Raw genomic sequence first — 288,358 nt, 5'->3', positions numbered from 1 at the left:
AGCACAATTCCTCTGATGGATGCAGTAGTACATTTCCTCTGGTAGGATGCAGTAGTACAATTCCTCTGGTAGGATGCAGTAGTACATTTCCTCTGGTAGGATGAAGTAGTACAATTCCTCTGGTAGGATGCAGTAGTACATTTCCTCTGGTAGGATGCAGTAGTACAATTCCTCTCCTTTGAGAGATTGAAATCCATAACAGTATTTTCAGACAGTTCAAGCCAGGGGGTTTCACAGAGGTCAACTACAACCCTCTTCCAAGTCAGGCCACCTGTGCATCTCACATGACGAGTTACACATAATATCTCATAGCAAGTCTTCAGCCAGCATATTTACACACACTCTTTCCAAACCAGACTAAACAAACGTGTGAGAATGTGAAACCCCAGACAAGTGTCAAATCAGGCTGCCAAGTGCATTACACTGTTGACCGTGACTTGGCTGAGAGTGGCTTTACAGTTCCAATGGGGTTTACAGTTAGCCTGGTCCCAGATCTGTTTGTGCTATCTTGCCATCTCTTATGATTATTGTCATGCCAGGCAACAAACACAGGAGTTGGCTATACATCACAAACAGATCTGGGACCAGGCTAGTTTAGTATCACCCTCATCTCCTACCTGCTGTAAGTCCAGAGTGACTGTGACGTAATGGTAGTCCATGCCATTCTTAATGCTGGGGCTCTGCCACCATCTGTTAGTTCCATCGATGGCATATTCAATCGGGTGGCGCTCTAGGAATAAAAATGAAATTAAACAAAGCATTATGCTTCAGGAGATAAGCAGTGTTTGAAGATAGGAGATATGAGTTGCATGTGACTGCTGGATATCGGATGATTGAGCACTGTCAATCATAGGCTACTTATTTTCTGACATTTCGGGGCTAGTTAGAAACCATGGCAACAGTAAGGAGCCTGCTAATGAATAAGCGTTGCTTATGGAGGCCCCCCACTGTCTCTGTGAACTACTCCCCACTCATTATCATGTACGGCCAGAAACAGCCTTTCAAAACCTCTTTATCTTTGCAAATGAAATGTTAAATGCTTTTAAATACCACTTTATCGACCTCCAAAGAGTTGTCATCCTCTGTATAGTGTTTGAAGATCTCTCGACCAAGAAGAGTGATTTTCAAGGAACAGTAAAAACATTCAAATGTGGTGCTTAGAAAAGACTGGAACTGTACACATCTTAAGGTACTTTAAGATTTACTGCATCAGAAAATCAGTCTATTCGTTATGCATAATTTCCTAATCAGAAAAAGATAATTAAAGTTGCCCTCTTGATTAAGCAGTTTAATAGTTTTTCTACCATTTATGAGAGAAATAATTCATTTAAATCATTCCCAATTGGTTCACAATCAAGTTTCCCTTTCAAAAGAATTGTCTCTAATTAGAAGTTATGCTAACCACTGTCACCTTAATTCTTACATGTACGCGTTGAAGGGCACTACTATGACATTTCAGCAAAGATTAGGAGCCACACAATGGTTTGGTTTCAATGGGAATTAAAGAACAAGTCAAGTGATTCATTGGCTGCTGTACAGGCTAGTGGCAGAAATGGCAAGACATTTGTAACAGTCATTACCAGAAGACTTGCAACAGGTGAAAGCACAGATGTTATTATAAGGCTTGTGAATCTCCTTCTAAAATGTGTATATTCTTGCATGGCTACTTGCTCACCAGGCACAAAGCTGTAAGATGTGGATGGGTAAAAGATGGACTCAAACATTGTCTCTCTCTCTTGGTAAACAAAGAAACTAATGGCATACTAATATGGTGGGAATGTACAGTATTTCATATCATGAGTGCCCACCATGACAGGCTAAATGTGAATGAACAAAAAAGATTGTTCTAGTCAGACCTGAAATTACCAGAAAAATGAAAGACTCATTATTGAACGATGAGACAAGATAAATGATGACGACCATTTCTTCTTCTCTTTATCTTCAAGACAGGAAGTCCTCTTCACCGGTAATTGTCCGCTAAAAGCATTTACAGTACCCTCCCGCTTTGATTCAAATTACTGGGAGTGAATAGTAATGACCTCTCTGAGAGACTTGTCTAATTACTGAACAAGGTCGGCCTGTGTTTGTCTGTCTGGCTCTCAGGCCGATCAGTCTCTCTGATATCTGTGCTGCCTGCTCCCTGGACTCTAACATATGCTGCTCAGTTGGTACATGGAGCTCTGGGATGCGCCCCAAATGGCACCTTATCTCCTACATAGTGCATTAGCTATGGGCCCTTTAAGGCTGTGTCAGGATTACACTCAGTGGCCAGTTCATCTAGTACTGGGTCGGCCCCCCCTTTGCCTCCAGAACATCAAGAATTCTTTGGGGACTAGAAACGTTGCTCAATTGGTATCAAGGGACCTAACGTGTGCCAGGAAAACATTCCCCACACCATTACACCACCGCCACCAGCCTGTACCGTTGACACCAGGCAGGATGGGACCATGGACTCATGCTGCTAATGCCAAATCCTGAATCTGCCATCAGCATGACACAACAAGAACCGGGATTCGTCTAACCAGGCAATGTTTTTCCACTCCTCAGTTGTCCAGTGTTGGTGATCGTGTGTCCACTGTTGCCGCTTCTTCTTGTTTTTAGCTGATAGGAGTGGAATCCAGTGTGGACGACTGCTGCAATAGCCCATCAGTGACAAGGACCGACGAGTTGTGGTTCCGAGATGCCGTTCTGCACACCATTGTTGTGCTGCGCCTGCAATTTGTGGCCCGCCTGTTCGCTTGCATGATTCTTGCCATTCTCCTTTGACCTCTCATCAACAAGCTGTTTTCGCCCACAGAACTGCCGTTGACTGGATGTTTTTTGTTTGTTACACCATTCTCTGTAAACCCTAGACACTGTCGTGCGTGTAAAGCCCAGGAGGCCGTCTGTTTCTGAGATACTGGATCCGGCGCGCTTGGCACCGACGATCATACCACGCTCAAAGTCGCTCAGGTCACCCGTTTTGCCCATTCTAACGTTCAATTGAAGAGTAACTGAATGCCTCGATGCCTGTCTGCCTGCTTTATATAGCAAGCCATGGGTACGTGACTCACTGTCTGTAGGAATACAAAACAATTGTGAACGGGGTGATATACCTAATAAACTGAGTGTATATTTAAGCAATAAGGCCCAAGGGGGCGTGGTATATGGACAATATACCACGGCTAAGGACTGTTCTTATGTACGACGCAATGCGGAGTGCCTGAATACAGCCCTTAGCCTTGGTATGTTTGTCATACTTTCATCCAATCAGCATCCAGGGCTCGAACCACCCCGTTTATAGTTTAATGTATCTTTGCACAATTTACACCCACACCAGTTTGTCTTAGGTGAATCTCTCAGTCAGATAGGCTGTGAGTTTTAATTACCAGCAAAAGTGCCTGTCAGAAGATGAAGCATGGCTCCTCTCTGTGTACACACAGCACATTGTTGTGATTAACACAGGAAGATGTGTCCTCTGTTAGATAGTGAGATATGCTCACAAACGCAGGCTGTGTTTACAGACCCACAAGTCAGAGCTCTTCAAAAGTCCCTCCTCAGCAATCTCAGGCCATGTATATTTCATAGGCTGAACCCATTGATTTTGGAATGGATAAATGATGAGGAGCAGTGATGCACTTTGGTGAGAGCAATGTGCAGATGGTTTCTCTAAATCCTTGCTGAATGTGGTATACGGTACTCCACACTCCTAGTCCTACAGTGTGAATCATGCTGATACAATACAAAGTAGAGGTGTACTGTAATATGCAGTAGGTACGGTATAATACTGATATTTACCAAATTGCCTCTCGCTGTTGTTGTTACAGATACGGCACTGGGTGTTCCTGACTTGCTGTCCGGGGACGTGCTCCACCAGTTTGCAGTACATCTCTGGTCCTGTCTCTCCACAGGTAGCGTTAGTGCTGATATCTGCCATAGAGGCCAGGTTCAGCACCGCTGGGAACAGACCTGAGGGAAGAGGATTGGGAAACATAAGGTACTTAATACTATACACTAAACATACTGTATATCTAGCTGATATATAAACAATACAAGGTAGTCTGACCAATTCTATAACATTTTTGTAACTTCCTTCACTGCTGTTGCTGTACTACGAGTGGAGTCCTATGGTGAGTAGGCCCCAGAGAAAGAGAGGGTTGTGTCCCAGGCCGGTGTGACAGGTCTGACTCAGAGTTCACAGAGAGGAGAGTGAGACTCAGCAGGTATGAGATTATAGAGTAGAGCCACGGTCCATCAGGTTTATACCCACAGCCTCCCCTAGCTCACGGTCCTGTAGAGGAGGGAGGGACAGCATCCTTCATACATAAAGAACTGTTGATTTCAAGCAATGGCAGAAATATGACCCCAATGGTACAGATCTGGCAATGGTAGGAATAGCTGAGACGTCACTTCACAATCAGGGCTGGTGTTTGATCTCTCTCTGCCCCTCCATCAGAAAACAGACATAAACAGACAACAGTTTCTGGTTTCAAATGAAATACTCTACAGAGCTGTTGGTTCAGAAGAGCTTCAATGGGAACGTAAATAACAACTGTCCATGGGGGATCAGATAAAAAGGAGCTGTATGTGTTCTTAGTTCTGAGAGAGAGAGAGAGAGAGAGAGAGAGAGGGAGGGAGGGAGGGAGGGGATCTCATCACGTGCTGAGCCCATGTTGCCCCCTTGTTCTGTTATGGCTCTGTATGGGAAGGAAACACTGACTGAGTGTATCAAAGACTGGGCCCATTGCTCTGAAATGGCTCCCAGCTGTTCCTCCAGATGTCCAGGCCAAATGAACTGTGAAGAACATCTGAAAACTGCAGAAAATTAAGTTTTACGGATGCCTATGAGGAACTCTGTGGCGCGATAGCACTGACATTCACCAGCTGATGAAGGTCTAAGAACACTGGCCTAACTGTTAAAAGTCAAATGATCAGGGAGCATGGTAGCGTACAACCTCTAAAATACACTGTGTCCTATGCTCTGGAACTTGAAGCACTACTTGGTTAAAGTCCGTCCAAATCTTTATACCACCTATAGGTGTTTTCCCCCTCACTCACCCAGCCACTAACACAGGCTGATTAATAAAACAGTGTCTAGCTCCATTTGCAGCATAACATTTAACACAGCAGGGACTATTCGCTGGTAATTAGAGCGGAGCAGTTGCCTGAAAGCATAGGAGTGAATATCAGTAAAGAAGCAAGGCATTTGACTAGGTTTGAAGAGACATGAAATCACTGTATCATGAGGCTGATACTTACAAAGGGACCTTAGAAGATACAACAGAGCTCTGAACGAGGAAGGTTAATACAGAAAGACCCCACTACATTCTATTAGAGGTTTTCTCAAAGGACAGCAATTTCTCTTCGCTTGTACCGAGGTCAAGATTTCAAATTCTCATCAGAGGCACAGAGGGAGGAATAGTCACGGAATAAGAAAGGACTATCATCAGCTATTATCATACTTTACATTATTACTGTATAATCTAAATGTCAATGGTTATGGCTAAGTACCTTATACTGGTACTAAATTACACTGGCCTTTTAACTGACACAAGGTGTATTTGAGGCATTGATGTTCACATACAGACAGTTGTGTCCCACATACTGTTGCTCTATTGATTTCCAACAGTGATAAGCCAAACAGGCTACAGTATGTATGTTGCTAGGGGACCTGCTACTGCTATTATACATTAGTATTTTATTGAATAAGGAGAGGGTGGGTTTCTGATCGGGGGCCTGTGTTTGATATATGAAGTATGGATGACAAGGCTGGGCTCAGTCTATCTCGCCGTGCTCTCTCCAGCCTCCGATCAATACTACTGTGGATGCTGCTCCCATTCATATCATGCTTCTGCTGATTCGTCATTCAAGTTGATAAAACAAATTATTGTTTCATGCTGACTCTCCCGCTAGAGTTGTTTGCCAGATTCTTAGAAAGAGATGGATCTTTCTCGCCTATCAGCTAACAGTTTTCCAAGTGTGGTTCTTTTCCCTTCATTCAAAATGAATGCCTGGCCTACAAAGGCTGACCGACTCAATGTCAGGAAAAAGAAGACATGCAGTACTGTAGATCTACTTGAAAGATTTCTAGTTTGTGATGAAACATCTGCTTCACATTTAGAATACTCAGTTGATATGCAACGTTACTTGCTTGTTGCATAATGCATTGTAAAGCTTCATTTCATCCAATACACAATAAACATATACAGTATTACTGTAAAAAGAAAAGCAACCAAAAACGTAGCTGTTTCAACAGATTATTATTAAGTAACTGGTGCCACAGCATTTTATTTTGTTTGCTCAACTTTTTGGTCCAAGAGTTACCTGAATAACAACAACAAAAATAATTGGCCCAAACAGGTCCGACTTGAGAAAACAGTGAATTTAAAACGATGTGTTTGCTCAATTTGTCTCATATGTTCTTTTAACTAAACTTAACAAAAATATAAAAGCAAAATACAACAATTTCAATGATGTTACTGAGTTGCAGTTCATATAAGGAAATCAGTCAATTGAAATAAATAAATTACGCCCTAATCTTTGGATTTCACTTGACTGAGCAGGGGCGCAGGCATGGGTGGACCTGGAAGGGCATCGGCCCACCCACTGGGAAGCCAGGACCTGCCAATCAAAATGAGTTATTCCAAACACCAGGGCTTTATTACAGGCATAAATACTTCTCAGTATCATCAGGTGTCTGGATGGCTGCTCTCAGACGATCCCGCAGGTGAAGAAGTTGGATGTGGAGGTCCTGGGCTGGCATGGTTACACGTGGTCTGCAGTTGTGAGGCTGGTTGGACGTACTGCCAAATTCTTTAAAATGACATTGGAGGCGGCTTATGGTAGAGAAATTAACATTAAATTATCTGGCAACAGCTCTGGTGGACATTCCTGCAGTCAGCATGCCAATTGCACGCTCCCTCAAAACTTGAGAGGCATTGTGTTGTGTGTCAAAACTGCACATTTTAGAGTGGCCTTTTATTGTCCCCAGCACAAGGTGCACCTGTGTAATGATCATGCTGTTTAATCAGATTCTTGATTTGCCACACCTTTCAGGTGGGTGGATTATCTTGACAAAGGACAAATGCTGAATAACAGGGATGTAAACAAATTTGTGCCCCAAAAATCAGGGAAATAAGCTTTTTGTGCTTATGGAACATTTCTGGGATCTTTTATCTCAGCTCATGAAACATGGGACCAACACTTTACATGTTGGGTTTATATTTTAGTTCAGTATATAAATTATTATTTGGGCATCTTACCTACAGAAGGCTGTTCAACTGGTTACACACACAGAGTGCTTTTAACCTCTAAAGTTTACATTTTACATATTTGACATACATGATTACATTGTGCATGTTCATTTATACAGCAATTATTATTCAATCATGTCCTCACCAGGGATTTGAACTCACAACCTCTTGGTTCATGGCATTCGAGCTTCCTGCTACACTACCATGTCTGTGTCAATTATCAGTTAATCAGACTATTCTCTCATCATTGGTTTGATTTACTTATTTAAGCAATTCTATATTTTTCTGTATAGTTGTCTGTATGTTGGTGGGGCATATTACTTTTAATGTTACTCCTTAATCACTATGATCAATAAAATATTGTTTCTTGAGTATACCTTTAACAGAGCTGAGATTTAATTTGAAGTGCAAAGTGCAGCAATACAGGTGAAATCAGTTATTGACACAGACATGGGGGTGTAGCAGGAAGATTGGAATGCTGTGAACCAAGAGGTTGTGAGTACAGATGAGAGGTTGAATAATTTTTACTCTATAAATTAAGATGCACAATGTAATCGTATGTCAAATATGTACGTTGAAAACATTGTATGCTAAAAGCACTGTGTGTACCACAGCCTTTTTTTAAGGTAAGATGCCTAAATAATAATTTCTAGTTAAATGAACATATGAGACAATTTGAGCAAACACATCATTTTACGTTTTCTCATGTTGGAGCTAAGTTTGGGCTAACTAAAAATGCTACGTTCAGCTAACACTTTGACTGAGAAGTTGAGTAAATAAAAAAAAGCCTGTGGAACCAGTTACTTAATAATATTTAGTTGAAACAAGTAGATATTTTTACAGTATACAACAACATATAGGCTCAGGACAATAGGCTACTTCCGGACTCCCTGCTCTCCCAGTTTTCACACCCTGATCGGTTGCACCTGTACTTGTGATTGTCTCCACCCCCCTCCAGGTGTCACCCATCTTCCCCATCATCCCGTGTGTATTTATACCTGTGTTCTCTGTTGCCAATTCGTTTTGTTTGTCAGGTCAACCAGTGTTTTTGTTCTTAGCTCCTGCTTTTCCCAGTCTTTGTTTTTCTCGCCCTCCTGGTTTTGACCCTTGCCTTGCCTGTCCTGACTCTGAACTCGCCTGCCTGACCACTCTGCCTGCCCCTGAGCCTGCCTGCTGACCTCTACCTTTGCCCCACCTCTGGATTGTTGACCTCTGCCTACCCTGAGCCTGCCTGCCGACCTGTAACTTTGCCCCACCTCTGGATTGTTGACCTCTGCCTACCTTGAGCCTGCCTGCCGACCTGTAACTTTGCCCCACCTCTGGATTGTTAACCTCTGCCTACCCTGACCCTGAGCCTGCCTGCCGTCCGGTACTGTTGCCCCACCTCTGGTTTACTGGCCCCTGTCTACATTGACCTGTCTATTGATTGCCCCTGTTGGAATATTAAACCATTGTCAATTTGACGTGTCTGCATCTGGGTCTTACCTTAATTCCTGATAGTAGTTGAAACTTATTGAACAGTGATGAAGGCCCTGCTCTGACATATGCCAGCAGACTGTTTGGTTGTCCTAGAGTTCCGTGTCCACGTTAGACAGTTTAATCCTGATGCTTAATGTGTCTGGTAAAAAATGAGTACATCTTAAAGGGGTCACGCAGACGCCCATTGATTGATACGGCAATATTTAATTTTCAACTTGCCTGTATTCATCATCGTGGCAGGGTGCACCTTTTAAATGCTACATTATATCTGCTCAATGCCAAAGTCCAGTGGTGTAGCACTCAATCACTCCTCTAGATGGGTCACCTGTCCAGCCAAGTCATCAGCCTTAGTCTCAGACGTGTGTTTGTGCGCTTGTGTATTTGTGTGCACTCTCCAACACACATCAGTCTCACACTGCACACGTATTGCAGGGGATCGATACAGGCCTGACACAAGGACAGCATCACCACGACAGCCCCAAAGACGGATACATATTCTCAAATAGAAATCCAACTAAAAAAGACATCCATAAGGTGAAATACAAATTTGGGCATAAATGGTGATGGCTAGCAAAGCTCACTAATACATATGGATTAATGCAATGCAAAGTGGCCGCTGCTTTTCTTGCTGATAGCAACTTTCCATTGGAAAAAAAAAAAATTCCATTAGCTATTGTTTATACCCTTTCTTCTTTCTCAAGTGCTGTTAGTGTGATCACATCCCACACTGGGTGATGAGGGATTGAGAGTCCCACCAGACAATTATGGAACAGTTAAGACCTCTGTAATGCAATCTTGAGAGGGAGGAGAGGGGGTTAGAGCCCCCACCACTGACTAGCAGGCTTTGATGAAACAACATGCCGTTTCCCTAGTAACTACATCTGTGGACATCCGCTAAGAAATGAATGACTTCCTTAATAGAGGATAATGACACTTGTAATTTGCAATTGGACAAGATGTTTTTTTTTTTCAGCAATCAGTCATTCATTAGCATGTTAAAAGGCAGGATGAATGTTCTTTGGTTTCTTTTCTTTGGACCTGGATTCAGACAGAGACGTCCAGGGAGGGAAAGAAAATATGAGGCAGACAGACAGACAGGAAGCAGGATGTTATACTGTAAAGGCCACATCCATGTCCTGAAGTGCTCTAGGATTACACTGAAAACACAGATCCTGACTTCCTAGACTATCAAGGAGTGAAAAACAGAAATGAAAACATGCATGGATATGTAGCATGGATGGGATCAAGGACCCGAATAAAGACCAGTCTGATGTCTTTGAGCAGCAGGCAAATATTCTGCAAGCTACAAAAACAGAACTTAAACAGCTATCTCACTCCTTCCACAAATTGCCAGTAAAAATATCCCAACGGATGAATCAATAAGAAACTGACCTTTCGCATCAAGTTGGAATACATCCACATCATTGATGTAGATTTTCTCTGTAGTAGTAGTCCTATACGTCATTGTCATTGCATTCTTCATCATAATCAACATGATCATCCCAATTAGGCCCTATTTCAATTATCGTGATTTCAGCATAGAGCAGCTGTAAACGCGGGCATTTTTTTCAGTTCACGAGACATTATATTATCTGAATTCCCTATTTGATTCTAAAAATGAATAAAAGCAATTATTATTATTATTATTTTTTTTAAAGACAACATGAATCCAACATGGGATCAATGAAGGTGAGATGCCTGAACTGTGAGCAGCATCTGAGAGCCTTTCAAATGCCTGCTGCACTTCAAGAAGAAATCCACTCATGGTGCCTTCAATCAATGTTTGATTTACTGCCTTGAACAATACACTGTCACTAGATGTAAGATTCATCATATTCAAGGTTGCACCATAACAGAAACGAACCATAACTAAACCCAGTCTTCTTCCTAGAACACAAATACAAAAGGATAGAGCTCTAAGAGCTCACAATCTCCAGTTACTACAGAACGGTCAAGAAATTAAGTGTCTTTGTTGAACAGTTATTTGACTGTTTCAGATTAATTTTTCTCTCTCTAAATGGAGTCATTGTAATCATGAGCATAGCAGAATGTCGTTGTGTGTGAGTTTAACCTAAGCTACATTCCTTTACAGGTGTTGTCATTTTTTCTCTCACAAAGTCCTCCTATAGTTATAACTAACTATTGTATAAAACGTTACATTTCCCTGTCCTTATTCAGGCTACTATTCTTCAGTCTAGAAACATTTACAAGTTCACGTAAGACCATCAATTGATCATTAGAACCTATTTCAAATACAACAAATGTTGATTGGAAGTTTGTGAGTGTTTATGTTCATGATAAATACAGACCCAGACCAAATGTTTTCCTGAAAGTGTTCACAAGCTAACCTCAGACTTGTAAACAGGAAAGCACCCGGTTTAGACCTTAATCTTGGAAGCAATACAAGCTGTGTAGACATGGCGAGGTTCACTGGCTGGGTTCCTCATGCAGGTCAAGACTATTCATGAGACCGCAAAAGACCCTGATGGCAGACAAATGGACAGCACACACACACACACACACACACCCATAGCACTTGTACATCATCAGCGATCACTCAGGTCGAGTTTGATTGAATGTGAACACACATACACACCACAGGAGGCTGGTGAGAGGTGGACAGCTCATAATAATGGCTGATATCATTAAAATGACCCCAGTCCTTCCCGTATAAGGTACCACCAGCCGCCTATGATACACACATAAACGCACAGTGCATGCAACAAACATCTCCGTTTAGTAGGATTCCAATGTACAGTATTGGAGAGGGAATAATTGGGAAGCTCCACTTGGGTTGTTTAATCAGCTCTTTCACTATCTCAAACACAATTCTCTTAAATTACATACCGCCAAAATGAGGTTGCATTCTATTTCATTTGATGTCAAATAAAGAGGTGCAGTCAATCTGAAAAGTCATTTCACTTGACATTGACAGAAGCACAGAGTAATTTCAGTTAAATTGGCACTGCTTTAGCTGCCATTACCAAAAAAAATCGTTCAGTCAGAGAAACCCAGGGTGTGTTCAGGGCTAAAAATTGAAGAATTTCATTTGATCAAACCATATAAAAAATTATAGTAAAAAGGATGTGTCAGACCCAATTGCATACCACACTGCTAAATATATAGATTGGAATTCATGCCATTTCAAAGATCTTAAAGGGATACTTCTGGATTTTGGCAATGAACTTCCCTAGAGTCAGATAAACTCGTGGATACCATTTTGTGTCTCTGCGTGCAGTTTGAAGGAAGTTGCTAACCAGCATTAGCACAAGTTCTAACTAGCATGCTAGTAGATACCCATAGACTTCCAGTCATTGCGGTAACGCTAGTAAGCCTTGGCTCACGAAACTACCTCTAACTTCCTTCATACTGGACACAGAGACATAGAAATGGTATCCACAAGTTCATCTGACACTGGGGAAGTAGTATCCCTTAAAGTATCCCTTTAATAGGAATCTTAAGAAAGCGCTAGATCATACGCTCAGCCCTCAAATGTTCTCTCCCTCCTATGGTTCTAAAACAAAACATATTAGTCAAGCTCCTGAGGAAAGTTTACAAGACTATAGTCCCTCTACTATAGTCTTATTCTATACATAGTGACAGGCATTTCCACAAATTAAATCCTCTTGAACTGGATAGAAACAGATTTAAAGATTTAAAAATCAGTGCAACAAAATGATTTGATATGAGCTCGTAATGGTGCCGATGTGACATTCCACCAACTGTGATTCTATTGCAACTGCCATCAGGAGCTACGTCTCTGACTGAGAGAGAGAACTCTCTTGAGACTTCGTTACTACATCAAATTCACACGTACACTTTTCTATGACAATAGATCTTCTCTCAGACATCATGTCTGAAAGTGATTTTCCCTACTCCCCACCGCCCCTCAAGACTGGGGCCCACTGGAATATCCTATGACAACAAGTGTGTCTTTCCCAACAGCTCTGAGACAACACTACCCACAGTCCTCGTCCGTCAGTAACACCACAATCGTAAAATCATCTGAATGCCTTCTCTTCTTCTATTAATGGATGAAATTAACCAGGCAGGTCACCCTCCTCCCTCCCTCACCTTACCCTAGCTGCTCCTCTCCTCTCCTGTCCCCTCCACAGTAAGTGGTCACTGTGATTTAACGCGGTGCGGCCCAGTCATCAGTAAATCTCCCGTGAAGCAGCCTGTGTCCGGCAGTAGGATCCCCAGGGCGATTTAACATGGTAACCATCCCAGTTTCATTAGGACTCGACCTCTTACAGGGCTGAAGCACTTCCTCATGACCAGCCCAGCCAAGGCCAAAGCAAACAAGCCAATGCTCCTTACATGTTTATAAAAGGAAGTAGTGGATATCTCTCCCTCTGCTGATTTACAATGTTACGAGCATATGCAGTGAGGGAAAAAATAATTTGATCCCCTGCTGATTTTGTACGTTTGCCCACTGACAAAGAAATGATCAGTCTATAATTTTAATGTTAGGTTTATTTCAACAGTGAGAGACAGATTAACAACAAAAAAATCCAGAAAAACGCATGTCAAAAATGTTATAAATTGAATTGAATTTTAATGAAGGAAATAAGTATTTGAGCCCCTCTCAATCAGAAAGATTTCTGGCTCCCAGGTGTCTTTTATACAGGTAATGAGCTGAGATTAGGAGCACACTCTTAAAGGGAGTGCTCGTAATCTCAGCTTGTTATCTGTATAAATGACACCTGTCCACAGAAGCAATCAATCAATCAGATTCCAAACTCTCCACCATGGCCAAGACCAAAGAGCTCTCCAAGGATGTCAGGGACAAGATTGTAGACCTACACAAGGCTGGAATGGGCTACAAGACCATCGCCAAGCAGCTTGGTGAGAAGGTGACAACAGTTGGTGCGATTATTCGCAAATGGAAGAAACACAAAAGAACTGTCAATCTCCCTCGGACTGGGGCTCCATGCAAGATCTCACCTCGTGGAGTTGCAAGGATCATGAGAACGGTGAGGAATCAGCCCAGAACTACACGGAGGATCTTGTCAATGATCTCAAGGCAGCTGGGACCATAGTCACCAAGAAAACAATTGGTAACACATTACGCAGTGAAGGACTGAAATCCTGCAGCGCCTGCAAGGTCTCCCTGCTCAAAAAAGCCCATACACATGCCCGTCTGAAGTTTACCAATGAACATCTGAATGATTCAGAGGACAACTGGGTGAAAGTGTTGTGGTCAGATGAGACCAAAATGGAGCTCTTTGGCATCAACTCAACTCGCCGTGTTTGGAGGAGGAGTAATGCTGCCTATGACCCCAAGAACACTATCCCCACCGTCAAACATGGAGGTGGAAACATTATGCTTTGGGGGTGTTTTTCTGGTAAGGGGACAGGACAACTTCACCGCATCAAAGGGACGATGGATGGGGCCATGTACCGTCAAATCCTGGGTGAGAACCTCCTTCCCTCAGCCATGGCATTGAAAATGGGTCGTGGATGGGTATTCCAGCATGACAATGACCCAAAACACACGGCCAAGGCAACAAAGGAGTGGCTCAAGAAGAAGCACATTAAGGTCCTGGAGTGGCCTAGCCTGTCTCCAGACCTTAATCCCATAGAAGATCTGTGGAGGGAGATGAAGGTTCGTGTTGCCAAACGTCAGCCTCGAAACCTTAATGACTTGGAGAAGATCTGCAAAGAGGAGTGGGACAAAATCCCTCCTGAGATGTGTGCAAACCTGGTGGCCAACTACAAGAAACATCTGACCTCTGTGATTGCCAACAAGGGTTTTGCCACCAAGTACTAAGTCATGTTTTGCAGAGGGGTCAAATAGTTATTTCCCTCATTAAAATGCAAATCAATTTATAACATTTTTGACATGCGTTTTTCTGGATTTTTTGTTGTTGTTATTCTGTCTCTCACTGTTCAAATAAACTTACCATTAAAATTATAGACTGATCATTTCTTTGTCAGTGGGCAAACATACAAAATCAGCAGGGTATCAAATACTTTTTTCCCTCACTGTATGTACTTCGCCACCATGGCCTTTGTTTGCCTTTACCTCCCTTATATCACCTCATTTGCTCACATTGTATATAGACTTATTTTTCTACTGTATTATTGACTGTATGTTTGTTTTACTCCATGTGTAACTCTGTGTTGTTGTATGTGTCAAACTGCTTTGCTTTATCTTGGCCAGGTCGCAATTGTAAATGAGAACTTGTTCTCAACTTGCCTACCTGGTTAAATAAAGGTGAAAAAAAGTATATATATATACACTGCTCAAAAAAATAAAGGGAACACTTAAACAACACAATGTAACTCCAAGTCAATCACACTTCTGTGAAATGAAACTGTCCACTTAGGAAGCAACACTGATTGACAATACATTTCACATGCTGTTGTGCAAATAGAATAGACAACAGGTGGAAATTATAGGCAATTAGCAAGACACCCCCAATAAAGGAGTGGTTCTGCAGGTGGGGACCACAGACCACTTCTCAGTTCCTATGCTTCCTGGCTGATGTTTGGTCACTTTTGAATGCTGGCGGTGCTTTCACTCTAGTGGTAGCATGAGACGGAGTCTACAACCCACACAAGTGGCTCAGGTAGTGCAGCTCATCCAGGATGGCACCTCAATGCGAGCTGTGGATAGAAGGTTTGCTGTGTCTGTCAGCGTAGTGTCCAGAGCATGGAGGCGCTACCAGGAGACAGGCCAGTACATCAGGAGACGTGGAGGAGGCCGTAGGAGGGCAACAACCCAGCAGCAGGACCGCTACCTCCGCCTTTGTGCAAGGAGGAGCAGGAGAAGCACTGCCAGAGCCCTGCAAAATGACCTCCAGCAGGCCACAAATGTGCATGTGTCTGCTCAAACGGTCAGAAACAGACTCCATGAGGGTGGTATGAGGGCCCGACGTCCACAGGTGGGGGTTGTGCTTACAGCCCAACACCGTGCAGGACGTTTGGCATTTGCCACAGAACACCAACATTGGCAAATTCGCCACTGGCGCCCTGTGCTCTTCACAGATGAAAGCAGGTTCACACTGAGCACGTGACAGACGTGACAGAGTCTGGAGACGCCGTGGAGAACGTTCTGCTGCCTGCAACATCCTCAAGCATGACTGGTTTGGAGGTGGGTCAGTCATGGTGTGGGGTGGCATTTCTTTGGGGGGCCGCACAGCCCTCCATGGGCTCGCCAGAGGTAGCCTGACTGCCATTAGGTACCGAGATGAGATCCTCAGACCCCTTGTGAGACCACATGCTGGTGCGGTTGGCCCTGGGTTCCTCCTAATGCAAGACAATGCTAGACCTCATGTGGCTGGAGTGTGTCAGCAGTTCCTGCAAGAGGAAGGCATTGATGCTATGGACTGGCCCGCCCGTTCCCCAGACCTGAATCCAATTGAGCACATCTGGGACATCATGTCTTGCTCCATCCACCAACGCCACGTTGCACCACAGACTGTCCAGGAGTTGATGGATGCTTTAGTCCAGGTCTGGGAGGAGATCCCTCAGAAGACCATCTGCCACCTCATCAGGAGCATGCCCAGGTGTTGTAGAGAGGTCATACAGGCACATGGAGGCCACACACACTACTGAGCCTCATTTTGACTTGTTTTAAAGTTGGATCAGCCTGTAGTGTGGTTTTCCACTTTAATTTTGAGTGTGACTCCAAATCCAGACCTCCATGGGTAGATAAATTGGTGTTATTTTGTTGTCAGCACATTCAACTATGTAAAGAAAAAAGTATTTAATAAGATTATTTCTTTCATTCAGATCTAGGATGTGTTGTTTAAGTGTTCCCTTTATTTTTTTGAGCAGTATATATATATATATATATATATATACAGTATAAATTGTGCAGTAAATTCCTAGGCCACACAACCTGCAGTCTCTCCTGCTCTGTTCTGGAGTGCTTGTTTCCCACTGCAGTTTACTGTGTTTTCCTGATGGAGATTAACAATATGTAGTAAACTGCTATAAATTGCAGGTTTTACTGCAAGTAAAGATGCTGCGAGTCGTAATTCACATATTCCGTTTGACAGCTTTTTAGCAGATTTCTGCCCATAAAATGCTTTAGTTCATTAAAGCGACCAGACTGCCTTTATGGCGAGTCCTTCCGTCAAACGAGAAAATGTAAGAAAATATAATTTGAATAGAACATCTGTTCGCTCTAAAGACCATTTTGTTTAAAGCGTTGAACACTGCAGTTAAAGGTCTAACTTCTAGATACTTTACTTTATTGCTTCTAAAGTGTTGCGAATGGCCCTGTAGGGGCCCATCCTGGTGCTCTGAGGTGGATGGTTTTGGCCCCTGGAAGAAACACCTGTCAAAGTGCCTTTAAGTGAGGAGGAGCCCCAGCCCCACCTCCAGCTCTGGTCCCAGCCCCACCTCCAGCTCTGGTCCCAGCCCCACCTCTATCTCTGGCCCCAGCCCCACTGCCAGCTCTGGTCCCAGCCCCACTTCTATTTCTGGCCCCAGCCCCACCTCCAGCTCTAGTCCCAGCTCCACTTCTACCTCTGGCCCCAGTAGAGGTCGACCGATTATGATTTTTCGACGCCGATACCGATACCGATTATTGGAGGACCAAAAAAGGCCGATGCCGATTAATCGGACGATTTTTATATATATATTTGAAATAATGACAATTACAACAATACTGAATGAACACTTTTATTTTAACTTAATAATACATAAATAAAATCTATTTAGTCTCAAATAAATAATGAAACGTTCAATTTGGTTGAAATAATGCAAAAACACAGTGTTGGAGAAGAAAGTAAAAGTGCAATATGTGCTATGTAAAAAAGCTAACGTTTAAATTCCTTGCTCAGAACATGAGAACATATGAAAGCTGGTGGTTCCTTTCAACATGAGTCTTCAATATTCCCAGTTAAGAAGTTTTAGGTTGTAGTTATTATAGGAATTATAGGACTATTTCTCTCTATACCATTTGGATTTCATATACCTTTGACTATTGGATGTTCTTATTGGCACTATAGTATTGCCAGCCTAATCTCGGGAGTTGATAGGCTTGAAGTCATAAACAGCGCTGTGCTTCAAGCATTGCTAAGAGCTGCTGGCAAACGCAGTAAAGTGCTGTTTGAATGAATGCTTACGAGCCTGCTGCTGCCTACCACCGCTCAGTCAGACTGCTCTATAAAATATCAAATAATAGACTTAATTATAATAAACACACAGAAATATGAGCCTTAGGTAATTAATATGGTCAAATCTGGAAACTATCATTTCGAAAACAAAATGTTTATTCTTTCAGTGAAATACGGAACCGTTCTGTATTTTATTGAATGGATGGCAACCCTAAGTCTAAATATTGCTGTTACATTGCACAACCTTCAATGTTATGTCATAATTATGTAAAATTCTTGCAAATTAATTACGGTCTTTGATAGGAAGAAATGGTCTTCACACAGTTCGCAACGAGCCAGGCGGCCCAAACCTCTGCATATTCCCTGACTCTGCTTGCACTGAACGCAAGAGAAGTGACACAATTTCCCTAGTTAATATTGCCTTCTAACATGAATTCCTTTTAACTAAATTTGCAGGTTTAAAAAAAATATACAGTACTTGTGTATTGATTTTAAGAAAGGCATTGATGTTTATGGTTAGGTACATTGGTGCAACGATTGTGCTTATTTCGTGAATGCGCTTTTGTTTAATCATCACCCACTTGGCGAAGTTGAAGTAGGCTGTGATTTGATGATAAATGAACAGGCACCGCATTGATTATATGCAACGCAGGACAAGCTGGTTAAACTAGTAATATCATCAACCATGTGTTGTTAACTAGTGATTATGTTAAGATTGATTGTTTTTTATAATATAAGTTTAATGCTAGCAAGCAACTTACCTTGGCTCCTTGCTGCACTCATGAAACAGGTGGTCAGCCTGCCACGCAGTCTCCTCGTGGATTGCAATGTAATAGGCCATAATCGGCGTCCAAAAATGCTGATTACCGACTGTTATGAAAACTTGAAATCGGCCCTAATTAATCGGCCATGCCGCACCAGCTCTGGTCTCAGCCCCACCAGCTCTGGTCCCAGCCCCACCTCCAGCTCTGGTCCCAGCCCAACTTCTATCTCTGGCCCCAGCCCCACCTCCAGCTCTGTCCCAGCCCCACCTCCAGCTCTGCTTCCAGCCACACCTCCAGTTCTGGCCTCAGCCCCACCTCCAGCTCTGGCCCAGTGAAAGTCCAGCTGTCTAAATGGTAAACAGAATGTGTAAGAATGTGCCTCACTCTATCGCCCCTGGTCAGGGGGCTTCTGTTGGGCTAAATAAATAATGCCATGGAAGAAGAAGGTGACTCAGACTGTCTGAAAGGACAAGACCAGGAGAAAAAGTGTGTTTGCGTGTGTGCATATGCGTGCGTGTTGTGTCTTGTGTGTGGGATAATTATGTTCCCAGACATAGGATGCACAACAGGTAATGGGAACAGAACAGCAGTACCACAGTGGAGGGGAGTTGTTCTCCAGTTTCACAAGAGAACATTTGGCGGTGTGCCTTCCAGAAGTTCTGTTCCTGTGACTCTACTCAAGTCTGGGCTCGGCTCTGGCCTGGGAGGGGCCTCACTGGTTCTCCTGGGCCCACCTCCCACACCCTTCCTATCTCTGCATGGGTCAGTTCAAAGGCCACATGCATTTTTCCAGTTTTACATTCCAAGTATTCTGTTCCAGTCATCAATCAAACAACACATCTATTTACCACAACATTTACAGGAGACATATCAAAAATGGTAAAGCCATTTAGTCCCCCCCTGTTTCTCTTAGTCTCAGCAGCATCGTGGACGCTGTGTCCTCTCTACTTTCCGCTACAGTAAAGTTTCTCTTCCAAGAACAGCATGTACTCACATCTGTATTTTCAATTACACTATAGAGTCCCCAGCCTGGAGAATGTTGTTATTTCCTTTGATTATGGCCAGAGAGCTTTTAAACAGTGTATCCCAGAGAATAATCACTTTCTACCTTCCCCTTAGTAGGCCTCAGTGGAAAAAAGTACTGATCATCTCACTTTACCAGAATCTCCTCTGTACTACGGCCCTCAGACAATACAGCAAATCCACTGAACAATCTCAGCCATCTTAATCTAACTCAATTCGAGTGAGTTACTTAAATATGCTCTTATCTTCATCTTCATGGCCAGGTCTGCCAATCAAAAATACATTCTAATTTGGTCATAGTATACCATTAGTTGATAAATCTACTAATTCATTGGATCATTTTTTATTTAGTAATCAAGCATTAGCGTGAAGTTGACAAGTCAGTGGTGTTTTCTGTGTATAATAAATGTGTGCAGTATGCTGTTGATAGGTAAAGGCATCTAAAGCTGAATTAGTCTACCGTTTCCAGTTTAGGGACCTCTAACAAGACAAAGTCATTTCTTAAATGAGTTTTAGAGTAGAAAGAGCCCACAGAATAAGTTAGAGTATAACAGTGAGTAAAAGACAGACTGCCTGCTGTCATGGTGGTGGTGCTACTGTATTTCATCCTCTTGTTAAGCCTAGATTAAATTAAGTCCAAACTAGAGAGATAAACATGCATGAAGGACAGTGTTCAGACTTCCTTTAGATCAAGGACAGTTTCATTTTCGGCTCACAGCTCTATAATATCAAATAACAACTAATCTATTAATTACAGCAGTAATGGATGTTATTAAGGGTAGAATATCAAAACTCTAAAGTGATTAAACATTTAACCGGTTTAAATGGTAGTCAGGCTAAATAGTCTGAAGACCGACAATATGTGGGACAGTTGGTAGGTAGTAGAGAGAGCAATAAGGCTATGACTTTATATACTGTACGGCATCCCTTTAGTAAATGTGTAAAGTTAGCTTGTTTCTCAGATGCTTATTTCATCCTGGCAATCATGTAACTGTGATATTTATAGCTTTGCCAAAAGAAATAAGACCGGCGATATTCCAAAGATCTAAATCACAGGAATGTGATGGCAAAAAGGAATGGTCATGATTCAGTGCGATGCTTTACCTAATGTCAGCACTCATTCGAAATATAGGAAGACATTTTTATAATTAATTGACTGGCAGGGAAAGATTCCTGCCGAAGCCCTTCCTCCTATTGAAATGAAGGCAGAGTGAGAATGGAGCCCCACGGTGCAATGCATGTTATACATATGTTAAAAGCCCATTCCACTTGTCGAGGTGCTACTTGTTTCCAATGAATCACAGCTAAGCACCTCCAACAGACATCTCAATAACACCTTATTTGCTGGTACAGCAATATGTGTAACGGGAAACAAATAGAAATGGGATTCAAGCGCGGGAAATGGGATTCACGCCTCTCAGACGACAGGCACAGGGAAGCCAAATAGCCATTAGCTTGGGAGGCTTACGTGGGACTTAATCTCCTCTGCACAGAGCAATCTCAGGCAGGCCAGTGTGGGAACAAATACAAATACAAGGAAAGGGAAGAGACTACATACAGACCTGTGGCTACTTGAAGGATCTCTGTGATACTTCAGCACGTTGAGTTGATCCTCATTACTTTGTCTGTACCATATGTCGTGGGTTCAACTCTCGAATGTACCAGTCTTCCTTCAGCCAATTGAAAGGAGGCGTGACGGAGATCCCTTGTTGGTTGCAGTGGGGACAACTGGATGGAATGCATACATTAGCAATGCAAGCCAAACCTGATGGTGTAATACTGTGTGTAATATCTCCCCTGAGACACGACTGGCTATGGGGTTAGGCTGATGCATGGGCCATAACGCACCTATTGACAGATAGCTGAAAATACCTGACATCGCAGCCTGTGTAATTATCCACTTTTCAAGCAAGATATGTGGAGAAATGTGAACTGAAATACAGACTATAACACGATTTAGACTCACTATAGATTGAGACTATAGGCATTTAGCAAAGTCACAATGAACCTAGCTTGAAGATGTTTTTTTGAACGAGTAACTTGAGGCAAACGAGTACAGACAGCTCTAAAATCCAAGTCCCTTCTGCAGAGCAGAGTTAAGAGTTAGTGGGTGACTGCTGGCAATACTTCGTGAAGTTGCTCTCCAAACAAGCTGCCCACGGGTTTCAAATGTGACAAGAGAATCCATTTAGTGCAATACAATGGTCAAGTACTTGGAAGCTGAGAAAACATCCAAGGAATCTCCTGTCATTCAAGCTTCCTAGAAAGGAGAAAGAACTGACTTTGTCTATCATACACATTTAGAAAGGAATACCCATTTGCTTCTTTATTAGGCAGCATGATCTGGAAGGAAATTAGGAATTCCAGGCTAAATTGGTAGCCTTGCCAACAACAAACCAACATCTCTATTCTGTTGCTTCTGAGAGCAAAAACATAGGCGTTACATCCAAAAGTCCAATAGAAGACTATGATGCTGCCATTACAGAAGCCATTTTATTAGAATGGATAAGTTCAGGAACAGTAGGCCCTACTGATGCAGGATTCAAATGGATGTTCAAGAAGATTTGATTTGATTTGATGTTGAGTGTAATGTCTCAGGTAGATGACCCCAGGTTTCTGTTGGCTAAGTCATAGGGGACACTACCCTTTTGATGAGTATTCTTGAGTATTTACCTACTGTCCGGTCACAGCCAGGCCTGAGAATGTCACCTGTGAATAATTTACTTCCAAGACTTCGTTCAATCATATTCTAGACCCCCAGAATCCTCAGAGGTTATGTGTCTATTTCAGGGGGTGTGAACGGTCAAACCCCTTCACCAAAATAACATATCGGCTCAGCACAGACAACATTCATATTTCATGTGCCCCTGCCTGCTAACATTTACTCTGTAGCCTGCTCCAGTGTGGTTCACCCAGAAAATCTGTAATGGGAAATATGTCACCCAACATAATAAGCATTTTATTTTTTTCCAAAAATTTCTTCTGTCCCATCTGTCTTTTGATGCATTATGAATTCAATCACATTTATTTTTTTCTCTCTGTTGGCTGTGGCTTTGTTTGTAATGTAGTAATCTTAGAGGTGCTGTGAATGTGGCTGCATGGCTGGTCTGACGTGCAGAGTTTTGTGGTGTTTTCTCAGAGCCACACAGTGTGCACTAGAGAGGAGAAGCACTGGACTGCACTGAGGTCAGGGGCCATGACCCTGAGAGGTCAGCTGAACACTGAAGGCAATAACAGAACATAAACACTAGTCGCATCCCATGATCGTGGAAAGAGCTATTTTTATGTTCTTATGCTCAAACAAAACCAATGGGGATCCCAAACCGGGGACCCTGGGCATGTATCCTGCGTGCCCCGTCAGTAATCCAGTGAAGCCAAAAATACTAGATCTCAAAGATTATATAATTTCAAAATGTATATACAGTACCAGTCAAAAGTTTGGACACACCTACGCATTCAAGGGTTTTTCTTTATTTTTACAATTTTCTACATTGTAGAATAATAGTGAATACATCAAAACTATGACATAACACAAATGGAATCATTTAGTAACCAAGAAAGTGTTAAACAAATCAAAATATATTTTATATTTGAGATTCTTCAAAGTAACCACCCTTTGCCTTGATGACAGCTTTGCACACTCTTGGCATTCTCACAACCAGCTTCATGAGGTAGTCACCTGGAATGGATTTCAATTAACAGATGTGCCTTCTTAAAAGTTAATTTGTGGAATTTCTTTCCTTCTTAATGTGGTTGAGCCAATCAGTTGTGTTGTGACAAGGTAGGGGTGGTATACAAAATATAGCCCTATTTGGTAAAAGACCAAGTCCATATTATGGCAAGAATAGCACAAATAAGCAAGGAGAAATGACAGTCCATCATTACTTTAAGACATGAAAGTCAGTCAATGCGGAAAATTTCAAGAACTTTGAAAGTTTCTTCAAGTGCTATCGCAAAAACCATAAAACACTATGGTGAAACTGGCTCTCATGAGGACCGTCACAGGAAAGGAAGATCCCTGCTGCAGAGTAAAGCCTAAGAAATTGCAGCCCAAATAAATGCTTCACAGTAACAGTAACAGACACATCTCAACATCAACTGTTCAGAGGAGACTGTGTGAATCAGGCCTTTATGGTTGAATTGTTGAAAAGAAACCCCTACTAAAGGACACCAATAAGAAAGCACAGAGGAGGAGGTGTGATGGTGCTTTGCCTGTGACTTATTTAGAATTCAAGGCATACTTAACCAGCATGGCTACCACAGCATTCTGCAGTGATACACCATCCCATCTGGTTTGCACTTAGTGGGACTATCATTTGTTTTTCAACAGGACAATTTTATTTAACCTTTATTTATTTAACCTTTATTTAACCTTTATTTAACTAGGCAAGTCAGTTAAGAACAAATTCTTATTTTCAATGACAGCCTAGGAACATTGGATTAACTGCCTTGTTCAGGGGCAGAACGACAGATTTTTACCTTGTCAGCTCAGGGATTTGATCTTGCAACCTTCCGGTTACTAGTCCAACGCTCTAACCACTAGGCTACCTGCCGCCCCAATGACCCAAAACACACCTCCAGGCTGTGTAAGGGTTATTTGACCAAGAAGGTGAGTCATGGAGTGCTGGATCAGATGACTTGGCCTCCACAATCACCCAACCTCAACTCAATTGAAATGGTTTGAGATGAGTTGGACCGCAGAGTGAAGGAAAAGCAGCCAACAGGTGCTCAGCATATGTGGGAACTCCTTCAAGACTGTTGAAAAAGCATTCCAGGTGAAGCTGGTTGAGAGAATGCCAAGAGTGTGTAAAGCTGTCATCAAGGCAAAGGTTGGCTACTTTGAAGAATCTCAAATATAAATTGAGACACTTATTAGTAACCAATAAAACACTTTTTTTGTTACTACATGATTCCATATGTGTTATTTCATAGTTTTGATGTCTTCACAAAAGAAAAAAAAGAAAAAATTCAATGAGTAAATGTGTCCAAACTTTTGACTGGTACTGTATATCGTCAATTGTCTTTTCTACAGACTTTCTGTCTGGGATTAGTCATTTAAGTCTACACTGAAAGCATTCTTCCGGATATGTATTTCTTTTTGGTGTGGTGGCAACAAATTAGTAGTGTTGGTGCACCGCTGCTAAATGAATACAGGGGAAACACTGCATCAAATCATTTAAATACATTGACAGACTTTCTATCCCAAAACCTCACTGAATCTCTTATTTCTGCTGCACTTTCAATCTAGGATACAATGAATCTCATATATTTTTAGACTCCCTGTTGGAAGGGTCAGGGAAATTACAAAACACCGTGACTATGACTAAACTTCTCATCTCTCTAAGCCTTGTCACAATGACACAACAAGAGGAAATCACTAAGCATCCTCTATGATCTCAGTTACAATTTCAACCATGGCTCCTTCTACCTAATAGTAACATGCTAACTTCATCTCTGTTTTGTTGACACTGATATGAAGAACACTGCAGCAATGCACTACTCAAAACTGCCAGATGTCAGGTCAGATTCCAGTCCAGGATCACGGCAGCATGGGTGAGGTGTAATTGACACCATGCGTTACCACAGGCCCATCCCTGAGCTACAAGGCCATGGTGGAGTGACCATGAGAGAGAGAGAGAGTGAGAGAGAGAGAGAGAGAGAGAGAGAGAGAGAGAGAGAGAGAGAGAGAGAGAGAGAGAGAGAGAGAGAGAGAGTGAGAGAGAGGCCTCCTGCAGAGACCAAAGGGTACAGCGAGAGGTCAGTCTTACATCACTTAGTCAGGACAGACAGGCCCACATCACATGAGAGCAGTGTCTCAGTGCAGCTGCTGAGTGGGGAGTATGCCATGAGGGTCAGAGGAGAAATCCCACAGCTCTCTGAAGGACTGCATATGGGGCCCATGTGTGAGGCAATAGTAGCCAAAAGGTTATCGGTTCAAGTCCTGGCTGCAGGCCCTGTGCTGTGTTTAGTTGTTTTTATTTATTTAAATACACAGAAATGTATTTAAACAGGGAAATCCCATTGAGACCAAGGCCTCTTTTACAAGGGAGCCCTGCACACAATCATACAAATTCACAATATTTACAATTCCAAACGTAATAAAACAATTACCCTGAATGTCGACTGGATGATTAGATTTTCTGATATATAACTATAGTGTCCTTCTGCAAGGTCAATACTCAGACTTGTTTACTGTAGTATCGGATGCAACTCGGGGACACATAATAGTTTAAGCACGCATGAAGTTATATACACATACTCATGCAAATATGTTAAACAAAAAAAGCCATTTAAAGAGTCAGACTATTGTAAATACATGATAAACATATTTTATAGTCTCATTACCAGGAAATCTACACTTACAATTATCTTTGCTTTGACAATTAAAAATACTCAGTGCCGTTTTATGAACAAGAACCGTCTTCCTACTGTAGGCATTTCTTCTTTTGCTATTATGCTCCCAACTTTTTGTCTTCAAACAAATAGGTATGGTCAGCCATTCATGTTTTTGACAAACACAGCAATTTCAAATGATTGCCAAAGCACCCACAGCAATTGATCAAATCATGCTCCTGGCATCTTTTCATCAGTATTGATTACGATTAATTCAGACTACAGTTGGACCCAGTTTTCATTGTCGTTGTGGCAGACTGGACTATTGATTTTTCTCCTCTACGCTTCTTTTCTCCCACAAAGGCAGTCTGCAAACAACTCTGCAGGGAAAGGTACGACCACAGAAATACGCGTTACGTCTTTCACACACAAACAAACAGAAAAAAAACGAGAAAGTGAAAAGTAGTCCATGTGGCATTATAATACTGTTGGTGGCCTGCCAAACAGGGATGTTACAGAAGTAGCTACAGTATCACAGGGGAATATCGCAGGCCTGAGAAACCTTACATGTCTGTTACAGTAGCTTCCTCTCCTCTCTCATGTTGAGGGGGCTTATGTTGTTGTTTTTGCGTATTTTCATCCATCCCAAATTCATCCAGCATCACCATCTGGACATACTTGGAGCGCCCACTAAACATCTGTTGGGCTGATTTGGTGATGCTCTAAATGACCATAAAATACCCAGCATTGGAAGAGATGACACGCTGACCTCAGTCCGCTCAGCTCTGTTATAAAACACTCCTGATAACTGATCCAAAAGGGATTATCATGATGATGACACATGACACACATCCATGTAATGTCTTCTCCTTCCTGTGCCTCCTTCCTGTGCATCTTTACAATACAGGATGAGATAGCACTATTTTTGCTTTAACACCTGGCTAAATTTAGAGTCCAGAGTAAATTTAGATTCCGTTAACAAACACAGGGACACATGTTAATGGACACGTGTCCCTTGCCTTTGACAGGAGAGGACACACATCCTGCCTATCACTAACCTAGAAAACAGCCACTGAACGAAGCTCTACGTGATAAAGAAGAGGGATATGTCTCAGTCATACACTCACTGACACAAGGCACGAACCTACAGTGACAGCCAATGATTACATTTCAACACATTTAACTCACAGTACCCTTAGTATCAGATTTTAAAAAAGAACATGCTTTGTATAGATAGCATCAATGTCCTATCGAAGCTGAAATCAGCATTTCAAATGAGGGAAAAGCTCTAACTTAAATCAAAGTGGATCTTTACAATTCATGTCTAAGCTTAGATAGACATCAAAACACAGTTGATAATTCCAACTGATATTTCTGATTAAATCCCTTTCTGTTTTGACACTGAATGTAATGATGTTGGTACCCCATACAGTGGTGGCAGAACAAAGTTGGATGGCTCAACCATTTCTGTGGGTTTACAGCTGTCCAAACATGAAAATTCTAGAAAGAGTCTAGAATTCTTCTTTAAACTGTTATTCTAAGATATGGTTCAGAGAAGACTAATTAGAACAAAAATGATATTTTCTCTACTTTTGTCACCCAAACCAATATTCTAACGTAATTTAAAAAAATATATGTTAATGTGTCTGTTTAATGAAAATACTAGAGTAAGCTAAAAATAAAAGGGTAATCTTGCCAAGGAAAATTAGTATATTATTATTGAAAAAAACTATTGGTCAAACCTGTGACTATTTCACAAATCAGAACGAAATATTTCAGATTGTGAGTAAAGCGATTACTTGGCAAACGATCCACTCACCCCTTTGCTGCGCTCGGCTGCATTGCCATAGCAACGCAATGAGTGTAAAAAACGATAGACCTTTCATTTTCAAATCTCTTCATCAGCGTGCAGTCTGGCGGAGGCGCTTTATGTGCGACGGACTCGGCGCCTGAAATTGAGGGGAATGTCAAAGAGTGACTTTTGCAAGTTCAAGAAACTCTCCCGCTCCCCCCGCGCGCAATGGGAGGGGGCGTCACAGAACAGAAGTGAAGGGATCATATGGAATGGGATTAAGGGAAGAATTATACTTTTACTAAACTTTACGGTGATAATGGTGGTCTTATAATAGTAAGAGACAAACTAACCTATGTGCTGAAAACAAAATGGAACTTTCCAAGTGTTACAATGTAGGTTTGTCATTGATGCTGAGACCAGTGCAAACATTTAGGCACCCATGCTTTTGGTCCTCTATTGCTCCCTCTGGTGTTAAATCTAACTGCCATAGTTGAACTAAGGGCAACTATTTAAATATAAGTTATCTGCACGAAAGCCCTCAGCTATTATCATATCTTGTTGTTTCAAAATAGAAATTACAACTTTCAAATTCAAATGGGCCCTTCTCAGGTCCTTTGCAGAGGCAAGACATTCAATTATATCTGATTATTCTAGCATGATGGACTCATTCTTCATCTTAAAAGCCGGAAGCTATTACCCTTTGTCACAGTTCAACAGCCTGTCAATCGCCCTCATAGTGTCTCACCTGTTAGACCATTTAAATGTCAGGGAGAGCCAATTTAGCCTCTCAGGTTCATGTTGTGTGTAGTGGTCATTAACTGTGTATGGGGTTGAGCCCCCCTGAGATTGACACCGCTGTCTGCTGGCGGTTAGAGTTTGTGATGGGGAGGTAGCCTCTCTCGTCTGAACTGAGTGTCTGTTTACAGTATCATTTGCTGAAGACAGAGCCCTCTAAACCCACACTAAAATGTCCTTTCTGAGACTAGACTGGTTGGGGACGCAGGCAGAGCTGCTGTGGACCTCCAGGTTCCTCCATGGGGATGAGGAGAGCCTGGGGTTCGCCCAGAGGGATGAGTTGAGCAGGACCTATGGAGAGGACCAAGAGGAGACCAGGGAGTCACCCACCACCTCCAGCCCAGAGGGGGGAAATGAGACACCTACCAGTCCCTCCAGCAGCACCTGTCTTAAAATCACCACCTGGGAGGCAGGATGGAACGTGACCAATGCTATTCAGGTAACCTAGATTTTTTTTTTTTACTTCAGACCTTAGGAAAGATGCTTCTCTATGTTTAGCTTTTATGTGCTTTTTCCATTCTCAAGAAATGATTATGGTTATGGAGGTTAATGAATGTTAGATAGTGCACTGGGTGAGCATTATCGATATTGCGTTGTTGTTGTTGTGCTTAGAGGATGCATTGGAACTACAGTATATTTAATGGAAGGAATGGAAAAACTGAGAGTAATCCTTTGTAAACAAGGCCATTTCAATAACTACAGCATATTATTAGTATGTAAGTAAATATACTTTTCAGCAGTTGTTCCCCCCCCATTCATATTCAAATCAACAGTGTCCCAGCCTTTTTTTAATCAGATAATCAGGCTACTAACTTTCATTTGTGTTTTCTACGCCAGAGTAGGATTAATTGTAAACAACTACATCTGTTCAGTTATTACCTTGTCATTGCATCATCATAATCCTCAACACCATGTACTTTTCCAGCAACACTAAATACCCAGTGTCCTATTGTCTGGACTGACTCTATCTATGTAGAGCATCTACATATTAACGCAGAATCACATTATAAACAGAGTTTGTTTACTTACCTTGTTCTGCATTGCAATTTGACTTAAAGCCCGACGTTGCTCAGACTATCCATTTAGGAATTTGTTGCAAGATATGATTGTTGTATTAATGTTGTGTAGTCTACTGAATAGTCTACAGCACGTGAAGAAATCCAGTTGCACATTTGTTAAGATTGAAGCAGAATGTTATCTTTAATGATTAAGTTTAACATCCTCTAATGTGTGGCAGTTTTCAAACAATCAAGTCTCAGGCAAAGAGCAGTAATTTACACTCTCCTTGGTGATGACTTTTACTTCATTGGAGGAAACACTGTGTTCACACTCTACGTGTCGTTCACTTGTTTTCTTCTTTCTCCTAGGGTATCTTTGTTCTGGGGCTGCCTTACGCTCTCCTTCAGAGTGGCTACTTAGGATTGCTACTGCTCATTCTGGCTGCGGTCATTTGCAACTACACAGGTAAGATTCTTGTATCCTGCCTGTACGAGGACAACGAGGAGGGCCAGCCCATACGAGTGCGGGACACCTACGAGGACATCGCCAATGCCTGCTGTAAGCGCCTGTGCCCCCTCCTGGGCGGCCGGGTGGTGAACGCAGCACAGGTGGTAGAGCTGATGATGACCTGTATCCTCTACCTGGTGGTCAGCACCAACCTAATGTGTCACAGCTTCTCCTTCCTCCCGCTCCCCCCCGCCGCCTGGTCCGTGATGACCTTCCTGACCCTAGTGCCCTGCATGCTGATCCGGGACCTGAGGGTGGTCTCCAGACTCAGCCTGCTCTGCTCCCTGGCCCAGTTCCTCATCACCTTCATCGTGGTGGCCTACTGCCTGCACCAAGCCCACCGCTGGTCCTGGAGGAGGATGGTCCTCTTGGTGGACTTTGAGAGGTTCCTGGTGTCTGTGGGGGTCATCATCTTCAGCTACACCTCCCAGATCTTCCTGCCCACCCTTGAGGGAAGTATGGAGGACAGGGGGGACTTCTCCGACATGATGAGCTGGACACACTCCCTGGCTTGTGTGTTGAAAACCACCTTCTCTGTGCTGGCCTTCCTCACCTGGGGCGAGGATACTAAAGAGGTGATCACTGATAACCTTCCCATTGGCCTACGCATGGTGGTCAACCTGTGCCTCCTGGCTAAGGCCCTCCTCTCCTACCCCCTGCCCTTCTACGCTGTGGCTGAGGTCCTCCAGAGCAGTGTTCTAAGGCTGGAGGCGGCGCAGGTGGGTGTGGACATGGGGACTCTGGTTCTGCGGGGCTGTCTCCTGTTGATGACCTTCCTCATGGCACTCTGCATGCCCCACTTCTCCCTGCTCATGGGGCTGACGGGCAGCGTGACGGGGGCGGCCATGACTTTCATCCTGCCCTCCCTCTTCCACCTGCAGCTCAAGTGGACCACCATGAGCAGCAGGCTCAAGGCCCTGGACCTTCTAATCTTAACTCTGGGATCTATGTGTAGTTTATCAGGGTTGGTTTGCTCCATCAAGGGAATGATTCAGGCTTTTGGGCGTTGATAAGCTCAAACTCTGCATGAAGACTTCAAGACTTAGTGATGGTCCCCTATTTAATTTCCCTATATCAATGTTCTGGAACCTGTAAGTTGCCTACAGCTAAGGCATAGATATCACATGTTGTATGATAGTATGATAAACCAAGCTATTGTTTGTGTGTTTGATTTTAATTGAGTTGATTTGAGTGATTAACACAAAGGCAGCTTGTAATATAAAGACGTGATAAATAGACGTTATAAATTGTGGTAAACAATATAGTGTGACCCGATGTTTGCTTTGCTGCTTATCATGGCAAAGTCACTATGATTCCTTACTGGTTTTGTTGTCTATAGCATGAATTGGAATCTGTTGTTAATTACTATTACACTTGAAAATGAAAAGTATGGCAATAAATATACCTATGTAGGAAAATATAGCTTTACAACAGTATCTCAGCATGAGAAACATTCTGTTGTAATGTTCTTGGTTATCTGTTTTGCAGACAATATTGAACATAATTGTATTTTAAAGAAACATTTCAAATTGATAATATATTAAATGTAACCGTTGGTGCAAGGATTTGCTGAAATAAAAAACAAAACATTTTAAAGGATGTAAAATGTAATCTAAGCCTCTAGTTCAAGAGACCAGCATGTGGAAATCAAAGTAATTAAAAATGGTGGGCACAAATGTAGGCCTATACCAGAGAAGAAGAGGTGAAGCAAGAGCGATAACTGGGCCCAAAATCTGTCTTCTCCAGCAGGTGGCGGTTTCCCCTGTTTTTTTTTGTATAGAGGTCAATGAACGAGTGCCAAATTTGGTTAACAAAGAATTTAATGGCTTATTTTCAACATGTGGCGTATTTGATCAAATATAAGTTTCGTAATGATTAGGTTGTGTACTGATATAAGTAGGACACGTGACATACCGGCAACTTTGAGAAAAAACACTTTAGTTACAGCAGCCACAAAGTTATAAACCTCGCCTATTTCTACATATCTTAAAATGTGATTTGAATCCCAACCCGAACCACACTGCTAACCTTATGCATAACCCTAACCTTAAATTAAAACCAAAAGCACGATATAGCCAATTTTGACTTTGTGGCTGTGCTAACTAGTGGAAACCGTTGTGCCTGTTGTTGAAACGCATATCATCCCTCTCATTGGCTAGAATGGTCCCACCTGCTAAAATAGTCCCACCTTGGCTCTTCCCAACTGACTTCCATTTTTGAAGACATTTATTTTAATTGTTAGGGCGGGCATTAGAGTATGTGGTCAATATACTGGATAATCTTTGCCTATCAAGGGGCCAGGGTTCCAGTCTAGAAGCACGGTTTTGACTGCTCCTACATTTTTGCTTCGGTACTGAAGTTTAACTGACACCCGGCCCAAAAAGACAATTTCCATACAAGGGCCACAGAGAGAAGTCAGATTAGAAAAATCTTAATAAGCCACTTTAGTCATCACCTTAGTGCACAAAGCATCCGTTGAATTGTTCCAATAATTGTCGCTGAGGCCAATTCGTTTTCAGCACTCTCAGCCGAAGATACACTACATGACCTAAAGTATTTGGACACTTTCTCGTAGAACATCTCATTCCAAAATCATGGGCATTAATATGGAGTTGATACCCCTTTTCTGCTATAAAGCCTTTGCCACTCTTCTGGGAAGGTTTTCCACTACATGTTGGAACATTGCTGCAGGGACTTCCATTCAGCCACAAGAGCGTTAGTGAGGTAGGGCACTGATGTTGGGCGATTAGGCCTGGCTCGCAGTTGGCATTCCAATTCATCCCAAAGGTATTCAATGGGGTTGAGGTCAGGGCTCTGTGCAGGCCAATCAAGTTCTTCCACACCGGTCTCGACAAACCATTTCTGCAAGGACCTCGCTTTGTGCAGGAGGAATTGTCATGCTGAAACAGGAAAGGGCCTTCCCCAAACTGTTCCCACAAAGTTGGAAGCACAGAATCTTCTAGAATGTCATTGTATGCTGTAGCATTAAGATTTCCCTTCATTAGAACTAAGGGGCCTAGCCCGAACTATGAAAAACAGCCCCAGACCATTAATCCTCCTCACCAAACTTTAGAGTTGGCACTATGCATTGGGGCAGGTAGCGTTCTCTTGGCATCCACCAAACCCAGATATGTCTGTTGGACTGCCAGGTGGTGAAGCGTTTCCACTGCTCCAGATTCCAATGGTGGCGAGCTTTACTCAACTCCAGCCGATGCTTGGCATTGCGCATGGTGATCTTAGGCTTGTGTGTGGCTGCTCGGCCATGGAAACCCATTTCATGAAGCTCCCGACAAAGAGTTATTGTGCTGACGTTGCGTCCAGAGGCAGTTTGAAACTCGGTAGTGAGTGTTGCACCCGAGGACAGACGATTTTTACACGCTACATGCTTCAGCTCTCGGTGGTCCCGTTCTGTAAGCTGTGTTTGTCTATGGAGATTGCATGGCTGTATGCTCGATTTACTACACCTGTCAGCAACGGGTGTGGCTGAAATAGCCGAATCCACTAATTTCAAAGGGTGTCCACATACTTTTGTATAATAGTGTATTAACATTTTATATTCATCCAATGTCTGCCATGTTTTTGGATGACGTGATGACATCGTCACTGCTCGCGTTTCTCCCTGTGGGCACTGCGTGGTAGTGTGCATGTGATGTTTGTCCATGAATCGGCGTATGCAAGCGTGAGTAGATTACCTTGAAAACAGAGGTGGGACATCTTTGATGTAGTCTCCAGTTCTTATTGGTGCCTATAAGTCATGAAAGTGGTTCTTCCTGGTTCCTCGTTTTGTAGGCTAAGAATTGGCTTCTAAAATACATCGTCAAATTCATGAAAATGTTGTCATATAAGATATATATCAAATGTATGTGTTTCTGAGTGAATTTATTTACCATATGCTGGATTTCAACGTATTTGACAGCCAAAAAGAAGTATGAAGCCAAAAAGTTACAACCGTTTCATTAGAACTACAACTCTCACCAGCTGCATATGTCTTACTTTCGACAGCTTGCCGTTCTACATTTTTTATTTACATTTTTTTAAATCCCCAGTGTAATCTAATATAAAACCCATCAAACAGACTGTAACTAACAGATTTTTACCATCCTGTGATTCCCCAACTCTTCCAGGCATTCTAACAAGGCTGCAGGAATTGTAGTTCAAATTAGACTTTTCTGACGTTCGCTGATGTGTCTTACTTCTTGAGCGTCAAATATTTTGATAAAAGGCATCGGGTATGAGCAAATCAATACACATATAGGAATATAATTTTATATACAGTATCTTATATTACATGAATTTTATGATATAAGCTTGAAGCCCATTCAAAAACCTGAGGTACTGGAACCAGGAAGTAGGTGGCACTTTCATAGGGTATTGTTGTCTGTCAAAAGGACAGCTCTTCAATGTCAGTTGTGGCCAACCAATCAAAACAGCAGAATCAACAAAAGAGGCGGAAGCAAACAAAAAATATCTGTTTAAATATACATGTTAGGTTTTCTGAATCATACTTTTGGAGTGTGTGTGTGTAATTAACTAACTACCTATTCGTTTTGTATTGTATGTTTACACATTTCTTGTTAACCAGTTAGCTAGCCATATGCTTAATGAAAACATACCGTATACTGTATTCTACATTAAAATGGACAACGTTTAAAATGTGTGATACAGTATATGTGAGGTAGGCCAAGCTTTCATTTGAAATGTAATACTTATCCTTAATAGGCTATTAGGCTATTGAGAGATCCTTGCCCAGCACTGGAAGGCAGATTTAACCTACAGTACTTTCACATTTACTTTGTCTTGCTGAGTCTCTGTGAACCTCAAAAGGAATGGGAAATGCGATAGATAAAAACACTATACTTGCTGTGTTGTTGCTTAGAGCTGTGGTGGTATTTTCACCTTCGTACTGCTTATTTCCTATCTTCAGATTTCTGTAGGTGACCTTTTGATCTGTGCAATTTTATCTCAGCTTATTTGCATGAACATAAGCAAGTGCTGCCACTCAATAACATGACTTGAAACAAAGGGATACTCAATATTGGATGGACAATTTATAACATCTGTGTATACAATCATGTTTTTTCCATCTGCATGCTTTTTTTCTCACCTCCCTCTCTTCCACCCACCATCTCTTCCCATCCTCCGCTTAGTCTGTCACCCAGTCACTTCCTTTTCTAGAGAAAGGAGAGGAGACAGAAGTATTCTGATATGCTGAAAAAAATATATACATTTGTAGAGTTGTATACTTTAAAATGACTAAAACAAAATCGAAAAACTACATTCATACAATTTCTTGACTGTGTCCAGCTTGCTAAAAGTAACTGAAAATCCCTTTTTAACCGCACCCCTTTTGTTTTAAACCAAACTTTCCATACATACTTGCCCATGGTAGAACTGGTCAGAAAGTGACTTTTTGGACCTGAATGCCAAAACATTCAGGAGATAGCGGTGCTCCAAGTTTTGCATACCCCACCATACCATGAGACATCCATGTCTTTATCGCTGGAAAAGATGAACAGTTGAGTTTGAGATCATATAACAGCTTAAACATACGGCTTTCAAACAGTTTAATAAAAAAATATACAAGAATATTTATTTTTTGTTCTTTTTTTTAACCTTTATCATTAATTATCTAAAAACGTGTTAACTCCCAAAAACATTTTCATTTTCTGATATAGCTTAGACCCCTATTTTACATAATCTGAGGTGTTTTCATTACACCCACCATTGGTTGATATATACTGACAGCACTCTCACTCTCAAAACATGTTAATGAGCCAGAAACAACAATACCATGCAACCACTAGTGGTCAAAGTGTTTTAGTCGCTCCAAAACTATGTCATGGTGCTGTATTGTAATGGCCGTCGTAGGAAGTGGACCAAAATGCAGCGGGTACGTGAATGCTCATATTTATTTTATTACGAACTCCACACAAAAACAACAAAACGAAACCACGAACGACAGCTAACAGTTCTGCAGGCTAAACATAGCAGTGCACGAATACAACTTCCCACAAAGGGACAGGTGAAAAACAGGCTACCTAAGTATGACTCTCAATCAGCAACAACGATGTACAGCTGTTCCTGATTGAGAGCCATACCAGGCCAACACAAAGAAATACACAACATAGATAGAACCTAGAATACAACACATAGAACATAACCCAAAAACCCCAGAATACTCTAAACAAACACCCCTCTACATAAACACACACCCCGAAACACTCTAAACAAATACCCCCTGCCACGTCCTGACCAAACTACTATAACAAATAACCCCTTTACTGGTCAGAACGTGACATGTATTCTGTGGGGTGGAATTACAGTACCATTTGAAATACAGCCATTCTTTCCCTGCCCACCACATTTTCCCACAATGCACCATAATTTACAGTATGCTGTAGGATAATGCTTCACAGTATTTTACTGTTAATAAATGTAAAAATGTACCAAATACAGTGCATTCGGAAAGTATTTTGTTACGTTTTGTTACGTTACAGCCTTATTCTAAAATTTATTAAATTGTTCTACACACAATACCCAATAATGACAAAGCAAAAACACGTTTTTAGAAATGTTTCTACATTGATAAAAAAAGAAAATAAATATCACATTTACTTAAGTTTTCAGACCTTTTACTCAGTACTTTGTTGAAGCACCTTTGGCTGCGATTACAGCCTTAAATATTTTTTGGGTATGAAACTACAAGCTTGCCACACCTGTGTTGGGGAAGTTTTTTAAATTCTTCTCTGCAGATCCTCTCAAGCTCTGTCAGGTTGGATGGGGAGCGTCGCTGCACAGCTATTATCAGGTCTCTCCAGAGATGTTCTGTCTGGGCTCTGACTGGGCCACTCAAGGACATTCAGAGACTTGTCCCAAAGCCACTCCTGCGTTGTCTTGGCTGTGTGCTTAGGGTCGTTGTCCTGTTGGAAGGTGAACCTTCGGCCCAGTCAGAGGTCCTGAGTGCTCTGGAGCAGGTTTTCATCAAGGATCTTTCTGTACTTTGCTCCATTAATCTTTCCCTTGATCCTGACTAGTCTCCCAGTCCCTGCTGCTGAAAAACATCCCAACAGCATGATGCTGCCATCACCATGCTTCACCGTAAGGATGTTGCCAGGTTTCCTCCAGACATGACACTTGGCATTTAGGCCAAAGAGTTCAATCTTGGTTTCATCAGACCAGAGAATCTTGTTTCTTTTGGTCTGAGAGTTCTTTAGGTGCCTTTTGGCAAACTCCAAGCGGGCTGTCATGTGCCTTTTACTGAGGAGTGGCTTTCATCTGGCCACTCTACCATAAAGGCCTGATTGGTGGAGTGCTGCAGAGATGGTTGTCCTTCTGGAATGTTCTCCCATATCCACAGAGGAAATCTGGAGCTTTGTCAGAGCGACCATCAGGTTCTTGGTCACCTCCCTAACCAAGGCCCTTCTCCCCCGATTGCTCAGTTTGGACGGATGGACAGCTCTAGGAAGAGTCTTGGCGGTTCCAAACTTCTTCCATTTAAGAATGATGGAGGCCACTGTGTTCTTCGGGACCTTCAATGCTGCAGACATTTTTTGGTACCCTTCCCCAGATCTGTGCCTCGGCACAATCCTGTCTCGGAACTCTACGGACAATTCCTTCGCCCTCATGGCTTGGTTTTTGCTCTGACATGCACTGTCAACTGTAGGACCTTATATAGACAGTTGTGTGACTTTCCAAATCATGTCCAATCAATTGAATTTACCACAGGTGGACTCCAATCAAGTTGTAGAAACATCTCAAGGATGATAAATGGAAACTGGATGCACGTGAGCTCAATTTCGAGACTCATTGCAAAAGGTATGAATACTTATGTAAATAAGGTGTTTCTTTTTTCTTTTTTTTATACATTTGCAAAAATGTCTAAAAACCTGTTTTCCCTTTGACATTATGGGGTTTTGTTTGTAGATTGATGATTTTTTTGTTTTAAATATAACACATTTTAGAATAAGGCTATAACGTAACAAAATGTGGAAAAAGTTAAGCAGTCTGGATACTTTTCAAATGCACTGTAAATCACCGTTTTCCATTACAGTGTAATATTCTGTATAATACATTTTGTAAATCATATAAATGTTGTACACACCTTGTTTGGTTGGTTCACTTTAGACCTTTAGTCACTCCTTGAGTCACTACAAAAAGTTTATTTATTTGTCAATAACAGCTGGTGCGTGATGTCTAATATTAAGGTAGTCTCGAGGTATTGCTCGCCTGAGGTAGAGTACCTCATGATAAGCTGTAGACCACATCATCTACAAGAGAGTTTTCATCTATATTTTTTGTAGCCGTCTATTTACCACCACAAAATGACGCTGGCATTAAGATCGCACTCAACAAGCTGTATAAGGCCATAAGCAAACAAGAAAATGCTCATCTAGAAGCGGCGCTCCTAGTGGCCAGGGACATTAATGCAAGCCAACTTAAATCCGTTTACCTCATTTCTTTTTAAAATGTATTTTTTAAATCCGTTACCTCATTTCTACCAGCATGTCACAAGTGCAACCAGAGGGAAAAAAACTCTAGACCACATTTACTCCACATACAGAGATACGTACAAAGCTGTTCCTCACCCTCCATTTGGAAAATCTGACCATAATTCTATTCTCCTGATTCCTACTTACAAGCAAAAACTAAAGCAGGAAGTACCAGTGACTCGCTCAATACGGAAGTGGTCAGATGATGCAGATGCTATGCTACAGGACTGTTTTGCTAGCACAGACTAGAATATGTTCCGGGATTCATCCAATGACTTTGAGGAGAATACCACTTCAGTCCCTGGCCGTCATCAATGAATGCATCGACGACGACGTCTCCACAGTGAACGTACGTACATATCCCAACCAGAAGCCATGGATTACAGGTAACATCTGCACCGAGCTGAAGGCTAGAGCTACCACTTTCAAGGAGGAGGGACACTAATCCGGACGCTTATAAGAAATCCCGCTATACCCTCAGATAAACCATCAAACATGCAAAGCGTCAACACAGGACTAAGATTGAATCCTACTACACCGACTCTGACGCTCGTTGGATGTGGCAGGGCTTGCAAACAATTAAAGGCTAAATGCCTTTTATGCTCGCGTCGAGGCAAGCAACACTGAAGCATGCATGAGAGCACCAGCTGTTCTGAATGACTGTGTGATCAGGCTCTCCTGGGCAAATGTGAGCATGACCTTTAAACAGGTCAACAATCACAAGGCCGCGAGGCCAGATGGATTACCAGGACGTGTACTCAGAGCATGCGTGGACCAACTGACAAGTGTCTAAACTGACATTTTCAACCCCTCCCTGACTGAGTCTCTAATACCTACATGCTTCAAGCAGACCACCATAGTCCCTGTGCCCAAGAAAGCTAAGGTAATCTGCCTAAATGACTACCGCCCCGTAGCACTGACGTTGGTGCCATGAAGTGCTTTGAAAGGCTGGTCATGGCTCACATCAACACCATCATCCCAGATCCACAGAAGACGCAATCTCAATGGCACTCCACAATGCTCTTTCCCACCTGGACAAAAGGAACACCTATGTGAGAATGCTGCTCATTGACTACAGCTCAACGTTCAATACCATAGTGCCCACAAAGCTCATCCCTAAGCTAAGGACCCTGGGACTAAACACCTCCCTCTGCAACTAGATCCTGGACTTCCTGATGGCCGCCCCCAGATGGTAAGGGTAGGCAACAACACATCTGCCACGCTGATACTCAACACCGGTTCCCTCAGGGATGCGTACTTTGTTCCCTCCTGTACTCCTTGTTCACCCACGACTCCAACACCATCATTAAGTTTGCTGACGACACAACGGTGGTAGGCCTGATCACCGACAACAATGAGACAGCCTATGGGAGGAGGTCAGAGACCTGGCAGTGCCAGGACAACAACCTCTCCCTCAACATGAGCAAGACAAAGGAGATGATCGTGGACTACAGGAAAAGGAGGGCCGAACACGCCCCCATTCATATCGACGGGGCTGTAGTGTAGCAGGTTGAGAGTTCCTTGGTGTCCACATCACCAACAAACTATCATGGTCCAAAGACACCAAGGCAGTCATGAAGCGAGCACTACAATGTATTTTCCACTTCAGGAGACTGAAAATATTTGGAAAGATAGATCCTCAAAATGTTCTACAGCTGCACCATTGAGAGCATCCTGACCTGTTGCATCACCGCATGTTATGGTAACTGTTCGGCATCCGACTGTAAGGCACTACAGAGAGTAGTGCATACAGCCCAGTACATCACAGGGGCTAGCTTCCTGCCATCCATGACCTATATACTAGGTGGTGTCATAGGAAGGCCCAAAAAATTGTCAAAGACTTCAGTCACCCAAGTCATAGACTGTTTTCTCTGCTACCGCACGGCAAGCGGTACCGGAGCGCCAAGTCTAGGTCCAAAAGGCTCCTTAGCAGCTTCTACCCCCAAGCCATAAGACTGTTGAACAATTAATCAAATGGCTACCCGGACTATTTGCATTGACATCACCCCTCTTTGTTTTTACACTGCTGCTACTTGCTGTTTATTATCTATGCATAGTCACTTTACCCCTACCTACATGTACAAATTACCTCGACTAACCTGTACCCCCGCACATTGACTCGGTACCGGTACTCCCTGTATATAGCCTCATTATTATTATTTTATTGTGTTACTTTTAGTTTATTTTGTAAATATTTTCTTAACTCTATTTTCTTAAAACTTCATTGTTGGTTAAGGGCTTGTAAGTAAGCATATTCGCCGCATGTGACAAATAAAATTTCATCTGATTTGATGTCTCTCAATCCTATCACTCAGAGATGTTTTTTAAAAGTTGTCAGTTGCAATCCTACAATGCTATAAAGTAATGTTTAAACCAAAGTTTATTTAGAATTTACAGTATAATTTACTGTTCACGCCTAAAATCACCCAGAGTGCATAGCTATTTACAACAGTACTTTACTGTTAGTTTTACTGTATAACATTTACATTTGAGTCATTTAGCAGACGCTCTCATCCAGAGCGACTTACAGTAGTGAATGCATACATTTCATGCATTTTTTATTTTTTTTGTACTGGCCCCCCCATGGGAATCAAACCCACAACCCTAGCGTTGCACACACCATGCTGGCGTTGCAAACACCATGCTCTACCAACTGAGCCACAGGGAAGTCACTGTAACACTGTAAAAACATCCAGATTGTTTTACAGTGTAGGGTTGTTTTGTTTGAGTTAGTCCAGTTAGTTAAATAGGTATATGAATGTGAGTTGAGAGTTTCTCCATAAGGTTTTGACTCATTGGTGTTTGGTCACCTTTCCTGTGATAACATTATCATCAACAATCCAGGGCAACTCATCAGGGCCTTTGAATGTATATCATCCTAAGCCAATATGTGCACAAATATTCAGACAAATGCGTCAACTGATTTGCATCATTGGCAGACAGCACCAGGGCTCTTGCTGGAGACAAATCCACAGCATAAAATTCAATGCGCTTTGGTTTACATGGCAAAGTGCCTGCAGGCCTACCTCCAATACATTAGATTAGAGTTTTTTCCCCTCCTACTACAGTACCTCTAATCGGGCTACCCACGCGTTGGTACCATTAAATGCCAGACGGGTTACCAAATTATCCTCGCGTCCATGTGATGTGGTGTGATAGGGGAGACACCCGGTTGTGGAGGGCTCTGCAGAGGGAGATTAGGGGACCTGTGAAGCAACAAGAAATGTCAAGAATCGGCTTGTTGGAGCTGCCACGTCTCAGCTGCTCTCAGAGCTGAGATTTATTCCTAAAGCTGCCTGAAAGGCCCCCTCACGCAGCGTGGCTTGGGCTCTGGGCACTCCACTTCAGTCCACAGTAGAGGGCACAAAGGCAAGAGGAACCAGTAATTATATAGGTTTTTTGGAGGGTACAAGACAATAATATTGAGGTAGTAGAGGTTTTTAATTTCTACTACCTACTTCAACTTTAATCTCCTTTAAAAAGAAAATAATACTGAAAACCAAAAGCATGGAAACAAAATGTACAAAATGAATGCATTTATGGTTATTTGCTTGCTATTTGGGTAAAGGAAATTGGAATACTTATCAGAATAACATGTTTGTTTTCTTGTTGCTGTGACAACAGAGTGGACCACCAATTCAATCTATTTCCAGTCAAAGATGCTTCAGTCTGTACAAAGAGACTTTGGATTAGGCTGTTAGTATTATAATTACTGCGCAAACTACCTTACTGGAAGCATGAATTATGACATACTAAAAATGTGACTCCCAGACAAATGTTTTTCTGAGAAGCAGGGATCTGCAGCTGTGCCTTCTAAAATGATCCTGAACAATATCAAAATAATTAAAGGATATGGTCAAATATTTGTAAAACCCTTTTATGATTACTGAGTGAAGGCAACACATTCTGATGATGTGAAAATACACTATATATACAAAAGTACGTGGACACCCCTTCAAATTAGTGGATTAGGCTATTTCAGCCACACCCGTTGCTGACAAGTGTATAAAATCGAGCACACAGCAATGCAATCTCCATAGACAAACATTGGCAGTAGAATGGCCTTACCGAAGAGCTACGTGACTTTCAACATGGCACCATCATAGGATGCCAATTTTCCAACAAGTCAGTTCATCAAATTTCTTCCCTGCTAGAGCTGTACCGGTCAACTGTAAGTGCTGTTATTGTGAAGTGTAAACGTCTAGGAGCAACAGCGGCTCAACTGCGAAGTGGTAGGCCACACAAGCTCACAGAACGGGACTGCTGAGTGCTGAAGCACGTAGCGCATAAAAATTGTCTGTCCTCGGTTGCAACACTCACTGCCGAGTTCCAAACTGCCTCTGTAAGCAACATCAGCACAATAACTGTTCATCGGGAGCTTCATGAAATGGCTTGTGTGCGGCAGAGCGGCCTCACACAAGCCTAAAATCACCATGCGCAATGCCAAGCGTCGGCTGGAGTGGTGTAAAGCTCACCACCATTGGACTTTGGAGCAGTGGAAACGCGTTCTCTGGAGTAATGAATCATGCTTCACCATCTGGCAGTCCGACGGACGAATCTGGGTTTAGCGGATGCCAGGAGAACGCTACCTGCCCCAATGCATAGTACCAACTGTAAAGTTTGATGGAGGAGGAATAATGGTCTGGGGCTGTATTTCATGGTTCAGGCCCCTTAATTCCAGTGAAGGGAAATCTTAACGCTACAGCATAAAATGACTTTTTAGACGATTCTGTGCTTCCAACTTTGTGGCAACAGTTTGGGGAAGGCCTTTTCCTGTTTCTGCATGACAACGCCCCCGTGCACAAAGCGAGATCCATACAGAAATGGTTTTCGAGATTGGTGTGGAAAAACTTGACTGGCTTGCACAGAGCCCTGACATCAACCCCATGGAACACATTTGGCGTGAATTGGAATGCCGACTGCGAGCCAGGCCTAATCGCCCTACATCAGTGCTCGACCTCACTAATGCTCTTGTGGCTGAATGGAAGCAAGTCCCCGAACCAATGTTCCAACATCTAGTGGAAAGCCTTCCCAGAAGATTGGAAGCTGTTATAACAGCAAAGGGGGGACCAACTCCATATTAATGCCCATGATTTTGGAATGAGATGTTCGACAAGCAGGTGTCCACATTCTTTTGGTCATGTAATGTAGCTTTTAAAATATGTCCATATAACAGAGCAATGTAGGATATGTCGTAAACAATGTTTTTCCATCACGTAATGGGTTTCCATCAACATTATGCATCTTGCCACGAGAAAAACTAAACAGTGAGCATCGTCATTAATCAATTAGTTAGGCCTTGGCTTCTGTATAACCTGGAAAGGTCCCTGACGCTCCCGAGGACTGGAAATGATGACAGGCGTGTGTGGGCTGGCATTGTTATGTCCTGATACATTGGCCTTTCCCAAAGAGGTACAGCTGGCATAACAGCAACTGTGGAAAACAGCTCAACTTGTTCTGAAACATGAGAATACACCAAGTGCTTCTGAACATGGATCCTTGACAAGAGGCATAGACATTACATTTTGGGATTGGTCTGGGGGCTTGCTCTGTGCTGTGAGATCAGTGTTCATTTTGGCACTCTTTTTAAATGTAGTCTAGTCAACTAAATGTCCTTTTGTCACATTTTATCCACATCACATTTGTATAGCTTCATTAACTTATAGTAAACATAAATCACTGACTTCCATATGCACAAACATACATAGCCTTGTCCAACCAACATATTTCTCTGCATAACATCCTATTCTCTTCCCAACAGCAGAAATATGACAAACCTACTTGTGTATAAGAATATATAAGTAAATTCCTAATTTAGCCTACATATACTGAACAAAAATATAATCACATGTAAAGTGTGGGTCTCATGTTTCAAAAAGCTTATTTCTCTCAAATGTTGTGCCCAATTTTGTTTACATCCCTGTTAGTGAGCATTTCTTCTTTGCCAAGATAATCCATTCACCTGACAGGTGTGGATTATCAAGAAGCTGATTAAACAGCATGATCATTACACAGGACAATAAAAGGTCACTCTAAAATGTGCAGTTTTGTCACACAACACAATGCCACAGATGTCTCAAGTTTTGAGGGAACGTGCAATTGGCATGCTGACTGCAGGAATGTCCAACAGAGCTGTTGCCAGATAATTGAATGTTCATTTCTCTACCAGAAGCCACTTCCAATGCCGTTTTTGAGAATTTGGAAGTACATCCAACCGGCCATCGCTACTGCCATGATGGAGAAGTGTGCTCTTCACAGATAAATTCCATTTTTTAACTGTACCAGGCAGATGGCAGACGGTTTGCTGATGTCAAAGTGGTGAACAGAGTGCCCCATGGTGATGGTGGGGTTATGGTATGGGCAGGCATAAGCTACAGACAACAAAAATAATTGCATTTTATCTATGGCAATTTCAATGCACAGAGATACCGTGATGAGATCCTGTGGCCCATTGTGATGCCATTCATCCGCACTACCCCATGTCACAAGGATCTGTACACAATTCCTGGAAGCTGAAAATGTCCCAGTTCTTCCATAGCCTGCATACTCACCAGACATGTCACCCATTGAACATGCTCCGGATCGACGCGTACGACAGCGTGTTCCAGTTCCCGCCAATATCCAGCAACTTTGCACAGTCGTTGAAGACGAGAGGGACAACATTCCACAGGCCCCAATCAACAGCCTGATCAACTCAATGCGAAGAGTTGCATAAGGCAAATGGTTGTCAGACCAGATACTGGCTGGTTTTCTGATCCAAGCCCATACCTTTTATTAAGGTATCTGTGACCAACAGATGCATATCTGTGTTCCCAGTCATGTGAAATCCATAGATTAGATTTATTTCCATTGACTGATTTCCTTATATGAACTGTAAAATCTTTGAAATTGTTGCATGTTGCTTTTATATTTGTGTTCAGTGTAGATATTGCATATTAAGAGAGAGAGAGAGAGAGAGAGAGAGAGAGAGAGAGAGAGAGAGAGAGAGAGAGAGAGAGAGAGAGTAGCGCAATCACCAGATGGTGATTAGCAAAGTAGTATGGGTTGTACTTCTGTCACTCGGTTATCAACGTTCCACAGACGCAGCAACCTCATTGATGTCCAAAAGTGGGGCTAATGACTTTGAACGGGAGCAAATGACTGTTTCACCCAGTGATGTAGTTGAGTCACTTAAAAACTTCTTAGGGCTAGGCCCCTTTTTTCTCAATTTCCGCCTGAACGACGTGCCCAAAGTAAACTGCCTGTTGCTCGGGCCCTGAAGCCAGGATATGCATATAATTGCAGAAATGTTAAAATAATGTAGGAGAATATAACACAGATATGGTAGGAGATATTCCAAAGAAAAAACAACAAATATTTTTTGTTTTGAGGGACCATCCACTTAGAATGGCAAGTATAAGGTCATACTGAAAATTAGCTCCCTTGGAGCAATTCCTATGGCTTCCACAGGGTGTCAGTAGTCTATGTTCAAGGTTTCAGGCTTGTAACTTCAAAAACTAATAAGAAATATCAGTTTTAGTACAGGGACACAGTCTTGGATATTCGTGTTTGCTCGCACCATGAAGACAGGATGCACCTGCTAAAATCGCTTTCCTATTGAACATACTTCTTTCCGTAATAAATATTATAGTTTGATTCCATTTTAGGGTATCTGAGGAGTAAATAGAAACGTATTTTGACATGTTGAAACAAAGTTTAGGAGTAGATTTTCGGATTCCTTTCTCTGCATGTTGAATGAGTGGATTACACAAATAGATGGCGCCAAATAAACTGACTTTTTGGAATATAAAGAAGGATTTTTATTTAACAAAACGACACTACATGTTATAGCTGGGACCCTTTGGATGACAAATCAGAGGAAGATTTTGAATATTTAATCGCTATTTGTGAATTTATGAAACCTGTGCCGTTGAAAAAATATTTTGATGTGGGGCGCCGTCCTCAAACAATCGCATGGCATGTTTTCGCTGTAATAGCTACTGTAAATCGGACAGTGCAGTTAGATAACAAGAATTTAAGCTTTCAACCGATATAAGACACTTATATGTACCTAAATGTTTAATATCCATATTTTTATGATTATTTACTTGAATTGCACGCCCTCCAGTTAGCGGGACGCCTAGCCCAAACAACCTTGAGCCTGAATTGCATCCCAATTCCCCTGTGCTCGAGTCCTAGTCCAAGTCCCAGTCCAAGTCACCATTGGTCGAGTCACAAGTCGAGTCACGAGTCCCTATGACTGAAGTTCGAGTCCCAGTGCTGGAGTCCTGGTCCATGTGCTCATGGCTGAGTCACTGGTACACATTAAGTCAAAATAAAGTTATTTACCCAGTCAGATATAGTATAGTGGCAAGAGGAAATTGGTCAATAAATGTTTTGCTATCCCTTTTCCTTTCTTCTGTGCACCTAAATGTTTTCATGTAGGCTACTGGTAATGTTACCAGGGGCACGTTCTGTTGCAAAATGTTTTCAAACGTTGCAGATAGAAATTCAATGAATAGAGCCAACCTTTTTCCTTATTCAGCATGTCAGCGAGGCATATTTGTTCTTCATAGCATATTTCTATCTGAAAGTTCCAAAACGTTGCATCCTGCTGAATGCCCCCCAGGTTGTTAGCTATAGCTTCCTAATGAGGTAACATGACTGAACAAGATGTAGCCTAAACATTTGGTTGCTGGTCCGGTCCACAAGTAGCCTAGTTTTAGAGCGGCCCGATATATGCTTTATAATTTTCAAATACGTCCTGCCAATATGCATGATAGAAAGAAAAAAAATGTAGCGCCGGTATTATGGGTCATCTTTTGAATGGTAATCTCTGAAGCTGTTTTCTCTGAGGAAAAGAGGGAGACTTGGCTATGTTGGCTACAGAATCTGGCAAAGAAACGCAGTGGGGAAAGTAGGAGGGTTGAGCAAGACTACAAATTCGAAGACAGCCTACTTTTCTATACTCAAGGGAGAGAAACACATAGCTACACTGTTGTTTTACTATTAAACTCAATGCTGATATAGTATTTTTTTTCGTAAGGCAGCTTGTGTTTCTAATAACCAGGCAAAGAGTAGCTAAGTATAAGGCTGGTGGTGTCTGGTTAGCTACGGGGAAGCAAGAGAGTCGCCTACGTGATGTGTATAATCGGAGGCGGAGCGGAGCCTGTCTGCCCACACTCATCCCTTGCTCCCCCACAGCTCACCAGCTGATATAGGCTGCGTGTGCCGGGTGTGCGTCGTCCTTCCCACTGCTAAACAGAACTACGCTGCGCGTCTGTGCTGCTAATATTAATAGTGCGTATCACTGACAAGCTCTCAATCTCTCCAAAAACTCTTGTCTTGTGTGCATTTAGTAGTCAGATTTCAGTCACAAAGATAAAGTGTCGTTTTAGTCAACTGAAATGAAAAATCCTTTATTGTTTTTTAGTCCTTGTTTTTTCTGGGTCTATTTAGTCAGTTATAGTCTCGTCAATTGACACTGAAACATAGGTGTTTGACGAACATTTTAGTCAATATCGTTGTTGACCAAATGAACACTGTGTGAGATAGCTCCAACAGAGGGCACCAGGCCTCATTCCAACTCCAGTCCACTACCCCTCACTATGCAGACACTGGGAACCAATTATCTGGATGTGCAGTTTAGAGTGAATGAATAGTGTGTTTTTAAGAGACTGCATTAACCCAGTTGTAAGCTATTGATTGGGGTCCCTAACCAAAGAAAGGGGAGAGCAGGTGATCGCTGTTTTCAATTCACCCCCTCTTGGCTGCATCTCTTTCCATTCCGCTACAATCTGCAGTCATAATGAGGCCATTCAGAGTCTTCAACCCTGCAGCCCTTACTATTGTTTTCTCTTTGGACAATGCTTTTAGAGCAGGATGTCTTTCAGTTGGGCCCTGAACTTTTGGAAGCTCTGTCTGTTCTGAACCATATATATATATATATATATATTATTATTATTATTTAAATAAACATTTTTTTTTAATCTGGTATGTAATAAAAAGGGCCTGCAAAAGGCAGAGGTGACATCATCAACATCTGTCGGTCTGGCGTGTCTGAATCCAGCCGGTCCGTCCTTCCCCTGAACACCAAATCCCGATGGATACACAGAGGATCTCCAACAGGAAGCATGCTTGGTGACTGACCTTCACCAATGTAGTCTCACAGATGACAATCTAAGTCAAGAATCATGCATATAGTGAGAAATATTGATACATGAACAACAGGTTTGATACCATCAAAAAACATCACAGAAATAATTTGACCCAGAGCTGACAATGATGCTCTCCTTTCATGACATAAAAAATATGGGACACGTATTTTTCAGGGTCTTTCTATATTTGAGCCAATTCTGCAATTAGAGATATTGGTAGCAGCAGATGTCAGAGGATGGTGAATCCTAACCCCCTGGAGCATAGTGGAGCCTAACCCCCAGGTGACACAGCAGGACCAGGAGGGACACATGTGGCCTGTTTGTTGTCTGCAGGCTGCAGCGGGTCTGCATCCCTTCTGGTCAAAAGAAGTGCACTATATAGGGAATAGGGTGCCATTTGGGACGCATACCAGGTCTCACTGCAGCTCAGTGACCCTGAGGTGATTATCCTCTCTCTGTGCCAGGATGGACTGGGTGGCTCTAACGCTGCCAGGAGTTTTCTATGTTGGCACGGTCAGACACAGGCTGCTGCTGTACCAGCTCAGCCTACACTCATACCATGCCATCCTAGTAATACCTCACAGCGGTGATGATGATACTTACTGTATATTGGCATAGATTTTAATAAAGCGAAAGTAGTACTGTGATGTAATGTCCATGCCATTAAAGGTAAGAGGGCTTACTCACGGATATTAGAATTTCACATCGAATATAACATTCAAAAGGATGGATAATAATGGATAATAAAGGCGGCAGGTAGCCTAGCAGTTGAGAGCGTTGGGTCAATAACCGAAAGTTCGCTGGTTCACATCCGGCAAGGTGGAAGAATCTGCCGTCCTGCCCTTGAGCAAGGCAATTAACCCCCAACAACAACGAGTCCCCGGGCGTGGATGATGTAGACATCGATTAAGGCAGTCCCCCGCACCTCTCTGATTCAGAGGGGTTGGGTTAAATGGGAAAGACACATTTTGGTTGAATGCATTCAGTTGTGCAACTGACTAGGTATCTCTTTTCTCTTTGCAATGTTCTAATGGTATTCACATGTTCCTGATTTAGCATTTTCAGTATTATAACTGCAAAAAAAGTCTATGCACATAGGCCAAACTGTATAATCTCTTAAAAGCACACATGCATATTACAGGGCCCTCCACTCATTGAGCCATTAAAAAAGTAACTGTCCTATCCAAATGTTATTTGCAGTTCACACCTACAAGATTAACCACAGCATTTGACTAACTGAAATGCCAACCAGGAACACAGGACCTGTATTCAGTCCCATAATGCCCTCCGCTGAGAGACATGGCCGTTTGAGCTGTTGTCACGACCAAACCTGAATGGGCTTATTGTGTGAAACAGAAGATAAAATACAAACAATCCAAAGGGGAGAAACATTAATGATGCCAAGATGAATCTCTGTAATGTTTGATGAGAATAAAAACAAACAATTATTCAATGGAGGAAAAAAACAAGAGATTGAAGTTATGTGACGTTACAGTTTTGCCAGTGTTTGGGATTTCTGAGTTATTCCAGTGTGTTAAGTAGAACATAAACAATGGATGCATTGTGATGTTGAAAACAAAAGTCTCTCAGCTGTAAACCTCCAGTATGCACAGCATCGTTCATTTCGCCAGAGAAAATCACTAGGCATGGAGCAGATTTCACTGCTATTCAATCTCTTAACTAAGGCCTTTCAGTGTGTGTGGGTATAATTAACGGGAAATGTCTTATTATGATTAATTCCGTTATGATGGTAGAGGCTGTCTGCTGGCCCTTTCTTGGTTTGTAAATACACGTTGGTGGACCATAGCCACTTTTTTTCTATTGTGCTCTATGTTTATATATATATATTTTTTATATATATATTTTTTATAATTATTATTTTTCTTTGTTATCCCAGTCCCCACAGGAGGCCTTTTACCTTTTGGTAGGTGGTAATTGTACAGAAGAATTTGTTCTTAACTGACTTGCCTAGTTAAATAAAGTTTAAATAAAAAAATATGCAAGCTAGTCCATGCAACTACTGTGCTGGGAAGGTACATTCTCTCTTTACTGTGCTACTCTAGCTATTCCTTGTATCTTTTTTCTACTACACTAGTCTTTGTGTTACAGTAACAGACATACTAAAAGTATTGAATACCGGTCACCTTGTGGGGTTTCAACTTGAATTTAATTACACACTTGGTGTGGTGTTGGCTTGAACTATAGGGCCTGTAGGTTTTATAAAGAGAAAATAGGTACAGTAGCATGGCTTTTAGTATGACCGTTCTATATGTTGAAGAACAAATCACCTAAAGCAAACCCAACCTGCCACTGGATGACAATCGGACATTAAAAGGTTACATGCTGACAGTAATATGTTCGTTATTTTCTCCCTCTCTGCTCATTAGCTTCAGATGAGAGACTGAAAAAGAAGAATAGGATATGCTAATGACACTTACATTTGTTACGTTGAAGGGCTTTTTATTATCACCTTTCATAAGACACACTCATTTTGTCATCATTCTAGTTTCTGGGAAGATAATTGTCTGCCTAGTTAATTATTACGGAATAAAAAGTGAAGAGGGCAATTGGCATTTCAAACTATGATTTAAACAAGAAACCTGCTCCTGGTTTCAGCCTTGAGAATACAGTTGGCACAAGGGTTATGTGGGTATTGGGTATTTTTTCCAGTGTCCTATCAGCCCTTATATATGCCCCATGGCATTTCTAGTTAATAATTTCCCAAGAGTGGGAGACACTCTGCTGCTTTTTTTCATTGAAGTTCAGTTTGATCATATTTGTCAGCACTGCTGTGTTCAGGAATAACTAAGCACCATTTTTAATCTACTGAAGAAGCAATCTGATAAAGGAAGGCAGCAATAAGTGAAGATCTTATTAACATGACTGTGTAGCTTTATCGTAATCGAGTTATGAACACAGCCAAACCAGTCATACTCACAAATGGAATTAGCAGAGTTAAAATGTCTATATAATTGGATTGTGATTTCCATTTTCTGGAGTCTAAAGCAGTTGCCAACCTTTTAATCAATAAGTAAGCTGACATTTTGTCACAATTCATTGAAATGGGGATCCCTTAAAATTAGACTACTATACCGTCAACAGAGAAAAAATGTTCATGAAAATAATTCATAAATAATCAGCCTATGAATGCCAGCAGTTCCTTTCCCTGACAATGTTACAGTAGACATACACATCTACCAGGGTCATGTATTTCCTTTGATTCCATTTATATTCCCATGCACAGGGGGAATAGGGAATACGCAGGATGCATTCTGTATTTAAATTATTATAGTGAGATTTAAAGTGTAAACTAGATATGTGCACTGTTGTGGTTCTCAGTCTAATGAACGTCATGAAGGATGTCTTCTGGTATTTCTTACACTCTTATAGAGACCTGTGGTAAATACTTAAAACCCAGCCAATTGGAGGGATCTGTATTCCAATTCTGCAGGATATGATAGGAAATAAAGCTAGCCATTTTTTACGTAAGATGAATCTCACTACTATTGCTCAATATATTTGTATTTCGGTATTAATTTCACAAGTCACACACCATCAATTCCATGTAAATGGTCTCAATCATGTTAAGTGGTCATGATGATGAAACTGGGATCTAGAAACAGTTATATTATTGGATATCAGAAACTGGGAGCTACCCTCAAAAGATAACCAGCTACAGCTCATGGAAGGACAGGTTGAGATCATCAACAATGGGGACATGAGGATTGTGGACAGTTGAACTGCTCCTTATAGGGAGACATTGGAGGCAACCATAGACTCTTCGAGCATAATGTGAGATTTCTTCTGCAAAAATACAATCTTTATGGTTGATGCACTGGACTGGGGTAATGAGTGTTAGCTATGGTCAGGTTTATAGATGCAAAAGCAATTCCAGTGTGACTCATTCACACAGTTTGATTATCTGGTCAGCATTTATATTCCCTGTAAAGCAATGCTGTTTAATCAATTATGTAAGATGAAAGGTTTGGCCATGAAGTGTGCTATCTGTGACGCTTTGCACTGTTGCTGAAATCAATAAAGAGCAGAGAGCTAACAACTTATCTCAGCATCCAATTACCTACCAATGCTGTGGGTCTCTAGGCCTGTCTTGGGCAATTCCTTCAGCCCTGCGTGCTGTGGATTGGGGCAAGTATCACTCAGCATTATCATCACAGGCACATATTACAAGATCAGCTGGTCATTGTTATTCACCATCAGCTGTGTCATTTGCCAGATAAGAGAAATCAACCTTCCTTAAATATCCTATGACACCATTCCTCATCAGAGGGACTAACACTGCTGACACCTCGCCTACTGTGACGTTCGTCGTTAAAGGTAGACCAAGGTGCAGCGTGAGTTGGGTTCATCATATTTTATTTTCAATGTGAACCAACAATACAACGAACGAACGAACGAACGAACGAACGAACGAACGAACGAACGAACGAACGAAAAGCTAGGCGTGCAAACACATACAACAAAGACAAGATCCCACACTGAAGGAGGGAAAAAGGGCTGCCTAAGTATGATTCCCAATCAGAGACAACGATAGACAGCTGCCTCTGATTGGAAACCATACTAGGCCAATCAAATAAAAAGACAACATAGACATATAACACATAGAATGCCCACCCCATGTCACACCCTGACCTAACCAAACAGAGAAAAACAGCTCTCTCAGGTCAGGGCGTGACACCTACTGTATAATGACTACTCAAGGATTACAGAAAGAGAACTAAGGGCAAGTTAACTTTTCCAACTTTTGGAAAACTAGATCAATATAAAATGCAAATATAGCTACGAGCAGCAAGGAACGGGGTTCACAGGATGTCAGAATGGACACAAGATCAGTTGGATAACAAAGCAAGTGTCACGTTCGTCGTCGTGATTGGACCAACGCGCAGCGTGAGTAGCGTTCCACATCTTTATTATAACGTGAAACTTCAGCAAAATACAAAAACAATAAATGATCAAACGAAACGTGAAGACAGTGAAGTGCAAAAAGGAACTTAGACAAAAACAAGCTCCCATAAAACACAGTGGGGAAATGGCTGCCTAAATATGATCACCAATCAGAGACAACGTTAAACAGCTGCCTTTGAATGGGAACCATACCAAGCACACCAACATAGAAATAAACAATATAGAACACCCCCAGTCACACCCTGACCTACTATACCATAGAGAACCAAGGGCTCTCTATGGTCAGGGCGTGACAACAAGCACTCTATCATGTGGGAGCTATCTTCCTGTATGTGCATTCATGAGTCAAAATCCCAAATCTGGAGTGAATATGAAGTATGGTTCATGAGGAGAAGATGATTTTGAGTGTTAAATATGCAAAGAATGAGTTGTTACAGTGACTTGCAAAAGCATTCACCCCCCATTGGCATTTTTCCTATTTTGTTGCCTTACAACTTGGAATTAAAATAGATTTTTGGGGGGGTTTGTATCATTTGATTTACACAACATGCCTACCACTTTGAAGATGCAAAATATTTTTTATTGTGAAACAAACAAGAATTTAGACAAAAAACTGAAAACTTGAGCGTGCATAACCCCCCCCCAAAAAAAGTCAATACTTTGTAGAGCCACCTTTTGCAGCAATTACAGCTGCAAGTCTCTTGGGGTATGTCTCTATAAGCTTGGCACATCTAGCCACTGGGATTTTTGCCCATTCTTCAAGACAAAACTGCTCCAGCTCCTTCAAGTCGGATGGGTTCCGCTGGTGTACAACAATCTTTCATACCACAGATTCTCAATTGGATTGAGGTCTGGGCTTTGACTAGGCCATTCCAAGACATTTAAATGTTTCCCCTTAAAACACTCATGTGTTGCTTTCGCAGTATGCTTAGGGTCATTGTCCTGCTGGAAGGTGAACCTCCGTCCCAGTCTCAAATATCTAGAAGACTGAAACAGGTTTCCTTCAAGAATTTCCCTGTATTTAGCGGCATCCATCATTCCTTCAATTCTGACCAGTTTCCCAGTCCCTGCCGATGAAAAACATCCCCACAGCGTGATGCTGCCACCACCATGCTTGGTGTTCTCGGGTCGATGAGAGGTGTTGGGTTTGCACCAGACATTTTCTTGATGGCCAAAAAGCTCAATTTTAGTCTCATCTGACCAGAGTACCTTCTTCCATATGTTAGGGGAGTCTCTCACATGCCTTTTGGCGAACACCAAACGTGTTTGCTTATTTTTTTCTTTAAGCAATGGCTTTTTTTCTGGCCACTTCCGTAAAGCCCAGCTCTGTGGAGTGTACGGCTTAAAGTGGTCCTATGGACAGATAGGACTATCTCCGCTGTGGAGCTTTGCAGCTCCTTCAGGGTTATCTTTGGTCTCTTTGTTGCCTCTCGGATTAATGCCCTCCTTGCCCAGTTTTGGTGGGTGGCCCTCTCTTGGCAGGTTTGTTGTGGTGCCATATTCTTTCAATTTTTTTATAATGGATTTAATGATGCTCTGTGGGATGTTCAAAGTTATATATATTTTTTTAACCCAACCCTCATCTGTACTTCTCCACAACTTTGTCCCTGACCTGTTTGGAGAGCTCCTTGGTCTTCATGGTGCAGCTTGTTTAGTGGTGTTGCCCCTTGTTTAGTGGTGTTGCAGACTCTGGGGCCTTTCAGAACATGTGTATATATACTGAGATCATGTGACGTATCATGTGACACTTAGATTGCACACAGGTGGACTTTATTTAACTAATTTTGTGGCTTCTGAAGGTAATTGGTTGCATCAGATCTTATTTAGGGGCTTCATAGCAAAGGGGGTGAATACATATGCACGCACCACTTTTCCGTTTTTTATTTTTTAGAACAATTTGAAACAAGTAATTTTTTTCATTTCACTTCACCAATTTGGACTATTTTGTGTATGTCCATTACATGAAATCCAAATAAAAATCCATTCAAATGACAGGTTGTAATGCAACAAAATAGGAAAAACGCCAAGGGAGATGAATACTTTTGAAAGGCACTGTAGTAGTTTCCTTGTTTTTCAAGATATAAATAACAATGCGGTTCATCTTAGGAACATCTGTGATAGCGATGACAAGTTTCAAGTTGATAGGCCACTGTGGAGTGGATTTAGAGTGGTTTAAATGGACATGTAAAATCTGCTTTTTTGATTGGTCAATAACTCATCAATTTTTTGACCAATCCCTTGGCTAAGTTAAGACATGTACCATGAGTCTACATTCTAAATGTGGTGTAATTTGGTCCCATGGAACATTAGAATAATTTTTTGCATATTTTAGCATATGGATGTGCTAATATGCATCTAATCAAATCAAATCAAATTTTATTGGTCACATACACATGGTTAGCAGATGTTAATGCTAGTGTCGTGAAAGGCTTGTGCTTCTGGTTTTGACAGTGCAGTAATATCTAACAAGTAATCTAACAATTCCCCAACAACTACCTAATACACACAAATCTAAAAGGGGTGAATGAGAATATGTACATACAAATATATGGATTAGCGATGGGTGAGCGGCATAGGCAAGGTGCAACTAGATTTTATAAAATACAGTATATACATATGATATGAGTAATGTAAGCTATGTAAACATGATTAAAGTGGCATTATTTAAAGTGGCATGGTTTAAAGTGACTTGGATTACTATCCATTTGTTAAAGTGGCCAGTGATTGGGTCTCCATGTAGGCAGCAGCCTCTCTGAGTTAGTTATTGCTGTTTAGCAGTCTGATGGCCTTGAGATAGAAGCTATTCTTCAGTCTCTCGGTCCCAGCTTTGATGCATCTGTTCTGACCTCGCCTTCTGGAAGGTAGCGGTGTGAACAGGCAGTGGCTCGGGTGGTTGTTGTCTTTGATGATATTTTTTGCCTTTTTGCTTTCCTGTGACATCGGGTGCTATAGGTGTCATGGAGGGCAGGTAGTTTGCCCCCTGTAATGCATTGTGCAGACCGCTGGAGAGCCTTGCGGTTGAGGGCGGTTGAGGGCAGTGCAGTTGCCGTACCAGGCTGTGATACAGCCCGACAGGATGCTCTCGATTGCGGATCTGTAGAAGTTAGTCAGGGTTTTGAGTGAAAAGCCACATTTCTTCAACCTCCTGAGGTTGATTAGGCGCTGTTGCGCCTTCTTCACAACACTGTCTGTGTGGGTGGACCATTTCAGTTTGTCTGTGATGTGTACCGAGGAACTTAAAACTTTACACCTTCTCCACCTCTGTCCCTTCGATGTGGATAGGGGGGTGCTTCCTCTGTGTCACGCCCTGGCCATAGAGAGGGGTTTGTTCTCTATTTTGGTTAGGCCAGGGTGTGACTAGAGTGGGCGTTCTATGTTCCTTTTTCTATGTTTTTGTATTTCTTTGTTTTGGGCCGAGTATGGTTCCTAATCAGAGGCAGCTGTCTCTGATTAGGAATCATACTTAGGCAGCCTTTTCCCACCTGTGCTTTGTGGGATCATGTGTTTGTGTAGCTGCCTGTGAGCAGCCCAGAACGTCACGCTTCGTTTTCGTCTGTATTGTTTTGGTGAGTTTCATATTTATTAAACATGTGGAACTCTAAGTACTCTGCGCCTTGGTCTACTCCTTTAGACGAACGTGACACTCTGCTGTTTCCTGAAGTACACAATCATCTCCTTTGTTTTGTTGACGTTGAGTGAGAGGTTGTTTCCCGACACCACACTCCGAGTGCCCTCACCTCCTCCCTGTAGGCTGTCTCGTTGTTGTGGTAATCAAGCCCACTACTGTTGTGTCATCTGAAAACTTGATGATTGAATTGGAGGCATGCATGGCCACGCAGTCGTGGGTGAACAGGGAGTGCAGGAGGGGGCTGAGCACGCACCCTTGTGGGGCCCCAGTGTTGAGGGTCAGCGAGGTGGAGATGTTGTTTCCTAAAGTCCAGGACCCAATTGCACAGGGCAGGGTTGAGGCCCAGGACCTCCAGCTTGATGATGAGCTTGGAGGGTACAGCATGAACAGCATTCTTACATAGGTATTCCTCTTGTCCAGATGGAATAGGGCAGTGTGCAGTGTGATGGCGATTGCATTGTCTGTGGACCTGTTAGGGCAGCTATCTTTGAATGCATCAATGTTATTTTCTAAAACTCTTTATGGACTATTGTGAAGTCCAAAGACCAAATTTTGGAGTGAATCTGACTTTTAGTCCATGAGAAAATGTTATATGGTTATTTTAAGCAATAGCATTACATAGTTAAAAAAGGGAATTGTTAATAGTTCATTTTTTAAGTTATTGATGCCAAACTTAACATGGTTCAACATGATAATGTCTTTGATGGCTCTAAAAAGCTACAAGTTGATAGGCCATGGTGAAGTGGACTTACAAAGGATTTAAATGGACACGTAAAATCTGATTTCCTGATTTATCAATAACAATCAATCAATTGAATGTATTTATAAAGCCCTTTTTACATCAGCCGATGTCACAAAGTGCTATACAGAAACCCAGCCTAAAACCCCAAACAGCAAGCAATGCAGATGTAGAAGCACGGTGTCTAGGAAAAACTTCCTAGAAAGGCAGGAACCTAGGAAGAAACCTAGAGAGGAACCAGGCTCTGAGGGGTGGCCAGTCCTCTTCTGGCTGTGCCGGGTGGAGATTATAACAGTACATGGCCAAGATGTTCAAACGTTCATACATGACCAGCAGTGTCAAATAATTATAATCACAGTGGTCATAGAGGGTGCAGCAGGTCAGCACCTCAGGAGTAAATGTCAGTTGGCTTTTCATAGCCGATCATTCAGAGTTAGAGACAGCAGGTGCTGTAGAGAGAGAGAGTCGAAAACAGCAGGTCCGGGACATGGTAGCACGTCCGGTGAACAGGTCAGGGTCCCATAGCTGCAGGCAGAAAAGTTGAAACTGGAGCAGCAGCATGACCAGGTGGACTGGGGACAACAAGGAGTCCTCAGGCCAGGTAGTCCTGAGGCATGGTCCTAGGGCTCAGGTCCTCCAAGAGAATGGAGAAAGAGAGAAAGAAAGAGAGAGAGAATTAGAGGGAGCATACTTCAATTCACACAGGACACCGGATAAGACAGGATAAATACTCCAGATATAACAGACTGACCCTAGCCCCCAGACACATAAACTATTACAGCATAAATACTGGAGGCTGAGACAGGAGGGGTCGGGAGACACTGTGGCCCTGTCCGACAATACGTCCTGACAAGGCCAACCAGGCAGGATATAATCCCACCCACTTTTCCAAAGCACAGCCCCCACACCACTAGAGGGATATCGTCAAACCACCAACTTACTACCCTGAGACAAGGCCGAGTATAGTCCATGAAGATCTCCCCCACGGCACGAACCAGAGGGGGCGCCAACCCAGACAGGAAGATCACGTCAGTGACTCAACCCACTCAAGTGACGCACCCCTCCTAGGGATGGCATAGAAGAGCACCAGTAAGCCAGTGACTCAGCCCCCATAATAGGGTTAGAGGCAGAGAATCCCAGTGGATTGAGGGGAACCGGCCAGTGAGAGACATCAAGGGCGGTTCGTCGCTCAAGTGTATAACTCAGCCATCTCTTACCCAATCCCTTAGCTTTTCTCAAACGTAAGATATGTACCATGGGTCTACATACCGAAGCTAGTGTTATTTGGACCCGTGGTTCATGAAAATACGTTTTTCAAAGGTTTTCCAAAATGTCCAAGATGGAGGAAAATCTATCCTAATGAACCTTGTGTGTCCTTGAGGCAAATTTGTTCAGTATGAGGAAAGACACCTACATACAAAGTTTCAAGTCTTTAAGTTTTTAGGTCAAACAGGGAGGTGGATATGAGGGTTTAAGTGAGATTGCTTGTAACAACGCCACCTATAGGCCAATTGGTGCCATTATTTTTGACCAAGTTACTCATGGCTTCTGGTTTCTGTGTGCCAAATTAGAAAAGTTATTGAGCTTTTTGACTATGTCAAGAGGGAAAATAATATCTAAGAATAACTACAGGTTTCACAGCTTAGCTGTGAGCCCCTAATTAAAAGGTGAATTAAAGACAGAAAAACATATTACACACACCAATATATCAAGGGTAGAGCTGAGCATACTTTTTTAGTGTGATAAATTGTTTACAATAAAGTCAATGGTATATAGGCCTAATAAGATCATATATTTCTGCAAGTATAGTTGCCGTCATAAAGTCTGGTGCCGCTGCAGGCGAGAGCAATTAAGCCTGTTTAATAACCCCCATTTTTTATTTTTTTTAGCACATTTATGCCGCCAGAATAATTTCTGAGAATGTTAGATAATGCAAATACAAATAATGCAAAGAGATACAAATGCATTTAGATCTGATCCAGGGTTGCAATTACAGCGTCGCACCACAGCTCCATGAATTACATTGATAAGGGAAAGCTTGACACAGAGACACATAAGGGGACACAACAGGCCTTTGTGTTTTTATTCTTTGTTTCACTGTGACACTGTTTGTCTTCTTTATTACTCCTATGTCTACCTGTCAGGTCTTCTCCTGGGGGTTCTCAGAGACTTGGATCAAGTGTGATTGATGATAGAAACAGTGGCTTGGTTTTCATTACGAGACCGAGAGGTGGATGAAGTATTTTCAGGAGACCTGCCATTGAGGACGTGAGGTCAAGTCCACTCAAACTACAGCGCTAGAGAATAAAGGAGAGAGGCTTCATAAAAATATTTGGCTGAATTTAACAGTATCCCTGTTTGATAATAACCATAGATAGCTTATTTAATTAAACCATAATAATTCTAACTAATTACTCACTTAATAGCACTGAGTAACACTCAAAAAAATGTATTCTAAGACAATCGACTTCTACTTATCTGTAGTAACCAGCTACTGATTTGACTGAGAGTGCTTGGTTTTTGCAGTAGCACTTGTCTACTTTCCAGTATGCCATATCCTCTCCTCTCACACTCCCACAGTGGTTGATTCCCAGTTTCTGGGCCTGTGTTATTCTCTTCATGGCTCGGTTGTGGGGGATATATCTCTGTTCCTGGTCCAGGTTTGCCGCCATGTCTCCTGGCTGTGGTCACGGCTGTGCACACCACACCGCCAATACCAAGGGCCTTTACTACACCTCCAATATTTCAGGTGGTATGAGACACACAGAACTCTGAGCCATCCATCACAGCAGGGTGGATGTTTCTCCATTCCCCTGGATGAGGAAATGCACTATAAACACTTGGTAAGACGTATGTGTAGAAATCAAACCAACAACAGTATGCTGTTAAGACAAACGTCTTGGTACTTTGACTATTGTACCTTTGTTGCCTCAAAACTTGACCTTGTGTTGCTGTGAAAACATACAGTATATTATATCTGTGACAAATTTGTAACGTATTTCCTTGACATATCGGTGCGCGTTGAAATGTCTCCAAACATGATAGTGTAGATATACAGTATGTTCCAGGGTAGATGTGTTTAACAGACACCTCATTTAAATCACACAGATCACATGTTTCAACTGCTTTCACCTCTCATTGGTTTTCTGAACACACCAGTCAGTCACTGTAGAACGTAGGGAGTACGTAATCATCACTAGGCTGTGTACATGTGTAAACCTGTTAAGGCCAGTTGTCATGTGTATGTGCATGTTCATACATTCATTGTAAAGTCTGTGTGTCTGTGTGTGTGTGTGTGTTATCTGTCAACTTATCATAAGGCTTGAGTGTGAGAGCACCAGAATTTCACCAAAACCGAGACAAGAAGACAACAAGATTATTTTAGAGTTCAAACAAACAAAACAAATGCCAAAAGGAAATGAATATGATTCTAAGACTGAAGTTTAAAAACTGGTTGGCAGTGACATGTCTTTTCTTCACCAACACTTTTATTGCTGCTGAGTAATGTGAGCTGGGAGTATTTTTGTTTGCTTGTCTATACCATTATTGTATTTTATTTATGATAATTTGGAGTAAAGTAAAATTCCCTTTATATAACCAGAAAACAATATTGTGACTGAAGTAATCAAAAAAACAGAGTCTCTAGAGTCTCACCAAAGCAGTCTCCGAATTATCATAAATAAAATACAACTGGTATAAATTCAACTCACTGATGACGTGTTGAAATGCCTTGTGGTATTTCAGGGGGGAAATGATATAACACTGTATTGTGTAGTGTATTAAATATTGTGTCATTCTAAAGGGTGTGGTCTGGTGTGCTCATCCAGTCACGCATTGTTTACACATCATGCTTGAAAACAATGGTTCACGTAGCCATGAGCCTGCATCTCAGTCTGGGAAATGAAACAAGCCCATTGAAGTGCACCACGTGATGTCAAACAAAGCAGTAACTATCAAAATCTCATGAATATCTTCACAGAAATAATAATAAAAAAAAGCCTGCCAATATTTGCTGTTATTTAGCTAGTCTTGAGGCTACTGTACATGTGAAGTACCTGTAACCTTAATACCAATGTAGTACTATTGATTTCATGTTCCAAAAAATTCTGATTGAAAAGTCAAACGTGATCCTAAATGTGCTTGCTGACTAGCTGTGAATTAATTAGATTCATGACCACTATGTATTTTCCTAGCAAGTTAAATAGCTGTTTTAATGAGCCAGGCCAAGCTACAGCCCTCTGGAACGGGATATATCTAGTCCTGGTTATCAAAAGGGATGTTTGAAGAGTGTGTTTATGTTTCTTTCCCTTTTATTTCACGTATACCGAGGCCTGGCCTGTTGGCCGTGAGCACCTTTAACACATTCACTTTGTTGTCTACTTGACTTTTTTCTTTCTTTCCCCCGCTCTCTCCATTTCAAACCTTGTCTTGATTCGTCAGTCTTGTATCACCTTCCAGTGATGTTTCCTCTGTGTGTAGGCAGGTAACCTAGCGGTTAAAAGCGTTGGGCCAGTAACCGAAAGGTTGCTGGTTTGAATCCCTGAGACGACTGAGTCAGAAATCTGTCGATGAGCCCTTGAGCAAGGCAATTAACCCTAGTTGCTCTGAATAAGAGCATTTTCTAAATGACAAAAATGTCAAATGTGTTTCAGAGAGAGCAAATCAGAGTTATTTGGTAAGTGTTGCAAGAGCAGAGCTGACTATATGCTGTCCAAACATTTTTGACTCCTGAATTTGGCACCTTCCAAAGGCTCTTCAGCCCACCCTCCCTTTGCAGAGAGATGTAAAAGCAGCCTTTGATTTCAGCTGTTTACATGGCAGCCAGGCCTGCTTCGCAGTCCCTCACCGAAGAGTCAGTGCGTCTCATTGGAGAAGAGCTGAGGGTCAAGTATGATAAGCCTTAAGTCTGACAGACTTACAGACTCGCGTACTATGGTGTGTAATTACAAGCCCACAACAAATACAATCATGTTACATTTCCTCTCTTCTTACATCTCTCTATCGTGCCATTGATCAGACTGACTTGACACCCAAGATGGCATGGAGGCAGCAAATTGCCAGCAGTCATACTCAAGTCTGCCAAAAGGGACCAATACATGGAGATCAGTGCTTCCTATGAATTAATGGGAAAGTACAGCAAATTGCTGCTGTTGATTGATTGGTATGCTACAGTAACCAGGGATTTCAAGATTTGATACTTAATTAATCTACAACTCATATTTCCAGTTCAATTCAAGTCCCCATAGTGTCTGCAGAAGGCTTCTACTGAGTTATTACAAGTAGCCTACCCTGTCCAATCACCAAACAGCTCACTTTGCAACTGTGAAGAATTACCTTTCCTTTTCATGAGACATCTATAATCCCTCCCTCCGGTAAACCGAGTGAGTATAGTGGCACCAGTGTACCACTTTCTATGAATGATAGTGATAAGTGGCACTGTCATTGTGAATGGGTCTCAGAGGCTATGCAATTGTTTAATTAATGCATTTCATGGATGTCGTCTATACATATCCATCCGATTCAAGTTAATCAACAATTTAATGCAACACAAATTCAACTGGATACACTTTCTGTTCGTTTGGATAGAAAAAGACGCATGAAAACGAAGCAGTTGTAGCACTTTGCCAACATTAGGGGGAGCCTGCTGTCGGTCTCAGAGCCTGCCGAGCAGCCACATCTCTCTAAGAGGAGCCGTTTGAATAGGTGACAATGCTGACGTCATGGACTTTCACTCCACTCACGGAGAAACAAAGTATCCGCAAGAGTGAAGGGGTGAGAATGGAGCCCGTGAATCCACAGGAATAATAAGCGTCTCAAACTGCTTTAAAACTTTAACAACTCTATAAACAAACATGGATACATTTAGACTTCGCTTCATACTACTCTACTCTTCAATTCTAAGCGTCGGGGCTCAATTCACGACAGGTAAGGATCTTTAAACCTTTCTGTGAGAGAGACTGTACGAGCCGAGCGTAGAGGAAAGTTGGTGGTGAATGTTTTTAGTTGGAGTAATTTAAATGAAGGTGTGGAGTGTTGCATTTCGTTGATCCGGAAAGAATTGATACAAAAGCAGAATTAGCCTATGTCTTTGCCAAGTCTGATAGCCTAATGTTTGTGAGATTGTTCCGAATCAGTGCTCCAAAATCGGGTCCGATTTCTGCCGTGGCTTTACTGTAGGTATAGCGAGCAAGTTACCATTCAGAATATACGGTTACGTCCCAAAATGTTGCCACCTAGAACGAAAGTATTTGAGTATGTCCTGACGTCGCCAATTTGAAAAAAAGTTATCAGATCCATGATTTCTGCATGATCACACCATTGAAATGGACAATTTGATCATATCAGGCAAACATGGCAGTAAATAGCTTGTTGTAATTTCGCATTATCTTGCATACTGTAGCCTAATGAAGATGTTGTGCAAACCTGAAGTCATCGAATAAACACCAACTTGCCATTTAGGAACTTTACGCCAAGAATAGGCTGGCTAATGGCGAGACTGAAAGTAGGAGCCTGCTGTCTCTACTGTTCCCTTAAATATGGCATGATATGGTTGTACAGTAGGCCTAAATAACAACTTTTTGGACATGAGAAAGACTGGTCCTTATACGAATAGGCTACAATGACTCAACTACCGGTATATAATGTATGATAGGCTAATTCTTCCTTATTACACGGAACCAAAGGTAAAAGTCAGTTTGTTTAGAAACATGAATGAATACAATGCAACATTGTGATTACAGATGAAAGCTTTTGCCCTTTTGAATTTTTGCAGTGACCTTTAAGTAAACAAGCAGATCGTGGAACCATACAATAAAGCGTCACAAAGTTACTCTCAGGGTAAAAAAATATATACTTTTTTAGTATGTCTCAACTCTTGAGGGTCCAATGTGTTTCACCTTTCAGTTGCAACACTTTCATCTAAATTGACAACATTTTAGTTCTTCATAAGTGCTCTGAAGATAAAATAAATAAATAAAAACCAGCAGTTTTAATGGCTAAGTCAGTCATACGGCTTGTATATTTTTGTAACCTAATGTTTAGGCTCTACTAGACTATTTGGAAAAGTAAAACATATGATTAGCTTTTTCTGTTGTGTAAATGAAATCCAATACATCTCATACTGTGTCCCAGGGGACTTGCCAAACAGCAGGAGGGGGGAGTCCTGTTTTCTATAAACCATTCAAAATGTTAATTCTAAACAAACCTGATAAATGCTGTTTGCCATTTAAATAGATATTTTTTATATTTGTATCTTTTATATTTGTATTGCAATCCATATGATCTCTTTTGAAACAATTTTCCAATTTTTGGAATTCTTATTGAGAATCTGCTGTGTTCAGATATAGTGGGGTCTGAAATGATTAACACCCTTGATAAAGATGAGCAGTAATGACTGGATAAAATAAATCATTCAAATACTGAGCTATGTTGTATGGTCCAAAAAAATAGGGAAATTATATAATTTCATACTAATAAAATTGCTCAGAGAAAGAGATTTTGTTTAACAAGTAATACATTATTTTCACAAAAAGGTAGGGGTCAGAATTATTTACACCCCTAAAGATTCTTATAAATAAAGTTGTCAAAAGTTTAGTATTTGGTCCCATACTCCTAGCAGGTAATGACTACCTCAACAAGCTTGTCTCTCTGCTAGGGCTGATCCCATTTACATTTTAGTCGTTTAGCAGACGCTCTTATCCAGAGTGACTTACAGTAGTGAATGCATACATTTCATACATTTTTTTTCGCCGAACTGGTCCCCCGTGGGAAACGAACCCACAACCCTGGCGTTGCAAACACCATGCTCTACCAACTGAGCCATACGATTGTTTGGTTGCTATATTTTTTTTTAGTCGAGCAGTTGCAAATGTATGGCACGTGTCTTGATTGACGCCTGTCTCAGTGGACTAATCCATTGGGAGGCCGTGGGGATGGCACACCAATATCACCAGTAGTACATTTACGGTTAATTCCCATAATTTCTAATCTACAATGTTTGTTTGGTTACAGTAATTTCTGTTAATATATTATTATTACAGTCTTACTGTTGTGATTGTAGGAGTGGAAACATTGTTTGCAGAACGCACAACCTATGCTACACTTGTGAGAAACAAGTTTTGGTTTATTTCATTCCATTTGCGAGTTGTCAATTTGTTCATTGTGTTTTGTTTGGAGCACTCCTGTCAATGTTGAGTAAGGACGCACACCCGATTACGCATATAAGTAGGACTACGCTACCTGGTCTTTTTCCATTTGGCAGTCCAAATAGAAAAAGTTGCCGGCCCCTGGTGTAGCCTATTACTGACAACTTCGGTAGCGTAATGGCAGAATCTGCGAAGGCATAGCAGCGGCGGGAGGAGGAGGTTCAGGAACAGGTTTTTTTCTTATGGTAAAGTTATCTTGATCTCTGGCTCCCTCTTGAGTCATTTGTGTGTCTTAATTATTTAGTCACAATGTGCTTAAAGCATCAGACAAGCTCAGTAGCCAACATATAATTTATTTAATTAAAACACAAAGGGTGTGTCTATATATTGAAAAATACAAGTTAAACATTTTTGATTGGTTCAAAGAACAGACGACTCTTGGTCAGCCAAGATGTTTTTAGTCGGGGACCGCCCTAGACTCTACAAACTTGTTGGATGCATTTGCAGTTAATTTTGGTTGTGTTTCAGATTATTTTGTGCCCAACAGAAAATGAATGGTAAATAATGTCCTTTTGGAGTCACTTTTATTGTTAATAAGAATAGAATATGTTTCTAAACACTTCTACATGACTGTGGATGCTACCATGATTACGGATAATCCTGAATGAATTGTGAATAATGATGAGTGAGAAATTACAGAGGGTCAAATATCATACCCCCAAGACATGCTAACCTCTCACCATTACCAATAACAGGGGAGGTTTACATGTCTTGGGGTTATGATCTTTGACCATTTGTAACTTTCTCACTCATCATTATTCACAATTCATTTAGGATTATCTGTAATCATAGTAGCATTTACAGTAATGTAGAACTGCAAATGCATCCATCAAGTTTGTAGAGTCACAAGCTTGATGTAGTCATTGTGTGCTAGAAATATGGGACCAAATACTAAACTTTTTTTTTACCAAATACCAAACTACAGTATTTACAAGAATCTTTAGGGGAGTCAATCATTTTGACCTATACCTTTTTTTGTTGTTGAAAAAAAAAAGAATATTATTGTTATAAAATCTTTCTCTGAGCAATTGTATTAGTATAAAATAATATACATTTACATTATTTTTGCATACAATCTAGTTCAGTTTTTGAATTGTTTATTTTATAGTCATTATTGCTCACCTTCATCAAGGGTGTCAATAATTTCAGACCTCACTGTATGTAGTCAGATATGTAGCCCATAATTGTTACTTTAGCCTCTGCCTCTATAACCTTTTGGCCTTAGTCTCTTTTTTTTTATTGCTGATTAACTAAGGGCCTCCATAAGTCTTTGCTCTTCAAAGCGCACACACACGTTCTGTAACCTGCATCATCAGATTAATTCACCACTGGTTGGGGGTTGGAAATAGAAAATACAGCTGTCTATATAATTGCAGATTAATTAATCAGAAAGTCTTAACCATAGATTAATTACATTAGAGTAATCAAAAACACACAATGACAAAAGGCAAATTACACATTTTCGAGATTGATTCGTAAATGATGTGATTATGCTGGCGGTATTATGGAAATTAACTGGAAGATCACTTTACATAAATGTACAATGTCAATTTCATAAAGCAGTGCTGCTCTGCGATGAAAATATACAAATCGGTGTGCTAATCCACTTATGATTTATTTTCTGTTGCTTACATCTGGCCGCAGCGCAAATGGGACAACCGGTGAAGGGTGAGTTACTGAGCTGAGCTATCATCCGACAGGAGCCCCTGTCCTGATTAATTGTGACCTGATGACTCCTGGCTGTTGGACTCTGCCACCTTGAATGCTCAATATGGTCTCTGTGCAGATGTGTCACTGCATCTCCCTGTTAATGGCTCTCTCTTCGGGAATGGCTAGTGACGCTCTCACATGATCTGGGACAATAAACCACAGCATATAAAGGTTAACCCGATTCTTTCTTGTATATAAAACAAACCATTTTCAAAAAATTTTGCGGGATCATGTGAGGTTAGCCGAATACCGCATATGAATTTGGTCGTGACGTCCGTGGGCGATAACATGAAATAACAACTGTTGTTGCAGATAAGCAACACGATTTCCTTCATTACATGCATGGAATAAATTGATTCTTTTTAAACGACATTCATCTGCAGTTACCCTTTAGTGTTTGCTTTGTAAAATCACTGTGGTTGCCTAAGTAATTACAGAGAAGCAAACTCATTTAGTTGCCCGCCTATCTGAGAATCAAGTGTGAATGACTCTCGGGAGAGATGGCCATTAACCAAAAAGTAGACACTGCAGGAGATGAACAGCTGTTACTGGGTGAGGTGTATTCAAAATGGACCCCTAATGAGAAGAACACTATTGATGCTTTCATATGGTGAGTCAGCACTAGAAAAAATTAGCCTAACCTTACTCTTATTGGTTGTTCTGACAAACAATTCATCATAGCACTTGCATTTCCAGTACATTTGTATGTTTTTACTTTGATATGTTTGTGAATTTGGCACAGGAGAGTGAGTTCTTTTCTCAGTTCCTCCAAGGCCTAATGGGATATCCTTCACTACATCTCAGCTTCAGGTTTTTTATGCACACAATTTTCCCCTAGAGTATGGTTAGTTACTGCATGCTTTGTCCAATGTCTACATCCTGGTCTGGTTTAACCACTTCTTTTAAAAAAAGGCAACTTGGTGCCATAAACTACTATGTCCCCTCATTAAAACATAAGCCATGGTAGACAATGGTCTTGCCTAGTGTGTGAGGCAATACAGAGCGAAAGACCCCCCTCCCCCCCCTGCTATTCAATACCAATAAGACTCTTCTAAGAATGGAAGTTGCTGACCACTCAGTGCAGCACTTGCAGTCTTATATCTTCATTTTATTACAGGTTAGGTGACAGTGAGAGAAGTTGCTTATCTCAGCACCTGTGAGAGAATTGTATGTTTTTTATGCGTAGCCTCAACAAAATCTATTTGCAGCATGCAGCCACTTATTGTTCCCTTAGTTTTCTGAAGTTTTAGATTATGCATGGTGAATCAATACCTGACAGAATGTGTCAAGTGATTTTGCAACGGTATGGATTTTTAATTTGGTTTTCCTCAAAATCAGCAGCTTCCGTATTATTTCTACCCTTTATTTATTTATTCAGAAATGCACCTGTAAGGGTTTTGTCAGCATGTTACCCATCTGCCAGTTTTTCTCAGGATTACGAATGAATAAGCAAGTTTGTTCTTGTTATAAACCCAACAGACATGTTCAACATAGGCCCACTGCCTTGAATAATCCATTCAATGACCCTTTTACCGTACAGTATTAAATGTCTACAGTGTTTTCAAGGACCTGTGCTCTTATTGTTTATTTGGCCCCGAGAGATGCCCGCTCAGACAGATGTATTCTGAACTTGACTTAAAGGAGCATTACATCCCTCTGCATGCCCACAGCAACACGGGTCATGGGCCTATTGTAACACGAAAGGCAACAAAAGCCTTGTGGAGTTGCACTTGAAGCTCTGCATGGGAGGACAGTGTTGGTGTGTTTCTGCTCTCAGCATGCATCATGCTTCTGTCTGCTGGGTATTTGGGACAGGGAGAGATGCTCTGCAATTGTTCGTGTTCAGTGCCCTGGCGAATGTCTCAGACCCCAGTTATCCCCAGTCTTTGTCATCACAGCATTTTGGAGATTAAAGCTGTAATGGTGTTTTTGGTGGTCTATTCTGATGCCTGCCCTTAAGCTTCTTTTGAAAGCTGACTGGACTTTTCCTAAGGGAGACTGGGAATGAAAAAAAATGTCTGACGGATTAGATTTTTGGCATTTTGGCTTTTTTGTTCTGGTTGGAGGGTTTAAGGAGATTGAAGTATCACTGTATTGACTCAATTAAGATGATCATACGTCATCATACATTCAACACTGTTCTGGGAAGTGCAGCTCCCATGTCCTTAATTTGACAGAAAAACTATTCTCCATTAGTGTTGTCACAATACCAGAATTTTGACTTCGATACCAGGTTTAAGATCACAATTCTTGATACCAAAACGATACCACTGCCAAAAAGAAGGCATATTTATTAGCCAAAGTCACAGAATGACAGTTGATCCAGACAGATAAACTCAGCTACTGCTCTGTTCAACTGTTGGGCATCTTTTGAGTTCAATATCATTACAGTTGCATTTTTTAAAAACATCTGAGACAGCATGCGTTAATGAATTATACAATCAATTTGACTTTACTTTAATCAGTCTAACTACATAATGGTAATAATTAAAGTAAATCTCTATTAATAAACTGGGTAAAGATATAGCCTAAGCCTATCCACAATACAGGTGAATGCATATTCAATAGGAGTGTGTGCATGCATTGAGTTATTGAGCTTGTTTTGGCTGATGTCATTTGGGCTACAGATTCCATTTGGGACTTATTTGATTGTACATGTCAACAACGTTTGATTTGAAGTAGCTTCTTCTATAAAAATGTGCGCTGTCTTTTTAACCAGTAATGACATCATTCACGAGGCAGTTAGTTTGCTGAGGCAATAGATAATCTTTGGGAGAGACGTGTGAGAGAGACTGAATAGTGCTCGCCAGCTTGTAGTCATAAAACTCGGAAATTAGTTACCTTTAATTCGAAAATGAATGGGAAAAGAATAGGGTTTTGAGATAAATGCCGAAAATAGGTCTGAGGTTGACACAGATAATATCAATCAGTGAACATGACCTTTATGAATTATGACGCTTTTATATTTTTTCATAAATGCTTCAAAATTCACCAAAAGTGACGTTAGCTGATGAAGATTATCTCAATTAAACATATAAGATATCCTAAGCTTGTGTTTACCTCAGTCCTTATTTTCTGCGTTTATCCAAAAACCCTACAAAAACTCCATTCATTTTAGGCTTTGTCCAACGAACCATGGCGGAGTTAGTGCCTACAGAAAGACGACATTACGATTTCTCTCTATATGTGAATGAATTAAGCTTTTGATGGCAATCAGCTTTGAAATCAGGATATTTAGCATTATGGTTTGCAAATTATCACGGAGTACCTGGGTACTCTAGCAAGGAAAGTTAGCCTATAAAGCTGGGCGCTACCGGTATCTTCTTCCATTGTAAAGTGTTCTTCAACATTTCTACATGCCGTGTCGCATTATTGAAGTGTGTTAATTTCTGTGCGTCATGCGTGGGGATTTAATTATTGCTAGCCTGCACAATGTTACGTGGAGCAGGCATGGTGCGCTAAAATAAGGGGTCAGCTGCGCTGATCGACAGGCTTGATCAGTGAGAAACATTTGACAGAAGTATCGAAAGTAACACAAATTCTAGTACTGAACCATTTTTCATGTTTTAACCTGTTAGGGCTAGGGGGCAGTATTGACACCGCCGGATAAAAAATGTACCCGATTTAATCTGGTTACCACTCCTACCCAGTAACTAGAATATGCATATACTTATTACATATGGATAGAAAACACCCTAAAGTTTCTAAAACTGTTTGAATGGTGTCTGTGAGTATAACAGAACTCATTTGGCAGGCAAAAAACTGAGAAGGTTTCATGCAGGAAGTGGCCTGTCTGACAAGGTGTCGTTCTTCTTGTCTCTGTTTATTGAAGAGTGAGGATCTTAGCTGTCCCGTGACACTTCCTACGGCTGCCATAGGGTCTCAGAAGGCGGTAAAAAGCTGAATGGTGGCTTTGCAGGCTCTGGCTGAAAAAAAGTAGCGCGTTTGGGTAGTGGCTGGTTACAGTACTGTGAGACTCAGGCTCGTGCCCGCGTCGACCGAAAGCTTTGTTTACTTTCCTCTGTTTAGCTAAATGGACATTCCCGGTCGGAATATTATCGCTTTTTTACGAGAAAAATTGCATAAAAATGGATTTTAAACAGCGGTTGACATGCTTCGAAGTACGGTAATGGAATATTTAGATTTTTTTTGTCACGAATTGCGCCATGCGCACGACCCTGATTTACCATTTCAGATAGTGTCTGGGACGCACGAACAAAACGCCGCTATTCGGATATAACGATGGATTATTTTGGACCAAACGAACATTTGTTATTGAAGTAGCAGTCCTGGGAGTGCATTCTGACGAAGACAACAAAAGGTAATCAAACTTTTAAAATAGTAAATCTGATATTGGTGAGTGCTAAACTTGCCGGGTGTCTAAATAGCTAGCCCGTGATGCCTGGGCTATGTACTTAGAATATTGCAAAATGTGCTTTCACCAAAAAGCTATTTTAAAATCGGACATATCGAGTGCATAGAGGAGTTCTGTATCTATAATTCTTAAAATAATTGTTATGCTTTTTGTGAACGTTTATCGTGAGTAATTTAGTAAATTGTTAGCGAATTCCCCGGAAGTTTGCGGGGGGTATGCTAGTTCTGAACGTCACATGCTAATGTAAAAATCTGGTTTTTGATATAAATATGAACTTGATTGAACAAAACATTCATGTATTGTATAACATAATGTCCTAGGGTTGTCATCTGATGAAGATCATCAAAGGTTAGTGCTGCATTTAGCTGTCTTCTGGGTTTTTGTGACATTATATGCTAGCTTGAAAAATGGGTGTCTGATTATTTCTGGCTTGGTACTCTGCTGACATAATCTAATGTTTTGCTTTCGTTGTAAAGCCTTTTTGAAATCGGACAGTGTGGTTAGATTAACGAGAGTCTTGTCTTTAAATGGCTGTAAAATAGTCATATGTTTGAGAAATTGAAGTAATAGGATTTTTAAGGTTTTGAAAATCGCGCCACAGGCTGGCAGTGGCTGTTACGTAGGTGGGACGCAAGCGTCCCACCTAGCCCATAGAGGTTAAGGTGACTATGCATTAACCAGAGAGTTAAACAGAGAGTAGCAGCAGCGTAAAAGATGGGTTGGCGGGTGGGGGGTGGTAAACAATGCAGATAGTCTGGGTAGCGAAATGTGCGGGGGCACCGGTTAGTTGGGCTAATTGAGGTAATATGTACATGAATGTATAGTTAAACTGACTAGGTAGCCATTTGATTACCTGTTCAGGAGTCTTATGGCTTGGGGGTAAAAGCTGTTGAGAAGCCTTTTGGTCCTAGACTTGGCGCTCCGGTGTCGTTTGCCATGTGGTAGCAGAGAGAACAGTCTATGACTGGGGTGGCTGGGGTCTTTGACAATTTTTAGGGCCTTCCTCTGACACCACCTGGTGTAGAGGTCCTGGATGGCAGGCAGCTTAGCCCCAATGATGTACTGGGACATGCGCACTATCCTCTGTAGTGCCTTGCGGTTGGAGGCCGAGCAGTTGCCGTACCAGGCAGTGATGCAACCAGTCAGAATGCTCTCGATGTTGCAGCTGTAGAACCTTTGAGGATCTGAGGAACCATGCCAAATCTTTTTAGTTTCCTGAGGGGTAATAGGCTTTGTCGTGCCCTCTTCACGACTGTCTTGGTGCATTTGGACCATGATAGTTTGTTGGTGATGTGGACACCAAGGAACTTGAAGCTCTCGACCTGCTCCACTACAGCCCCATCGATGAGAATGGGGGCATGCTCGGGTGAACAGGGAGTGGGTGAACAGGAAGTACAGGAGGGGACTGAGCACGCACCCCTGAGGGGCTCCAGTGTTGAGGATCAGCATGGCGGATGTGTTGTTACCTACCCTTCACGAAGTCCAGGATCCAGCTGCAAAGGGAGGTGTTTAGTCCCAGGGTCCTTAGCTTAGTGATGAGCTTTGAGGGCACTATGGTGTTGAACACTGAGCTATAGTCAATGAATAGCATTCTCACGTAGGTGTTCCTTTTGTCCAGGTGGGAAAGGGCAGTGTGGAGTGCAGTAGAGATTGCATCATCTGTGGATCTGTTCGGGCGGTATGCAAATTGAAGTGGGTCTAGGGTTTCTGGGATAATGGTGTTAATGTGAGCCATTACCAGCCTTTCAAAGCACTTCATGGCTATGGAAGTGAGTGCTACGGGTCTGTAGTCATTTAGGCAGGTTACCTTCTTGTTCTTGGGCACAGGGACTATGGTGGTCTGCTTGAAACATGTGCAAATATTGATATAATAACCATCATATCGACGTAAATTTGGAGTCACATGATGACATGGTGTGTGCTCCTCCCACTACGACTCGGGAAACCGTGCAATTTATTTGGCTACAGATTAAATAAGTTACGATGAACTTCACAGGGTGGTGAAAGTGCACAGTATGAGCTTCATGCTCCTTTCCAATAAATAATGAGGGTCTTATTCTGGAGACATGATGATCGATGCTTGACTGGCGTTTGACAAGTGCAAATATTCTCGCTCTTATCCATAATGATCTCATAATGTAGACCCGCACTGTATCTGCAAGCTGTTGGCTAGAGTGCATGTGCCAAGACCAGACTAGGCACATTTACTATTTAACTCAACAGTTTTTATAACAAAACTATCGGTAGAGTTGAAAATGCGATAGAAACACATTGAACATTAGATTGTTATTCGGTTCATGAAAACTTAAGCGGAAAAGCACATTTTGTGTGCACAACATCACGCACGGATTTCTATCTGAAATAAGTCCGTTTTGTGGAAACACACCACTGGTAGGAAAATGTTTTCCATCCCTCATTGTGAAAAGTAACTAAGGTCTAAGAGGACAGAGGAAGTGGCAAACATCCTGCATATTGATCTGTGGCTCCCAATTTGCTAATGGCGCTCGGTGGAATGCGCAAACACGTACAGCACAGCCCGTCTATCATATTTTCTTTATGCAGATTTTAGAATATTTGCATGTAAATCTGTCACAAATTAGATGGAAATCTAGCTATTGACAGGTTTCACAGACATGCTGGAGAAAAAACTGTTCCACAGCCAGTGTCTGGTGATTTAAAATAGACATTCAGCCTGTCCTGCCTCATACTTTAACTTCGAATCACAACTCCAATATACAGGCAGCCAAAAGTTGGCATTCAGTGGCGAACAACAATATTCTTTGCAGATGACTAGTTGAATTAAACTGCTAATAGCTAAATTGGATGAGACCATATTTTTTTTGTAGTGTGGAAAAGAATGTATAACAATTGACTGTCATCAGATTGCTTTATAGACGATGAACTACCAAATATGACCTACAAGTTCAGTACCTCAGATAGCAAATGCTCTTTCCAATTGAATGACATGCCATATGTAGGCCTGTCTGCTCCTCATTAATGACTTTCTGTAGATATGTCTGCAGTTTCTGTAGATATGTCTGCAGTTAATGGTTGAGTGTGTATAGTCAACATGTTGCTACAGCGTGGAGCGTGGAGCTGCTGTGTGACTGACTCGCAGTGAACTGCCCCACCACCACCATCATCGTCATCGTCCTGTCTGTCTTCCAGGTGGAATTGGTTTCTCCCCACGGGTGGTTTACCTCGTCATCATGTTTGTAGCAACCTGGATATCAAGTGCTTTTAGGTGCTGTACACCTGCTTCTGAAAACCTCCTGAGGGCTGAAGTCTCAACATCATATTAAAGTGGAATTCTCACACAGGCACACGAGCTCAGTGCTGAAACAGATAAGAAAAGAAGACTGTTGCCTTTTCTGTCTGGGAGGCTTTATGTTTTCCTATCAATACATGTCTGTCTGGCACTATTGTCTGGATTGTTTGTACAACAGAAATGTAAGTGCAGAACAATCCTCATTTAGGTAGTTTATGATGTAGCATTTGACATTTTACAGTACTCGTACAGTACGTTTATTTCCTCAATGCAAAATTGTATTATTTTCAAGCAAAAAAAATGTATAGCATTGCTTAATTAACTTAATCTGTTTACTTTCCTGTGGAAAAGCAGACGACAAAGCTTAAAACTACACACGATCCTCATGATCACTGTTGTTGTTATTTGTTGAATTTTAGTATGGAGGCTTTCAAAAAGAGGATTTGCTTGTTAAGTCGGCACAAATGAATGTTAATGATATACATTTGATCATGACCCCCCCCACCCCCCACCCCCGTGGCCCTCCCACCTACCCCAGTCCGTTTTCTGCATTAATGTTAAGCATATCCCCCTGCTGGTTGCAGAGACAACTGGGCTGTCGCCTACTGGCACATTAAAGGCACAAAGAGCCAAGTCCTCACGGCCCAACTCAACTTGGAATTTATTGCCCCTTACTCAAACAAAGGAGCAAAGGATTTCTCAGGGCATCCCCAGCACTCTCCTTATCCAACACCTACCTATGGAGCATAGCCTAGATCATCACACTCCTAGTGTATACTGAAAGGTGTGTTTTAAGGTACTTCTTCAAGGTTTTGACTCAAGTTAAGGTATATGTTGTGATACAGTAGGTTTTGGTGAATTATGTGCACAGTTTATTTAAGGTAAATTCCTAAAATGTTCTCGTCGGAAGCATTAAACTGGAGATGGAAAAATGTGCTTAGTGTAGATTAAGTTAAGCTAGAGTCTGCCTTTGTATGACAGACGTTGTCTTGGCAAGTTATGTCCATAAGAGATGTGCTTAGTGTATGAATACCAGAGCCCGTGGGATGTTTCTGTCCTAGGCCTTTGTTTGGTTATTTTCCCATCCTGTGTGGTATACTTGACCATTCTCTAGAAAAGTAGTGCCCCCCAGACTCCCCTCCCTGTGACTCTACTAAAAGGCCCCCAACTGACTCCAGTATTTATGGTCCACTCATGACTTTCCCCCATGTGGTTTAGGTTAACCACATCTCTGTGGGTTTGAACTGAAATTAACAGGGTCATTTGGGTAAAGTCAGTCATTTTGAAGTAAATATCATGGTATATTTCTGGGCTAGACTAGCCCTTGCCCTGGAAACATGACAAGTTGATTGTAGGTACTCAAAGAGTAAAAAATAGAGGTATACCATATACACTACCAGTCAAAAGTTTGGACACACCTACTCATTCAAAGGTTTTTCTATCTTTTTTTTACTATCTTCTAGAATAGTAGTGAAGACATCAAAACTCTGAAATAACACATGGAATCATGTAGGAACCAAAAAAGTGTTAAACAAATCAAAATATATTTTATATTTGAGATTCTTCAGCAGCCACCCTTCTTAAGTAGCCACCCGTTGCCTTGATGACAGCTTTGCACACTCTTGGCATTCTCTCAACCAGCTTCATGAGGTACAATGGGGGAAAAAAGTATTTGATCCCCTGCTGATTTTGTACGTTTGCCCACTTACAAAGAAATGATCAGTCTATAATTTTAATAGTAGGTTTATTTGAACAGTGAGAGACAGAATAACAACAAAAAAATCCAGAAAAACGCATGTCAAAAATTGTATAAAATGATTTGCATTTTAATGAGGGAAATAAGTATTTGACCCCTCTGCAAAACATGACTTAGTACTTGGTGGCAAAACCCTTGTTGGCAATCAGAGGTCAGACGTTTCTTGTAGTTGGCCACCAGGTTTGCACACATATCAGGAGGGATTTTGTCCCACTCCTCTTTGCAGATCTTCTCCATGTCATTAAGGTTTCGAGGCTGACGTTTGGAAACTCAAACCTTCAGCTCCCTCCACAGATTTTCTATGGGATTGAGGTCTGGAGACTGGCTAGTCCACTCCAGAACCTTAATGTGCTTTTTCTTGAGCCACTCCTTTGTTGCCTTGGCCGTGTGTTTTGGATCATTGTCATGCTGGAATACCCATCCACGACCCATTTTCAATGCCATGGCTGAGGGAAGGAGGTTCTCATCCAAGATTTGACGGTACATGGCCCCGTCCATTGTCCCTTTGATGCGGTGAAGTTGTCCTGTCCCTTTAACAGAAAAACACCCCCAAAGCATAATGTTTCCACCTCCATGTTTGACGGTGGAGATGGTGTTCTTGGGGTCATATGCAGCATTCCTCCTCCTCCAAACACGGCGAGTTGAGTTGATGTCAAAGAGCTCCATTTTGGTCTCATCTGACCACAACCCTTTCACCAGTTGTCCTCTGAGTCATTCAGATGTTCATTGGCAAACTTCAGACGGGCATGTATATGTATTCTTGAGCAGGGGGACCTTGCGGGCGCTGCAGGATTTCAGTCCTTCGCGGTATAGTGTGTTACCAATTGTTTTCTTGGTGACTATGGTCCCAGCTGCCTTGAGATCATTGACAAGATCCTCCCGTGTAGTTCTGGGCTGATTCCTCACCATTCTCATGATCGTTGCAATTCCACGAGGTGAGATCTTGCATGGAGCCCCAGGCCGAGGGATATTGACAGTTCTTTTGTGTTTCTTCCATTTGCGAATAATCGCACCAACTGTTGTCACCTTCTCACCAAGCTGCTTGGCGATGGTCTTGTAGCCCATTCCAGCCTTGTGTAGGTCTACAATCTTGTCCCTGACATCCTTGGAGAGCTCTTTGGTCTTGGCCATGGTGGAGAGTTTGGAATCTGATTGATTGCTTCTGTGGACAGGTGTCTTTTTTTTTTACAGGTAACAAGCTGCGGTTAGGAGCACTCCCTTTAAGAGTGTGCTCCTAATCTCAGCTCGTTACCTGTATAAAAAGACACCTGGGAGCCAGAAATCTTTCTGATTGAGAGGGGGTCAAATACTTATTTCCCTCATTAAAATGCAAATCAATTTATAACATTTCTGACATGCGTTTTTCTGGATATTTTTGTTGTTATTCTGTCTCTCACTGTTCAAATAAACCTACCATTAAAATTATAGACTGATCCTTTCTTTGTCAGTGGGCCAACGTACAAAATCAGCAGGGGATCAAATACTTTTTTCCCCCACTGTATTTACCTGGAATGTGTTTCAATTAACAGGTGTGCCTTGTTAATTTGTGGAATTTCTTTCCTAAATGCGTTTGAGCCAATCACCTGTGTTGTGACAAGGTAGGGGAGTTATACAGAAGATAGCCCTATTTGGTAAAAGACCAAGTCCATATTATGGCAAGAACAGCTCAAATAAGCAAAGAGAAATGACAGTCCATCATTACTTGGAGACATGAAGGTCAGTCAATGGGGAAAATTGTGCAGTCGCAAAAACCATCAAGCGCTATGATGAAACTGGCACTCATGAGGACCGCCACAGGAAAGAAAAACCCAGAGTTACCTCTGCTGCAGAGTATAAGTTTATTAGTTACCAGCCTCAGAAATGGCAGCCCAAATAAATGCTTCACAGAGTTCAAGTAACAGACACATCTCAACATCAACTGTTCAGAGACTGCGTGAATCAGGCCTTCATCGTAGAATTGCTGCAAAGAAACAACTACTAAAGGGCACCAATAATAAGAAGAGACTTGCTTGGGCCAAGAAACACAACCAATGAACATTAGACCAGTGGAAATCTGTCCTTTGGTCTGATGAGTCCAATTGTGAGATTTTTGGTTCCAACTGCCGTGTCTTTGTGAGAGGCAGAGTAGGTGAACGGATGATCTCCGCATGTGTGGTTCCCACCGTGAAGCATGGAGGAGGAGGTGTGATGGTGTTGGGGTGCTTTGCTGGTGACACTGTCAGTGATTTATTTAGAGATCAAGGCAAACTTAACCAGCATGGCTACCACAGCGATACACCATCACATCTGGTTTGCGCTTAGTAGGACTATCATTTGTTTTTCAACAGGACAATGACCCAACACACCTCCAGGCTGTGTAAGGGCTATTTAGCCAAGAAGGAGAGTTGCATCAGATCACCTGACCTCCACAATCACCCAACCTCAACCCAATTTTATTTATTTATTTAAAAGAAACATTATTTTACCAGGTAAGTTGACTGAGAACATATTCTCATTTACAGCAACAACCTGGGGAATAGTTTCAGGGGAGAGGTGGGGGTTGAATGAGCCAATTGTAAGCTGGGGATGATTAGGTGGCCATGATGGTATGAGGGCCAGATTGGGAATTTAGCCAGGACACCGGGGGGAACACCCCGACTCTTACAATAAGTGCAATGGGATCTTTAATGACCCCAGAGAGTCAGGACACCCGTTTAACATCCCATCCGAAAGACCACACCCTACACAGGGCAGTGTAGGGTGTAGGGTTCCTCTGGTCTAAAAAATGGTATACGGTGGTATGCTGCTGGCCAATTGAAATGGTTTGGGATGAGTTGGACCGCAGAGTGAAGGAGAAGCGTCCAACAAGTGCTCAGCATATGTGGGAACTCGTTCAGGACTGTTGGAAAAGCATTCCTCATGAAGCTGGTTGAGAGAGTGTCAATAGTGTGCAAAGCTGTCATCAATGCAAAGGGTGGCTACTTTGAAGAATCTAAAACACTTTTTTGGTTAGTACATGATTCCATGTGTGTTATTTCATATATACATAGATGCATGCATGCATAGATATATACAGTGTAGAGGTCGACCGATTAATCGGAATGGCTGATTAATTAGGGCTGATTTCAAGTTTTCATAACAATCGGTAATCGGTATTTTTGGCCACCGATTAGCCTTTTTTTTTGTATTTAGTATTTTTTTTTGTAATATTATTATTATTATTTTTTTTTTACACCTTTATTTAACTAGGCAAGTCAGATTAAGAACACATTCTTATTTTCAATGACGGCCTAGGAACGGGGGTTAACTGCCTTGCTCAGGGGGGATTAGGGGATTCGTTTTTAGAACCTTCCGGTTACTAGTCCAACGCTCTAACCACCTGCCTTACATTGCACTCCACGAGGAGCCTTCATGGCAGGCTGACTACCTGTTACGCGAGGGCAGCAAGAAGCCAGCTAGCATTAAACTTATCTTATAAAAAACTATCAATCTTAACATAATCACTAGTTAACTACACATGGTTGATGATATTACTAGTTTATCTAACGTGTCCTGCGTTGCATATGATCGATGCGGTGCCTGTTCATTTCTCATTGAATCACAGCCTACTTCGACAAACGGGTGTTGATTTAACAAGCGCATTTGCGAAAAAAGCACTGTCGTTGCACCAATGTACCGAACCATAAACATCAATGCCTTTCTTTAAAATCAATACACAAGTATATATTTTTAAACCTGCATATTTAGTTAATATTGCCTGCTAACATGAAATTGTGTCACTTCTCTTGCTCATTGCACCCAGTCAGTGTATATGCAACAGTTTGGGCCGCCTGGCTCGTTGCGAACTAATTTGCCAGAATTTTACGTAATTATGACATAACATTGAAGGTTGTGCAATGTAACAGGAATATTTAGACCTAGGGATGCCACCCGTTAGATAAAATATGGAACGGTTCCGTATTTCACTGAAAAAAAAAACCTTTTTGTTTTCGAGATGACAGTTTCCGGATTCGACCATATTAATGACCTAAGGCTCGTATTTCTGTGTGTTATTATGTTATAATTAAGTCTATGTTTGATATTTGATAGAGCAGTCTGACTGAGCGGTGGTAGGCAGCAGCAGGCTCGTAAGCATTCATTCAAACAGCACTTTTTTGCGTTTTGCCTGCAGCTCTTCGCTGTGCTTCAAGCTGTTTATGACTTCAAGCCAGATGGGTATAATTTGTGGAACGTTCCAACAGGAATTTTTTCCAAAAATGTCCTAAATAACAAGGTTGCCAAAAAACAACGTACACAATGTTGTATAGCGGCAGAATAAGATACCGGGTAGGGAGTGGTCTATTTCATTGCGTTTTTCACTCATCACGTTTATTCCGAAAAATGTCTGGTTGCCTATGGACAAACATTAAGAATAAGCTACGTGGTGAGTTGATGCTTATTCGGCAGCTAGTTTGCCAGGTTCTGTATGCGTTGCTACTTTGTATGCGTTGTTGGTTGGCAACCTTTTACTTTACGTTTTTAGGAACAGATTCCTGTTGGAACTTTCCAAAAATTATATCCACCCCTTCAAGCCTATCAACTCCCAAGATTAGGCTGGTGTAACCGATGTGAAATGGCTAGCTAGTTAGCGGGTGTGCGCTAATAGCGTTTCAAACGTCACTCGCTCTGAGACTTGGAGTAGTTGTTCCCCTTGCTCTGCATGGGTAACGCTGCTTCGAGGGTGGCTGTTGTCGATGTGTTCCTGGTTCGAGCCCAGGTAGGAGCGAGGAGAGGGACGGAAGCTATACTGTTACACTGGCAATACTAAAATGCCTATAAGAACATCCAATAGTCAAAGGTATATGAAATACAAATGGGATAGAGAGAAATAGTCCTATAATTCCTATAATAACTACAACCTAAAACTTCTTACCTGGGAATATTGAAGACGCATGTTAAAAGGAACCACCAGCTTTCATATGTTCCCATGTTCTGAGCAAGGCACTTAAACGTTAGCTTTCTTACATGGCACATATTGCACTTTTACTTTCTTCTCCAACACTTTGTTTTGCATTATATAAACCAAATTGAACATGTTTCATTATTTATTTGAGGCTAAATAGATTTTATTGATGTATTATATTAAGTTAAAATAAGTGTTCATTCAGTATTGTTGTAATTGTCATTATTACAAATAAATACATGCTAAAAAAATCTGCCGATTAATCGGCATCGGCTTTTTTGGTCCTCCAATAATCGGTATCGGCGTTGAAAAAGCATAATCGGTCGACCTCTAATACAGTGCATTCGGAAAGTATTCAGACCCCTTGACTTTTTCCACATTTTGTTATGTTACAGCCTTTATCTAAAATGGATAAGATAAATAAAAATCCTCATCAATTTACACTCAATAAAAAAACAGAAGTACCTTATTTACATAATTATTCAGACCCTTTGCTATGAGTCTCGAAATTGAGCTCAGATGCATCTTGTTTCCATTGATCGTCCTTGAGATATTTCTACAACTTGTTTGGAGTCCACCTATGGTAAATTCAATTGATTGGACATGATTTGGAAAGGCACACACAAGTCAATATTATATAAGGTCCCACAGTTGACAGTGCATGTCAAAGCAAAAACCAAGCCATGAGTTTGAAGGAATTGTCCGTAGAGCTCTGAGACAGGATTGTGTCAAGGCACAAATCTGGGGAAGGTTACCAAAAAATGTCTGCATCATTGAAGGTCCCCAAGAACACAGTGGTCTCCATCATTTTTAAATGGAAGAAGTTTGGAACCACCCAGACTCTTCCTAGAGCTGGCTGTCCCGGACAGAGTTCCACTGTGGAGATGGGAGAACCTTTCGGAAGGACAACCATCTCTGCAGCACTCCACCAATCAGGCCTTTATGGTAGAGTTGCCAGACAGAAGCCACTCCTCAGTAAAAGGAACATGACAGCCTGCTTGGAGTTTACCAAAAGGCACCTAAAGGACTCTCAGACCATGAGAAACAAGATTCTCTGGTCTGATGAAACCAAGATTGAACTCTTTGGCCTGAATGCCAAGTGTCACGTCTGGAGGAATCCTGGCACCATCCCTACAGTGAAGCATGGTGGTGGCAGCATCATGCTGTGGGGCTTTTTCAGGGGCAGGGACTGGGAGACTAGTCAGGATCGAGGGAAAAACACGATCGAACATCTCTGGAAAGACCTGAAAGTAGCTGTGCGGCGACGCTCCCTATCCAACCTGACAGAACTTGAGGGGATCTGCAGAGAAGAATGGGAGAAACTCCCCAAACACAGGTGAGCCAAGCTTGTAGCGTAATACCCAAGAAGACTCGAGGCTGTAATCGCTGCCGATGGTGCTTCAACAAAGAACTGAGTAAAGGGTCTGAATTCTTCTGTAAATGTGGTATTTCAGTGTCTTCTTTTTAATAAATTTGCATAGAATTCTTAAAACCTTTTTTGCTTCGTCATTATGGGGTATTGAGATATGGGGTCTTCTGTGCGACCTGGAGTTTTAATTGGCAAAAAAATTGGTAGCACTTTAGAGCACTGAACAATGGGCTGAATTTGGAGCTGTCAAACGCACCTTGGCTTCGAGACTCATTGGTATTCTTAATGGAGGTGCGGGTCCTGGGAGTTCATCCCTTGTTTGTCAGTGACATCATTTACAAGCTAAGAACTTTGATAGGGTCAAGTTATCCCAGCAGGTTAACATTATTTCATGGCAGCCAATCTCAAAAGAAGAAATGTGCACATCTTTGGCAGCCTAAAGATGAAGGTTAAATAGCTGTGATTCTACTGCTTGGGAAAAACCCAATATGATTACCCAATCAGAATTCTGTCGCTTGTCTCTGTCACGCTTAATGCAATGTTTCAAAGGTAGCTCGTACTGTGTGTATTGATGATGGAATAAAAATTGTAAATTTTACAGCTCTATTTGAAATACAAACCTGAAAGCAGCATGTTATTTCTAGCTCTCTTATTATGTTAATTCCTAAAAACCTTTTCCAATGTGTTGTTTCTACTCCATGGATAACATTGTACTGTTGTTTCTCCTACCCCTCCGAAAGGGTGACAACAGGCAACAGAGGAGTTGGGAATCAGAGAAGATAATAGAGGAAACCAAATTTCATCCATATTGTTTCAATCAACCCAGTGATGGAACTCAATTGGGGTCTCAATAACTCAGTTGGCATCTCTACTTTCTGTTGAGAGTTAGAATAGTCGAATACATGAGGTGCAATTTCGGAATTTGGTTGTGCATCAGCTTGCCAAGAGGCTAGGGCCGGCTCTGACTGCATGTTTGGTTGTGGATGTGGGTACGCAGAACCACAACCGCAGAGCCACTGCGTCCCCTCATGATGAGTCCATTAACATTGGCCCTCATTTTACCTGCACTTTTTTTTTTTTACCTTGGATCATCATTAGGAAAATCATCCACCATTCACTGACTCACCCTCCTCAGATTACTTTTACACTATATTAATCCGAAAATTGGCTTCTTCCTTTTCTCGTCGACCTTGAAGTTTGTTTGTTGCGTGTACTGTTTGTATTGTTTGTTCTGGTTTGATTTGTTTCAAATACACAAATACCATGAAAGGTCCAAAGTGTACCATTGCTTTTGTAATGTAATCTTGGGTTCTAAATGTTTACTTGTCACAGATCTTTCAACTGACAACCACTATGCATGCTGGGCTTCCAAACATAACAAATGTAAGTGGTTGCAGCAGTGTACTTTGGCGGCAGACTAAACTCTTTCTCAGATCCTTTGCAAGTAGCGTGGTTTTGGACGGCACCTGGACCTGCCAGTTCCATGATCGTCTTGGGTCTTTGATGTGATCTCACAGTTTAGTCATAGTCTCTCCTCAGAACAGGACATGGGTCAAGACACAAGGCCACAATTGTCTTCTCAGCGAATAAGATTAGGAGAAGTGGTGGAGAATTATGATCTATCGTCTTCAGCTGAGGATCTTCACTCTGTAATCTGCTCCTCAATGCCTCTTTGTCCAAGCTTTGGAGCCCTCAGATTTCAGTGTTTTCCCCCCAATTGCCAAAACAGTCTTGGCCTCATGAAAGAGAGGGCTCTTTCCTGCTAAGAAAATACTTTTGACCTGTATGAGCATGCCAAGGCAAGTTGATTTAGGGGGGAGGGTGGTTTAAAACACCTCCCTGTTCCCTAGCCATGCAGTTTAGCAGGTCTTCCCAAAGTGTCTGTGTGCCTTTCTTGGCTCCTGTTCACTTCTGTGTTTTGTGGGCCAGTGTCACCCCATGTCAATCAAAGGAGCACAGCCTTATGAACACTAATCTCTCATCTGATAGAGAGGGGTTTGCGGGAAGGACTCCGTTGAACACTGACAAACGTTGAACCATAGACAAATTAAATGTTTTGTGTGTAGAGTTAATACTACTACTTATATTATTCATTCTTACCAACTCATTTGCCCAAACGCTGTTCTCATGTGTGGGGATTTTATCACAGGAAGGAAACATTGCTTCATTAATAGACCCCCCCCCATTAATTTACCCAAGTCTATGTCATAGCAGGCTTGTTATGAGTAGTTTGTGCCATGTTGTTTACGGTGATGCATCTTGGCAGGTATTTAATTATAAGACTGTGGACTCCCAGGCCTGACAGGCTGTCTTAATGAGGATGCTGTCTGAACTGTGGGGATGATCCGGGGTGACAGAGTCTTCCAGCATGGAACCAGAATTCATGCAGGGAAGTCAGAGGTCCGTTCTCGCAGCCCCTGTGTCTGTGATCCGTCATCTCCGCCGTCAGAAACTCTGTCGATGGCGGTTAGCCCAGATCTCTTGATTGATTTCCCCTCCTTTTCTCCTGCTTGATGTATCACCAAATTGTTTTAACTAGTGTGATGGAGAAGGCCTTCTTGTCACCTTCCTGTAGGCGGAGGAAGTGGTAGACAGAGCTAAAACCTGACTTCCTCACATATTTCCAGGACTCTATTAATATTTGAGTGCCACCTTGGCTGCAATACGTTTTTACAATTATCTTTGTATTGTGACATTTGACCCCCAGGTGTTCCATTCTTTTTTTAACGGTTGCACTCTGCGAGACACAGTTTGCTCAAAGAAATTGTTTTGGGGATTGCCAACACAGAGCCAGAGACAAATTCCAGGGAGTGAGGATGGCAGTTTTCAACAAAACATAGCTTTTTGCTAAAGTGGTTCAGCTATTATAGACTGTGAAATGTGAATGTGGGAAAAAAAGTGATTTGAAGCATATTGAAATATCTCAAAAGAATGTCTGACTTTACTTTTGGTTTGGTCATTGTCAATGCGTTACCTTTACTAAAACATGACATTATATATGCTATCAAATTATATTTTTATTCAAGCAGAGAATGTCTTATTTTGCTCTGATTTAATAAAGCCTCATGTTACCAGCAAACAAAACTGTCTCACAAAGCTTTTGGTAATAGATAAAAATGTATTTCATGAAATTCTTTGTCCATGGCAGAGTAGGGCAATAGGATTGAAATACAGTTGCAATTTTAAATCATGAAAAATTGCCTCGTGAAAAAACAACAACGGGCTGCATCACAGCCTGGTACGGCAACTCCACCACTGCTGACCACAAGGCTTTACAGAAGGTGGTACGCTTAAACAAACGCTCACTGCCTGTCCTCTAGGACACCTACAGCACCAGGTGTCACAGGAAGGCCAAGAAGATCATCAAGGACCTCAGCCATCTGACCCACGGCCTGTTATCCTCGCTTCCATCACTCAGACGCGGGCAGTATAGGAGTATCATGGGAAAAACTCTGACTGGCCAATAGCTTCTACTCCCATTAGGCTGCTGAATAGCACTAGGCAGCTACGTACTCCCCCTGTCCTCCTGCTGCTCCCCTTATGGATACCCCCCCCCCCCCTTAACGGGCACTTACCCTGTCCTCACCCCTCAATGTAAATCTATCATTGCTACAGTTGTAAATGTGTATATTGTTAATATTGTTTTATTTTTTAATTTGATTTAGCATGGGAATATTAGGTCCAGTGCAGTCAAAATGTGTTTTTCCTTTTGTTTTGTATCAATTGCACAACAGCTGATGAAACTAACACTGTAAAAGTGTAAAAAATGTGATAATTGTAATTTCCTGGTAGTTGCTGGTTGAAAATACAACCAACACAGCACCTTCTAATCAGCATGTTTTGTACCTGTCCACTCAAGCTTAACATTGTTGTCATCTATCGCCTACCAGAGGGGTATCTTACGAAGCAGGTTTGAGGAGTTAGCGAGGTAACAACTCGTAGTTCAACTCAGGATAACCGGTCATATGAAAGTGGCAACGAATTCTTCAGAACTAACCTGCTCCGAAGCAGGCTAACTCCACTTACCCTGAATGAAATGAGCCGTGAGTTGAGGACTAATGAAATCCGATTCCCTCCCTTTTGCAAAGATTGCATCGTCATTTGAGGAAGATGACTGACTTAAATATTTTATTTGTGTATTTATATATAATACATATATACTAGTTGAAGTTGGAAGTTTACATACACCTTAGCCAAATACATTTAAACTTGACTTTGTTGTCCTTAAGCTATTTTGTCACAACTTTGGAAATATGCTTGGGGTCATTGTCCATTTGGGAGACCCATTTGCGACCAAGCTTTAACTTCCTGACTGATGTCTTGAGATGTTGCTTCAATATATCCACATCATTTTCCTACCTCATAATGCCATCTATTTTGTGAAGTGCACCAGTCCCTCCTGCAGCAAAGCACCCCCACAACATGATGCTGCCACCCCCGTGCTTCACAGTTGGGATGGTGTTCTTCGGCTTGCAAGCCTCCCCCTTTTTCCTCCAAACATAACGATGGCCATTATGGACAAACAGTTCTATTTTTGTTTCATCGGACCAGAGGACATTTCTCCAAAAAGTACGATCTTTGTCCCCATGTGCAGTTGCAAACCGTAGTCTGGCTTTTTAATGGTGGTTTTGGAGCAGTGGCTTCTTCCTTGCTGAGCGACCTTTCAGGTTATGTTGATATAGGACTTGTTTTACTGTGGATATAGATACTTTTGTACCTGTTTCCTCCAGCATCTTCACAAGGTCCTTTGCTGTTGTTCTGGGATTGATTTGCACTTTTTACACCAAAGTGCGTTCATCTCTAGGAGACAGAACACATCTTCTTCTTGAGCAGTATGACGGCTGCGTGGTCAATGGTGTTTATACTTGCATACTATTGTTTGTACAGATGAACGTGGTACCTTCATGCAGTTGAAAATTGCTCCCAAGGATGAATCAGACTTGTGGAGGTCTACAATTTGTTTTATGAGGTCTTGGCAGATTTATTTTGATTTTCCCATGATGTCAAGCAAAGAGGCACTGAGTTTGAAGGAAGGCCTTGAAATACATCCACAGGTACACCTCCAATTGACTCAAATTATGTCAGTTAGCCTATCAGAAGCTTCTAAAGCATGACATAATTTTCTGGAATTTTCCAAGCTGTTTAAAGGCACAATCAACTTAGCCTACAATGACAACAAGTTGAGTCCGATGATGCTGTGACACACCGCCCCAGACCATGACGGACCCTCCACCTCCAAATCGATCCCACTCCAGAGTACAGGCCTCGGTGTAACGCTCATTCCTTCGACCCACTGGAATTGTGATACAGTGAATTATAAGTGAAATAATCTGTCTGTAAACAATTGTTGGAAAAATTGCATTAAGTAGATGTCCTAACCGACTTGCCAAAACTATAGTTTGTTAACAAGAAATTTGTGGAGTGGTTGAAAAACGAGTTTTAATGACTCCACCCTAAGTGTATGTAAACTATAAATGTATATATACATTTGAAGTTGGAAGTTTACATACACTTATGTTGGAGTCATTAAAACTCGTTTTTCAACCACTCCACAAATGTAGGTACTGCAGTGCATCTTCTCCTCATGGACTGCTGTGAGATGTTACCCCACTCTTCCACCAAGGCACCTGCAAGTTCTCTGACATTTCTGGGGGGAATGGCCCATTGCCCTCACCCTCCGATCCAACAGGTCCCAGACATGCTCTTTGGGATTGAGATCCGGGCTCTTCGCTGGCCATGGCAGAACACTGACATTCCTGTTTTGCAGGAAATCACGCACAGAACGAGCAGTATGGCTGGTGGCATTGTCATGCTGGAGGGTCACCTCAGGATGAGCCTGCAGGAAGGGTACCATATGAGGGAGGAGGATGTCTTCCCTGTACAGAACATGGTTGAGATTGCCTGCAATGACAACAAGCTGAGTCCGATGATGCTGTGACACACCGCCCCAGACCATGACTGACCCTCCACCTCCAAATCAATCCCACTCCAGAGTACAGGCCTCGGTGTAACGCTCATTCCTTCTACGATTAACACGAATCTGACCATCTCCCCTGGTGAGACAAAACCGCGACTCGTCAGTGAAGAGCACTTTTTGCCAGTCCTGTCTGGTCCAGCGCCGGTGGGTTTGTGCCCATAGGCGACGTTGTTGCCGGTGATGTCTGGTGAGGACCTGCCGTACAACAGGCCTACAAGCCCTCAGTCCAGCCTCTCTCAGCCTATTGCGGACAGTCTGAGCGCTGTTGGAGGGATTGTGCATTCCTGGTGTAACTCGGGGAGTTGTTGGTGCCATCCTGTACCTGTCCCGAAGGTGTGATGTTCGGATGTACCGATCCTGTGCAGGTGTTGTTACACGTGGTCTGTCACTGCGAGGATGATCAGCTGTTCGTCTTGTCTCCCTGTAGCGGTCTTAGGCATCTCACAGTACAGACATTGCAATTTATTGCCTCCTTGCAGCATGCCTAAGGCACGTTCACGCAGATGAGCAGGGACCCTGGACATCTTTCTTTTGGTGTTTTTCAGAGTCAGTAGAAAGGCCTCTTTAGTGTCCTAAGTTTTCATAACTCTGAACTTAATTGCCAACAGTCTGTAAGCTGTTAGTGTCTTAACAACTGTTCCACAGGTGCATGTTCATTAATTGTTTATGGTTCATTGAACAAGCATGGGAAACAGTGTTTAAACACTTTACAATGAAGATCTGTGAAGTTATTTGGATTTTTACGAATTATCTTTGAAAAACAGGGTCCTGAAAAAGGGACGTTTCTTTTTTTGCTGGGTTATATATAAAATAAAGACGACACTTCTTAACTTCACTTGGATGAAAAGCGTGCCCAAATTAAACTGCCTGCTACTCAGGCCCAGAAGATAGGATATGCATATAATTGGATAGGAAACACTCTAAAGTTTCCAAAACTGTTAAAATAATGTCTGTGAGAATAACAGAACTGATATCCATCCAGGAAGTACTATTATTTTGAAAGGCTGTTTTTCCATTGAAAGCCTATCCACCATACAAAGACTTAGGACCCAGTTCACCATCTCTATGACTTCTTCTACATGTGGCCAGTCTTTAGGCATTGTTTCAGGCTTTTACTCTGAAAAATGAGGGAGATACAGCACTTTCAATTAGTGGACAGTGGACATTTCCAGACATGAGACGAGCTTGTGATCGGGACCGTGCCGTTCTTGTTTCTCCTTTTCTATTGACGAAGCTTTTGTCCGGTTGAAATGTTATTGATTATTTATGACAAAACAACCTGAGGATTGATTTTAAACATCGTTTGACATGTTTCTACAAACTTTTATTGTACTTTTTGACTTTTTGTCTGGGTGTTGAGAGCGCGCTTTGTGCCTTTGGATTATTGAACTAAACGCACCAACAAAACTGAGTTTTTTTGGACATAAAAAAATGCATGTATTGTATAACATAATGTCCTAGGAGTGTCATCTGATGAAGATCATCAAAGGTTAGTGCTTCATTTAGCTGTGTTTTGTGTATTTGTGATGCATGCTAGTTGCTTAGAAAATGGCTGTGTGGTTATTGTGTCGATGTACTCTCCTAACATAATCTAATGTTTTGTTTTCGCTGTAAAGACTTTTGGAAATCAGACAACGTGGTTCGATTCAGGAGAAGTGTATCTATAAAATGGTGTAAAATAGTCCTATGTTTGAGAACTTTGAATTATGACATTTTGTGGTTTTAAATCTGGCGCTCTGATTTTTCACTGGCTGTTGAATAGTGTGGGACGATTTCGTCCCACCTCCCCTAGAGAGGTTAATCGCTATTTCTGACTTTTGTGAGTCCTCTCCTTGGCTGGAAAATGTCTGTATGGTTTCTTGTGGCTATGCGCTGTCCTAACATCATCGCATGGTGTGCTATCGCCGTAAAGCGTTTTTGAAATCGGACGCTGTGGTTGGATTAACAAGAAGTTTATCTTTAAAATGGTGTATAATATTTGTATGTTTGAGGAATTTTAATTATGGGATTTCGGTTGTTTGAATTTGGCACACTGCAATTTCACTGGGTGTTGTCGAGGTGGGACGCTAGCGTCCCAATGTTAAAGCTTATTTCACACCATAGCCTGCTGAATTTGCAAGATAACTTTTCTTTCATTTTTCACAAATGAAAATGTGGCATTGACTCGCCCACTGATTGATGTTTCAGCATTGTCTCAATGAAAAGTTTGCCATTCGACTAGCCATGTGCAACATGCATGCACAGTTACAAACCTGCTAGAGTTAGCGGCAGGCAGACAAGCAATATCCACCGTCGAAGTATGGATGAAGCCTGAGCTGGAATGTGAAGCTAACTGAAGCTGGTTTATTTAGAAAACCCTGAATAGATTTGGCTTGGATCGTAGGATAGCCCTCAGGTGCCCTTAGAGAGTTCCTCAATGAGCTTGACACCTTGTTAAGCTCATTTCCTGACGATGTCTCAACGCTCATCGTACTGGGAGACTTCAACCTCCTGATGTCTGCCTTTCATTCATTACTTTCCACCTCTTTCTTTCCTCTTCTTGCCTCTTGACCTTACCCTTACACAGTCCCCTCCCACTCACAAGGGAGACAATATGCTTGACCTCATCTTTACTAGAAGCTGTTCGCTTAGTAATCTCACTGAAACCCCCTTCAGGTCTCTGATCACTACTTTGTTTCCTTTTCTGTCTCCCTCTCCACCAGCCCCTACCAGATGGCCATGTACAATTTCAATTTTCACTTTCTCTCTCCCTTTACTCTCTCAATCAATCAAATGTATTTATAAAGCCCTTCTTACATCAGCTGATGTCACAAAGTTCTGTACAGGAACCCAGCCTAAAACCCCAAACAGCAAGCAATGGAGGTGTAGAAGCACGGTGGCTAGGAAAAACTCCCTAGAAAGGCCAGAACCTAGGAAGAAACCTAGAGAAGAACCAGGCTATGAGGGGTGGCCAGTCCTCTTCTGGCTGTGCCGGGTGGAGATTATAACAGTACATGGCCAAGACGTTCAAATGTTCTTAGATGACCAGCAGGGTCAAATAATAATAATCACAGTGGTTGTCTCCTCTTCTATCCTATCATCTCTCCCTTCTGCTAAATCCTTCTCCCTCCTCTCCTGATTCTGCCTCTTCGACCCTACTCTCCTCCCTTTCTGCATCCTATGGCTCGACCCTCCCCTCCTGCTACGTGGCTGGAGGGGAAGGTCTGCGGGCAGCTTAGCGAAAATGGAGGAAAACTTCCAGAGGACCTATCATCCTTTCACTCCCTCCTCTCTACCTTCTCTTCCTCTGTATCAACTGCTAAAGAGACTTTCTATCACTCTAAATGTCAAGCTTCTGCATCTAACCCTAGGAGACTCTTTTCCACCGTCTCCTGCCTCCTTAATCCTCGCCCCCACTCCTCCCTCTCTGCGGATGACTTTGTCAACCACTTTGAAAAAAAGGTTGATGACATCAGCTACTCGTTCACACTATTGAGTCCACTTGTCCCACTCTCACAGAACTACCCTACGCCTTGCCTCTTTCTCCCCTCTCTCTCCAGATGAAATCCTGCGCTGCCGACCACCTGCCCACTCGACCCCCATCCGCTCCTCCCTTCTTCAGGTCATCTCTGGAGATCTTCTCCCATTCCTCACTTCCCTCATCAACACATCCCAAAATGGCCAGAGTCACTCCCCTCCTCAAGAAACCAACACTCGACCCCTCTGTCACAAACTACAGACCGGTATCCCTTCTTTCTTTTCTTTCCAAAACGCTTGAGCATTGTGTCTCTGATCAACTCTCTCGCTATCTTTCTCAGAATTATCTTCTTGACCCTTACCAGTCAGGCTTCAAGACAGATCACTCAACCAAGACTGCTCTCTGTGTCACGGAGGCTCTCCGCACTTCCAAAGCTACTCTCTCTCCTCTATCCGCTGCCTTCAACACCGTGAACCATCAGATCCTCATCTCCACCCTTTTAGGGCTGGGCGTCTCAGGCTCTGCACACTCTTGAATTGCATCCTACCAGGGAGGCCGCTCCTACCAAACGTGGAGAGGATCTCTGTCTGCGCCACGTACTCTCACTACTGGTGTCCCCAAGGGCTTGGTCCCCTTTTCTCTCTATACACAAAGTCACTCGGCTCCGTCATATCCTCACATGGTCTCTCCTATCATTGCTATAGGGATGACACTCAACTACTTTTCTCCTTCCCCCTTTCTGACACCCAGGTGCCCTGCACCCATCTCTGTGTACCTGGCAGATATGTATCTCGGTTTGGATGTCGGCCCTCCACCTCAAGCTCAACCTCGACAAGATGGAGCTGCTCTTCCTCCCAGGGAAGGTCTGCCCGCTCCAAGACCTTTCAATCATGGTTGACATCTCCATGCTCTCCCTTCCCAGAGTGCAAAGAACCTTGGCGTGAACCTGGACAACAACCTGTCGTTCTCTGCAAACATCAAAGCAGTGACTCGCTCCTGCAGGTTCATGCTCTACAACAACCGTAGAATAATTTATTCAGAAGGCCGCAGTCCGCCTGTTGTTTAACCTTCCCAAGTTCTCCCATGTCACCATGCTCCTCTGCACACTCCACTGGCTTCCAATCGAAGCTCGTATCCACTACAAGATTATGGTTATTGCCTGCGGAGCAGCAAGAGGAACTGCCCCTCCCTTCTGTCAGGCTATGCTCAAACCCTATACCCCACCCCTACAGGAGGGAAGCTCCTGTTTTAGCTATTTCAAGCTCTTCTCTGTCCTGACACCCCAATGGGGGAACCAGCTTCCCCCTGAAGCTAGGACAGCAGAGTCCCTGCCCATCTTCAGAAAACATCAAACCCTACCTCTTCAAAGAAATTTGCCTTTCCTGAACTAACACTCGCTCTTGACTCTTTTCCCCCATACTAGCATTGACTTTGCTACTTTATTGAGTAAAACTGTACTTACTATGACTGAGATATGTGGTTGTCCCACCTAAGCGAAATGCACTAACTGCAAGTCACTCTGGACAAGAGCATCTGCTAAATGACTAAAATGTAAATGGTGTTTCGGCTTACCTGGTGACATTATTTAATAGACCAATAACAAAAAGAGCTCCACACCTCTCTGCCAATAACAGATGGTTTTTAGTTTTCGCCTCCGCAATCAGACCACTCCCAAACAGTCCTAGTAATGTGTTCTGCTAAAAAGTAAATGTTGTTTATTTTTGACCATTTTGATGGAAAACTATTACAGTAAGGTACTTAATTGTTACCCAGGCATGATTTGATATTGATATAAAACAGCTGCATTGGGACTTTAATATTTATTTTATATGTAATTCTATGACTGTGAGGCCGAAGATCTCCCTGGTTCTGCGTGTATGCAGAGATGGTGTAGTGATGCTTCAGTATACACAAGACACCCTTGTGTAAATCCCCCAGCCAACCAGTGTGGCCCTGAATTTAAAGGCTAATCTAATAGACAGTGATGACTCTGTGTAAGTGGAGGGTCTGCTAGTGTTTCTGCCTCTGCTGCGTATTCGCATATTTTGACAAGACGAAGCCCACAATGAATCTTAATTACCAGCAGTTTAACCTCTAATGTCCTGAAACATCCACAAAATACCACACCTTGTTTCGTGAAAAACGACCAGTTGAATTACTCTGTGACTGAAGAATATTTTGGGAGATTTGTACTAAACACAAAGACAAACCCAAACCTCAAGTCATTTTGCAACTCAAGTGTTGTTTTGGTATATTTTCCCTAACATGTCGATTAAAAAAATATATACTGTATGTTTTTATAGCAACGATGTTCTAGACTTCCGTGTTGTACACTGAACCAAAATATAAACGCAACATGCAACAATGTCTAAGCTTTTACAGAGTTACAGTTCATATAAGGAAATCAGTCAATTGAAATAAATTCATTAGGCCCTAATCTATGGATTTCACATGACTGGGAATACGGATATGCATCTGATACCTTTAAATAAAAGGTAGGGGAGTGGATCAGAAAACCAATCAGTATCTGGTGTGACCACCATTTGCCTCATTCAGCGCGACACATCTCTTTCACATAGAGTTGATCAGGCTGTGATTGTGGACTGTGGAATGTTGTCCCACTCCTTCAATGGCTATGTGAAGTTGCTGGGTATTTGCGGGAACTGGAAACACGCTGTTGTACACGTCAATCCAGAGCATCCAAAACATACTCAATGAGTGATATGTCTAGTGAGTATGCAGGCCGTGAAAGAACTGGGACATTTCAGCTTCCAGAAATTGTGTACAGATCCTTGCGACCTGGGGACGTGCATTATCATGCTGAAACACAAGGTGATGGCAGCAGATGAATGTCACGACAGTCGGCCTCAGGATCTGTTCACGGTATCTCTGCGCATTCAAATAAAATACAATTGTGTTTGTTGGCCGTAGCTTATGCCTGCCCATACCATAACCCCACCACCACCATGGGGCACTCTGTTCACAACTTTGACATCAGCAAACCGCTCACCCACACAACACCATCTGTCCGGTACAGTTGAAATCAGGATTCATCCGTGAAGAACACACTTTTCCAGCATGTCAGTGGCCATCGAAGATGAGCATTTGCCCACTGAAGTGGATTACGACTCCGAACTGCAGTGAGGTCAAGACCCTGGTCAGGATGACGGTCACGCAGATGAGCTTTACTGAGACTGTTTCTGACAGTTTGTGCAGAAATTCTTCATTTGTGCAAACCTACAGTTTCATCAGCTGCCTGGGTGGCTGGTCTCAGACAATCCCGCGGGTGAAGAAGCCGGATGTGGAGGTCCTGGACTGGCGTCGTGGTTACATGTGGTCTGCAGTTGTGAGGCTAGTTGGATGTACTGCCAAATTCTCTAAAATGACGTTGGAGGCGGATATTGGTAGAGAAATTGACCTTCAATTATCTGGCAACAGCCCTGGTGGACATTCCTGCAGTCAGCATGCCAATTGCACTCCCTTAACTTGAGACATCTGTGGTGTGGTGTGCACATTTTAGAGTGGCCTATTATTGTCCCCAGCACAAGGTGCACCTGTGTAATGAACATGCGGTGTCAGTAATGTCTGTCAGAGTTTCCTGTTGAAAGTGAGGTTGATTTGACACTTCTGTGAAGCAGAAGCGTGACGTTAGAGAGAGGCTTAATGATCGGGTAAATAGCCATAACTACAGGTAACTGCCAAAATAAAGGAAATACTTGAGTAAATGAGGGATACAAAGTATATTGAAAGCAGGTGCTTTCACAAAGTTGTGTTTTTGAGTTAATTAAGCAATTAACATCCCATCATGCTTAGGGTCATGTAAAAAAAAAAAGCCCAGTTGCACATTATTTTGGCCACCATGGCTAGAAGAGATCTCAGTGACTTTGAAAGAGGGGTCTCAAAGGAGCATAGGTGTTTTAAAGTGTGTGTGTGTGTGTCTGTCTGTCACCAGATCTCAACCCAATTGAACACTTATGGGAGATTCTGGAGCGGCGCCTCAGATATAATTTTCCACCACCATCAGCAAAACACCAAATTATGGAATTTCTTGTTGAATAATGGATCCCTGCATCCTTCCAATAGACTTCCAGACACTTGTAGAATCTATGCTAAGGTGCATTGAAGCTGTTCTGGCAGCTCATGGTGGCCCAACGCCCTATTAAGACATTTTGTTTGTGTTTCATTTATTTGAGCAGTTACCTGTATCTTGGACATTATACACAACATCCCCGCCATTTCCACTGAAGTATTTGTCACCGGTGACAAACTTCAACTTTGACACATGGTTTCTCTATGGTGTCAGTGATGTAGAAAAAACATAGTTGGGTGGACTTTGAATTTTTTTGTTTTTTTGTTGAATCATCACCAGTCAGGAATCAGACCTGTGTAGTTATAGCAGAGGGAGAGGCAAAACGTTAGGGTCGACTCCGCCCAAAATCTGTCCGCATAGCAGACTTTCATTGCTAATAGCGTTAAGCAGACCAAGGGAGAATTATTTATATGGGGGGCAATAAGAGAGTGTCGAATTTGGTCAAGATAAAAGTGAATTGCTATTTTGATAGGTGAGGCTTTTTTGATCAAATAGAAGTTTCATAATGCTTATGTTGTTACGAGTGTATTGATATGTTTTTTTTTACAAAATATCATTGGCTAGAATGTTCCCACCTGATCTCGCCTCCTCCCGCCTGCCTTTCGCCTTTGCGGACATGTATTTCCATTGTTATAGCGGTCAGTCGACCATCTTTGGTCATAGTAATTGGATGACCTCTGACTTCGTGTTGCCTTTACCCTTCCTTGCTATGTGCTGTCAAAAGCTCTTGTTAGCCGTGACATGGCTGAACCTATGGCTGACAGCAGTCAACGGCTGCGTGTTAATGAAGATTAATTGATAACGTAGGTCACTCATGCTGATTCACAATGAAAGAGGATGTTTTTGAATATTTGAATGAACTTAACCAATTAAGATCATGTACTCTTTCATGATGTTGCTGTGATTAGCATCCCAGAATATAGGGCAATCATTCACTACATTAGTGTATTGTTTATATCTGCGTGTTAAAGTAGTAATTGTTACTAGTCTCAGCCTCGGTTAAAACCTTCCCTTTAAAACCTTTTGGAGCTCACGGTTGTCTTTGTCGTGACATTGGATGGCCAATTCTCATCGTGTGTGAGAGAGAATGCACAGAGTGGCATTTTCTGGAGCGAAGGGCTTGGGGTCAGCACAAGGGAGTTTGGATGTAGCATGTGGGAGTGCTCAGGGCTGGATGTGTTATTGCTCACAAGGAGACAGATGGCAGTAATGTCTGTTCCATACAGTGCTCTACCCCTCCTGTTGACTGAAGACAGGCCCACACTGTTTCTATTGGGCACCACCGCCTTGGCTTCAAGTGTTGCTACGCAAAAAAAAACGGTACGATAACATCTTAAAACAGTGTTTTTCATTAGTGCCGGCTGTCGGCTGATCAACCGGTTACAGACTCATTTTCAGCTGGCTACATTTTCCACTTCATATTAACTAGGCTACTTTTCATTTAAAAATGTCACTTCTCTAGTACGTGTGCGCTCTCCCGCTAGAATGAATGATGTGCGTCTTTTACCGATCTATTGATCAGATAGGCGCCAGTCAGTCACAATGTGAGCCACGACAGGGAAAAGCAGCAGAGAGGAAGAGGCGAAGCGAGATGTTTCACTCTCGCCAAAATCTGTCCAAAATAAGACAAATGGGTTTATTTTGGACCTAAGGTTGTCGCCTGCCTTCCCGCCTTTAGGACAACGACTCCCAGGACAGAGACATGAGCATCTCGTCATTATATAGCCTAGAGATCTCTGGTTGCCGAATCGCATCGGTGAAAGAGCCGTTCATTTGGCTAACTAATTTGCATAGGCAACTGGTAGGCCTAGAGTTTTTGGTGATTATCTGCAGATTCATTATGAAAACATTTGATGAAGATGGTGAATCATCACTGCAAGAACAATAGGTAGAGGAGAACCTCATTCTGGTCCAAATATGATAATTAGTGCCCACACGGAATCCAGGCATTAAAACATGTTTTGACCTTTAGTAGGGAATCAACTAAATGTATTGAACATGTATTAATTTCACCAAGTTTATCATAAGACATGAACAGAATGCATCAGTGGTATGTATTTCCTGCGAAAGGCAATGAGAATGTCTCTGTGTGTGTGGTGAGCTTTGTGTAGCCGTTAGAGATGATGCTAATGAAAACAGTCTTTCCCAAATACCTTCTCAGTGAGATGTTAACTACAAAGTAGCCTATGCTTACCTGGCAGAATTATATCATATGATTATACGATTATTTTCATCCATCCAGTAGGTATTTGTTTTGCAAACTCTACCATCACGTGTGCTACAAAAACACTGCTAAACGACAGGCTCTTGCTGTGCAATTGAATTAAAGGGTAACTACAACCAAAAATAAAACATTCTCAGATTTTACCTACACCTCATAAGTGGTCTCCTGAGGTGGTTTAAGTATTGTTGTGTCCAATTTTGTGGGGGGTTTTTCTATAAAAAAGGTGAGGTTTGGAGAGTGAAAATGTGAAAAACTGACACCTGGAAAAACAAAACCTTTAATACATTTTTCAAGATAATGTGGGCTATTTATGCTTACTTGCTTCTCGACGATGCACAATGCAACAACAATAAGAATACCAACATAAAGTAAATGGCAGTAGAATAGAATAAATATATTAGCATAAGTATAATACAGGAAGGCACAATTTATAGTACAATATTTACATGTGTATCGGGATGGGGTGCAAGTGTATAAATTGAGCAGTATAATAAGAGACTGGTAGCAGCAGTTGTGATGTGTGCTAAGGTGCACAGAATCCTGAGCAGATGGTCAGTCCAGTTCAAGTGTTCAGCAGTCTGATGGATTGTAGATACCAACAGGCTCGGAGACAGTTTCTATCAGACCTCATTCTCCGATTCTATCTGCCCAACGGTAAGGGAGAGAACAACACGTGGCTAGGGGGTGTGGGGTCCTTGATGATGCTGCAGGACTTCCTCAGGCACTGTTTCGAGTAGATGTCCTGGAAGGGTAGAAGCACGGTCCCAGTAATGTGCTGGGCCGTCTTCATCACCCGCTGGAGGGCCTTGCGGTCGTGGATGGAGCAATAACCGTACCAGGCCGTGATGCAACAGGTCAGGGCGCTCTCAACCGTGCATCGGCAGTATTTGGAGAGATCTCTTCAGCCGCCTTAGGAAGTAGAGACGCTGTTGCACCCTCTTGACAAGAGTGGTGGTGTTGTTGGTCCATGTCAAGTCCGCAGTGATGTGGATACCGAGGAACTTAAAACTCGTGACTCTCTACTACAGTCCCACTGATGTCGATCAGGGCATGTTCCCTCCTTAATCAACTTGTTTTGCTGATGTTGAGGGAGAGGTTGTTGTCATGAAACCACAATGCCAGTTCACTTACCTCCTCCCTGTAGGCTGGCTCGTTGTTGTTGGTTATAAGGCTTACAACTGTGGTGTCATCAGAAAACTTGATGATGGAGTTGGTATCGTCCAAAGCCATGCAGTTGTGGGTGAACAGGGAGTACAGCAAAGGACTGAGGACACACCCCTGGGGGGCCCCTGTGTTAAGAGTCAGTGTGGAGGAGGTGTTGTTGCCAGTCCTCACAGCCTGTGCTCTGCCCATCAGGAAGTCTAGGATCCATTTGCAGAGGGTGGTGTCCAGACCCAGGGCTCTGAGCTTGGTGTCGAGCTTGGAGGGAACAATAGTGTTGAACGCTAAACTGTTGTCAATGAACAGCATTCTCCAATGGTGGAAAATTACCCAATTGTCATACATGAGTAAAAGTAAAGATACCTTAATAGAAAATTACTTAAGTAAAAGTGAAAGTCACACAGTAATATACTACTTGAGTAAAAGTCTAAAAGTATTTGGTAAATATAATTGCTAAAATATACTTAAGTATCAAATGTATAAATAATTTCAAATTCCTTATATTAAGCAAACCAGGCAGCACGGTTTTCTGTTTTTTTTTATTTACAGATTGCCAGGGGCACTCTCCAACACTCAGACATAATTTACAAACAAAACATTTGTGTTTAGTGAGTTCTCCAGATCAGAGGAAGTAGGGATGACCAGGTATGTTCTCTTCATAAGTGTGTGAATTAGACCATTTTCCTGTCCTGTTGAGTATTCAAAATGTAACAAGTACCGTAATTTCCGGACTATTAAGCGCACCTGAATATAAGCCGCACCCACTGAATTTAAAAAATATATATTATTTTGAACATAAATAAGCCGCACATGTCTATAAGCCGCAGGTGCCTACCGGTACATTGAAACAAATGAACTTTACACAGGCTTTAACGAAACACGGCTTGTAACAAAAATAAATAGGCTTTAACGAAACACGGCTTGTAACAAAAATAAATAGGCTTTAATGAAGCACGGCTTGTAACAAAAATAAATAGGCTTTAACGAAACACGGCTTGTAACAAAAATAAATAGGCTTTAACGAAACACGGGTTGTAATAAAAAATTAGCAGTAAACAGTAGCCTACCAAGAAAGTAATTGGTCACTATCTTCCTCCTCCTGTGCACTGAAACCATCTCCTTCGGTGTCGGAGTTGAATAGCCTCAGAATTGCTTAATCCGATATTTGATCGTTTTCATTGTCGCTCTCGTCACTTTCATCCGGAGGCAAATGCCCCGCTGAGCCTTCTTCAACATGCAGCAGTCCAGCGTTTCGAAACCCGTTGATGATAGTGGATTTTTTGACAATGCTCCACGCTGTCAGGACCCACAAATTTGAAAGCGGGAAAAATCCATATATTAGCCGCGTCATTGTTTAAGCCGCGAAGTTCAAAGCGTGGGAAAAACGTTGCGGCTTATAGTCCGGAATTTACGGTACTTTTGGGTGTCAGAGAAAATGGAAAAAGTAAAAAGTACATTATTTTCTTTAGAAATGTAGTGGAGTAAGAGTTGTCCAAAATATAAAGAGTGAAGTACACATACCCCAAAAAACTTAAGTAGTACTTTAAAGTATTTTTACTTAACCTCTCTGGGCTAGGCGGGACGAATTCGTCCCACCTACGTAACAGCCACTTGAAGCCTGTGGCGCGATTTTCAAAACCTTAAAAATCCTATTACTTCAATTTCTCAAACATATGACTATTTTACAGCTATTTAAAGACAAGACTCTCGTTAATCTAACCACACTGTCCGATTTCAAAAAGGCTTTACAACGAAAGCAAAACATTAGATTATGTCAGCAGAGTACCAAGCCAGAAATAATCAGACACCCATTTTTCAAGCTAGCATATAATGTCACAAAAACCCAGAAGACAGCTAAATGCAGCACTAACCTTTGATGATCTTCATCAGATGACAACCCTAGGACATTATGTTATACAATACATGCATGTTTTGTTCAATCAAGTTCATATTTATATCAAAAACCAGCTTTTTACATTAGCATGTGACGTTCAGAACTAGCATACCCCCGCAAACTTCCGGGGAATTCGCTAACATTTTACTAAATTACTCACGATAAACGTTCACAAAAAGCATAACAATTATTTTAAGAATTATAGATACAGACCTCCTCTATGCACTCGATATGTCCGATTTTAAAATAGCTTTTTGGTGAAAGCACATTTTGCAATATTCTAAGTACATAGCCCAGGCATCATGGGCTAGCTATTTAGACACCCGGCAAGTTTAGCACTCACCATAATCATATTTACTATTATAAAAGTTTGATTACCTTTTGTTGTCTTCGTCAGAATGCACTCCCAGGACTGCTACTTCAATAACAAATGTTGGTTTGGTCCAAAATAATCCATCGTTATATCCGAATAGCGGCGTTTTGTTCGTGCGTTCCAGACACTATCCGAAATGGTAAAGAAGGGTCGCGCGCATGGCGCAATTCGTGACAAAAAAATTCTAAATATTCCATTACCGTACTTCGAAGCATGTCAACCGCTGTTTAAAATCAATTTTTATGCCTTTTTTCTCGTAGAAAAGCGATAATATTCCGACCGGGAATCTCCTTTTCGGCAAACAGAGGAAAAAAATCACAAAGACGGGGGCGGTCAGGTCACGCGCCTAAGCCCAGAGTCCCTTGATCGGCCACTTGAGAAAGGCGATAATGTGTTTCAGCCTGGGGCTGGGATGATGACATTCAGGTTTTTCCCGGGCTCTGAGCGCCTATGGACGACGTAGGAAGTGTCACGTTAGAGCAGAGATCCTTAGTAAAAGATAGAGATGGAAAAGAAGTTCAAGAAATGGTCAGACAGGCCACTTCCTGTAAAGGAATCTCTCAGGTTTTGACCTGCCATTTGAGTTCTGTTATACTCACAGACACCATTCAAACAGTTTTAGAAACTTTAGGGTGTTTTCTATCCATATGTAATAAGTATATGCATATGCTAGTTACCGGGTAGGAGTGGTAACCAGATTAAATCGGGTATGTTTTTTATCCAGCCGTGTCAATACTGCCCCCTAGCCCTAACAGGTTAAGTAATTTACACCACTGGCATTCTCACATAGGTGTTCCTCTTGCCCAGATGTGTTACAGCTGTGTGAATAGCGATGGAAATAGTGTCTTCCTTGGATCTGTTGGAGTGGTAGGCAAATTGGAGTGGATCCAGTACGAGAGTTTTCCTCACATCAGCCTCGGGGAGTGAAGGCATCTGGTCGTCCGGGGCAGCAAGAGTCATCCTATATGGCTCAGTATTGTCTGCCTCAAAGCGAGCATAGAATGTGTTAAGCTCGTCTGAGAGGGAGGCTTCGGTGGGCACCGCACAGCTGGATTTTCCTTTGTAGTCTGTGATCGCATGTGGCAAGGACTAGAGACCATGTGAGTCTGTTCAATTCAAGTTTGAGTTTGTATTGTCTTTTTGCATCCCTAATGGATTTACAGAGCTTGTACCTGCTTGCCTTGTAGGCATCGCCCGCCACCGAGTCATTGGGTTCATTCTGCTGACGTTGAATGCTGCAGTACGGGCTCTCAACATTGTACGGATATCTCCCTCCATCCACTAATCTCAAGAGATGATTAAGGTTAAATGTTTTTAAGAAAAGTACATTATCTTTCTTAGAAAATAGTCCTGATCATATAGGTCTAGACCTAGACAATATCTAAAACAACTAACGATATACTGAATTCATACATTTTCAGTCATTTTAATTGTAAAGCCATGTCTTTCTACACAATACCACAAGTAAGTACTGACTCCCCCACTTTGAGTTGGAAAGTCCTGCTGAGAACTAAGGCCATGTGATGGAGTGGTACAGTGTATGGGTCGAATGTCTGGGAGTATTAGTCTTCCCATGATGCTCTGTGAACTGGATCTGTCAGCAAGTGTAGTGGGCATGATTGTCTTTGCCCCTCTGCCCTATAGCGTCAGCTGCCTTGCTACTCTGGGATGTAGTTACAGTGATGCCGTGGTAGATGATCTGTGACTCAACTGGGAGAGGGCATTCATTCTGTGAGACCTCCTCTCTGTAAAGCCACCGTTACATCACTATGGTCAGTCTACCTCGTGCTTGGACTTTGCTGTAGTTTTTTGTGTTGTTGAGATGTTTTAGTGCCTCCCGTGCAGTCATAGTTTTTCCGTTGTCTTGCGGATGTAGCCAGTGGCTGAACTGAACAGGTGAGGTTCTGGGGATAACAAACCTATTAGTTGGGTTTGATGGATGCCCTCATTAAGGCTACCTCCCATGGCTGTAACTCCACTGGCAAGGTGGCACCAGAGGAGAGGTGGGGGGGCTAACCGTGTCCTCCTCCTGTGCAGATTACAGTGGCGATACGGAGAAAAAGAAAAAAACAAATGTATGAAATGTATGCATTCACTACTGTAAGTCGCTCTGGATAAGAGCGTCTGCTAAATGACTAAAATGTAAATGTAAATGTAGATACCATCAGCCTGGCTTTGCATTGTTGATACTCCCCCTCCGTGATTATAGAGCCATACTGCAGAGGAGGCTTATTATGAGGCCTGGAGTCACGTGTTTAAATGCAGATGGATAGGACCCTCTGTGCATTGGTCACCGTCACTTAGATCCCTGCCATTTGAAGACCCTCAGCCATTTTGACTTACCATTTCAGTCCAATAGAACATTTTACAGAACATAACCATTTGCAGACTTTTATCAGCAAAGTACAGTCACTGATCCCTGAACTGAAGCGCAGCCATTTGTTCCTGTAATTGTATATTTTATATCAACATTATTTGAGGGCAGGAGACAGTCTCCGTGCCCTGCTCCATACGCTGGTCCTCCACTGTGGCATGCCTGCCTGCCCAACCCGGTACTGTCCAGTGGGTGATGCGTGGCGTGGGGGCGGCCATATGGAGCTGGAGACGGTGAACAGGGGGTCTCTCCAGATGGCCCACAGCCTCCCCTCCACTCTCAGTCCCCTCCGCAACTCCAAGCTGGCAGACAGCAAATGGCACTGTCCACTCCAGTGGCTCGGATGGCTTCACTTTCTCTGCCCCAGGACCATTCCTCCAGGTGCCCATGCAGGAAATGTATTCAGATCCTACGCTCATTATGCTCATCAGAACGTCTTCCATTCACATGCTAAGTACAGGGGCGTAATCTCAATGACATTATTACATTTCAATAGGAACAGAAAACGAAGGAGGAAGTAGGAAGGGTTCCTTTTTTTTCTCCCACTGAGCTCTATTGGAATGCATGCTCAGCCCATTGGATAGAGCAAGGAGGAGTGCATGTGAATGGAGTAAGGAGGAGTGAGTCTGAATATAGCTTATTAAGCATTGCGCAGCCAGGTGAGGGTGCAAGCGTAGTCTGGGAGAAAGGGAACATCTCTGTGGTTATTAGTGCATCACTGAATAAGGAGAAATTGAGGTTTCAACCTTTTGGGGGGGTTTCTGTAGAAATGCTTGTGGTGGCTTTGACCAGCCGTTATAGAGTACATCCTGCAGGTTGACTGCTGGTTCAGCCCTGTGACAGCTTGATGTATTGATATCCAGCTCACTGAGAAACCATCACCACCACCGGCCCAGCGATGATGAGATGGGGATGAGAGGTTGGTAGGTGCAGTTTGACTTAATTTCTCCTCATGTAAGCTTTACGGATATCCAGCCGTGTTCCTCAGAGTGAAGCCAGAGCTCTTATTTTGTCACTGAGGAAAAACAATATACAGTAGGCTAGTTGTGCCGGGCAAAGCCAGACCTAGAGATGAATCTTATGTGACTGCACTAGCAACGCTCAGCTGTTTCACATTGGGCTGCGTTTTCTATGTGGTCAGCAGTCTACTCCTCAAACTTTCAATAATTATATTTTTTTTGGAGAGTGCTTCCTTTTTATATAGAATGTTGCATAGACTGTACCAACCACAGGGACTACACATTACAGGATTGTTTCACTTCTTGACATTCCCACTTCATAATACGATGTTTTTATTTTTATTAAGGCCACTCCAGAGTCTACAGAAAACCCTACAGCTACTTCCTCGTTTAGAATACCTTGTGCTCCAACAGTTAAGCTACATAAACATTCTCTCCCTGTGTCCGCAGCCATCACCTCTTTCTGATTTGAAGCGCCTCCAGTAAATGATCAAATTGGAACAGGTAGATGTGCTATTTAATGACATTTCTAAGTGGCTTTTCACTGAGAATCAGTCCATGAACACTAAATGTCAAACACTCCACTGGCCTTATGTTAAAATGGCTATTTCTATGCTTACAGTGAGAGGAAAGTAAAATACATTTTGTTATCTATAATGAAATCGGGCTTCACTTTTTTATAAAGAAATATATTTTATTCAGCCCATTGTTCTTCCTCACCTTTTATTCAAATGCTAATTAGTAATCTGGTGGCATTATTCCTTTCTCAATAGTATTGAGAGGTACATTTTCAATATCACCCATGCAAGTGAATATTAACCAGTACTGTAGTGGTGTGTATGAACACTGTCTGAGAGGCATGTTCAGAACAAGGGTAGATATACACTGTCTCCTTATCTTCGACAACATCCCACGGTGTGTGTTTGTTCCCGCTGAAATTAACACAGTGCCAAGCAATTAACCAAGTGTGTACTTTGAACAACTGAATTGTTCATCCTGTGCATAGAAAACGTGCATGCACATGCTCTTTACTCTGAGCTCTCTAGTCCTCCAGAGGAGAGAAACTTCACGCATGGCCAAGCCTGGACACATTTCCTCCTCTGTGGTGTGGACAATTATGGAATGGACAACTCGGGACATTGTTTGTCGTCATGTGACCAGGGGCTTGTCACCACTGCTCAATCGAACGCAGGCCAACTAGGGCATCATGCCCCTGCACCCATCTACCGCGAGGTGGATTGTCTTTCTTATACAGATACAGGGCCCTCTGTAGTTGTCCAGTTTAATGTAACTAATGAAACTGGACATTTGCCTTTGTGCTGCCAAGAGGCATGGGGTTTGTGTCTTCCTCACCCCCCCCCCAAAAAAAAACTGCTTATTTTTTTCCTTATTCTGGATGCACTATGGTTGGTAGTAGCAAGGAGAAGCTCTATAGTTTGCAGTTTGTTTATGTAATCTGAGTTGTGCTGATAACATTTGACTTGTTATAATTTCCTATTGCATGCATGACTCTCTTGGGTGCTGACGCTGTATGTATTTGAAGTGAAATGATATGAAAAATATGATTGATGAATATTTTTCTTCCACATTCGCAACAGATGGAAGGAATTCCTTTTGGCTTCGTTTTTGCATTAGACCTAGTCATTGCCAGTGTCCTGTAGGGAAAGAGATTTGCAGAATTCTCCTGGAGCACGAGCTGGAATCTAAAGTGTACTGCTTGAAAAATGAACAAAGACCGTTGACTGGGCTACACTGTATAAGAACAGCAGAACTCAGCTATCACTGCGGGTTGCATTTGAGGCGATATAAACTGTATGTGTGTGTGTGTGTAATGCCAGGAGGAGGGTAAATCCTTTCCAATAATGGCTAAGTGTAAACAGCTTTTTGGACTGAATGTCTAGCCCTCGGGTGGTTTCCTCTTATATCTGGGTTGTCCGTCAAGCCTCTGTGGCTTTCCTCAGGCAACTGGGCAATGGGGTTGCTTCATGCCTGGAAACACATGAAAGGTATTGGAGGCAGCAGAGGCCATACGTGGAGGATTTTTTACACCAATGCCTCCACAAAGTGCATCCCTCTAGCTGTGGCCTATAGTGTTTACGTATGGATGCGTGAACAAACATCCAACAAAATGCATTCGCCCGACCAGGAGCCTTGGTAAGCCAGTAGAAAATTTTACAAAACATATAGCAAATTCATAGTAATGATCCTAAATTATTTTCTTCCCTTTATTCATTAATCGCTTGGTCTAAAATTGCTTATCAGCTACTAATGTTTTTGGATTCAAGGTCAGGGTGATGCTATCGAGGAGAGGCGTGTTGCCTCAGTGCCTCCACAGATTATTATAATGTGGAGGGAGAGCGCTTTAAAGAGAGCTGTGGTGCAGCTAACTTCTCAAGGGGTTTTGGGCCTGAACCAGGCTCTTAATAGCACTGTAATAGTACACCTCCCTTTGGAAATGGACATGCGAGGCGGACGGGTTGGGAGGGGGAGGGAGTCCCAGAACAACAGTGCCTCTGGTGACTAAATGGAGAGGTATTGTGTTTTTCTGCCCAGAGGCTGTCTGCCCTTACCTGAATGTCTCACACACACTGAATGAGTCAGACCGGTTGGACTCATTTCCTAGTCTCACATTGTCATTGCACAATAGACCCCAGACGGCACTGCAAACTCCCTGAGCCACTCCCGTGCGCGACGGCACAGTGCTGCACACGCCCTCGGCCAGTCACAGATGAGGGAGGGCTGACTTTCTAGCGTCCTCTCCTCCTGCTGGTGATTCTTGTATGTTAAGTGTAAAAACAAACTATTTCCAGTCCTTTTTAATGACCGTCATAAAGTTCCCTCCAACTCACAAACCTAATTTAACCAGGAATGCCTGGTGGCTCAGATGGTTTTGAAAGCAACTTTTTTTCTTTTAGTTTTCTCTGCCCCTAAGTGACGTTTGACCAAAGTTACAACTGAAGGGGAGCCAACCCCTCCCCTCCTCACTCCAACCTGTATTGTCTTTTATATTATGTATTACTGAATCCACCCAAGAGGTCATTCATGGTTCATATGACTGAGTCATGTTCATGGTTGCTGTAAAGGTTTACTATCATTTATGATGTTCCTTTGCATTCATAACCTGCCCTCTCAAATATGAACATATTTATTTTTCTGAATTGTCTAGAATCATGGAATGGCCCAACTGGCTCAACCATTGCCATGGAGCTTTATGTGTGTCTCTGAATGGGAACAAAAGCGCTAGCCTGTGGTCTGTTACATCAGTATCCACTTGTTTTAAAACACCTTGTGTTATCAGATGTTGCTGATCATTGTTTAACTGAGGCTGCCTTAATGGACTTCCTGTCCTCGGAGCACAAATGAGTGCACTGTAGCTGCTCTTGTCAAACCACAAATAAATAACTCTGCACCGCGGAGCACCAGCAGGTTGCTCGGCCCGGCCGCTGTCGACCTAGCTCAGCAGCTCTGGTGGCGGAGCTGCCAGGTGTTTGTGTGGTAGAGATAGTGTCAACTTGGCCTGGTGGATCCTGGAGTGTAAGCCCTAAAATCCTCAGCCAGCCTGAAATAGTCTCCAGCTTAATGGCTATGGTGTGGCCTGGCACAGAATCCATCCCTCCGCTCCCATGACATCACGAAACTCAAAGTAGAGTTGAGCCCCTTAAAATATGCTCATGACTCAGGACATATGTTCTGACTTATACTCGTGTACTCCTCTAACGGGCCGTCTAAACAGGATGGGCGAGTATAGCGTCGATGCTATGACTGGTCTGTTGGGCTGCAATTAAAGGGATGAAACGGGAAATTAAGTTATGGGTGATATCAGATGAATTGAGTTTCCTCGCCACGTGGGTTGAATCTGGGAGATAACCGCTGTGCGAAGAGAGACAGCCTCATGAGAAAGGCTGCACATCTATCAGACACTTTCAATTAATCAACAGAGTGTGGAGACTCAATTGATACTGTGGAAGGAGTATATTAATTCCCTTTTGCAGGAAGATCATAGGTTCACACATTGTGGCTGGAAAAAAAATATCTAGAGCAAAGGAAATAAAGCATAAGCATATTCATAAGATAAATATCCATATTTTTGGGGATCGATAGATACTTCACTGCAGAGGAGAGGAGCCAGCCAGTAGATCGCTTTACCCGCTGTCGCTCTGTGTTTTACGCTGGGAATGGTTAACTTCACTAGGGTAGGGGGCAGCATTCGGAATTTTGGATGAAAAGCGTGCCCAAATTAAACTGCCTGCTACTCAGGCCCAGAAGCTAGGATATGCATATAATTGGTAGATTTGGATACAGGGGAAATTTCCAGACATGAAGCCAGCGTGTGATCGGGAGCGCGCCTTTCTTGTTTCTCCTTTTCTATTGACGAAGCTTTTGTCCGGTTGAAATATTATTTATTATTTATGACAAAAACAACCTGAGGATTGATTTTAAACATCGTTTGACATGTTTATATGAACTTTTATTGTACTTTTTTGACTTTTCGTCTGGGTGTTGAGAGCGTGCTTTGTGCCTTTGGATTACTGAACTAAACGCACCAACAAAACAGAGGGTTTTGGACATAAAGAGGGACATTATCGAACAAAACTAACATTTATTGTGTAACATGGAGTCCTGGGAGTGCTACCAGATGAAGATCATCAAAGGTAAGTGATTAATTTAATCGCTATTTCTGACTTTTGTGATTCCTCTCCTTGACTGGAAAATGTCTGTATGGTGTTTTGTGGCTAGGCGCTGTCCTAACATAATCGCATGGTGTGCTTTCGCCGTAAAGCTTTTTTGAAATCTGACACAGCAGCTGGATTAACAAGAAGTGTATATTTAATCCTATGTATAACACTTGTATCTTTCATCAATGTTTATGATGATTATTTCTGTAATTTGATTTGGCTCTCTGCAATTTCACCGGATGTTATTTGAGACAATGCATTACTGAACATAACGCGCCAACATAATCGCATGGTGTGCTTTCGCCGTAAAGCCTTTTTGAAATCGGACACTGTGGTTTGATTAAAAATAAGTTTATCTTTAAAATGGTGTATAATACTTGTATGTTTCAGGAATTTTAATTATGGGATATCTGTTGTTTGAATTTGGCACCCTGCAATTTCACTGGCTGTTGTCGAGGTGGGACGCTAGCGTCCCAATGATACCAGAGAGGTTAATGGGATGCTTGGCTAGGCTCTCGGAAGCATGAAAGGCAGGCCTCACTAACAAGTTTAATGTTACAGGGGGGTGCTTTCTGGTGTTGTCAGTCACATCTTCAACGTGAATAAAAGCCGTGCCGGCAGCAGATCGACAACAAAACTGCTGTGCTGGAGGAAAGAGCGCTCACAAGCTGCAGTCGGGGGGGGGGGGGCATTATGTCACCTCAGACGTGTTATTAACCTGCAATGCGAGCGTTTGCCGTACTTATTTTCTGCTGCGCTCGGATTGAATTCCTCTCATCCCACTGTCTGTTCCCACTATCCCCACCTGACCTTTATCTAGACAGGTGAACTCTAGGCTGTGCTTAAGTTGACAGAAGGTGTCATTAAGCCTTGCCTGCTCATGTTTAGAATGGGTGTGTGATTTTAGAACGGAGGTTTGTGGTGAAGGGGCTTTGGCAGTGTGGTCCCCGGTGTGAGTGTCTAGGACCCCTGCCGAGCTCTGGACATTTTAAAGGCTTATCACCTCCTGCAGACGAGGCTGTAAAACTGCTGCCTGCCCGGGAAAACATCTGCTCTGGCCTTGGAGGGGACAATGCAAACCCTGTCTCTCGCAGCACTGTTTATTCGCTGCATTTATTGTGGGCCTCCATCTTTTTGTTAAATGGGAGTGGTGCCAAGCGAGTTTTGACTTGCTTGTACCTTTGTCGAGGTTCAACTCAGTAACAATTACTTTAGTAATTTGTTTGGAGAGCTAAAAACGGAGGATTTTTCCTAAACAAATATTTAAACATCATAACAAACCACCTACAAAATGTCTATTCAGCCTAACCTCTGGCTGATACATATTCTTTTTGACTTAACATCCCTATGTACAAAAACACTGACCTAGGTATTTTGACCTCTCCCACAAAGTTGACCAAAGCCTCTAATATCTGCTAAGATCTGCTACTTTTAGTTCCAAAATAAACAAACTCCTTATTGTAAATTATTTTCTCAGACAGTGTAGGCATATTAAATGTTTGCTGTTCTGCATGCATTCGTTCCAAGAATGTTAAAACATTTTTGTGTTCAACTGCTACCTCAAATGTCAACAAAAGTTTTGAATGGTAACTTGTCTTGAAGCCTCAAGGTTGGTTGAGGATATCGGAGATCCCAACACTAATTGGACTTATGAATTAGTTAACTATGTTTTAAATGGATATTGGCTTTTCTCAATGAGATTGAGTGGCTCTTAACGCTATAAAACATGTAAAACATTTGTTGTAATATTTCTGTATTACTTAATTCCGTTATTTTACTTTTTACTTTTTATATTTGTGTGTATTGTTAGATAATACTGCACTGTTGGAGTTAGGAACACAAGCATTTCACTACACCCGCAATAACATCTGATAAATATGTGTATGCAACCAATACAATTTGATTCGATTTGAAGCACGGAAACCAAAATACCAAAAACCAACAACAACTATATTTGAGTTCTCTCTAAATAAGTATTCAAATATGGTGCATGCAGTGGCACAGTAATTATCTACTCGACAATAGCTTGAGGGATCAACAGGGTTGGTCAGAGGTTAAAAGGCTCTTCACTCCACTTGGAATGGCCTCAAATCAGCCAGCCTAATTTCACCCTCTTGGCTATTTATTGTGCCGTTTAATCCTAATACCCAACCCAGGAAACCATTGGCATTTTCAAACTATTGTTGTTGTGAAGCTAGGTGTTCATGCTTATATCCCAAACCAGTATTATTGTCAAACAGGCTGCTGGGCAGGGCAGGGATTACAGTTGTGACAGATATTGGGCCTCACAAAAGTGGACGGCTGTTTAACTTGGCACATTTGGACCACGCTAGATTGTTTGCTATTTCCCCCATCTATCTGAGCTATTTCGAACACAGTGTCGGTTACAATGGCCTGGTGAAGAAGACACTCCTAGAAGTCTTCTCGGATCCCAAAATTAATTTGGGATTTCATTCTTCGATCCCGACAGGATCCGGTCATTTTAAATATCTACAGTACCAGTCAAAAGTTTTGAGACACCTACTCATTCAAAGGTTTTTCTTTATTTTGAGTATTTTCTATATTGTAGCATATTAGTGAAGACATCAAAACTCTGAAATAGCACATATGGAATCATGTAGTAACCAAAAAAGTGTTCAACATATCAAAATATATTTTATATTTGAGATTCTTCAAAGTAGCCTTGATGACAGCTTTGCACACTCTTAATAATTCACTGTATCACAATTCCAGTGGGTCAGAAGTTTACATACACTAAGTTGACTGTGCCTTTAAACAGCTTTGAAAATTCCTGAAAATTATGTCATGGCTTTATAAGCTTCTGATGGGCTAATTGACATCATTTGAGTCAATTGGAGGTATACCTGTGGATGTATTTCAAGGCCTACCTTCAAACTCAGTGCCTCTTTGCTTGACATCATGGGAAAATCAAAAGAAATCAGCCAAGACCTCAGAAAACAATTGTAGACCTCCACAAGTCTGGTTCATCCTTGGGAGCAATTTCCAAATGCCTGAAGGTACCACGTTCATCTGTACAAACAATAGTACGCAAGTATAAACACCATGGGACCACGCAGAACATCATACTGCTCAGGAAGGAGATGTGTTCTGTCTCCTAGAGATGAACGTACTTTGTTGCGAAAAGAGCAAATCAATCCCAGATGCTGTAGGAAACAGGTTCAAAAGTATCTATATCCACAGTAAAACGAGTCCTATATCGACATAACCTGAAAATAGAATAGCCAGAAAATAGCCAGACTACGGTTTGCAACTGCACATGGGGACAAAGATCTTACTTTTTGGAGAAATGTGCTCTGGTCTTGCAAGTCGAAGAACACCATCCCAACCGTGAAGCACGGGGGTGGCAGCATCATGTTGTGGGAGTGCTTTGCTGCAAGACGGACAGGTGCACTTTACAAAATAGATGGCATCATGAGGAAGGAATATTATCTGGATATATTGAAGCAATCTCAATCTCAAGACATCAGTCATGAAGTTTAAGCTTGGTTGCAAATGGGTCTTCGAAATGGACAATGACCCCAAGCATACTTCCACAGTTGTGGCAAAATGGCTTAAGGACAACAAGGTCAAGGTATTGGAGTGACCATCACAAAGCCCTGACCTCAATCCTATAGAAAATATGTGGGCAGAACTGAAAAAGTGTGTGCGAGCAAAGAGGCCTACAAACCTGACTCAGTTACACCAGCTCTGTCAGGAGGAATAGGCCAACATTCCCCCAACTTATTGTGGGAAGCTTGTGGAGGGCTACCCAAAACATTTCACCCAAGTTAAACAATTTATAGACAATGCTACCAAATACTAATTGAGTGCATGTAAACTTCTGACCCACTGGGAATGTGATGAAAGAAATAAAAGCTGAAATAAATAATTCTCTACTATTATTCTGACATTTCACGTTATTAAAATAAAGTGGTGATCCTAACTGACCTAAGACAGGGATTTTTTACTAGGATTAAATGTCAGGAATTGTGAAAAACTGAGTTTAAATGTATTTGCGTAAGGTGTATGTAAACTTCCGACTTCAACTGTAGTTCACTTTTGTCTGTAACCTAATATTCTGTAGGCCTATTATTTTACTGGGCAACATTGCAATCTAGCCTATTTTAAAGGTTTTTATCAACATTGATTTAGACAAAAATGTGTCTATAGCTTGTTTGACCAGCAAGCTATAGCCTGTTTGACCAGCAAGCTTTTGAATAGGCTACGGAAGGATGGAGTTGTCCATCTGCATTCCAGTGTCATTTCCAACAATTGGGATTTTTAGGTCTAGGTTAGTGCTCACTCTATGAAAACGCTATAGTTGGATGTAGAATATTTTGAGGTTTTTAGAGATCTGTTCATTTTGTTTCTCTTCAGCACATTTTTGAGATTAGAGGATTTTTATGTGGTAATTTTAGGATGCTAGCGAGTGCTGCGTGTTAAACATATATTGGTAAGCTATATCTATAACTCAGGTCAGACTCATTATATTAGCCTAATATTTTTTGTTCTAAATTAAATAGTAGATATATCCTTAAGGCCTACAGAATCAGCCTGTAAAGCCTGTGAGTTGTTTGGATGCGGGTTTGATGGAAAAGTCATCCATGTCACGGCTGTGTAGGCCTACCGTCTATGGAGTTACTCAAACATTCATAACTGAAGAGAGAAGTTGTCCTGATATTTCTAATACCTATTCATGCTTTACACAATACGTAAATCGGGAAGCCTTTCAACATCAGGCTATAATGTTTTCTGTAGATAAGCCTATGGCTATTAGTCTACTGCACACACAACATGAGCAGATTAACTTGGTCAAACATTTTCTTTATTATAGACGATCAGAAAGAATGTGCCTGTAATTCTGCATTATAGTACAACTTATTTCTTTTCAACGAAAGCCACAAAACTAGAGTATAATTGAGTCGCTCATCTTTATGCTGACAAATATCACGCTTGACTCGAGTCATTAAATATGAACAAACTGTTATTTTTAACAAAGAAAAGACCCAAAATAAAATAGCAAAACAGCCTACTGATTAGACAGCCTAAATAAACTAGTAAATTGAATAAAATAGCTCAGGTCTTAAAAATATGGGTGACCTTTTCCCCCTCTGTATCCACAATGTGCATAAATGAGGCGAATGGAAATTATTTGCCTGTTGGTTTTTCCTCCCTGTAATCTCGCTCATTCAGTTTCTTCTTCACATCAACAAAGAACGACTTAATGTTTCTGAAACTCACTTGAACAGTTTCCTGTGTGTATCAAGAATGGTTCACCACCCAAAGGACATCCAGCCAACTCGACTCAACTGTAGGAAGCATTCGAGTCAACATGGGCCAGCAATCCTGTGGAACGCTTTCGAAAGCTTAGTGAGTCCATGTCCCGTCGAATTGAGGCTGTTCTGAGGGCAAAAGGGGGTGCAACTCAATATGAGGATGCTGTTACTGATGTTTTATACACTCCGTGTATAGACTAAGGGCTATCACTTTTTTTCTCCGCTGCGTCCCCCTCCTCTCCCACAAGTAGCCTATTTTACCCCACGTCACATGCAGTGGCTCGTTTTCATAAAGTGAATATGCCGTTTTGTCACAAAATGATATTGACACATTTGGTTTGATGAAAGGGGACCCACTGACATTCATTTAAATGTATGAAACTTGCAATTGTTAAGGAGCTAAACTCTTTAAATATAATTTTGGATATTTCACATATTGTCACACAAATCCGAGACCCGTGGCCACCAAGCTGGATCCGATGTTGGGTCGGTAATCTGGTTTGGGTAGATCTGTGAAGACCAGTGGTGGAAAAGGTACCCAATTATCAGACTTCCGTAAAAGTAAAGATACCTTAATAGAAAATTACTCAAGTAAAAGTCACCCAGTAAAATTCTACTTGAGTAGAAGTATAAAAGTATTTGGTTTAAAATATACTTAAGTATCAAAAGTAAAAGTATAAATCATTTCAAATTCCTTATATTAAGCAAACTAGATGGCACCATTTTCTTGTTTTTTTAATATATACGGAAAGCCGCGGGCACATTCCAACATTCAGACATAATTTACAAACGAAGCATGTGTGCTTATTGAGTCCGTCAGAGGCCATAGGGATGACCAGGGATGTTCGGTTGAATTTGACTATTTTCCTGTCCTGCTAAGCATTCAAAATGTAACAGGTACTTTTGGGTGTCAAGGAAAATGTATGGAGTAAAAAGTACAATATTTTCTTAAGGAATGTAGTCAAAAATATAAAAAGTAAAGTACAGATACCCCCAAAAAACGACTTAAGCAGTACTTTTAAATTATTTTTTACTTAAGTACTTTACACCACTGGTGAAGACCTCTAGACACTGCTCTCCTGAAAGCTTTGAAATGCTGTGCAAAGGTGGATCGTGGCCAACCCCAGTCCAAATCACGCTCCATCATTTTTCTCCCTTTTTCCCCCAGAAAGCTTTTTCTCTAATGTAAACACCTCTCTGAAATGAAGTTAAATGTCTTATACACAATGTGAGCGACCTTACTGGCCCCCTCAGCCTTTCCAAGTGAGCGTTTTGGATTTGTTTGCGCTGAGGCTTCAGCCAGCATTTGCAAAGAGCAAGACAGGGCTGAAGACGTGCTGGGGTTATGCCATCAGACAAATGCTTATGGAAAGGTTCTTTTCTCCATATCATGGATCTTTATTACTATTCAAATCTTGACATTTTCCCGTTTCTCGAAAATGTCTGCCTTATTGTCTCCCCGTGAAAAAAGAGAGAGAAATTGTGCAGCCCTAGCTGTTAGATAAGCTACAGAGCATTTGAACCAGGAGGAGAGCAGGATCCACACAATATGTGTCCAAGAACACCAGAACAGTGAAGCCCACACTTACTCTATAATTATACGCTGCTGCCGGTTCACTCTCCTTTGTTCTTCATAACAGGCTGCATAATAGGGGTGGAGGTGTTGGGAGGGACAGGTTAACCGAAGGAAGAGACATCTTACAGAAACATGCATAAAGCAACTTTGCAGGATCTGAAGGGATAAACAAGGACTAGGGAGACGAGTGCTTTGTTTTAAAAGATGTGAGGTGACTGATTGGGCCGTTATCATCTCTTCATCAAGTTGCCATCTCGGTGCCATCATTTCCAGAAGATGTGGCTGCGGTTGAAGTTCCCTGGTATTAAGGAGTGGGCTTTCTCCAGTAGAAGCTTGGGTTGTATCACTAGGTTGTACTTTATGAGAGAGGATAACAGCAACCCTATACTCACTGTCATCCTATCTTGCTTAATTTAGTTTTAAAATGTCTCCCACAAGAAACACATCATGTTTAATTGGAAGACGAACACACACAAATAGGCTATTAAAGATGGTCCAGCAGATCATTCCGTGTAAAGCACTCATAAACTCAGGCACTTCCAGAGGGCCTGTTGGTCTCCAGTTACAGCTTAACCCAGGCACTTCCAGAGGGCCTGTTGGTTTCCAGTTACAGCTGCTTATTGTACTGTTATAGTGTTCTTCCTGGAGCCAGTTGGTTTAGGGGTGTTGAGGAAGTGAGCTGTTCCCCCTCAATGTCCGCTGTGAATATGTTCACATTTCTAACCCCTGAGAGAATAACTTTTTTTCCCTCACTATAATACAGTCAGAAAGCTTTCTCTCTCTTCTCTCTCTCTCTCTCTCTCTCTCTCTCTCTCTCTCTCTCTCTCTCTCTCTCTCGTGTGATTTGTGACTTTCTCTGCCATCACACCACTCTGGGGATGTCACTTCCTTTGGAGCCTATCAACCCATGGAGAGGTTGGTTTCATGGCTGTTCGCATTGCCTCCCTGCAGAGTGAGCACTGTGGGGTTCGGAGTTGACTACAGCTGTGAGCCCTCATTGGCCCTGTCTCTGACAAGTAAAAGTGAGTTTGACTCTGCGGTGGCCATGAAGGCCCAGGCCATATCCCACTCCTCCTTCTCGGTGATGGTGTGTGGTGTCTGAACAGGCCCGGCCAGCACTCTGCCTCATTAACCGGGAGAAGCCGTACGCCACGTTTTTTTTTTTGTTCACGCTGTCTGCCCGCAGGATAAGTGGAAGCATATATGTATTAAATGTGTGGCATTGCAAACAGGGATGGATTTAGTATATTTTGGACTTCACAATCATCCTGCCAAGGGTGAATCGGAGGGGGAGAGCTGAGTAGCTGAAAGCGGTCAAAAATGAGAAAAAATAGGTGCTCATTAGTTAGGATGCAAACAGGCATCATGTTAACAGTGAATTAAATATCCCAATTCAGCTGAAACGGAGGATGAAGCATTGTGGCCTGTCTTGCAGCTAATGCTACAGGGCTATAGAGGACGAAAAGGCCAAAAAAGAAACAGGGCTTTTTTGGGGGGACAAAGTCTTAATAGGGTTTCATTCATGGGTTTTAATTGGCCTTTTCTTTGGCAGTGGCGTAGAATTCCTTCTTCATCTCATCCCCTGCATAATGAATTACTGCCAATGTCATGCTCTTGTTTAACAAAAGCGAGGTGAGGTGTGCTCTGCTCCCTCTGCCTTTATCTGGGCCATCCTTTTGATGATGTCAGCTCTGCACTCGTGGTGCGCCGAGGCTCAATGAACATATAGTGCATATAGAGTAAGCATATTGTGGATGGAAGAAAAATGAGGACTTGTATAATTTCTAAGCAATTTCACCTTTTCTCATGTAAAACAGGGGCAGCAATCAGGATTTGATTAAAAAAAGAGAAAATACTGCCCTTTTGGTGTTTTCAAAGTCAGGCACCGGGCTTTGGAGAGTGTTTTAAATGAAGATTGATTCGTGTCCAGTTTTCAGCTTTTTGTTAGGTTGACTAAGCCTTTTCAGTGTTTTCATGGCGCAGTACTGAGGTATGTTTTGTTGAAAACAGCAGTGAACTTCTGTTTTTTTGAGGTCAGAATTGTTTTTGGAATGTTGCAATTGTCCAGTTGACAGCATATTGACCCCACTTTGTGATACCATCACATTAGTATAGTTTTCAGTACCCATATTTAGTATACTCAATGTGATTGTAATGGCTTTGATCATGGTTGGATCTGACAAAACATTCTACCATGACTAACCCTCAGTTGAATCTCTGTGTCATAATTATTCAGAAGAACACTTCAGAGCTGATTTGTTTTCCTCTATCCAAATTAGATCATTATTCATATTTTTCAATTTAGTTCAACAGATTTTTTTGCTTGATTGACTTTCTGTTTGCGTTTTCTACACTTAGTTGGCTTTTATTAAATAACTATTTTGTAACGTTTTTAGTAAGCTTCGTGAGCCTCTTGGCTTCGCCAAAATTGCTTGTGGAAAAGATGCTATGCCACTTATTTCCTTCTCAGAGCCATAATGCAGATCAATGGTCATTTATCTCCAAAAGCAATGAAAAGCCTGTCTGAGTGGGAGAGCTTTATTTCTCGTCCCTATGTTTCACTAAATGTTTCCCAGTTTGGCTGAACCCTGCATTTACTGAGTCCCTTTAACAGGTCCAAATATGTATTCCCAAATAATGAGGCTTGTATTACATTGTCCAATAATTGCAAGCAGTTTGTTCCTATATCCCTCACACAAACGACGCTGAGCGGCTATAGTTCATGTATGCGATGTGACAGAGCTGTTAACCCACTTTTATCAGGGATATGAACAATGTTCGCCCGCGAGCTCAATCAGCCACAATAATTATTTGATTATGTAAATGAAGCGCAAACTATTGTTTCATTAGCAGACTTCTACATTTGAGTCCTCAGATTAGTATGCAAAACATCTCATCGGGGTCCTTGCAGGCAGAGGGGATTTTTACAACTCATTTCTTTAGCGGCTAGTTGTTATCTCACTAATAATGCAATTATAACACCACTGACCTGTTATGTGTGCTTGCATAAGCAATGCCGAGTGGCTAGGTGACTATCATTGAGAGGCTTTGTTTTACCCTCATCCGTGACTAACATCTTTTCTACCTGAGCTTTGTTCGTCACTGCCAATGGTCCAAACTCAGTTTTGTCATCTATGCATAGTCACTTTCACTAATCCTACATGTACATATTACCCCAAATAGCCCGACTAACCGGTGCACCTGCACATTGACTCCGTACCGGTACAACCTGTATATAGCCTCGCTACCGTTATTTTATTACTGTTTATTTCATTTTTTTAGTTATCTATTATTTACCTAATACCTATTTTTTTACTTAAAAACTGCGATGATGGTTAAGGGCTTGTAAGTAAGCATTTCACTGTAAGGTCTACACCTGTTGTATTCGGTGCACTTGACAAATAAACCTTGATTTGATTTGACATGGAGGGCTTTATATTGTGCTCTTGGAGTTTTTAGTTAAGTGTCACTGAATTAAACAGAAAACAAGAACACTTCTCTAGACAAAGATGATAAATGCTTGAAAGTCTACCAGAATACCCAGGTCAGAGATGCACAGGTGCCAGAGACTGTCAGACTGTCTGTGTGCGTTCATGCAGATTGTGTTGTGGGGTGGCAGACTGGTTTTCCTGGCAGAACAAAGAAGAGAGGAGAAGGTGTTTGCTAAGACGTGGGCTTGAGGGTGGCTCTGCTGCCTCTGCCTGTGTGTGTGTGGGCAGACAGTTTCACACACATTAGTCCTTCAGTACCATGCATCCAACAGGCCGTCTCATCTCCCTTTTTATGGATAAGTCAAACTCACTACAACCTATAGTACTCTCATAAAGTAGATTAATGCGCGGGAAATGTAAGCACATCCAGAAGAGGGCCACATGATTGTCAGTAATGGAAAATGTAACATGGGTTTATATACAGACGTTGAGTGGAGGTATTTCTCTGAAATGTTATAGCAAAACTGCACATTCCATGTTCATGACTGAACCATTTTGTTCATGGGCACTCATGCGTACACTGCAGTGTTTGCTGAGTTTATATGTCCTGCAGCCGTTTTCGGGTTGTACTGTATTTGGGAGAATTGTGTTAATCTCATTATTGGTGACATTAGGCTGCAGTGACAGGTGAAGTGATTTAACAACTACATTCAGGGAAAGATTTCGGTATGGCAATGTAAATGGCTTTTCTGTTAAGAGAAGTAAGCATCACATTAATGTAACTCCTTGTGGTAAGCCTTCTCCAGTTGCTGTGAGTAATCTAGACCATACCAAGGCCTCTGTCACATTCACTAGGCGGCAGGAAGAGGGACTTGCATGTTTTTGATGTAGTGGTGCAACAAGGGCCTTATTTTGTCAGTTGCAGCTCTTCAGATTTGCATATTGAAGCTGAGCAAGATTGGTAGAAATGGAAGGATATTCTTACAAGTGATAAATGGTTTTCGGTGCTGCGAGGCATTTGCATTTGCATGTATTTGATCTACGGTGGCTGTCCAGTCACAAACCAAGCACGGGTTGTGTTGAGTCATCACCTTCAAAATTGGGGATTAAACAGCTCTAAGTTGACAAAAAGTTAGTAAAGGGATATTTCGGGATTTTTGCAATTATGCCCTTTATCTATCTACTTCCCCAGAGTCAGATGAACTCGTGGATACCATTTTTATGTCTCTGCATGCAGTTTGAGGAAGTTGCTAACTAGTGTTAGCGCAATTGCTAACTAGCATGCTAGTTATTACCATAGACTTCCAGTCATTACCATTTCTCTATTACGAAACTACCATATTGGACACAGAGACATAAAAATGGTATCCATGAGTTCATGTGTCTCTGGGGAAGTAGATAAAGGGATTCATTGCCAAAATCCCGAAGAATCACTTTATTTCTGAATCACTCAGTCAGTAATGTGATTTTGCTCTCTGTCAATGGTAAATTCCTGTATTACTCAGGATATGTTGTCCAGAGACACCCTGTCTGGAAGTGACTGTAGTTTGATTTGTTCTCAATTCTAAGATGTAGCCTACTCTATCCTTTGGGCTTATTCCACCGCACTTTAATTAACCATTGGAAATATGAGTGAACTGCAATACAGAGTGCCCACTTGATGTTTCCTCTGTAATGACTGGTGTTTGTGTTCAATGTAGATGCTTTTGAGGTTATGCTATCTTAGAAAACACAGTGTATCATCCTGTGGGGGATTTGAATATTATTTATTTTAGCTACAACCCTCTGGTAGCCAGTGTTAATTAGCATCTACCTTTGTCCTGGAATTAAAATGCAAATTATGATATTTCTGTGTGCCATCACTCAGAGGTTTGAAAGATCAACGGTTGTACCCAGATAGGGTGACCTTTTTCCATTTGTGAAGAACTCTCTCTTGGTAATGAGCAGAGAGGTACAGGTCATTTATATGCGCCTTTCCGGTCATTGGGATTTTAACCTACAATTAACCGTGTTCAAATTTGACTATTAAATATAGACCTGGCATTTCATATACATAGTTTGCTAGAATACTCAGAGGAAGAATACTGCCGAACACAATCCTCTTTCTCTTAAAACTGAGAAGCTCTTTCTCAACAACCGATAACTCATCCAGAGGACTTGGAATGAGTATCTCCTCCCATAAGTCACCAGTGACCTCAGGTGGAATTGGCTACACGTATTAGGCACCCATGTCAAAGTCATTAGAGGCCTGTCTGTCCTCTGTGCTCCGGTCAGGCCCCGTGACATGTCGACTTCCAGGTAGGGCCTTCAGGAGGGCCTTTGTTTATGCACACCATCTCACAAATGACTGGCTCCGAGTTAAGCCTGAAACTGAAAAAGGAGAGCGCTGTGTGACTGAGCTGTCTGGTGGCATGGCCTCCTCGTGCCTACTCAGTTGTCAGATCTCAGCACATGCTGCATTACCCAACGGAGGAGACTCTATCTAGTTAGGAAGGAAGGGGGATAGAAGGCCTATACTGCCCTGGCTGGTGATCAGAGGTACCACTGGGCTCACCTGTTGCAATTGGTGGTAATTCATTAGTAAATTAATAAAGGGCACAATGTTATTAACCGGCAATATGGAATTAGCTGAGAAAATGACCTCATGGTTTCCTCTTTGTCCTTCCAGGTGGCTGTACGTTTGACGATGGCCCAGCCCAGTGTGACTACCAGCAGGATCCCTACGATGACTTTGACTGGACCCATGTCAGCGCACAGGAAGTGCCATACTTATCGTCTGAACTGCCTCAAGGTGAGACTCTCTGCCACCATGTCCACAAACCTAATGGACGCTGTCCCCTCCCTGCAATGTGTTAGCAAATATGACCAAGGCCACTGCACCAGGTTCCCAACACCTGCTATGTAGAAAAACTAACATAACTTTTTTTAGGCTCATTTTTCTCCCCTCCAGTGTAAATGCCAACAGCTGAAACAAAAGCAACACAGTTAACTTTGCCCTGCACATTTAGCTGCAAATGTAATCTATTTAGTGCTTCCATCGCAAAAACAAGCGAATAAGAATATTGGGCTAATGTGTAAACTCACCAGAGTAAGTGGAGGAGCTAATGAGGGAACTGCAGACAGCTGCTCTTTTCGGAGACAAGGAAGGAAGGTGAAACGGTGGATAGGTAGAAGGAAATTCATCTCAGGGCTTTGCGTCTTCTCCGTCTTTGTTACTACCCCAAAATACAGTCTTAGTTCCAACGTTTCGCAAATTAGAAGAAAGAAAAAAGTCATTTAATTTCACGAGGAGAGAGAAAAAGCTTTGTGCTCGGCAGTGAAAAAAAATGTATATTTAGTTTTGAAGACTGTCCAACACAATGCAGGTTTTTAACTAAGATCAGGGAAAGCAGCGTGGTAAGTGGAGAGCGTGGGCCCTGTGACCTTGTCTATTCACCTCTACACAGCTTAATCACTTTTTTTTTTTTTAGACAGGAGTGATATGGGTAGGATTTTAAAGCATTTCACTTTCAGCAAAATTTCCCAATTTAGTAAGATATTAGGTAATTAATCATGCAAGGGAACAGAAAAGGTCATCAGCAGATTGTCTGAAAAAGGTTGTGTCCCATTACAATGTTACACAATGAAGCAGCATTTGTCTGGCCCAAAAATGATGGCTGGGCACTTTTTTTTTACTGTAAGCTATAAAAATAGAGTCTCACTCTCTCTCTCTATATATATATATATATATATATATATATAAACTCCCTGTTATTTATTGGGTAAACCACCAACGTTTCGGCATCACTCTGCCTTCTTCAGGGTGGCACTTTTTACGACACGACTTGACCGGAAACCAGAGATATCTGGTTTAAACTTGTTTAGAAATATTTACGTTGTCTTTTTGTGAGGTAAGACATTAGAGGAGGATTATGTGCTAGAACTACATTGCACTTGTAGTGTTTAACAGATGGCATGAGAAAATCACAATGGCATAGCCACATGTCAAACACTGATAGTTCTGGCGCCGAGGAGATTTTGTCTTTACTGTGTCATCCTCCAACAATGTTGTCTTTTTGTTTTCATTTGTTCCTTGGTGCCAGTTTACTGTATGCAAGTTATGGTGAATTACCGAGTTTTTCAGGTAGAGACGGAACGGCGAACAGTATAGCAGATGTTCCTTTAATCTAAAGAGGAGGGATGAGTTTCCATACCAATGGGAATTAGCTCCATTAATGGGACTCGCTATTGTTTGAAAACACGCAACGGCAGTGATCATGAAATAAAGTGATTGTTTCATTGATCATGACTTCAAGAGTGAACTAAAGCAGATAGAATGATTATCTTGTGAGCGGAAATAAAGCCTCACCTTTTTGTAAATCTCGTCTTGTAAAGGTTTGGAGGGACCAGTGTACTGACTAAGTACAATATTCCCACATTGCCGTTGCCTGAGAAGAACGCGAGGCAGTCTCTAGCTGAGATCCTCCATTTTAATGGGTGAAAGGATATGAGGTTGACTGCAGGACCACTCTCTACTCTCCCCCTTCATAACAAAGCAAATAGAGCTCCAGCATGATTTGATCAGCCTCCAATGTTTTCCAGCTAGCAACCAGATCCCGCAAATGGAATAAGCTTCATCATAAAGTAGCTTAACATACTTTCTCAGCCAGGGAGGATGAAAAGCAGACACATCAGGGAGTTTCCATGACAAGATAACAAGTGCTATTTACCCTGCAGAAACCTCCCGTTCCTTATCTCTGAAAACCATGTTTGATTGACATTTTGGGAAAGGTTCAGTCCAAGAACACTTTTCTAAACGGGATTCTCAACACTGAAGAACAAATGCTTGAGACTCCCTCGATCAATATTCATTTGGAACTGTGCTTATAATTTGGTCCTGGTGGGGTTAGGCTTGGCTCAGGCTTGCTTGGCCCAGTGCCAGTGTCAGGCCCTGTTGGTCTATTAAGCCTCCCATTGGAAAGGCTGAGTGGGTGTACGGCACTGACTGCACCAGTGTGTAAAACCTCACGCCTCTCTCTCTGAGTACCGGTGCTCTTGGTTAGGCCTACACCTCTCCTGCCAATCAGTAGAGGCTGATCACTAATGTGGGGCAGGGCAGTGTATAACAAGGTGAAGCCTGAATAATTGTTTTTTTCTTTTCTTTGCACTGTTAGATTAGAGAGTCCTAATAGGGAATAGCAGGGTTTGAATTGCCATGATTTTTAAGCCATGCAAGAGCAGGAGTCATTGTTTGGCATATCAGGCTCTCTCTCTGTTTCCTTTGTAACTCACAAGACTGTTCTGTCAGTGGTTGAGGCCATGATGGGTGACAGCCATCTTGTGCACTGGCATGAATCTGATGACAGCCATCTTGTGGACTGCATTCATCCTCTGGATACCTGACGTTGATGTGAAGGAAACACATCCACTCTAAAAGCCATATTTAAATATATATATATATATATTTATATATTCCTTTCTTTAGTATTCCACCTTTGGATGAGTAATTGTAAAGTAATAGGAAAGGAAATTATACAGAATGTTGGCATTATGATTTTCACCCCCTCCCCAGTTGCGTAACAGCAGGGTAAATTGCTTGTTACATTCATTTATTGTACATGTATTGTACGCCTAAATCTAGCAACAATGTTCTCACCATTTTTAGTCTTTCTCAAATTGTTGTTTTTATAAGCTTTTCGAAACATTGGATAGAAGGGTAGAAAATAAGTAGTAGAAATGTAAGGCGTCTGCAGTTTTAGAGGGTTGGTGTGTTAGTTGTGTTGGTAAAGTACTATCGTCTGTTTAACACCTGTTTTTTCTTCATTGTAACTTCCCAGCCCAGCTCTGTGGTTGTGCCTGTTAATAAGCCTTTGGGAGATGCCCATTCAGGATTTATGTTTGTGGTCTGGCATCTAGTTGTTGTGTGTAGTCATCATCTTGGAGTTCCTTGAAAGATTGTATTTACATTTTCTGTAGGCTCTAGTCACCCAATGAACTTATTCCATATGGTCAATTAAAATTACATTTCCCCGACATGCTACTTCCTCTGTTTCAAACTCACAATCAGATCCAATAACATTAGATACGCTCACATCAGATCCTTACAAATGTACCAAGCTCACCAAAAGAAACAGGTTAGAGTTTTCCTCTTGTTTTAGAGTGGTTTTTTGTTGTTGTTGTTTTGGGGGGCTGGGATCATTGGGTGTTTGTCTAAGGGATCGACGTATGACAGCAGTGGATTGTAGAGATCTGTGAAACCTCTGTGTGTGTGATAGGTTGGTTGGTTGTGGAGGAGTGATGTGGTGCTCTGTCCTTGTCTCTCCTATACTGCTCCATGTTTCTCTCATGTGCTGCTCTGCCTCAGCCAGCACTGCCGTTCAGCTCGGCTCCGGCTCCACCGTCATTACTTTCAGCTCTTGATTAAACACTGTTGGCAATCACTAGTGTTGGGGAGTAGTGAACTACATTTAGTTGAACTAGTAATGTAATAACATTTTGCAGTAGCTTGGTGGTAGTTGAACTAAATTCAAATCTTAGTAGTTAATTACTTTTCTGCCATATAGCGGTGCAGCTAACTACTAACTACTGAAACTACACACTCTTTTTTTTTTTTTTGCTAAAATAAAATATGGGTGAAGTAGGCCTTTCTTTTTCGACATCAGACCTGCCTAATTTTCACTTGTGTGCCTAGTTCTCTCCTTTTGTGTTGAATAGGATAAATTACACATTCTGTTAACATCTGACTCCAGAGTGATCTCTTCTTGCAATTTGTAGTCGATGACATTTCAGATTAAGATATGATAATCTTTCACTACTTTTTCTAAGTCATTTCTATTAAGTAAGCTATATTTTTCTTAAGGGTAGCTTAACTTCTTCCAGTGTGAAGTAGTTGGTAACTATAAACTCCATTTTCAGAGCAGCTTCCCAAACACTGCCAATCACCATATTAGAATAACCCAGATGCATCAGATAAACACAGCTCCCTCTCCCTGGTGTTAAAAAGCCTGTCTGAATCAGGCGATATGGCCTATTAGGAGCTTAGTTGGGTCTTCCTTACAATCTGATCGCTCTGGCATTAACAGAGAGACTTCTAGCTTGCTTTCCCTTTGTTCCAGACAAACATGTCTTTTTTTTCTTCTCCCCTCTCGCACTGCTTCTACACCTCGTGATCAACTGTATACATTGATAGAAAGAGGAGAGGAGATTGTGTTCGTTTCGCTCGAACACAGCGGCTCTGCTTTTGAATGACTATCGGGTTTCACTACGAACGGCACCAGGCATAAACATCTGCTTTTGATCTGCAGCTCAATTCTGAAAAGTCTGTGTCGGGTCGGATATGAGTGATGATGTGCTTGTTTGCTTAAGTCTAACGTGATGCGTTAAAACACCATTTTATAAACCCGTTGGCTCACACTTCTTAAACTACTTTCAAAGTAAATTGAATTTACATAAATTAATTATTTGTGTAATGTTGAATTATGATCAAGAATGTAATCAGCCACTGGTCCAGAGAGGGAAATCACCACAGCTGTCAATGCCCCCCCCCCGCCTTTTGAGAATCTCATATTTCAGCCTAGTTTATCTGGCCCATGTTGATGTAGACTGATAGCAGGGCAGGCTGGGTTCGTGAGAGAAAGGGAGAGCCCTGAGGATTGGAGCTCTGAGTGAGATAACAGGCTTAGGCCTTCCCCTGTTCCCCAGGCCAAGGGCTTTATCAGATCCAATGTTCTGGAGCTCTGCAGACGGATACCACCACAGCACTAGTCTGTGGCACTCGCTCCCCAAACATTGTAGAGAAGCCAGTGTTTTGTGGCAGTGTACCACTGTACTCAACTTAACACCAGGGTTTGGCCCGACCTTAATTGCAGGTTGTTGTTTTTGGGGAAAATTTGTAATCTCCTGTAAAGTGGTAGTTGAGGGGAGGCCTGGTTTCTGGTGTTTTCAGACGTGGTTTAAGAGTGGACCCAGCTGCATCCTAAAACACTGCTTATGAATCTGAGAAGGGTTTTGGCCTTGATGTCATTGATGGATTTAACAGATTTAGCCTTTGGTGAGACACATTGGAGAAAAACTAACCCTTGCTTGATCTTGGTTTGTCATGGATATCATACCTCAAGTCAAAAACGCCATTCTAAGGGGCCTAAGTGGTTCTCTCGACATCGAATATGGAATCAATCATAAAACGGACAACATATTTACAAGACCGAGACCCTTACCAATTTGCATTGAGACACAAGAGGCCATTCATGAGTAATATGATACAGTGAATCCCCATCTAGTCATTTCACATAGCCGCATTATTCCTGGCCCCGATTGCCAGGTCGTTTAGGACCTGGTTTGATAAACAGGTGTTTAACCAACAACGAGGAAGGGCCATAGGGGTTAAAGCTGCTCACATTCTCTGGGAAATAGTCTTTGTGATGCAGATTGGAGACCAGTGGCTATGGAAGGGGCAGAAATTGGTTCCCTGAGGTGTTTCCCAAGTGGCACAGCGGTCTAAGGCACTGCATCTCAGTGCTAGAGGTGTCACTACAGACCCTGGTTTGATCCTGGGCTGTATCACAACCAGCCGTGATCGGGAGTCCCATAAGACGGCGCACAGCGTTGTCCGGTTTAGGGGGGAGTTTGGCCGGGGAAGGCCGTCATTGTAAATACGAGTTTGTTCTTAACTAGCTTGCCTAGTTAAATTATTATTGTTTTTATTCTGCTTCGAGGGCTACTTCAGAAATTGTTTTCAACACTGTTGCTCTAAACACACCTTTCACCTTATTGAGAGTGCGGGGTTGATGTGAAATAAATACATGTAGGCTGAGTTCATATTTTAAATGCATGTAATTGAGCACATGCAGAATGTGAGGAGAGCACATGTACAGTATGTTAATATGATGGGCAGTTTTCAAACCTGTCCGTGTCTGAAAGGAGGATCACGCTTTGAGGCTGGCTGTGTGATTCAGAGAGATAGCAGGCTATCATGGTAACGTTGGAATTTGGATGCATAAACAGAAGAAAGGTGGTGAAATTGTTTGTTTTCAGGCCACATGAATCAAAGCTGATTTCAAATACTGTTGAGCAAACAATTCCCATCTCTCCCAGTTTTATTATTGCTGTATGATTATTTCCCTCTCTGAAAAAAAAGTCTAAGGATTTTTAATAGGAAAAAAAAAGAAGTCTGGATTTTGTTCATCTTTGGACGTCCTTTGTTTGAGCTTTAGTGGGGTAGTTAAATAAATAAATAAAATCATAGATGTGTGTAATAGAATTGCCAACAGCTTTTGGCTCTAGCTCGCGTTCCGTTTCTTTCGTTTTTTTTGTGTGAAAGCTTGATGATCTCGCTCTCGTAAAGAAGTAACGCATGGGAGAGAAACGGACACACGTTTTTTGTTGTTGTTGAGGCCTCATGTTTATTTTGTACCTTGATGAGAAACACACTGCCTGGCCTAGAACGGTTCGTCAGGGAGGTGGGAGGAGGGGTTAGCGGGGGAGGGTGAAAAATACACTGCCTGGCCCTGCTGGAACGGTCTGTCGGGAGGGGGAGGGAGCAGGACATTGGGAAGGGTGAACTGCCTAGTTTTGGGGAGGAAGGCTTTTTTTGTACCTTTTTCCTGAAACAAACCTCCAACAGACAAACTCCCTTTGTTCCCAAGGACAAAGACTCGCCTTTGAACACAGACCATTTCAAAGGTCTGGAAATATATACATTTCAACAATTAGCTATTCGTAAATGCAATTTTCCAAAAAAGCTGTTGTACCACAAATCAAGAAAACATATACTGTTGCACTCCAAAGGCTTCTTTGTATTTGACCACCTTGAAATTATCACCCACTTCACAGCGAATCCTCTCCATTAAAAACCCAGCACACATAAACACGGCCAGATGGGTTCCTAAAAGATTTCTTAGAACTTCTTCTCTGCTTGGAGCTGAATACACAACGACGGTTCGGAGTTCTCGTACAATATGAATCATCAGAACTCTAGTTAAATTGGAGACATTGTTTTGGCAGGCCTGAAAATGGTGAACAGATGTACTGATTTTGTGACAAATGGTTGTGAAATGAGGCTTTGGCTAGGCCTGATGTCTTGCTTAAGGGGATAACACATGAGCAAAATGGATTTAAATCATGCATAATAAAGATTTCAATAGGAATTGAATTTGATATTTGTTTGTTAAATCAATTCTAAATGACCCGCACTGAACTCTACATGGCAATTTTCCCCAAATTATCATATTCATTTTTCATTTATTGGATCTAACTGTATTTAATCAATTAAAATGTTGTTTATTTGAAGCATTTCTATTTGTTTGGTCTTTACCCAAAAATGTGTTACTAAGAAACATTGGAGCACTTACAGTGGAGTGGAGAACCTTAGCTGCTGAGAGTCTGACTCTAGGTCCCTCTTATCTCCATGTCCCTCTAATGCCCCTCTTCTCCTCTCTTCTTCTCCTCTCCTCTCCCCTTCTATTCTCTTCTCCTTCTCTCCTCTTCTATCCCTCCTCAGGTTCCTACATGATGGTGGACTCCTCCCAGCACGACGCCGGAGAGAAGGCCCGCATCCAGCTGCCAGTAATGAAGGAAAACGACACCCACTGTATTGACTTCAACTACTTATTGTACACCCAAGATGGCTCCAGCCCCGGGACGCTGAACATCCTGGTGAAGGTCAACAAAGGTCCCATGGCTAATCCCATCTGGAATGTGACCAGCTACACCGGGAAGGAATGGCTCCGCGCTGAGCTGGCCGTCAGTACCTTCTGGCCCAACGAGTATCAGGTACACAGAGCCACTACGTCGCTCCATTACCTATCCATCTGGGTCCGTTTGTATGAGACGTCTCAGAGTAGGGTTGCTGATTTAGGATCAGTTTTGACTTTTAGATCACAATAAATAAGATTACATGGACAGTGGGGGGGTTGATCCTAGATCAGCTCTCCTACATTTGATACATACGGACCAAGGCCTCTGTAGCACTGATATGGAGATGGACCTACTGGCTGTATATCTATTGGCTGTATATCTATTGGCTGTATATCTGTTGTTCACCGGTTCACTGGACTTTGTTGGGGCTCGATGATCTTTAAGCCGAGAAGGAATTGTAATTTTCTTCACCGCTTGCAATTAGATTCTCAAATTAGTCAGGGTCCAGAAAAGGATATTATTAAAGACTATAAATTATAGAAGTTTAATTATTCAAATCATTATTATTGAGAGGGCATGGGCAATGAGCTGATTCCATATAAATAGGGATTAATTTGCGCATATTCGCATTTTTCAAATGCCACGTTGATTGTGATGCGTCTAATCGTGAAAGTAGGCAAATCCATAGTTCTCCAAATGTCACCTGGATCATTGAATTTATTTCTTGTTTATCATGGTCTCCTTCTTTACGGCCAATTCATTTTGCTCTGTTTTGGACAATAAAACTGCAAAGCTAATTGTATTGTATAACGTCATCATGCATGGTCATGCAACATGACGAGAAAATGGTGGTTCATTTCACAGGTCAGTACTTTTTTTTCCCCCCCGGTGTAAATTAGGGAGTGATAGCAAGTCACTGAAGATCATTAAACCTTCCTCGCAGTCAGATTTACAGCTGATAAGAAAGGGCTCTCAAGTAGCCAGTTCTGTAATGAGAATGGATGGTTAAGGAGGAGATGGACAGGAAGACCTACAGCCCCTCTCTGCCCTTGTGTTCCCCAACCCAGGACGGGGGTCTTAAAACACACATACATGCACGCACGCACGCACACACTCACGCACATACACACGCGAGACAGTGGTCGTTTGTGCGCTGGTAATGAGGCCTTGTCTTAGCAATGTGGTCGAGTGGAGCTGGACCGTGGATCTTTGTCTAAGACTTTTGGGGAAGGCGGCTAGGCTAGGCCACTGATTTATCGGTCTTGAGCCGGGACTCAGGAGTGGAGACTGGGGCACAAATGCAATGTGTGAGGCTGTGTACGCCAGAGGGGCCTGGTAGGATAGCTGCATATCACTCTGCGCCATCTAAAGCCGGCCTGACAACCCAAACCTCCCACCCCTAAGTATGGGTTCTCAGTGAGGAATTTCTGGGTGACAACCCAAACTGCCCCGAGCTATACCTCTGAAAGGCTGTAACACAGGAACAAGGTTGATAGCCTGGTTCTTTATCCTCAGAGTCCTGCTAATAGCTGCTGCTGTCGTTGCTGCAGCCTGTAACATAAGTGGAGGCAGGTTTTTATTTCCCCAGCAATGTTCAGAGTTGTTTTTTTTTCACAACCCTGGAGGCACGCCAGGTCCACCATGCGAGATGGCTACATTGGCTGTAAATGACTAAAAACGGATTTGAAATATTCAGAATGCATGTTGATTGATGAGAGCGGAGACTTTGAAAGCTAAAGACATTGGTCTAGATTCGGTGCCAGATACTTTGTGGATATCAAATTACCATGTAGTAGCTAGTGTACTCTCTCCCCTCGCCGCCTCTCCCTCTCTCTCCTTCCTTTTGCACTTCAGATACTTTATTTATCCGCCTTTTTGCAATGGGATTTGATTCAATAAGCTCGCCTCCCTTTCTTTCTCTGCCAATGCCGTATTTGTAAGTATTTCATTAGCATTTTTGCTGCCTCCTTTTCTCTCTGTATGGTTAATGAGACCCGTGGCCTGTCATGTCACTAATTGGAAGGAATGAATGATTCAGTACTCTTGTCAACACGTGTCATCTTGGAGTGATAGGGAATTTTAAGTGGGTGATGCTTATTATTCTAATCAGATATTTGGTTTCGTAGTATCCTTTGCCAGTGGTGCCAGAGCTAGAGTTGTAAAGGCCTTCTGACATGCTGTCACGCTGACAATGGCTAGTGTAATTGGACACCTGTGTTTCCATATGCCTCAGTGAGGACACTTCGCTGTAATACCAGAACGGTAGTATTCGTGTGAGATGAAATAGAAACGTAAGCATCAGTGTGTAACGGTTATGAAATGGTTTATTTGCTAAAGTATTTTTTTTGTAAAGTAGGTGTACTTACATTGGCGTGAGCTATTAGTGACGTGAGTGAATGAGTGAGTGAGTGAGTAAGATGAAAAAGGTTTGGCCACAGGTGTGCGCTTGTCTTTGTTTCATTATAGTTGGCTGCCTCTGCTGGTCACGAGCAGTCATTACACATGTAGTCTCTTCAAACTGTAGTTACAGAACTGCACACATGTAGATTTTCCATTTATTCCATCAATACGATTTATTAAAAGGCATCAGAATGCGTTCATCATCAATTCACTCGCCCATCAATTGTGTATATGTTTCAGTGATGATTCATAACTCTATTGCCAATATTTGCAATGTCAGCCTACTCAAAGTTGACCACATTCAGGTAAAACAAGTTATTTTTAATCGTAGGCCAGAGATCATCATCCCATTGTTCCTCCCCTGCTGAACGGCATTTTGTGTCTCCCACTGAGCTGCTGTCTCCCAAAAGGTGTGCTGGGAAAAGGCCTTGTCTGAATAGATCCCTTCATAGAGACCTGGCAGCCCCAGTCCGCCCCATCCCCGATCCCCTGCAGAGGCCGGAGCAAGCTTAGACATCTTAGCCTGTAAATAAGTCTGTACACGCAGGGGATTAGGCATCATTTGAGAGAGCAGAGCATTATAATTAATAGCCTCTGATATCAGAGGGGAGAAGCTAATGAAGCGCTAGGACCAGTGCCGGCATGTCTCTTCGTCCTTCGCGCTCTCTCTCTCTCTCTCTCTCTCTCTCTCTCTCTCTCTCTCTCTCTCTCTCTCTCTCTCTCTCTCTCTCTCTCTCTCTCTCTCTCTCTCTCTCTCTCTCTCTCTCTCTCTCTCTCTCTCTCTCTCTCTCTCTCTCTCTCTCTCTCTCTCTCTCTCTCTCTCTCTCTCTCTCTCTCTCTCTGAGGCTGCTGCTCATTTGACCTTTGTCTGCATTTCTCCAAATCCACATCACCGTGAAGCCCAGGATTGGTGTATTTGTCACCTTTGATTGGAGGGATAACCCCAGACACCTGGTCATGGTGTGTAAATATTGGTCTCTTACTATATTTAAATCATGTGATTTCGCATTTATGATAGTTCTTCACTTCTGGCATGCGCAATGAAATAAATGAATTAGGACTGATTGAATGTGTCAGACTGAATGTTTAATGAAATGTTAGAGGTGAGATGACATACTCTCTGGAGATTGTTAAACGTTGAACAGAGTGTAGCAGCTGAGCACACATTGGTGAAGCAGTCATACATGCATGATTTACATGTGTCAATAGACTATTTATTTGTGTGTCTCTTCAGACAGTTCAGACTAATTGCCATGGATATGAGACGTTTTTACTCCAGTAGACGCTGTTTTTTTTTTATGCTGCAGCTGACAATTTGAAAGTAAACATGCGGTCTCCTCTTTGTCCTGGGGGTAAGGGCACTGACCTACGTGGTCTTAGCTGCTGTCCAGAACCCTCAGCCGTCAACTCTAGTTGTCTTTAAGGGGGATCTTAGAGGAACTATGGTGTCATGGAGGGGGTCTGGGCTGGAATGGCACTGAGGGGCCCGTAGGACCCAAGTGATTTATTCACAATCAGGTGTTTACTCTTTAGCTCAAGACCAAATTGGTGTGTGGATTTAACCAATCAAGACTGTTAAAACAATTAGGGCTCAGACTGGTAGGCTTTTCCACGCTAGAGATGTGTGTCTGTGTGTGAGCCTCTTTTAATTAATGGAGTGACAACTGAGGACTTAAAGGAGTGTGAGTCACTAGGAGTGTGAGAGAGGGCAAGCCAGTTCCTGTAGCACTCCTTGTTGTGTACACTTGGTGTGGGTGGGGGTTGGTTTGTTCAAATGTGTGTGTGTGTGTGTGTGTATAGGGAAGGGAGGAGTTGTGGGGGAGGGTGGAGGTCTGAAGGCTGAGGGCTGGCATTTCTTGTCAAGGTCGTTCCATTTCCTCTCGTCAACGCTGTTCCCCCCCCCCGCTGCACATATTTTGGCCCAACGCAGACTCATTCCTGACGCTCTGACTACTTCTGAACCTATAGATGGCCTGCAGAAGATCGGAATGGGGGGGCAAATCAAGCATTGAGGTCTTTGTTTAGCCCGGAATATTTCCATCTGCGTCGTGAGGTGTGATGATTATGACCCCTGCGTGTGCGATCCTGAGAAATGACCACGGCGCTGCTCTCAGCACTTCTCTGCACTGAAGGAAACAAATGACAAGGAGGCTCTTCGAAGGCACAGCCTGACAAAGAGCTAGAATGTCTCTCCTTTGTTCAGAGCTTTGACTGTGTGTGTACGTGAATACAGCCCTCCTGTTGAGTAGAAATCACAGGTATTATCATTAATGGTCCGTATTTCACCTGTTGGAAGGTGGTGACTGTGCCACATTGACTTAAATTGAATTCTTGCACAGAGGGCTTTTTCCAGCCGGAGCAGAGCTACGCAATCCATCCATTAGAGTCATTTAATCAGTGTTAATGACACAGTCTTAAGATGATTAACGTGATTAGAGCCACACTCGCAATGGATTTTAGAGTCTAATTCTTATTGAAGTAGAAATGAGCCTGGGCCCTTTTGAAAGATTTGTTTGCTCTTCCGTTGTGGTCAGTGTTGGCGACTTATTCTGGTGGATATCCTACCCCTGGTTTGGCGGTTTGATGACTCGGTCAGGAATTTGCTTCCGTTCCTACCAGGTTGAACATCTACCCTCACCACAGGCGTCTACCCTCCCTCTCATCACACTTCAGGCTCGACCTCTCCAAGTGCAATTGCTCTGATTTGGCCCCGGCCATTGATCTGAATACGGAATCAATCAGCGTTAATAAGAGAGAGTGTCAGTATCTACCTCAAAACATGCTTCCATTTTCCTGAAGCCCCTTACCTCAGTATTGTCCGGGCTCTCTGCCGTATTAAAGTAAAGTACAGCGTAATGGCCGTTTATGGAGATTGCTCCTCTGCCGGCATGCAGCGGGTGAAATGATAGATTGAAATTGATCGCTCAAAGCTGAGAGATTACTCTTCAACTGAGAGGGATGCACCTCCTATGAACCGCCCTGTGAGGAATCATGGGAGGGAGTCTGAAGCCAGAATATATTGCTTCTAATGGGCCATCCTGGAAGAGAGCGAGAGCCTTCGCAGCACTGCACATCACATCGGAGCCCTGAAAACAGGTTACTGCATCTTTCTTTAAAAGCAAACATTTCGGCACACATCTCCCCCATAGACATGATGAACGACGTCTCCCGGGCTGCTCCCAAGGAAATAAAAGGCTTTTTCTCTCTCGTCACATTTGTATCAATTGTGGTATTTTTTTTGACAGTGTTTACTCTGTGACTGCTGTGGTAATGATCAGCGGAATAAATGCAGATGGGAGATGGGAGGGAGGGGGGTGTAGATCCTCCAGGAGAATGCCTCTCCTCCTCTCCTAGCCAGGCCTCTCTGTGACAGGTGAAGTGATAAGAGAGCAGCAAATACAGCCCCCCCCCCCCCCCATAAGGTGGGTGATGTGATGAGTGGGTGCCTGGCAAGAGAGAGGGGGTGTTTTTGTGTGTGTGTGTGTATGCGCGCGCAAGCACATGTTTGCATCTCTGACAGTGTTTTCTGTATATTTCCAAGTCACGGTCGTAGTTTGCCTCGATGATTGGGTCGCATGTTTTGATGTTCCTGAGACATGTCTGCGTTGGTTGCGTGTATGTTGAAATTCTAATCAATGGATTGCATTTTTCAGTTTTTTTAGAGAAAGGGGTAGAAAAAAATGCTTTATGATTCCCCCCCACCCTCTCGCGCACACACACACACACACACACACACACACACACACACACACACACACACACACACACACACACACACACACACACACACACACACACACACACACACACACACAACCTATACCAGCTGGTAGGGCAGGAGTTGCTGACATCATGGTCATTTGAGCAGCTCATGCAGGCTCCAGCCCAGCTGCAGTCTCTGCCTGGCCGTCCGTCCCTGATTCTGTCCCTGCATGTCTCCATGTGAGGCTCCAGCAGACAGGAAACCCTTCTCTACGTCCATCTGCCACCCCCTCCTAGACCACAGAGCTCCTCTCCTTCCCTCTCCTCCTCTAGCCAAGACCTGCTGGTCCAAAGCGCTACCCAGCGTTCAGCCTCTGAAAGGTAACCTCAGTGCTCTAGACATTGAGTTGGGTTCGTTGTATTTCAGATTTCAGAGACATTTAGTACTCTCTGTATTTTGGATAAATTAACTTCCAGTTAACTTTATCTCAGTATGACTTGGATTGCTGATGAAACTCCTCAGTTCCTCAAATCAAAATGGAGTAAACAAAGATGAACCAACAATTTGGATATATCCGCTGTGAGCGTTTTTTATTCCATTGGCTGTCATCCTCAGCCTGTGCTGTGAACATGTCAGTATTTTCTCCTCCCCCGGAGGAGAGCAGTGTATTATTTTTAAAGAGCTGTCAGGGGGCTGATGCTGAGTTCACTCTGTGAGCCTACTGGCTTGTGGCTTGGTGACATCAGGGCTAGTCTGTCGCAGCTAGCTCGGTTAAGATAATTGCACCAGCACAGTGTGTCACAGCGGAGTTTTTTCTTCTTTTTTTTATCTCAACTTGTTTGTTCAATTTTCAATGATAGCCAACCTTTTCTCTTTACTGTCACAACTGAAAATTGCAATTGGTAGTTCCAGAAGGGCCACTCTTTCACCTTTTCCCTCCAAGAGTATTATGAGTTGTTGTTCATCTGTGTTGTTACGACCAGGCTCTAATAAGATCATGTTATTACGTTATTGTGGGGAAAATCTGGTAATCGAATACAGTACATCTGTCCATTTTCACTCGTTGTGGAAAAGCGATATAGAATGGGGGGTTGGGAGCATGGCAGATTCCCGTGACTGCCCTGACTGCACTGCTCGCTTAAAGATTTATACCATAATCCTCTCATTGGAGTTATCGCAAGTGCTGGCTTAAGATTTGTTTAGCAAATGTCGTATGCATTAAGAGAGAGATCACTTAAAAGGATATGAATCTCAGCTAAAAGCAAAATACCATCATTAAGCTAGAGCTCGGCGGCAGCTGGCACAAACTATTATTGTAAATGTTTATTCTGTCTCTCTCTTTTCCTGCTGAAAGGCATGTTTAGAATGCAATTCGGGGGATCAGGATTCAGCTGTAAAGTGTCCTTAGATCCCACAGTAGATTTAGCAAATTGTGAAGTCTAAGAAAGGTGAATTAAAGGTTGTGTTCAGTGGAAAACAAAGTGCATGAGGTTTGAGGGTTATTTTCTATAATCAGCTTCAAGGGGAGGCACATCGTTTTAAATTGACCACTTATAGCTAAATGTAAATCTGTTCTCCCGTTGCCCCTCTAACACTGTGACACACTTACAGTGCCTTCAGAAAGTATTCATACCCCTTGATTTATTCCACATTTTGTTGTTACGGTCTGAATTCAAAATGTATTAAATCAATTGTTTTCTCTCATCTACACACAATACCCCATAAATATCAAATGTACATAAGTATTAACGCCCATCAGTCAATACATGTTAGAATCACCTTTGGCAGCGATTACAGCTGTGAGTCTTTCTGGATAAGTCTCCAAGAGCTTTGCACACCTGGATTGAATAATATTTGCACATTTTTGAAAATATTTCAAGCTCTGTCAAGTTGGTTGTTGATCATTGCTAGACAGCCATTTTCAAGTCTTGACATAGATTTTCAATCCGATTTTAAGTCAAAACTGTAACTAGGCTACTCAGGAACATTGAATGTCGTCTTGGTAAACAACTCCAGTGTATAGTTGGCCTTGTGTTTTAAGGTATTGTCCTGCTGAAAGGTGAAAGGTCTCCCAGTGTCAGTTGGAAAGCAGACTGAATCAGGTTTTCCTCTAGTATTTTGCCTGTGCTTAGCTCTATTCCATTTATTTTTTATAAAAAAAACTCCCTAGTCCTTGCCAATGACAACCATACCCGATGACAAGCAGCTACCACCATGCTTGAAAATATGAAGAGTGGTACTCAGTGTTGTGTTTGCCCCAAACTTAACACTTTGTATTCAGGACATAAATTACATTTATTTAGCAAATTATTAGCAGTTTTACTTTAGTGCCTTATTGCAAACAGAATGCATTTTTTTTTAATATTTGTATTTTGTAAGGCTTTCTTCTTTTCACTCTGTCATTTAGGTTAGTGTTGTGGAGTAACTATAATGTTGTTGATCCATCCTCAGTTTTCTCCTATCACAGCCATTAAACTCTGTAACTGTTTTAAAGTCACCATTGTCCTCATGGTGAAATCCCTGACTGGTTTCCTTCCTCTCCGGCAACTGAGTTAGGAAGTCTTTTTAGTGACTGGGTGAATTGATACATCATCCAAAGTGTAGTTAATAACTTCACCATGCTCAAAGGGATATTCAATGTCTGCTTTAGTTTTTTTACCCATCTACCAATCAGTGCCTTTTCTTTGCGAGGCATTGGAAAACCTCCCTGGTCTTTGGGGTTGAATCTGTGTTTGAAATTCACTGATCGACTGAGGGACCTTACAGATAATTGTATGTGTGGGGTACATAGATGAGGTTGTCATTCAAAAATCATGTTAAACACAATTATTGTACACAGAGTGAGTCCATGCAACTTATTATGTGACTTGCTAAGCAAATCTTTACTCCTGAATTTATTTTGGTTTGCCATAAGAATGGGGTTGAATACTTATTGACTCAAGACATTTCAGCTTTTCATTTGGCATTAATCTCAAAAGAATTCTAAGAACATAATTCCACTTTGACATTATGGGGTATTGTGTGTACCAAATCTAAATGTAATCCATTTTCAATTCAGGTGTGAATTGAAAATGTCAAAAGGTGTGAATACTTTCTGAAGGCACTGTATATGGTTACATGGCTACAGCACATTGCAGTTTAGGGGTGGCAGGTAGCCTAGTGGTTAGCGCGTCAAGCCAGTAAGCGAAAGGTTTCTGGATCAAATCCCCGACCGGACAAGGTACATCTGTCGTTCTGCCCCTGAACAAGGCAGATAACCCACTGTTCCCCGGTAGGCTGTCATTGTAAATAAGAATGTGTTCTTAACTGACTTGCCTAGTTAAATGAAGGTTGAACGTGTCCAGAGTAGTAAAAACCATGTAAACCAGTTGGATGTATACTAAGTGCAGATTAGGTCGATGGACAACATTTTTTAGTAAGAAGCTGGGTATATTCCAAAAAGTATCCCGATTTTTCTGTGAGTGTGCAACTGTCCATAATTTGCCAGAGGCCTAAGAGGCCCAACCATCAATTTGTATTGATGGATGAAAGCAGAGGGCCATTGAGCCCCAGTCTCCACAGCAGGCCCTGTAAGTGCTCTGATTAGCATGACGTCCTCAGTACTGTAATCACCGCTCTGACAGCCTGATGTGGGGGCAGCTATGGACAACTGCAATGTACTGTAGCCATGTACGCATATAGCCTGCTATCCCCACACAAAGGTATAACCCTGGGGTTGACATTGTATGTCTACCTATTAAGGCTGAACCGTATGTTCTGCCCACACAATTGGTTCGTTTTTTCCCCCCCTCTTTGTGTGCAAGACTCTGACTGAGGGTAAGGGACAAAAACTTAACAGGAAAGTATTTTTAGATGGTCATTATTTCCCACTGTGTGGAATTTTAGTTTAAACGTTTTCCGTGGTTACGATATGGCATCTGCTAATTCAATAACCATCCAGAGGAAATTTCAAATTTTTGTAAAGAGTCTGATTTTCTTTCTCAGTGTTAAACATTTTAACTTAATGAAATCAATGTTTTTATATAAGTACTTTTCTTCTAAAAGCTTTCACTTGCATTTTGCTTTGTGTTAGAATTCAACCTCAACATTGTTTGCCTCATGGCACCAAATAAGTGACTTGACTTACTTTAAAAGAAGTGAAAAGGGGAAAAACATCCCACCTCACGTTGAAATCATGCTGCTGTGACAATCACAAGCCACACATTTAATTTTTTTTACAGAATATATCGACTGTTGATTTATTTATATTCCCCCTTCACTTTTTTATCTGGAGAATATGATTTCTGTCCCAGTTTACGATCACATCCCATGGCACCATAAAGTGCCCACAGCAGATATACCAAACGGCTGCCTGTTGGAACCTGCCAGTGTCTTGGGCAGAATGATGACGCATTAGGGATCGATCTGTGAAAATTTGATGGAAATGAGTGTTGTAAACATCCTGCCCCCCCCTCCTCTCTGGCAGGTCATATTTGAGGCGGAGGTCTCTGACGGGAAGACAGGCTTCATTGCGATTGATGACATCCAGGTTTTGAGCTATCCATGTGGTAAGTCATTACACCGGCAGTAATTACCAGACACTACTGCATTGCTGCTGATGGATTTTTTTTGTTGCTTTGCAAATTAAGATACGTAAGGTGACACTGTGATTGAGGGGAAAGGTGAAGTGAGCAAGTTTTGCTGCTGGAAGACAATAGAGTGGGCTGACCTGCATTTGAAAACATCAGTGACTGTCGGCAGAGGATGGAATAAATAAATACATTAATAAATGAATCAGCCGTGTAATAAAGGATAATTGTGCTCTCTCAGCATGGCTTTCTGGGTTGTAATAGCTGGCTTCCACCCACTTCAGCACAATGAAGTACTTTAACTTTCAAAAATCCCTGGCTTCCCGATGACCTGACAATTAAATATACCGTAGTAGTGTTTTAAAAATGTTTTTACCCAGAGACCATTTTACAAAGACACAGTGAAAGCATGTTTCCGACAGCTTCCACAGATGCCAAGATTCTGAGACGTCATTGGAAATCAACTTTTCTTTATGTAGTGAGTGAGTGTGTCCACAGTTGTTTGCTCTGTATTCACTCGTACACATCAAAAGGGCCCAAACTGAAAATTGTAATATTTCGATTTTTCCCTCACTTCCGTTTTGTCTAGAATAATTTGGATTAGTCTATCCAGGATGATAAAGGATTAGATTAAATAATGGAAAGGCATCCCAATTAGGAGCACCAGCAACCACAGGGGGTAGGGATTTCACCTTCACTGATGAGGTCTACTAACTAGGAATGTAATCCTTTTGAACAGTGTAGTCAACCTTTTGTGACAGTTAATTATAAAGGGTGGGTGAAATGGCTGGTTTAGGGACACTGGACCCTTTGAGGACTAGACTGGTCCAGTCCAGTGTGTCCAGCCATGCGTCTTCTCCCGCTACCTCCTCCTAGGCTGCATCCCAAACGGCACCCTATTCCCTACGTAGTGCACTACTTTTGACCAGGGCCAAATGTAGTGAATAGGGTGCCGTTTGAGATACAGCCCTAGCCTCCACAGTAGCAGCATTCATTTAAATTGACAGCTGCATCCAGAGAAATGCTCTGAGCAGTGAGCAGTACTGAGCACTAGCCACCCCTCATTTGGCAGCGGGGTAAGTGGATTGATTCAGGGGACCGATACATCCCACGCTAATTTGGAGCTAATCTGCTAATGCCGTCGCTCCAGAGGGTAATTTCAGTTGGATTTAACAATAATAATTATCCCTCGGTCTCAAACATTTACCCATTTATTACTTTGGAGAAACCCATTTGAGTTTTTTAAGGAGTGTTAAGTATTTAGTGAGCACTATAGGAAAACAATCATATTCCTAGTAAGTGCATGATCGATCTTCAATAACAAATGCTTCCGATTTGGACAAACCGGTTAAACAGAAAATGTTGTTTTCTTTTGCACTTTCTATGAAACCACTTGGTTCAAAGCGTCTGGCATGACCATATCCTCCTGGTTATCAGTGGCCACTGGCTCTGATCCCTGTCTCAAGAGGAGCTTGTGGCTCTTCAGCGGCAGAGAGGCTAGAATGGATCCCTGACTAAGCGCTGTGTGAAACGAGGGTGTGCTGAACCACCCACCTCTCTAACCACCCATTGCACTGATCGTAATGAACTAGCTAAGCACACGACCTAGCTGACACTGTGATTCTCAGTCTCTATTTTCGCCATCGTCTCCCAGCTACTTACAGTGGGGGAAAAAAGTATTTGATCCCCTGCTGATTTTGTATGTTTGCCCACTTATAAAGAAATGATCAGTCTATAATTTTAATGGTAGGTTTATTTGAACAGTGAGAGACAGAATAACAACAACAAAAATCCAGAAAAACGCATGTCAAAAATGTTATAAAATGATTTGCATTTTAATGAGGGAAATAAGTATTTGACCCCTCTGCAAAACATGACTTAGTACTTGGTGGCAAAACCCTTGTTGGCAATCAGAGGTCAGACGTTTCTTGTAGTTGGCCACCAGGTTTGCACACATCTCAGGAGAGATTTTTTCCTACTCCTCCTTGCAGATCTTCTCCAAGTCATTAAGGTTTCCAGGCTGACGTTTGGCAACTCGAACCTTCAGCTCCCTCCACAGATTTTCTATGGGATTAAGGTCTGGAGACTGGCTAGGCCACTCCAGGACCTTAATGTGCTTCTTCTTGAGCCACTCCTTTGTTGCCTTGGCCGTGTGTTTTGGGTCATTGTCATGCTGGAATATCCATCCACAACCCATTTTCAATGCCCTGGCTGAGGGAAGGATGTTCTCACCCAAGATTTGACGGTACATGGCCCCGTCCACCATCCCTTTGATGCGGTGAAGTTGTCCTGTCCCCTTAACAGAAAAACACCCCCAAAGCATAATGTTTCCACCTCCATGTTTGATGGTGGAGATGGTGTTCTTGGGGTCATAGGCAGCATTCCTCCTCCTCCAAACACAGCGAGTTGAGTTGATGCCAAAGAGCTCCATTTTGGTCTCATCTGACAACAACACTTTCACCAGTTGTCCTCTGAGTCATTCAGATGTTCATTGGCAAACTTCAGACGGGCATGTATATGTATTCTTGAGCAGGGGGACCTTGCGGGCACTGCAGGATTTCAGTCCTTCACGGCGTAGTGTGTTACCAATTGTTTTCTTGGTGACTATGGTCCCAGCTGCCTTGAGATCATTGACAAGATCCTCCCGTGTAGTTCTGGGCTGATTCCTCACCGTTCTCATGATCATTGCAACCCCACGAGGTGAGATCTTGCATGGAGCCCCAGGCCGAGGTAGATTGACAGTTCTTTTGTGTTTCTTCCATTTGCGAATAATCACACCAAATGTTGTCACCTTCTCACCAAGCTGCTTGGCGATGGTCTTTTAGCCCATTCCAGCCTTGTGTAGGTCTACAATCTTGTCCCTGACATCCTTGGAGAGCTCTTTGGTCTTGGCCATGGTGGAGAGTTTGGAATCTGATTGATTGATTGCTTCTGTGGACAGGTGTCTTTTTTACAGGTAACAAGCTGCGGTTAGGAGCACTCTCTTTAAGAGTGTGCTCCTAATCTCAGCTCGTTAACTGTATAAAAGACACCTGGGAGCCAGTAATCTTTCTGATTGAGAGGGGGTCAAATACTTATTTCCCTCATTAAAATGCAAATCAATTTATACAATTTTTGACATGCGTTTTTCTGGATATTATTGTTTTTATTCTGTCTCTCACTGTTCAATAAACCTACCATTAAAATTATAGACTGATCCTTTCTTTATCAGTGGGCAAACGTACAAAATCAGCAGGGGATCAAATACTTTTTCCCCCCACTGTAAATCACTATGGTTGGGACTTTTTTTTTTTTATGGTTCCTCACTAGCCCATTGGATCATCTCACTATTCGATCTCCTCTTCCTCACTTCTCGGCCGCCTCTAGATCTCACACTCGGTAGTGCTCTCTGTCTAAGATTCTGTCTCTTTGTATGTATGGGTTGTGCATAAAATATGCCTAATCAGTTTTTCCGCTGTAGTATACAGGCTAATTTGGGGGAGTACCCTTAGGCTGTGTTTTGAATTCGCTGCTGGATTATAGAACACAATTAAATTCACAATCACTCCAAAACATTCATTAAAAAAAAAACATCTACAGGCAGTGAGTTTTCGTCCTCAAAGTCAAATTGAAGAAAGATAATTGAAGGAATGTTAAATGCAGCATCTTTAAAAACTTACCGAGAGAACACTTGGTGCATCTATACATTGACATAGAAATAGCTAATGTATTCAAAGTATGAAGAGCCAAGCCATCGTTTGACTCGTTAGATAATATGTAACGAGGATCCCTGGATGTTAACAACAGCGGGGAGCCAGACAACCGTTTTGACCACGTGGTCCTGTTGCGTTCAGATAGACTTCTGCTCCTTTTTGTACAATGTTCCTCCTAGTCATGTGAGCTCAGTTACCGCCGGCAGTGCTCTCGACAACCACATGGCATCTGGACTGCCAACCAGCCAAATCACCATGAATAATTTAGCTGTCCAGATCAAAACTTTGCTTGTTAATATTCTCCCTTCCAAATGTCTCTTCTTCCTTTCATCCTTCTCCTCATGTCGGTGCATCTAGGTTTCCTTTTCTTTGATTTGTCTCTGCCCCCTTGGAACACCAGTATCTTTTGATCTGAGGTGCTAGTGCGTATTGTCATAATCCAGGCTGTTCATAGCACTGGTGTGTGTGTTTACCTGTACCATTTCACCCTCTCAGCTCTGGCTGTGTCCGTGTGACAGATGAGGTAGAAGCTAGTAATTAGGACTTGGCTGTCTGACATGGCGAGGAGAGGGAGGTGCTGCATTGATCATGTCGTGTACGTTGCATTTATGACTGCTGTAATTGTTTTCGTTCCCCGTAGATAAATCGCCTCACTTCCTGCGCCTGGGAGATGTGGAAGTCAACGCAGGGCAGAATGCTACCTTCCAGTGCATCGCTACCGGCCGGGATGCCAACAACAACAAACTGTGGCTGCAGGTAGGGACTGGGAGCAGGCAGGGCACGATAACCACTGAACACCAGGACTCATTATTAAACGGTGGGGTCATACTGTTGTTCATGTATCACACCAATAGACAAAAAGTGAGTTCAAAATTCGAATCTATCACTTGGTATATCACTTGGCATTGTGTCTTCAAAACTCAAACACCTCTCTTTACCATCTCAGATACGATACGCTACTCAAGGCAATGCCACATCTCTTTGGGGAAATGTCTATTATGAAAGAATGGAAAATCTATTTTGTCAGCTAGGGCTGCGGGAAAATCACTGTTCAGGTGACTGCATTGTCGAAGCCCCCCCCCCTTCCTCCCCCCTAATGCCTAGGGTGAACTGATAAGGCCCACAGAGATGAAGGGAGAGTGGGATGGAGGGAGAGAAGGAGGTAGGGAGGGAATAAGGGATAACTCCTCTCATGGATGACTGGGTGGGAAAGTGCGAGAGGCGATGTGACCATTTCGGTGCCGGCGGTCGTCGAGGTGAAACTGTAAAAGAGACAGTGCTGTCAACACCAAACTTGTCTGATAACGTTCACCGTGATAAACCCTTAGAGGAAGTGGCGGCTTAACAAACCCATTTATCCCTCTGAGATACACTTTTACACTATGTGTTACTAGCTTGATGCGTCCTTGATGCCATGTTTGTTTTTAAGAAATGACTCCAGATTTGATATGTCTGCCATCATCTTCCTGATAATGTAAACGGCCTTCCGATGAGTGCAAACGCATATGTTTTTTTCCTTGTTTTTATCGTGCAGAGGAGAAATGGGGAGGACATTCCCGTGGCGTCGACTAAGAACATCAACCACAGGCGGTTCGCTGCCTCGTTCAGACTGAAGGAAGTGACTAATCTGGACCAAGACCTTTATCGATGTGTCACCCAATCAGAGAGAGGATCTGGTGTGTCCAATTTCGCCGGACTCATCGTCAGAGGTATTTGTGTCCTCCTCAGATGAACATCCATGCACAGCTGTTTACTACCATATAAATGATTGGTAGCAGCTCTTATTCAAGTCTAAGAGCTGTTAATTGTGGTTTTGGACTCAGTTGCAAAAATTCCACAAATTTCTTCATAAACATTATGCATGAATCAAAGATAAATATGTGAGGGAAAACACAACTAGCATATGTTTATTCAGATGGAGGAGTTTTATTATTAGGATATTCAAATGAGAATCACCAAAGGGAAAATAAATACACAAGTTCTCATGTCATGATGTGTGAAGTCTGCTTGTGGGAATGCTTCTCAGATGGGGTCAGTGGAGAGCGCAGAGAGGCTTGGCGACAGGCCATGCTTCAACAGACACCTCGCAAATCAGCAGACTTCTCTCTCTGAGCTGCTCTGCATATCTCCAGCCACACAGAGAATTAATACAGACAATCGTAGCATCTTCCCAGCTCCTACCTCCGCTCCCAACCCAGAGGAAGGGAGGGACAGTTTTCTTGCATCAGTAAAGCAAATCCTATTGTTAGCGCAGGCCAGAGGGCCCCAGAACCCTGGTGTTAGAAGGGAGTTGAACATTAACTGCACTGACAGGTCCGATATCTCACTGGCGCTTGAAAACTGACATCCTGCTACAGCAATCCGAAAGATGGTAATTTTAAAGGAAATTTTGGGGCCATTGATACAGGCAGCCCATAATGAGAGCTGGCAAGGAGTTGCCCGTTGTCGATTATGGCCTAAGGGTAACAGTTTATTAGTGAGTCCTCTGCCAAAACCGAAGTGACAGAGGATGCTGCCGGCAATTTTGTTCCGCTTTGTAACAAATGAAAATTTAAGTGGCAAATTCCTTTCACCGAAGAACTATTGATCTATGTGTCCCCCAGCGGTGAGGGAAACAACACCAAGCGGAACACAATTCACTTCGTCATGAGGTTTGCGCAGCTCCCAGAGTTCTTTGAGTAATGATGTTGCCCCCTTGCTAGTAGAAACAAAACTTTATTGACAATACTGCTCATTGGAACAGGGCCTAAAACAAACATGCCTGGTGCGCTCCACTTTAACAAATCAAAGGAAAAGCAGCCCGTGAACGGCTTTGATAGTGAGATGTTTCTTACGGCTTATTGAAAGACTTCGGAGTTGACCTTAGGTGCAATTCTCAACATGGTATTTCAATTGTATTTCTTATCCAAGTCTTTATGATTAGGAATCCATGGGAAAAAATGTGCTTCATCTAAAAGGTTCTAGTATGTTGTCTTGTGCATGTGAATGTATGCACAATTGTGTGTGTACACTCTGACTGTTGTGTAGATAGTGTGTGCTGTCATCTCCCCCGGGGTTTGCGTGTGGGTGCCAGTGTGCCACCCTGCCGTAAACAAACTGGCTGATTGGTGGCAGACACAACTGTCAGCTGAGGAGCAGGCTGGGAGATATTTTCTGCTTAAAAGTAGATTCAAACTCAGTACCTGCCAGCTCTTCCCCCACTGAAGAAAGGCTCCTGCTTGACAATCCCAGGCTCAAAGAGAGATTGTTAAACTCTGATGAAGCCTCATAATGATGCCAAAGGAAGAACTTGGAAGGCACACAAGAAAAGAGAAACGCGTCAACACAGGAAAATATTCTAATGATATGAATATGGAACTGGGTTGATTCCAATGCACAGGGGGAACACATTTTAGCAATATTGGTTTAGAATGTATTTTTGTGGTGTGCAAATTTAACCTGAAATGAACTCCAAGCAGTCTGTGGACTGTTTGCTTCTTAACCACAGGGTTTTAAGTGGCAGAATGATTGTGTCACCTTGTAGACGATAGTCTAATACCATCAGCCCAAACAGTGTCTACATGCTGGAAGTAAAGTGGGGGAGACAGGTGGAGGAAGGGATCACTCCTTTGCGTCTTGTAATGCCATCAGTCAGCTGTAGATTGCTGCGTGCACTTTGCTGTTTCAAGGCCTGCCTAGTCGCTGTCATCTTTTGCCTCGGAGCTTATCATTAACTTCAAAATAAGCCAGAGCGGACCTGAACGTTTCCTCCCGCACAAAATGAAGTTGCTGCAGCACACTCGTTTTTTTTCTCTCTCTATACATCTCTCCTTTCTTTTCTCACTCCCCTTCCTCCCCCTACCCCGCTCCGCCTTCTCCTCCTCCCCCCATTTTTTTGATCAAGCTACTGCCTTGGAGATTGTCGACAATTACTATTAGAATGGGCTCCGGGGCTGTGGATGCTTGGGGCTGGGTCAGAGCAGTCAGAGCAGAGCTGCAGGCTGGCCAGTCAGTAGCCTAAGTTGTGCGACGGCACGGCTGATGTTTAGCGGCGCGGCCTGCTGAAGGATGAGAGATGGATGAGACAAGGTTCAAGGAGCAGTAATGCGAGGGCTCTGCGATATCATTCCACACTGTCACCCCACATGTGATGGATGGGCTGCTGGGGAAGAAGCAATATTAGATGATGAAAGATTCATCATCATCTCCCTCCCCTCCCCCCTCTGCCCGCCCGCCACTATCTACCTGCTCAGTCCTACTGTTACTATCATCCTGCCACCGTTATGAAGCCCTAAATGGGGAGAGTCAGTCAGCCTGCCTGCCTAGTACCTGTCATGGAAGGCTGTTAAAACGCCTGCTTGCTAAAGCCTTCTGCATGCATGCTACTGTGCATTTTATTGCAAGCGTATTTATAGTTTTTCAGTCGAAAGAAGCCATTTTGGGTGTCATTTACTCCAGACCTTCTCTGTTATGTTTACGCCGTTTCCTCCGAACGTCTTAATGAAATGAGAACGGTCCTCGCCTACAGGTACAAGTACAAATTAGATTGGCAATTGCCTCTGCATTTAAATGGCTTTTTTCTTCGTTCTATTTTTTTCCGTTGATGGCGTTGGTTTGTTTTCCTGGAAAACTACTTCTAATAAACATCAGTGGTTTCAATAAGGAATTGTTTTGATTAAATCAATTGTGAAGATGCTTCTGGTTCGTTTTAGTTGGAGTCTATAAGCAATCCAGTATTTTGACCCAATGTATTTACCCGGAAACAGGATTTCAGGAATTCAAACATAAAGAAAATACACAGGTCACATTTAACCTCTATGGGCTAGATGGGACGCTTGCGTCCCACCTACTCAACAGCCAGTGTAATCCCGTGGCGCGATATTCAAATACCTTAGAAATGCTATTACTTCAATTTCTCAAACATATGACTATTTTACACCATTTTAAAGACAAGACTCTCGTTAATCTAACCACACTGTCCGATTTCAAAAAGGCTTTACAACGAAAGCAAAACATTAGATTATGTCAGCAGAGTACCCAGCCAGAAATAATCAGACACCCATTTTTCAAGCTAGCATATAATGTCACGTAAACCCAAACCACAGCTAAATGCAGCACTAACCTTTAATGATCTTCATCAGATGACAATCCTAGGACATTATGTTATACAATACATGCATGTTTTGTTCAATCAAGTTCATATTTATATCAAAAACCAGCTTTTTACATTAGCATGTGACTAGCATGTGACTAGCATTCCCACCAAACACTTCCGGTGAATTTACTAAATTACTCACGATAAACGTTCACAAAAAACATAATTATTTTAAGAATTATAGATACAGAACTCCTTTATGCACTCGCTATGTCCGATTTTAAAATAGCTTTTCGGTGAAAGCACATTTTGCAATATTCTGAGTAGATAGCCCGGCCATCACAGGCTAGCTATTTTGACACCCACCAAGTGTGGTACTCACCAAACTCCGATTTACTATTAGAAAAGTTTGATTACCTTTGCTGTTCTTCGTCAGAATGCACTCCCAGGACTTCTACTTCAATAACAAATGTCGGTTTGGTTCCAAATAATCCATAGTTATATCCAAATAGCAGCGTTTTGTTCGTGCGTTCAAGACACTATCCGAAGGGTAAAGAAGGGTGACGCGCCCGATGCATTTCGTGACAAAAAATGTCTAAATATTCCATTACCGTACTTCGAAGCATGTCAACCGCTGTTTAAAATCAATTTTAATGCTATTTTTCTCGTAAAAAAGCGATAATATTCCGACCGGGAGTCGTTGTTTTCGTTCAAAGAGAGAGAAAGTAAACATGGTGTCGGCTCGTGCACGCGCTTCCAGTCTCATTGTCCTCAGATCGACCATTATCCAAATGCGCTAATGTTTTTCAGCCATGGCCTGCAAAGCCACCATTCATCTTTCTGGCGCCTTCTGAGAGCCTATGGGAGCGTTAGAAAATGTCATGTTATGCCAGAGATCCCCTGTTTTGGTTAGAGATGATCAAGAAGGCCATGAAATGGTCAGAGAGAGCGCTTCCTGTTTGGAATCTTCTCAGGTTTTGGCCTGCCAAATGAGTTCTGTTATACTCACAGACACCATTCAAACAGTTTTAGAAACTTTAGGGTGTTTTCTATCCAAATCAAACAATTATATGCATATTCTAGTTACTGGGCAGGAGTAGTAACCAGATTAAATCGGGTACGTTTTTTATCCGGCAATGCAAATACTGCCCCCTATCCCCAACAGGTTTTAAGGGAAAAGTAAAAATATACACGTCACATGCATTTTCATATATGCTTTCTGCTTTTCGTATATGCTTTCTGGCACTAGTATGGTAGGCCACAGTAGTTGTGTCCGTTTCAAATGCTTTTATCTTATTGAATTATGAGAAATTAGATTTTTCAGAGCAGCCCAATCATTTTTGCAGCACGCATCTCATGCACAACTAATGAGACAGAGAGAGATTAATTGGTTTAGAAAACCAGGAAGCAAACACAATTAAAAACTCCTGGGAACTCTCTACAGGGGGAGTGTCCTGGGTTCAGGTATTGTGTGTTCCACAAAGCGAGCACTTCTGGGACGTTATCCACCATCACCACCGTACACGATTCACTAGCTTGTTATAGAGCTACGTCCACCTGGGTATTAATAATGCAAAAGAGCTAAACAATTACTTTCTAATTTATGGTCTTCTGTTGGGGCTTAATTCAAGCAAATAACAATTTGTCTCATGAACACAATGTATATTTGTATGCCCTGCAGGGCTAAACACTAAACAGGTCCTTTTTGTAGATAATTGTTAGGTTCAACAGACAAAAGCATGGGTCACGTCAGATGGGGGCCCTACGAGCCAAATTGTATCCACATTTCAGTCTGAATCAAAGCACTGGATTCCATGTTTATGACTCAGTGTAAGTGCTATTTATACGCTGAGTATACAAACTCTTTCCATTACATAGACTGACCAGGTGATTCCAGGTAAAAGCTATGATTCCTTATTGATGTCACTTGTTAAATCCACTTCAATCAGTGTAGATGAAGGGGAGGAGACGGGTTAAAGAAGGATTTTTAAGACATGGAATGTGTATGCGTGCTATTCAGAGGCTTGTGTCCAGAACTGCAACGCTGCTTGGTTTTTCGTGCTCAACAGTTTCCTGGGTGAATCAAGAATGGTCCGCAACCCAAAGGACAACCAACAAATTTGACACAATTGTGGGAAGCGTTGGAGTCAACATGGGCCAGCATTAGATCATCTGTTTTGTTACTGTCCATATGTAGCTTGTTCAGAAATGGCTGAAGAATTGCAAGATGTAACTGGAGCTAACTCTGGAAATAGCACTGCTGGGTGATTTAAAAAGTCATAGTCAATCGATGAATAATATAATAATACTCTTAGCAAAAATGTTTCTTTAATTTACAATCTGTTGAAACTATGATAATAGAAAGGTTCAGAACCTTTGTGAAACTTCACAGCACACTTGAAAAATATGGCAAATACAAATCAAAACTCGATGGTCTTCAGAGGTCAATGGGAGGGGTTGAGGGTAGCTTAAGGCTTGGACTAAAAACGAACAAAAGATAACTATTGTAAAATGTATATAGTATGTATAAGCTGGAAGTAAAAGCCTAAGCGTTATTGTTCATTAGTTTACTCCAACTAGGGGAGGGGTGGTAGGGTTAGAGGAAAATAATAAAGGAGAATATATCAAAATATTTATATTCTATATACAGTACCATTCAAAAGTTTGGACACCTACTCATTCCAGGGTTTTACTTTATTTTTTACTATTTTCTACATTGCATTCTCTCAACCAGCTTCATGAGGTAGTCATCTAGAATGCATTTCAATTAACAGGTGTGCCTTGTTAAAAGTTAATTTGTGGAATTTCTTTCTTTCTTAATGCTTTTGAGCCAATCAGTTGTGTTGTGACAAGGTAGGGGTGGTATACTGAAGATAGCCCTATTTGGTAAAAGACCAAGTCCATATTATGGCAAGACCAGCTCAAATAAGCTAAGAGAAACGACAGTCCATCATAACTTTAAGACATGAAGGTCAGTCAAAGCGCAAAATTTCAAGAACTTTAAAGTTTCTTCAAGTGCAGTCGCAAAAACCATCAAGCGCTATGATGAAACTGGCTCTCATGAGGACCTCCACAGGAAAGGAAGACTTAGACTTACATCTGCTGCAGAGGATACGTTCATTAAAGTTAACTGCACCTCAGATTGCAACCCAAATAAATGCTTCAGAGTTCAAGTAACAGTCACATTTCAACATCAACTATTCAAAGGAGACTGTGTGAATCAGGCATTCATGGTCAAATTTCTGCAAAGAAACCACAACTAAAGGACACCAATAAGATAAAGAGACTTGCTTGGGCCAAGAAACACGAGCAATGGACATTAGACCGGTGAAAATCTGTCCTTTGAGTCCAAATTTAAGATTTTTGGTTCCAACCGATATGTATTTGTGAGACGCAGAGTAGGTGAATGGATTATCTCTGCATGTGTGGTTCCCACCCTGAAGCATGGAGAAGGAGGAGTGATGGTGTGGGGGTGTTTTGCTGGTGACACTGTAAATTATTTATTTATAAATCAAGGCACACTTAACCAGTATGGCTACAACAGCATTCTGCAGCGATACTCCATCCCATCTGGTTTGCGCTTAGTGGGACTATCATTTGTTTTTCAACAGGACAATAACCCAACACACCTCCAGGCTGTGTAAGGGTTATTTGACCCAGAAGGAGAGTGATGGAGTACTGCATCAGATGACCTGGCCTCCACAATCACCCGACCTCAACCCAATTGAGATGGTTTGGGATGAGTTGGACCGCAGAGTGAAGGAAAAGCAGCCAACAAGTGCTCAGCATATGTGGGAACTCCTTCAAGATTGTTGGAAAAGCATTCCAGGTGAAGCTGGTTGAGAGAATGCCAAGAGTGTGCAAAGCTGTCATCAACGCAAAGGGTGGCTACTTTGAAGAATCTAAAATATATTTTGATTTGTTTAGCACTTTTTTGGTTACTACATGATTCCATATGTGTTGTTTTGATGTCTTCACTGTTATTCAACAATGTAGAAAATAGTAAAAAAAAAGAAAAACCCTTGAATGAGAAGGTGTCCAACCTTTTAACTGGTACTGTATATATTTTTTAAACAATACAAAACATACACATGCAAACGACAGCATACAAATGCACACAAACATCAACGACGTCACACCTGCTCACACCCCCATCTCCAGCGCTCGCATCACTCTCTGCCACATGGCCTCAAACGGCACCATTTTGTTTCTCTCATTTTGTCGCCCACGTACTTTCAACATTTTACCTTTCCATTGTGTTATCGATGGAGGATTGGTTGATTTCCGGTTTTTAAGTCTACATTTTTTCAAGATGATTGATGTGAAAAGTATTGTCCAACTCATCAGGTATCGCACTTCACCCTCATATGCCATGTCTTGAAATATGCAGACAGACGGATTAATATACAGTGCATTCGGAAAGTATTCAAACCCCTTGACTTTTTCCACATTTTTGTTACATAATTGTTTCCCCTCAATCTACACACAATACCCCATAATGACAAAGAAAAAACTTTTTTTTTTAAATGTTTGCAAATGTATTAAAATAAACAGATACCTTATGTAAATAAGTATTCAGACCCTTTGCTAAGACACTCGAAATTGAGCTCAGGTGCATCCTGTTTCTATTGATCATCCTTGAGATGTTTCTATAACTTGATTGGAGTCCACCTGTGGTAAATTCAATTGATTGGACATGATTTGGAAAGGCACACACCTGTCTATATTATATAAGGTCCCACAGTTGACAGTGCATGTCAGAGCAAAAACCAAGCCATGAGGTTGAAGGAATTGTCCGTAGAGCTCTGAGACAGGATTGTGTCAAGGCACAGATCTGGGGAAGGTTACCAAAAATGTCTGCATCATTGAAGGTCCCCAAGAACACAGTGGTCTCCATCATTTTTAAATGGAAGAAGTTTGGAACCACCCTGACTTCCTAGAGCTGGCTGTCCCAGACAGAGTTCCACTGTGGAGATGGGAGAACCTTTCGGAAGGACAACCATCTCTGCAGCACTCCACCAATCAGGCCTTTATGGTAGTTGCCAGACGGAAGCCACTCCTCAGTAAAAGGCACATGACAGACAGCTTGGAGTTTGCCAAAAGGAACCTAAAGGACTCTCAGAACATGAGAAACAAGATTCTCTGGTCTGATGAAACCAAGATTGAACTCTATAGGCTGAATGCCAAGCGACATGTCTGGAGGAAACCTGACACCATCCCTACATTGAAGCATGGTAGTGGCAGCGTCATGCTGTGGGGAGCGCAGCTCAATATTAAAAAGGTGTTCCTAATTTTTGGTACACTCAGTGTACATCTACCACACTTTTTGATCAAACAGATGATTAAGTGGAAGGTAAACAGGTGGACATGAATAAAATGTACCGCAAGCAGAATGTTGAATAGCCGACTTTGTGATGGTAACGTGTGTTCACGAAGATGATATGGGCAGGATGGGTTAGCACCAGTACAGTGACTATCAGATTGGACTTAATGTGATCTCTGAGTATTGCCACTGCTGTTGAATTAGCTTCAACAAATGAGTCGGCCGACAGCCATCTGGCCTGGGAGAAAAGAGAGAGAAGAGGGAAAAGCAGAGGCCTGCATTATGTGCCGAGCCGGAGACCAGCTTCATCTGAGTGCGTTAAACAACGCTCTGTCCTTATGTCTCCTTATCAAATCAAATGTTATTGGTCACATACACATATTTAGCAGATGTTATTGTGGGTGTAGCGAAATGCTTGTAAGAAATGACACACAAAAAAACGAAATACTGCAAAGTTGCTTAGGAGCTAGAAGCAGAGATTCCAGACTGACTGGAAGTGGAACCATCTGGTCGGTCTGAGAGTTTGGTGCCCTCGGACCCATTCTAACTTGAACTTCTTGCTGTTGAATTCATTGGGTGTGTGACGATGACACAAATCTCATTAGATTGATTATCGATTTGGAAAAGAGAGTCCAAATGAGTCATAAAAAAATGTGTTATCCAGACCTTTTAGTTGGATACTTCTGATTGAATAGATACTATGTCGTCTGCAATAAAAACACACAGACACTGGAAGCTTTTGCCAAAAATAGATAATGTCCCTAATAGAAATGCCTTGAAGTATGCTGTGCTAAACCATATTCTCTGTTTCCCGCCTGTCTCCTCCAGAACCCCCGCGGCCTATTGCACCCCCTCAGCTGCTGGGTGTTGGGCCCACCTACCTTCTGATCCAGCTCAATGCCAACTCCATATTTGGGGACGGCCCTATCATTCTGAAGGAGGTGGAGTATCGCATGACATCAGGGAGCTGGATAGAGACCCATGCTGTCAACTCCCCTAACTACAAGCTGTGGCACCTGGACCCAGACACAGAGTACGAGATCCGTGTGCTGCTCACCAGACCAGGGGAGGGGGGCACCGGCCAGTCTGGACCACCTCTCATCACCAGGACCAAGTGTGCCGGTAAGTCTCCATCTCCATCCTTCCTTCCTTTTCTCTCCGTTGTTTTTAATTTTCAATTTTTTTGCTCCCTGTTGCCTCTCTCCGCGTTCCACTGCTCTGTGATATTTGCATACAGATAATTGCCTTGGGCGCTCTTAGAAAACATAATTGGAAAAGCCAGGGAAAATAAACAAGGTTCCTGGTAGAGGTAGTGTCATGGCCGTCACTCACTACGAGTTCCTTTCAGATGTAGGGGGTGTTTGTAAGGAAATAAACTAGCATGCTTTTCAGAACGAACCTTGCCAGTATTTACCCTGGGGTCCATGGATGACAAACCTGAGGAAGGAATTCTCATTCATTTCTGTCGGGCGGCGTGATACACAGTCCTGGGTTGCCATGGCATCTGCATTAAACAGCATATCAACAAGGCGGGGACTATATACAGAAGTTATATGGGGGAGCACGTAGTGGAGCGTTTGTGTACGGAGAAGGAATCTGAAGATGGAAAGTGGTTATTAAGAATAATGCGGAATGTATGCAGTGTTTCATTACTCTGGGCATTGCCTTTCCATCAGCCTGAGACACTATCCATCTATTCCCATGCCTCACCCTCAGATGTGAATAGACCAGCTGTATTCCCAGATTGACATTCAGAGTGGGGACTCTCTGTAGTTTTGTGTTTCCTCTTGGCTACTGTCAGGTTGTGGAGTGAGGTTTTCCAGGGGACATAGTCCAGGTACAGCCCTGTAGTCTGCTCGGGAGGAGATGCCTACTCTATGTCGCTGCTTTCATCCATCACAGCCAATCATATCATTGAATTATGTGCTGCCCATGGAATTGGCAGGAACGCATTATATGTTTGTGGCAATACAGGAAGCGTATATATCAATATCTTCCTCTTCCTTAGTTTGTCCTACATCTCACTGCACGCTCCCACCTAGCAAAATGCATACGGATGTTTTTCCAGTTTCATATTTTGGTGTTCAGACCCTGACATCCACAGCAAAAGGAATCCTTGGTGATTAGGAAGTAATTTGACAGATGTAGGCACCAGGCATCTGTGTAAATAGAAGTTGTGATATGTCTATGTTCTCAGCAGACACATTTTGATAACTGGGCTTAAAGAGGCAGCCTAAATTCAAATCTTTGAATTTTTTTTGTATACCCTGTATGTATGACAGACACTTTTATACTAGACTACACTTCCCCTAGATTCCTTTTGAGATTATTAGTTTGTCTTCAGTAAGAATTTTATGGCATCCTTGCTTTGTATCTAAAACGCTAATATTAAGCATCTGAGCATCTTCCTCTCCATCCGGGAACGGGTGCCATGAGAAAGTGCAGGCCAAGAATGGCAAACAGTGCTCAGAGATTTCTTATGTACGTGTTCTCCTACACAAACAAAATCAACTTCCTCTCACACGGTTTAACCTTTTTCCTGTGAACTTCAGGTTATTTTCACTAGCAGTACATTACTATTAGGACAAGGGCTCCTGGGTAGCAGAGAGGCGGGGTGGCTCGCAGACTAGTCAATGTCACGTTCCTGATTTGCAGGGTAGCAAACGCATTATGAAAATCCTCAGGGCGCCTCTCTCCAGAGAGTTTGCGTTTGTATTTGTATTTATATATTTTTTAGCATGCTCCCTATGTAATTTATTTCTTACAAATGTCATGCCATTTCAGCAAAATAACGTATTGATCATTTCCCCATGCTTCACTGTTAAATAACAAAGAAATAAACGATTCGAAGGCCGGGGAATGAAAGCTAATAATTGCTGGTGCATGTTACTGCCACCATTTATTGCTGCATAGAATTCACGTTCCATATATTTCTCTTTCCCCACCATTTTGTGTAATATTATTGTTGTACTGGGAAAATGGGTGGGTCCATTAGTGTCTGGTTTATATTACGGTGGTGGCATTCCTACCATGTTGTCACTGTCGTCTGTCCCAGCACATTAAACAGATGTCATACACCACCATGGTTCCCAGCTGTGCTTAATTTCCCCCGACCGCTTCAGACCACGTAGGCTCGCCTTAAGTCCCCCATTTCCTGCCATAAACACTGCCAAGAAAAGAAAAGAAAGCATTGGAAACAATCTTCTTCGCTGTTGCCTTTTAAGTTGGATGTATGTGTGTGTGAATAGGTGTGGCACGATTGTGGAAGAACTGTACTATTGTGTAAGTGCCTCAGATTTCCTGAGGGAAGCACATGACACGGTGCTGCTGGAATAGCCAGGCAGGCCGCGCACTGTCTGCCACCTGAGCCCTATTGGACTGGTTACCAACCAGCAGACAGCAGACTGGGACTGAGGGATAGAGAGGAGAGAAAATATAGTGAAAGGTAGACAGAGCAGGTCTGCTTTCCCACGGGAAGGGTTTTCTTTCATCACCGTCGAGACAAACCACTCACCCACACGATAGTGAGACAACATGGAGGACCGTTGGTCTCATCAAGACCTCTCTTCAGCTAGCCAAGCAACACCTCCTACAAGCAGAATTGATGAGTAAAACATCATTAAAGGCTACATTCAACTGGAGATTTCAAATATAGGATGTAGCTCATCATCATCATTACTCAATGTGTGTCCCATGTCTGGTAGAATGAGCAGAGGCTTCATTTGGACCGGTTTCTTATTGAAAGGATAGACTCAGCAGTCCTCTGCACTCTATGCTCCAAGAACCTAAAGTGTTTTCCATACCACTGCCTGCTCAAAAAACTCCTCAGCTGGAAATTAGATTGTGTATAATGAAATGAACAGACCACTCGGTTCCTAATGCCCAGTAGGGGTTTTACCGGAGAGTGTTGAAATGTTGTCGCCTTTTAAATTCAAACAGGAAACACCGTATTGACTGGAGAGGAAGTAGTAGAGTTGTTAAGCTGACACTTGCAGTAGAACAGTTTCCTGCATGACAGACAGGCAGAGAAAATTAATGCTCTTAGTGCGCCGTACGGCTTTGATTCGCCTGTGCATTTCTACGAGCACCTCAAGTCGCGCTACAAACGCCTTTTGCCATCTGTAACCGACCTGATTGGTTTTAATAGTTCTACATGTCTGAACATGTTGTGCTTTCAGAGCATCACAGGCTAGGATAAGCTCTTGAAGCCAGTTCAAAAAGCAATTAACTCTGCAGAACTAGCTAGCACTGCACTTGGTCCTCAGCCATATTCTTTAGCCTCGCTCCTCCAGACAGAGTAGTCCTGCATGGGCTTTAGTAATATCACCCTTAAATGTTGAAGAGCATTGGGATGGAGCAAAAGTAGCCATATCTGTGTCCCAAATGGCAACCTATTATAGTCCTATGGGCCCTGTTCAAAGGTAATTGCACTAAAAAGGGAATAGGGTGTCATTTGGGAAGAATCCCGTGTCTAGGTTGAGCTGAGGCTGATGTAACCACTGTCCAGTAATGGAGTGTCAGGTTTTCTTTGACTGACAAACAGAACAGAGGCCTATCTATCAGGGAGATGTTTCAGTACCACTCAGTCAGTGTTTTCTCCAAGGACCTCAGTCAGTGTGAGAGTCAGGACGTCGCACTCGTGGCAAGACACCATTCCAATTAATAAAGGTAATAGAGAACCACGAGCGGCTGACCATCACATTGCTGATTACACAGAAAAAGGTGTACCGATTACTACTGAATGACCTCTCTGAGCTGACATTTGCAGTGGCAGGCCTTTTATTGAGGCAATTTCAATGAAATCACCGGCAGCCCTTTAGATGAACAGTCGATCCAATAACAACCTATTTAGAGCCAAGGTCAACAGTTCAACCTGTCCTGTGGTACTGAAAGGAATGCATTCGGTCCGGATTTTCCCCCCCACTTTTTCGCTAACGTGTTGCCAAGGTGTTTGATTTGGTGTATGCTATCACTAATTGTCGCCATCTATTTGCTGAACGCCGAAGGGACCGGCGATTAGGAGTCTCAAGACAAACCTCCCAAAACACAACGGGCGTGTTTAGTGATGCAGTGAGGACTATTTCCTCTCAGGTGCAAACACACAGGTCTCCACCCATCCACTCTCATATGCACATTGACTTTCCACACATGATCAATGCTCAGTCTTACATATTGATTTTGATTGGGCCCTGCAGCCAGAAATATTATTTAAGGGTCTAATTCTTTGAGTTCTGCGTTCATTTCAAAGACCCTTAAAGCACTAGAGATTTGTTTTTCCCCCCCATACAGGATGAGTGTTTCTTCCTCCTGCATAGGAAAGTGGTAAACGATCATGGTGATTATGGCCCCCATTGATGTTATTAACATCCTAGTACACTGGGATTAATACTATTGATTTGGGTACTCAGTCTGTACTCTCCACTTGACACGTTTGAAAATAACCACACACACACACACACACACACACACACACAACTGTACATGCTACTACTGACCTACCTCAGAGGGACTAGTGTTTCTTCAAGGATGAATTCCTGTGACATTTGCTAATCTGTTGCCCATGACTTTGCCTGTAGTGAGACTGACACCAGTTGTGGTGGGGTTGTCCATGGGTCAGGGGGAACTTTCAAAACAGTATTATCCTCCAAAAATACCCCATAAGTACTGAAAGGCACGAAAAGCGGAGATTTTGAGAATAAATGCACACTATCAGAATGCGAGGGAGAGAAAGAGTGAGACCCACTGCGTGTGGAATGATCAAAAATGTTAGCTGTTGTACTACACTAGTACTAGTAGCAGTAGTCGTTATATCAGTAGTCCTGGTAGCAGTCACAGATCGTCCTCTAGAGCAGTGGTTCCCAAACTGCCCATAGGCCCCGTAGGGAACGCAGTCCGGCTTCAACTTACTCTTGAAAGTTGTAATAGTAGAATGCACAAGGTGACATTACGAAATTGGGTAGTGCATCATCAGTTTTCCTCTTGTGATGTCAGTCGTTGCATAACTTCGAGAGCCATTTTATAAACTTGTCAAAAATGTCCCGAGCAACTAGCCCATGTCAGCTAATGTTTTTTAGCTAGCATTTTTAGCCCATAGATTTTTTGTAGTAATCTTCGAGTCACTCAAATATCACATGAATACACATTAGACATGGCAAAAATGTATAGAATTGCGAGAAAATGTGCTTTAAAAAAAACGGCAAAACTTTCTCTGTACCCAATGACAAAATCTGTAGAATTGCAGGAAGTAAGCTTTAAACCTGCAAAACATTCTCTCAGCCAACAAGAGGGGTGTGAACAGTTTGTGTCATGAACAGTGCTTGTGCCCATAGAAATCGATGTGGCATGGGGAGGCTTCAATGAAAAAGTTTGGGAACCCCTGCTCTAAATAAAGCACGTGTTGGAGCACAGCATCTATTAGTATGACTCCCTACTGGAATATCATATTTTGATGGATTCAAGGGGGGAGCAGAAATGCATTCCACTGCCAAATGAGTTTGAATGGTTGATAACATAAATGACTGTCAAGCAGTGAATGGCGGGGGACATGGAGTTGGTATATTACTTTCGTTACCTCAGGCGCTTCCAGAGCGTCTCCCGCGCTAGGCCTGGCATTACTCTTTCGTGGGAGTCAGAGAAATCGGAAGCTGCGCGGGATGAAGATGAATCATAAGGAATGGTGTTCCAGACAGTGACAATCCACACAGGACTGCTGAAGCATGGACTCTGATGTATTATTTAAATGCACCCTGTTTGGCATGGGTGGTATATCGAGTTTACCTTCTGTGTTGTTCCTCTCATGTTACAGCTAATATTTCATACCATACATAACCAAGGCCTGGCACAAAAACAAGTCCAGCTTTTTGTCAATAGGACTCACTGTCAGAGCAGTGTTGGTGGATGGTAATGTTTTCTGCTCCCAGGCACCGCTCTTCCTCTCAAGCCTATCTCTACCAAGTCCCCTGGCCAGTGTTCTCAATTAAGGCAACGCTGCTGGGGAATCTTCTCTCTATAAATCCTCTCGTTTGTTTGTTTGCTCCATTTTTAATCACGAGCGCCTCTGAGAAATCCTGCCTTGTGACTGGAAGGGATTGTTTGGTATTTGTTGTGTTTTTTACCGCTGCCTCACAAACCATTTTGACTTTATGTGGATTATTATTAATTGTGTGGCTGCTCAGTGCTTCTCAGTAATGATGCAAACACAGGAAGGCTTACTCTACAATAGGAAGGAGGCTGGCTTTTATTTCATCATGATAAATGAGGATATTTACAAAGCAAAGCAATTTGTCCTGTCTCATTCCACACCGTGCATTGCAAAAGGGATTAGGAGGGGGAACAATTCATATCAATTAAGATCGATTTAATGTGTCATGACACAATTTCTGCCGACTCGAGAAATAATTAACTGTAATAGTGCAGGGCATTAAAAAACATTATTTGACTTGACCACGCTCTATCTTAGGGGCAATGTTCTGAATGAATGAAAATCTAGTTCATTTCTTTTTGCCTCTATAAGTGAGTGAGATTGTTACAATCTGTGGGTCACGTGTTATTTACCCTCCAGTCACACAGCCCAGTAATTGAATGTGTCACTTTTATTAAACTCTTTTTGCTGAGAACCCCAAGCAAACTTTTTCTCCATTTCATTCTCTTTTCTTCAACTCCTCACTCGACCTCTGGGATCTATTACCCTTTTTCCCCCCATCCATTGAAGATAGTGTATTCTACTCTGTATGCTACTACGTGAATCGAAAGCTGCGTCTTTCCATAGTTGGCCCTATATGATTCCGTGCCACACAGCAGAAGAGTGGGTCACTGAGGCCGATGGGTCTTAAAAATGGAACTAATGAGTGTAGGAGCCAGTGGAAGGTGTCCTCCTAAGCACCAGTAGGGGCAGCACGTCCATTTGGTCAGAATGTGGGCTGAGCCCGATGGTGTGCAATGCTTCAGTAAATCAGAGAACTCTCATTATAAACAAAGTGCAGGGAGGAAAACACAGGGGAATAAGGAGACACTTTGCTCGGTCTTTGAGAGCTGGCCAGCAGCCGTTTAGACGACATTGAAGGACTAACTCCATTATAGTGCATATTGATAATGGTAAATAATGCAACATCTGAAAGAACATGGGGACTGAGCTGAACAAAAAAAGTCTATATAGTATTGAGTTAGTCAGGCTAGAAGCCCAGTGGGAGATATGTCTATTTGACAGAATGTCAGCTTTGCTCTCTGTCTTTTGACCTGTCGTGACTCTCCCTCCCAATGATTGTTTTTACCCAGAGAGCAGGGCTACATTCAATTAATTAATTCCAACAAAGGCCTTTACCTGTAGCCCTCTTTAGAGGGTAGCGTAGCCTAGTGGTTTGAGCGTTGGACTTGTAACCGAAAGGTTGCAAGATCGAAACCCCGAGCTGACAAGGTACAAAATCTGTCGTTCTGCCCCTGAACAAGGCATTTAACCCATTCCTAGGCTGTTATTGAAAATAAGAATTTGTTCTTAATTGACTTGCCTAGTTAAATGAAAGTGTGTGCCCCCTCAATGATTTCTGTCCAGAGAAGAGACCTCCTCGACTGCAGGCCACGGTCAACACATGACCTTCCCTGTTCCGAAAGGAATTGCCCAATTAAAAATGATGTCAAACAAAAACCATTGCTTTCAAAGTGTATCTCTTTCCACTCACAGCCCCTGTATACTGTACAGTCCTTTGTAGCTCAGTTGGTAGAGCATGGTCCTTGCTACTAATAGATAGTGGGTTTGATTCCTGGGACTACCCATACTTAAAATGTATGCACACGACTAAGTCACTTTGGATTAAAGCACCTGCTCAATGGCATATATTGTTGTTATTATGGGTTAAATGGCAGATTGTCATTGATACGTGCCTAAATTGCAATGCAGTGGCTGTAGAGTAACATGCCATCAATGATGTCAGAGCTCAGGTTCTCCATTTGACAGCGCTGTATGGGTTTTGACTGACAGCCGTTAAAAACTTGAGCACCGCGCACGACAATAAGATCCTCCCATCCCTCCTGCTAATTGGGCAACGTTTACACATTTGCTGTTGTCTGAGTGGAGGGAAACGCTGTAAATCGAGAGGAGTCGATGTATTCTGACAGATGAAATGTCGAGTATTATAATAAATACCGCTTTGAAGTCGTACAAGCAAACCACACACCCGTGAGTCCAAACATTTCCATAATTGAAAACTTAATGTAATTTACACTATCAACGTTTATGATCACTATGTTTGAGCCACAGTTACATGGATGGGTTGTCCTGAACAGAATAAGCCTGTGTTTGTCCTATTGTGAAGCAACGAAGCTGCAGAACTCGCACTTGAATGCACTCATGACTCCATTCTATGCGCACCAAAATAGCAATCTGTTTGTCTAAAGTGCCTTTTGAAAGCCTGACACTGTAAGATTGTATTTTATAACTTAGCTAGCCATGTTGGCAATAGAATAAACGTTCAAATAATGCCCACCTGACCCTGGTGGCGATTTATAATGGAACATTTCTGGATTGCGTAAACAACAACAGCGATTGTATGATGGTGGGGATGCAGGGCTGTGTTAAAAAAAAAAACACTTTATAGTAGAAGGCTCTTTCCTTTAGTCATAAAAGTGCATTGATATTACTTAGGAACTGTACACTGTTTAGAGAGGTGTGTTTGTGGTCACTTAGACATCAGTTAGACCTCTCACTCAGACCTGTGTAATGGTTCTTTTTTTATCATCTTGCACCTACGCAAATGTTAATTCATATTCTTATGTTAGAGTATTTTCAGATTATTTACAAATCCTTTTAAAAGTACAGTAAATGTAAAAACGCACAGAAAAATCAGTGTAATGTTTGGATTCAGTCTTGTTTTTGTCCTCACCTTTGGCCTGAATCTCCAGTGTTGTCTTTCAATTGCTACCATGTTCATGCATAGTGCTGAGCGATTAACATAAATGTGGGTTATTTTTCATTTTTTTGACAACTAATTTATCTATGTCGGTTCAATTATTTGACTGCCATTTCGTTTTTTTTTCCTTTTTCTGTGAGGTCAATGCGCACATTGCACAGTTTCTCCAGAGATAAATCTGATCCAGTTTGAACTGTGCGATGTAGTTGTAGTTTCCTACAGGCCAATATTCTTAGTTTAATGCATAAAATGTGGTAATTAACTACAATGACCATAATCCATTGCGCATCTACTTGTCTGGTCTCTCTTTTATGCCCACTGCGGAAGAGGCAAAGGATGCAGTAATGAGCAGTCACTACCATCATGGGACTTTTGTTTTATTCTGTGTTACAGCATTTATATAAATCAAAACCGAAAACTGTGATTACCTTTTAATAACTGAACCGACCTCAAAAAGCACTAATCGCTTAGCACTAACACATGCTTTTTATAGTTCTGTTAGAAACATTTACATTTGGGCCTATCCATATAGGCCAATTTCCACAAGTGTAAGTGGTTAACAAACCATACAACTCTATGCACAATAACTACTTTTAACAATTTCCACTGAAAATTAGACAAACGCATTTACTGGCAAAACTGTACAGATGCAAAGGTTGGTAACAGAATAACGGTCAAATCTCCTGCAGTTTTACTGGGTTATTCAGGGCTCATCTGTAAAATAAACTGTGGCCTCAGTATGGTCCCAGCATTCATTTAAAACATAGATCAGTAAGTTAAATGAAAGCAATTCATTGAAAATAGGGTTTGTCCTTGTGCGTTGCCTTAAAGTAACAATACACTATTGAAGGCTTTTGTGCTTTTGTTGAAAGCATAATATGCCATGTTATTCACATGCTGTACCAAACAATTCACACAAAAGGAGCTAGTGAATAGCAGTTCATGAGACAATTGTTTGGTATTGAACAGGTTGCAAGAGAAAAACATTTAACATTTCAATGAAAATATGTCTTCCAACAATAAGAAAGTATTGTTTTATTACTTATACTTTCGCCACGTACATATTTTCATATCTCAGCCAATATAATAATTGTATTATAGGTTATACAGACTCTTCCTAAGCCTCTTTTTGAATAGTTAAACTACAAGGCAGATCTATTCTTTCTCCCTGACATAGCATGTCCGCGAGTTATCACTCATTCTTGTGAAATAAGTCATTCCACCAACGAGTGGCCGTCCACAAATATATAACTCTGAGCAATTTTCCGGAATGCCCTGCGGCAGCCTTCCCGACTATCTCATCTTCCCAGGCTAAAGCCTTTTAAATAGGCGGTAGTAATGAAATGCAAGGGATGGCTTTGGCTCTGTGGCGCACCCCGCGGCGTGCCGAGGCCTCCCTAACAGCAGAACGATTGGCGGTGTTGTGGAGGCTGGGCCGGGCAGAGCAGATAAAGGAGATGGTGATTAATGTTTGTTCAACAGTTAGCCCAGGCTTCTTCTGCAGAATGCACAGTGAAGCGTCAGTGGGACTACAGATCCTTTCAACAAACATGAAGTTGCTCACATTATCTGTATGTGAGAGGGAAATGTTATTTAAATGTAAATTCCTTCTCTTTTTTTTTTTTGCTCGGTTCTGGTAGATTTTTGTAATCCAGCCACCCATCTTTTGCTCATTACGTTGAGGCAAAAAACATGATCCTTTGCATTACTCCGGATGTGATGAACACAATGTCGCTTTCCATTTGAATCATAAAGTAATGAATGACAACATGGAAAAGAAAAATACCTCCATGATATTGTGCAAACATGTGCGTCATACACCAGTTGCCAGAATAGTGTATTACTGAATGAATTCTCCTCAGCCATACTTTACATTTTATATAGTCAATTCTCACAATGGATTCTCCCATTTACTAGCCTTTTTACTGAACCAGTTGAACAGCTGTGTTTAAAACACAAGTATGCTAAAACCTTACTACCTAGACCTTCCTAATAAACCATTACTCTGCATTAATCCTTAATGATATTTTTTTCCCTTGCCATCATTACATATACTCCACCTGTTCTATATCTTAGGGTGTGTGTTGACTACTCCTTTAGACTGCTTATCAGCTTCCTTACAGGCTCTGCAATTTGAATTTTAAAACGAGGAAATTGGACAAATGTGTGGCTTTTTTTTTTAAACTCTAGTACCTGGCCATTTCTCACTCTTCTCCCCCCCTCCCGGCTCTCTCCCACTCGGTCTTCCTCAGACTGCACCGGCTGCAATTTCAATACAATTAAAGATCACAGGAATATAGAGACTTTCCATTCTAGTGTATATGATCCTCTTCACACCTACCATTCTGCAGTGGTTAATATCTTACCATTCTGCAGTGGTTAATATCCCACCATTCTGCGGTGGTTAATATCCCACCATTCTGCGGTGGTTAATATCCCACCATTCTGCGGTGGTTAATATCCCACCATTCTGCGGTGGTTAATATCCTACCATTCTGCGGTGGTTAATATCCTACCATTCTGCGGTGGTTAATATCCTACCATTCTGCAGTGGTTAATATCCTACCACATCAATATGCTCCGTAAGATAAGGCACCAACTACTTGCTTGGAACTTGGTTGTCTGAGGTAAGATTGCTAAGTGAAAGTCCCAACAGTGCACAGTGTGAGTCTACACTCGTTCCCCCTGCACCTCATACAGTAGTACTTAGCCCTGATAGTAATCCATCACATGTGAGATGAATAAAAGATTTTAAGAAAAGAAGATGCCTCCTTGACATTTTGCTCTTGCCAAAGTTAGGTAATCTGTGCCTGGGCTTGTTTTACAGATTTATCTGGCTCCTTCCTCCCTGTGATTTGTGGTGCTACTCTTTATATAGGGATGTATGGATCACACAGCCTCCTGTGGAAATGGCATTGCCTCGCTCAGGAATAGACCTCATATTTCACCGCTAACGATCATACTGTACCTGCTATTGTTATACTACACCCATTATCAGCGACGGTCAAAGAGGGACCTGCTCTCCGTAATGGGTGGAAGGAGGAATGTGTATGGAAAGTGACAGCAGCAGTGGAGCAGCTTTCTGCTTGTCCCGGGGCTGTAAACCTCCTCAGAAGCCATCAGATGAATTGTCAGTGACTAGGAAGTAGAGAGTCTAGCGACTGCTGTGTTCTGAATGGCCGGGCACTGTGACTTGATATGTACAAACATTTCACATCCACAGTAGTGTAGTTTGTCAGGTCGTATGCCCGACGCAAGCTTAAAGGGATGTGCGTGTAATCAAAACACATGTGGCCATGACTTCAGTGGCGCACCGAATACCCCCTCCAAACATTTACATACACTAAACGGCCGTAGTTCACTGAAATCTCAGCTCTTTGATGTGAGGCAATTCAGAATGTGAAAGTTGTGCAGTCTTGCTGAATGTTTCAGTGTATTTTTGTGATTTCAAAAACAGTTCATTCATCACTGCTGGAAATCTACATGCAGATTCCCAGAGATAGTATTGGGAAATTCAGGTCATTTAAAATGCAAAAATTAAGTAGCACTTTTTCCTCTAGGTTATCAAGCTACTACAAGCCTCGCTTGCGACATCAGGGTATGTACCCCATTAGATCTCTCATAATAGTTTCCATGTTGGAAAGTGTAGCAGCAGATAGTGCTCTTATTTCCAGCTCCATCCAGAGTCAACCCTGCTGACTCTTAATTGAAAATCTTCGTTCGCTACAGAAGATCACAAGGAGGAAAATCACATCCGTCCTCTCCCTGAATACAATTTCTCTAGTGCTAGTGGTAACTGTGTGGGTAATTGATATGATACTGGAGTGACACACAGCTTTTCATTTCCCCATTGGGAACAGTGAGAATGAGTTTTACAGCGGTCCCAGGGGGAGGCAGACGCAGGCAATGCTCGCCATTCCTTTGTTATATTTTCTATGAGGAGTTTCTCTCCTCCTCCTGAAGACGTGATTTATTGGTACTTGTCTGAGGAGAATAAAAGGTGAAATATAATCAAGTTTGGGAAGGACTGGGAGGTTAGTCTGAATGGTGGCAAGCCCGGGCTGGAAATGACTGACACAGGAAATGGATGGCAAATTGGTTGATTGCAGGAAAAGGAACTATTGTGACCACTCAGCGCGGCAACAAAATTATTAGTCTCCTCTACTTCTCAAGTTGGGGATAAACACGTCTATTTTAAAAGCAGTCCACATCTTATACACCATGCAGACTAAAATCTGAAACCATGATCACACATCATGTTAGCATCTTGTGGGTGAAATAGTTAATGGTCAGTGAAGGGTGAGATATTTAACACCCAGTATATGCTATGTGGTTGATTATGAGAAAAAGCCATCGGGCCATATTTCAGCAGCGATACTGTCAGTCAACAGGCTTATGGACAGAGGAGTGGAATGGAGAAAGGCTTGTGGAGGTCAGAAACAGACATTCTCCATCGAAGTGGGATATGGCTGACAGAAGACTAGAATCGTCATGTATGTCTGAGGTGGACTTCACACAGAGGAGCTGACAAGTGATTCAGAGAATGCCAGCCTGTTTTACAGTGGACATTATCGATTATAGAAACTAGTTCATATTTGCACAATAGACGAGATGCGGTAGTTCAACCTTTACACAAATAGTCAACAGCATAGCACAGTAGCTAGTTACAGCAGGTGAGGTGTTACCTAAAGAACTTTACGTTTCAGCTCTTATCCCAAGCCGCCTTAAATCCGGTGCATTATAATCTCACTGTGATTGTATGCTGTTTATTTGTGGAAACCAAAGGTTTTTTGGCTGTCCCCTCAGTTTCTTGGAAACCCATTAAGAACTTCCTGTCAACGAGGGGAAGATTTGAGGCCTAACAGCAGAAAACATATGACGATGGCGACGGCTTACCATAATCCGGTATTTCAAGTTGACAGACTCAGGCAGGGCAGGTTAGCTCTTCCAAACCTGTGAATGGGATCCAAAAGAGACTGGGTTGAAAAAGGCACAATGCTATTCACTCTATTCAATGCCTCAGCATTACGTGGATTTCTGTTACATTTACATTTTAGTCATTTAGCAAGACACTCTTATCCAGAGCAACTTACAGTTAGTGCAGTGGTATTATTTAAGATACTATTTGAAGGGGTTGGGTTTCAGATGTTTTCGGAAGATGGTCAAGGCACTCTGCTGTCCTAGTTTCAGGGGCCAAGAGACCTGAGGTGGCAGAACAGAGTACTTGGGTTGGGGTGTAGGGTTTGAGCATAGCCTGAAGGTAGGGAGGGGCAGTTCCTCTTGCTGCTCCGTAGTTAAGTACCATGGTCTTGTAGTGGATGCGAGCTTCGACTGGAAGCTAGTGGAGCGTGCAGAGGAGCAGGGTGACATAGGAAGGTTGAACACCAGGCAAGCTACAGCGTTATGGGTAAGTTGCAGGCTTTTGATGGCACAAGCGGGGAGCCTAGCCAACAGCGAGTTGCAGTAGTCCATAAGTGCCTGGATTTGGACCTGCGCCGCTTCCTGTGTGAGCTAACATTTACATCTATGGATGTTGTAGAGCACGAACCTGCAGGAGCAAGTCACTGCTTTGATGTTTACAGAGAATGACAGGGTGTTGTCCAGGGTCACACCAAGGGGCTTTCCACTCTGGGAAGGGGACACCGTGGAGTTGTCAACCGTGATGGAGCGGTCAGGCCTTCCCCGGGAGGAAGAGCAGCTCCGTCTTGTTGAGGTTGAGCTTGAGGTGGTAGACCAAGATACAGTATCTGCAAGGCATGCAGAGATGTGTCTCACCACCTGGGTGTCAGAAGGGGGGGGGGAGGATAAAAATAATGATACGAGAGACCATGTGAGGATATGGAGCTGAGTGACTTGGTGTGTAGAGAGAAGAGGGCCTAGAACCAAGCCCTGGGGGACACCAGTAGTCAAAGTATATGGTGCAGACACAGATCCTCTCCATGTGAATTGGTAGGAGCTGTCTGCCAGGTAGGATGCAATCAAGGATGTGCAGAGCCTGAGATGCCCAGCCCTGAGAGGGTAGAGAGGACGATCTGATGGTTCACGGTGTCGAAGGCAGCGGATAGATCAAGGAGGATGTGACGAGCGGAAAGAGAGACAGTTTTAGCACTGTGGAAAGCCTCTGACACAGGAGACTACTCGGTTGAATGACCCGTCTTGAAGCCTGACTGGTTATGGTCCAGAAGATCGTTCTGAGATAGCGAGAGAGTTGGTCAGAGACGGCACGCTCAAATGTTTTGGAAAGAACAGCAAGAAGGGATACAGGTCTATAGTTTGACATCAGATTAGTCTTTTGGAAAGAAAATGATTCCTTGTCTGTAGTTTCACATCAGAGGGGTTGAGTTTTGGTATCTTGAGCAGGGGAGCGACTATTTTGAAGTCAGAGGGGACACAGCCAGTGGTCAGGGATGAGTTGACAAGGGAAGTGAGGAATGGGAGAAGGTCTCCAGAGATGTTCTAGAGAAGGGAGGAGGGGATGGGGTCTAGTGGGCAGGTTGTTGGGCGGCCAGACCTCACTAGTCGCAGGATTTCATCTGGAGAGAGAGGGGAGAAAGATGAAGGCTGAGTGAATGAGGAGCAGATGTTGTCAACCTTTTCAAAGTGGTTGACAAAGTCATCCGCAGAGAGGGAGGGAGATAGGGGTGGAGGATTAAGGAAGGAGGAGAAGGTGGCAAATACTTTTCTAGGGTTAGGGGCAGAAACTTGACATTTGGAGTGATAGAAAATGGCTTTAGCAGTGGATCCTGAGGAAGAGAAGGAAGAGAGGGAGTGAAATGATGATAGTGCTTCCATTTTTTTCTCAGCACAACACAGTCCTGTTCTGTTAGTTTGCAGTGAGTCACTCAGCAGGAAGGGAGGGCCAAGCCAGCCGGGGACAGTGTGAGTCATAGGATGCGGAAAGGGAGGAGAGTAGGGCCAAAGAGGCAGGAAGGAAAAGGATTTAACAGAAGGGAGCGATGTTATGATAGAGAGTAGTGGGAGAGAAAGAGCAAAGATTGCAAAGGGCCATGACCATCTGGGTAGGGTTGAAGGAGAGATGAAGGGGAACAAAATAGTGATCAGAGACCTGGAGGGGGGTTGCAGTGAGATTAGTAGTCTCTAGTAATGAGGTCAAGCGTATTGCCTGTGTTGTGAGTAGGAGTGGACTGGGAAAGGATGAGGTCAAAAGAGGTAAGGAGGGGAAGAAAGGTGAAAATAAATTAATCAAAGGCAGACGTCAGGAGGTTGAAGTCGCCCAGTGCGATGAGCCAAGAGCCATCTCCAGGAAATTAGCTTATCAAGGTGTCAAGCTCATTGAGAGACTAAGGGCACCTGGTGGGTGATAGATGACAACAATGTTAACCTTGAGCAGACAAGTGACGAATTCAAATGAGATGGACAGGTGAGCGAGGGAGAAATTATTAGCCCAGTGCCCCGATGACCAGATGCTCTCGGACTAAGAGTGAAAACGTAGTCAGATGAAGAGAGCGCAGCTGGGGGAGCAGTGTTCTCTGGGGTGATCCATGTCTCCGTCAGGGCCAAAAACTCTAGGGACTGAAGGGCAACATAGGCTGGGATTAACTCTGCATTCTTGACCGTAGATCGGCAGTTCTGAACGCTGCCATAGACCAGGAATTCTGCATGGGTTGTGCGCTGAGGGTACACTAAATTAGAAGGGAGAGGCCTACAGGGAGAGAAGCGAACAGGTAAAGAAACACACAGTTGACAAAGCTACAAAAGAGCAAAATGAGAATCTGAAAATAACTGGGTAAAATACTCAAGTGAGAGAGTGGTGTGGAGCCTTCCTCTCTTTCCTTCATTGAACAGCTCGGCAGAAGTTCGTTTTGGCGACAAGACCGCCGCTGATACGACCACAGCTTACAGCTGCCGCTGAGAAAACAGGGGAGACTGAAGTACTATCACTAATTGCTAATTGCCTAGCAGAGGTGAAGAGCACACCTCCCGGTACTAATTGCTGATTGCCTAGGAGAGGAGAAACCACTCCCCCTCCAATACAGCCACTGATTACCAAAACAACAACAGTCACAAATTGCCCTGCCCCTTAATCCTGGTTGATGTGTCAACAATCAGCTGCAAGTTGTCAGCAGTTCACACACTGAGTAGGCTACCGGGAAGACAGACACCACTTAAAGTAGATGGCCCTAGCCACCCACACGCACACACACCCGTTCACACTCTCAGCCTTCATTTATTTTAATTTTTTTCTGTGGTCAATATTTCAATGGATATATTCAGATAGAGATGCCAGGCAGTAATGTGAAGATGTTTAAATATTTTCCAACTGCTCCAACTTCCTGTAGTGCACCGCTAGTCACTTTAGAGAGTAAATAAGAGCAAATACATTTGAGAGCAAAGAACCAAAAGTGTAAATGATGGTTTGAGTTTCAATACCCCGACTTCTAAAGAGACTGCGAGAAGGGGGTTTTAGGGTGTTAGGGTGTTTTAAACTCATGCAAATGAATAAATGTCCTATTATGTCTGGGAAAGAGGGGTCTAAATGATCGGCTAATTTCAGTTGGGTAATTAACAGATGGCAGTTCCCATTATGAATTCATCAGTGAAGCCAAGCTCATTTGGCAGCTGTAACTGGTTTTCAGGTGTTTACGGCGTCTCTGCTATGACATCAGACATCTTGGAGCAGTATTTGTGTACTAAGCGGAGTGGATGACAGTTGTTTCAGGTTGAGGAGGAACGAGAACTCAAGAGTTTATATTTAGCCTCAGGTACAGACAGACTGAGCACCTTGGAGGAGTTCAAGCCTGAGCATACCTAGCTTTGTGAACGAAACTGTCTTTGCTATGTGAGATATTAGCCTAGCGGTTAACTGCGTTGGGCCTGTAGCCAAAAGGTTGCTGGTTTGAATCCCAGAACCCACTAGGTAAAACATCTTGAGCAAGGCAGTTAACTGTAATTGCTCCTGTAAATCGCTCTGGATTAGAGCGTCTGCTAAATTACTAAAATGTCAATGTAAAAAAAAAGAAAATGCACCGTTACTTACTTTGGAAAGTAACTTGTTACATTACTTTTGCGTCATTCCTTCTTATGCCCAGTACAGGGCGCACACTATCTTTGAATGGCTTGAGTAAGCCTACCATCCATAGCCTAATCTATAACTCTGGGCTATACCAACTCAAGGAATAATGACAGATGCAATATCTCCTTTACAATACTCAAAATAAAAGATTTTGTTGAATTACTGTATTTACACATAAGTTATAACATCTATAAAACCAACTGGTCACAGTAAAAGGAGACATCAGATTACATGGACAATTGGCAGCCAATCTGTTTTACCCACAGATACGAACTGGGCAGAGATATTCTATGTAAAATTATACGATCACAATGTGTAATTGTAGTGTCCTTTCATTTATGTTTATGGCGAAGATGGAGCTGGAGAAATGTCCATTCTTTTCAACTGAGCCTAACTTGATCACCTGACTACGTTGTTTACTTTCTTACCAAATAAATAAATTGGGCTCTCGCCTGAACCCAATGGCCCTGTGTTTGAATCCTGCAAGTAGCGTCAGTCAAGATTTGAGAGGTAACATCTGTCCTTTTCTTCTACCAATTCAAAGTAATGTGAATACTTCCACGATAAAGGCTATTATTTCTGCCATCTCGCTAGCTATCTAGCTAACAGCTACCATGCCAGCTACCCGCTACAACATTCGTGCAGAAACAGGAACCACGGTGAACGTAGTTTAGGGGGAGGGATTTTAGTTGTTTGTTTGCACCAACAAAGTAAAATATGAAATAATATTGTAAAAGTAAAGTAAAAAGTAACGCTTTAGGTTACTCGTTATCACAAAATAGTAGTCTCTGTACTCGAACACGTTACTTTCTAACACTTTGCCCCCAATACTGGTTAACATACACACGCAGGCATACAGTGCCTTCAGAAAGTATTCACACCCCTTGAGTTTTTCCACATTTTGTTGTGTTACAGTCTAAATTTAAAATGCATTTAAAATGTCCCTGGCCTACACACAATACCCCATAATGCCAAAGTGGAATTATGTTTTTAGATAAAAATAAAAATAAATATTTAAATATGAAAAGCTGAAATGTCTTCAGTCAATAAGTATTCAGTCCCTTTGTTGTGGCAAGACCAAATCACAAAGTAAGTTGTATGGACTCACTGTGTGCAATAATAGTGTTTAACATGATTTTTTAGTGACTACCTCGTCTCTGTACCGCACACATAAAATTATCTGTAAAGTCCCTCAGTCGAGCAGTGAATTTCAAACACAGATTCAACGACAAAGACCAGGGAGGTTTTCCAATGCCTCGCAAAGAATGGCACCTATTGGTAGATGGGTAAAAAAAAAAAAAAGACACTGAATATTTCTTTGAGCATGTCCTGAATACAAAGTGTTATCTTTGGGGGCAAATCCAACATAACACATCACTGAGTACCAATCTTCATATTTACTGGCATGGTGGCTACATCATGTTATGAGTATTCTTGTCATCGGCAAGGACTAGGGAGTTTCTTTACGATAAAAAGAAACAGAATAGCGGTGAGCACAGGCAAAATCCTAGAGGAAAACCTGGTTCAGTCTGCTTTCTGACAGACACTGGGAGACACATTCACCTTTCAGCAGGACAATAACCTAAAACACAAGGCCCAATATACACTGGAGTTGCTTACCAAGATGGCATTGAATGCCCCTGAGTGGCCTTTTTACAGTTTTGACTTAAATCAGCTTGAAAATCTATAGCAAGACTTGAAAATGGCTTTCTAGCAATGATCAACCCCAACTTCACAGTACTTGAATAATGTTTTAAAGAATAATATTGTACAATCCAGGCGTGTAAAGCTCTTAGAGACATACCCAAAAAAACTCATAGCTGTAATCGGTGATTCTAGGGGTGTGAATACTTATGTAAATGAGAGATTTCTGTATTTCATTTTCAATACATCTGCAAAAATGTCTAAAAACATGTTTTCACTTTGAACATTATGGGGTATTGTGTGTAGTAGATGGGTGTGATTTTTGAAAAATGTATTTAATCCATTTTGAATTCAGGCTGTAAAACAACCAAATGTGGAATAAGTCAGGGGCTATGAATAGTTTCTGAAGGCACTGTACATGCATACACACACACACACACACACATACACACACACACACACACACACACACACACACACACACACACACTGGCTCTGCGTGGCAAGCTACCGCTATCTCTTTTAAATGTTCGTTCTTCAGCCAGTGAGAAAAGTGTGATAAACCTGCATCCTCTAAAGAGTTTGCAGTGTTTCCCTCTCTCCTCTCCCCGGTTGATATTGATGTTTTTTGGGGGTCTGTATATTTCTATCCGTTAAGTAATGTACACACCATTAGCTAGATACAATGTCTTAGCCAGCAGAGGTTAATGGAGCAAAGCACATTAGAAATCCCTAGCGTCTAGTGCATCCCAGTGTTCGCCTCAACATTCACTGGTCCATAGGGAGCTACATGAGCAGCTAAAAACACAATTAAAAATAAATGATATTGGATTTACATTCTCCCCATAACCATGTAAGTGATGTGTGGTAGGAAAGCTATGTTGGCCAAGCTTTATTGTGGAGTGGATGTTTTGCGGTGGTTCGATGGGAAATGGAATAATGGGAAATGTGTGGGCAGCTGGCTGTTGATTTCGCAGCCGCCTCGTCACTGGAAGGTCTACATCAATTGGGTCACCCCCAGAGAGCATCCAAATGGTTCCCAGGCTAATGGAGAGGTAAATGAAGAAAACAGCCACCCTTATTAATACCTCTATTCCAAAGGCCAGCTTAGCCCCAAGTTGATTTCACCACTAGCCATCCATTTTCACTCCCTCCACTTATCACAGTTATGTCAAGAAGACCACAAAGCGGGAGAGAAAGCGAGAGAGAGGGAGTGCTCCTCAATAAGACCTCTCTCTCTCTCTCTCTCTCTCTCTCTCTCTCTCTCTCTCTCTCTCTCTCTCTCTCTCTCTCTCTCTCTCTCTCTCTCGCCACGAGTGAAGAAACTGCTGCACCGACAAGTGGCGAGCGCCACTTCAAAATTGCATTTAGCTTTCTGACCTGACAATTCTAATCAATTAGGTGAAATGCCTCCTATTACTCACCCCACTTGTTTTGTATTGACTCACAAGAGCAGAGAGATGGACAGACTAGTAATGGAGCGTTTCCACTGGGTTTTATTCATATAGAAACGTCTCGCTGTCCTCCCGACTGGCCAGAGACATAGTGTGTCCCTGACGGTGGCTGTCAGATCTTCATTTTAAACTAAATGACTGCGGGTTCCTTTTAAAACGTCTCTCAGGTTTAAGAAGTGGAAAACACTCTGCTAGGCGTCTGCAGTCTGAGAGATAGAAAACAAATCACAATGGAGGCGCAAAAGATCAACCACAATAGGGTGAACATAATTACAGTGACTCTCAGATTGCTTTGTTGAGGAAGTCTCCTTGCAAATGCTCTGTTCCTCTGCTGGCCGACCTTAGGCTTTGTTCTCCCATGTCTCCTTGAGAAGGGGCGATAGCTGCACATGTGACGGTGGGGAGAGTGCGTCAGCCTGCTTGACTATGGAATCATATAGCTTGTGTAGTCTGAAGGTCTTATTCTGTGTAAAATCTCTATTGCAATCTTATGTGTCCTTCGAAATGGGCCCCTTTATCCTACGCAGGCTTTTTTGCGGGTCAGGTCGGAATACAAATACTGTCCTTCGTGCAATTCTTGACGGCCCACTGCTTGTCACAGTGGCCTGTTGTTGACCATCCAAGCTCAGGCAGCAAGGCCTATGGGGAATTGAAGTGTGTTTTCTCCAAACCCTGTTGTGCTGTTTCCCCTTCCCACGGTGACCCTATCCCCATATGCTGTCACCATCACCATCAAATCACACCATTTCTGGAAAACACCCATTATGCCTGGTCATCCGTGATCCCTGTCTCTGCCAGGGTGGTCAAAGAGCAGAACCGTCTACAAAGTTTAGCAACTCCATTTGATTTACACAAGCTACAATTTGTCTGCCTAATCCTCAATTACATTCTTTTTGGGGTGTTTCATTAACTTTTTTCCTTTCTTGTCATGATAAAAGAGTGACAGACAAGACATGTCGCAGAGCAACTCCGTGCAAGCCGCAGCCGTCTTCCTGGCTCACATTATTGCCATTCTAGGAGATAAAGGAGCTGTTCTGCTCCAAAAGGTTAGGCTGTCGATTTCATATGAAAGCCGGTGGAGCCTGGGAGAGATAGTGGTGGAGCAGTGTGGAAGACCGGGCGACTGTGATTGACGTTAAGAAGTTGGGAAGCAGAGAAGAAGCAATCTGTGAGCAAACAGGAGACTCCTGGTGCAATTAAAGATCTAATCCCCCTGTTCTGCCCACAAACAGGAGAAATGGTGCTTTGTTTTCCTGTGCGACAATGACAGCACCTGTTGTGGGATCCACGTGGAGGCGAAGCGTCTTTGGTGTGCATTCCTAGACTGACAACAATATTTGCATTTTTGAACAACTCAAATAAATTTGCATCCGATAATTTAAAAGGGCTTTTTCTCCCTGCACCTGGTGTCTGTTGTGCGACAATTAGAGATTTGATTGACAGTACTTATCACCTTTCTTGGAAGTGTATACACCAACTACATGCAGAAATGCACATAGCAACAATATAAAGTGTCTTAAATTCTCTCACAGTCCGGCTATGCCAAGCTAGCGAACATTAGTGCATTACTTCAGGCCTTTCCATCCAATCAACATCAATCATGGTCCGTGGAGCCTGGTTGGCAGCGTCGCTGATTGCCATCCAGCAGGAAGGACAGTGACCGTCCTGTCACATTCCCAGCCCCCTGTGTGTAATTTGTTTGGACCAGCAGCACGTCAGCAATGCCATGACGCATCCTCATGGTCATTTAGCCCAACGGGTGACATATTCTTAAACTCTCTTATAATGCAATCATGGGCCTTGCTAATCGGATTAGCAAACAAATAATGGAATCAAGCTGCAAAATAAGGAGGGAAGATCTGAAATCAATACAGGATATTCAATGTGGTTTCTTTGCCATTAAGGAGTCTGGTGACTGCTTATTTGATTAGGATTGATTGCTTGTGCACTTAATCAGGTGCTTCAGACATGCCTTTGAATCATGTAAGCACTCTGTAGAGAAATATTTACCTCCATATATGCAAATGTTACTTTTTCTCTCTGCTGAATGCCGTGGAGACAAAGAGTACATTGTCGCTCGCCACGAAGAGCGGGCGGTACAAACAATGGGTTTTGTTTTCGACATCAATGGTTGATTAAAGATCCAGGGACGACGCCACGGTGTCCTCATCCCAAATGGCCACGTTCCAGACTCCCCCCCCCCTGACCCCTCTTTCCCTCACCCCTCCTCACCCACCCACTGCACTGTAGATAAAGGAAGCCTAGTGCAAGGAGGGTCAGAGGGGAAATGTGTGTTTGAATTGCGGGGCCAAATGAGGGCCCTGTCCTGTTTAGTATGGTGAGCCACCCGGCTGCAGCCTGCATCCATCCTGAAAAAGGGGAGTTAGGAAAGTGGGCACACTTTCCTAATCGCTCTGGCACCTTGCCTCTCCCAGGACCGTATATCTCCTTTTAATTTAAGGCTTGAAAAATACTCTGGGATTTTAGCATCTGAGGCTGCCGGAATCGATGGAATTTATTATAGGGGGCTTGCCTAATCTGTAAAGTTAATGCAGGACTTCATGGCTATTGATCAGCTCTGAAGGGTACACGCGTTGTTAATCATGGCCCTGGGTGATAGAATACACAGAATAAAGAAGAGGGGATGGGGGGGGCAAGAGAGAGAGGGGGACAGGTAATTGTCTGCTATGCAAATGTTATTGCTTCTTTGTGTGTATGCATGTGGTAAAAGTTGATGGGGCATTGGAAGTCATAAGCAATTAATTTCTACCCCCAACTTATTATTGCCTGGTTGACATTTAAATGATGGAGGATGTCAGGAATTTATCCGACTCTATTCTTCCCTGGTACTTTCATTTATTTTTTTCTGCTCTTTTATCTTTTCACCCCCAAACTGAATAGCTGAATTTCGGGTCATCGTGTGGGTTGGGCACTTACTAATAGGTTGATAATGTATAGCGTTGGCTTTGCCTCTATCTCCCAGTCAAGGCCCGTGTCAGGCTGATCCTAAATCATTTGGTCGTTACTGAGTTCACGTCGTGCACATATCCTGGAGTGGATAAAGTGTGGTAAAGTTTATGGGAATAGTTTTACCCTGGCTTTTTCATGTGTCCACTTGGCAGATGAAACGTGTCCCTGATCATAACATGTCATTATGACTGAATTCTCTGATTCTTCTGTTAGAATGGCCTTCTCTCGCTCTTTCTCTCGCTATTTGTCACTGTTGACCTCTCTCTCTATTGTCAGGAAAATCAGCTTTTGAAATGATTTTGCCCTTGACCAAACTTACAAAGAGTATTATTATGTGGGGGGAAAAAATGCACTGACTTATTCGTTCCATTCATTTATGACGTGCCTCCACAGAACCTGTCGAGATTTAAGGAAAAAAATAAATGTGCCATGTGAAAATGTGCAGAAATTGCATGCTGTCACTGGCTCAACTGAATTTTGTGTGCGTTTCCCCGTGAGTGACAACCAGATAATGACTCGTTATAGGTAAAACGGACCTATGGGAGTTGCGTCTCTCTACCCTCGTATTCTTTTTCCCCGTCGTTCTTTTCTCTCCCTTGCTTTTATTTACACAATTATCTCTGAATAAGTGTACATTGGCTCTACACAGAAGTGGTCTCGTATTGAACTATCATGTCGCCGGCTCAGGAAGCAAAAAAAAAAGGGGAGAAATTGAATTTTAGTTTCCCGTTTCTCTGGGTATTTATTAAATGCTTGTACTGTGAAGAGAAGAGAGAGGAGGTCAACAGGTTGCTCCCGATGGCTTCCGTTCTATCACAGACAACCTGTGGTCACTCCTGGACCAATTCCCCTCTGAGCACTGCTCACCCTCAGGAACACTGGCCACTGAATAAGCCACGACAAACGTTTTTTCATCACCGGTGGCGCCACTCCAAATGAAACATTGCAGGGCAGCGGGTAACGGTGGTAGAGGAGTGTGAACATTTGTTCCCCCCCCCACTCTTCGCCGAGGAAAAGACATGTTTTTCCCAAGTTAGCTCCAACATCCATGCCATTGATTTGAGACAATACGCCACATCAATATAAATGGCTCAAACAAATGAGTGCGAATAATGACAAGTGGTGTAGATGAATGTTGGAGATGGCCCGCTATCTCTCTAACAGTGTATGAAGTTGTAGAGAGCTTTATTTATAATAACCCCCAGAGCCAACAGTCGATCTAAGATTCATGTTAACAAGTCCCCAGTCTTTATTCAGAGCTTTTCATTTTAATTAGGCTAGAAAGGAAGGACTCTCCTGGGCGACGCTCGTCAAAGAGCAGGTGATTACACCCAGCTGAGGGCCCAGACTTTAAAAACGGACAATCTGTGATTTAGCACCACGAGTTCACCTTTCTCCTTTGTTATGTTATTAACATGCATATAGATAGAACGTCAAACCTTTTTTTCAATCTTTCCTTCGGTGGCTCAGAGCAGTGGTCATAGAGATGAGACTGCACAGAATAAGGGCAGGTCTGTTTCCACAGAGGACATCTGAGAGAGAGAGAGAGAGAGGCTTTTGTGTGAGGATGGCCTGCCACGCCAAGAACCTGCACGGTGCACACGTACAACCCCCCCAGGCCGGCCATGGTAGAATCCTTACCCCATTACTCAAAGAATGAGTGTTGCAGAGTGGGAAGGAGCACCAGGGCTCACTGCGGTGGAAGACTTAGCTGAGACTGAACCCCCACAACCTCTACATGTCAGGTCATGCACTTTAGCCACGACTAGGCCGGTGTCTGGAACACATCAATAAAGGACAAATTGAAAGCCCCTTAACCCTCAAAGCTGGCCCCTAACTCATGAGCTGGCCCCTAACTCATGTTTATGCACGGACAGGAAATGCGTAGTGTTTTGAATATAAAGCCTAACGTAATTAATACTCTTTAGTGATAATCCAAATATGAATGTACAGAAAGTCCAAACCAATGCATTGTAAATGAGGAAATCAACACAGTAGACACAAATACAGCGTTATAAGTGTTTAAAGTCATTCTACTATTAAAGTCCTGCCCTTGCTGGTTGCTGCAGTGTTGGCTGCATCTCCACAATGCAAACAGTCACGGTGAGACAAAGGTGCTACTTGCATCATTGCCTTAATTGCGCAGGTAAATTGCACTATTAGAGTCATTAGTATCCAGCATGGCGCGATTGCTTGATGGATTGCGGGCTGGATTATATTGACTTTCTCCCAGGGTGATATATTGGCTAATTCAGAAACCCTTAAGAGGCTGTGTGAGTGTCCTCCTGGTCACTAGCATCAGCTCAACACAATCCACACAGTTTACGTTTCTCATTAGCTTCCCCCCTCCCTTTTCTCTCACATGGACATTTAATCCTCATAACGGCCTCATTATTTGTCTGTGGATATGTTCTGATCCGGGGATGACGAAAAGAAAAGTGGAGCTCTGTGTAGACTGGCCGCCGTGCTGCTGAAGGACAATTGTCAGGCACCATCATCAACACCTCGCTTTCACAGAGCATCCATGTGGAACTGATGTGTTAATACTGGCTAACCGTGCACATTTTTCTGTGACAGACATGTTAGTGGCAGTATATGTTGTCCCCAAATCAGATGACACTGTACACAAACGGGTCTCTCTAGTGATTTTATGTTGGCCATAATTGTAGTCATGGGTTCTTTCTCCCCTCCAGAGCCGATGCGGACCCCGAAGAAGCTGAAGATTGCAGAGACCCAGGCTAGGTTCATCGCTGTGGATTGGGAGTCTCTGGGCTACAACATCACCCGCTGCCACACCTTCAACGTCACCATCTGCTACCATTACTACAACGCCAACAATCAGACCAAGGCCGACTGCCTGGACATGGACCCCAAGGCCCCACGCCACGTGGTGGGCAACCTGCCCCCCAACACCAACGTCAGCCTCAAGATGATCCTCACCAACCCCGAGGGACGCAAGGAGAGCGACGAGACCATCATCCAGACAGATGAAGATGGTATGTGCACTATACATAACGGATAGTTGTCAGGAAACAGGGAGGCTTTTTTTAATGCTCAGATTTCAGATGTAGACTTTTCACTTATTCATCAGTGTTAACCAATCAAGCTCACCCACATACATTGTGTGTGTTTTTCTATCTCTATAATTCTCATTTATTTTGAAAAGATAGATGTATCTCGCTCTGTTTGTAACCAGTGGAGATTGACTCATGCTCTTTGCTGCCCCCCTGTGATTCCTACATCTGGGCTGAGTTACTCATTTCAAAGCAGGGCACGTTTTCTCACTGGTGCTCTCTGAATAGACACTAGCTGGATAGCTAACCAAGGGCTGAGATAACAGCACTGGTGGCACCCCTGAATTTGTAACTCACATTAAACGCTTCAGCATTATAATCATGCAGCCAGGTGACCATCTCTATCCTGTGGCTACCGGCAGACATGTTGTCCCTTGAAGAGGACCTGTTTAAATCTCACTTCACGTTCGCACAAGCCCAGGAGATAATGTTAGAGAAATGACTGAGCCCTCTGTAATTGTTCCACCTGAACTTATTTTAACTTTTCACTGATTCTGCATGTAGCTAGAGATTTGTTTTTGGGGTTATATTCCAGTCCTGCTAGGCTCCCGAGAGGCGCAGCAGTCTAAGGCACTGCATCTCTGTGCAAGAGGCGTCACTACAGTCCCTGGTTCAAATCCGGGCTGTATCACATCCGTCCGTGATTGGGAGTCCCATAGGGTGGCGCACAATTGGCCCAGCGTCGTCCGGGTTTGGCCGGGTTAGGCCGTCATTGTAAATAAGAATTTGTTCTTAACTGTCTTGCTTAGTTAAATAAAGGGTAAATAAAAAATTATAAATAAATAAAAACATGTTATTACCTATTTCTACAATTTGTTTTGTTTTTTAATAGATTGGGGTGTATGACTTTTCAATAGTATTCCAGCAGCAGAAGAGAAATCTGTCTGATTGTTTTTAACATGTCAAACCAAGCCCATTTTCAGTAGCATCAGTCAGGAAAAAGGAATGCATGCATTTTGTTTTTTGTGTGTAAAAAGCTGATGTCTCAGTGACATCCATCCAGTAGATTTGATAAATTTAAGTTTGTCTGACTTGGGGGCGAGGAGAGGAGAAGAGAGGCCCACGTAAACAGTTCCTCTAACACTGATCTGGAGACAGCAGACACGCACGTGCGCGCCGCCCCGGGCCCTGCTCCTCTCTTCAGACAGACAGGCCTGACAAGCACCCAGCCATGTGACCTGGTCACGCTACTGCTCTCTGTCTGTCTGCTGTGAAGGAGAGGGCTTTGGACATCCCCGACCCAGCCTGACTAGACTAGAACACAGCCCAGGGAGACAGGCATGCAGGCAGACACAGCCCCATGGCAGACCAGTCCTGTGGCAGCCATAGAGACCCATGGGACTGCCAGGTTTCATCAGTAGTGATGAGGCTGTCAGTCAGTAGTGTTTACCAATCCAGGATGTATTACGAAGGTCCTCAGAATATTAGGCTACTACTGTTACCCATTGACAGCCCTGCTATCTCAGCTATTGTACTGCTAAAATGTTAGACAAAACACTAGGAAGTATCTTCGTAGAGAGTTCCAATACATTAACGTTTTGGATTGGAGATTCTACTCAATACATTTAGTTTTCCACTGATCAGTACTCATGTCACAGTGGTCTGGCATGCTGGTTTTTCTTGCTGATGGATGTACTCTAATTGTGAAAGGGATAAAGCCCGCAAATTAAAGGAGACAAATTTGATCATAAAACATGCAGACAGGGAGAGAGGATGTTCTTGAAAAGACATTGCACCTTGATCTCATCTCATGTAAATACATTATCAAAATTCAATAAAAAAAACCACCAGGGATTCAAGTGTCTGCCATTCAGTGCTAGCACAGAGCTCTACATTATTGTGCCATTTTCAACATGTTGCTTTACGGTAAGTAAAACCAATCAGTGGTCTTGTTACAGGCGCAGAGGCTCAGGAGTGGCTCTCTCTGTGAGAATAGGATTCATTACAGCACAGTGGCCTTCCTTTGATTGCACTAGGACTCACTCCTCCTGTCTTCTATCCTAATGCAGTGCCTGGCCCCGTTCCCAGCCAGTCCATGAAAGCCACACCGTTTGAGGATCGGATCTTCCTCTACTGGAAGGAACCACTGGAGCCCAATGGGATCATCACCCAGTATGAGGTAATGAAGCATTATGGTCAGAAGGAGGAGAGGAGAGGAGAGGAGAGGTAGGGGTATGGAGAGAGGTGGGGAAGGGAGGGACGGGGTGAGGTGGGGAAGGGAGAGAGGGAGGGAGGTGGGGGAGGGAGGGAGGGGAGAGGTGGGGGAGGAGAGGGGAGGGAGAGAGGTGGGGGTGGGGAAGGGAGGGACGGGGTGAGGTGGGGAAGGGAGAGAGAGAGGGAGGGAGGGAGGGAGGGAGGGAGGGAGGGAGGGAGGGAGAGAGGTGGGGGAGGGAGGGAGGGGAGAGGTGGGGGAGGAGAGGGGAGGGAGAGGTGGGGTATGGAGAGAGGTGGGGAAGTGAGGGAGAGATTGGGGGGGGGTGTTGGGGTGGGGGTGTGAGGGTAGACAGGTCTGTCCAGGATCCACATGTGGTTTGTATATCTAAACTATGTTTCACAGGTTTTATGAACCTTTACCGTCCCTCTGGAAACATCCTGCTCCTTTTTCATACAGGACTATGGTGCAAATACTGTAACTCAATCAGTGGACTATGGGTTCGAAGGGGAACTCATTATATGTTACTGTTGAAAAATACCTTTTTGAGTACTGCTTAGATACAGTATGAAAAGAAGGTGTTCTGATCCATAATTATCTGTATTGTATTCTTTAAGGTAAAAACAACAACCTACAGTGATTCATAGCTTGTGTGCAATAGGGTGTATGGAAGAAACATTTCCTCATTCTCAAATGTCATCACGCTGTGAGATTATGAGAACACTGGCCCACATAATCCATGGGAATGTAACATGACACTTACTACATAATGACATGGGAAGCCACATGACACTTACTACATAATGACATGGGAAGCCACATGACACTTACTACATAATGACATGGGAAGCCACACGACACTTACTACATAATGACATGGGAATGTAACATGACACTACATAATGACATGGGAAGTCACATGACACTTACTACATAATGACATGGGAAGTCACATGACACTTACTACATAATGACATGGGAATGTAACATGACACTACATAATGACATGGGAAGTCACATGACACTTACTACATAATGACATGGGAAGTCACATGCTCAAATTCTTTATCACACATTTTAGTTCAGGTTTATGAGATTGTCTCCGTATGTGTTCATATGCACCACAAGTCTTAGTATGCATGTTGTAAACACAATTCATTTTTTAAAACTTTGCTCTGTACTTTGCTATGTATATGCATTCCAGTTACATTCCAGTAAGACGGATAAAAAAGTTTCCATCACAGCAAAATGTAATAGAAAACTCATTACCATTTGCTTGAACACTTCTTGACAGCTCATTAGGTAAATATTGTATTTCCCTCACCTCTCCCTCCCCTGACAGATCAGCTACAGTGGTATTCGGTCCTTTGACCCCTCGGTGCCGTTACTGCGGCCTCCTCTGATCGTGTCTCTGCCCTGGAACACTTCTCACCACGTCTTCAACCAGCTCCACCCTGGCACCACCTACCAGTTCATCATACGAGCCAGCACCGTCAAGGGCTTCGGGCCCCCAACCACACTCAACATCACCACCAACATCTCTGGTACAATTATTCCCCCCTGCCCTTTTTCCCTCGGAACAGCCTCAATTCGTCGGGGTCATGGACTCTGCAAGGTGTCGAATGCGTTCCACAGGGATGCTGGCCCATGTTGACTCCAATGCTTCCCACAGTTGTGTCAAGTTGGCTCCACAGTTGTGTCAAGTTGACTGGATGTCCTTTCGGTGGTGGACCATTCTTGATACACACAGTTACAGTTACAGAAACAATTAAGCATGAAAAACCAGCAGCGTTGCTGTTCTTGGCACAAACTGGTGAGCCTGGCACCTACTACCATACCCTGTTCAATGGCACTTAAATCTTTTGTCTTGCCCATTCGCCCTCTGTCTCAATTATCTCAAGGCTTAAAAATCCTTCTTTAACATGTCTTCCCCCCTTCATCTACACTGATTTGAAGTGGTGACATCAATAAGGTGTCATAGCTTTCACCTGGATTCACCTGGTCAGTCTATGTCATGGTTCTTAATGTTTTGTACACTCAGTATATATTTCCACACTGAGGTTGGAATAATACTGTGAAATTTTGAAAATGATGATAATGCCCATTTAGTGTAAGAACTGTTTGAAAATACCCCCTGAAATGTCTGCCTGTTTTGGTAGGATGGAGTTTTGGCCTGCCTGGTGGCCTGGTGGTAAACGAGTTAATAGACTAATAAGAGAGTTCCAAACCTCTCTGCCAATAACTGCTAGTTTTCAGTTCTCCCCTCCCCACTCAGACAGTCCTAGCAAAATTCTTGCTTGACAAATTGTTCTTTGCTAAGAAGCTATTTTTGTCTGTTTTCAATCCAAATGGTCAAAAATAATCACAGTAAGGTTCACTTAATTGTTACCCAAAAATGATTTCATATTGAGACCGCTGCATTGGACCTTTAACCTTTATTTATCCAGGAAGTCCCATTGAGGTCAGAAGACCTCTTTTACAAGGGAAACCTGGCCAAGAGGATCCTCCCTAGTATGGTAGATTACATATGCAATGGCAGGGGTGTTGCAGCTGCTAGACTACAAGGAGTGGTACCAGAGGAAATATTGTTTATTGTATATAATAAGTAGCTATCATAGTTGTGTTAAATTGGTGCATAATGTAATTGTTATCGTAAGACACTCCTGCCTGTTGTTGTTACGTTAAAAAGGGTCTGGTAGCACTTCTGCTGCAAGTAGCATCTAGGAAGCAAAGTAACCAAAATGGGGTGAACATCGTGCATTTTAATGCATAATGTGGTTGGGTTATGGGTTTTGATTTTCAGAGCAATTTCTCCCATAATACTAAGCACAGCGCTGAGATATCTGTCAGTAATGGTTACTGTATCAGCCTCGGTTGCGTAATGGAGTATATGGATTCTCCATACCTGTTGTCATTCTCCATACCTGAGTCATTTTCTTCAGCACACTATTTTCCCAACTCTAATCTTGGCAGCACTCAACGTGCACTAGACAGGGATGTATTTGAAATCTGTTGAAGTGACAGCCTAGGACCTCATTAGATAATAATGCGAACCACAGCCAGCATTTAAAGCAATCAAATTAAGCAGGTGAATGGAAGCTAAAAGCTTCTTGATATATTGGCAAATAAGGCCAGTAGCCTTTCTTAAATAAGAGAGGCCTTGTGCTTTTTGCACTAAACACCTAGTTCAATCTTTAAGAGATGTAATGTACACAATTTAGTTGTAATCACACAGGAAACATCATTTCCTGCTTTTTGGCTAAACTGTTAGGGTTGCAATTCTCAGAAATGCATTAGAAAACATGTTCCAAGCAGGAGAGGGGCTGTTTACAATGCACATTGCAGTACTATAATAAAGTTCAGCCAAGTTCAAAATGAAACATAATGTGTCTTGATGGAGCATGCTTTTCCCAAGACTTCAACATAGTACACCCCATTGACGTCAATTACCCCCACTCTTTGCATTTTTCCTCCCATCTGTGATTTTGCATTTCATTCTTGTCTTCCCCCCCCCCCATAGCCCCAACTCTGGAGGAGTATGATGGATCCGAGGCATTTCTGAATGAGACGGCCACCACCATCACGGTCCTACTGAAGCCAGCTCAGGCCAAAGGTGCCCCTATCAGGTAGGAGAACTAATGCCTGGCTTTGTTCTAGTCCAAAGGTTCCATCCAATCCTTTTAATGAAGCTCCTCCATCCGTTTGCCTGACCTCTCTGTCAGGACGTTTTGTGTCGTGTTGTTCCCTGTCCCTCCCTGTCCCTTAAATGCAGCACAGCCCACAAATAGAGAGAGCAGTGCTGGGTAACGTTTGCAGAGACTCTGCAGGGAATTTAGATATTCAGGTCCATGGCCCTGCCCGATCTCTATTTGATTTGGCCATTGTTGGCCTGTGCCTTTTCATTTCCCCTCCCCTATCACAATCGGCAGGGATATGGAGTTTGAAGGTACTTGTCATAAAGGGAATTTGAAGATAACTCTTTGCTCTTAGATTCAGTAAATCAGCTATTATGCGGCCAGGCCTGGGCTTCGATTGTGAAATTGGAGGGGCCGCAGATGGGGAGGGGAAGGACAACAGCCCTGAATACAAAACCAGCTGACCACATTTCTTCCTCACAGGCACTCACTCAGTAGATGTGGCAGTTGTTGCTAATATGTCACACCCCCTCTAAATGTGGCTGTTTTTTTTGTCTGGGATACAGATGTTGTGTTGAGTATTGTTACAAATATCATAAAGATTAATCGCATAATCACATACCAAATATGCAATGGAGGGTGGGTATTAGGATTGGGAAATACACTGCCACTAGGATTATGTTCTGTTTTTACCATCTTAAAGGTCCAATGCAGCCGTTTTTATCTCAATATCAAATCATTTCTGTGTAACAATTAAAGATACATTCCAGGATCTTAAGCGGAACAAATTCGTAACATATTGTACGAAACGGATTCGTAACATATCATACGAAAAGCCAAAAAAATGATATAAAACATAGCATTTTTCAGGACGTAACATGTCACACGAAACGGATGACGTAGTAAAGGCATGGGCCTTTAAAGGATTTAGGAGTACCAACGAAACAAAGACGTGTGTTTTTAAAATGGACAGTGGTTCGGAATTGGACAGATTGTGGCCTGAGTGCATTATCAAAAGGATAGTTTAATTTGACCAGTTTTGGATGTGCACCGTAAAACTGGCCAAGCTCTGATGAAAGCTGATTGGCTAATCACGCAGCAACTCTGTGCAGCAGTAATTTAGAGAGGGTTGGTTAAGGTGTGTATTAGGGATTGAGCTATAATGAGCCTCAGGCCATCTGCTCAGGTAATTTGTAACAGTTTGACAAGCAATACAAGGAAGAGGAAACGAGCCAGAGCACTCACTCTATTTCGGTGGAAAGGGGCAGATTTTGTGTCCATCTGCGCCCGGCATTATGGAGTGTCACTTGCATTTTAGATCTGCGGCGCTTTGAGCTAAAATAGGAGCTATGGAAGGTCAGGGAGGTGGCGAAGGCTGTCATGCCGCTGGGCGCTAATGGTGAGGGAAGGGCGGATGGGGGGAGAGAGAGACGCACCCTCGGGCAGTCATTACCAAGGGTGGAAGGAAGGAGGTTCTGCTAGGTTTACAGCTCCATGGGTGTGTGAGGGGGCTCCTCCTCTCCTCGCTCTGCGCTGTGTTTATACGTTGCCCTGGCACTGTGGTTAGTGCGTGTCTTGCCACGTTAAGACCCTTAGGGGGAGAGACGAAGCACAGCGGTGTGACTTTGAAATACTAATGAGAGACACGACCTGTTTACTCCCACTGGAGTTTCATGAACCCTTTCTCTTTAGTCTACAGCCTCCCAGTCTGAGAGAATGGATTGTTATTAGCTAAAGGCTATGTGCAGATAAATGGACTCAGGTAGAGATATCATGGCCTGCGGCCTACGATGTTACCAAGCCAGGGCTAATTCCAGGAGTTCAACTCATTTGGCATGCCCTCTCTGTGCTCTGTGAAGTGAGAGATTGCTTTAAGATTAGCCTGCTTTTGTTTGGCTAGCTGACTTTGTTTGCCTGTGTTGTTTTGTGGGGACTGATTGCCTGTGATGTCCTGTTCCTCTCCGCAGTGCTTATCAGATCGTAGTGGAGGAGCTGAATCCTCATCGCACACGCAGGGAGGCCAGCTCCGTGGACTGCTACCAGGTCCCAGTCTCCTTCCACGCCTCCAGTGGCGGTTCGCCGTATTACTTTGCGGCAGAACTCCCGCCTGGGAACCTTCCGGAGCCTTCTCCGTTCACGGTGGGCGACAACAAGACATACCACGGCTTCTGGAACCCTCCGCTCGCGCCCAGGAAGAACTATAACATCTACTTCCAGGCCGTCAGCAGTGTGGAGAAAGTGAATATACACCACGCTCTATCAGCCAATAGGATTCTCTAATGTTACCTCATTGGGTTATTGGGGTTTTAAGTCTGTCTTAAAACTGAGTTTTACGTCGAGGAGCATTGTTTGCCACCCCACCCTTTTGAATGAATTAAAATCCTTATGTTGTATTGTATTTTATTTGTTTTGTTTGTTTATTTCCCACAGGAAACCAAAACACAATGTCTGAGACTTGCAACAAAAGGTAAGACTTCCATTTTTCTTATTTGTACAACAACAAAAGTCCTTCTTGCCCAATATTAATGCATTGACTGTACAGTACAGTTGGATTTCACTTTTCCCAGTAGCCAATGAATGCCCTCTCTCGTGCTCTGACAAAGAACTGTTACGTGATAATGCGCGTGCCACTTTATTTTCTGTCGCTCTTCCAAGAGAATTGTCGTGCAGCGAGGATCTGGATTGAGGCAGAATTAAGGAAAGCTTATTTATTTGTAACATTCGCGCTTATAAAGCACCTTCTCTGGTGAACAGCTTGTTTCTGTGGGAACAGGGGGCTAGCAGTGCCAACCCTTGGGATTTCACAGATAGAGCGAAAGCTCACTGGTTTTTACCATAAAGCCATGCTGTTGGTTTTTGGTGATTAAGAGGGAGGGGTCATTAAATTGTTACAATTCATACAGTGCCAGCTCATCCGTGATGTAAATCGAATGGAAATAGTTTGCCGATTTATGGACTCTGTCCTCTGGCTTTGCACTATTGAAATGACCTGCATTATAGATTATGGACAACATTTATGCTGAATATGCATTGGAATTAACTGGCCAGGTATTTCAAGTACTTATGACTATGTCTCTTACTACAATTAAAGGGCCAGTCAGTTTAGCTTCAGCATCGCATTCAAAAGGCACTAGGCTAGGCGACATAGAAGCAATAGTCCCATCAAGTCGACAGGTAATTGAGTTCCACCCTACTTCTCTCTCTCTCCCACTACTTTCTCCTCTTCTATCCTATCATCTCTCCCTTCTGCTAAATCCGTTTCCCTCCTGTCTCCTGATTCTGCCTCTTCGACCCTACTCTCCTCCCTTTCTGCATCCTATGACTCGCACTGTCCCCTTTCCTCCCGGCCGGCTTGGCCCTCCCCTCCTGCTCCATGGCGGAGTGACTCATTGCGAGCTTACAGAACAGGGCTGCGGGCAGCTGAGCAAAAAAAAGGAGGAAAACGAAACTTCCGGAGGACTTATCATCCTTTCCCTCCTCTCTACCTTCTCTTCCTCTGTATCCACTGCTAAAGCCACTTTCTACCACTCTAAATTTCAAGCTTCTGCCTCTAACCCTAGGAAACAATTTTCCACCGTCTCCTGCCTCCATAATCCTCCATCCCCCCTCACTCCTCCCTCTCTGCGGACGACTTTGTCAACCACTTTGAAAAAAAGGGTGACGACATCCGCTACTCATTCACTCAGCCTATTGACTGGTCTCAATCACACAGAAGTACCCTACGCCTTGACCTCTTTTTCCCCTCTCTCTCCAGATGACATTCTGTGACTAGGGAGGTCTGGCCGCACGACAACCTGCCCGCTCAACCCCATCCCCTCCCACCTTCTCCAGACCATCTCTGGAGACCTTCTCCCATTCCTCACTTCCCTCATCAACTCATCCCTGAACACTGGCTGTGTCTGCTCTGACTTCAAAATGGCCCGAGTTGCTCCCCTCCTCAAGAAACCAGCACTCGACTCATCTGACGTCAAAAACTATAGACCTGTATCCCTTCTTGCTGTTCTTTCCAAACCACTTGAGCGTGCTGTCGCTGATCATCTTTCTCGTTATCTCTCAGAACAATCTTCTTGACCCTAACCAGTGAGGCATCAAGACGGGTCACTCAACCAAGACTGCTCTTCACTGTTTCACGGAGGCTCTCCGCACCGCCAAAGCTGACTCTCTCTCCTCTGTTCTCATCCTCCTAGATCTATCCGCTGCCTTCGACACCATGAACCATCAGATCCTCCTCTCCACCCTCTCAGGGCTGGGCGTTTCAGGCTATTCACACTCTTGGATTGCATCCTACCTGGCAGGCCGCTCCTACCAGGGACGTGGAGAAGATCTGTGTCTGCACCACATACTCTCACTACTGGTGTCCCCCAGGGCTCAATTCTAGGCCATCTGCTCTTCTCTCTATATACCAAGTCCCTCGGCTCTGCCATATCCTCATGTGGTCTCTTCTATCATTGCTATGCGGATGACACTCAACTACTTTTCTCCTTCCCCCTTCATCTCTGTGTGCCTGGCAGATATCTCAACTTGGATGTCGGCCCACCACCTCAAGCTCAACCTCGACAAGACGGAACTGCTCTTTCTGCCCGCTCAAAGACCTCTCCATCACGGTTGACAACTCCACAGTGTTGCCCTCCCAGAGTGCAAAGAATCTTGGCGTGACCCTGGACAACAACCTGTCGTTCTCTGCAAACATCAAAGCATCCGTAGAGTATGACACTACCTCACAGAGGAAGCTGTGCAGGTCCTAATCAGGCACTTGTCCTCTCCCATCTGGACTACTGCAACTCGCTGTTGGCTGGGCTCCCCGCTTGTGCCATCAAACCCCTGCAACTTATCCAGCAGCCCGCCTGGTTTTCAACCTTCCCAAGTTCTCTCATTTCATCCCGCTCCTCCGCACACTCCACTGGCTTCCAGTCGAAGCTCGCATCCACTACAAGACCATGGTACTTGCATGCGGAGCACCTAGCTATCTTAACATGAATGCACTAACTGTAAGTCGCTCTGGATAAGAGCATCTGCTAAATGACTAAAGTGTAAAAAAGATGAATGTACCCCAGCAGCAACTTGAATTCCACTAGGAGGTATGAAAACTAGGAGGTATGAAACTAGCAAAACCCTAATGTTCTTCAGTAGAGAGCTATATGATGATATTGCTACTGGCAAAACATCTCCTGATCAAAACATCTGATCTCGGATATCAGCCTAAGGTGGCAGGTAATGCTAATCAGTATAGCTACATCAGCTTTCAGCGAAGGTTGACATCACTGACGCTGTTCTTGCTAGGAATGACACGCTTGCTTGCCTTACATTACGTCACTGATAGAATAGGACAAGTTCCAACGTGGAAACTCATCATCAGTGATTGTGTTGTCACCCACAATGGTGTATTATTAACGTAGATTAATTTAGCTTTATCTCTATGCTTATCAATTGGACTCATATTTATGTGTTTGTGTGTTTTTCACATTGATTCGGACAAGTATCCCTGTAATACAGTTCTTACTAATCAGTTAAGATGTAGATTTATATAGTAAGTGCTGTGTATTTATAAGGCCAAGCTTAGAAATCAGCCCACAAATGCTATTAGATTATCAGACGTGGAAATCGCTGTATCTATAATCCGTAAACAGCTGTCTATGCATTGACACAACAGGGGTTGGACTTGTTGTTCATTTCAAAGATCGGACAGGAAAAAATAGTGTAGTATCTTTCATCATGGCTTTGGTAGAGAGAATCCATTGGCCACATCAACACACTCTTATGAAGTGACTGAACTGTGGATGATTTTTATTAGTGTCACAATTATGTGTGCCCGTGTTGTCAGTGTCACTTCAATTAGGGGTGGGGTGGTTTCATGACTGGAAAAGGAGAATACCAAACGTAGCTTGTTGATTTATGAATCCGGTAATAATAACGAAATAAGCCTATATGAGAGTAAGGCACAACAGATGTAAGTGTTACATCCTCCCTTAACAATGTTGTTTAGTCTGAACAATAAACGGTCCATTTCCCAGAACTGTGTCCTGCTCAGAATTTCAAGTAGCTATGTGTGTGTCCATGCAGTATCCACTTGGAGTATGTGTAGGCTTTGGCCACTTGTGCCTGTCACACTCAATCACTCACGCTTTCCATTTGTGATAGATTAAATGCTAGAAGTGCTCTCATTCTCTGAATTGAGAACCACCTTAATTGCCCTAACTTAATTGGATATGAAAGCTTTGTTTTTAAATTTTTTATATTTTTTAACGGTTGTCATTAATTGTTTTCCGCGTACAAATGTCTCCGAAGCGCATTGGCCTGAAGGTTGTCAAACTAATCCAGACAGAATTTGAGGGCTCTGCCGTGTAGCCCACCGTCAGGAATGAAAATAGATGTTCATTTTAAGCCGGGAATTTTATCTACAAAATAGTTGTAATCCAATTCCATTTGAATTTCCTCCTGTATTTTTTTCATGAATGTATCTCATAAGCTCTAACAGAAACATAAGTATTCTTGAGGCAAGATGGGGATTATGTCTCAAGCAATACCTTAAAACATTTGATACCGGGCTTCAGACCTGATAAAATAACCTTTTTAACTGGTGTCAACATCTATTGTGAAACCTCCTCTGCTAGTAAATCTATTGGTTTTCTTGTTGTGCTCCATATTACATTTGTTATAGTGCTCTTGATGGCATAGTCCGGTTGTTGCATGTAAAGCATTGAGTGGATTAGTGTTATGTATGCCTATGAGATTATTTAATGCCGCTGTTTTACCATGTGGAAGAAGAAAACAACTGGGGAAAAGGTGACATTTTTTCTGTGACTGACTCTTTCATTCCTTTGTTCCATAATATTTGCCGCAATGAATGATAAGCAACCTTTGACAGAACGACTCATTGTTCTATCCTAGTAATGTCCAGCCTTGTTTATCACCGTATGGCTACGTTTAGGAATACTCTCAGCAGATCCAAACTATTCTGCTTCAGTTAATTTAGCAGATTATTTTTTTTCTAAATGCGTTTGAACCGGACTTAAATACCAGAAAATTGTTTCTGTACAGTAATTTTCCTGGGTACGATAGCATGGCTAAAGTGAGGGTGAAAGAGCTGTCAAACAGAGAGAGAGGAGCTGTAGGAGTGTTGAAGTGTTAAAGCCGGCGGCATGGTTAGTGGGTGACAACGTGAGAGACAAGGACAGTTTGTCCTGCTCCTCTGGGACACTTTCTGTAGACGTTCCGTCTCCCTCCAACCTGATAGCAAGAGGGAGAGATTTGCAGAGGCACATGGAGAGGGGTGTGTGAGGTAGGGGGCTCACTGTCAAGTACAACAGGCAGTCCCAAAGGGTATGCCCCTAAAGCCCCCCCCCCCTACACTGACAGAGATTAGTTTTAGCCCCAGAGACCACTTCCTTCCTGCTACATACATCCAGCTTTCGGTTCCTAGATGTGTTTTAGTGGCTGTTGGACATGTTCTCTAGGGTAGTTTCATCCATCCACAACTTGTTAGCGATCTCTCTGATCACAGATTATGTTCTACGCACAATTTTCAGTGGAAATATCTAGCTGTGAGACCACAGTCTTTCCAACTGAAATAGTCCGTTTGCTCTGTTTGTTAAGATTATGGCAACCTGCTCTCTGAAAAACACTGACCATTGATTTTCCCTTTCTTGATATAAAAAAGGATTTGAGGGTCATAGAAATCAGCACTTATTTAAAACCTGCTGTGCTCTTGAAAGCTTTTTAAAAGGGGTGGGGGGGGTGTAGTCTGTTTTTGGAAGATTTTAGTTGTCCTCTTGCCTCAGGGTGGTGAGTTAGTGAAATACACAAGAGTGGCCCCTCTAGTGACACAGATGCCAGCTTGTTGGTATTCTCTCCCATGGTAGGAACTAGGCCATTGAATTGATCCTGAGGAATAATGGCTTGAGTGCTGGTTGAAGATGGGCTTTGCTCATGTTTTCAAGTCTGTGCCAGGCAGCCCATTGTATCAGTCTCCGTAAACACCTTCCGTTTGATCTGAGGATGGGTAAGATGGGAGTTGTCATATTTGTCATTCCTTTCGCTGATAGGAAACGGTTGGTTATTATTCAGCTGTTGACATAAAAGGGCTATGCTATTGTATGAATGAATGTACTAGGTTCATTGTTGTATAGGGATATAAATATCCTTTGTACATCATATTCACCCTGAAGGTTATAGGAGATATAGGACTTAGGTCAAGAGAATAATTATGTTGTTGAAATTGTACAATAGTATTACAGTGTACCACTACTGTAGGAAACACATTTTACTAAGTGCTGGGAGACCAGAGAGTAGAGGGAAGTATTAGGCTTAGTTTTTTTTGGTGTGTTTTGCATTAGAAAGAGGATTATTGCGTTTGAATTTATCAATAGCAAAATATTACAATATATCAAAGAGGGAACAATATCAGTGTAGATATTTAGATTGTTTTCACTTTTATTATTTGGTACATCGTTTTTTTTTTAGCTGTTCACATTCGACAGTATTTGCGTATGTCCCTATTTGTAGTTAGTTTAGCAAATAACCCGTTGGGTACTAAGATATCATAGTTGATTCTTTGTTTTATAATGAAGATCCACACCCAATGCTTTACAGAAGTTAATGGCTTTGAACATTTAGAAAATATTGAAAGACCGCAGATGAATTTATGCGTGGAAAGTCTCGTGGGACCATGGGGGGTATGGAATATAATTAGAAATTCAATTCTGAAGGCATTTAGTAGAAAACCCAACCTAATCATGATATTAGTGTGTGTAGAACCAGTGCACAAAGATATTATACGGTAATGGGAATATCGGTGTATTGAAATACGAGTAGCTATGTCTTTAGATGTCTTTCTGAATGTGTTTGTGCTCAAATCATTGCTGTGACATGGCTCAATCTGGAAGACGTCCACAGTAAATCTAGGAGTGTATGTTTTCATGTGTGATGGAACAGAATGCATGTGGCGTTGGAGTGGACCACCATCTGGTCAACTAAAGTGATCATTATGGTTGAAGAAAGCATGGTTCCGCTGGGAGAGACTCACTTTTGCACCATGCCCTTTCAAGTCATGTGTTTCCTGGTCAAAACTACAACAATCTCCCTTTTTTTTGTTGGTTCATTTCTCTTTGTTTCTAATCTGTTGCCTAGGAGCTACAGAGGAACCAGAGGTGATCCCGGACCCGGCTAAGCAGACAGACAGGGTGGTGAAGATCGCTGGCATCAGTGCTGGGGTGCTGGTGTTCATCCTGCTTGTGCTGGTAACCATTCTCCTGGTCAAGAAGAGGTGAGTGGAGCACCGTCGTCAAACAGGAAACGCTGGGTTACTGGCTCTATGCGACACCATGAGCGCATCCTCTACCCCATCCCATGCCATCAGCATAACCATGACTTCTGTGAAGGCTGGGTCATGACTATCAGTCAGCCTACAGTACACTAGGAGGAGGAGGAAGGAGGGATGAGAGGAGGGGAGACACTTACAGTACTGTATGTCTAATACTGTTTTACCAGGGTTTGGTAGGGAGTTGGATTGAGTTTCAAGGGGAAGCAGGCAGAGTACTGTACGTGCAGCTGATTTAGACGAGGACCCATAAGGCCCGTCTCTCAGAGCAGCACAGTGAATTTATGAGCATATAGATTTCCCCAGGTTCTCTTAACATCTTCTGAGATTTTATATCTGAAGTGGCTGGTCTGAAAAGCCACGAGTTTTGAAGTGGATGTGTACTCACACAAGTGCATACCAGTGGAGTACAATGCGAACAGACAACACCCCCAAGCTTTGCTGCAAAGTGGAATATTTATTTGAGGCCTGTCTTCTAATGAATAGGTAGTATTCAGATGTGATTTACTGTGGGTCGTTAGCACTTGTTCAAGGGTTTCTGCTTTTATGCTGTCATTTACAAGAAGGTGGCCAGCTTTTTGTTGAGCGTTGCATTCAGGATACCTACTGTAACAGCGATATTGAGCTGTGCGCAGTTTCTACTAGCTTCAAGGTCAATCATTTTGTCACCTGCTTTACCTCCTCATCCCACTCAGTAATTCTGGCACTGCTTCATTCAACTAATTCAGAACACTGTTTATTGCATGGTTATTCCACTAGATTTCTTTACATTTCCCGGCCTTTATTCTGTGGTGTTTGACTGTGTTGACCATCTAACTGTGTTAAAGTCATTAATTGGCAAACTAACAGCCCCCAGTCATCACCAATAGACAGCCACTGATGCAGAGAGTGGGTTGAGCCTATATGAACTCCTGTGCTATCTAGTATTGACTGTTAGTGGAATTGATTAAGTCCAAACTCAACATGCTTTTACTATACTTTTGTGTTAGTATTTTCCTACTTAGACAAGTTATGGAGGAATAGACCGTATTTTGAAAGGTTATGGGCTGATATACAATCCCAAACTTCTGTTGTTGTCTAAATGCTACTTCTCTTTTTAGTCATGGAGGCTTTACTACGAAGAATTGGTCAGTCAGGTGTGTGTTTTTATTTGTTGATACAAATATGTACACACACACACACACACACACACACACACACACACACACACACACACACACACACACACACACACACACACACACACACACTTGGGGTCACGTTGGAGGAGGCAGGGTGCAGAGATCAGGAAGGATCTGGGGCCTTGAGAGAGTAAATTATGTCGTGCTGTAATTACTTTGTGAACCTCCTATTGATTTCGTTCAGTTTTTCAGAAAAGGTTTTGTAATGAACACTGGCAAACTGAACTGTCCCCAGCACCTGTGATGAATGCTTTGGAAAGCCCACGTGTTCTATTATTCTCCAAAGAAATTGAGATTGTTTTAAAGGGAAAATATCGATTACACGCGCCTATCCCCAGTCGGAGCACATCTCTACATGCTGAACAGGTTTAGCAGGAATGATATGCGTAGAGGAGCCATTACCCTGCACTCTCTCTCTCTCTCTCTCTCTCTCTCTCTCTCTCTCTCTCTCTCTCTCTCTCTCTCTCTTTCCATGACATATGGCACCATCGTGTGGACATTTAACAGAATGACAGTTTTTCACTCTCATCTTAGAAGTCAATTACCATGTAAGAATATACATATTGATATCTCACATAATTAACACAGATGATAACACCAATATAGTTCATGGGTCGTTGATGAAGGATTTTTCAATTCATTTTTTTTTTTCAGGTTGACCTACACAGTATCTAATCATCCAGCTTAAACAAACACATGAACATCACAATGAACTGGAATGACATTAGTGCCAATAATCCGGAGGGTACTGGAGAAGCAAATGAGGTTGATGAATGAGAGGTGTTCCTCTCATTCATACACTGAGTGTACAAAACATTAAGAACATGTTTTGCCCCCCGATTTGCCCTCAGAACAGCCTCAATTCGTTGGGGCATGGACTCTACAAAGTGTCGAAAGCGTTCCACAGGGATGCTGGTCCATGTTGACTCCAATGCTTCCCACAGTTGTGTCAAGTTGACTGGATGTTCTTTGAGTGGTGGACCATTCTTGATATACACAGAAACTGTTGAGCGTGAAAAACCCAGCAGCTTTGCAGTTCTGGACACAAACCGGTGCACCTGGCACCTACTACCATACCCCATTCAAAGGCACTTAAATCTTATGTCTCGCCCATTCACCCTCTGAATGGCACACATACACAATCCATGTCTTAATTGTCTCAAGGCTTAAAAATCCTTATTTAACCTGTCTCCTCCCCTTCAGCTACACTGATTTGAAGTGGATTTAACAGGTGACATCAATAAGGCATCATAGCTTTCACCTGGATTCACCTGGTCAGTCTGTCATGGAACAAGCAGGTGTTCATAATGTTTTGTACACTGAGTGTACAGTGTATCTTTGTTTAAAGTGTTGGACAGTCAAGCAGTGCCTGTGACTACTGATGAGTGAGCCTTCCAAATGAATCGTAATTGGCAGAGCAGCCTCTGCGTCTCTCTAGATGTTCTGCCAATTAGGGCCTCGTTCCTAACGACCTATGCTCATTTTCAGCTGTCTCCCTCCTAATTTCCCCTGCCACCCCCCTCTATAACCTTTCAACTTCAGAGAAATCTCATTCTGCCACACCCTCCTGCACCACAGGTCATTTCTTTAGCTTCCTTATTTATTCCGCCTTTCCCTTCCTTCTCTCCTCACTCTTTTTCTTCTCCATTTTCTTCACTGGGTGTTTAAGATTTAGTGAGGCCGGTCCAGGCTTGCTTCGTGGAGATAAGAGGAGAAGGTCACGACCAGAGTCTTTTTTTTTCCCTGGTCGTGAGTGACAGACGTGGGTTGAGTGACAATAGCAACGTTTCCTTTTCTCTGATATTAAAAGAAAGGGACTTTGTCATTGCTCCTTTGGGTCAAGAGTGACTTTTGTATTATGCTACAGTAAGTCTGGCATATACAAACGTCTTTGTTCAGTATTACAAACAATTGGTTTGTGTTGGTTTAGTGTTGGTGTACTATTGTCGTGGTTGCATAGTAGTTCAATGTTTTGTAATAGATCTAGCTAATCTATTCCCTGTGGTTTAGAATCTTTTTCAGAGAGATGGGAAGGGGTTCATTTCATTGGATAGTTTTCATATAAGTCATTGGCATTAATTGCAGCGCCTGCTTTTCAGTTTTTGGATGGCTTCCTGGTTTGTAATTTCAGCCTTAAAAAGGACTGGTGTTTAGAGCAATGGGGGTACATTGAGTGCTAATGAGCCATAAGCTCCGAATCCCATTGGAATGGATTAAAAGTACTGATGGTAATTGAATTCTGAAGTATGACTAATGTCCCTTTGTCCCCAAAGTAAAGAGAACGCCTGTGAAAATCAATATAAAGAGAGAAATGCATTTGTTTTGGAACTAGTTAGCTTAACCTATTGTGGATATCTTGAATGTACACTGAACAAAAATAAAAATGCAACATGTAAAGTGTTCGTTTCATGAGATGAATTCCAGAAAGTTTTCATACACACAAAAAGCTTATTTCTCTCAAATGTTGTGCACAAATTTATTTACATCCCTGTTAGTGAGCTTTTCTCCTTTGCCAAGATAATCCATCCACCTGACAGGTGCGGCATATCAAGAAGCTGATTAAACAGCCTGATATTACACAGGTGCACCTTGTGCTGGGGGACAATAAAAGGCCACTAATAAAATGTGCAGTTTTGTCACACAACATTATTCCACAGATGTCTCAAGTATTGAGGGAGCGTGCAATTGGCATACTGACTACAGGAATGTCCACCAGAGCTGTTGCCAGAAGCCGCCTCCAACATTGTTTTAGAGAATTTGTCAGTACGCCCAAGCGGCCTCACAGTTGCAGACCACGTGTATGGCGTCATGTGGGCAAACCGTTTGCTAATGTCAACGTTGTGAACATAGTGCCTTCAGCATGTCGTGAGGATCTGTACACAATTCCTGGAAGTTGAAAATGTCAGTTTTTCCATGGCCTGCATACTCACCAGATATGTCACCCATCGAGCATGTTTGGGATGCTCCGAATCGACGTGTGCGACAGCGTGTCCCAGTTCCTGACAATATCCAGTGACTTCGAACAGCGATTGAAGAGGAGTGGGGCAACATTCCACAGGCCACAATCAACAGCATGATCAACTCTATACGAAGGAGATGTCACGCTGCATGAGGCAAATGGTGGTCACCAGATACTGACTGGTTTTCTGATCCACCCCCCTACTTAAAAAAATAATGTTTAAGGTATCTGTGGCTAACAGAAATCCATAGATTAGGGCCAAATTCATTTCAATCAATTGGCTGATTTCCTTTCATGAACTGTAACTCAGTCAAATATTTGAAATTGTTGCATGATTCGTTTATATTTTTGTTCAGTGTAGTTGATGGTTGCTGTTGGTGCTATAGTCAACCAGGTTTAGTTGTCAGCTAGACATCCTCTCAGTCCGTCAAATATAATAAGAAAGGTGTCTTTTTCTCACACCCAGTGAGCCTGTGTGTCTGAATCTCTCTTCCTCTTGTTAGTTGCAATGACTTGATTTTCTTCCAAAATCAGGTGACCAGTAGAGTAGAACTCAAAGCAATAGAAGTTAATGAAGTGGATATTGTAATCTCGTAATTGCTTTGCACAGAAACAATCAAGGTTGAAGCCAAAACGTAAATGCTGTGGCAAGATTTGTATACTTCTTTTGTTTACATGTTGTTTTTCTTGAATGGTCATGCCATGTGTGAAGGGAAGTTGTGAATTGATATTTGATGATTACATTACAAACACTAGTTGCTGGGAAGATCGACACTTATGGGCAAGACACAATTCATTGATCTAATACAAATAATGAATATGTGGTTCCCTTATTGAAATAAACTTAAAGAAGATACTGCATCTTTAAAATGGTGGTCCATGACATTGCTTGTTTTCCAGGTAGCAAGCAGCTTGTTCTTTAGTTTGCTGCAATTTGTTTTGCAGCTCTGTATATCCATTATGCTGATCAAGACATTACTTTTCATATGTAAACACTGTAGCCTAAATCTAATGATGAGTCCACAACACCAACAGTCAGTCTTAAGATGGTCTGACTGTCCAAGTGAATGAGACAGTATTTAATGCATGACATTAATGATTACACCCGAAATTCCAAAATTCAACCAGAACAAAAATATGAACTATTAACATGTTTGTAATGAAAATCATTTTCTTGCACACTATCTTCAATTACACTGGAACATAAAACTGCATGAAGCTCAATTTGAAGGAATGCATGTAAAAAAAAAAAAATGAAATTCAACATTAAGGAAGTTAATTCATAGAGATAAAATGTTGTTGTTTTGTACTTTTTTTTCTGCTTTTGTTGATCCGACTGATTCCCACTTTGCATTCACCAATATTTCTTTATCCTGCTGTCTCTGATTTGCGTACCAGGAGGAGCTACTATTCTTACTCATATTACCTGTAAGTAAACAGACAAACAACAACAACAAAACAGAAACAAACAAACCCAAAAATACAATGAGTGCACTTGTCCTTGGTTAGTTATGTAGTGTTTTAAAGATGCAGTATCCTTTTTTCAAGTGAAAACGCATATCGCTCAGATCCAATTCCCATTGCCATTGACCAGCTCGAACATGCTTTCGAAACGCTCTCCAAACCAAAGTCGTCATGACCCAAAAGCGGTGTTATTTGAAAAAAGAATGCTGCACTTTGTGTCCTGTGTTCAATCTGAGTGCATGTGGTTGTATGTCAATAACTCATGTATTTCATTCATCTTCTTCATCTCCTGGACCTCCTTTGTCCATTGAAAGGATATATGGGGTAATCTGTGTGCCTCTACACATGCACACTGCTTGTGTTGTATGTCTTCTATATCTCATAAGCCCTTTCCAATTGGTTGATTTGATTGTTGGTGGCAGAGGGTTTCCTCTTTGGGTTGGTGTTGGTTCTTCTCCTGCTGTACAGTAGACAGTAGACAGCCATCTCCACACTGCGGTGCTTTCCACAAGGGCTGCAACGAGAGAGAGAGATACTCCCCGATCTGTTGTCCTGACAAGACGGCATCAGTCTGCCGATGCGCTCACATGATCTACCATTCGACATGCTTGCCATTTTACCCTCACCTCTGTGAGAGTGTGTTTAAGCTACACGGGCCTTGCATTTACCTTCCAACTCCTCTCATTTTTGTATTTCTCACAATCATTTTTCATTTCACGCCAAGAAGTGACACCCAACCTCAAGTGAATTCAGGTGAATGAGCCTTTTCAGCATTTCAGAGATGATTCCCCCCGACACAGGATACATTTGTTTCAGTTTTTATTAATGATTTTTTTTCTCTCCATGAAAATGAAAGATACTGTATCAGTTTCACAGTGAACATCTTATGCTGGCTTCGGATAGTTCCTTCAAGCGATTTTAGGACACCAAATTTGTTAGCGCTGGGGGACATTTTGACAATTATATCCTGTTAAGTTTGGAATAATTGAAAAACAGAAAGTTACCAATAATTACCTCAAATGTTAAATCAGTTTTTCCCGACGGGAAAGTGAGGTATCCTACAGTTTGCCTCTATCAAAGGCAATTAAAAGGCTCAAAATGGAAGCTGGATAATTTTCTCATGACTCTTGATATAATTGACCCCATGCTGTGCTTGCCTATTTTCGATCCACTTCCAATTTATGATGGGCAGAAATTAGTATATTCTGTCTGTAATTGTCATTTTACTAGAACAGTATGAAATTATAGTATTTGGTCTCTTTCTCCTGCTGTCCCATCTGTCTCTTCTCTAGCACAGAGAGTCCTCCCTTCAATTTCACTAGAGTGGCTCCTTAAAACCCCATCTCAGTGCTTTCATCTAACTGCAATCTGAAAACTCCAATCAGAGGACAATTTATACTGCAACACCTTTCTTCAGGGTGCTCACAAAGTGGAATAAGGAACTAGGAATAGAACAGAGTGGGTCTGTGTTTTCATCGCAGTGCTCCTTTTTACAATTCAAATGTAGTGAAACTCGTAATTGCCCTTGAAATGGAAACCTCCCAGTCTTGTAGGCGTTCAATCGGCTTTTCTCAGTCAGGGGCCAATGAGTAAGTCCGTACACAATCGATTTGGCATATCAACCGATTTGGCATATTAACCTTGCTAATATACTGTATTAACCCAATCAACTCCTGTCCAGGTGAAATGATCAATAGATCATCAACCAATCAGGGAGTCCCCATTTCTCAGAATGTGTATGTCAGAGCCCAGACTGGGGATGACATGCAGCAACCTCTCACCTTAGCATGAAGCATCTACCTGTCCCCCTCGAAGCAGAAGTTACTCCTGCATGATTTTGATTCCTTTTGGATTTCCCCCTATATGTTTCCTACAGTGTACTGAATGATACTTGACCCTAATAATAGAGTATTTGTGAGGTTTTCACCTATTATTGGATGAAAAATACTTTTTTTTAAGGCCGTATGTGAAAGCCAAACCAATGGTCTGTTGTCATGGAGATGAGCTTTTCTCTTTCATCTCTTTCCCTTTAGTTTTTCCTGTTGTGTATGAATAATCGATGGCAATGTGTTTTTGTGGTATTTTAACCTGCTCGTCCGATCCTTCAGGAAACTGGCCAAGAAGCGCAAAGACGCCATCGGGAACACTCGGCAGGAAATGACCCATATGGTGAACGCCATGGACCGCAGTTATGCTGATCAGAGCACGCTCCACGCTGAGGATCCCATGGCCGTCACCTTTATGGACTCCCACAACTTCAGCAACAGATGTAAGCATAATGGTCCTAAGACAGTTCCCTGGGGAACACCACCCTCCACAAAAACATGATACATGTGAGAAAGGCTCCTGACAGTTAGATAATCTAATGCCTTACATTGGGAAAGACCCTAACACCAAGAAGGGTCCATGAGACAGGCTCTGAAGAGAGGTGTTAAGTTGCCCTTTAACCTTACATATTTTTACTTTAAAATACATAATAGGAAAATCCCAAGATATGAATGAATGCCTTTAATGATTTGAACTGTTGGCACAGGATATTTTGGTAGAATTTCTTCTAATCTTATGCTCTGTTCATCTTGCCCCTGGAATTGTATAATTCAGTTGTGTGATGCAGCTTATTCAAGCCTTCCGGAATGTATTTCATACACTTTTTTCCCTACAGTGCCTAATGATCCACTTGTGCCAACGGCAGTGTTAGGTGAGGCCCTGGTGCTATATCATCTGCCTTGCCATGGCTTGTTGTGTTCCTCATGCATGCCGTTGTCACAGTCCTGTAGCCGTACATTGTAAACCTGTAGCCGTCCATTGTAAACCTGTAGCCGTCCATTGTAAACCTGTAGCCGTCCATTGTAAACCCGTCCATTGATTGTCTCTGTGTTGAGTCTGGTTAGTCACGTACAACTCACTCTAGCCCTGACAATATACACTACCACAGTCAGAATGACTAGCCTCCACATTCACTTATCCAGTAAGGGGAATAAAATAGGAATTGTTTCCAGATTTTGGATTTCCCCTGGCTGCCAGTGTAAAACAGACTTGGCCTTCAGCCATGGTAGAGTGGAGACATGGCAGTCTTCCAGTGAACCGATGAACAATCCTTCAGCGTTTAGGACCCACCTATGAGCCGTTAGAGTGGAGCTAAAGGTCCAAACCACATTCAGAGACTCACACTCATTCCCGTATGCATTACAACTGTCTGCACGCTCCAAATCCTGCTCAGGGCGTTGGTTTGGAGATGAGGAGGGAAAACCGATTCAAACCCAAGTGAAGATACACGATGGCTACATTCACCTGAGTCCTTACCCGAAAATCAACGTCCTGCATGACATGACACTTTTATAGAATGAAACCAGTCATCCTGTCACTGTGTGTAAGTCTTACAGGCTTTGTGAGCGGGTGCCATTTTAAATCACCCTCAGCCCCTCTGGGACTTGTCTCTGTCTGTGCAGAGTAAAAAAAAAACACATCTGACTGTTTCTATGTAATGGAGTTCAGCGTTCACTCGTGACATCAGGATGGAGAGTGTTAGACACTCGACACGAGCAGTGTAGTCCACACTGACAGAACAAGCAAGCCACCGCGGAGGGTCTTTACGGCTCACTGAAAACCTACGTTTGATGGGGAATTAAAATGCCCCCTCAGGCCACAGTATTTGCTGTGAAAATGTGTTATTTTAGCTCTGTGTTCTCGCTGGGCTTGGTAATAGGAAGTGAAGGGTGCAGTTCAATCCATGACTCAGTCTAGTATGTTACGGCCAAATTAAGTAGTACAAATTTGCAAATGAGTAGAAATGTCAGCTTAGATAGTGTCTACACTAGAGTGCAGCAGTTCTCTCGCCAGCTTAGTGTCACTTCTCTTAGATCCCGCCCACTGCATTAGTGTGTCTGTCAGTCTCCCCATAGCTTTCTAGAAAGCTGTGTGCAGATGTGTAAGAAAGTCAGTGTTGTGTACGTGTGGTAAAATAGGTCCTTGGGTCATTTGTCAGTCAACTATGAATCCCTCGTCATTGTTAGGTGATCGCCTCCATCACCCTCATCTTCCAGTATTGTGCTTGAGGTCATGTCACTTCATCATATATATGTATTATGTATGTACTACAACCCCTGTGTGCTTACTGTTGATCTAGCTAAAAGCTCATGTTGTTTTCTTTTCTTGCTGCCCTAATTGTAAAGTGCCAATTACCGGTAAGTGTGTGTGGAAATTCTAAAGTGTCCCAAAGTGGTTAATGAAAAGAAATTGATTACCAGATCGCAAATATTAGATCTCAGTGCTGTTGTGTCGTTGATTGAGCCATTAAATGTGTGTGCAGAGTGTGGGTGTCAGTAACAGTAGCCGACTTCCCCTCCACTGACAGTAAATTGTGCGGGGTTCTTAAAACTGTAACTTAACATTCCCCTTAACCTGATATAGAGGCTGGCAGTAGCTCAGGGGCTAGCCAAGCAGAAAAGATATAGAGCTCACGGCTCAGTAGGTAATGTGATTGCCAGCAGGTCAGTCTGGGCTTTAGTGGGGTGAAAATCCTGACTGCAGATAACCTAGGACCCCCCCCCCCACACACACACACACAGGGTTCTTAAAACATACACACAACCACACTCACACACGCCGACACACACATCTCCACAGGCGAAATGGCTATGTTTCTCAGTGGTTGACATGGCTCAGGTAAGACATTAAAGGGTGCATATGGTGCCTGTCAGTCCTGTGAGCCCAGTGTCTCTCCCCTGAGAGGCTCCTGCCCTCACACTGTCGTAACTGAGAGGCCCCTGCGTTTGCCTGTCTGTCTGCTGGGAAAGACAGGCACCACTCCTCAGCTTTATCAAGGCCTGTCTTGCCCACTCACCAAGCTGACGCAACATGTCAGTTACTGCCAGGTGCCTTGTGACTTGCTCCTCCTCAGAGCTTAGCTGCTTTGTAATTCTGCGAGAGAAGAACACTCAGTCTGGTTATAATAGGGTATTTTTTAATAATTTTTTTAACGACGGATTTCAGCGCCCCAAAAATAGCACGCAATTACATGAGACAATGTGCCATTGATGTGAAGTGCACTGAGGAGTTTAGTTTAACTTGTGAGTGATGGTGATGATGATCCTTCACAAGCCTGTGTAATCCTCACCAGCATGTGATTTCCTTGGACAGATGAGAACCACACTGCGGCTGCTGCTGCAGAGTCCAGTCGGCTGCTGGACGTGCCTCGGTACCACTGTGAGGGGACAGAGTCGCCCTACCAGACCGGTCAGCTGCACCCAGCCATCAGGGTGGCTGACCTGCTCCAACACATCAACCTGATGAAGACCTCCGACAGCTACGGCTTCAAGGAGGAATATGAGGTCAGACCCCAAAGACTCTGGTCTACAGTACATCCGTAACACAGGCCCACAGACTCTAATCAACAGTACACTCATAACAATAAAAACAAAAGAAGCTTTATTTAAACCAGGTAGGCTAGTTGAGAACAAGTACTCATTTAAAATTGCGACCTGGCCAAGATAAAGCAAAGCAGTTCTACACATACAACAACGCAGAGTTACACATGGAATAAACAAACATACAGTCAATAATACAGTAGAAAAAGTCTATATACAGTGTGTGCAAATGAGGTAAGATAAGGGAGGTGAGGCAATAAATAGGCCATGGTGGCATAACTCAGATAACACAGGCCTAAGTCTCTGGTCTATATGTTTAACATAGCATATTTACGATGGCCCTAAAGAGGCAAGTAGCTTTAAAAATGAAGCGACAGCTCACACGCATATTAGCTAAGTGTATGAGGTCGTCAGCCCTCAAGACCGTCTTACTGATAGTCTCACTATTCAAACAGTCAACCCACCTTCAAGTTCATTCAAATACAATCTGCTTCAAATCAAGCATTTAACTCCATTTTTTGGGAGGTTCTTCAAAGAGAAAATATCCCAACAGGGGAGAACAAGCAAAATACCCACTAAATGTCACATCCTGTTGAGGTTCTGTGTTGCTCACTGTGTTGACTTGATGGGCAACCACAGCCCTGCAGAGAAAGAGTTTCCTGTCAGCGAGGAGTTTGCCAGTCAGGGAGAGGTTTGCACTGCTGCAGGGGTTTAGAGGCAAAGTAAAGTTGTCTTGTGTGAGTATGGCTCTGTTCCGATAGTCATCTCCCCATAGATTATTTCACAATTATGCTGTTGTTCATTCGACTGAATTTATGTATATGCAACTCTAGGAAGTTTAAATGTGATGCCCAGTTCCTGTTGTAATATTGTAATAATGATCTCTGTGGTGAAGACCAAACTTTTAAGTTTTAAGCATCAAACCACATGCTGCAATGCCTCTTCAATGGACAGTTGAAGTAATTTCATTTTTTTAAATTGGCCACATCAGGAAATGTGGTTACCTTGTATCTCTATTGTTCTCTGAGATGCACCAGGCCAGACATTGAAGCTTTGAAGTGATGGTCCTTGACATACAGTACAATCGAAAAGTCCATAGAAAACTGCCCTTTGATTATATTGCAGTGCCTTAACCACAGTCTAGTCTAGACAGTAGTGTTGTACACTCTTGCGAAATGTGTTTTCTTATCAGCCTCACTCACTCGGTTTCATTCTGTTTCGTATGCAGAGTTTCTTTGAAGGCCAGTCCGCTTCCTGGGACGTGGCAAAGAAAGACACTAACAGAACCAAGAACCGCTATGGAAACATCATTGCATGTAAGTCTTGTATTTAACTTCTAATAAAGTTGCTAGATGTTGATGCCTCCTTTTGCCTAGCGTGTTTTTAGGAATGAGCTCATTCAAATATGGCCAACCGCAACATCGGTTATCATGTACCTAGCTGTCTTTTAATCCCAAGAAATATAGAAGAATCCTTTTGATTTGACTTCCTGTTAATGAAATGCAACTAGTCAGCCTACTAACCCATGTTGTATGGCAGACGATCATTCTAGAGTGATCCTGCAACCAATGGAAGACGATCCTTCCTCTGACTACATCAACGCCAACTACATTGACGTAAGTGGCGCAGCCTCCTCCATTGGCGAACGTGTGCGACACAACCGTCCTTCTCTCGTATGTGAGGCCTTCTATGCATGTCTTTGTCAACAATATGAATACAGCTTTTATTTCCCTCCTTCAGTCAAAGTGCTTGTACTCACTGACATTGTTGTGCTTTCTTTCACTCTTGCCTATGATTTGGGCTGTAGATATGGCTGTACAGGGATGTAAGTATCACTGTAGGGGACCTCACCACACCTCATGTTTCCCACTCTCCCTCCTCCCTTGTTCACCTCTGGTTACCTCTAATAACATCTGCATGGCAGCTGTACGAGATGTTAGACCTCCTTTCGTCTTCCCCCTTTTTGATTTGATCCTACCATGCTGTTGTTCATCCGCTTCTCTCATTTCACATGTCCTCATGCCCGACGTGTACATCCCTGATCCGTGTGCTACTGTTCTCGATAGGAATATTTACAAGATGGTGGCCACCATTTGTTTTCCTTTGTTGCCTCCCCGCCTGTGCCTGTACCCAGCCAGATCCAATCTGATGGGGATCATTTAGGGTGTTAAACCCGCTGACTCTATGAAGCAACTTGCTAATAAGTAGCCAACTACAATAATGTATTATTCCTATGAAGTAATCGCTAATGTGAAATTCTTGGCAATAAAACACACCAGAGTTGAGCTTTACAGAGAATAAACGTCCGTTTAATTGACAGATACTCAAAGCACAAGTAGGAAACGTGCTCTTATTGAAAGTGTATTTCAGTAAATGAATTAATGCACGAGAAGAGCTCTGTGCATATTAGTGACTCTCCATTGACTCTCATGAAGATATATCACATGCACACCAAGCTGGGGTCGAGGCACGGTATGCTGTGTAGTAGTCTGCTGTTGTTGCAACACCAAAATAAAAGTCTTAACCGAATGATCTTAACATATTGTGTTTGTTGCACTTTTCAGGGGTACCAGAGGCCAAGTCACTACATTGCAACCCAAGGTAAGACAAAGTTCTGCCTTAACCTCTAAAGAAGGTTTGATGATCATATTGTATTTTCAGCATTGAGCAATTGATCTCATAAAGAGTTATCAGATTGTATTGTATGTAGTTCAGAGATTGATTGATAGATTGATATGTGTTGTCCTCTCCAGGGCCTGTCCATGAGACAGTCTATGATTTCTGGAGGATGGTCTGGCAAGAGCAATCTGCCTGTATCGTCATGGTCACCAACCTAGTGGAAGTTGGACGGGTAGGTCATAATATCATATTGCTGTCAGACCCCAAACCACAGGAGGCCAATGTAGGCGTCGGATCAGTCTTCAGATATTGATCTGGCATACTGTATATCTGGGCACCTATTGTGTTCATGTATGTGTAGCATTTAAAGACGTCTTTTGTTTCAAATGAATGAAACGCTTATGTTCTTGTAGGTGAAGTGTTACAAGTACTGGCCCGATGATGCTGAGGTCTATGGTGATTTCAAAGTGACATTTGTGGAGGTGGAGCCCCTTGCTGAATATGTGGTCAGAACGTTCACCTTGGAGAGGGTGAGTCAGTCCTTTATCCACCCCTCACTTTCATATTCAACAGTTTGGTCAGTAACAGCTAAAGGGGCAATCTGGGATTCACCGCTTTGTTATTGCTTGAATCTAAGATTGCCCCTTAAAATCAACACACGTTGCAAATGTGGAAGTCAGACTGAACCCAGACCAGTTGTCACCTAATAACCCGTATGTTCTCTGTCATCAGAGAGGCTTTAACGAGCTGCGGGAGGTGAAACAGTTTCATTTCACCGGCTGGCCTGACCACGGAGTGCCCTACCACGCCACAGGCCTCCTCTCCTTCATCCGCCGAGTCAAAATGTCCAACCCCCCCAGCGCTGGGCCCATTGTGGTGCACTGCAGGTAAGCCCCTAACGCGACACTTTCTCTATGCCAGACCGCCTGAAAAACAGGTGCATCCGATTTACTTTTCTTTGATCTCTCATGCGACACTGTCATATGACTACGAAATGAGTGCACCTGAACTAACTAGCACGCTTCAATGTCAGCCACTGCTAAGCTAGCTAAGATATCGCAGTGGCCCCTTGGCAGGATGTGGTTGTTGTGGATTTTGATGCACACACTTGTAAATGTAATCTTGTGCACAAGATATCACATTGTTGTGTGTACTGCACAACGGCTGGATATGTAGGCCGTTGTAGAGCGGTGCTTCGCAGCCCCGTGCTCACCTCCCTGTCCTCTCGCTGCCCTCTCACCTTGGTCAGCGCCGGAGCCGGACGCACAGGCTGCTACATCGTCATCGACATCATGCTGGACATGGCGGAGAGGGAGGGCGTGGTGGACATCTACAACTGCGTGAAGGCCCTGCGCTCCAGACGCATCAACATGGTACAGACTGAGGTGACTACTAGATCCACCCCCACCGCCACACACCTCACCAATTAACATTAACACCATTCGCCATTGCTGTCCGTCTGTTCATTTCATGCTACTGTATGCATGGACTGTCTGGAGACGCAGTGCCTTCCCTTTGCTGAGTGTGTGTCTGTGGTCCGGCCACAGGAGCAGTACATCTTCATCCATGACGCCATCCTAGAGGCCTGTCTGTGTGGCGAGACGGCCATCCCCGCCTGCGAGTACAAAGCAGCTCACTACGACATGATCAGGATAGACTCACAGAGCAACTCCTCACACCTCAAAGACGAATTCCAGGTACTGGAAGCCTTTCTGGAGCCCTTTCATATTTATGGTGGCACGATCCGTGTTTCAATCCTCAGTCTGTTATAGCCTGACGTTAGCCATGTGTCGTACAACACTAAAAGACAACAATAAAAATGTGGAAATGGATCATGGGTGCATCTCAAATTCCCTTCGAGTGCACTACTTGGGATAGGGTGTCGTTTGAGATGCGTCCAATGTCTTCTAACAAACGATGGTCCCTGTCATTTTTGGGGTTTCATGTTATTTGTGTTGTTTGCAGACCCTGAACTCGGTGACCCCTCAGCCGCAGCCAGAGGACTGCAGCATCGCCCTGCTGCCCAGGAACCACGAGAAGAACCGCTTCATGGACATGCTGCCTCCAGACCGCTGTCTGCCCTTCCTGATCACCATCGACGGGGAGAGCAGCAACTACATCAACGCTGCCCTCATGGATGTAAGTGTCCTCTCCCCTCGTGCACACGTAAACACACACACACAGTATACACATGCACGTACGCACGCAAACACATATGCAAGCACGCACAAATACACAGACACGCACACATACACACTCCCTCGGGCTTTACTAAGTGCACTGGACGTTATCTGAATGTGTAGTAGAGACAGAAAGCTAGAGACAAATCCAGGTGTATACTTCTGTTTTGTGTACTCTTTTGGAAAATGTAGAAGGACTGATATTCATTGTATTTTTAACGTGTGCTCAACAGTTTCTGTTCTTTTTGGGCAATCCTTCAATTATTTTCTCATAGTGCAAGTAGTGATGTCGATGAAAATACCAACTAAAAATTTGCTCAAATTAATTGCATTTTTTTGGAGAACGTTTTGGTCATCTATCTTTTCAACAATGTAATTTGTTGACATTATTCTTCAAGATGGCTATTGATGTGGTCCTAAATTACACTTGAGCTTTTAATCATTTTGGGTTTTCAAATAAAACAAAAGTCCCCCCAAAAAGTTTGACCCGTTTGATAAAAGGGCGAGGTAAGTGAAACAAGTTCAGTGTATAACCACATGTTTATTTTATTATTAGTTCTAACAATAATCCAGCTGGTAACTTCTACTACAGTATCCACATAATACAACAGAATGCCTCACTATTTGACCTCTTGGATCAGAATTCTCTAAGTTTGATATCAGGATCTGTGCCAGAAAGTGAATCCATCTCCTGGGAGTCATCTTGTCATAGCTGTGTAATTGAGAAAAGGGCCAGAAGCCAACACCTAGCTATAACCTTGTTTTTGCAATATATTGCATATAGCAAAGAGAATGTGGTTGGTGACCATACTAAACATGACCCTGCTCTTTTTCTTCTGTATTGTACAGTGTATTTTATAGAAAGAGGTTGAATTCAAATCCTCTTCTCAGTCCTTGCTAGAATTCCAATGGACCCTGAAACTGAAATCTCAAAAGAGACTCTTGCTAATTACATGTATATCTGAATGAGACAAACCGGGATGAATAAATAATAAACTATGTATTGACATAGATCCTGGGAGATGGTATTTCATGTGCACAGAGAAGCAGAACTTTGCCAGATTATGATATTTTTTATTTGGAGGGTAATGTTAAATCACTTCCTCGTACGCTTCACAAACTTTTGGACTTTTTCTAACCAAGCCGTCAGAAGAATACCAGGTAATTTCTGAACTTTTCACTTCTGAATAATTAAATGCTTCTAACTATACTGGATTTGTTTCATGGCTTAACTAAGGTGTATGTCAGCAGAACTTCATTTAATGTATATACTATTGCTAGAAGCATGCCCACCACATGGATTGCCCTGGTTTAAAAAAACACTTGTCATTCAAACATCAGAAATGTCTCCACATTCCTTGCATGTTCATATATGCACACATTGTTCATTCTGAGAGGGATCATATCTTCAGTATGTGTTCTCTGTAAATGTCTGCAGACTCAGTGCTATGAGATGTTACATGGTTCCTTGTTGACTTCCTCCACCGCAGAGCTACAGACAGCCAGCAGCCTTCATCGTGACCCAGCACCCTCTGCCCAACACGGTCAAAGACTTCTGGAGGCTGGTGTACGACTACGGCTGCACGTCCCTGGTCATGCTCAATGAGATTGACCTAGCGCAGGTAATACCTGACCACTTCCCCCTCCTGCATTCGCTGCTGTGGACCCTGATTCCAAATCGCATTATTGTGCATTGAGCGAAGGTAGGCTACACGTCATTGCTAAGGTTGTTGTTGTTGTCAATCAGGGCTGTCCTCAGTATTGGCCTGAAGAGGGGATGCTTCGCTATGGTCCTGTCCAAGTTGAATGTATGTCCTGCTCCATGGATTGTGACGTCATCAGCCGTCTCTTCAGAATATGTAACCTCACCAGAGTAAGTGCTCCACTTGTCTTGTTGTTTTTAGTCGCTGCCATCGAGGTTGATGGTTTGATTGTTATGATGTTATGACGTTCAGAGTCGGAGCCAAAATGGCTGCCGTTGATTATGTATTTTTCTGTGTTCCGCACAGCCTCAGGAGGGCTACCTGATGGTGAGGCAGTTCCAGTACCTGGGCTGGGCCGCCCACAGAGAAGTGCCAGCGTCCAAGCGCTCCTTCCTTAAGCTCATACTGCAAGTGGACAAGTGGCAGGAGGAGTGTGAGGAGGGAGAGGGACGCACCATCATCCACTGCCTGTGAGTGTACACACAAACACACACACCCTCCACCACCACTACCGCCATTACCACCCACACACAAACACCTCCTACATGTATACAAATACAAATCCCATCATCTCTCTCCTATCTGCACCCACCTCTTGTATTTGCCAAGTTTGGCAGTTGTGTAGAATAGCATTAGTCACCCAACCAACCTCCCGTTACCACCCTTGTGTTCCTGTGCTGTAGGAACGGAGGCGGGCGCAGTGGCATGTTCTGTGCTATCAGCATCGTGTGTGAGATGATCAAGAGGCAGAATGTGGTGGACGTGTTCCACGCCGTCAAGAGCCTGAGGAACAGCAAGCCCAACATGGTGGACAGCCCGGTAAGACAGGCCAGCAGCTGACTCCAGTTCAGTCAAACTGAGTTTCCCCAACAGACGCATCTCTGACTCATATAGTGCCAGTATATTAGCATAGGCCTACGCCACCTCTCATTTCTGGTGGTATTCACTTCTGATGTTTTCTGGAGAAATTTGGAACCAAGCCACCAATAATATGAAGGTATTAGAGAACAGATAGGAGCACCTCATGTTAGGTTTGTTTTGCAGATGGTTTGGGAACAAATTATAACCAGGTGATATTGACAAAAATATAGAACAATAATAATGTTATGGACCAGGGACAAATGAACAAAAGAGTCTGTCGAGACTATGAAATTAACTGTTGTGGGTAAACACGATTCACACCTCGCCACATCCTTTACAGGAAGATGTAAAGGATGCCTATGCGTATGTCTGCAGCCCTGTGTCAAAGTTACCTGTTAGCTCCTCAATTCACTGCCAGAGAATAGTTAGAAATATCGTATTTTTATGTTAAGCATTGAATATGCCATTCAGTAGTGATTAATCTTGTTATCACCATGTTATTAGTGTATTGTTCATCGTATACGGTTGTACTGTTATCACCATGTTATTAGTGTATTGTTCATCGTATACGGTTGTACTGTTATCACCATGTTATTAGTGTATTGTTCATCGTATACGGTTGTACTGTTATCACCATGTTATTAGTGTATTGTTCATCGTATACGGTTGTACTGTTATCACCATGTTATTAGTGTATTGTTCATCGTATACGGTTGTACTGTTATCACCATGTTATTAGTGTATTGTTCATCGTATACGGTTGTACTGTTATCACCATGTTATTAGTGTATTGTTCATCGTATACGGTTGTACTGTTATCACCATGTTATTAGTGTATTGTTCATCGTATACAGTTGTACTGTAGCATTGTGTTTATCGTGTTTTAGCACCACAATGGTTCACACGTGATGTGTTTTCATCTGAACAGGAGCAGTACCGTTTCTGCTACGACCTTGCTCTGGAGTTCATCGAGACATCTTAGCCAAGAAGACGGGACGAAACAGAACTCCGGAACTTGGTAACCATTCCAACACTACAGATTCTTTGGAGGTGGGCATCGTTGACTAAGCCTATACAGACTGCTATAGATGGTTTTGGGATTTTTTTTTGAAAACTCTTTAATGTTTCTAATTGTACTGGGAGTATGATGTGAGTGGTTTGTAAATGTCTCCATTGTACTTCGCCGTGTTCAGTGCCAGAGAGACAAGTGTCGGCCACTAGGCCACATTTGCTTCAATGTCTTTCGCATATTTAGTTATTTTTTACGTGCAGCCATTGTAAAAAAAAAAAAAAAAAAAGGGTAACACTAATGCCAAGGTGTTGCATGCAAAAAAATATATTTTTTATTTTTTATGTTAGCAGCATTATTGTCAACGAACAATATATATCTATATATAGAAGTCAATCACAAATGTGAAAGAAAAAAATACAGCGCTCTATAAGTGCTGACATGTGACATTGGCTTGGTAATGTTTGTACCGTGGACTGATGGCTGACTCATTTTGTTTTTATTTTGTAGCAAATCTTAATCATAAGCCAAAGACTTATGTAAATATGTCTATATGGATAAAGCACATTGTTTGTATCTATTGTTTACTTGCATTCCTTTTTGAAGGCTAAAAACAATCATCTTCATTCCATGTTTACCTATGCCTTTAAACTGTAAACATTTAATGTCGTTTTTTTGAAAGTATTAAGGTAAATTTCAGTAGTGGTATCTTATTTTCAATGTTTTCTTATCTTCTGTGTGATGTTACAGTGGTTCATTTGTGTAAAACATGCTTGTGAATTCTACCCATGCAGATAGAATATCAGAAGGGCAACCATGAAAGAGTTCTATTTTTTCTTTCTGATGATCTCCTAACCTGTATTGGTATTTTGGAAAAACAAAAGGAACATGGTAGAGAAATAAAATGAATTATAATCAGTATTAGATACAGCTTATTAAGATGTAAGCCAACACAGCAGAGGCATGTGTTGGGGCAGCCATACTGATTTGGGACATGAGTGGACCTCCTGGAGAAAAGGAAACAAGTCATTATCGTGTGGAGTTCTGTCATGTTTCATATATTATTTTTTTTGTCTGTAATTGTTGGCTTATTGGCTGTAATAAAAAATTTAAATATTTGAATAAAATGTAATTGTGTAAGACATCATTAGTATCATCACAGGGGAGTATGTTTGGTTTAGTCGTATGTATCATACATTGGCCCATAACTGTTCAGAAACTATGCACCTAATGATTATTTTAATCTGGTCACTAGATATTAGACAAAAACAGATATTTTTGTCTGGAGACGTGCTGTTTTTTCGTTTTTTTTTGGTCAGTTCCCCTTTAATCCAGTGCTTGCAGAAGTGCAAGTCACTAAAGACGTACAAGTGGAATTTTTCAGATTTTATGTTAATCATTGTTATTGTGACTAACATATTGTTGTTCTGTGGCATTAGTCTCAGGCTGGGTTCCCACTGATACAACCTAGCTACTTAGTGAGTTGTGGTTAGTTAGCTGTCTCTGGTTTCCGGAGGCAGAGTGAGGGCTCCTGTAACCTCTGCTGTTGCACTAGTGACTCATACGTGGATGCTTTTTCTTTCTGTGTCACTGATTCGCGTTGTTCACTGTGCCTGACTATGCTATAGAAAGAGAGCCTTATTACCAAAGGATGAGCCCTGGCACACAGGTTACTTGGCGTTAACGCACCTCTGGTCAACCTTTTGCTGAGCCATGGAGAAGGTGGCATCTCCTCTGTAGGTTTCCTTCGGTATACTCGTCCGGGTCACCCAGAGATCAAATGAAAAGGATGGCTATGACACTGGATACATTCACCCGCTCGGTGGAAGCCAAGTCTCTCCCTAGAGTGCTGCAGATGCAATCTGGATATTATTTCCAAGGTAAGACTGAAGACATCATTAGCCCTAACTTTACTCACTGGACTGGCATTTTGGACTAAAAAATGATGGAATGTGAATGCAAATGAAGATTAACGGCTCACAGCGTATGAAGTATTTTAACATACAAATGGTATAAACCAAAGGTGTTTCACGTTACAAAATTCAACATAAAACTGTTGACGAGATTATTATTGGGGCAAATTGTGTGGTAACACTTTGTGCTAACTTTCATGAATAAGCCTTTAGAAATGCTTATAAATGTGTATACATGAATTATTCATGCTTATTCATGATTGTTATTAAATGTTACTGGCCTTTACTTATTTTCTGACTTTCTTGGATCCATTACTCCACAAGGAGAATAGACTATCGACTGTTCTTAGATCCATTCAGTGCCACTACACTTGATACATTGAAATGACTTTCTACCAGGTTCTGTGTATGAGCTGTATGGAAGAGAGGGGAGTTTCTCCTGCGGAGAGCTCCTGAAGGTCATTGGGATCAGTGTCACCAGACTCATGGTGGAGCTTCAGTCTGAGGGATCCAAATCCATAACAGTCAATCTATCGCTTGACTACCCAGGTGGGCCCGAAACATCCAAACTGTACCTTGAATGTGAAATCAATTTTTTTTATGGTCAAATGTGTACCTTTATGAAGCATTGTAATGTAGATTGATATATTCTGATTTTAATTTCTTAATAAATGGCTTAATTATTGGCCTTTACCATGTATTGCAGTTTACAGTATACATGTCAATGTCCAAACCTCTCTCTCGGGTTAGAAAGGGACCTTATCAACATGTGGTTTTGTGCATTGTACCAATAAATATAATTTCATATATTGCTTTGCCTGCCTGTACTGTCAGGCCTTTTCAGGATCGTGGCCGACAAGAGGCCATACACCAGTATACAGGAGATTGTTGACTCAGTGCGTATCAGCCCTGAGTGCCTGGGCCAACCAGAGTTCTACTGCCCTAAGAAGCTACAGCTTCCTGAGGGGACCATTCAGGCAGAGGAGAGCTTCAGACTCACTGCTCTTAGGACAGAGCACGGAGACAGCCATGTTGACTGTGAGGTCACGCGGAAAGACTCCAAGCACATCTTCACTGTGAAGCTCTCGCACACTGGGGAGTTCTATGAGTGTGCCGACGACCAGTTCTACACCCTCGGGGAGCTGGTGGAATGGAAAATACCCAAAGGAAGGAAAAGGACAGTGACTTGGGCCAAGTCTTTGCCGTCAAAGGAGAAGTGCGTGTCTGAGTTGCCAGAGGACTACAGTGGAGAGTTGGTTCTCACACCTGTCTACGAGCTTCAGACGGTATCCAAGTGTGAGTCTCAAATGGACCATTAATATTTTCACTTTACATCAAAGTTATGTGGAATGAAAAAGGCTTTAATTGCCTGATTTTAAAAAAAGTCACAAAATGTATTTCATGTTTTAATTGCATTTTTCTCATCTCAATGTTAGTTTTCAAGTTAAAGGGAACACACTGCAATATTATAATAACTAATGTTCATGAAAGCTACACTGGTCTTAGGTTGTTTCAGAAGCACAGACACAAAAGTAGTCAATGTTTTGATGTATAGTCATCATGATGTTCAGGCAATCACGATGCATTGCTACTTTTTAGAAAAAGCACAAAAGAAAACTTTATTCAAAGCTGCAGTTAAACGGATTTACTAATGTCAAACCTTTGGCGAGCAATTCAATGACTCACAAAATATGTATATATACTGCATTATGTATATATTTTTGGAAAAACATTTGAATCAGGATTCTTGTTGAAACATTTCTTACAGAAAAGTAGCCTATCATAGCTTATGCTTGCATACCAAACAAAAAGAATACATTTTTTGTTCACAGTTGGGAAGAATGTTGTTTTCATCCCATCCACCCTGGATGTTGAGGTTTTGGACGTTACAGAGGAGTGTGACAGTGCCTGTTTCATGCAGCCTTTGTCCTTCCGTGATGTCTTTGCCAAGCCCAGCGAGTTCTTCCCCTTCAAAGCAGAAGTCATCAAGCCACCATCACAAGTTCAGGAGGAATTGGGTTTCCTGAAATCCTCTAAGCAGGTCATTGTCCACAGTGCCTACCAGGCGAAGAGAATCCTAGCATCTGAGATTCGCAGTGAGGCCCAGAGACGCTTCCTCATCCCAGTGTCTTACAATGGCAGATTCAAGCGCAGGCCCCGGACATTTCCCACATCGTATGACCTGGAGGTGGCCAAGAGTAACATGGAGCAGCTGCACGTAGTGGCCACCAGGGCCTTTGAGACCCACTACGAGGGGCTGTCCTCGGTGCTGGTGGGAGACCAGTACCTGGTCCACAAGATGGAGACCAGCGAGGTGATCTACGGAGACAAGAGGAAGACGGTGGAGGCCCTGGCCTGTGAGAAGATGGTGGGGAAGAAGTACGAGGCCGTGTTGATCCCCATGTGTCTGGACGGGGGTTTTGTGGAGGTGGTCCACGACAAGAAGCAGTACATGCTCTCAGACATCTGCCACAGGTTCGCCCTGCCCTTCAACGTCAAGGTGTCCATGAGGGACCTCTCAGTGAAGGAGGACCTCTTGGCTGGGTCCACAGGGCTGCAGCTGGAGGAGGAGATCACTGACCCCTACCTTATTGTTTCCACCCCGGACCTAGCCCAGTGTTGGGAGGTGCCTGTCAACCGCACCAACATGGCCCTGCAGCTTCTGGAGCGGTGGAATGGCCCAAAGCTGACCCAGGGCGAGGCCGTCCGCTCAGCTGTAGAGGAGATAGGAGAGAACTGCTACTTCACCCTGAGGAGGTATGCCAATGCCAGCATGCTGCCTCCCCCTCGACCACCCAAGAGACCCCAAAAGCACTCAGAAGATACAGTGAAACTGCCGCCTCCCAGGCCAAAGAAGTCAGAGGTGAGTCGGTCATGTATTGTATTTTATACCTTAATAAACAATAACAACAACAATAGCTATCAGATGTATTTTAACGAAAAGTTATATTCAATCGATTACAGTACTAATTCTTTGTTTGGTCTGTGTTATTATATTGAAGAGCCCACATACAGCCAATACAGCCAAACCCGCAGTGCCTACCTCTAGAGCATCTAGCTGTGCAGAACAGAACCCCACTCCACCAAGAAATGAAACTTCCAACACAAGTCTGGTCACAGTGCCTGATTCAGGCCCACAAAAAGGTTTGTCTATGTTTCTATATTCTATCAGAATAGTTTTGTTGAATATTCAACATGCTTGAAGGATAGTGGTAAGCAAAATTGCAGCAGACTCATTTTGCTACTTAACTTAATTATCAGCTGTCAATATAAATACTTTCTAGATTTTGGAAAGCAACCTATAACTAATATTATAAACTGGGTGGTTCAAGCCCTGAATACGGATTGGCTAACATCCATGGCATATCAGACTGTAAACTGTACCATGGGTATGACCCAAAAATATTTTTTACTGCTCTAATTACATTGGTAACCAGTTTATAATAGCAATAAGGCACGTCGTGCCTAAGAACAGCCCTTAGCCATGGTATATAAGCATTATACCACACCTCCTCTGGCCTTATTGCTTAATCAATCTCTATGTCAAAAGCTTGACTTTGATTCTCATGCCTTGTTGTGTTTGTGTTCTCTCCTCAGCCACCGGTGAAGAAAACAGTCCTCAGCACAAGACAATTAAACAGGATGATGATGGCACTAATGATTATGAATACATTGATGAGGATGAACTTGCCAGCATCAGGAGAAAATTTAATGACCAAAGTATTCACGGCAAGAGAAAAACAATAAGCACATTTGCCATGCAGACTGCGAAACAGGTTTAGGAAATAAGAGAATCAATGGATATCTTTAGGATGGAATAGAATCAATGGATATGATGAATATCTGATACATATCCAAGCTTAACGTTTGAGTGTGAAGATCAATGAACATTTTGGCATGTGATATATAATGTTCAAATTTCAAGCAACATTTATTTATCTTTGTTATTATGCACTTTATACTGAGCCACTCTTCCATGTAAATGTGTTATTATTGTCCTACAATAAATACATTGTTTGTACATTAATCAACAAAGGACTTTTGTCTATTGTGGAAAAGGAATAATGGCAAACACAGGAAGTGTAAATAGCACTGTGTGAGTTTTATTCATTGGACTTATGTGCTCAAGCCTGTGCAGCTGCTGGCCATCTCTGTCAGAACGGAGACGAAGGTGGAAACAGCGAATTTAGGGTCCAGGATCAGATTCTGTAGGAGCTCCCGGCCCTTCTCCCGAGCCTTGTCAGAGCACATGGCTGAGCGCCACATCTTAACCGGAGCGCCCACTGTCACAAGGTGAACAACAACTGGTTAAGAAAATGTGATCAAGTAACCTGATGCAACTGAATTGGTACTGTAGATCTCTCAATTTCAATACATTTCATACATGTCACCACTAGAGGGAGACTATATACTTTATTTTATCACTGACTGGTGTCTATCGTCTCAATTTCACTCTGAAATGTTCCTCTACTTTTCATTCAAAGTAAATAATAAAATATATTTTTTAACATCCGTCTCGGGGAACTAAAAGTAAAAGTACTCACAAAGAATCGTGTTCATCCTGGCCATCCAGCCAAAGACATAGAGGGTGTGGTTCTCCTCTGTGCTTAGGTCAGCTATGTTAGGAGCGCTATCCCCCTCCTGAAGCACCCTGCTGGGCAGAGGCCTCATGAAAAGCACAGAGTTATTCAGGCTGGACTGGAAGTACGCAGCTGCCACGTAATCTGCAGCGTTCAGCCAGCTTTTGGCGAATGCAACCTCTGGGCTGGAATAGTAGCTCATCCTGTAACAAAGATCAAAGGTGTGATTACAAGGACTAAATTGGGACTCAAAAGATTGAATCAATAATCTTTTTAATGAATAATAATCAATAATTAAGTTAAAAGCTGATTGAAGGACAGAGTCCTATATTTAATTGAAACTCAACGTTGTGTCAGAGTACCAGAGTACCAAAAATGAAGACAAATGGTGATGACCTGTATCACTTAATGTTTCTACTCACTTTGCCTTGCAGCTAGATGAGGCAGTACTCAAAGAGAGCGTTTCACCTGCCCAAAAGGCACCTAGAATCTGGTCCCTTTTCTCAAAGTCCGAAATCTCAGATGCGCTAACATCTTTCAGGGTCTAGAATGGAAAGGTAGCATATTATAAACCAAGAACAACAAATAATTATATGCATTCACCAATGGGTCACATATGAACAGTGACTTAACCTCTTACATCTAGACGTTCCGCTAGCGGAACACCTGCTCCAATATCCAATGATGGGCGTGGCGCGAAATACAAACTCCTCTAAAATACAAAAACTTCATTTTTTCAAACATATGACTATTTCACAGCATTTTAAAGATAAGACTCTCCTTTATCTAACCACACTGTCCGATTTCAAAAAGGCTTTACAACGAAAGCAAAACATTAGTTTATGTCAGCAGAGTACCAAGCCAGAAATAATCAGACAACCATTTTTCAAGCTAGCATATAATGTCACAAAAACCCAGAAGACAGCTAAATGCAACACTAACCTTTGATGATGTCCATCAGATGACAACCCTAGGACATTATGTTATACAATACATGCATGTTTTGTTCAATCAAGTTCATATTTATATCAAAAACCAGCTTTTTACATTAGCATGTGACGTTCAGAACTAACATACCCCCCGCAAACTTCCGGGGAATTCGCTAACATTTTACTAAATTACTCACGATAAATGTTCACAAAAAGCATATATGCCTCCTATATGCACTCGATATGTCCGATTTTAAAATAGCTTTTTGGTGAAAGCACATTTTGCAATATTCTAAGTACATAGCCCAGGCATCACGGGCTAGCTATTTAGACACCCGGCAAGTTTAGCACTCACCAATATCAGCTTTACTATTATAAAAGTTTCATTACCTTTTGTTGTCTTCGTCAGAATGCACTCCCAGGACTGCTACTTCAATAACAAATGTTGGTTTGGTCCAAAATAATCCATCGTTATATCCGAATAGCGGCGTTTTGTTTGTGCATCCCAGACACTATCTGAAATGGTAAATCAGGGTCGTGCGCATGGCGCAATTCGTGACAAAAAAAATCGAAATATTCCATTACCGTACTTCGAAGCATGTCAACCGCTGTTTAAAATCCATTTTTATGCCATTTTTCTCGTAAAAAGCGATAATATTCCGACCGGGAATCTCCTTTTAGCTAAACAGAGGAAAGTAAACAGAGCTTTCGGTCGACGCGGGCACGAGCCTGAGTCTCAGAGTACTGTAACCAGCCACTACCCAAACGCGCTACTTTGTTTCAGCCAGAGCCTGCAAAGCCACGATTCAGCTTTTTACCGCCTTCTGAGACCCTATGGCAGCCGTAGGAAGTGTCACGGGACAGCTAAGATCCTCACTCTTCAATAAACAGAGACAAGAAGAACGACACCTTGTCAGACAGGCCACTTCCTGCCTGAAACCTTGTCAGGTTTTTGCCTGCCAAATGAGTTCTGTTATACTCACAGACACCATTCAAACAGTTTTAGAAACTTTAGGGTGTTTTCTATCCATATGTAATAAGTATATGCATATTCTAGTTACTGGGTAGGAGTGGTAACCAGATTAAATCGGGTACGTTTTTTATCCAGCCGTGAAAATACTGCCCCCTAGCCATAACAGGTTAAGGGCTCGATTCAATCAGATCCGCATAGCGGTTGTTTTGGCGGTATCGGAGGTGGAACTGCGGTGCAGCTGTCAGATCCACAAGTTGCTCCGTGTTATACTTAAAGCGGACATTGCTATTTACAAGTTGGAACACTGGAATGTGAGACCTAATCTACACCTCGATTAGGGTGATAGAAGTCATTATTTTGTTGAATGATTGTTCAATTTAAGCGTAATTCTTTCCATACGGCCTACACCTTTGCGTTCTGAAAGCGAGTTGGACGGGTGTGGCTTCATGATCACAAGAGCAGCTGCTCACCGATCTGACGGCTCCAACATAGTTCCACTTCTGACAACTGCCAAAACATCCACTACACGGGTGTCTGCTATCGACGATTGATCTGATTGAGTCTAGGCCTCACTCAACTAAATTAACAAACCGGTTTTATCTCCTAGGGCAAGAAGGAAAATGCTTCCCATGGGGAAGAAGGAGGTTCATTGAATAGCTTACCTGGAAGAATTCTTCCCATTTGGCCATGAGGTCTGGGTACTTAGCAGAGCAGTCTGTGTAAGAGGTGCAGTAGTCTTCAGCTGCCTCAGCTGGTGCCTGTACCTGGACCTGAATGAGACCATCTCCAATCAGGCCTTTCTGCACAGCAGCCAGGAACGGGATCACTGAGAGGTAGTAGTTCACACCTGGGGAGGGAGAGAAGGAGCGAGAGAGAGTTTACTAATGGTCTGTTATTGAAGTGTAGGGCTACACACATGGCCTGCATGGTTGAATATGTGTCACAGTGCTTACATGCCCACCAGCTATTAGCGGAAATGCACATGGGATCTCCTTCCTGTCCACATGTTGTAGCGCCAGTGGGGTCAACAAACCGCCCTACAGGAACAGAAGCGCATTCAGTCACATCACTTTCCCCATGAAATCCTTTGATAAACCATCTGATTGAGACAACTGAGAAACGTAGTCAACATTATTGTGTACTACAGTTATCACAAAACAATGTGCACATATTCGACTCCCCTAAGCTACCTAATGAAGGCCCGACATACCTGATCTGAGTTTCCAGGACAGCTGCAGAGGCAGGCCCCACAACGGGCTGGCACTGTCATTGGTTCCCATGGAGGCCATAAACTTGTCAGTGGAGCCCACCAGTATCCTATACAGACTCATCCTCTGCAGGGGGTTCCAGGGGTTGATTGTGACCACGTTGTCCGCCTGAGGCAGGTCCGACAGCTGGCTGGGTGCCTGGTCCCAGAGGATGGGGAGGCCATTTTCAGTGAGCACTGCTGCGTTGGCCCACAGGGCAATTAGCTGAAGCAGGGAGAGGGTCCAGATACACTGCATGCTGGCTACACCTGGATAAGTAACAGTTCCCCCTTTTTGTACTGGAGTGGTCAGTGTACTTTGGCCTCACAACATCGCATGATAGAGAAGGGGTATCGGGGGTAAACCCACTGTGAACAGTACTTATCATGCCATTTTTTGTCCACTCAGCACTTTTGAAGAGCTATTGGACAAAGGTCAGACAAACAACCAAAACAGTTATGTCAGCCCTCAGCAAACATGATCTATAGGGAAGGCAAAGGCAAAGGCATTGATCAGTGATTTCATAATTCGAAAAGAGCATGTCTATTCTCCCCTGTGATTCCTGTTTGTTGATGCTTATCTACAATGTTTTCCTGAGTCAAACTCTGTCCTGCATGTGGGCTTGGGGTTCCCAGAGTTTGCTGCTGTTATATGTGTGTGCAGCATAAACTTACAATAAACTCATAAAGAGGGTCCAGATACACTGCATGCTGTGTACTTTACTAACTGCACACCTGGATAAGTAACAGTTCCCCCTTTTTGTACGGGAGTGGCCAGTGCACTTTGGCCTCACAATGTCACGCGATAGAGAAGGGGTATCAGGAGGCTGGTAAATCCACTGTAAACATTACTTCTTATAATGCATTTTTTTTGTCCATTCAACACTTTTGAAGAGCCATTGGACAGAATTCAGAGAAATAACCAATACTCATAGACGGACAGTTACATCAGCCATCAGCATACATGGTCTATAGAGATGGCTTCAGGCATTGATCAGTGATTTTGTAACGTCCGTCGTTAGGAATGGACCAAGGCGCAGCGGGATTGTGGACACTCATGTTTATTTAAATAAAAAACATGTAAAGCATCCACTTGAAAAAACAATAAACAGAACTTATGACAGCAACAGACTTGCAGGCTCCTACAACGCAGTGCAAGGACAACCACCCACAACCCCAAAGAAAAACACACACACCTATATAGGACTTCCAATCAAAGGCAACTCAACACACCTGCCTTCAATTGGAAGTCCCAATCACCAACACAAACATTCACACACACAAAACTGCCACGTCCTGACCCCAAAACTAATACAATAGCTCCATCTGCTGGTCAGGACGTGACAGTACCCCCCCACCCTCAAGGTGCAGACCCCGGAATGCACCTACCAACAGAAAACACACACAAAAAAAAATACCCAACAAAAACCCATTAAACAATAACCCCTAAACAATAAGGGAGGGAAGGGAGGGTCGCTGCGCCTTGGTCCACTGTGCTACACCCTCCCTCCCCAACCCACCAATCCTGGAGGTGGCTCAGGTGCAGGACGTGGACCTCGCTTCACCTTCGGCATCGCCGACTTCGGTGGCGCCGCTAGCTGCGCCGGGCAGACGGGCCACTTGGGCTGACCCTGGCAGACGGACCACTCGGGCTGGGCCGGAGGACAGGAGGGCCACTCGGGCTGGGCCGGAGGACAGGAGGGCCACTCGGGCTGGGCCGGAGGACAGGAGGGCCACTCGGGCCACTCGGGCTGGGCCGGAGGCCAGGAGGGCCACTCGGGCCACTCGGGCTGGGCCGGAGGACAGGAGGGCCACTCGGGCTGGGCCGGAGGACAGGAGGGCCACTCGGGCTGGGCCGGAGGGCAGGAGGGCCACTCGGGCTGGGCCGGAGGGCAGGAGGGCCACTCGGGCTGGGCCGGAGGACAGGAGGGCCACTCGGGCTGGGCCGGAGGACAGGAGGGCCACTCGGGCTGGGTCGGAGGACAGGCGGGCCACTCGGGCTGGGCCGGAGGACAGGCGGGCCACTCGGGCTGGGCCGGAGGACAGGCGGGCCACTCGGGCTGGGCCGGAGGACAGGCGGGCCACTCGGGCTGGGCCGGAGGACAGGCAGGGCACCTCTGGCAGATCCGGGCAGGCGGGCACCTCTGGCAGATCCGGGCAGGCGGGCCACTCTGGCAGACCCGGGCAGTCGGGCCACTCTGGCAGACCCGGGCAGTCGGGCCACTCTGGCAGACCCGGGCAGTCGGGCCACTCTGGCAGACCCGGGCAGTCGGGCCACTCTGGCATCTCCGGGCAGTCGGGCCACTCTGGCATCTCCGGGCAGTCGGGCCACTCTGGCATCTCCGGGCAGTCGGGCCACTCTGGCATCTCCTGACTGGCAGGCAGCTCTGGCGACTCCTGACTGGCAGGCAGCTCTGGCGACTCCTGACTGGCAGGCAGCTCTGGCGACTCCTGACTGGCGAGGCTGGGCTGACACACTAGACACCTGATGCGTGGGGCTGGTACTGGACGTGCCAGCCTGGAGACACGCACCTCCATGCTAGTGCGTATGGCGAGAAACACCGGACCGTAGAGGCGCACTGGCTCGATGCCTACTTCGCCCTGGTACATGCAGGGCGCTGGTACTGTGCCTACCGGCCTGAAAATCCCAGGCCTCACCACAGCCCCAACCCCAAAGCACGGGACCTGTCCAGTCTGCCCTACAAGGGTACGGGGAGCTGGCCTGGGGCTCCAATCTCGCCCCGCCAAACAGCCCTTGTGCCCCCCCCAAAAAAATTATTGGGGCTGCCTCTCGGGTTCCCTTAGCTCCCTTAACTTGTCCTCCCAGAATCGTCTTTCGTCCTGCCATGTCCATTCATCCACCCTGTTCTCCTGTGGCTTCCTCCTCTTCCGCTGCTTGGTCCTTTGGTGGTGGGTGGTTCTGTAACGTCCGTCGTTAGGAATGGACCAAGGCGCAGCGGGATTGTGGACACCATGTTTATTTAAATAAAAAACACGTAAAGCAAGAAAAAAAACAATAAACAGAACTTACGACAGCAACAGACTTGCAGGCTCCTACAATGCAGTGCAAGGACAACCACCCACAACCCCAAAGAAAAACACACACACCTATATAGGACTTCCAATCAAAGGCAACTCAACACACCTGCCTTCAATTGGAAGTCCCAATCACCAACAAAAACATTCACACACACAAAACTGCCACGTCCTGACCCCAAAACTAATACAATAGCTCCATCTGCTGGTCAGGACGTGACAGATTTCATCATTCTAAAATAGCATGTCTATACTCCCCTGTGATTCCCGTTTGTTAACCTGTTGAGGACAGACGTTCCGCTAGCGGAACCCCGTTCCGCCTGCGGAACCCCTAGCCAACAGCCAATGGCATCGCACGGCGCGAAATACAAAACCAACTAAAATACCACAATTCAATTTTCTCAAACAATGAACTATTTTAAAGATAAGACTCTCGTTACTCTAACCACATTGTCAGATTTCAAAAAGGCTTTACAGCAAAAGCAAAACATTAGATTATGTTAGGAGAGTACATAGACACAAATAATCACACAGCCATTTTCCAAGCAAGCATATATGTCACATAAACCAAAACCACAGCTAAATGCAGCACTAACCTTTGATGATCTTCATCAGATGACACTCCTAGGACATTATGTTTTACAATACATGCATGTTTTGTTCAATCAAGTTCATATTTATATCAAAAACAGCTTTTTACATTAGCATATGATGTTCAGAACTAGCATACCCACCGAAAACTTCTGGTGAATTTACTAAATTACTCATGATAAACGTTGACAAAATACATAACAATTATTTTAAGAATTATAGATACAGAACTCCTTTATGCAATCGCTATGTCCGATTGGTTCCAACTAATCCATAGTTATATCTAAATACCCCCTGTTTTGTTCGTGCGTTCAGGTCACTATCTGAAGGGTAACGCGCGAGCGCATTTCGTGACAAAAAAATTCTAAATATTCCATTACCGTACTTAGAAGCATGTCAAACGCTGTTTAAAATCAATTTTTATGCAATTTTTCTCGTAAAATAGCGATAATATTCCAACCGGGCGACGTTGTATTCATTGAAAGACTGAAAGAAAAACATGGCGAGTTCTCGTGACCGCGCATCTCCAGTCTCACTGTCCCCAGGCTGACCACTTACAAACTCTGCTGCTGTACTTTCCCCAGAGACGTGTTTTTTATCCGGCTGTGAAAATACTGCCCCCTATCCCAAAGAACTTAATAAGTGGAGTAGCATCAACTAGACTAGCTGTGACTGCATGAGCTATTTCAGCAGGTGGAGGGATTGTTAGTGTGTCGCACAGCTCAATATTATCACTTGGGTCAAACAGTGGTGTTACATTATGAGTCTGTATAACAGCATCAACATTATCTTTCAAAACCAACAATTCAACCATACCGGCATCCTCTGACTTAAGTAATGACTTACTGTACATAAAGGCGCTGATATAATCAAGCAACCTTCATGATCACCCTCTTCGAGCTCTGACTGGTCTTTGTCTTGAACTTGACCCACGGTATTGTCAATATGAAAAAGTTCCTTTGCTGGCAGGCTGAGCAGGCTTTTCCTGATGTCCCATACCAGGCTCTTCCTTCCACTGTCCGACATTGAAACTTCTTCCTTTTCTTCACGAACAGTCAGCACAGTCCAGAATCAAGAATCAGTCTCTGCTCACATCAGTCTGTCCGCGACATGGATTTCAGCCGCAGATTCGTCTTGGTCCCAGATGTTATCTATCACTGGATCAGCTCCCGACCAACAGGTGGCGCCGATCCCAGACGAGCCAGCAAAAATCTGTTACAAGTCCCAGTTTTGGGACTTGTGCAGCAGATAATAGTTCCTGTAACACAGGATAAATGATAAAACAGGAGAGCATGGCTTCTCTTTCAAAGTGTCTGAATACATATGTAAATGTAATATTTCAGTTTTAGCAAAAATGTCTAAAAAAACAGTTTTTGCTTTGTCGTTGTGGGGTGTTGTGTGCAGATTGATGAGGCAACGTAACGTAACAAAAAATAAAAAAAGTCAAGGGGTCTGAATACTTTCCAAATGCACTGTATAAGCCTGGGATATCAACCATTATAAGTTGGCCTTAGTGGGAGTGACCATAGAATGATATAATATTTGTCATCGTCACTAGTTAACACAGTCAAAAAGTCATAATTATGACTAAACCCTGCCCATTTCCACAATGTATCTTCTTAAAATGTGATTTTAAACCTAACCCTAACTAGTGAATGAGAAGTTTGATGCGTTGGTCCAGCAGACCTTCTGCGCATGTGGGCTGAAGTGTCTGGGAACGCGATTAGGTGTAATGTGACTAAAATGACTTCACGTTAGAGCGAGTGCCATCCTTCAGCACAACTTGTCACCCTTTATAAAGCACATGATTATATTCAACCTAGTGGGTTATGTCAGTCACATTTGACATTGGTGATTATGTCACACAGTTAAGGCACATTTATGAACCCTTTATAAAGCATGACATACGGTTAACGCTGCTTTGTAACACATTTATGTAGTGATTATGACAGATTTATGAACCCTTTATAAGTTTAACCTCCGTTAAATCAGGAACACATTTTGGCTACAGAGGTATTTGGTATGTTATGAATTTTGACTTAGGAATTATCCAAGTCGGTTTTCTGTGGGGGGGTATGTTAGTGAATCTCAGTGACCCTGTAAGTCACAATTATATATGTCACAGTTGCATCATTGTACATACTGTACACCAGTACCTGCCAAAGGCATTGAACACAACACTTTCAGTGATTGATATGTACAGTATACGTATACTCCTTCATGTGAGATTTTGAAATAAACATGTTATGTATTCTTTCTTGTCTATCAACGTAGTCTTAATATGTCTTTGTTATTCAGAGACTAATGTCTGATGCAGAAGAAAGTGTCAAATTAGAGAGACTGTAACTTGAGCCCACTCATTATGACAGCTTTTCCTGTCAGTCCCTGTGTGCTGTTCCTCCAATGGTAAACTCTACCTCTGGCCCTTGCCAGTCATGCTGTTCACACCTTCCCAACCAGGGGACTCATTAGCTCCTAACACAGCCTGATGTCTACCTGGCTGTTTTGACAACCTGGTGCATTAGCCACGTTTTATACAACACAATTACATGCGCTCTGTGTACTACGGAAGCTTAATGAACAAACATCTAGTCTCGCTCCTGAGGCTGATGCTTCCCACAGGCTTTTTGAAAGTTGTTTGTACAACTTTATGTTTGTTGCATCACTGAATAAATAAAGTTGTATGTGTTCTATGGTTAATCAAAAACTTTATCTACCTTCGATTTGTCTTATACAACATTGATTTTCCCTGTTAAGTAAGTGTTCTATGCCTATGTCCAAGGGTCAGGCAACACATCATGCACGGTTACATAGACTGTAAGTTTATGCTGCACACACATATAACAGCAGAACCGTCAGTAAACTCCGGGAACCCCAAGCCCACATGCAGGACAGAGTTTGATTCAGGAAAACATTGTAAAGTAAACATAGATATCAAATCAAATTGTATTTGTCACATGCGCCGAAAGAACAGGTGAAATATAAAGAGCAGCAGTAAATGACAATAGCAGGGCTATATACAGGGGGTACCGGTACAGAGTCAGGGGGCACCGGTGTTGAAGTAATTGAGGTAATTATGTACATGTTGGTAGAGTTATTAAAGTGGCTTTGTATAGATAATAACAGAGAGTAGCAGCAGCGTGGAGGATGCAAATAGTCTGGGTAGCCATTTGATTAGCTGTTCAGGAGTCCTATGGCTTGGGGGTAGAAGCTGTTTAGAAGCCTCTTGGACCTAGACTTGGCGCTCCGGTGCCGCTTGCCGTGCGGTAGCAGAGAGAACAGTCTATGACTAGGGTGGCTGGAGTCTTTGACAATTTTTAGGGCCTTCCTCTGACACCGCCTGATATAGAGGTCCTGGATGGCATGAAGCTTGGCCCAGGTGATGTACTGGGCCGTACGCACTACCCTCTGTAGTGCCTTGCGGTCAGAGGCCGAGCAGTTGCCATACCAGGCAGTGATGCAACCCGTCAGAATGCTCTCGATGGTGCAGCTGTAAAACGCTAGCAAAATTCAAACTACAGTATTATAAATATTTAACTTTCATAAAATCACAAGTGTAATATATTAAAATAAAGCTTAACTTCTTGTTAATCCAGCCAATGTGTCAGATTTCAAAAAGGCTTTACGGCGAAAGCACACCATGCGATTATCTGAGGACAGCGCCCCGCATACAAATACATGAAAAACACATTTCAACCAGGCAGGTGTGACACGAAAGTCAGAAATAGCAATATAATAAATGCCTTACCTTTGATCTTTTTCTGTTGGCACTCCAAAAGGTCCCAGTTACATCACAAATGGTCCTTTTGTTTGATAATGTCCTTCTTTATATCCATAAAAACTCAGTTTAGCTGGCGCGCTTCAGTCAATAATCCACCCAGTTTCCCTCCATCAAAATGCATACAAAATGAATCCCAAACATTACTAATAAACTTTTCCAAACAAGTCAAACAACATTTATAATCAAACCTTAGGTACCCTAATACGTAAATAAACTATCAAATTTAAGACGGAGAATCGTTATTGTCTTTACAGGAGAAAAATAACAAAGAACGCGTTCTCATTCACGCGCTTGGAAACACTTCAGCCAAAATGGGAGCCACCTAGAAAAACTACAATTTCTGGCTCATTCTTCCAAAAACCAGCCTGAAACTCTTTCTAAAGACTGTTGACATCTAGTGGAAGCCCTAGGAACTGCAATCTGGGAGGACTTCGCCTTATTATAAAAGTGATAGCTATTGAAAATAGTGGTAGGCTGAAATCTTTTTTTGGGGGGGATGGTTTGTCCTCGGGGTTTCGCCTGCCATATCAGTTCTGTTATACTCACAGACATAATGACGTAGTGTAAATTGATGAGGAATAAAAATTATTGAATCCATTTCAGAATAAGGCTGCAACCTAACAAAATGTAGAAAAGTTAAGGGGTCTGAATACTTTCCGAAGGCACTGTATAACAGCAGCACAGTCAGTAAACTCTGGGAACATTGTAAAGTAAACATAGGTAAGCATTAACATAGCTCATACAGTCAGCGCTAGCACAGTCAAAACGACACCAAATACTGATTTACATAGAGTGCTCACAAGCTACGAGGAGCTTAGCAAGAGACTTCTATGACATGTTACCGTACCTACCTCACAGCCGGTATCCACACTGCCCTCTACAACACAATACAGTGACACACCATGCAGAAGCCTGTAGTCTGGGCTGACGACACACCCAAAATACGAGAAGGTGATCTCCTTAAGAGACCTCTCCTCCCTCCTACCATCGTAGAGAATTCATAATACAGGGGGGTCAAATTGGTGACTACACATCAGACATCACCTACAACAATGTGTGTAAGCAGATAGAAGGAGGAAGGAGTCAAAGAAGACTTCAATGATTCGGAAATGGTCAGAGACGTGCTCAGAATAATAAAACCAGGACATTTCAAAGACATTTTGATGAATAAAGAGGAAATGACACTAGCGGAGCTCAAGGAGTTCCTACAGGCCCACTTAAGAGAAAAGAACAGTACTGAACTATTCGAGGAGCTAATGTGCGCTAGACAAGATGAGCAAGAGACACCACAACAGTTCCTCTACAGTGTGATAGCTCTAAAACAACGAGTCCTGTTCTCATCTAAATGACCTGACGCAGGCATAAAATACAGTGCCACTGTTCAAGATGTTTTCCTACACACAGTGCGCCAGGGGCTTGGGCATAAATACACTGACATTCGCCGAGAACTAAAACCCCTACTCTCAGGTAACGATGTCAGTGACGAGACAATATTGACACGTGATGAGAATAATGAGTGAGGAAAGTAAGAGACAATGAAGGCTAGACCCCATGACTTGACAACACACGTCATATGCGCGCAGTTAGGAGTTGTAGCAGACTCCAGTGCCAATCCAGAGGCAACTGGGCGTAAAACCAAGATTGACACCATACAACATCTTTCAGCCAAAATAGATGCACTCACCAGCATAATCGATTAAATGAAACAGTCAATACCGCAACGGCAATCAGATCATATGTGCCGATGTCCCACGAGTAACACAACGCAGCCTAGATGAGAGAAACCTTATGGCTGTTCAAAATGTGTCGAACAGGGTCTATCTAATTGTAGTCATTGCTTCTTCTGCAGTGAGGAAGGTCACAGTGCCATGGGCTGTCTAAAGAAACCCAAAGTGCCAGGGAAACTGGAGCCAGTCACTGTGGGGTCCTCGACAACCATCCCAGGCTAACAGTGTCCAAAGAACTGAACTTAATACAGAGCCATGTAGTAATACCAATACTCCTCCCTATCACGCCAGAAGAAGTCAGCATGCAACAAAGACAGAGAAAGACCTCCACTTTACCCTCACCAGACCCACCAGCTGCTAAAAATGAACACGTTCCAAGACTCATAGGGAGAAGAGCCCTGACCCAGTGTAACTTGAATGGCTTAGCAGTGAGTGCTTTGCTTGACAAAGGAGCTCAAGTCAGCATGATAGATCATATTTGGAAAGACAAATACCTACCTGATCTGGATATCAGACCGCTCATTGAAACGAGTTGGGGTTGTATGCAGTAAATGGAGACCTCATCCCTTTCGACGATTGGGTTTGCCATAACAGTAAACTTACCTGAGAATGAGGACCCCAGCCTGTTAACTTCTATGGGCTACGTGGGACGCTACCGTCCCACCTGCGGGACACACTATTCAACAGCCAGTGAAATAGCATGGCGCGAAATACAAAGCATCAAAAATCTCATAATTTCATTTTCTCAAACATACGACTATTTTACACCATTTTAAAGATACACTTGTCTTTAATGTAACCACATTGTAACCACCGATTTCAAAAAGGCTTTACAGCGAAAGAAAAACATTAGATTATGTTAGGAGAGTACATAGACAAAAATAATCACACAGCCATTTTCCAAGCAAGGACATGTGTCAATAAAACCCAAAACACAGCTAAATGAAGCACTAACCTTTGACGATCTTCATCAGATGACACTCCTAGGACATTATATTACACAATACATGTATGTTTTGTTCGATAAAGTTCATATTTATATCCAAAAACAGCATTTTACATTGGCGCGTGATGTTCAGAAAACATTTTCCCACCAAAACGTCCGGTGAATGTGCACATCAATTTACAAAAATACTCATCATAAACGTTGACAAAATACATAACAATTATTTTAAGAATTATAGATAGACTACTCCTTTATGCAACCGCTGTGTCAGATTTTAAAATAGCTTTACGGAGAAAGCACATTTTTCAATATTCTGAGTACATAGCTCAGCCATCACAGCGAGCTATTCAGACACCCGCCAAGTTCGGGGCAACCTAAACTCAGAATTAGTATTATAAATATTGTATTACCTTTGCTGATCTTTGTCAGAATGCACTCCCAGGACTGCTACTTCCACAAGAAATGTTGTTTTTGTTCGAAATAATCAATTTTTATGTCCAAATACCTCTGTTTTGTTCGTGCGTTCAGAGCACTATCCAAAGTCATAACGCGCGAGCGCGGTATGGGAGACGAAAAGTCAAAATGTTCCATTACCGTACTTAGAAGCATGTTAAAATCAATCTTTATGGTATTTTTTACGTAAAATTGCGATAATATTCCAACCGGACAATAGCGTATTCATTCAAGGACGAAAAGAAGGAACAGCGTGCTCGTGTGACCGCGCATATCCAGTCCCTTTGTTGCCAGGCAGTCCACTCAGAAACTGAGCTCCTATTATCTGCCCAGTGACAGGAGAATGCTCAAACCACTTTCTGAAGGCTTTAGACAGCCAATGAAAGCCTTAGAAAGTGCAACGTAACCCCACAGATACTGTAGTTTCGAAAGGGACTATAAAGAAGAACTACATTTCTCAGATCCTACACTTCCTGGTTGACTTTTTCTCAGGTTTTTGCCTGCCATGTCAGTTCTGTTATACTCATAGACACCATTCAAACAGTTTTAGAAACTTCAGAGTGTTTTCTATCCAAACCTACTAATACTATGCATATTCTAGTTTTTGGGCCAGAGTAGTAACCTGTTTAAATTGGGTACGTTTTTCATCTGGCCGTGAAAATACTGCCCCCTATACCCCAACAGGTTAATCAACGTCACTTTCCTAGTGTGTAGTCTACGACTGGAGAGGCCATTGCTTGGGTTCAACGTACTTGAAGAACTGGTCCAAGGAAAACCAGAGACTCATACCTACCCTCATTACCCTACTCTGTGGGGCCATCTCTGTCCTGATTGTCAAAGCAAAGACCATTGTGAGCTGTATGCAGACCATAACAGCCAATGTGCAGCAAGGACGCCTGAGAGTTGGCCATCAGGACATAATCATTACCGCTGGCCAGGTATCTTGGGTTAAGTGTAGAGTTCCTCTCACTATGGACCAATCCGATGCCCTGGTGTTGTTTGAAAAAGGATGGTACGTTGCACCTCTGTATTGACTACCGTCTGTTAAACCAAAAGACGGTACCTGACAGGCACCCATTACCCAGAATCCAAGACCTGACAGACACCCTTGGTGGCTACTCCTGGTTCAGCATCTTAGACCAGGGAAAAGCCTATCATCAAGGTTTCATAGCAGAGGGTTCTCGAGATCTCACCACCTTCATCACCCCCTGGGGACTCTATGGATGGGTGAGAATTCCATTTGGACTCTCCAATGCACAAGCAACATTCCAGAGGAGCATGGAGGAGATGCTGAGCTCCCTCAGGGACAAATGTTGTATACCATACTTGGACTATGTCCTTTGCTATGCAAAGTCCTTTGACGAGCATGTGGACGGAATCCGGAAAGTCCTCAAGGCTCTCCAACGCCATGGAGTGAATCTCCGGCCAGAGAAGTGCGAACTCTTCCACCGGGAGGTCCAGTACGTGGGGTGCCTCGTGTCGGCCGAAGGGGTGAGGATTGACCCTAAGCACCTGGAAGCTTGACCCTAAGACACCACAGACTATGAGCGACGTCAGGAGGTATGTTGGTACCGAAAGAGTACTCAACCTTGCTAGAGAGAGGTTCTACTAGCCATATGTGAAGAAGGAAATCGAGAACTATGTCATAAGGAAATGTCCGTGCATAAAGCAGAAGAAACCTGCCATGCATGTGCGAGCACCTATGTGTAGCATCACGTCTAGCTCACCCATCGAGCACATCTGTGTTAATTACTTACATCTGGAGACCATCCGAGGAGATTATGAGTATGTTCTGGTGGTGGTTGATCATTTTTCAAGATTTGCTCAAGCTTACCCGACAAAGAGTTTGAGAATGAGCTATTCCGTACACTCCAGCAGTTGTCGGGGGTTGGCCATTCCCGAACATCACCATACCATGCCCAAGGTAACCCAGCTGAGAGATTTAACTGCACCTTGCCACATATGTTGCGAATGATGGTAGACAAAGAGAAGGAGAGATGGAAGGACCATCTTCCGCAAATTGTACACGCATACAACTGCACCCGACATGAGTCCACTGGTTACTCACCCTGCTATTTGCTCTACGGTCATCATCCACGCCTTCCAGTGGACTTGTTGTTTGGCTTGTTGAGAGAGGGAGGCCCAGACGCACACAAGAGATATGCAAAAGAGTGGGCAGGAAGAATGACTGAAGCATATCGGATTGCAAACGAGAACAGCAAGCAGTCAAATGCAAGAGGCAAATCCTACTATGACCAGAAGATGAAAGGGGTAGTTCTACAACCTGGAGACTGAGTTCTGGTTAGGAGCCTCAGTGAGCGGGATGGGCCCAGGAAGCTAAGATCATACTGGGAGAAAGTGATCTAAGTAGTGAAGGAACAGTTTGCAGACAATCCGGTATACATAGTTCATCCCGAGGTTGGAGACAGGCATAAAACCAGAACACTGCACAGAAACTTGTTACTACTTGTGAATGATTTAAAGGTTGAACCTCCACCACCTTGTCCAACTAAACCAGCACCAGAGAAGCGATCTATGCAGAGAAACAGACAGTCAAGAGTCAGTGATGTGGAACAACACAGTCACAACGGGGACACATCTGACTCGAATGAGGAATGGACAGGAGGCTATTGATTAAGGAGACCAGTGACTAGGACAGAACAAAGAGCTCCATTCCAAGTACTTGCAAGACCTCCCATGATACAAAGAGATGCAGTCCGAGTACCTGTAAGGGAAGAGGAAAGACAACCTGCAAATGAGTACCTACCTGATACAGTTCCAGTACCTGTAATGGAAGAACAAAGACAACCTGAGAACGAACACTTACTGATCGAAACAAACCAGAGCCAGAGAATGAGCACGAGGAGCATCTCGAATATGAGCAGGAAGAGAGACCCAGGAACCCTCCTGCAGTTGATGCACACACTGAGTGTAGGCGGTCCACTAGAGATAGAAGGCCAAAGCATATGTTCACATCTGAGACACTCGGTCAACCTTCAATGCAACCACACCCTACAGTGAACACACTCGGTGTAACACACAGTGCGCCTTCCTTACCAGTATGGGAAACACCTTACTACATTCCTCAACCCTACTCACTTGCACCTTACATGCGGCCCACTTACATGCTATTGATGAAAAGGGAGTTTTCCGATTTTGGAGTTTTAGATTTTGAGTTTTGGGAATGTCAGGAGACAGTTTATTCTTGTCAGGGAGTGTGTGACGCACACAAAATGTATGTTCACATTTGTGTTTATATATTGTTTCTTGGTATTGGGGTAGAATGATTTTACTGAAATGTCAGTCCTCCAAGGTCTCGCCATTGCGATGCGTTTATACTACTGTTGGCCAGTAGGGGGCAGTGAGACATGCTCGCTTCGCACTGGGACTATATGCAATCCTGCACATGTGTGTTCTCATAATTGAGAGAACCTTTTAAAGAGAAGCCACGTTCTCCTGTTTCATCATTTATCCTGTGTTACAGGTCAGTAAAGTGCAAAAATACACTGAATACCACAATATTGTTTTGTAACTTGCCTGTTGAGGTGAATGTAATGGTTTTGAACAACATAGTAATTGCATAACTTCGTACTAGACGGAAAACGCATGTTGAGTGTAAAATGAAATGATGGCGATGCATTCCTTTGGTCTATAAAAAAAAACATTTTTATTTTTGAAAAAGACACTCCTGACAATATCTTAAGGATTAAGAGAATTGAATGTTGTAACTGTGATGTTTAAGAACTTTGTAATTGTTGTACTGTAAATGTCAGAAAAGCGGTTAGCTTTTGGCTAGCTCAGGTTAGCTGTTTGCTAGCTCCGGTCAGTTGGTTGCTAGCTTTGGTTAGCAATATGCTAGCTTGTTCAGTCATTTCCCAAAAATTAGCATTAATGTCATTTGCAATAGTCTTGTCTTTCTATTAGCCCTTCTTACACTGGCTGTATGTATTTTGAGCATGTGTATAAAATAAATTCAAATGATTAAACCGGTCTTTAAAGGCTTTGATGTTTTAGAGTCTCCTATGGGGCTATAGAGGGCAACAGTCAACTACATAATTATAACCTAAACAGGTGAATTAAAGTTAAGAGTAAATTGGATTGGAATTTAATGGTTTTGATGTGTAAATTGAAGTATGTTTGATATGTGTATGAACTAATATGTCAGGGATTTATGAGACAGATGATTAAATACACTTTAAAGAAAACATTGAAATACAATGAAAAGACAGAAGAAGACGATTTGGACTTGAGAGAATGTTGAATAAAATAATTGAGAGAACCTTTGAAAGAGAAGCCACGTTCTCCTGTTTCATCATTTATCCTGTGTTACAGGAACTATTATCTGCTGCACCAGTCCCAAAACTGGGACCTGTAACAGTAGCTATGTGATCTATCTCAACACTTGACAACTACAAATTAATCTAAATTACAATAAATAAACATTAACTTAATAGCTTTTCGCTGTCCAGTGGCACCACAAGTGGGCATTTGATTTGCAAACTCATCACATGTGCGCTTACTGTACTATAGAAATACTGCTAACCAAACAACAGTGCAGGGCATGCGCACTGAATAAAAGGGAAAATAAAAAACGAGAAAACGGAATTTGGGGGAAAAAATGATTTAGGCAAAAAATATTAACTGATTTTAAAAGGCCCTACCAACGTTTTTTGCTTTCATGACTGCAGTTTAAAGCATGTGTCATCCTGCAGCACAGCCTTTTTGGGGAAAGTTGAGGTCAGGTCCATGATTGACTATGCACCCAAGATGGAAAGAGGTTGGGCCATCTTAGAAATGTTTTAGAGGAATATAATAGAATATCTAACATTTTGCATTTATCCAAAGCGACCTACAGTCAGCTCGGGAATTCAAACCAGCGACCTTTCAGTTACTGGCCTAATGCTCTTATCCAGTAGGCTACCTGGCTGGCAGTGGAGCACACAGCCCAGCTGTTGTCGCACCTGCTCACTCTAGCTTCAGGATAAATTGTTCCAAAAACTCGTTCTTGCTGACCCAACAGAACATATGTTTGGGTTGCCTCTGGGTCTGTCAAGTAGCCCTCAACGTGGAAAGAGTGACGGCTTTTTGCCACTGCCTCTCAGTGTTTCACCCGGCAACATCAATCACGTACTGGATGTGTCTGAGGCTTCTTGGGCTCATGGTCTCCATGATAGGGGTAGTTCCGCTTGGCCTTCTCCTCATAAGAGACTTCCAGCGTTGGGTGACCTCCCTCCGCTTGGGCCCGTCCCTCCACTGGCACAGACGTGTGCTTCTGTTGTTGAAGTGTCTATCAGCACTTCAATGCTGGAGAGACCCATCCCTCTTGTCACAGGGCTTCCCAAATGAGAGAGTCATCACGTGCAAAGCAGTGACGACGGATGCGTCACTACAGGGATGGTGAGCAGTTCACAAAGGGCATACAGTGAATGGTACTCTCTGAGTACAGCCCATATGAAATTTCTCGAGCTCTACACTGTGTTACTAGTCCTCAGGCACTTCCGTCCGTTGTTACAAGGCCAACATGTCCTGGTCAGGTCGGACAATACATCTACGGCAGTGAGGTTTAAAGCCGGGTAAGCAATTTCTATTGAGCCCCTTATATATACTGTGCTTACACAATAGACGTGATGTAATAATAGTAGACGTCACTACTGTATATAAATACTTGCACTTACTTGTACAAAGTCCATCCGTCGATCTTTATGGCTAAAGACATCACCGACTGTAATGTTAAAGTCCTTCCTGTTGGCTCTTTTTTTAAATGTATCTAGGTCTTGATGCGATGGAGAAGATGGCAAGGGATGAGAGTCTTCCTTGATCAGTCCCGTTTCGACTGTATGTCTTTATCCGTTTCAACGCAGAAAATGACCTCTCAACGGTTGCTGTTCTGGCTGGTATAGAGAGAACAAGCTGCAGGAACTTTGTCGCCTCGGGGACAGTCTGTGTCAGGTCATGCTGGAACAAAAAGCTGAGGAGCTGTTGAGGTGATTTGTCTCGTACCATTTGTGAACTGTACAATCCGACAAGATCAGCCTTAAGTCTAACGAAATTGAAGTACTTGGCATATTTTGACAACCTCTCATTTGCTGGTGTTGAACTTTTGTGACATTGTTTCAAATTGTTTGCAGTCCACTAAGCCAAGAAAATTAAGTTCACCACAACGGTCAAAGCTGGCTCTCATCTGAACATTGATATTGTCCGGTATGTTGTAGTAGATTCGCCCACTCTCTACTCTGATCAGCTGTTTAAAACGAGTTTCGCTTTCTGCCAGGCCCAGTTCATTGCATTTCTGCTCCAATCGCTCAAAGAAACTTGTCGCTGCCATTCCAGTGCTTTCATTGTGTTGCTGATACAGATATGGCAGAAACCCATATCCATCACTTTGTTCAGCAGAACACAAAAAAGCGTGTCAGTTTCATTGAAATTTCAGTCATTGGCCATGAGCAAAAAGCAAACACGGCGACAGTCTCTAAATGGGTTGCTAACTGTTCATTTATGTTAGCAAAGGCATGTAATAGTTCCACATATTTGCCCCTGGGACTTTGATGAGCTGGCACTCTCATCATTGCCACGAAATGCCAACTCCTGTTTACCTAGGTAGCATGATGTAGCATTAATTAGCTAGGCCTTTCAAAATCTCACGGTTCTCTTTACCTTGGCATTGTACATGCTGATGTTCAATCTCAGTAGCGAACTCTGTCTATCACTCTGCCTATCCCAGTACTTTGAATGGGACAAATGAATGGGACATATTGAAAGATGAAAGGCAACGGTTCTCTCTGCCTTCCTTTAGCTGGCAGTATAAGGTAGAAACACGCATGAGCAAGTCATGTCAATGCTTTGCTTTGAGTTTGAATGGCAGGAGAAAGGCACACATCAAGGCTGCCTTTCCTCTGGGCTCCTTGCGCATTTTGTACCAGATTACCGCACATTTAGGAAGTAAGTACTAGTTTGGAAATTGATTTTATCATGCAGAAAAAACATGAAGATGACAAAATTATTATTGATGAAATGTACAGTGGTGATTTTAGCATGTAAATCTTGGTGCGTCAATTTTTTTTTACAATATTCGATGATTACATTTCTCTAAAACATGTATAGGCAGCACCAAGTCAGAACAGTAGGCAAAATTAAGAGGGGAAATTAGACCAAATTATTAGGGTGAAGCACATGGGCTACTAACAGCTTACTACACAACATACACTTAATATTACTTTCTTAGCTACAGCATAGTTTTTGGACTCACCTTGTTGTGCTGTGCTCACTTGAACAGTAAGGTGGCGCGGCGGACCTTCATGGACAAGTGAATGAAAACTGTGAATGAAAACTGAAAACTGAAAACTAACATTGTTTATCACATTTTTTATGTGGCAAAATTTGTGGCAAAATTTGAAATTATGTTTTTTACATTGGATAAAAGTGGAGACTCAGAGCTAGACAATGGTACATCATACACTGCAGTTGAGGAACAATGGAAAAGTAATTTTACTTTGAAAGTTGATAAACTTGTAACCCCACTTTTGAGAAAATGGACCTTGAATATTTTGGTACACCTACTGGAGAGCTCATCTTTGTCTACACCCATTCAGCATCGTTCACACCCTCTTTAAGCCGATGTATAACACTTGTATTTTTTATGAATGTTTATTATGACTATTTCTGTATTTTGAATTTGGTGCTCTGCAATATCACCGGATGTTGTCGAGGTGGGTTGCTAGCGCAACGCCTGCGCCAGAAAGGTTAAGCCTTTAGCCCCACCCATCTCTTTAAGGATTCACTTGTGAGGCCAAGAAACAACTTTATTTTATAAAGTCGTTTCTTGCATCATACAACACAACACAACGCAATTTACGGTCACCTATTTGGCCCATCGTGTTACAGACCAAGTAAAAAGTAATTAATTAATGTCAAGCCCTTCATAATGTAAAAACTTTTTTTAAAGTCTCATGCAATGTAGGCCTGCACTGAACACCACATATAGGCTACTGTAGGCTATCTTATACAAATCTAATGCTATTTCCATGTGAAAATGTTATGGGATTTGCTCCATTGGTTTTGATGGTAGGGCTACATTATGTTCAAATAGCAACAATAGACTATTGGCTACTGTCTAAAACTGTAAGGGTACATCCTCAGTGGTAACAGTAAATGAGTGCCGGAAGTTGCACAAAATTCTCACAATGTTCAAGTTTCCGCTCACGAGACCTAAAATTTTCACAGTGCCCTATAAAATTAGAAGAACATTGATCCCAACCCATACTAGCATGCACCATGCATGAATCTGCAGGTAGCTAAAGCTAACCAACTAGGTTCAATGTTAGCTAGCTAGCTAACATTAGGCTATAACTAGCAATACAAATTACTTTCTGAGATACAAATAATATTACTGACGGGGCACACTTTCTAGTAGGCTTAAATTGAAGATATGGCAAAGAGGAGTGGCAATATCATCCGCTTTTATCCTCAGTCATGTTTTCACCTCTTCCACGCTCACTTTTCGGAATTCAAAACTACAATGCTTGTCTATCAGAATTCGATCAGTTATACTTGGATGTGTAGCATCAGCATTTGTTGCTGGCATGTCATTCCTAACTTTGCTAATCTTGCCATGAAAAAAATCCTTAAAGTAATTGGCAATATCAATGTGTTTTGTGATGAGTGAGGCATCTGATTCAATGAATGATGAAGCTGAGTTTGCCTTTTTGCCCAAATTTTTATTTAAGGTGCTCCAAATCTTTTCACTATCATTTTTTATATAATTTATCTTTGTTTCATAGTATAGTTTCTTGTTCTTTTTATTCCATTTAGTCAATTGATTTCTTAATTTTCAGTAAGTTTGCCAATCGGTTGTGCAGCCGGACTTATTTTCCATTCCTTTTGCCTAATCCCTCTCAACCATACAATGTTTTATTCACATGTAAAAGTACTGGTGACAAATCATGCATTCCGATTCTTCCATAGATTGTAATGGTCACATAAATATTTTTGGAATGGTTGTACTGAAAAAAATGTAATCACAAAACTATAATAGCCTTGCTTTGAACCCCTGGAGAAGGTGGAGCTTAAGATTCGGTCATATAAGACAGCCTTGTTGCCAAGGCCAACTGCATTGGTGACCTTTATGCACTTTCAGTTCATCCTTCATGTACTCAGTTTGCCCCCAACTACTCCAAGGTTATGATATGTCCTAACCCAACGTTAGTTCCTAAAGTCATTCCTAAGACTTATAGTGGTCTAGCCACTGACCTCTTCCCTTTCCACCCTCTGCCGTTCTCTTCCCCAGAGAAGCTGCGCCTGAACACGCTGTGACTAGTATGCGCCCTGCACATCTACATGGATAGGACTAGGCCTTTCCGGGGGTGTGACCAACTGTTTGTTTGCTTTGCCAACCCTGCTCGGGGTAGGGATTTGTCAAGGCATACAGTTTTAGGGGGTTGCAGTCTCCCCTGGGTGTCCGGACTCTTCCACTAGAGGAATTGCTACGTCATGGTCACTGTTCAGGGCCATCTCCATCTTGGAGATTTGTGCGGCGGCTAGTTCGGTTTCCCCTCACACCTTTGTGAGGTTCTATCGTCTGGGTGTCACTTTGCCTTCTGTGGCGCACACAGTCCTCGGCGCTAGAGCTGTGTATGTATTACCATGTACCACAACAGACTTCTCCAGAAACAGGCTATTGGCAATCGGGGTGTGCCATAGTGAGATGTCGAACTGGGTCGACGAAAAGAGAACTTTGGTTAACGGTATGTAAACCCGGTTCTCTGAAGGAGAGGAGGGAGACATCTCATCAGATTGCCCCTCTTGCAAGACTTGTGTAAGAGGTATTTCTTAGAAAGAGATCAGTGCATTGCCTAGTTCTATATAGACACGTGGGGTGTACACCCACAAAGCTCTGATTGGCCTGTTAGCCATGACTGAATAAGGCTTCAACTTATGACATGCTAGAGAGGGCATGTCCCATCTGCTACAGAGAACCGGGGTTACATACCTCAACCAAAGTTACTTGTCCATGGGACCGACTGATATTCGCTCACCCATTCACACTCTTTCCTTCACTCACTCCCTCATTCACTCACTCCCTTACTCACAAACTACCTCTTTCACTCACTCACCACGGGTGGAAAGAGTATTGAAATATCCTACTCAAGTCGAAATACTGTTACTTTAAAACACTTTTACTCAAGTAAGAGAAAAATGACTGACTTTTAAAAATACAAAAAAAAGTACATGTACTCGGAAAACCTACTCAATTACAGTAAAGAGACGAGTTGTAATTTCACTTAACAAAAATATAAATGTAAAATGAAACAATTTCAAATATTTTTTATTGCGTAACAGCTCACATAAGGAAATTACTGGAAATTCAGATATGCATCGGTTGGTCACAAATACCTTAAAGAAAGAGGTAGGGGCGTGGATCAGAAAACCAGTCAGTATCTGGTGTGACCACCATATTGCCTCATGCAGCGAGACACATCTCCTTTGCATAAAGTTGATCAGGCTGTTGATTGTGGCCTGTGGAATTTTTTCCTACTCCTCTTCAATGGCTGTGCAAGTTGGAACACTCTGTCGTACACGTCAATCTAGAGCACCCCAAACATGATCCAATAGGTGACATGTCCGGTGAGTATGCAGGCAATGACAGAACTGGGACATTTTAAACGTACAGGATTTGTGTACAGATCATTGCGACGGATCCTTGCATTATCATGTTGAAACATGAGGTGATGGCGGTGGATTAATGGCACGACAATGGGTCTCGTCACGATATCTCTGTGCATTAAAATTGCCATTGATAAAATGCGATTGTGTTCGTTGTCCGTAGCTTGTCTGCCCATACCATAACCCCACCGCCACCATGGGGCACTCTGTTCACAACGTTGATATAATCAAACCACTCACCCACACGATGCCATGCACACTGTCTGCCATCTACCCAGGTACAGTTGAAATTGGGATTCATCGGTGAAGAGCACACTTCTCCAGCGTGCCAGTGGCCATCAAAGGTGAGCATTTGCCCACTGAAGTTGGTTACGACGCCGAACTGTTGTCAGGTCAAGACCCTGGTGAGGAGCACAAAGATGAGCTTCCATGAGACGGTTTTCTGCTGAAATTCTTTGCCTGTGAAAACCTACGGTTTTATCAGCTGTCTGGTTGGCTGGTCTCAGACAATCCTGCAGGTGAAGAAGCCAGATGTGGAGGTCTTGGGCTGGCAAGGTTACACGTGGTCTGAAGTTGGACATACTGCCAAAATCTTTCAAACGGCATTGGAGGTGGCTAATGGTAGAGAAATGAACATTACATTCTCTGGCAACAGCTCTGGTGTACATTTCTGCAGTCAGAATTCCAATTGCACACTCCCTCAAAACTTGAGACATCAATGGCATTGTGTTGTGTGACATAAATGCACATTTTAGAGTGGCCTTTTATTGTCCCCAGCACAAGGTGCACCTGTGAAATGATCATGCTGTTTAGTCTAGTCAGCTTCTTGATATGCCACACCTGTCAGGTGTATGGATTATCTTGGCAATGGAGAAATGCTCACTATCAGGGATGTTAACAAATTTGTGCACAACATTTGAGAGAAATAAGCTTTATGTGCATATGGAACATTTCTGGGATGTTTAACTTCAGTTCATGAAACATGGGACCAACACTTTACATGTTGTGTTCATATTTTAGTTCTGTATAGTTACTTTACACTTCTGTTAGCTATGCTGTTGAAATAAACTAGCTTTACATGATTTGAGTTTATTCTGCTTCTGACATCTGCCTCTTACTAACAAGTAGTAGATTTAGCCCACTCTTTGTCCCTAACAGTGAGAGACACACATGACAGATCCAACTTAGTAGCCTCCTACCCGCATTCAAGTCTCCCCACCCGGCATCGCCAGCCAGTGGCCACTACATGCAAGTCAGACGAGTGCACTCTTATGGCAGGTGAAGGGCACATTTTCTGAGATTCAGGAGCTCATGAAAATAGCTAGTTTGATGTGCAATTCGCTACATTAAAAATTAAAAGAGACAATTTATTATATTTGTATTATTCACACAATTTTAAGAAATCCACCGAGCTGCAAGGACACTTTTTCATAGGCCGGCAAAAGAGCAGCTGCTCGGGCGCTGGATGAGCCCTATCTGTGCACTTGCCTGAACATGACGAGTACCTAGTAACTCGAAAGAGCTGAGCAATGATGTCACATTAAAATGGCTCTGTGTTCTGTGTACTCTGTGTAACCTACTACCATACCAGCAAACAAATCATTCTGGATCAAGGGGCATTTGGATCACCAATATTTGGAATGAGGAGGAGGTTACTGTAGGTATTATAAACCTATCAGTAATTTCTCTTACGTGTAACCACAAGTCTGGTCTTGTGGGGTAGTACTGGATTCAAGCCTTATCTTTGAAATTCTGCGCTGTAGTGAGCTTAAATTGTAAAGGTAATTCCTGATAATGCTGTGAATAGAACATTGCCTTTAAATGTCAATTAGGCTACAATGCGGAACTTCGGCAATACGGATTGAATCGAGCCCCTTAAATCAAATTATTATAGAAAATTTGGAAAAACAGTAAAATGTGTAATGAGCTAACTGATTGGATTATCTTGTGACTGATGAAAGAGACTATCATATCCTCTAGAAGGGAGTGGTTACAACTATGACATCATTAACTTTAGTGCTCTGCTACAGATTTTTTACGTAGAATGTAGTCTGATTGGTCAATGTGATATTGTGATCATCATTATGGTAATAGACTATAGGTACAAAAGCACAAGAGTCAAATTCACATTTGCATCACATTGCAACCAGAGAAAAAGGGTTTACATGTGATACATCACCATCTGCATGGCTGAGAGGTAAGGTATGTTGAATTGAACAGAAAAATTTACTTAACCGGTATTTGTGGTAATATTTCCAACGAATACGCAAAACTAATGTACATTTTAATACATTTTATCAAGTGACTAAAATACAGCATTTGAATTTGTTTTATTAAATCATCCAACATAATGTAATACTTTCCAACTAATATTCTATAATTGATGTTTACATCTATATTAATAAAGTGACAATAATGTATCTTTTATATTTCAGATAAGATTCTTTCAACCACGACCATGGAACCAGGAATCAGTCTCAGCAAGACTGATATTGTTGAGAATATACTTCTATGTTTTGAAACAGTGAATGGGTCTTGCAAACGATCAATCTTTCCTCCAACAATACGAGTATTACTTTATCTCTTACTTGGCTCAATGTCTGTTCTGACAGTGTGTGGCAACCTTCTTGTAATCATCCCCATCATTCACTTCAAACAGCTCCACACCCCAACCAACTACCTCATCCTCTCTCTGGCTGTGTCAGACCTCCTCTTGGGGGTTTTAGTGATGCCTCCCAGAATGGTATATTCAGCGGAAAGCTGCTGGTATTTTGGGGATTTATTCTGTAAAATATACACCAGCACTGATGTCATGTTGTGCAATACATCCATTCTTAACTTGTGTTTTATTTCTATTGACCGGTATTATGCAGTGTGTCGCCCTCTCCTTTATAGAATTAAAATAACTGTTCACGTTGTTCTGATTATGATTCTGGTCACCTGGACTGTTTCTGCCGGAGTAGGGTTTTCTATGATATTTCTGGAGCTCAATATTTGGGGCATGGAGGATTTTTACTATAAAAATGTTGCCTGTGAGGGAGGATGTATTTTGTTTCAAAACAAAGTGTCGAGTATTGTGGCTTCGGTGATCTCATTCTACATCCCAGGAGTCGGGATGCTTAGCATCTACCTAAAGATTTTCCTAATAGCACAGAGACAGGCACGCTCAATTCAGGGTACAACCAATCAGAACTCTGTAGGCAAATCACAGAGGAAGGCCACCAAAACACTTGCTATCATTATGGGGGTATTTCTATCATTCTGGACACCCTTTTTTGTCATCAACTGCATTGATCCTTTTATTAGTTACTCTACCCCACCCGTTTTGTTTGAAACACTTATATGGATTGGCTATTTGAATTCAACTATTAATCCCATGGTGTATGCATTCTTTTACAGTTGGTTCAGGAAAGCGTTTAGAATCATCATTTCTGGTCAAATATTTCAACCTGACTCTTCAGAAATACAATTGTTTTCAGAATAAATACAGGGAGCTCCAAAAGTATTGAGATAGTGACACATTTTTTCTTGTTTTGGCTCTGTACTCCAGCACTTTGGATTTGAATTGATACAATGTCTATGAGGTTAAAGTGCTGACTGACAGATTTCATTTGAAGGTGTTACACCACTTTTGTACATAGTCCCCCCATTTTAAGGGACCAAAAGTATTGGAACGAATTCACTTATATGTGTATTAAATTTGTAAAAAGTTAGGTTTTTGTCCTATATTAATTGCACGCAACAGTGACTACATCCAGCTTGGGACTCTACAAACTCTATCAATAGAAATTAATGGTAAATAATGTATTGTGTAATTTTGGAGTCACTTTTACTGTAAATAAGAATAGAACAATTCAACATTAATGAGGATGCTATCATGATTATGGATAATCCTGAATGAATCGTGAAAGATTATGAATGAGAAAGTTATAGACGCACAAATATCATACACCCAACACATGCTAACCTCTCCTGTTATTGTAATGGTGCGAAGTTAGCATGTCTTGGTGGCATGATATTTGAGCGTCTGTAACTTTCTCACTCATCATTATTCATGATTCATTCAGGATTATCCATAACATTGGTAGCATCCACATTAAGGTAGGAGTGTTTAGAAACGGGCCTCCTGAGTGGAGCAGGGGGCAAAGGCACTGAATTGCAGTGCTTGAGGCGTCACTACAGACCCGGGTTTGATCCCAGGCTGTGTCACACCCAGCAGTGACAGGGATTCACATAGGGCGGCTCACAATTGGCCCGGCGTCGTCCCGGGTTAAAGGAGGGTTTGGCTAGGTGAGCTTTACTTGGCTCATCATGCTCTAGCCGCTCCTTGTGGCGGGCCGGGAGCATGCAGGCTGATTAGGTCATCAGTTGAACGGTGTTTCCTTCGACACATTGGTGCAGCAGGCTTACGGGTTAAGCAGGCGGGTGTTAAGAAGCTCGGTTTGACGTGTCATGTTTCTGAGGATGCATGACTCCACCTTTGCCTCTCCCGAGCCCGTTGGGGAGTTGCAGCGATGAAACAAGATCGTAATTGGATATTATGAAATGGGGTGAAAAAGGGGGTAAAATACAACAACAAAAAATGTGTTTAGAAACATATTCTATCCTTATTTACAACTAAAAGTGACTCCAAAATGACAAAATACATTATTTACCATTCATTTCTACTGAGCACAAAATAATCTGAAACACAACCGAAACAAACAGCAAATACATCCAACAAATGTGTAGAGTCACAGGCTGGATGTAGTCATTGCGTGCTATGAATATGAGACCAAAAACCGAACTTTTGACTCCTTTAATACACATATAAGTGAATTTGTCCCCAATACTTTTGGAGCTCACCGTATGTCTAAAATCAGTACTGACAAAGAAGTGTGACATGTGCCTTTGTTCTGTCCTTTATTAAACCATATCAGACACAGGTGTGTAGGTTTAAAAAACAAGTAAATCCAGTTGGCCCCAAAACATGAAATCAACCACTAGTAGGAGTTAGCCTCTCCTCTCCCATATCTTACATACATACATACATACATACATACATACATACATACATACCTACCTACCTACCTACCTACCTACCTACCTACCTACCTACCTACCTACCTACCTACCTACCTACCTACCTACCTACCTACCTACCTACATACATACATACATACATACATACATACATACATACATACATATATACAGTGGGGGAAAAAAGTATTTGATGCCCTGCTGATTTTGTACGTTTGCCCACTTACAAAGAAATGATCAGTCTATAATTTTAATAGTAGGTTCATTTGAACAGTGAGAGACAGAATAGACTAAACAGCATACTCTCACTGTTCAAATAAACCTACCATTAAAATTATAGACTGATCTTTTCTTTGTCAGTGGGCAAACGTACAAAATCAGCAGGGGATCAAATACTTTTTTCCCCTACTGTACATACACATACATACATACATACATACATACATACATACATACATACATACATACATACATACATACATACATACATACATACATACATACATACATACACAGAGTACATGGGGTGCAGAGATGGTAACACATCATTAGTGGCCTCGAGTGGATGTAGTCATACACATTTTCATAGGATCTCTGTGAATGTAGAATCCTTTCAGTTTTTTTTATATATTGCTCTGCAAATCCAGCTGAAGAAATGATGTTGTCAAAATGACATGGTGAATATATGTTTGCACTTCGGTGATATTATTGAAATAAAGATTATTTGTGTTGATAATGTGTAAAGTTTTCTGTGATACTGAATATTTTTGCAGATCGTACTTTATACTTCACATGATATGGTATATCACTTAATTTTCCTCTAATAACACATTACCAACACTTGAGACATCTGTGGCATTGTGTTGTGTGACACAAATGCACATTTTAGAGGGGCTTTTTAGTGTCCCCAGCACAAGGTGCACCTGTGTAGTGAGTATGCTGTTTAGTCCAGTCAACTTCTTGATATGCCACACCTGTCAGGTGGATATATTATCTTGGCAATGGAGAAATGCTCACTAACAGGGATGCTAACAAATTTGTGCACAAAAGTTGAGAGAAATGTCTGGGATGTTTAATTTCAGCTCAGGAAACATGAGACCAACACTTTACATGTGTGTTTATATTTTTGTTCAGTATAGCTACTTTACACTTCTGTTAACTATGCTGTTGAAATAAACTAGTTTTACATTATTTGAGTTTGTTCTGCTTCTGACATCTGCCTCTTACTAACACGTAGTAGAATTAACCCATTTGTTGTCCCTAATGGTGAGAGACAGATATGACAGATTCAACTCAATAATAGCCTCCAACCAGCATTCAAGTCTCCCCACCCGGCATCGCCAGCCAGTGGCCACTACATGCAAAACTGACGAGTGCACTCTTATGGCAGGTGAAGGGCACATTTCCTGAGATTCAGGAGCTCATGAAAATAGCTAGTTTGATGTGCAATTCGTTACGTTAAAAATTAAAAGAGACAATTTATTACATTTGTATTATTCATACATTTTTTTTAAATCCACCAAGCTGCAAGGACACTTTTTCATAGGCCGGCAAAAGAGCAGCTGCTCGGGCGCTGGTTGAGCCCTATCTGTGCACTTGCCTGAACATGATGAGTACCTAGTAACTCGAAAGAGCTAAGCAATGATGTCACATTAAAATGGCTCTGTGTTCTGTGTACTCTGTGTAACCTACTACCATATCAGCAAACACATCATTCTGGATCAAGGTGCATTTGGATCACCAATATTTGGAATGAGGAGGTGGTTACTGTAGGTATTATAAACCTATCAGTGATTTCTCTTATGTGTAACCACAAGTCTGGTCTTGTGGGGTAGTGCTGGATTCAAGCCTTATCTCTGAAATTCTGCACTGTAGTGAGCTTATAATGTAAAGGTAATTCCTGATAATGCTGTGAATAGAACATTGCCTTTAAATGTCAATTAGGCTACAATGCGGAACTTCGGCAATACGGATTGAATCGAGCCCCTTAAATCAAATTATTATAGAAAATTTGGAAAAACAGTAAAATGTGTAATGAGCTAACTGATTGGATGGCCTTGTGACTGATGAAAGAGACTGTCATATCCTCTAGAAGGGAGTGGTTACAACTATGACATCATTAACTTTAGTGCTCTGCTACAGATTTTTTTACGTAGAATGTAGTCTGATTGGTCAATGTTATATTGTGATCATCATTATGGTAATAGACTATAGGTACAAAAGCACAAGAGTCAAGTTCACATTTGCATCACATTGCGACCAGAGAAAAAGGGTTTACATGTGATACATCACCATCTGCATGGCTGAGAGGTAAGGTATGTTGAATTGAACAGAAAAATGTACTTAACCATCTTTTGAAATGGCAAAACACTTCCCTTTCGGTATTTGTGGTAATATTTCCAACGAATAAGCAAAACTAATGTAAATTTTAATACATTTTATCAAGTGACTAAAATACAGCATTTGAATTTGTTTAATTAAATCATCCAACATAATGTAATCATTTCCAACTAATATTCTATCATTGATGTTTACATCTATAGTAATAATATGACAATAATGTTTCTTTCATATTTCAGATAAGATTCTTTCATCCATGACCATGGAACCAGGAATCAGTCTCAGCAAGGCTGATATTGTTGAGAATATACTTCTATGTTTTGAATCAGTGAATGGGTCTTGCAAACGATCAATCTTTCCTCCAACAATACGAGTATTACTTTATCTCTTACTTGGCTCAATGTCTGTTCTCACAGTGTGTGGCAACCTTCTTGTAATCATCCCCATCATTCACTTCAAACAGCTCCACACCCCAACCAACTACCTCATCCTCTCTCTGGCTGTGTCAGACCTCCTCTTGGGGGTTTTAGTGATGCCTCCCAGAATTGTATATTCACTGGAAAGCTGCTGGTATTTTGGAGATGTATTCTGTAAAATCCAAACCAGCACTGATGTCATGTTGTGCAATACATCCATTCTTAATTTGTGTTTTATTTCTATTGACCGGTATTATGCAGTGTGTCGCCCTCTCCTTTATAGAACTAAAATAACTGTTCACGTTGTTTTGATTATGATTCTGGTCACCTGGACTGTTTCTGCCGTAGTAGGGTTTTGTATGATATTTCTGGAGCTCAATATTTGGGGCATGGAGGATTTTTACTACAAAAATGTTGCCTGTGAGGGAGGATGTATTTTGTTTCAAAACAAAGTGTTGAGTATTGTGGCTTCGGTGATCTCATTCTACATCCCAGGAGTAGGGATGCTTAGCATCTACCTAAAGATTTTCCTTATAGCACAGAGACAGGCACGCTCAATTCAGGGTACAACCAATCAGAACTCTGTAGGCAAATCACAGAGGAAGGCCACCAAAACACTTGCTATCATTATGGGGGTATTTCTATCATTCTGGACACCCTTTTCTGTCGTCAACAGCATTGATCCTTTTATTAGTTACTCTACCCCACCAGTTTTGTTTGAAACACTTATATGGATTGGCTATTTGAATTCAACTATTAATCCCATGGTGTATGCATTCTTTTACAGTTGGTTCAGGAGAGCATTTAGAATTATATTTTCTAGTAAAATATTTCAACCTGACTCTTCAGAAATACAATTGTTTTCAGAATAAATTGAAACAGTGACTCATGTTTTGTTGTTTTGGCTCTGTACTCCAGCACTTTGGATTGGAAATGATACAATGACTATAATGTTAAAGTGCAGACTGAAATATTTATTTGAGGGTAGTTTGATCCATATCAGGTGAATTGTTTAGAAATTACACCACGTTTTGTACATAGTCCCCCCATTTTAGAGGACCAAAAGTATTGGGACGAAGTCACTTATGTGTGTATTAAAGTAGTAAAAAGTTTGGTTTTTGGTCCCATATTCATTGCACGCAACAATGACCACATACAGCTTGGGCCTCTACAAATTCTGTTAATAGAAATGGAGGATAAATATTGTGTAATTTTGGAGTCACTTTTACAGTAAATAGGAATAGAACACTTCTATATTCATGTGGATACTACCATGATTATGGATAATCCTGAATGAATCATGAATTATTATGAGTGAGAAATTTACAGACGCACAAGTATCATACCCCCAAGACATGCTAACCTCCCCTGTTATTGTAATGGTGAGTGGTTAGCATGTCTTGTGTGTATGATATTTGTGCGTCTGTAACTTTCTCACTCATCATTATTTACAATTCATTTAGGATTAGCCGTAATCATAGTAGCATCCAAATTAATGTAGAAGTGTTAAGAAACATATTCTATTCTTATTTACAATAAAAGTGACTCCAAAATGACAGAATGGATTATTTATCATTCATATCTATTGGGCACAAAATAATGTGAAACACAACTGAAGAAAACAGCAAATACATCCAACAAATGTGTAGTCACAAGCAATGTAGTTATTGCGTGCTATGAATATGAGACCAAAAACCTACGTTTTTTCTACTTTAATACATATATAAGTGAATTTCTCCCAATACTTTTGGTCCCCTAAAATGTGGGGACAATGTACAAAAATTGCTGTAATTTCTAAACGGTTCACCCGATATGGATGAAAATACCCTCAAGTTAAATGCATCCAATGTGCAAAGCTGTATCAAGGCAAAGGTTGGCTACATTGAAGAATCTCAAATATAAAATACATTTTGATTTGTTTAACACTTTTTTGGTTACTACATGATTCCACATGTGTTACTTCATAGTTTTGATATCTTCACTATTATTGTACAATGTAGAAAATTGTAAAAAATAAAGAAAAACCCTAGAATGAGTAGGTGTGTCCAAACATTTGACAGGTACTGTACATATTCATCTGGATCTGTGAAACTGGCCCATAATGTAGGTTGTAATGTGATAACTAAGTCATATGCTATATACATTGATTCTTTCCTTTTATGTTTACTTGGCCCTGTGTTTTCCATCTGTATCTGAGATGCGAACAGGTTATGGTACATTTAGCCTCTGAAGCCGAGGCTTCTCAGGAAGGATGGCAACGTGAAATGGTACATTTGAATGCATTTGAAATACTCCAAGCATGTACAAGGCCTTTACTGTATCTATTTGTTTTTCCATCTATAAACTTCTTCACTAGAGCACCTGTCCTTTTTGCAGAGAAATATTATCAAGATGGATAACTCATTCCAGACTGATACAGTATGTTTTATTGTATTTTTATACATTTTTTATTCAAACGCACATAAAGAACAAGTACAGAACTCTGCAGTCTGTTCGTAAGATCGTAATGAGGATCACATACCAATATGAAGGCCGATATACCCCTTACAGAAAACTGCATGCATTTCACATGAAAACCTGAAGTGTTCCAAAAACAAATGTTTGGTCCCGCTTTAAATTACATTCGGCTTCATAAAGCCTTCATAATGCTTTAAAAAGGGTTCACTAACCCTAACTGTATGACATAAACACCAATGTCAACTGTGACAGAACCCACTAAGTCGAATATGATGTAAACATGTGCTTTATAAAGGGTGACATGTTGGGCTGAAGGATGGCACGCGCTCTAAAGTGAAGTCATGTTAGTAACGTTACACCTAATCTCGTTCCTAGAGACTTCCGCCCAATCCACTTAAATACCTTTCACACCCTACAGTAACCTGTGTACGGTAAGAGAACCTTCATAAATCAGTAGAACTTTAATAACCTATTAATTGACACTTCATGTAGTATCCTGTAACACTTAATTTGAAGTGAGACACATTTGATAATTCATAACGCATCCATAAAGACTCTACATCACAGGACGCTGTACTTACTTTAAAGTCAGACCCCTTTGGTATTTTATAACACATACATAAATGCCTTTTATCATATGACTCTGTACTTACTATAAAGTCAGACACCTTTGGTCATTCATTACACATAAAGGCTTAATGATGTAAACACAAATGTATTAACACTCAGGGAGTTATAACTAATAACTAACATATGTCCTTTTATTTTTACATTTTTAAAACAATACAAATACATTCAGTTTAAAAAAGTCCAGCAATGCAATTACATTGAACATTACACAGGGATGTTATCAGTGTAGCTTGTTTCTGAGCTGGCGGACGAATGGTTCTTAACTCTCTGCCTGCTGGAGGTACTACATGTTGATTCCAACCTTAAAGTAACAAAGAAAATTAGCAGGTCTGGTAGGAAATGCCTTTGTCACACCATCTGGATAAGGGCATTTCTGTAAAGGGGAGATTGGAAACTCCATTTCAATCGTACTATTGTATTCCTCTGTCGGTGTATCTTGGGGGATTGTTATTTAGCTGAGCCTACTAGCTACATACATTTTGTTAGCTAGCTAACGTAGCAAGCAACTGCTGTGAAGTCACTGAAATTATTTGAAATAACAATTGAGGTACAGCAGCTACAGTGAGGGAAAAAAGTATTTGATCCCCTGCTGATTTTGTACGTTTGCCCACTGACAAAGAAATGATCAGTCTATAATTTTAATGGTAGGTTTATTTGAACAGTGAGAGACAGAATAACAAACAAAAACATCCAGAAAAACGCATGTCAAAAATGTTATAAATTGATTTGCATTTTAATGAGGGAAATAAGTATTTGACCCCTCTGCAAAACATGACTTAGTACTTGGTGGCAAAACCCTTGTTGGCAATGACAGAGGTCAAACATTTCTTGTAGTTGCCCACCAGGTTTGCACACATCTCAGGAGGGATTTTGTCCCACTCCTCTTTGCAGATCTTCTCCAAGTTATTATGGTTGAGACTGACGTTTGGCAACTCGAACATTCAGCTCCCTCCACAGATTTTCTATGGGATTAAGGTCTGGAGACTGGCTAGGCCACTCCAGGACCTTAATGTGCTTCTTCTTGAGCCACTCCTTTGTTGCCTTGGCCGTGTGTTTTGGGTCATTGTCATGTTGGAATACCCATCCACGACCCATTTTCAATGCCTTAGCTGAGGGAAGGAGGTTCTCACCCAAGATTTGACAGTACATGGCCCCGTCCATCGTCCCTTTGATGCGGTGAAGTTGTCCTGACCCCTTAGCAGAAAAACACCCCCAAAGCATAATGTTTCCACCTCCATGTTTGACGGTGGGGATGGTGTTCTTGGGGTCATAGGCAGCATTCCTCCTCCTCCAAACACGGCGAGTTGAGTTGATGCCAAAGAGCTCCATTTTGGTCTCATCTGACCACAACACTTTCACCAGTTCTCCTCTGAATCATTCAGATGTTCATTGGCAAACTTCAGACGGGCATGTGTATGTGCTTTCTTGAGCAGGGGGACCTTGCGGGCGCTGCAGGATTTCAGTCCTTCACGGCGTAGTGTGTTACCAATTGTTTTCTTGGTGACTATGGTCCCAGCTGCCTTGAGATCATTGACAAGATCCTCCCGTGTAGTTCTGGGCTGATTCCTCACCGTTCTCATAATCATTCCAACTCCACGAGGTGAGATCTTGCATGGAGCCCCAGGTCGAGGGAGATTGACAGTTCTTTTGTGTTTCTTCCATTTGCGAATAGTCGCACCAACTGTTGTCACCTTCTCACCAAGCTGCTTGGCGATGGTCTTGTAGCCCATTCCAGCCTTCTGTAGGTCTACAATCTTGTCCCTGACATCCTTGGAGAGTTCTTTGGTCTTGGCCATGGTGGAGAGTTTGGAATCTGATTGATTGATTGCTTCTGTGGACAGGTGTCTTTTACACAGGTAACAACTCCCTTTAAGAGTGTGCTCCAAATCTCAGCTCGTTACCTGTATAAAAGACACCTGGGAGCCAGAAATCTTTCTGATTGAGAGGGGGTCAAATACTTATTTTCCTCATTAAAATGCAAATCAATTTATAACATTTTTGACATGGGTTTCTGGATTTTTTGTTGTTATTCTGTCTCTCACTGTTCAAATAAACCTACCATTAATATTATAGACTGATCATTTATTTGTCAGTAGGCAAATGTACAAAATCAGCAGGGGATCACATTTTTTCCTTCACTGTATGTAATTTAACTCAACACTTAACTGCTACAAACTCATTTAAATGACAGTAAATACATTTCAACTTACTCGTTTTATGTTGTCGAGTGGCACCACAGGTGGGCATTTGTTTTGGGGACTCATCACGTGTAACGGCTGTCGTAGAGAGAGGACCAAAGCGCAGCGTGTTGATTGCTCATGATGAATATTTATTTTAACTCAGAACACTAAAGAAAAAATAACAAAGAGAAAACGAAAGCACACAGTTCTGTCAGGTACATAAACTAAACAGAAGACAACTACCCACAAACACAGGTGGAAAAAACCCTACCTAAGTATGATCTCCAATTAGAGACAACGAGGACCAGCTGCCTCTAATTGGAGATCATCCCAAAAAACAACAACATAGAAATAGAAAACTAGAACCTAAACATAGATATACAAAACATAGAAAAATACAAAACACTCCCTGTCACGCCCTGACCTACTCTACCATAGAAAATAACATCTTACCATGGTCAGGACGTGACAGTACCCCCCCCAAAGGTGCAGACTCCGAATGCCAATAAAAAACTAAAGGGAGGGTAGGGTGGGTAACTCCTGTCTATGGCGGCTCTAGTGCAGTCCAAATAACCTTATCCTCCAGCGGATCCTCCAGCAGAGTAGGCAGCTCCGGTTCGGGGCGTAACCCCGCTCCACCCGCTGATCCCTCTGCTTTAGTACCACCGGACCGTGGATCGTCATCGGAGGAACCGGACTGTAGATCATCGCTGGATGTTCCGGGCTGCTGGTCGCCGCTGGAGGTTTCCGGGCTGCAGGCCGCGCTGGAGGTTCCGGGCTGCAGGCCGCCGCTGGAGGTTCCGGGCTGCAGGCCGCCGCTGGAGGTTCCGGGCTGCAGGCCGCGCTGGAGGTTCCGGGCTGCAGGCCGCCGCTGGAGGTTCCGGGCTGCAGGCCGTCTCAGGAGGTTCCGTACTGGGGACCGTCGCTGGAGGCTCCGGACTGGGGACCGTTGCTGCAGGCTCCGTGCCATGGATCATCACTGGAGGCTTTGTGCCATGGATCATCACTGGAGGCTCCGGGCCATGGATTATCACTGGAGGCTTCGTGCCATGGATCATCTCTACAGGCTCCGGGCCATGGATCATCCCTACAGGCTTCTTGCCATGGATTATCCCTACAGGCTCCGGGCCATGGATTATCACTGGAGGCTTCGTGGCATGGATCATCCCTACAGGCTCCGGGCCATGGATCATCACTGAAGGCTTCGTGCCATGGATCATCACTGGAGGCTTCGGACCATAGATCATCACTGGAGGCTTCTTTCGTGGAGCTGGAACAGGTCTCACTGGACTGAGGAGACGTACTGGAGGGAGAGTGGAGGCACTGGAGGGAGAGTGTGAGGAGCAGGCACAGGACGTACTGGGCTATGGAGGCGCACTGGAGGGAGAGTGCGAGGAGCAGGCACATGCTCACCACGATAAGCACAGGGAGTTGGCTCTGTTCTCACACCTGACTCCGCCAATCTACCCGTGTGCCCTCCCCCCCAAAGAAATGTTTGGGCCTGCCTCTCGTGCTTCCCCGGCAGGCTTCTGTATCTGTCCAATACTTGCCCCCAAGTCCAGTCTATCCTCTCTCGCCACTCCTCCAGAGACCAGGAATCCATCTCCTCCCGGGCACGCTGCTTGATCCAGTTGTGGTGGGTACTTCTGTAACGGCTGTCGTAGAGAGGGGACCAAAGCGCAGCGTGTTGGTTGCTCATGATGAATATTTATTTTAACTCAGAACACTAAAGAAAAAATAACAAAGAGAAAACGAAAGGGCACAGTTCTGTCAGGTACATAAACTAAACAGAAGACAACTACCCACAAACACAGGCGGAAATAACCCTACTTAAGTATGATCTCCAATTAGAGACAACGAGGACCAGCTGCCTCTAATTGGAGATCATTCCAAAAAACAACAACATAGAAATAGAAAACTAGAACCTAAACATACATATACAAATCATAGAAAAAACACAAAACACCCCCTGTCATGCCCTGACCTACTCTACCATAGAAAATAACATATTACTATGGTCAAGACGTGACATAACATGCGCTTATTGTGCTACAGAAACACTGGTAACCAAAAAAACTGTGCAGGGCATGCCCTATGAAATAAAGGGCACCTACACTCAAAAATCTAAGTGCTTATGCCACCCTTTATAAAACATGTTTGACATATTTGACATAGTGGGTTATATCACATTTGACATTGGTGGTTATGTCACACAGTTATGCCACATTTATGAACCCTTTATAGAGCATGACATACGGTTATAGCTGAAAGAGAGAGAGAGACACACACACAGAGAGCATGGGCTCCTGAGTTCTCCTGAAAAAATATAGAATTAGAGTTGGATAAATGGAGATAAACTTGAATTTTTTCGCCAGGACTTATACAGGATACTAACCTCAACATCAAAATCTTCAATCCAAATCACAGTTCCATACCTAACACCTTGATTTTGGACATAATTGCCTGAATTGACTATTTCTACCAAGAACTAACAAGAAAAAAACTTCTAACAAACCAAAACCTGCAGAAGAAACACAGCGGAATCTGGAAATACCATCCGCAACCACACTGAGTGAGTAAAGTGCAGTCTGAACCTCCTTCTGAACGCTAAAAGTAAAAGACAATTATCTCTAGGGAATTTTGTTATATAAAGCTTAATAAATAAGGCTACAAAGTACCAAGCTGCTAGGAAAGAAACTGACCAACAACCTCAATTTTCTACTGGATCTTCGCAACTAGCTAACCGCAATCCTGGGTGACTACTCCTGGCTAGCGTTTCCATCCCGGAGCAAGCACCAATTCGCCTGAAGCTAGCTCGGCCAGGGCTCCTGTGCTACCACCGAAGCCCACTCCTGGGTTACAATATCCATACCCCTTCTACTGCCGGTACGGGGCACGGAACCCCACCGATCCTCTACGACTGGAATACCGACATTATCTGCCCGAGGATTCCAAAAGGCCCCTCAGGCGCGATGTCCGCTGAAGGCCCATTCTGCTAACCGGCCTGCTAGCTATCTAGAGCTACTTGGAACCCTACTAATTCCACGACTGGTCTATCGACATCACCGCAAGATGAGGCAAAAACAGACTCACCCCCATCGCGACGTCCCCCAAAGGCTAACTTGCTAGCCCTGATCTGCTAACTGCTAGCTTGCCTGCCCCGGTCTGCTAACTGCTTGCCCCGGTCTGCCTACTGCTTGCATGCTAACCCGGCCTACTAACTGTTAGCATCGGCCTGCTAACTGTCTGAATCGCTGTGTCCCCAGTCAGCCCAACCAATCACTGGACCCATATGTTCACTTGGCTACGCATGCCTCTCTCTAATATCAATATGCCTCGTCCATTACTGTCCTGGTTAGTGATTACTGTCTTATTTCACTGTAGAGCCTCTAGCACTGATCAATATGCCTTAACCAACCATGTTGTTCCACCTCCTACATATGCGATGACATCACCTGGTTTAAACGTCTCTAGAGACTATATCTCTCTCATCATTACTCAATGTATGGTTTATGGGTTTATCTCCAATGTACTCACATCCTACCTTACCTTTGTCTGTACAATATGCCTTGAATCGATGCTATCGTGCCCAGAAACCTGCTCCTTTTACTCTTTGTTCCAAACATGCTAGACGGCCAGTTCGTATAGCCTTTAGCTGTACCCTTATCCTACTTCTCCTCTGTTCCTCTGGTGATGTGGAGGTTAATCCAGGTCCTGCAGTGCCTAGCTCCACTCCCACTCCACAGGTGCTCTCATTTGTTGACTTCTGTAACCTTAAAAGCCTTGGTTTCATGCATGTTAACATTAGAAGCCTAATCCCTAAGTTTGTTTTACTCACTGCTTTAGCACACTCTGCCAACCCGGATGTCTTAGCCGTGTCTGAATCCTGGCTTAGGAAAACCACCAAAAACCCTGAAATCACTAACTATAACATTTTCCGCCAAGATAGAACTGCCAAAGGGGACGGTGTTGCAATCTACTGCAAAGATAGCCTGCAGAGTTCTGTATTACTATCCAAGTCTGTACCCAAACAATTCGAGCTTCTACTTCTAAAAATGCACCTTTCCAGAAACAAGTCTCTCACTGTTGCCGCTTGCTATAGACCTCCCTCTGCCCCCAGCTGTGCCCTCGATACCATATGTGAACTGATTGCCCCCCATCTGTCTTCTGAGCTCGTGCTACTAGGAGACCTAAACTGGGACATGCTTAACACCCCGGCCATCCTACAATCTAAGCTTGATGCCCTCAATCTCACACAAATGATCAATGAACCTACAAGGTACAACCCCAAATCCGTAAACATGGGCACCCTCATAGATGTCATCCTAACTAACTCGCCCTCCAAATACACTTCTGCTGTTTTCAATCAAGATCTCAGCGATCACTGCCTCATAGCCTGCATCCGTAATGGGTCTGCAACCAAACGACCACCCCTCATCACTGTCAAACGCTCCCTAAAACACTTTTGCGAGCAGGCCTTTCTAATCGACCTGGCCGGGGTATCCTGGAGTGACATTGACCTCATCCCGTCAGTAGATGATGCCTGGCTATTCTTTAAAAGTGCCTTCCTCAACATCTTAAATAAGCATGCCCCACTCAAAAAATGTAGAACTAGGAATAGATATAGTCCTTGGTTCACTCCAGACCTGTCTGCCCTTGACCAGCACAAAAACATCCTGTGGCGTTCTGCATTAGCATCGAATAGCCCCCGTGATATGCAACTTTCAGGGAAGTTAGGAACAAATATACACAGGCAGTTAGAAACGCTAAGGCTAGCTTTTTCAAACAGAAATTTGCATCCTGTTGTACTAACTCAAAAACGTTCTGGGACACTGCAAAGTCCATGGAGAATAAGAGCACCTCCTCCCAGCTGCCCACTGCTCTGAGGCTAGGAAACACTGTTACCACCGATAAATCCACTATAATTGAGAATTTCTATAAGCATTTCTCAACGGCTGGCCATGCTTTCCACCTGGCCAACCCTACCCCAGTCAACTGCTCGGCACCCTCCACAGCAACCCGCCGAAGCCCCCACCATTTCTCCTTCACCCAAATCCATTATTATTTGGGACCAAACCAACATTTGTTATTGAAGTAGAAGTCCTGGGAGTGCATTCTGACGAAGAACACCAAAGGTAATCAAACTTTTGTAATAGTAAATCGGAGTTTGGTGAAGGCTAAACTTGCTGGGTGTCTAAATAGCTAGCCCTGTGATGCCGGGCTATCTACTTAGAATATTGCAAAATGTGCTTTCACCAAAAAGCTATTTTAAAATCGGACATATCGAGTGCATAGAGGAGTTCTGTATCTATAATTCTTTAAATAATTGTTATGCTTTTTGTGAACGTTTATCGTGAGTAATTTAGTAAATTGTTAGTAAATTCGCCGGAAGTTTGCTAGTATGCTAGTATGCTAGTTCTGAACGTCACATGCTAATGTAAAAAGCTGTTTTTTGATATAAATATGAACTTGATTGAACAAAACATGATTCCAACCTTAAAGTAACAAAGAAAATTAGCAGGTCTGGTAGGAAATGCCTTTGTCACACCATCTGGATAAGGGCATTTCTGTAAAGGGGAGATTGGAAACTCCATTTCAATCGTACCATTGTATTCCTCTGTCGGTGTATCTTGGGGGATTGTTATTTAGCTGAGCCTACTAGCTACATACATTTTGTTAGCTAGCTAACGTAGCAAGCAACTGCTGTGAAGTCACTGAAATTATTTGAAATAACAATTGAGGTACAGCAGCTACAGTGAGGGAAAAAAGTATTTGATCCCCTGCTGATTTTGTACGTTTGCCCACTGACAAAGAAATGATCAGTCTATAATTTTAATGGTAGGTTTATTTGAACAGTGAGAGACAGAATAACAAACAAAAACATCCAGAAAAACGCATGTCAAAAATGTTATAAATTGATTTGCATTTTAATGAGGGAAATAAGTATTTGACCCCTCTGCAAAACATGACTTAGTACTTGGTGGCAAAACCCTTGTTGGCAATGACAGAGGTCAAACATTTCTTGTAGTTGGCCACCAGGTTTGCACACATCTCAGGAGGGATTTTGTCCCACTCCTCTTTGCAGATCTTCTCCAAGTCATTATGGTTGAGACTGACGTTTGGCAACTCGAACATTCAGCTCCCTCCACAGATTTTCTATGGGATTAAGGTCTGGAGACTGGCTAGGCCACTCCAGGACCTTAATGTGCTTCTTCTTGAGCCACTCCTTTGTTGCCTTGGCCGTGTGTTTTGGGTCATTGTCATGTTGGAATACCCATCCACGACCCATTTTCAATGCCTTAGCTGAGGGAAGGAGGTTCTCACCCAAGATTTGACAGTACATGGCCCCGTCCATCGTCCCTTTGATGCGGTGAAGTTGTCCTGACCCCTTAGCAGAAAAACACCCCCAAAGCATAATGTTTCCACCTCCATGTTTGACGGTGGGGATGGTGTTCTTGGGGTCATAGGCAGCATTCCTCCTCCTCCAAACACGGCGAGTTGAGTTGATGCCAAAGAGCTCCATTTTGGTCTCATCTGACCACAACACTTTCACCAGTTCTCCTCTGAATCATTCAGATGTTCATTGGCAAACTTCAGACGGGCATGTGTATGTGCTTTCTTGAGCAGGGGGACCTTGCGGGCGCTGCAGGATTTCAGTCCTTCACGGCGTAGTGTGTTACCAATTGTTTTCTTGGTGACTATGGTCCCAGCTGCCTTGAGATCATTGACAAGATCCTCCCGTGTAGTTCTGGGCTGATTCCTCACCGTTCTCATAATCATTCCAACTCCACGAGGTGAGATCTTGCATGGAGCCCCAGGTCGAGGGAGATTGACAGTTCTTTTGTGTTTCTTCCATTTGCGAATAGTCGCACCAACTGTTGTCACCTTCTCACCAAGCTGCTTGGCGATGGTCTTGTAGCCCATTCCAGCCTTCTGTAGGTCTACAATCTTGTCCCTGACATCCTTGGAGAGTTCTTTGGTCTTGGCCATGGTGGAGAGTTTGGAATCTGATTGATTGATTGCTTCTGTGGACAGGTGTCTTTTACACAGGTAACAACTCCCTTTAAGAGTGTGCTCCAAATCTCAGCTCGTTACCTGTATAAAAGACACCTGGGAGCCAGAAATCTTTCTGATTGAGAGGGGGTCAAATACTTATTTTCCTCATTAAAATGCAAATCAATTTATAACATTTTTGACATGGGTTTCTGGATTTTTTTGTTGTTATTCTGTCTCTCACTGTTCAAATAAACCTACCATTAATATTATAGACTGATCATTTATTTGTCAGTAGGCAAATGTACAAAATCAGCAGGGGATCACATTTTTTCCTTCACTGTATGTAATTTAACTCAACACTTAACTGCTACAAACTCATTTAAATGACAGTAAATACATTTCAACTTACTCGTTTTATGTTGTCGAGTGGCACCACAGGTGGGCATTTGTTTTGGGGACTCATCACGTGTAACGGCTGTCGTAGAGAGAGGACCAAAGCGCAGCGTGTTGATTGCTCATGATGAATATTTATTTTAACTCAGAACACTAAAGAAAAAATAACAAAGAGAAAACGAAAGCACACAGTTCTGTCAGGTACATAAACTAAACAGAAGACAACTACCCACAAACACAGGTGGAAAAAAACCCTACCTAAGTATGATCTCCAATTAGAGACAACGAGGACCAGCTGCCTCTAATTGGAGATCATCCCAAAAAACAACAACATAGAAATAGAAAACTAGAACCTAAACATAGATATACAAAACATAGAAAAATACAAAACACTCCCTGTCACGCCCTGACCTACTCTACCATAGAAAATAACATCTTACCATGGTCAGGACGTGACAGTACCCCCCCCCCCAAAGGTGCAGACTCCGAATGCCAATAAAAAACTAAAGGGAGGGTAGGGTGGGTAACTCCTGTCTATGGCGGCTCTAGTGCAGTCCAAATAACCTTATCCTCCAGCGGATCCTCCAGCAGAGTAGGCAGCTCCGGTTCGGGGCGTAACCCCCGCTCCACCCGCTGATCCCTCTGCTTTAGTACCACCGGACCGTGGATCGTCATCGGAGGAACCGGACTGTAGATCATCGCTGGATGTTCCGGGCTGCTGGTCGCCGCTGGAGGTTTCCGGGCTGCAGGCCGCCGCTGGAGGTTCCGGGCTGCAGGCCGCCGCTGGAGGTTCCGGGCTGCAGGCCGCCGCTGGAGGTTCCGGGCTGCAGGCCGCCGCTGGAGGTTCCGGGCTGCAGGCCGCCGCTGGAGGTTCCGGGCTGCAGGCCGTCTCAGGAGGTTCCGTACTGGGGACCGTCGCTGGAGGCTCCGGACTGGGGACCGTTGCTGCAGGCTCCGTGCCATGGATCATCACTGGAGGCTTTGTGCCATGGATCATCACTGGAGGCTCCGGGCCATGGATTATCACTGGAGGCTTCGTGCCATGGATCATCTCTACAGGCTCCGGGCCATGGATCATCCCTACAGGCTTCTTGCCATGGATTATCCCTACAGGCTCCGGGCCATGGATTATCACTGGAGGCTTCGTGGCATGGATCATCCCTACAGGCTCCGGGCCATGGATCATCACTGAAGGCTTCGTGCCATGGATCATCACTGGAGGCTTCGGACCATAGATCATCACTGGAGGCTTCTTTCGTGGAGCTGGAACAGGTCTCACTGGACTGAGGAGACGTACTGGAGGGAGAGTGGAGGCACTGGAGGGAGAGTGTGAGGAGCAGGCACAGGACGTACTGGGCTATGGAGGCGCACTGGAGGGAGAGTGCGAGGAGCAGGCACATGCTCACCACGATAAGCACAGGGAGTTGGCTCTGTTCTCACACCTGACTCCGCCAATCTACCCGTGTGCCCTCCCCCCCAAAGAAATGTTTGGGCCTGCCTCTCGTGCTTCCCCGGCAGGCTTCTGTATCTGTCCAATACTTGCCCCCAAGTCCAGTCTATCCTCTCTCGCCACTCCTCCAGAGACCAGGAATCCATCTCCTCCCGGGCACGCTGCTTGATCCAGTTGTGGTGGGTACTTCTGTAACGGCTGTCGTAGAGAGGGGACCAAAGCGCAGCGTGTTGGTTGCTCATGATGAATATTTATTTTAACTCAGAACACTAAAGAAAAAATAACAAAGAGAAAACGAAAGGGCACAGTTCTGTCAGGTACATAAACTAAACAGAAGACAACTACCCACAAACACAGGCGGAAATAACCCTACTTAAGTATGATCTCCAATTAGAGACAACGAGGACCAGCTGCCTCTAATTGGAGATCATTCCAAAAAAACAACAACATAGAAATAGAAAACTAGAACCTAAACATACATATACAAATCATAGAAAAAACACAAAACACCCCCTGTCATGCCCTGACCTACTCTACCATAGAAAATAACATATTACTATGGTCAAGACGTGACATAACATGCGCTTATTGTGCTACAGAAACACTGGTAACCAAAAAAACTGTGCAGGGCATGCCCTATGAAATAAAGGGCACCTACACTCAAAAATCTAAGTGCTTATGCCACCCTTTATAAAACATATTTGACATAGTGGGTTATATCACATTTGACATTGGTGGTTATGTCACACAGTTATGCCACATTTATGAACCCTTTATAGAGCATGACATACGGTTATAGCTGAAAGAGAGAGAGAGACACACACACAGAGAGCATGGGCTCCTGAGTTCTCCTGAAAAAATATAGAATTAGAGTTGGATAAATGGAGATAAACTTGAATTTTTTCGCCAGGACTTATACAGGATACTAACCTCAACATCAAAATCTTCAATCCAAATCACAGTTCCATACCTAACACCTTGATTTTGGACATAATTGCCTGAATTGACTATTTCTACCAAGAACTAACAAGAAAAAAACTTCTAACAAACCAAAACCTGCAGAAGAAACACAGCGGAATCTGGAAATACCATCCGCAACCACACTGAGTGAGTAAAGTGCAGTCTGAACCTCCTTCTGAACGCTAAAAGTAAAAGACAATTATCTCTAGGGAATTTTGTTATATAAAGCTTAATAAATAAGGCTACAAAGTACCAAGCTGCTAGGAAAGAAACTGACCAACAACCTCAATTTTCTACTGGATCTTCGCAACTAGCTAACCGCAATCCTGGGTGACTACTCCTGGCTAGCGTTTCCATCCCGGAGCAAGCACCAATTCGCCTGAAGCTAGCTCGGCCAGGGCTCCTGTGCTACCACCGAAGCCCACTCCTGGGTTACAATATCCATACCCCTTCTACTGCCGGTACGGGGCACGGAACCCCACCGATCCTCTACGACTGGAATACCGACATTATCTGCCCGAGGATTCCAAAAGGCCCCTCAGGCGCGATGTCCGCTGAAGGCCCATTCTGCTAACCGGCCTGCTAGCTATCTAGAGCTACTTGGAACCCTACTAATTCCACGACTGATCTATCGACATCACCGCAAGATGAGGCAAAAACAGACTCACCCCCATCGCGACGTCCCCCAAAGGCTAACTTGCTAGCCCTGATCTGCTAACTGCTAGCTTGCCTGCCCCGGTCTGCTAACTGCTTGCCCCGGTCTGCCTACTGCTTGCATGCTAACCCGGCCTACTAACTGTTAGCATCGGCCTGCTAACTGTCTGAATCGCTTTGTCCCCAGTCAGCCCAACCAATCACTGGACCCATATGTTCACTTGGCTACGCATGCCTCTCTCTAATATCAATATGCCTCGTCCATTACTGTCCTGGTTAGTGATTACTGTCTTATTTCACTGTAGAGCCTCTAGCACTGATCAATATGCCTTAACCAACCATGTTGTTCCACCTCCTACATATGCGATGACATCACCTGGTTTAAACGTCTCTAGAGACTATATCTCTCTCATCATTACTCAATGTATGGTTTATGGGTTTATCTCCAATGTACTCACATCCTACCTTACCTTTGTCTGTACAATATGCCTTGAATCGATGCTATCGTGCCCAGAAACCTGCTCCTTTTACTCTTTGTTCCAAACATGCTAGACGGCCAGTTCGTATAGCCTTTAGCTGTACCCTTATCCTACTTCTCCTCTGTTCCTCTGGTGATGTGGAGGTTAATCCAGGTCCTGCAGTGCCTAGCTCCACTCCCACTCCACAGGTGCTCTCATTTGTTGACTTCTGTAACCTTAAAAGCCTTGGTTTCATGCATGTTAACATTAGAAGCCTAATCCCTAAGTTTGTTTTACTCACTGCTTTAGCACACTCTGCCAACCCGGATGTCTTAGCCGTGTCTGAATCCTGGCTTAGGAAAACCACCAAAAACCCTGAAATCACTAACTATAACATTTTCCGCCAAGATAGAACTGCCAAAGGGGACGGTGTTGCAATCTACTGCAAAGATAGCCTGCAGAGTTCTGTATTACTATCCAAGTCTGTACCCAAACAATTCGAGCTTCTACTTCTAAAAATGCACCTTTCCAGAAACAAGTCTCTCACTGTTGCCGCTTGCTATAGACCTCCCTCTGCCCCCAGCTGTGCCCTCGATACCATATGTGAACTGATTGCCCCCCATCTGTCTTCTGAGCTCGTGCTACTAGGAGACCTAAACTGGGACATGCTTAACACCCCGGCCATCCTACAATCTAAGCTTGATGCCCTCAATCTCACACAAATGATCAATGAACCTACAAGGTACAACCCCAAATCCGTAAACATGGGCACCCTCATAGATGTCATCCTAACTAACTCGCCCTCCAAATACACTTCTGCTGTTTTCAATCAAGATCTCAGCGATCACTGCCTCATAGCCTGCATCCGTAATGGGTCTGCAACCAAACGACCACCCCTCATCACTGTCAAACGCTCCCTAAAACACTTTTGCGAGCAGGCCTTTCTAATCGACCTGGCCGGGGTATCCTGGAGTGACATTGACCTCATCCCGTCAGTAGATGATGCCTGGCTATTCTTTAAAAGTGCCTTCCTCAACATCTTAAATAAGCATGCCCCACTCAAAAAATGTAGAACTAGGAATAGATATAGTCCTTGGTTCACTCCAGACCTGTCTGCCCTTGACCAGCACAAAAACATCCTGTGGCGTTCTGCATTAGCATCGAATAGCCCCCGTGATATGCAACTTTCAGGGAAGTTAGGAACAAATATACACAGGCAGTTAGAAACGCTAAGGCTAGCTTTTTCAAACAGAAATTTGCATCCTGTTGTACTAACTCAAAAACGTTCTGGGACACTGCAAAGTCCATGGAGAATAAGAGCACCTCCTCCCAGCTGCCCACTGCTCTGAGGCTAGGAAACACTGTTACCACCGATAAATCCACTATAATTGAGAATTTCTATAAGCATTTCTCAACGGCTGGCCATGCTTTCCACCTGGCCAACCCTACCCCAGTCAACTGCTCGGCACCCTCCACAGCAACCCGCCGAAGCCCCCACCATTTCTCCTTCACCCAAATCCATTATTATTTGGGACCAAACCAACATTTGTTATTGAAGTAGAAGTCCTGGGATTGCATTCTGACGAAGAACACCAAAGGTAATCAAACTTTTGTAATAGTAAATCGGAGTTTGGTGAAGGCTAAACTTGCTGGGTGTCTAAATAGCTAGCCCTGTGATGCCGGGCTATCTACTTAGAATATTGCAAAATGTGCTTTCACCAAAAAGCTATTTTAAAATCGGACATATCGAGTGCATAGAGGAGTTCTGTATCTATAATTCTTTAAATAATTGTTATGCTTTTTGTGAACGTTTATCGTGAGTAATTTAGTAAATTGTTAGTAAATTCGCCGGAAGTTTGCTAGTATGCTAGTATGCTAGTTCTGAACGTCACATGCTAATGTAAAAAGCTGTTTTTTGATATAAATATGAACTTGATTGAACAAAACATGCATGTATTGTATAACATAATGTCCTAGGTGGGTCATCTGATGAAGATCATCAAAGGTTAGTGCTGCATTTAGCTGTCTTCTGGGGTTTTGTGACATTATATGCTAGCTTGAAAAATGGGTGTCTGATTATTTCTGGCTGGGTACTCTGCTTACATAATCTAATGTTTTGCTTTCGTTGTAAAGCCTTTTTGAAATCGGACAGTGTGGTTAGATTAACGAGAGTCTTGTCTTTAAAATGCTGTAAAATAGTCATATGTTTGAGAAATTGAAGTAATAGCATTTCTAAGGTATTTGAATAACGCGCCACAGGATTCCACTGGCTGTTACGTAGGTGGGACGATTTGGTGCCACCTACCCTAGAGAGGTTAGCTCTACCTACATGTACGAATTACCTCAATTACCTTGACTAACCGGTGCCACCGCACTTTAACTCTGAACCGGTACCCCCTGTATATAGCCTCGCTATTGTTATTTTACTGCTGCGGTTTAATTATTTGTTACTTTTATTTTCTATTTTTACTTAACACTTATTTTTTTCTTAAAACTTCTTAAATCATTGTTGGTTAAGGGCGTGTAAGTAAGCATTTCACTGTAAGGTCTACACCTGTTGTTTTCGGCGCATGTGAAAAATAAAATTTGATTTGATATGATTAAAAGCCTGGGTTTTCTGCACGTTAACACTAGAATCATATTACCTAAAATGGTTGAAAGTCTGGGTTCACAGCTACCATCCAGATGTGTTGGTCATTATTGAGAAGTGGTTAAGGATGAGTGTTTTGAATACTGATGTTATAACCTTTCTGGTTATAACCTTTTTCGGCAAGACAGATCTTCCAAAGGTGGGGGAGTGGCAATCTTTACCAAGGACCACTTTTAGTGCTCGTTTCTCTCCACCAAATCTGTCCCCAAGGAATTTGATTTGCTGGTTTTAAGCACTAAACATTCAAATAGCTCTTCGTTGACTGTTGCTGGGTGTTATCGTCCTCCATCAGCACCGGCCTGTACCCCACCTGCCCTAAACTCTCTCCTGGCCCCTTACACTAAGTCTGAATTTGTCCTGCTAGGTGACCTAAACTGGGACATGGTTAAACCACCTGACCAAGTCAATGGGACTCCCTAAATCTTTCTCAGATTATTACCAATCCCACAAGGTATGACTCCAAACAGCCAGAAAAGGCTACTCTCCTCTATGTTATCCTCACAAATAATCCTGATAGGTATCAGTCTGGGGTTTTCTGTTATGACCTTAGCGATCATTGTTTTACAGCCTGTTTTCGTAATGGCTGCTCAGTGAAACGACCTGTCCTGATTTGTCATAGACGCTTGGTAAAAAACTTTCATGAGCAACCCTACCTTCATGAACTGGCCTCTTTAAATTGGTATAGAATCAGCTTGATCCCCTCTGTCAAAGACGCTTGGACCTTCTTTTTTATATTTTCAGTGTTATTGTTAACAAACACGCCCCCATAAAGAAAATTTGAATTAAAAACAGGTTCAGCCCCTGGTTCGACCATGATCTTGCAGAGTTACTCCACCTCAATAATTGTATTTGGCAAATCGCTCGGCACCTGCATACTCTGACTGGCTCTCGTTCAGGCAAATGAGAAATAAGTTCACTCAGGCTATCCGGAAGGTCAAAGATAGTTACTTTAAGGAGCAGTTCTTTCTCTGTAGGTCTAACCCCAAGAAGTTCTGGAAAACGGTTAAAGACCTGGAGAATAAATCCTCCTCCTCACAGCTGCCCATGTCCCTTAAAGTTGATGATGCGGTTGTTACTGACAAGAAGCACATGGCTGAGATCTTTAATCACCACTTCATTAAGTCAGGATTCCTTTTTGATTCAGCCATGCCTCTTTGCCCGTCCAACATTTTCTTATCTCCAACCACTTCTAATGTGACTAGCCTGAATGCTCCTCCCTCTTTTCCCTATGCCCCGCTACAAAGTTTCTCCCTGCAGACGGTCACTGAGTCCGAGGTGCTCAAGCAGCTCCTGAAAATGGACCCCCAAAAAAACATCTGGGTCAGATGATTTAGACCCTTTCTTCTTTAAGGTTGCTGCCCCATCATCGCCAAGCCTATCTCTGATCTTTTTAACTTGTTATGGATAGGGGGCAGTATTTTCACGGCCGGATAAAAAACGTACCCGATTTAATCTGATTATTACTCCTGCCCAGAAACTAGAATATGCATATAATTATTAGCTTTGGATAGAAAACACTCCAAAGTTTCTAAAACTGTTTGAATGTTGTCTATATAACTGTCATCAGTCTGTTTTCTAACAAAGAGCAGTTGATATTTGGCTCAGAGCCCAACAGGCTGTGTAAGGTCATTGAAGTTGGGAAACTAATTATGATTAATTATTCCTGAACTGTGTTTAATAATCTTCAACTAAAATGTAATCACAGACCATAATTGTGAAATCCAAGGTTAAAGGGGAAATCTGGGATTTTGCATGTTCACGATATCCCATTTTTAGTTCTTGTTTTATAAACTAGAACTATACCTACTCCTGGATATATTTAATATGGGTCTGTGAAACTGTCCAGAATGTAGGCTATAATGTGATAATTATGCTTTCTGTTTTACAAATGAGGCATATTATTTTTATTTATTTATTAATCAATTTATTTATGGTCAGTCTACCAAAACAAATGGCGGTGTCACCTCTGTTGTTTTTCGAATCCCAGATTGCCTCTTTAAAGTTGCAAAATGACTACAAACTGTCAAACATGACATCACCCCTATTGTTAATCAGCACCTTCTGAGTGGCGAGACACCTGTGGGAATGGGACCATCATTAAAGTTAGAGATAACAGAGCCCTGTGGATCCTCCATTTGTCCACCTTTAACAGAATCATTACTATGGAGACCTCTCAACATGCTCATCTGATGCCATGAATTGGTTGCCATGGGCACCTCAAAGCACAGGTCATTGAGGTCACAGACTCACTACACAAAGTGACCTACCTCTTCTGTACTAGTGTGGTTTTTAATCAATTCTCTGCAAGATAATGTAATATCTTCTAATTAGGACATACTGCAGTCATTTTACCAATGTTTATAGTACATGCTTGATCATCATTACAGTTAACAGTTACATTCTCAAAATGCACAGAGAAGTATTACAGTTTTAGATTGGTTGTGTCTGAACATTGAAAGACATTTGTCATGGTTCATGTTATTGCTTCCAGAAGTCACTAATCCAGAAGTCAGTATGTCAATCAATATCAACACATTTGTCAAAAAACTACTGTAGCAAGACATTATTATAGTTAGTGTACAAACAGATAGAGTTACAGACCATTACATCACAGGACCTGGAAAGCAGGGGTTTGTAGGAGGGCCTGAGCAAGGTGCTGCAGACTCACCGATGTACAACTCACATTTCAAAAAGCATTTTTCTACGGCTGGCCATGCTTTCCACCTGGCTACCCCTACCCCGGTCAACAGCCCCCCCACAGCAACTTGCCCAAGCCTCCCCATGTCTCCTTCACCCAAATCCGAATAGCTGATGTTCTGAAAGAGCTGCAAAATCTGGACCCATACAAATCAGCCGGGCTAGACAATCTGGACCCTCTCTTTCTGAAATTATCCGCCGAAATTGTTGAAACCCCTATTACTAGCCTGTTTAACCTCTCTTTCGTATTGTCTGAGATCCCCAAAGATCGGTCATCCCCCTCTTCAAAGAGGGAGACACTCTAGACCCAAACTGCTACAGACCTATATCTATCCTGCACTGCCTTTCTAAGGTCTTTGTAAGCCAAGTTAACCTGTTTGGGATAGGGGGCAGTATTTTCACGGCCGGATAAAAAAACGTACCTGATTAAATCTGGTTACTACTCCTTCCCAGAAACTAGAATATGCATATAATTAGTCGATTTGGATAGAAAACACTCTAAAGTCTCTAAAACTGTTTGAATGGTGTCTGTGAGTATAACAGAACTCATATGGCAGGCCAAAACCTGAGAAGATTCCATACAGGAAGTGCCCTGTCTGACAATTTGTTTTCCTTCTGTTGCATCTCTATCGAAAATACAGCATCTGTGCTGTAACGTGACATTTTCTAAGGCTTCCATTGGCTCTCAGAAGGCGCCAGAAAGTGGAATGAGGTGTCTGCAGTCTCTGGGCGAAGAACAGCAGGAGATTTTGTTACTGGTCAGCCTGAGAACAGTGACACTGGAGATGCGCGTCCACGAGACTACTCCATTTTTTTCTTTCAGCCTTTGAATTAATACAACGTTGCCCGGTTGGAAAATTAGCGCTATTTTACGAGAAAAATAGCATAAAAATTTATTTTAAACAGCGTTTGACATGCTTCGAAGTACGTTAATGGAATATTTTGAATTTTTTTGTCACGAAATGCGCTCGTGCGCCACCCTTCGGATTGTGACCTGAACGCACAACTCGAACTGACTCGACCTTTTCCTCTCCCAAGCCCATTGGGGAGTTGCAGTGATGAGACAAGATCGTAATTGGATATCATGAAATTGGGGAGAAAAAGGGGGTAAAATAAAAATAAAAAATGTTTAGAAACATTTCTATTCCTATTTACAATAAAAAGTGACTCCAAAATGACACAATACATTATTTACAATTCATTTCTATTGGGCACAAAATAATGTGAAACACAACCGGAAAAAAACAGCAAATGCATCCAACAAATGTATAGAGTCACAAGCAATGTAGTCATTGCGTGCTATGAATATGAAACCAAAAACCTAACTTTTTACTACTTTAATACACATATAAGTGAATTTGTCCCAATAGTTATGGAGCTCACTGTATGTCTAAAATCAGTACTGACAAAGTATCAGGAATTTAGATAAGACCCAGATGCAGACTGTCGAAGTAACAATGTTTATTATATCAACAGTGGCAGGTGAAATAGTCATATGTTTGAAAAATTGAAGTTTTTGTATTTTTGAGGAATTTGTAATTCGCGCCACGCCTATCATTGGATATTGGAGCAGGTGTTCCGCTAGCGGAACGTCTAGATGTAAGAGGTTTTAATAAACACCCTTGAAACCGAGCTAATCATACTCTGTCCGTGTCTGATCTGTGTAAACGTCTTGACCAAACTCCCTGGTCTGCCACAAGTGGTGGAGAATGCGGGCAATCTGAAACGTGGCATGATCAGGGTTGACGTTTACGCAGCATCAGCATGGACGAGTTGATAGCTCGGTTCGTCCGGGCCCAACAAGCACAACAGGAGGTTCAGGAACGAATGCTGGAGGAACAGCGATTACAAAACATCCGCCTCATTGAGGAAATCAGGAAGCTGCAAGGAGGAGCATCTCCTGAATCACATCCCAACCAGTTTTTACTCAAACTAACGGAAGACGATGACGTCGAAACATACCTCTGTATGTTTGAATGGACAGCTCTACGGGAAGGATGGCCAAGGCCGAAGTGGGCCAGTCTGTTGGCCCCGTTCCTCTCAGGGAATGCCCAAAAGGCTTACTGGGACCTGAACGACGAACAGACGGCTAATTACGATGGACTCAAACGGGAGATACTCAGTCGCTACGGGTACAGCCTGGCCCATCAGGCTCAACAGTTCCACGACTGGAGGTTCGTAGCCGAAGCATCCCCCGAGCACAGATGAGCGACCTACTGCGCGTTACCAGGACATGGCTCCTAACCAACGTATCCACCCTCTCCACCCTCGACAAAGTGGTCCTGGATCGCTTCTTACGGGCGCTACCCTACGACATGAAGAGGGCAGCGAGTCTATGCGCGCCCCAGTCCTTGGAGGGCCTCCTGGAAGCAGTGGAGATGCATCATAACACACAGGCCCTGCTGAGTGGGATACGGGACGAATCGGTGACCCGTCCGAGGGGACGGAAGGACAGCCCCACCGTGGTGTACCCCGAACCGACAGTCGGCAAGGCCAAAGGACCGCAAACCCATGGAGAAATAGCTGGGGTAGGGCCCATCCTTCCCCTCCTTGATTACGAGGAGGGGGTCCAACTGAGAGGACAATTCGGGACAGCCAAGTGGGAGGACCCAAACTTGAAAGCCGCCGCAGCACAAGTGATAGCGGTGGATGGACAGCTACTTCCAGGGGTGAGTGACTGGCGATATCCCCATTTCTAAAATAAAGAATAACCTTTTGTATCAGGTGTCACGCCAGCAGGGGGAACTTCGAGAGGTATTGTTGTTGCCCCGACGGTATGTGGGAACCGTTCTTCAGCTGGCCCACATCCACCTGTTGGTGTCGCACCTGGGAATGGAGAAGACAGTTCAACAGTTCCACTGGCCCGGGATGAGGAGGGCCGTGGAAGACTACTGTTGCAGCTGCCCGGAGTGTCAACTCACGGCCCCAAAAGCCCACTTCTGAAGCCCATTGGTCCCCCTACCAATCATCGGGGTGCTCTTTGAACGCATCGCCATGGACATAGTGAGACCCCTGGTAAAAACAGCACGAGGACACCGGTACATCCTGGTGATGGTAGATTATGCCAGCCGGTATCCTGAGGCCATTCCACTACGAGCGGCGGTATCCAAGGGTATCGCCCAGGAGCTGTTCCACCTCTTTAGCCGGGTGGGCATCCCAAACGAGATCTTGACAGACCAAGGTACGGAGTTTATGTCCTGCCTCATGAAAGAGTTGTGTGCCCTCCTGCAGATCAAGCAGATCCCGACCTCCATGTTTCACCCGCAGACGGATGGGCTCGCCGAGCGCTTTAATAAAACGCTCAAACAGATACTACGGAAGGTCATCGAGCAGGACGGGAAGAACTGGGACCAGCTACTAACCCACCTAATGTTCTCAATCCGATTTGGTCCTGCCCTACATACCTACACGTACGCTACGGTCACAAGACGCGGGCCTCCTAATTGTCCCTAGAATTTCTAAGCAAACAGCTGGAGGCAGGGCTTTCTCCTATAGAGCTCCATTTTTATGGAATAGTCTGCCTACCCATGTGAGAGACGCAGACTCAGTCTCAACCTTTAAGTCTTTACTGAAGACACATCTCTTCAGTAGGTCCTATGATTAAGTGTAGTCTGGCCCAGGGGTGTGAAGGTGAACGGAAAGGCTGGAGCAACGAACCGCCCTTGCTGTCTCTGCCTGGCCGGTTTCCCCTCTTTCCACTGGGATTCTCTGCCTCTACCCCTATTACGGGGGCTGAGTCACTGGCTTACTGGTGTTCTTCCATGCCGTCCCTGGGAGGGGTGCGTCACTTGAGTGGGTTGAGTCACTGACGTGGTCTTCCTGTCTGGGTTGGTGCCCCCCTTGGGCTGTGCCGTGGCGGAGATCTTTGTGGGCTATACTCGGCCTTGTCCCGGGATGGTATGTTGGTGGTTGGAGATATCCCTCCAGTGGTGTGGAGGCTGTGCATTGGCAAAGTGGGTGGGGTTATATCCTACCTGTTTGGCCCTGTCCGGGGGTTTCATCGGATGGGGCCACAGTGTCTCCTGACCCCTCCTGTCTCAGCCTTCAGTATTTATGCTGCAGTAGTTTATGTGTCGGGGGGCTAGGGTCAGTCACATCTGGAGTATTTCTCTTGTCTCCCTACTATTATTCTGACATTTCACATTCTTAAAACAAAGTGGTGATCCTAACTGACCAAAGACAGGCAATTTTTACTACCGGATTAAATATCAGGAATTGTGAAAAACTGAGTTTAAATGTATTTGACTAAGGTGTATGTAAACTTCCGACTTCAACTGCACACACACACACACACACACACACACACACACACACACACACACACACACACACACACACACACACACACACACACACACACACACACACACACACACACACACACACACAACTCTTAAAATGTAAAGGTAATTCCTGATAATGCCCTAAAATGGAACATTGCCTTTAAATGTCAATTGGGCTACAATGCGGAACTTCGGCAATACGGATTGAATCCAGCCCTTTAATCAAATTATTGTATCAATTTAAGCAAAAATAGTAAAATATGTGATGAACTAACTGATTGGATGGTCTTGTGGTCGATGAAAGAGACTATCATATCCTCTTGAAGGGAGTGGTTACAACTATGACATCATCAAATTCTGTGCTCTGCCACAGATTTGTTTACGTAGAGTTCTATGTAGTAATGTTTGATTGGTCAACATTATATTGTGATCATCATTATGGTAATAGACTATAGGTACAAAAGCACCACAGAGTCAAGATCACATTTGTATCACATTGTGACCAGAGAAAAAGGATTCACATGTGAAACATCACCATCTGCATGGTTGAGGAGAGGTAAGCTATGCTGAACTGAACATAACATTTTACTTAACCATCTTTTGAAATGGCAAAACACTTGTGGTATTTGTGAAAATATTTCCAATGAATAAGCAACAGTAAAGTACATTTTAATAAATTTTATTAAATGACAAAAATACAGCATTTGAATTTGTTTAATTAAATCATCCACCATAATTTCCAACTAATATTCTGTAATTGATGTTTTCATCTATAGTAATAATGTGACAATAATGTATCTTTTATATTTCAGATAAGATTCTTTCAACCACGACCATGGAACCAGGAATCAGTCTCAGCAAGGCTGATATTGTTGAGAATATACTTCTATGTTTTGAATCAGTGAATGGGTCTTGCAAAATGTCAAACTTTCCTCCAACAATACGAGTATTACTTTATCTCTTACTTGGCTCAATGTCTGTTCTCACAGTGTGTGGCAACCTTCTTGTAATCATCCCCATCATTCACTTCAAACAGCTCCACACCCCAACCAACTACCTCATCCTCTCTCTGGCTGTGTCAGACCTCCTCTTGGGGGTTTTAGTGATGCCTCCCAGAATGGTATATTCAGCGGAAAGCTGCTGGTATTTTGGAGATTTACTCTGTAAAATATACACCAGCACTGATATCATGTTGAGCAATATATCCATTCTTAATTTGTGTTTTATTTCTTTTGACCGGTATTATGCAGTGTGTCGCCCTCTCCTTTATAGAACTAAAATAACTGTTCACTTTGTTCTGATTATGATGCTGGTCATTTGGACTGGTTCTGCTATAGTAGTGTTTGGTATAGTATTTCTGGAGCTCAGTACTTGGGGCGTGGAGGATTTTTACTATAAAAATGTTGCCTGTGAGGGACAATGTATTTTGTTTCAAAACAAAGCATCGAGTACTGTGTCTTTGGTGCTCTCATTCTACATCCCAGGAGTAGGGATGCTTAGCATCTACCTAAAGATTTTCCAAATAGCACAGAGACAGGCACGCTCAATTCAGCTTACAACCAATCAGAACTCTGTAGGCAAATCACAGAGGAAGGCCACCAAAACACTTGCTATCATTATGGGGGTATTTCTATCATTCTGGACACCCTTTTTTGTCATCAACTGCATTGATCCTTTTATTAGTTACTCTACACCACCCGTTTTGTTTGAAACACTTATATGGATTGGCTATTTGAATTCAACTATTAATCCCATGGTGTATGCATTCTTTTACAGTTGGTTCAGGAGAGCGTTTAGAATTATCATTTCTGGTCAAATATTTCAACCTGACTCTTCAGAAATACAATTGTTTTCAGAATAAATATGTTTAGTTGTTTTGGCTCTGTACTCCAGCACTTTGGATTTGAAATGTGATTTAATTTGAGGATATTTTGATCTATATCGGGTGAATTGTTTAGAAATTGCAGCCCTTTTTTTACATAGTCCCCCCCATTTTAGTAAACCAAAAGTTTTGGGACGAATTCACTTATGTGTGTTTTAAAGTAGTAAAAAGTTAGGTTTTTGGTCCCATATTCATTGCACGCAACAATGACTTCATCCAGCTTGTGACTCTATAAATTAAATAAATAGAAATTAATGGTAAATAATGTATTGCGTAATTTTGGTGTCACTTTTACTTGAAATTATGAGTGAGAAAGTTACAGACGCACAAATATCATACACCCAGCACATGCTAACCTCCCGTTATTGTAATGGTGCAAAGTTAGCTTGCCTTGTGTGTATGATATTTGTGCGTCTAACTTTCTCACTCATCATTATTCACGATTCATTCAGGTTTATCCGTAATCATGATAGCATCCTGTTAAAGGAATTCTTGCTTGAAAGTAATGATTAAATAATTCTACCCTGAATTTAGGGATATGGTCTATAAAGCCTGTAGAATGAGTAACTAAAGGGTTAAGCATAAGTCTCAAGAGATTGACTAGGATGGGAGAGGAATGGGGGTCTGTGTGTTTAAGTAAACACCAAGAACTGTTAAACTGTGGTTTACCTGACCTAGCTTGAACTCTCAAGGTTTCCCTAATCTCAGAGTACTAAAAATGTCGGCAGGATAAGGATTTACGGTTTTGAGAATTCTGGGGAAGAAGACAATTAACTCTTGATGTTAGTGTGTAATGTGTGTGCGTAAATGAGGAGCCTGGTATAAAATGATGTCTCTGTACAATGAACGGAAGAGCGCTCTGGTGAATAAACAGTCGTGACTATTGTAAACTGGGAATTCTGTCTGTTTTTTTTAAACCAGAACTTTACGAACTCTGAGTTGCAGACGGAGTATTTTAATTGAAGTTAACATTGAGAACATAATTCTCATAACACATCCACATTAATGTAGAAGTGATTAGAAACGGGCCTCCCGAGCGGAACAGCGGTCTAAGGCACTGCATCACAGTGCTTGAGGCGTCACTGCAGACCCGGGTTCGATCCCAGGCTGTGAAAAAGGGGGTAAAATATAACAACAAAATAAGTGTTTAGAAACATATTCTATTATTATTTAAAATAAAACATGACTTCAAAATGACACAATACATTAAGTACCATTCATATCTATTGGGCACAAAATAATCTGAAACACAACCGAAAACAAACAGCAAATACATCCAACAAATGTGTAGAGTCACAGGCTGGATGTAGTCATGGCGTGCTATGAATATGAGACAAAAAAATGAACTTTTTATTACTTTAATACACATAAGTGAATTTGTCCCAATACTTTTGCAGCTCACTGTATGTCTAAAATCAGTACTGACAAAGAAGTGTGACATGTGCCTTTGTTCTGTCCTTTATTAAACCATATCAGACACAGGTGTGTAGGTTTAAAAAACAAGTACAATCCATTTGGCCCCAAAACATGAAATCAACCAATAGTAGGAGTTAGCCTCTCCTCTCACTTATATTATACATACATACACACACAAACAGAACATACACACACACACACACACACACACACACACACACACACACACACACACACACACACACACACACACACACACACACACACACACACACACACACACACACACACACACACACACACACACACACACACACACAAAGTATATTTTTATAGGATCTCTATGGATGTAGTGTCCTTTCAGTTTTGTATTAATTGTTTTGTAACTCCAGCTGAATAAATTATGTTGTCTAAATGACATGGTGAAAACATGTTTGCACTTAGGTGATATTATTGAAATAAAGATTTTTTGTCTGTATTTTTTGAAGATCCTACTTTATACTTCACATGATACTGTATATCCCTTAATTTTCCTCCATCTCATAACAACTGACCAACAGTATGCACACAATATACAGTACCAGTCAAAAGTTTGGACACACCTATTCATTCAAGGGTTTTTCTTTATTTTTACTATTTTCTACATTGTAGAAAAGGGAAGACATCACAACTAAGAAATAACACATATGGAATCCTATAGTAACCAAAAAAGTGTTAAACAAATCAAAATATATTTTATATTTGAAATTCTTCAAAGTAGCCACCCTTTGCCTGATGTGCCTATATTTTGATTTGGAACACATTTTTGGTTACTAAATTATTGCTGATGTGTTATTTCATAGTTTTGATATCTTTACTGTTATTCTACAATGTAGAAAATAGTAAAAATAAAGAAAAACCCTGGAATGTGTAGGTGTGTCCAAACTTTTGACTGGTACTATACATATTAATCTGGAACTGTGAAACTGGCACATAATGTAGGTTGTAATGTGATAACAAATAAGTCATATGCTATATACATTGATTCTTTCCTTTTATGTTTACTTGGCCCTGTGTTTTCCATCTGTATCTGAAATGCAAACAAGATATGGTACATTTAGCCTCTGAAGCCCAGGCTTCTCAGGAAGGATGGCAACGTGAAATGGTACATTCAAATGCATTTTAAATACTCCCGGCATGTACAAGGCCTTTACTGTATCTATTTGTTTTCCCACTTTCCATTTTTTTACTTCTTCAGTAGAGCACCTGTCAGTTTTGTAGAGAAAAATATTATCAAGATGGATAACTCATTCCACTATGATTTCATACAGTATGAGTTTTATTGTATTTTTATTTAAAAAAATTCAACATACATTTTTATTCAAGAGCACATAACGAACAAGTACAGAACTCTGCAGTCTGTTCGTAAGATCGTAATGAGGTTCAAATACCAATATGAAGGCTGATATACCCCTTACAGAAAACCGCATGAATTTCACGTGAACACCTGAAGTGTTTCAAAATCAAATGTTTGGTCCCGCTTTAAATTACGTTCAGGTTAGAAAGCCTTCAAAAGCACTACATAAATGAGCTACAAAGCATCTATAACCATATGTCATGCTTTTTAAAGGGTTCGTAACTGTGTGACATAAACACCAATGTCAAATGTGACATAACCCACTATGCCGAATATGATATAAACATGTGCTTTATAAAGGGTGACATGTTGGGCTGAAGGATGGCACGCGCTCTAAAGTAAAGTCATGACGTTACACGT

The 288,358-nt window shown here is 42.6% G+C and overlaps 8 protein-coding genes across 25 annotated transcripts in view; 6 read left to right on the top strand and 2 right to left on the bottom strand.

Annotated features, from left to right (window-relative positions):
* lama2 (laminin, alpha 2) overlaps positions 1-27,880 on the bottom strand; it is a 149,393-nt gene extending 121,513 nt beyond the window's left edge. The window contains 3 exon segments of the mRNA XM_014205066.2: positions 618-730; positions 3,778-3,948; positions 27,725-27,880. Coding sequence (XP_014060541.2) covers positions 618-730; positions 3,778-3,948; positions 27,725-27,791 — 351 coding nt within the window. The 5' untranslated portion in view covers positions 27,792-27,880.
* Positions 27,881-28,667: 787 nt separating this feature from the next.
* On the top strand, positions 28,668-31,492 carry si:dkey-126h10.1 (vesicular inhibitory amino acid transporter). The gene is made up of 2 exons (XM_014205064.2): positions 28,668-28,934; positions 29,863-31,492. Exons 1-2 carry the CDS (start codon positions 28,668-28,670, stop codon positions 31,009-31,011), a joined length of 1,416 nt encoding a protein of 471 aa, XP_014060539.1. The 3' UTR covers positions 31,012-31,492.
* Positions 31,493-63,601: 32,109 nt separating this feature from the next.
* ptprk (protein tyrosine phosphatase receptor type K) lies at positions 63,602-220,011 on the top strand. Of its 18 annotated transcripts, none has more exons than XM_014205051.2 (36): positions 63,627-63,841; positions 67,765-67,788; positions 123,656-123,778; positions 131,465-131,736; positions 142,170-142,251; positions 146,605-146,720; positions 147,499-147,673; positions 157,190-157,483; positions 184,059-184,361; positions 186,449-186,558; positions 187,934-188,135; positions 190,112-190,217; positions 192,194-192,464; positions 192,657-192,693; positions 199,353-199,488; positions 200,643-200,678; positions 205,081-205,110; positions 207,255-207,415; positions 207,809-207,844; positions 209,319-209,330; positions 210,286-210,476; positions 211,741-211,828; positions 212,052-212,185; positions 212,320-212,337; positions 213,077-213,113; positions 213,266-213,363; positions 213,545-213,661; positions 213,864-214,018; positions 214,381-214,516; positions 214,679-214,828; positions 215,097-215,270; positions 216,802-216,933; positions 217,059-217,184; positions 217,321-217,484; positions 217,698-217,833; positions 218,804-220,011. In XM_014205051.2, exons 1-36 carry the CDS (start codon positions 63,769-63,771, stop codon positions 218,855-218,857), a joined length of 4,509 nt encoding a protein of 1,502 aa, XP_014060526.2. In that variant the 5' UTR covers positions 63,627-63,768; the 3' UTR covers positions 218,858-220,011. The 18 variants fall into 18 exon arrangements, with proteins under 18 accessions (XP_045576738.1, XP_014060526.2, XP_045576737.1 ...); XM_014205057.2 differs by having other exon boundaries at positions 63,630-63,841; positions 212,052-212,128; XM_045720782.1 differs by lacking the exon at positions 67,765-67,788 and having other exon boundaries at positions 63,602-63,841.
* Positions 220,012-220,390: 379 nt separating this feature from the next.
* themis (thymocyte selection associated) lies at positions 220,391-225,080 on the top strand. Its single transcript, XM_014205046.2, has 6 exons — positions 220,391-220,764; positions 221,197-221,346; positions 221,632-222,093; positions 222,630-223,660; positions 223,800-223,941; positions 224,395-225,080. Exons 1-6 carry the CDS (start codon positions 220,665-220,667, stop codon positions 224,577-224,579), a joined length of 2,070 nt encoding a protein of 689 aa, XP_014060521.1. The 5' UTR covers positions 220,391-220,664; the 3' UTR covers positions 224,580-225,080.
* Positions 224,879-228,851, bottom strand: LOC106607754 (protein LEG1 homolog). Its single transcript, XM_014205047.2, has 6 exons — positions 228,490-228,851; positions 228,233-228,316; positions 227,942-228,126; positions 225,800-225,921; positions 225,342-225,580; positions 224,879-225,080 (listed from the first exon to the last, which is right to left on the bottom strand). The coding sequence occupies exons 1-6, from the start codon at positions 228,782-228,784 to the stop codon at positions 224,914-224,916; spliced, it is 1,092 nt and encodes a 363-aa protein (XP_014060522.1). The 5' UTR covers positions 228,785-228,851; the 3' UTR covers positions 224,879-224,913.
* A 23,325-nt stretch (positions 228,852-252,176) lies between these two features.
* LOC106607618 (trace amine-associated receptor 1-like) lies at positions 252,177-253,202 on the top strand. The gene has a single exon (XM_014204760.2). It carries the CDS (start codon positions 252,177-252,179, stop codon positions 253,200-253,202), a length of 1,026 nt encoding a protein of 341 aa, XP_014060235.2.
* Positions 253,203-257,333: 4,131 nt separating this feature from the next.
* LOC106607617 (trace amine-associated receptor 1-like) lies at positions 257,334-258,368 on the top strand. Its single transcript, XM_014204759.2, has one exon. The coding sequence runs from the start codon at positions 257,337-257,339 to the stop codon at positions 258,366-258,368; it is 1,032 nt and encodes a 343-aa protein (XP_014060234.2). The 5' UTR covers positions 257,334-257,336.
* Positions 258,369-284,126: 25,758 nt separating this feature from the next.
* LOC106607616 (trace amine-associated receptor 1-like) lies at positions 284,127-285,413 on the top strand. Its single transcript, XM_014204758.2, has one exon. It carries the CDS (start codon positions 284,140-284,142, stop codon positions 285,163-285,165), a length of 1,026 nt encoding a protein of 341 aa, XP_014060233.2. The 5' UTR covers positions 284,127-284,139; the 3' UTR covers positions 285,166-285,413.
* Positions 285,414-288,358: the final 2,945 nt, after the last annotated feature.

This window comes from Salmo salar, chromosome ssa06 (assembly GCF_905237065.1).
Source record: "Salmo salar chromosome ssa06, Ssal_v3.1, whole genome shotgun sequence".
Classification (NCBI taxonomy): Eukaryota; Metazoa; Chordata; class Actinopteri; order Salmoniformes; family Salmonidae; genus Salmo; species Salmo salar.
This window is presented reverse-complemented; position numbering and strand designations above follow the sequence as displayed.

Bases quoted from the DNA above. Each gene is read 5' to 3' on its own strand.
- si:dkey-126h10.1 (XM_014205064.2), top strand. From the start codon at position 28,668: ATGTCCTTTCTGAGACTAGACTGGTTGGGGACGCAGGCAGAGCTGCTG. The intron at 28,935-29,862 runs GTAACCTAGATT...TCTTTCTCCTAG, and splicing joins ACGTGACCAATGCTATTCAG to GGTATCTTTGTTCTGGGGCT.
- ptprk (XM_014205051.2), top strand. From the start codon at position 63,769: ATGGATACATTTAGACTTCGCTTCATACTACTCTACTCTTCAATTCTA. The intron at 213,662-213,863 runs GTGAGTCAGTCC...CTCTGTCATCAG, and splicing joins GAACGTTCACCTTGGAGAGG to AGAGGCTTTAACGAGCTGCG. The intron at 214,019-214,380 runs GTAAGCCCCTAA...CACCTTGGTCAG, and splicing joins CCCATTGTGGTGCACTGCAG to CGCCGGAGCCGGACGCACAG.
- themis (XM_014205046.2), top strand. From the start codon at position 220,665: ATGAAAAGGATGGCTATGACACTGGATACATTCACCCGCTCGGTGGAA. The intron at 220,765-221,196 runs GTAAGACTGAAG...ACTTTCTACCAG, and splicing joins ATCTGGATATTATTTCCAAG to GTTCTGTGTATGAGCTGTAT. The intron at 223,942-224,394 runs GTTTGTCTATGT...TTCTCTCCTCAG, and splicing joins TGATTCAGGCCCACAAAAAG to CCACCGGTGAAGAAAACAGT.
- LOC106607754 (XM_014205047.2), bottom strand. From the start codon at position 228,784: ATGCAGTGTATCTGGACCCTCTCCCTGCTTCAGCTAATTGCCCTGTGG. The intron at 225,922-227,941 runs GTAAGCTATTCA...TTTCCATTCTAG, and splicing joins AATGGGAAGAATTCTTCCAG to ACCCTGAAAGATGTTAGCGC. The intron at 225,081-225,341 runs GTGAGTACTTTT...ACCTTGTGACAG, and splicing joins CAGGATGAACACGATTCTTT to TGGGCGCTCCGGTTAAGATG.
- LOC106607618 (XM_014204760.2), top strand. From the start codon at position 252,177: ATGGAACCAGGAATCAGTCTCAGCAAGACTGATATTGTTGAGAATATA.
- LOC106607617 (XM_014204759.2), top strand. From the start codon at position 257,337: ATGACCATGGAACCAGGAATCAGTCTCAGCAAGGCTGATATTGTTGAG.
- LOC106607616 (XM_014204758.2), top strand. From the start codon at position 284,140: ATGGAACCAGGAATCAGTCTCAGCAAGGCTGATATTGTTGAGAATATA.